The sequence below is a fragment of the Dermacentor albipictus genome, chromosome 1 (assembly GCF_038994185.2).
Source record: "Dermacentor albipictus isolate Rhodes 1998 colony chromosome 1, USDA_Dalb.pri_finalv2, whole genome shotgun sequence".
Lineage (NCBI taxonomy): Eukaryota > Metazoa > Arthropoda > Arachnida > Ixodida > Ixodidae > Dermacentor > Dermacentor albipictus.
This window is the reverse complement of record NC_091821.1, coordinates 109,564,118-109,800,967: the sequence shown is the minus strand read 5'-3', so window position 1 is coordinate 109,800,967 and position 236,850 is coordinate 109,564,118. Positions and strand designations below refer to the sequence as shown.

Sequence of the window (236,850 nt, the reverse complement as noted above, 5' to 3'; positions counted from 1 at the left end):
CAGTTGTGAATGAATTTCCCATCTACTTGTGTCGTCGATATCCGAGCCGGCAATGCACCTGTATGGCCTGCGTGCTTTGTAATCTCGAAACGTCTCGGCCTCGATCGGTGGAACAAGCTAGTCCTATTCCCCCTCCTTCTACGGCCCGGGTGAAACAACACGCATTCTCGGTTATGAATTAAATTACTAGTAAGATCGCAAAATGGATAGTGAGCTTCATGAGCAGTTAAAGAGGAGCGCTACGCCGCGTGATGGCCTTGAGGAAACGGCATGAGTGCCCGAGCCCTATTGTCTGCGTCTACTTGGCTGTGGTTTGGCCGGACAAGCTTGCTCGGTTGCAGCGGCAAACTGCAGAGCCCACCGCGACAAATCCCGGCGTACACGTGTCGAAGGCTGCATGTGCACCCGAGGATCGGGTGTCTCATATAGCCACGTCAGTCCCTCACATCTGGTGCAGTTCGCACTCGGGCTTGCGCATCAGTCCCCGGACGAAACGCGCAGTATAGGAACCGGCTTTGCTTTCACCCGTAGCCGCCAGAACACACGCACGGCGTGCTCATTGGCATGCACGAACAAACGCCCAAAGTCGCGCAGGTGATGCCGCCACCTATATGCCTGACAATGCCAGGACTAAAACCGCACAGTTTGACCTAGTGGGAAGAGCAGCGCCATGCGTCAGATCTTTCCTGCATTGAGGTCCTTATGAGTGCCTCGAGCGTGTTGATGGCAAACATGTACACACCAGCCGCTCACAACGCACTGCAAGTCTTGGTAGTTTCAGAGCCTGTAGAAAGCGCGATTGCTGTTTGGCCTCCACCGTTGAATGAAGAGAGCGAGGCGCCCAATTTCTTTGTGTTTGCCCGTGCACGTGGCAGTGCGGAGAAGCGATGACTCCGTGTAACGCGCTTTATCAATTCGACCATGGCCCCATGACCTCGTGGATATATATGCTTTGATCACTCTGCGTTGTTCCCCATTATCTACGATTTACAGTCTTCTTTATGTCGCCTTTCCTCGTCCCCAAGTGCAGGATAGCTAATCGTACCCATCTCTGGTTAACCTCCCTGCCTTTTCTCTATATATGTATACATATATACACGGATGACGACACCTAAAGTAGAAATACAGAAGCTGGACAGTACATACATACAAGGAATGTCTTAGTAGTGCAGTGCGAAATGGTTATAATTATTATTATATCTAAGTCCTAGATAGATGTAGAAGAATATCGGTGATCGAAAGCCATGTTGTTGAGTCCTACCCTCCCATTCCTTTTTTACGGTGGATGCGATGATTTTCCTAGGCACCGTTTTTTTTTAATGTTATAAATGACCGCCAACATTCTTGCGCGCATTTCTGTTCTCTGATGCCATGTACATAGTGCTTTTTTCTGTCAAGGATGCTATAAATATCCATAGCGTTCCAGGCAAGAGAGCCTTGGTTATGCAGTGAAAAATTTAAGAAATGCCTGGGACATTTATTCTCACGGCATAAAATCACGCCCAGAATGCCTAACATTTTGAAAAGTGAAGGTAAGAAAAATAAAAGGACAATTAATAAACAGAACAGTTACATTTCAAGACAAGATTAAGAAATTATAGTTTTGTGAAACTGTATTACTATTTCTATGACCATGCCCACCACGTGTACGTGCCAGCTTTGCGCGCGTTAGTTCAGAACGACATGCTACTGAAAGCTCACTTGGTTTTCTAGGCATATCCGGTACATACGTGGTGGTACTTTGTTTCCCCCCTCTCTCTCTTTTAATCATTAATATAATGTGCTATGTTACGCGGCTGAGTTGCTTCTGAGGGGAGATTGCCCAGCCACACGCAAAAGCCATGGGGGCTTGTGCGGAATGGATTTCACGCGTATGTTTCTTTATACAGGATAAATATTTTGGTCTATTGTTCTATGTGTAGTGGGTTGCAAAGTTCTCATAAGTAATGTGGTTCATAAGTGCATCCCGCAATAAAAGGGTCGAATAACATCTGCATGTGGAAAATGATGCCGTATACTTACGATCTTAATCATATATATATATATATATATATATATATATATATATATATATATATATATATATATATATATATATACACGGGACAGTCTTTCAGTGGCGAACGTTCAGCTACACTATAGGTATAGTAACATGTGGGAAATGACGGTCACGCACCAAGTGGCATATGTTCTCGAAGAGCATTCAAGTCTCATTAGGGTTCCAGTGGGGTGAATTTCATATCAAAGCGCTTATTTGCGTCGACACAATCACTGCACTGAACGCAGAACCGCGGGCAGCCAGGTGGCACACCGCACACTTCCTAGGCCAGATGGTCAACGCTTCAGATTAATAGCGCACTCACGGCACACTCGGCACAGCGGACATCAGTCGGCCACATCAACGCGCCAGCTAAATGTGCCTTTTACTATAAGCTTTGAGAAGACAAGTTAGTTGATCAGTACCATTACCTTAATTGGCTTGTGTGGTCCTGGAGGAAGAGGAAATAAAGAGAGAATTCTCTCTTTATTTTAACATCTCTGCCTTAAGGCAGGGATGTTAACCAGAAATGTGTCTGGTTGGTTGTGTGGTCCTGTATATTAAAAACAGTAAAGCAGGAGAACAAGGCAGCAGGAAAAAAAAAACGAAAGAAAGAAATGAATGAGAAACCTGCAACAAGCGCTGTTCGTCACGGCTTCTGATGTTTGTTCCGCTACCCCCCTCTTTGCTGTATCTGCTTTTAAGTCGCCGCTTTTTAAAGGTGGTTCATTTTTTTGTCCATCTGCCTCTGCCTCCAACAGCTCAATCGACAGTACGCACATGGCCTCGGCGAGGAGGTCGAAAACAACTATAAAATAATGAATATCAAAAAATAAAATCGTGAACCATTTCACTCTGTGAAGGTGGATGACCATCGAAGCTGTCTAGCACGCGACGAAGAGGTGACACAGAATTTTGAACCTAGGTACGAACACATTTCTTGTCTTGATCGGTGATCATCGTGACGGAAGGTACGCACATATATTTATTTTTACACATGCGGGTTCATTCATGTTATACATTCGTTATATACATTTGTGTTTTCAATTCGCGATATATTGAGGCAAAGAATTGGAGACCGAAATCACCGCACCGACTAGCAGAAGGCCAGTACTGTCAGCGCCTTCGCAGAGGGAGGGGAATTATGGGAACGCTGGCATGAAGAGCGGCATCGAAGCCAGCTGTGGAAGACGACGACGAAGACGCGAGCGACATATTGAGGCAAATAATTTGAGACCGAAATCACCGCACCGACTTGCAGTTGGCCAGTGCCGCCAGCGCCTTCACAGAGGGAGGGGCATTATGAGAGCGCTGGCATGATGAGCGGCATCGAAGCCAGCTGTGGAAGAAGACTACGATGAAGACGCGAGCGACATATTGAGGCAAATAATTTGAGACCGAAATCACCGCACCGACTTGCAGTTGGCCAGTGCCGTCAGCGCCTTCACAGAGGGATGGGCATTATGGGATCGCTGGCATGATGAGCGGCATCGAAGCCAGCTGTGGAAGAAGACTACGATGAAGACGCGAGCGACATATTGAGGCAAATAATTTGAGACCGAAATCACCGCACCGACTTGCAGTTGGCCAGTGCCGTCAGCGCCTTCACAGAGGGATGGGCATTATGGGATCGCTGGCATGATGAGTGGCATCGAAGCCAGCTGTGGAAGACGACGACGAAGACGCGAGCGACATATTGAGGCAAATAATTTGAGACCGAAATCACCGCACCGATTTGCAGTTGGCCAGTGCCGTCAGCGCCTTCACAGAGGGATGGGCATTATGAGAACGCTGGCATGATGAGCGGCATCGAAGCCAGCTGTGGAAGACGACGACGAAGACGCGAGCGACATATTGAGGCAAATAATTTGAGACCGAAATCACCGCACCGACTTGCAGTTGGCCAGTGCCGTCAGCGCCTTCACAGAGGGATGGGCATTATGAGAACGCTGGCATGATGAGCGGCATCGAAGCCAGCTGTGGAAGATGACTTCGACGAAGACGCGAGCGACATATTGAGGCAAATAATTTGAGACCGAAATCACCGCACCGACTTGCAGTTGGCCAGTGCCGTCAGCGCCTTCACAGAGGGAGGGGCATTATGGGATCGCTGGCATGATGAGTGGCATCGAAGCCAGCTGTGGAAGACGACGACGACGAAGACGCGAGCGACATTTTCAAGCAAAGAATTTGAGACCGAAATCACCGCACCAACTGGCAGTGGGCCAGTGCCGTCAGCGCCTTCACAGAGAGAGGGGCATTATGGGAACGCTGGCAGGATGAGCGGCAACAGAGCCAGCTGTGGTAGAAGACGGCGAAGAACGCGCGAGCAGTGCCACGAGCCATTGCTGATGATGAGAGAGTTTGCTCACAAAGATTTCTTGACGGACACAAAATATGTTCGGAACCCAAGCCATAAACAGCTTCGCTGTAATAAATTACCTGTCCGTCGTGTCTTGTAGTTTCCGGCGCTGTTTGTTAGCAAATGTCTTTAGGCGAAATCCCTACACAGAAGTGGAAACGTAGCGAATCCTTCGGGTTTATCGTGATTTCTTGCAAAAATAATTTAAAAAGTTAGGGTTGGTAACCAAGCGAAGACATTTCCATTAAGTTCCATGCTAAGAAATTCATGATACGTGCAAATTATGCAGAGCCAACACATATTTTGGAATCTATGGGACACGAAACGTTCGTGAAGCGGGTAATAAAATACTATACAACTTAATTCGATGCGTACAATTGTCTTTATTTTAATCAAATGCATCGTGTAATCTAATTCAATATGTTTCTGCGCCGCACAAGTCGCAACTGTAATGTCATGTAATCTTTATGCGCTCAGTTCACAAGCTATGCCCAAATGCGGACAGCAGTTCATGCTGATGCACAGTCGGATACGTCGACACAGAAATTACACAAGGACGAAGGCGATGCTTGATGCGTGTCGAGAGAAGCAAGGTGAAGCGAGATGCAAGCAGAGGGAAGTGCTAAACATACGTAAATACATTTGTGAAATTTTTGCCACATAGATATAGGAGCCCAAGAATGGGGGAGGCGAAAACGAGGAATTCGTTGAATATCATGCGCCATTCCATTAGGAGGCCTGGGCGCTGTAACAGTGCACTTTTATATATGAGCCGATGTTGTACTTAGAAGTTTTATGTAATAGTTAATTGTTTGAAAACTACTCAGGTGAACACTCTGGCACTACTTTGCGGCTCTAAACTTCGTACTATTTAAGCTTGAGCTGCCGATGGCGCACACATTTTTTTAAAAAATGGCTGGGGTAGTTCAAATTATATTAATTAAAGACGCTCTTACAAATTCTGGGCTTTCATTATATCAGCAAATCTTATTTCATTCATTTAATCATCCTTATTCACCCCCATATCCCATACCCCTGTATGCCCTGAGCCATTTACACTCGCATTAAAAAAAAAGAAAAATCCTGGGCTACTTCATTAATAGTTTTGTAGGTTTAAGAGGCACCTATGAGGCTACATTATGTATAAGGCTTTATGTCATGATATATTGTTTGATTACGCAGGAAAGAAGTGCGCTCACTCGCACTATTTTGTCAAGAGCAACATGCAGCGGTTACAAAGGTCCGTGCTAATATATATATATATATATATATATATATATATATATATATATATATATATATATATATATATATATATATATATATATATATATATAGTCATATGATAAGAAGCCAACAAACACTGACACCAAGGACAACATAGGGGAAATTACTTGTGCTTAATAAATGAAATAAAGAAACGATAAACTAATGGAAATTAAAGTGGATGAAATAACAACTTGCCGCAGGTGGGAACCGAACCCACAACCTTCGGTTCGGTTCCCACCTGCGGCAAGTTGTTATTTCATCCACTTTAATTTCCATTAGTTTATCGTTTCTTTATTTCATTTATTAAGCACAAGTAATTTCCCCTATGTTGTCCTTGGTGTCAGTGTTTGTTGGCTTCTTATCATATGACTAATAAAAATCGGGCCCCTCGGTTGACCCCCTTTCTTCTCGTTATATATATATATATATATATATATATATATATATATATATATATATATATATATTAGGAAGCCAACAAACACTGACACCAAGGACAACATATAGGGGAAGTTACTTGTGCTTAATAAATGAAATAAAGAAATGGTAAGTAAATAGAAATTAAAGTGGATGAAAAAACAACTTGCCACAGGTGGTAATATATATATATAGACACAAGGCGACTACACGAGGCGACCGGCCTTATATGTTACCTTGTATTTCCTCACATCTTATTTATTTGAAATATACCGGCCGCTTTTTGGCCAATCGCCCGTTGTCGGTATCTCCCATAGTATGGAAATAATATTCATCATGCGGCGATCATCTAAAAGAGTTGGTTGGTGGCACGATATGTACCGCCCGCTTCTAGTCCAAACCCCCGTTGCGGGTATGTGCTATATTGCATCGAAATCATCATAATGAACACGCAGACACGCTCCTTGGTTGATTCCCTGTTGTGAGTATATGCCACAGTATGGAAATTTGTATGCCCTTCCTGTTATGATCCCTGATGAGATCGGCAGTATGAACAAATAAAAAATAAATAATCATCAACCCGCGGTGATCGTCTCAAAGAAAGAGTTAGCGTTGTCACATTATGTACCGCCCACTTGGCCGAATCCGAATCCGAATCCGTCGCTCTTGCATAAAATCTATCCGGATACTTACACCAACGCTACCTGCCATGATTGTGGAGACATAGCCACGTTAGACCATATGCTCTGGCAGTGTGCTCGGTCACGCTCTATCATCGCTAACAGCTCAGCCAGATGGGAGGCGGTTCTCCGCAGCCCTCTTCTGGCTGACCAACTCTGGGCTGTCCAGCATGCGCAGGCCCACGATGCGGCCGAGAGGCTCGGCCTTCCGGTTCCCACGTGGAAGCGGCCCGCTTCGTGAGGACTCACGATCTGCAGGACTTCCTTAAAGTTTCACCATACCATACCATACTTCTTGGCCAATCTTCTATTGTGGGCATGTGCCATTATACCACTCGCTTCTTGGGTATGCGCCATTGTATATGGAAATTATCATCATCATTAGCAACACGCGCGGACACGCTTTCTGGCAGAGTCCTCGTTGTGAGTATGTGCTATAGTCAGTGGCGTAGCAACAGGGGGGGCCGGGGGGCCGTGGGCCCCGGGTGCAAGGGGCCAGTGAGGTGGGGGGGGGGGGGTGTCATATATGCCTGATGACATCCGGAAATTGTCGATATCCTCGCCTTCCTCGACTACACCCGGGGGGGGGGGGGGTGTTGACAGAAGACCCATGGGCCCCGGGTGCCAGACGACCTAGCTACGCCACTGGCTATAGTAGGGAATCATGATCATCGTCAACAATCATCAACTCGCGGCAATCATCTCAAATGGCTACTTGGTGGCACGATGTGTACCTAGATGACCATTCATGTTCCACAGATATCTAGATTTGTCCAAACAACAGTATACATATATCATGGATTATCTAGGACCCATACAGATAACGTTGCTCTAACGTTGCAAGGATATCGCAGCACTGAAATAAATATACGGACGGACGGAAAAAAACTTTAATAAAAGGCCCTGCGAGGTTGCCAACCCGGGCTCGGGTCACCCGGGCATCATGTGCGGTGAGGCATAGCCTTTCCACCGCTGCCCGGGCCCACTGGATTGCCCATAGCTGGTCGTGCAGTTCCGAGCAAGTCAGAGCGCTTAGCCATCGCTCCTCGAGAAGGTCCGGTTCTATGTTGTCCTCTAAATATATAGATCTGATCTCTGTGCATTTCCATAAGATGTGTGCCATGTCTGCGTGTTCGTGCTTGCAGAGCTTGCAGCTCGCGTCCGGGTATTGTCTTGAATTTACTCTGTTTAAATGTGCTGGGTTTCGGAACGTTCTGGTTTGCAACCTTCTCCAATATCTTTCTTAAGACCTGTCGAGTTGTTTGTGGGGTTGTGGGTATGCTTCTCTTTGTTTCCTATAGTGTGTCAGTATGTCGTGGTACGTGACCAGTCCGTCCTTGTCGTCTTGTATCGCTACTTCGTCGTCGTCGCCTCCTCCGTGTTCTCCATCGCCTCCGCCGCAGTCCTTCCCCGGGGTTGCGGGGTGTTGCGCCGTCACTGTCCGTGCCGCGGTGGGTTAGTTATCGCGCGGCTCGGTGCGCCTTCTCGTTGAGGTTGGGAGGGACATTCATGGTTACTTCTTCCATATGTGCCGGGATCCATTTGAGGTATTTGGGTGTAATTTTGCCGTTCTTAAAGTGTTCTGCTTTGCGGTTCAGGATTTTGGCCGCCTTAGTGGAGATCCAGCCCTTTGTGAAGTTCCTAATAGCCGTCTTGAAGTCGCTGATTATTACCGACCGTTGATTACAGCCAATGCGATTGCCGTTTCTTCCGCTGCCTCCGACGATCTGGTCCTTATGGAGCCCGCAGTCACGGTCTTTCCTTCGTGCCTACGACAGCTATTGCGAAGAGGGAGCTACTTTCGTCGCCGCCGTCACCACCATTGTCGTCCCGGTTTCAGGGGTACCGGGCGGCGTCTACGAAAAGCACCCCCTTCCGCGCGCCGTGGTTTTTGAGAATCGTTCTCGTGAGGCATTTTCTTCTCTCGACATTATGCACGGGGTGCATGTTCTTCGGAATATTTTCCGTGCTTATATTGCGGGTCGAACGTCCGCGTGAATCTCCGTCTTGGGGCCGTGTATTCCGTGCTAATTCATGCCGATCTTTTCCGTGATTTCTCTGTCCGCCTTGGTTCCGGAAAGTCTTTCGGATTGCGCTATCCTCTGTACTTCCATGATTTCCTTCAGCGTGTTATGTACCCCGAGTTAGTAACCTTTCGTTTCTTGTGTATTGGGGGAGACCAAGTGCTGTTCTGCACGCTTTTCTAATGAACGCGTCGATCTTGTCTTTCTCGGCCTTGTTCCAGTGGACGAATGTCGCCACGTACGCGACGTGGCGGATCGCGAAGGCCAGGACTAGCCGTATGACGTTTCTTTCATTAATTCCCCTTCTGTTGTTGGAGACTCTCTCTATGAGCCGATTGGCCGCCGTTACTTTCTTTTCCAGGCGTGTTATAGTTTCCCTGTTTGTTCCCCTGGCTTCGATCCAGAGACCCCAGGACTGTGATCTTATGGAACATGGGTATCTCCGTGCCTTTTCTCGTGGTTAATCGGATTCCCATTTTGTGTAGTTCCGCTACGTCTGTGGACGGTTTGCCTAGCCTCCTGGGGTGGTAGAGCAGCAGTTCCGATTTCTCCGTGCAGATTCCTCGCTGTCACTAATGCGCGCCGCCAGCATCTCGAAAATTTTCTCCATTTTGTCCGAGAGCTTGTTGAGCATGTCCTCAAGGACGTCAGTTTTTTTTTTGTGTGTGTGCTAGGTCTGGGTCTTTTGACCTCCTGTACCGAAGCGACCTGTTCGTTGGTCTTGGTCTCCGGGATTTTACGCTTGGCGCCCAGTGGGTGTGCTACATCTGCTAACATATCCACTTCCTCCTCCATGGCTTCGGTGGATGGGGTGGAGACGGATGCGAAGGCGCCTGACGGGGTCGACGATTGTGTCTGCATTTTGGTAAATATTTCATTAAGTGTTTTCTGTAGTTCGTCAATTTTTTGGCTGATTCGCTATATTTTTTTTTGCCTTTTCTAGCTCCTGTCTAGCTGGTTTTCCGTTCGATATTCATTCACGCGTTCCTCTATGTGTTCGTACTTGCCCCTATCGTTACTGGTATTGCCAGACCTTCCTGATTCGCGATTGGCCACTACGTCTGACCAGTTCGCCTTTGCTGGTGTCGTGTGTTCTTGCTTCTTCCCCTTCGTTTCGGGCTTCCTCCCCTTCGAGGTGAATATGGACCCACGCCCGGTCCTGTCTCTGGTCCTGGACCTGGATCTCGAGGTCGGTCGTCCCCGCGCTCCCGGCCTGGACCTGGATCTGGGGCGCTATAACGTAAAACTATTCCAAACTTTTCTATTCCAATTCTGCAATCAGCCCACCGCGATTGGTCAAAAACTTTTTGGACCACTCCCACTTCACGTCTGTCACGCGACACCACGAGAACCGCGATACCTCCCCATCTGATATGACGCGTACACACTGATTATGCATAATTTGACCGAACAAAACAAAATAGTTATTTCTGATTCGACGCATTTTTGCCATTAGCCCTCGGCTATTGGTCAAAAGTTTTCGGGCTGCACCCACTTCCCCTGCCTCTCACGCGACGTCACAAAACCGCAAGAACTTACAGCGTCAAAATGACGTGAACGCGTTCAAAATGCATTAATATGCCGAACTAAACTGAATTTTCTTCTGAATAGCCGCAGGCTGCCCCGTTCCGAAAGGAATAAAAAATGGCTGCCGCTGATCGCTCCAGCACTGGCTACTCGCCCCTGCTGGAGAGCATGGGTTTATTTGCCTGTAATAAAACTTTTTGCGTGGCCGTGTAACGTTTTCGAGAACTTTCGGCACGTTTACGACCTCGTTCTGCCAACTCTTCTTTGCTGAGGATCCGTTTTAGCGTCATTCTTAAGCTTCCGTTGCATGCTGCCGCGATTGTCGACGGGCCACCGCAAACTAAGTAAGCGGACCAATCGCAGACACCGGCACCACTCTCTTCATCCGGTTATCGATATTCAGTGCAGTGGCTCGGCCCCATTGAATCCCTCTCCCCTTGAGCATGCTCATCGCTTCTTGTGACCCAATTAGATAAGACAAGCTGCTCAGTGCAGGCAATATGTTATTCGTTTTTCAAGTAAAGAAAAGTGACCTCCCATGAACGAGGGGAGCATATGATTGGTTTGTTCAGACAAACCTGCGGGTGACCGCCCGATGCTTGCGTCGGCGGTTACGCAAATTTGACGTCAGGAGAGTGGAATAAAAACATATTGGAATAGTTTTACGTTATATGGCCACTGGACTTGGATCTGGGTGCGGGAGATGGTTGTGCGTGGCTGATTCCCCGCCGTCGGGGTCTTGTGAGCCAGCTACCAGCAGGAGTTCTTCCTCGTTTCTTCTCGCTGTCCATTTTCTTAGTTTGACCATGTACGGCGTTTTGTACTTAGCCCTGCAAGTCCGGTCCGCCGTGGGCTGAGCTTCTCCGCAGAGCTTGCATTTGGGTATGCATTCGTGGTTCTTGGCCGGATTTTCGCCACCGCACGCCGGGCATGCAGCTTGCCGTCCGGTCTGGGGCACACATCCAGTCTATGCCCGAGCCTGCCGCACTCATTGCAAAAGTCTATTTGTTTCCGATAGAGGGATACTCTCATCATGATGCTGTTGAAGTGCGCCCACGCGGGGACCCTGTTGGCCTCGTACACTAGTATCACGGTGGTCGTGCTGCCCAGTCTCTTGGCGTACGCCAGGGACGGGTTCCACATGTTCACCAGCGCGTGCACGAGCTGGTCTTGCTCTCAAACGGGGACTGTTTGTCCAGGGGATTGTTGCAGATTATCCCCTTGGCCATCTCTTCTGGCACCGAGACGTACGCGTTGGTCACGTGCTTCCTCCCGTTGATTGTTAATTCCTTGATTTTTGGCGACTTTCGTCGCCGTCGTCTAGTCCGGTGTGCTTATCACCAGGATGTTTCGCGTGTGGTTGGGCAGATCGTGACGATTTCGTCACTGCTGACTCCTGCTTCACTGCGAATCGCCTCGTCTAGGCTGGCGCTGCACGTGTTTCTGATGTTCAACCCATCTCTCGGTCTGACTATTGTTTAGAACGGCCTGTTGAGGTGCAAGTTTTGCCACCCTGTTGCGACAGTGGCGTCAAACTTTTCCTGAAAGGCCTCCGCAACCCTCTAGCCCACGGCGTCACTGAGTTGACTGTGTCCGGAGGAGAATACGCACGTCTTCGACTCTCCGTCGCAGGAGCCGAGATGAGTTCAACGAAGCAGGCTTTGTGCCGGAACACGACACCGCTTAACCGGTCTGCCGCGAGCGGGGGAGTCTCCGAGGAAACGTAGTTCGAGGCCCCTTCCCACGCGCCTTTCAAGACGCAAGACAATGGGCAACCGGCCGCGCTGCGGGGGTCAGCTCGGGGAATAAAAGGCACCTTTCCTAACACAAGCCCCGAGTTCTACGAAGTCCGTCTGACGTCGGTTGAGGACCGTGAACTTGTGCGGAAGTGTGTGTGTGTAATCCCTCGCGCAGAGAGGCGACTCATTTACGATGACTGGTCGAACGTTTCCCTCACCTTGGGATCGAGGGAGGACCGAGTGTTTATAAACCGCTGTTGTGCGGCTGCTCAGTGCACTTTCTCTCGCAGTCATGCTAGACTGATGAACTGCAACGTCCTTATGTAGATACTGTAAATAAACCCATATTCCTCGTTCTCGATGAGAAGCAGTCCTTCCCTTCAACAACGTCCTCAGCGTAGATAAGTTGGACGACGGCATGGGCCAGCTACCTTCTAATTCATGCCCGACTCCAATCTTGACAACTGATTACGAGCGATGGGATTGAGCCCCCAATCCTCATAACTGGATGTCAGCGCTGGGATCGTCCTACAACTCTAACACTATTATCTTGATGTCGTCTCTAGGTAGCCTGGGCATCTTGCTTGCTCGTAAAATCTTGTTCACTATGCTCTTCCCGCCTATGTGTGTCGGACTTCTCGAGCGGGTGCCTTGCTTGTCTGCCTCTTCGGTAGCGTTCACGCGGCCCTTTCTTCTGTGCGTAACTTCGATCCATTCATCCGCGTCGCCGTTCTCGGTTCGTCCCGTGGGATAATTTTTTTCTTCTCTGGACTTGGTATTCAGAGTTTCCCCCACTTCCGCCTCGTCTACCTTCATATCGGAGGTGCTTCCGATCCTCTGGTTTACAGTGCGACGCCGCTTTCCGCCCTGCCGGGGGCCGTTAGGGGTCCGCTAAGCCTAGTCGGCGTTAAGCTTAGCTGTGATTCTCACTTCGAAAAATATTCAAAAAAAGTCGCTCACCCCGGATCTCGGGGTCCCTGGGTTCGGGTCGATTTGCTCTATCCGATGGTGGTCAGTTTTCAGGTATTTGACTCGATAATCCTGCGGAAAACATTCATAAAGGTAGAGCTGTCGCGAAGTGCGTCCGCAACGCGGGCACTTATTCTTCCTCAAGCAAATATAAAAGGAAAAGATCGAAGCAAGCTCCGTGAACGCCGCAATGTACCAAGACGGCAAGGCTTTTGCGGTATCCGTCGTGAACGCGCTGTGCAAAGTCATCAATTGTGCCTCGGTCCGGACGAGGGACCCCGAGGGGGCCGAGCAAATGACCATTGCACTCGTCATGCAAGACGGTCGGAGAGAGAGGGTTTATAGCGATTCGAAAGCGGCCGTCGGGGCATTCCAGAAAGGCCGGGTAGTCCGGCAGGTAGTTCAAATTTTGAAAGGCGTCAAACACGGCGACAGCTCCATACACTCCATCCTTTGGTTCCCTGCCCACGTCGGAGCGATTAAGGGGGTTCCTCTGAACATCAACGAGTATAAATACGAGGCTGCGCGTGGCTTTACCGACCGCGCTGCCCTCGGATTGAGCGACTCTCTCCCCGGACACAGAGACGCGCCTATCCAACACCTCCTAGACAACTAGAGGGTGTTGGCCTATCACGCATAGCGAAATTACTAAATTGTTTTACTTAGAGAGAAGAGTTTTCCCGCCGCCTCATTCCAAGCTAAGGAGGCCTCAGGCAGCCACGCTCACTCTTGCAGACTAACTCCTACCTAAATATAGCGTCCCTTAACAGCATATATCCTGAGAGTTACCCGAATTGTTCTTGCGTGGTCTGTGGTGAGGCTGCTACTTTGTCTCATATGCTCTGGGAGTGCGGGTCGTTGGGCCCGAAGTTCGCCAAGGAAGAGCGGAACGCGCTTCTGCGAAGTCCCGTCTTTGAAGACCAAATCCTGGCCGTCCAACGCGCCCGCGATCGGGCCAGCAGGATAGACCTGCCAGTGCAGTCGTGGGATTAGCCGGGTGCGCGTTTTATCGCGTTTTGCTGGATCCAATAAATGGTTATTCATTCACTCACTCACTCACTCACTCACTCACTCACTCACTCACTCACTCACTCACTCACTCACTCACTCACTCACTCACTCACTCACTCACTCACTCACTCACTCACTCACTCACTCACTCACTCACTCAGGACACATGTGACCTCTAATAGGTGCTCACTTAAGGCATTCATCTAGTGGTTGTTTTCCAGTTCACGCTAGCGAGCTTATATGATCAACACTGTTGCACGAAGCAACGAAGGCACAGAACTTGAGCGAGAAAACAACACACGACACCTGAGCACCATATATATATATATATATATATATATATATATATATATATATATATATATATATATATATATATAGTGAAAGCTCGTTAATTAGAACTTCAATAATTCGAATTTATGGATAATTCGAATTGTACGATTTGGTCCGGCCAAGCTCCACAGAAGTCTATGTATAAAAAAGTCCGTTAATTCGAACGCGAGAAGGTTCCCTCACGGATAATTCGAACTACGCTCACCTGGCACACGGCCAGAGAAAAGCGCCTACTGCCTACACACAAGGCTGTATTGCCTCCGAAACGGAGAGAACGACGAGAGAAGGCAAAATCGGAAAAAAATCTAACCGACGCGGGGTCAGCCAGAAGGCAGTGGCGGCTGCCGCCTCTCCGTTCTACGTAACCTCCAAGACTTCTTGCCCGTTGTTAATTTCGGAGGCTTTGCAAATCTTGTACAGCTGCTAATGTTGTGCGGAGATGGCACGGCAAGCGCCAAAACACAGCGAATCAAGTACGTCGCAGCTGCGCTTGCAATCAAGAACCAACGAATCAGGGCCTTCGCCGCCTTCACATGTTCAGCGTCTTTGTCTCGGCAGTCTTCATCGGTTGCGCACCTCTGTTTTCAGCTTAGGAGGTATTGGCCGTCGCGAATCATTGTGAGTAGTGTTAAGCCTCGGCTAACGTTCGTTTCGGTGGACATCGGTGGTGTTGCACAGTCGGACTCAGAGCTTCGACTTGAAGATGGCGTGTGCCCGCGGCACACGCCATCACTTTCTGACACGCCAAATTTCTGACATGCCCTACTGCTTCCAAATCGCAGTGTACTGTTGCTCTCCTTCACTTTCGTTAGTTCGAACTTTCGTTAATTCGAACTGAAGCGGCTTCTCCTTGCGGTTCGAATTAACGAGCTTTTACTGTATATATAACTACAATATCATCGAGAACGACGATGACGTTTGTCTGTGCCCTTGACGCGGGCGTGTGTCGGCCTGGCTGTCTGGCTCCAGTGTAAATAGCTTGTAAATAGCCTCTTTCGTCTGTGTCTTTCCAGACGTAACATTCTGGTGGAATTTTCATATTCCGTGGTGTACAAGTCTGCCCGCCTGCACCAAGACGCTGACAACTTGTCGCGTTACCCTGTTGACGACTCTCACTCCTCCAATATTGCCAGTGCTGCTTGCGTATTCTCTCTATCACAGCTGCTTCATTTCGCCGACGAGCAACGCCGTGACGCCTACATCAGAGCACTCATCGACCGTTTTGAACACTCTCCGGCCAATACTACTCTACGCCTCTTCGTCATCCGCGACGGTACTCTGTACCGTCGCAACCTTCATCCGGACGGCTCTGAGTTCGTATACTTGTAATACGTAAACACCTCCGCTCAACCGTTCTACGAGAGCTTCACGACGCACCAATGGCAGGACACCTCGGCGTATCTCGAACCTATGACCGTGTACGTCGCCGTTTTTTCTGGCCGGGCCTTGCCCGTTCCGTACGGCGTTACGTCGCCGCTTGTGAACTTTGCCAACAACGCAAGAAGCTTTACTAGTTCCCCGCTGGTTACCTGCAGCCGCTTGACATCCCTGCCGAGCCCTTCCATCGTTTCGGCTTTGACCTTCTCGGCACATTTCCGGAATCTACATCAGGAAACAAGTGTGTTGTGGTCGCGGCGGACTACGCGACCCGCTACGCCGTAACCTGTGCTCTTTCGACCAGTTGTGCAACTGATGTTGCGGACTTCCTCCTACATGATCTCATTTTGGTGCATGGTGTTCCGCGTCAATTGCTAACAGACCGTGGCCGTACGTTTCTGGCCTAAGTCATTGACGACAGCATGCGTATCTGCTCAATACAGCATAAATTTACCACCTCCCACCACCCTCAAACGAACGGCCTCACTGAGCGTTTGAACCGCACCCTTACAGGCATTCTATCCAAATACGTTTCAGACGACCACCGTGATTGGGACCTGGCTCTACCTTTCATTACCTTTGGGTACAACTATTCCCGTCTCGAAACTGCTGGCTTTTCCCCGTTTTACCTCTTGTATGGCCGAGAACCGACGCTACCACTGGACACTGTGCTTCCTTCCACCACATCTTCAACTAGCGATTGTGCCCGTGATACAATCGCCCATGATGATTATGCTCGCCAACTTGCGCGCGCTTGTCTACAAGTGTCTCAAGACAAACAGAAGCAACGCTACGACCTCCGTCGCCGTGATGTCCATTTTGCGCCCGGCACCATCGTGTTGCTTTGGTCACCATCGCGTAAAGTTGGCCTTTGTGAAAAACTGCTTTCCTGTTATACAGGCCCGTATCGCGTGCTCCGCCAAGTGACCGATGTCACCTATGAAATCGTTCTAGCCACGCCCACTACGTCCTCCGCTATGACAACCACTGACATTGTGCACGTCGCCCGACTCAAGCCCTACAACTCTCCACGTGCCTTGGATATTTAACAGCACCGTGACGACGCTTTTGCCGCCGTGGGAGGGGGGGGGGGTAGTATTATTTTTATTTATTTATTTATTTATTTATTTCAATATACTGCAGGCCAGTGTGGTGGCCTGTTAGATATGGCGCCGTTTCCTGAGGCTACTTCGAGTTCCCCAGACCACATCGAATCGCAGCACAGCTAATTGAGGAATGCAGAAGCAGGAAAGCACATTCCAGAGGAGCGCCCGAGCAAACAAGTTTGCGGCCCCCAGGTCGTGTGCCGCCGAGGAACTATTCAATGCTTGACTTTTCCAGAAAGCGGAGGGATAGCACGGCATTGTTGGAAGTAAAGTGGGTGCCAAACCAAGACGGCGGTAATGCGCCGTGACAGCCAGACGGCTGTGAGGCCCAAGCATACCCCCTCTTCATCGCCTTTGAAGAAGACATTTGCTACCGCTGAGGGGCCGTAGCACCGGGAGCAGGTGGGCCCTCGTACAATGGAGCATGAGCGCCCCCCCTTCTCCACCTTAGAAGAAGTGCATTGCAAGTCAGCGAGGCAAGACCGCAGAGAGCCGCCGGGTGTGACACCGCGACACGGGCGCCAACGATTGGCCGAAAATGGCGTCATCTGAGCGGACTCTCCCATTGGTCAAACATGACGTGACTTCCAGTGCTCGAAGGGTTTATAAGAAGCATTCCAGAGACACCAGAGCATTCCCTGATTCCCTGATTCACCTCTCTCGAACTTCTTGCCGCGGGCCGCAGCGTCCGAGTTGCTGCCGGCCCGTAATGACTGTACGAATGTTACTTGACTCTCACCTCTCTGTATATAATGTAAAATAAATCCTCCCAAGTTTGGTTTTCATCCCGAAGTCCGTCCTCCAACCCCTACAGGCCCAAGCAGGTGTGGGTTACATCCAACATGAATGTGCAAAGCAACAGACAACAAATAGCAAGCAAGAAAGAACAAAATCAAAAAGAAAAAAAAGAAAATAAAGCTTAAGAGAGAAGGTAACACTTAAGAGAGAAGGTAACAAGGTAGTATTATGATATCATCGAGAGAAGCTCAAGAGACGAGCCGCCGCGAGAACGACGATGAAGTTTGTCTGTGCCCTTGGCGCGAGCGAGTGTCGGTCTGGCTGTCTGGCTCAAGTGTAAATAGCCTGTAAATAGCCTCTTTCGTATGTGCATTACCACATAACAATATATATATATATATATATATATATATATATATATATATATATATATATATATATATATATATATATATATATATATATATATATATATAGAGAGAGAGAGAGAGAGAGAGAGAGAGAGAGAGAGAGAGAGACGTGCAGGTGCCACAAGATATATACTATCAAGGTCAATTTCAATACAATTTTCGCACCAGACGCTGTGTGGCCAAACGCCCACACAGCAAGGTCAGATACGTCGCGTGCACATATTAGTGCACACGCCCGCGACCAGAAAGCGCAGCGTATTCATTCTCCTGGACCTCCCACTTTACACACTGAGCGTAAATTAACGAAAGTTTAAAAAGTAAATTGTATAAGAAAATAGACAGATAGATTTATTGAGGGCGAGGACTTACGGAGTCGCCATCTGTCGGAAGCGCCTCCCTTGCGTAATATATATGGGGGATCACGCGGCGCGCTCCTCATAGGTTTCGCTTACGGCGCTCAATAAAAACACCACGCGGCAGCCCTCCTGGACATTTATGTAAGTACTCTCAAAACGAGGGGAAGTTTTTGACGGTCGATATAATAATCTTGGACAAACTGAAAGCACAGAATCGTTTACAGACGCTATCTCGCGAATACGTACAGTGAACACCACTGCGCGCGATCGCCGCGATGGAGTCTCCCGAACCGGCTTCTTGCGTGAAAGGTAGGCAAACGCCGAGAGTAAACTATGTGAAACATGTTCTCATGGTGGGTTGTCTGTATAACCAAATGGAGCATAACACAATGAGGCCTCAATGCAGCGATCGCACAGGTTCGCAACGACTGATGGCACGTCTGCATGCATGCGGTATCGTGATGGTATAACCACTGCGCCAGTGGAACTGGTCTCAGTGGAAGAGTCACCCGTATATATGTGGACTCGGTCAAAGTAGAAAGTGTGCATACGCGCACAATGTTTTGCTTTCGCTGTGAACGCGTTTTCGCACCTTGCGGTGAGCTTTAGGTCGCAGCATATGAGCATTTGACAGTACACAAGCAACCATTGTTGCGTGGACGCTATCAGAACTGTTCTAAAATAATTTCGTTAAAGAGACTTCGAAGCCTAGCTACGGCGACTGTGGTGTGGCGTTGCGACGATTCAATCTGTTTTGTCTTCTAAATTCTTGGAGATTTCAATATTATTTCTCAAGTTGCTTCGCACTGTATGTTTATCGGTCTTCTCAGCGTGCGATTTCCCTCTGCTTCTTTTTCGTAATCCAGTGCATTAATTCATATCACAAACATGACCATGCATATGCCATGTCTTTTTTTTTTATGTGTATCTTACCGCTCCCTTTCCGTTCCAGTGAACTTGCCAGTATCTAGCATCAACAAGTTCATAGACCAAACCGCCATGACATTAGCCGGGCAGCGGGCGCGGGCGAGCGTCTCAGTGCGCGTTTTCTGCATGCTATACTCACCGAACATCGCAGTCCCGGCGCTGTAGCAGAAATCTTCCTCGCGTCTGTGCTTGCTGCATACCCGAGTTGTAGCCGATGGCTGTCTGCCGGTTCTAAGTTTCGCGCAGCTCCTTGTCCTGCGGCTACGTGTGAATAAGGCTCACACCGGGCTCTGTTGCGTACGTCCGGCACTGCGGCACCGAGCAGTAGCCTACCATGCTGCACGCCTCCAAAGGCAGCCACTACCTATTATAGGACTTTCAAATGTCAAGGAGACACCCAAGGCGGTAAAGCCTCACCACTTAATCAGAACCGCAGCACAGCTGGGACTTTAAACTTTCGTTTTCAGCTCGCTTCGGCGCTTCCGGAGCAGCCGACGCGGCCGCTGTGTCCCCGTGATCCCTCATGCGACGTCACGCCGATGATGGCGCCAGCTTTTCCAGTGGTGGAGCTCGCCCCCAATACTTATGAGATGCAAACATGATAGTTTGGAACTATAACTTGTGCAAATGAGAACACACAATTCTGTCGTAGGGAAACGGAAAATGCCTATGGGAGGGGGGTACTATTTATGTGTGGTCAAAAAAAAGTATTTTTCTCATCTTGTTCCATCATACATCAGACGCCATGTGATCAGCAGCGCAACGCAATAGCCAAGCCTCCCCCCTACCATGTTTCGGAACAAAAAATATCCGAGAACATTTTCGACGAGCCTTCACTATCCAACCTGAGCCTTTGGTTCCACCCTTCGCTTCTGCAAAATTTAAGTAAAACATTCAATATGAATGAAATGTCATGCGCAATAAAGATCGGGTAATATAGCATTTTAATGATCTAGTCGCATAAAGATGTAACAACAAAACTTAAATTAGACCGTTCCCAACTAATACAGAATCCTAAATAAATCTTCAAGACAACTTAAAAATGTATATAGCCAACCGGTATGACGTACGTAGCGCGTACATCTCTACGACGGCAGTATGTAGTCCATAAAGAGTCTAATTTTAAAGCAAAATGAACGTCAATGAGACATCTGGTACTTGATATATGCAAAATACATGTTAGTAGGACGTCGTTTGGATGTTGTGACCAGACGTGGACGAATGTATTATATCTGAATGTTGATAGGATGTCGGTGGTTCACTGGGTACCGCCCTCTTCTTGGCCAATCGCTCGTTGTGGGTATATGCGCCATGGTATGGAAATGATAATAAACAGGCGTACACGCGTCTTGGCCGATACCCCGTTGTGGTTATGTGCCATAGTACGGAAACCATCATAATCATCAACATGCGGGGATCATCTCGTTGGCGGCACGATATCTATACCACCTGCTTCTTCGCCAATACCGCGTTATGTGCCTACGGGCAGCCTGCGCTCGAACTTCGCGTACCCAACACGCAGCCGAGCGAGCAGTTGAAACAGCTTACAATAGCACTACGCTACGATTTTTTCAAAAGCAATTTCACTGCTCATCTTGAGGCACGCGTGTCCAGCTTCTGACCTGACTGGGCACCGACCTGCGATAGAACATAGGAGCACATACGCTCCTGGCAACGCGCACGGCCGTGAGCAAACCTTGGTGTGACGCATCGGGCTAAATAAAACGTATACAGGCGAGTGTCAAGCTGCTATCGTTAAATATCTTCCTGGCTTCCCTAGCGGACGGTGTCAGCACATTTTAGTTGCACACTCAGACTGCCGTATCGCCTCCTGGCCAGCGCTGGTTCCCCATAATATGGTAAATCATCATCATAAGCCACATGTGGCGACCATCGGATAGAGCTACTTGGTTAGGGTGTGCGAATATTCGAAACTTCCGAATAATGCATCGAATAGTATCCTATTTGATTCGGTCTTCCACTTGAATAGTAATTATTCTAAACGCGAACATCTTTCGAATACTTTTGTAATATTTCAAAACATCAACTGCCCCCAATTAAACATAATATGGAAGCAAAATATAAACTTTAAACCCCGTGAGCACAGTATAAACGGAAAACATGAGAACTTGCATAATGGGGCACGCTACGTAGTTTGGGTAGTCGTACTTTACAGGCTATGCAAGGGTCCTTCGCGCTTACTGAAGAGTCCCGTGCATGTGAAGAAACCACTTGTTTGCTCCTAATGCTCCATTTGTGTTTTTAGTAAACAACGCTTTATAACGTACTATGTAATGACAGAAGCTTGTTAACTTTAATAATTCTAGTACGTGAACATCTTTTTATATTGATTGTGAGAACGGCTGATATACTATTCGAAAACTATTCGATTCGATTCGCTTCTGGCATTATCCGATTCGTATTCGATTCGGTCTCAAAAATCACAATTTGCACACTCTTACTAGTTGGTGTTGGCACGATACGTACGTTTGTGGCCCAATCAATCATGCTGTGCACATCATGCACCACAGAAAAACTACAAGTATTATTGAACTCAGAACAGTGGCAACGACAGGCAACTTTTCAAGAGGTGGTACAATCCCTGTCTAAACTCTACTAAGTCGTACGTGTCCTTCAAGTGACCACTTATTTGAGAATACCGAAATTTCGACGAAACAATGGGTTTCGGTCCAACACGCGTGGCTTCCGTAAGCTACAGTATGGTCCAATTAGGAAAAACATACCAAATGACACGTCTTCGTGGGTTGCAATCAAGTATCGGGTGGTATGCTGATTCAAAATTAAGTATTTCTTAACAGTCCTTTGAAGCGCATCCCAAAACAATTTTGCATTCATGAAGCAATGAAACTCATGAAACAATGCTCTATAGTTTCGGGTATACATCGCAAAGGCTACAATTCACAGTAGGTACACACAGTAAGCCTTTCATTTTTATGCAACCAAGTTTTTCACAGGTAGCGTTTCCCTGTGTAAATTAAAGAAAAATGTTTTTACGGCGAAGCTGTATATAGCTAGGTTCTGATGAAAAACGTCTCCGTGGGCAAGAGCCGTGTAGAATGAAAAAAAAAAACATATATGTATTCGTCCGACTGTTTCCGCGTGATATTAGTCGTGGCGGTCGTTCTGAATGTTGTGTTCTTATCGACCATGTTACGACGCATGACCTTCATGGCTACCCGCCGTGGTTGCTCAGTGGCTATGGTGTTGGGCTGCTGAGCACGAGGTCGCGGGATCGAATCCCGGCCACGGCGGCCGCATTTCGATGGGGGCGAAATGCGAAAACACCCGTATGCTTAGATTTAGGTGCACGTTAAAGAACCCCAGGTGGCCAAAATTTCCGGAGTCCTCCACTACGGCGTGCCTCATAATCAGAAAGTGGTTTTGGCACGTAAAACCCCAAATATTATTATTATTATTACCTTCATGGCGATATATAAAACGTGGGATGGCGGCGCTCTCCTCCCAGGGGAGGGTCGAAAAGCACAATAAAACGCAATAGTGCAGCCACCAATCGTCGACTTTAACGTCGACCTAGCGCGCCCCGACGGCAAGTGGATTGTATCCTTCCTGTTGGAACGGTTTGGAATTGAGTGCTACACCGACTTCAATGTGCCGACCACATGTCACCGGTCGCGCATAAATTTAACCTTCGGCAAGAATGTGTCCAGCATAGCAGTACAACCGATCGAGGTGTACCACAGCGACCACAAAGCTATGCTCGCTGTGGTAACGAATGAGACAAAATAAATACGATAACAACCACGAAGTCACGTGTATATGCCTTTATTCAATAAATATAGCAATAACCATATAAATCAATATAGTTGTCAATATAGTCATCCCAATACAGCTTCGCTGGTTATTCTTCACAGAGTGGAAGGGCACTAAATTTTTTGTACATGGGGATAAATGGCATCTTGCGGACTCGCTGAATTGGGTCATGCCCTGGCAGACTGGAGAATGAAGAACGGTAAATGGGAGGTGGGAAAATAATTGATATTAAATTTTTACACAGTTGTTTCTCGATACTTTGCAGATATATTCAGTCGAAAACCGTAATTTATAGGTTCTTTCTAGGCCATCAACATAAGAAGTGTTGGCAGTGCTTGCACGTTTCTCGCATAAATGATGCAATAAGTACCATGTAAGAAAAGAAAAAGTTTGTGGTCCAGTGGTTAGAGCATCGGAGTGCTTCGGTAGCGGGTGGTGGTTCGAATCTCATTTTTGCTTTTTCAAGTGAGGTTGAATCTGCTCGGCGAGTACCCGACCAGCGACCGACCCAGGCCAAATGATGTCATGATAGGCAAAGAAAACCTTATTTTAAAAAAGTCGAATATTTTTGCCTCCACAACTTGCTGGCTTGATATGAAGAGTGCTGCCGGTACATGTGAGCCTCACCACGGGCCCTAAAGAATTCCGGAACTGACTGCTGCGTCACGCAAATAATTTTACGGACCTCTTTACGATACAGACACAAAAAGACACCAAGGGTTCCGCTTTTATTGTGGCATTTTGTCTTTGTTCTCTTTCTTTACTGTGGATCTGTCATCAGAAGCCACAGATTTTTTTTACGCTCAATATATATATATATATATATATATATATATATATATATATATATATAATATATATATGTACAAATTATAAACTTCTTTATCACTTCTTTAATTCAATTAGTTGTACAAGTAATTGCCCCTATATTTTCCTTGGTGTCTGTTCGATGGCTTCTCATATATGATTAATAAAAATCGGGCCCCTTGGTTAAGCCCCTTTCTCCTAGTTCTGTATATATATATATATATATATATATATATATATATATATATATATATATATATATATATATATATATATATATAAACGTAAAGAGAAAGTACAGTGTTAGTGATGTTCTAAGAAAACATCGTTCTCTTTTTTTTTTGGTTCTTTTTTTCTGCACGATGTGACTGCCATGAGGTATACGCGCCGGCGTTATGCGGTGCAACGGCCCGCTCATTCGAGGACTGGATCGCGCCTCCCGGAACTCTGAAGCTTCGCAGGGAAATTCGGCGTACAACTACGAACTGTGAAAGAAAAATAAGATGCGTTAGTAAATTATGCTTCGAATATGATACCAAAATGACCACTCTCACCGTGAAAGGAGCCTTGATAAGCCATGAAAAACGAAAAAAAAAAAGAAATGAGTGTTTAAGTCGCATGGGAGTTCCTGCATTGGCTCGCCGTGACGTCATTAATTTCGTCAGCGTCTACAGTGGCCTAGTTAAAATTAAATTATGGTGTTTTACGTACCAAAACCACTTTCTGATTATGAGGCACGCCATAGTGGAGGACTCCGGAAATTTCGACCACCCGGGGTTCTTTAACGTGCACCTAAATCTAACTACATGGGTGTTTTCGCATTTCGCCCCCATCGAAATACGGTGGCCTAGTTAATTTTTGCTGGCAAAGAAGGAGTGAAATGTATTCTAAAGGAGCCAAAGAGTGAACTTCGCAAGTTTCGAGAACATTTACTGTGCCACAACGGCCGAAACACGAGAAACTACGTAATTCGAAATCCACAAGTCACACGTATCGGTGCTGCCGTTTCGGCAGAGAGAGAGAGAAAGAAAAGTTTATTATACGAAACAGTGTCCCGAGCGACGCCCGGTATCACCCTAAGGTGGGAGCGCTCCTTAGTCTAGGAACCCTCTCGCTTCGACTGCCTTCTTGGCTCTGGCGACGAGTTGTCGTTGGTCTTCCAGGTCCCCGAGGTCGAGCTTGGCCTCCCACGTTTCGAATAGGTGGTTTACTTCTTGTGCTCGTTTTGCATCCGTTTCTGGTTGCATTTCGCTGCCTTCCTGCCAGGGGCGTTCCAGGAGCAAGTGTGCCAGAGTGTCGGGTACGTTGCAGTGTGGGCAGAGGTAGCCGTGGAGCATCGGGTAGAGGCGATGCTGTACGTATTTGCAGGCGTCTAAGGATCATGCTTCCTTCTCTGCCGCGTTTAGAGTGCGGTGGAGGGTACACTCGATGCTCGAGCCTGTAGTGTTGCAATATGGCCGAATAATTGGTGAGTACGGCCTCCGCCTCTTCTCTCGCGGGTCGGAGAGCGCGTAGAGAGAGGGGAGTCAGGCTGACGTGCTCGCGGGCAGCGGCGTGGGCCGCTTCGTTCCCCTCTAGCCAGACCCGAAAATTGGAAGCCAGTCTCCGAAAGCAGCATCAGCCTTCGAACTTATTATGGGGGGGTGGGGGGGGGGGGGGTGATACCCAGGGTCGACGTTATTCGACGTTTGTCGAATTCAACAGCGGGAACGGAAAGGCTCTCCGCAAGATCATCGCAAATACGGACAACGCTTTCCGCCTCGTTCACAGAATTGCAAACCGGCACCGAGGTATGAAGGAAAACAATGTCCTCAGGCTGATCAATGCCTTCGTACTATGCCACTTCACATACACGATTTCTCTGCACAACTGGCTCAGAGCGGAGCGCGACAAGCTCAACGCTCTAATCAAGAGGGCTCTCGGGCTACCCATCAGGACCCATACCGAGGATCTTCTCAAGCTGGGGGTGCATAACACTGCCAATGAGATTGCCGAAGCCCAAGAACGCGCGCAACTCACTCGCCTGAGCACCACAGCGGCAGGTAAACGAATCCTCGAAAAACTGGGTTACCACCCTGCGGGACTCCCGATGGTCAGTACCCCTATCCCTAGGTGCATAAGAGACAAGTTCGAAGTGGCCCCTGTGCCCCGAAACGTCCATCCCGTCCATAACGAGGGCAGACGCAAGGCCAGAGCAGCAGCCATCCTCAAACAGATCAAGCAACGAGACATTAGAGCAAGCTTCATCGACGCCGCGGAGTCCAGCGGTGGGAAGACCTTTGCCGTCGTTGTAGTCGACTCCAGCGGCAAGACTTCCAATAGCGCCTCCATTCGCACTTCAGACCCCGGAGTCGCCGAACAAGCCTCAATCGCCCTCGCCCTGCTATACGGTCGTGGGTCCGAGATCTATAGCGATTCGAAAACGGCAGTTAGGGCTTTCCAAAAGGGTTGCATCGCCAAGCAAGCTGTTCGTCTTCTTAGCAGCTCGAGTCCATATGCTCTCACGCATCATTCAGTCCACTGGTTTCCCACTCACGTAGGATCGGTCGAGGGTGCTCCCCCGAACCTCAATGAGTCTGCTCACGAGGCTGCGCGTGACCTCACCGACCGCGCTTCCTCTGTAAGGAGCGCCGACTCCCCTCCTCCCTACGGCCACAAGGACGCTCCCGCTACTCTCAACGAGGTCATTAAATTCTTCTACATGTCTAGAAGGGTCTTTCCACCCCCTCACCCCAAGTTGAATAAGGCGCAAGCCGTTTTGCTTAGACTTCTACAGACCAGCACATATCCGTGTCTGTCCGTTCTCCATGAGGCTGCCCCGACGTGTATCGCGACGACGCCTGCCCGTCCTGCGGGCAGACCTCCACTCTGGCGCACATGCTCTGGGAGTGCGGGTCGACATACCCCAGTTCATCAAGGAGTGGGACTCGCTTCTGCGTAGCCCCGCTCTAGAAAAGCAAATCCTGGCTGTCCGGCGTGCCCGCGACCGGGCTGGTGAGCTAGACCTGCCGGTCCCGACGTGGGACTAGCCGGGTGCACGATGAGTTCGCGTCCTCGCCGGACCTGCAATAAGGTTTCTTCACTCACTCACTCACTCACTCACTAGTCCCTCGTGTCCGGGTGCCACGTTACGCAGGTGCACGGGAGCGGAGTGCTTCGTCTTTTTAGTAGAGAGTTTTAGTTTAGGGGACGCAAGCAGCTTGCGCACGCAAGAACTAGGGGCGACGGTACTGTACATGCGCAGACTCAGACGTAGGGGTCTGCGCATGCGCAGTACAGTGGCTCCTAGTTCTTGCGTACGCAAGCCGCTTGCGTCTCCTAGACTAAAACTCTCTGGTATCTTGAGTGCATCGGCCGCGATGCGGTCCCTCGAGAAGTGTCTGCAGGCGGCCTTATTGTCGGCGAATATAACCGCTGCATCTGTGCATATGGTGGTGGCGAGAGCGATTGCTGCTTCTTCAGCCGTTTCTGGGTTGCGTGCCTTGATGGTTGCCGATGCTAACTAGCAGCCTCGGGAGTTTACGACGCTGAGAGCGTACGCGTTTCGATGCGGATACTTGGCCACGTCGGTGTAGAGGGCATTCGGGTCGTGCTTGAAACTTCGTTTGATGGCGTTGGCTCTAGCCTGTCTTCTACTCTTGTGGTATATGGGATGCATGTTGCGCGGGAGACGTGCAATGAAAATGCACTCTCGAACGTCCGGTGCGATTCGCTCTTTCTTGTCCGTGTCTGCGACGTATGTCTCGCTGTAGTTCAGGTGTTGGAGTACTGATCTCCCTGTGGGCGTGAGCTTGAGTCGTTCCAGTTGGCTGTTCTTGTGCGCTTCGGCGAGCTCTTGCCACGTGTTGTGGACGCCATCTTAAGGAGACGTGAAGTGGAGGCCATGGCGGGGAGTCCCAGGGCGACTTTGATTGCCTTCCTTATCATGATGTTGAGCTTTTCTATTTCAGCGTTCTTCAAAGCCAGGTACGGCGTGCCGTATGTGATGCTGCTGGTGAGCAGTGCTTGTATGATTCTTAGTGTGCCTTGCTCTTTATGCCCGCTTCTTTGGCCTGAGATCGTCTTGACGAGATGTGTGAGTTGCGAAAGGGTGCGTTGTAGTCTCGGTAGGCTGGCAGCTCCCAATCCGTCCTTGTGGATGTGGAGTCCAAGTATTCGTATAGTGTCGACTTTCGGGATTGTTGTCCCTTTGAGGGTGACACTGGGGTCGGGCTCTTCGTAGTTGGGTGGCCGACCTTTCGTTCTTGTTTTCAGGACGAGGTGCTCAGACTTCTCGGGGGCGCAGCGGAGGTCGCAGTTTCGAAGATAGCTTTCGATGGTGTCTACGGCTTTTTATAAGCTACTTTCTTGCCTTCCAGTGTTCGTAGCTCTGGCCCAGAGCGTGATGTCATCATCATACATCGCCTAGCTGATGCAGATATGGTATGGTCTCGAGGAGTGTGGGTAGCTTGATCATAGCTACGTTAAAGAGTAGCGGTGAAATGACCAATTCCCTTGCGGGGTGCCTCTGTTTGGAAGTATAGGAAGCTTTCACTGCGGATGTTGCAGATCGCGACTGTTGCTGTGTGGTCCATCACACAATTTCTGACGTATGTGTAGGTCTTAGTGCCGCAGCCCGTGCCTTCAAGGTTGTTGAGGATCGCGTCGTGGCCAACGTTATCAAAGGCTCCCTTGACGTCTACTGCCACTATCGAGTATTTGCTTCGATTGTATAGGTGATCTAGGAGACCTTCTTTTAGTTGTAAAAGTACGTCCTGCGTTCAGAGGTGCTGCCTGAAGCTGAACATGGTGTCTGGTAGGTGGCCGTTGTCTTCCAGGTACTCGGTAATGCGGTCGTGCACCATATGTTCGAAAAGCTTTCCCGCGCACGAGGTGAGGGAGATCGGGCGTAGGTTCTCCAAGCTGAGAGGTTTGTTGGGCTTGGGGGTCATGGTATCTCCGAGTGCTTCCATACAGCAGGCAGTTCTCCTTTCTCCCAACACTCGTTGTAGCAATGGAGGAGAACCTCGGTGGCCTGCTGCGGTAGGTTGCGTACGTGTTTGTTAACGATCCGATCTTTACCAGGGCTGGTGTTTCTAGTCAGTTTGGATAGGGCTACGTGGATTTCGGCCTGCGTAAAGGGTCGGTCGAGTTCTGGATTTGGTTTTCCAGAGTATTCTTTGCTGCGAGTTGACGCGGGAGAGGGTGCGTCTCCGCATAGTTTCTGTTGTCTTCGTCATGCTAGTTCTGTGCATGCGCAGTATACTTCCGTTCCTTCTTCCCGCTCCCACTTCCCACTTCAGGGGATAAAAGCTATCACACGCCCCTAAATAAATGTCTTCTATGTTCGAGCGGTCTGTGCCTCGTAACTGTTCAGGCCGCGTGCCGTGGAAATGCTACAGTTTCTTTTGTATTTATCGCAGGAGGTGTTGTTCTGATCCGGCGTTGTTGTGGATAAGACCGTGAAGATGCTGCTTCTGTTTCGTTTTGGTGGGTTCATTGGCCAGGAGTGCGGGTAGGAGGTGCCAGGTCCTCTTCTTGCTCAGAGTCCCCTGTAGCTTGTCACAGAAAACGTGCCAGTTCTGCCTGACGAGGTGGTACGCATAGTCTTGAGCCTGCTTGGTAAGCAGAGCGATGCGTTTCTTTAGCTTTCTGTAAAGCTTTTGTCGCTAAAACGGGTTTGTTCTTTCGTTTCTTTTCTATAATCAGGCTCTTAGCGCGAAGACCTCAAGAGCAACCACCTCGATGGTCCGAATAAATGTTTTCTCTCTCTCTCTTAGCGCGAAATTACCAAAAAAGTTTAAAATATAATACTTTATTAGTACAAATCATAAGAAACCAAAAAAGACACCAAGGACAACATAGCGGAAATTACTAGGTCTTACTAATTGAATTAAAGAAATGATAAATTAATGGCAATGAAAGTGGATGAAAAACAACTTGCCGCAGGCGAGGAACGATCCCACGTTTTCGCATTACGCGTGCGATGCTCTAATCAACTGAGCTACCGCGCACTGTTTACCCATCCACTTTCTTGGGTATTTATGTTTTTACTACTAGAACTAACCTTGGGAGCGTTAGCTAGCGTCACCACGGGGAAAGTGGATGGGGAAACGCCGTTACGGTAGCTCAATTGGGTAGAGCATCGTAGGCGTAATACGAAGACGTGGGATCGCTCCCTACCTGCGGCAAGTTGTTTTTTCATCCACTTTCATTGCCATTAATTTATCATTTCTTTAATTCAGTTAGTAAGTGCAAGTAATTTCCCCTATGTTGTCCTTGGTGTCTTTGTAGTTGTTGGCTTCTTAATAAAATTCGGACCCCTCGGTTAACCCCTTCCTTCTCGTTTATAGTACAAACTGATTTAGTGTTTCTCTTCACACCCCAGCTACAATTAATCACAGCCCTTGCAGTGCCACCCGTAATAACATCAAGACGAAGAATTAGGAAGAAGAGAAGGAAATATAGATAGATAGATAGATAGATAGATAGATAGATAGATAGATAGATAGATAGATAGATAGATAGATAGATAGATAGATAGATAGATAGATAGATAGATAGATAGATAGATAGAACAAGCGGTCGACGTGCGTGCGCCTGTCCACACTACAGTGGTCAAATCTTACTGGCACCAAAGTTTGGTTCTACCAGATTTCTTTTTTTTTTACTTTTAAACAGGATTAAAGGACTATGACTCTACTAATGTTTTGGGTGTGGCACGCAACTACATCTCTTTCTACTAACTGCATTTGCTAGAGACGCAGAGCTCGAAAATTCAGTTTGCTAGATCGTTAGCTGTTCCAACATACCTGGACATAACCATTGGCACATATTGCTTAATTCTAGCAATAGTTTATATGCTGATGACAGTGCACGATATTTTAACTTGTCCGAAGATCATAAACGTCTCAATAATGACTCCTTTGCTCCGTTCTGTATGGGGTGTACGTAGCACATGGGCGATTAACATTAGCGTCAGTAAAAATGTTACTATTTGTTGCACTACCAAACGGCCCTTGACCGTTTTACACAGAATTTTCAAGTACAATATAGGGCTTGCTCTTACTCCCAATTTGTCCTGTGTCGTGGTCCCTCATTTAACTGAACTAGTGACAAAAACCGTAAAACAAAGAATGAAAAGTGTCTTCGAACCTGCCTTTCGTCTGCGCCGACCCTTAACTACCAAATTCTTTTCTAGGAAACCCCACGAAATCCTCCCCCCCCCTCCCTCCGACGTGCGCACGCACTCACACACACATTCTTTTTTACTAAATAGTATTTTGCACGTATGGGTTCTTCACTGAAAAAAGAAAGCAGATACTATATGGTTTATTTCTTGCACAAAATGAAAACGTTGAATAGGAAAACAATTAAGCTTTGAGTGAGATCATTTTTCTTGCAATACATAAAGGTCTTCAATATTCCTTCAACGCAAGGCAGGAAAACCAATGTAAGCTACAAAATATTTATGAGCACGAGAGCTTAAACTTAGCTGTGGAATGCACAGACGCGCGGGAGGTCGATCGCTCGTGGCGAGCGCGGAAACGTAAACTGCGACGTCGGCGAAATTCCTTGTCGATGGTGGTACAAACTGGTATACACGGCTAAAGCTCGGGCTTGGGTGATTAAGGAAATGAAACTATTGACACATGAATAACTTGCACGATATCAGAGCTCGAATAAGCTCCCATTGGTTGGTGTTCTTATATGCGCGACATTTGAATCGGGTTCAAAAGAAGGCCGTCCATTTTATTTATAACCCTCACATAATTCTCGCCGTCCCCTTCCTGAACGTCCATTAAACCCAACTTTAATCTGATTTCGCTATCGTGTTCGTTGAATCACTGAAATTTATTTGATTGTCGACTCTTATCATTCATATAAGTGGAACAGTGGAACTGCAATTCGCCAATATCGCGTGCTAAAGCTTCCACCTTTTAATGCGCGTACAGACAAGTTCTCTCCACTGGGTACCGTCCGTGGGTTGCAGCTAAATTTGTTTTTAGAAATGCTACGCTATTATGTTCATAAGACTACTGTGCCTGATTTTATATACTGTAGAATTTATTCGCTTTGTAGTGCATTTCATGCTTACAGCCTTGTTACATATTGAGTCATTGCCACTGGTGCCACAGCACTCTTAGGGCTGAAATATGTAAAAACAAACAAACAAACAAACAAACAAACAAACAAACAAACAAACAAACAAACAAACAATCAAGGAAATAAATAAATAAATAAATAAATAAATAAATAAATAAATAAATAAATAAATAAAAAAATAAATGTACCCCGAAGTAAAAGGCAGGGACAATTCTAACACGTATCACTCAGCAGCATGCGAAATTTAGGAAGAGAACGCCCTTTAATTGCTTCATTTTAGTGCTAGTACTTCATTTGCGTGTGGTTTGCTTCTTTCGCGAGGATATATCGATCGAGAAAAGCCTTTGTTGGTTTCTGTTTCGGAATGCCTGTGGCACCACATAGCGGATAAACCAGCATTTCTTAAAAAAAAGAAAAATTGACCGTTAGTTATTTAATAAAAACCTAATATAGTATTATATTTATACAAATATAACCAAGAATATCTATTTATGAATAATAAACTACATTTAGTTTGCGTATGTTGCCTATTTAGCTGATGCCCTCTCCCCTCGTCTTGAGGCTCGGCTCGTGCATTGACTTTTTAGATTGGTTTTTGTTTTAGCCGCTCCGTGCTTTGGCGTTTTGAGGTGCAAGTGCGCTGGTTATTCGCCGTGTGTAGTTGTGTGAGGAGTGCAGTTACCGTTTGCTGAAGGTGTAGAGCGTACATAAATGCGTCCAATTAATGATCATGTCCTGCGGGGGCTTTAGTATTGGCTGCCGCGTCATAGCTGACATGGCGGGTATGCGGGGACTTGGATTCACTCCTCACATAGTTGAGTCGAGAGGTGCCCACACATAACCACGTTAACTTTCGCGGTAGATCATCGTTCAAATCCTGTAACCTAAGATGATCTCGCGAGTTAAGGTTGTAATTAGGTTAGCTGCAACCGTTTTCATCATCGGTGTTGCCCTTCAACTAGCGTAGTGGACTTCCTTTGGGTAGCAAATTCACATTCGATCTCAGACACTACAAGAGACCCCATCATGTTTCTCGGTGGTGCAGGCAAAAATTCAGGTAAGAAACTTGTTATGTTAATTAAGTTTGATATCTAAAGTTCGCAATTTAACGTTAGTAGTTCAGCTTCTTTATCTTTCATCACTTATGTGTGGTGTCCTAGTTTGTTGATACGTGCTCCTCTGGACACTGTAACGGAGTGCGAGTTTCACCGAGTTAATCTTTACTTTGAGTACTTTGAACATGTCTCAACTTCTATTCGCACCATGCTGCGCGATGGACACAGCAGGATCGCTGATTTTGTGGTCGGAGTTGCTTGCCTTGTAGCCTCGACCAAAAAACTGTGCATCTGAACTTCTGTGTTTGCCCTGCCGTGGGCTTTCGTGACGTCGAAAGTAGAACAACGTTCGAGAGCAGCTCTGGTATAGTTTACAACGGACGCGCATGTATGCATTAGATTGTTGTCGATCCTATAGTCCGGCCGTTATAGTGCATTTCTGTCTTTCTGTTCCTTCTTTTCGTTCTAGCAATCTTTTTGGCTATAGTTCACTAGCTGGCCTCGATAAACGTATACATGAAGTTTTGATGCTTATGTGTTTGGCTCGCCCCAGTTAGCGGGCGCAAGTTTTCTCGTTTTTTCCGCGCATTTTGTCATTGAAATGTCGATCGCGTTTAAATGCTATCGATAATAATTTGCTGCTTTAGGGCGCTGCACTTGTTATGTCTGCATTGCACTAGTCAAACCAGTTTGCATCTTTTGATTATGTCTGCAGTTCTAGCTTCAGGTTGCCAGCTGTCAAGTAATATGGGTATTATAATGGAATAGCGAGCATTTCTCATTTTCTCTGCGGATTAAATACAGTTTCATTTTCTTGTATTTTGTGTGGCCTACAGTATACTAGATCCCTGCAAAGAGGCTCTTTGTAGATGGCCACTGGTAACAAGTGTTTTGCTTACATAGTCGTGAAATGGCACTCTCTTCCATTAGCAGTGTGTTATGAGTGGCAGCTACTTATGCTAAACAAATTTAATGGGGGCAATCTTTTTATGCTGTAAATGATGCAGACCGTTAAAAAAAAAATCTGCGAGCATTATTTGCTAAATATGTAGGTCAAGAGCCTTAGCATACTTCTGCACCAATGTATAGGTACAAGTTTTACTTTCATATTGCAAGCAGTGTGGCCTTGCAGTAAGCAAGACCACAATGCTTTATTTATGAGCTTAAGTGCACTTGTAGCTCGATTGCTGCATTAAGTTCAGTGAAATTGCATGAAGTTGCATATGTAACTGCAAATGACAAAATGTGCATGTAAACGGTTTACTGGAAGTTACTGGTTTAGCTGGATTATTGCCCTGTTTGCCTGTTTACTTGCTTCAAACCATTAAAAGGCTGTACAGGCTTGAAATTTTGTATCAACCTGTGTGAAATTTTTATGCATGCAGTGCGCTGGAAAAATAAAAATAATACAGTTGGCAGTGTGGATGCTAAGCCATTGAGTGTAATGCTGGGGGGCAAGAAAAAAAAAAGAAACTGCAGAAATTGCAAGGCTTCTTGTGGAGTCAGTGTAAAAGGCATGGAAATGAAATTAAGAAAAACAAAAAAGAAAGATGGTGAACAAACAGTTGTTGTGCTACTGGTTTACTGTTTGTTATATGTGTAATTAAATCGTGGTGCCCTCCAGGCGCTCCTGATGAGCCACCTGGTATGTCCCAGTCAGTCAACTTGGGGCATGGCAAGGCAGACTGTCTTTTGTCTTCAGACCGTGACTTGCCACGAAGAGACTTGCGCCAGGTGAGGCGGGTGGTGCTTCTAAATATTAGTCTAGTACAGTAGTAGTACATAGAATTTGGGCACCATGTAGTCTAACTGGTGGTATCACCATGTGCACTTTTGTTTTGTAGTAGTTGAATGGTGCCCATCCTGTTCTGGCCTGTGCATCAGGGTGTTTCATATTTTTTGACATTTCACAATGCTTTCTGGCTGCAGCAGTGGTCTCAAGATGGACATTTTGATCTGATAGCCTGAACAAGTTCAAAATGTAACAGTACCATGAAGTGGTAGGATTGACTTTTTTACAGCTTAGAAAAACACTATGCATATAGTAGTGTAATCCGTTTTCTTTTTACCTTTGTTTTTAAAAAGGCTTGGAGGGGCATTTGTGTGCTACTGAACAACTTTTAAAGTAGTTGTAGATGTAATGAAAACATGGTTTAAAATGAACCTTATTAGGATGAGAGCGCGTAATAATAATGGCTTTCTAAGTGTTAGTTGAGTGAGGCTATCTTACAGCTTATCATTTATTTGCTGATAAAACTTGATAAGCCTTAGGCAGATCACATACTTTAATTTTGCGCTTTCCTAGCTGTGTGAGGAAAACAAAAGTCATTGAGTTATGCATTGCTGATTATAGATTGCCTTGTAAAAAAAAAGAGCAGGGGAGTGGTGGGGGCGATATGCCTTCATGTGGCACAACTGCTAGCTCCTGTTGTGTTGCAGCGTATGATTCATTGGTAAATTAGGGGATGTTATGAGAACAATTCAATCGTTTGTCAAATGACAAAGGTGTTAACATTACTTATACAATATCAACATATGGGCAAAACAAGACATTAATTTAGCAGGGTCGTTTGCATTAACTGTCATATGTTAGTATGGACATAGTCACATGCACATTTTTGCAACCTCATTTACATGATTTTAAGACAGTCTTACTAACAGAAATATGGCACAAATGCTGACTACAATGGTGTAGCTTGCTGGGAGAAGAGGTGGTAGGCTGGCCTGAGAGCTGGTCTTTGGCTGAAGAGATGCAGGCATTAATGTGCTTTAGGAACTCTATGTAATGTAAAAAAAAAAATTGCATATAATCATGGACGATAGAGGTGGCAACATTGTCTGTACAATGCTCCCATAAATTGAATTTTTTTCTGCAGAGACCGAGAAAGTGTAACACCCATAATGGGCATTGCAGCACCAATACTGGATTGTTCTATAAATAAGTCATAATGTCCTGCTTTTCTTTCAGAATTAGTTTTGATGCTGAACTTGTATCAGTATAGAAACTGTTTTCCTTTGACTTTTAATACAAAGTCTCATTTACAAAGAAAAGCTTAAAAGGGGCCCTGGCTACCCTCGGGCTTGGTGAAATAACATAGTCCGTATGTAGCATATGATGCTGTGAACATCTCAGCCGAGTTTTGCTGTCATACGCATTGCGTGAGCTCGCAAGTCGATTGCGAAGCCACCTTTCTCTCAAACGCTGTCTTTTCAACAGAAGCCTGCCTCCTTATACTCTTAAGGAGGCAGGTTTATGCTTTATTTTGTAACAAAGTGGATTCTTATATGCGACTGCTATTGGCAGCTGTGGTCGACTACATAGCGTAGATATCGCGGCTGCTCCGAGGTGCCGCCACGAGTCCACTGGCTAAGGATACTGCGACTCGCTGAGGACAACCGCATTTGGCTTATGTTTAGCGCATCGTAGGCACCAAAATTGGAAGTCGTGGCATCTACTTTAACATCTAAAATGAAATTTGAACAGTGCGCCACGGTGACAATTAGAAGGCGGACCATTCTGGGCACGCCCCACGTCACCATTGCCTTTGCAGTGCAAGGTATTGAAAAAGGAACAGGAGCACAACAGAGGCCGTGTTTGATTGCCAGTAAATCCACTTCTACTGAAAGCATTGAAGTACTTTTTGAGCTGAAGTGTTTCTGAAATAGCCTATTTTCACTTCAAATGCCTTTATCCGCTTCGATAAAAAGTGCTTCAGTGCCCCTTTAAAAGGTTTTAATGGGTGTGAAGGCATGTGTTCTGTGTTCTGTGTTCTTGTGATTTAGTCATGATTTAGCCATGTGATTTAGTGGCTAGCCCAGGGCACCCCCTGGGCCTGCTCATGTCACAAGCTTGAAACCACTAGGTTGTACTCACATAATCGTCCACTTATGTTTGATGTTCACCTTCTTTTTGTTGTTTATGGGTGGTTTGTTGTCGGAAGTGCGGCTTTCATCACTTGTCACAACTCCTAGTGAGGTCTTGCAAAATGCTGCACTCAGCATACAAGAATTAAGCTGAAACTCAGTGGTCAGCAAACATTGTCATGCATCTGTGTTTGATGTCAGATGTGCATATATTAAAGCAAACAGCAAGGTAAATAGTATGTCAGTGGTGCGCTAGTGCTCGAACACTGACGAAAGTAAGGTGCTAATGGAGCATTACTATGAAGGAGATTGTCTTGCTTGACCTACTACCTTCAAAGCTAGTCTTTGCCAACATGATGGTACGTCTGACATCTCTTTTGCTGCCCCATGTGTGGATGCCTAGCTTTAAGGCTGATTGGTAAGCCTGTGCATGTGTCATCTTTTTCTCCAAAATTTCCTTTTTTTATTTTTTTTTACTATTTACCACACTTCTTATTCTATTCCTGACTTTTGTGTCTGTGGGAACATGATCGTTATCTTTTATAATTGCTTTGCCATCAATTAGTTTTTGCATCATATACTTTTCATGCAGTTTATTTAAGATCTATTTATATCAATATATCAAAAAAGAAATGGGCATGGGAAGGACATGTAATGAGGAGGGAAGATAACCAATGGTCATTAAGGGTTACGGACTGGATTCCAAGAGAAGGGAAGCATAGCAGGGGGCTGCAAAAAGTTAGGTGGGTGGATGAAATTAAGAAGTTTGCAGGGACAGCATGGCCACAATTAGTACATGACCGAGGTAGTTGGAGAAGTATGGGAGAGGCCTTTGCCCTGCACTGGGCATAACCAGGCTGATGGTGATGATGATTTAGAAATAAAAATTGCAAGAAATCACTGTATGAACAAAACCGTGGCTATAACAGCATGCTGACATGCTAAACACATACCAGTGCAAGCACATACATTAAATAAAGCATAACTCAAGTTTTTCAATTACACAAGGAATGGAAATATTGTACATTGCTGCTATCATAATGGATTAAATGAATGTAAACACACCTAATTTAGAAGTCTGAATCCTCTGCAATAAACGAGGAATATATATATATATATATATATATATATATATATATATATATATATATATATATATATATATATATAGGCCATGAGAATGTTCAATCTTATAATTGATGGCCGTTTTGGGCAACAGCAAAATTTCCGTTCTGTAGTAACTCTTCGGATTCCTTAACTCAGTAGTTACTGCGAATAGCTGTTAGGAGTATCCAACTCCTCGGTGCGTTTTAGGGACTCCTAAGCGATTTTGCGAAGGACACTTTGGAACCTGTGGACAGTGCTAAGAGGCTCCACTGGGATTTGAAGAAGAATGCTACTTGCATGCTGCAGATGTAACATGAAACTTGAAGGAATTTGAAAATGTCAGGGTAAGTGCACATGTAATTGTGCAGTTCTGGCTGCTCAGTGCTGTTCCACTCAAATCATCTGCTCTGTTGACTAGCTAGCCTATGGTGATAAAGGTTCTCTATTTTCAGCTCAAACTGATATAAATTCACATTTAAGAGTGGAATACGTTAGCATTCAAAGATCCCTGACTGTTTCTCATGTTTCTCGGCAACTGCTGCTTAGGTAACTGTAACGTTTACTGGGAAATGCTGGCAGTGAGTGCTGTACAAAGACAAGCTTTCTGGTAGAAGTGTAACCTCTTGCGTGGGCCGATCCTGGAAGTAGTGCATATCCGCACCAAGAAAATTACATAATTTTCAGGTTTACGTTATTGTTTCGCACTTTTAATATTTTCGTCTGAGAAGATTTAACATAAAAGGCGTGCACTGTCGGTGCTCTGTTTCATGACATTTGCTTGTGGGCTGTCATTCACAAAATTTCGAGGAATAACTTTGTCAAGAATGTAAGACAAGGTATGAGCAACTTTAGTGATAGAATGGTGCGGCAATATCACCCACATATACCGCATGTCATATAGCAAGGCATAGCATATACATATACCTAAATGGTGTACAGGAATTTTCACTCACAGGAACGCTGGTGCCAGACACCAACGCCAACACCGGATCTTCTGTGACACGTGGCCCTTAATGCTATCACATTAAAATCTGAAACACCCTGTGAGAAAAAAATATCTAGGGCATGCAAGTTTATCTAAAAGAATAATAAATTTTGGACTAGTATTGCTTACGTGGCAAGTGCTTTCTTTTTGCTTATCTGGAGCTATTTGACAACATCTGACATCTGATTGTTCCGTTGCTGCACACAGGATCCAAGAAAATTATAATGAAACACTTAAGACATGCCATTAAATGTCAGTCCATTGTAGTCTGCTGTACTTACCACAGTACATGTTGCATCGCAAGGTTTACCATAGTGTGTAAGCTTTCCTAAAGGTCTTCAGCATGTTGTGTGTTGCTGCGTCAAGACAGTAGCATTTTTGTTTTGCTAATCTGACCTAGTTGCATTTGCACTATTGCAGTACCCTTTTGCGAAGTTTCAAAGATATTGCTGGTTTGGGCCACCATGACTGCATTGCTTAATTGTGAAGCTCTTCATTAGAAACATTGAATGCTCAAGTAAAAATGCTACTGCATCTGTCTTGTCACCTCATGTGCATATTTTATCAAGGCTTTTCTTCAGATCCTAAAGGCATTGGTGATGGTGGGCAAAAAATACCAAATGTAAATGTAGACTGTGAAGAAAACATGAATTTTTTTTAAATTTTGTCAAAAATGAAGTGTCAAAACAAGTCATTCAGTTGTTCAAATATAAATCTGAAGCTGAGCAACCATAGTGATAACAGGTGTGCACTACTGGAGCCCTAGTGAAGATGAAAAAAGATATAGAATTCGAATAGAATTGCATTCTTGGCTTGGTTCGCCAAGAGTATGAGCTTCTAAAGTGTGTGCATGTGCCATGCAGTACTTCATTCTTTTTTATTTATTGTCTCTGGAATTTTCATGCGGCCTTTCTTTCTAGGTGAAGCCATTTCTTTTACAATTTCTGCGGAGCCTCAGATCTATCGGCTAAATTTGACATATATGTAATATCCTAATGACGTTTGACAGCAGTGTAATTAACAAGATGACCCTTTTGTGGGGTTATAAAACATGGCCACCATGCACAAACACACCTGCCCCCTACTTACTATTTACCATAATGATGTCCTCCTTGGAAATTGTGGTACATGCATAAGCAGTATGACTAGCCCCATTCATACTTTTTCCTGTGAACCGCATTGTTTCCGTTTGGTTTTGTCTTTTGTGTGCACTATTTATACATAATTCTGTGATAGCATTACTGGCTAATGGAAGCATCATGAATTGCAGTGGTTGTACATATTGAATAGCATTCTTTGCTTGTTGGTGGTGTTTTTTCATGAAAACCAGAGTTTTTTTTTGTTCTTTTTTTTTTGTCTTGGGTTCTTTAGGTGCATGCTGACCAGGACAGTGTGTACAGAAGGCTCACTATGGCTGGAGATCGTTTTAACCCCTCCATGGGGAAAACGCATGGTCTGTTGCTCGCTATTTCTTTTGAGTTCAGCTTGCTGTATTGCATACGTGTGTTCTGATTGATTTTGTTGTGCTGTTGCTGACTGGGGCACCAGTGTTTCTTCCTGCCCTAATTTTATTAATTTAATGGCTAATTGCCTCATTTTGTTTCTTGCATTACATGTAGCATTATATTTGTATCCTAGTGGTTTTCTTTGAGCGCTTTGTGAATTTTCTGTTGGGGAATAGCATGCTGGTATGACTAGAAATCCATAGTAAATTAGTGTCAAGAAGTCTTTTCTAAATTACATTCTCTTTTCACAACTGTATGGTGTTTGTAATGACAGTAGCACCTTCGTCTTTTGGCTACCTTAAGTTGAGCACCAGAATCTGATTTTTCCTGCTGCATGTAAGTGATGCATGTTTTGGCCACCAGTTAATGTGTCCGCTAGTGAAGGAAACTTTTTTTTACCCATAGTGCACTTTGCAAATCGTTTTATACATGATAAATAATTAAGACATGTCATATTTGCCATACCTTACTAGAATACTAATTTTGGCTCTTTCAGCTTGCTTTGCAAATGCAGCTTGTTTTCTTTCTTGTTTTTAGTTCCTTTACCATTGTGTTCAACATTATTGCAAGGCAATTTTATAATGTGAAATCATATAGCTTTGAGCACTTAACACACATTGTTTTGATTTCACTAGGCATTTTGCTTTGTTAAGGAAAGTGCAATGAAAGCCGATTATAATATTTTTTACAAATTGTTTTATTTTTTCTTACAGCCAGCTCAAGTGATTGGTCCCTGAGCTCATGTAGAGACTACGACTACAACAATTTGGTTGCTACTGATCTTCCTGTAAAATTGGAGCAGGATTTTTATCACGGGAAACATAAAGTATGTTTGATTTGTCGAACTTTCTGTGCAATGATTGAATAGATGTGGATGATGGAAATATTGGAGGCCCATCGTGCATGTGCAGATGCACGTATATTCGCACATCTGCATTTGCATGTAGGTGTGGTAGGCTAATTTTGTTAAATTTTTATTGGTGGACACGTGTACCTGAATATAATTGTTAAAAAGTCACACCGAACTTGCATGAGTTGCACACTATTTGGGCATGTTATAATATGGAAACTTCTATTTCTATAAATGCAACCAAAAGTCACAGAATGCTGTTAGAAATGGATGTCATAGTTGTGTGGGGAGGTCTAAGAATTATTTTGACTACAGGTGTCCTAAGTGCGCTAAAACTTAGTGTGAGACTAATTTTGCATTTTGCTTTGACTGAAGTATGATTGCTGTGGCCTGTAAACAAATGCATGACATTGTGTTAAGGAGTTATCGCATAGTGCATAATTTAGTAACAAATTGACAAAAGCAAATGGTCTGTGACTTTATTCCCCTTAGCCTGTTCCTTTGACATACTTAATGCCTTTTCATATTTACCTTTGGCCTAAAAGCAATAAAAGAAAACAAAACTAAAGCACAGTTTACTTGTAGTTAATTCAGACTTTCCAGGCATCTTAATTTGACAAACGTAAGTTTTTGTTTGCCTGCTTACTTTTAAAGTATTTTAAGCCGTTTAAATCATGTCTGTTTTCAATTAATGATTCAAACCATTTTTCCTTTGTCTTGCAAAATTCTACTAGAAAAATTTGTACCAAAGCATCAGAACATTGTTATTATAATGTGCTAGACAATAATCCTATTGTCAAATTTGGCTTTCAAGCATAAAATAAGGAAAAGAAATGTGGAGCAGAATGGCAGCTCTGTCTGTATAATCTCAATAAGCCGTTAGTAGTTTTGCACATTAAAGGGCAATTTTAGAAGTTTGTTAAAGTGTATAGGTTGTCAATGAAATTTGTTTAGTGCGTTATGCTGTGCACTTTGGTCTTGTCCAACAAATGGTGCAACTGAGAGTTGCTTACCCTTTTCACCACTTAATTTCAAAGATTGGCAAGCACATTCTCAATCCCTGTCTTCCAAAGCTACAATTTCTGCTATGCACCCTGTGTGTGCCATTTGTGACATCAGCACAGGAGGAGCAGCACTGATGCTAACATCCTCATGAAACCCTGTTTATAAACAAAATGTCTAGGAATGTTATTGCCTTGCGCAACTGTCAAACTCATCTGCTGGCATAAACATTTCAGTAGCAACATATGCTTTATAATGCAATATTCTTGTTTTACAGTTGAGCCTTTTTATAATGAGGACATGAATAGCTTTGTTTTATTCTACATTTATTACATGCATACATGCTGAATATGGGCATAAAAAAAGCTAATTTTAGATTTACTGTGTTATGTCCAATAACTCATTATGTTTATGTTTGTTATATTTAGGCTCGACTATCTTTTCTTGCAAAATAATTGTCACAGAATAATGTTTAGAATTTGTTGTAGCTTTAATATAACAAAGTGTGTCACAGCTATTTCTCTCTTTCCCAGTGCATGCATGTTTGTTTCTTATTTTTTGTTTTTGGATCTCCACTGACTTCATGAGACGCATTCTCAAGGTTGCCCGATGCAGTTTCAGTTTTGATGTTGTGCTTCTTGCCTACAATTGTTTTTGTATTACGTGTATTGCTTCATGAGTGACAAGAGGTGCAAATAAACTTAAAGCCACCATTTTCCCGACATGGCAAGTGGCTTTTTGAATCATATCTGGTCATTACACTGCCAGATTTAGTCTAGTAATATTTCTTTTCGATGGTCCTGAAGTATGGCCCCATAGAAGCAGCAGAATTTACTGTCCCCGTGGGAGAACTGGCTACCTGTTAAGACATTTATGATGAAGTTCACTATGACATTATTTGTATACATGATAGTTTGAACAAGTGTTTGCAGGTCATGTGGATTTGAATAAATGCCAGCTGGTGTCATTTGAGAATAATTCTGGATTCGGTGGTAACTTTATAAGCAAAGAGGGCAAATTCAAATTTGAATAAGCAATACAGAAGAGTCTGCATATATTGAAGCCAAGTATTTCAAATAGTTGCCAACGTCAAGCAATGGAAATACCCCCTTTGAGAATACTGTGTTATATCATAGGGCATTACTCAGCTGTGTGAAAGTCTATCCTCCTGTACATTCAGTATGTTGACACCCCTTTTACCACTTCCGTCACTGTCATGATGCACTGAATGCCTGTGGGCGGCTTCAGCTGTATGATGATTCTTAATTTGCTGTTTTTGTATAGACAAGCAGCCATTGCAGTCTGCTGGCTAATTAGCTGAAATTGTAAATGACTGGTTTTACAGTTTTACAGTGCAATGACAGTATTGCGTGGGGTGTTGCAGGTTGTTAAAGCAATTTACATGATTTTCAAAGTGCCATCTATTTTTGAGATATTTGGCAAAAATTCACCTGTTCCAGTCCAGCTCCATAACAGGTCACACAAAAAGCACCAGAAGCACTGCCCGTATGATGCTTCTCACATTATTTGGTTTCAAAACTGAGGGATTCACTTCCTGTATGCTACACACCTCTTATCTCACGAAGCTCGTCGGTCAGCAACAGATTGTTGCTTGCGGTGCAGGCACACGGCGATGGATTGAATGCCTCAGCAGGCCGTTGCAGTGAGCTGCTTTGTGTCTCAACAGCACTGAATATCACAGGAGCACGTCCAGCAGTCTTTGTGCACCCAGTCTCAGAATCGGAGTGGAAAAAGGTGAATTTTTGTCAATGAATATGTCACCAACAAATGACACCTTTAGAACCACATAACTCGCTTTAGTCATCTGCAGTGCCTGCCTGCAATACTGCAATTGCAATGTAGGCCTTAAAACAAGCAATTAACAAGTTAACCAATCTTGTTTGAATAATGAACGGACTTCTATGGCTACCTGCCCATCTATGCTGCTGTTTCGCAGTGATGCCTTCCGATTCATTCTGTGCCAGTCTTATCCACTTCTCTTGACTGGCTGATCTCATTGAAAATGCTGGCAGAGTGTTGCTGTGGCCTCTGATGAAGTGAGAAAATTGTATAAAGGCATTAGTGTCGGAAAAGGCATCACTATAAGATAGTGGCCCTAGTGCCTGCTTCACTAAAGAAAAAAATATTGAAGAAAGAATCCTCGCGGCTGTTTTTTTTTTAAAAGAAAATGACTGTTACCACTAAAAAAATTCCCCTCTATATCAGGGTATTGGTGTATCACACTATTTTGTAATCTGCTTGGAATTTGATATCTCAAGGCTTTACTGATCTTATTGTTCATTTGATATACATTAAATTGGATTAAAATAGATTCTGTGATATATATATCGCAGCATTTGTAAAGTTTCTCTTCCTTACAGTGAGAAATTATGTTAACTGGAGGAGGCATGCAAGATTATATTTCTATATTAAAGAAAGTTTTGAGGATTTCCGTGACCGAGCTAGATGCTTTCTTCGCTTTACTAGGACTTAACTCTGTAGATGTAGTATTAAATTTAACAATGCAATTTAATGGCACAAAGTGGTAAGCGGGCAAGTCATCTACCAGTCTTGCAAAGTAAGAAGATGTGACTACTCGTTTTCATTTACTGCAATATATTGGTCTATAGTTTTGACATTTCAGCTTGCTTTAGCATGTATGTAATTGAAAGGTGTCTTTACTAGTAAGCATGTGTAATGCATTGCCTTCTGTTCTGAAGTGATGTGTGGAGAAAAGGGCATCTGGTTGCCATGTAAAAAGTCTGTTGGACATGTGGAACTTTGCGGCTTTTATAATGGCAGTAATGGGGTAATTCCATAATATAATATTGAAAGAAATAGAGGTACATTATAGCACTGCAAGAAACCTTGCCTTTAATGTTCACTGTAACAACATTAAATTATCTGATTCTTCCTGCCAATGGTATTGGCCATGGGCAACCAAGACAGATTGCAGCTATACTTTGTGTGACCGGTTTGAATGGGAATGCATTCATTCCCATTCGCCTTGCCATGTTTTTGTTAGTTGGTGGTCGAAGTTTGCCTATTTTGTGGAATGTTGGTTGCATTCCACTTCTGGTGGTAGTAGATGTAAAGTGTGAGAGTGCAGGATTTCGGGGGGCCCATAGCACATTGTTAACAGCCTATAACTCGGCAGCAAAAGTATCAAAAATATTTCAGTTTGTGCAAAGTCACTGCAGCTTTATGCCTTTTTTTTCTTTTTAAGTAAAATATGCATATTTGAGGTGCATACATTGATATGCTCACGTGTAACGATTTTCTGCTAGCTCTACTAGTGCTAATTTTCTATTGAAATTTGAATACGTTGGATATAATGTGACCTATTTGTTTTAAAATGCTTCTTAGGTATTAAATCATAGTTAAGGTTTTTTTTATACCATGCACACAATCGCTAAAAATCAACTACAATGTGGAATTTGACAGTATGCAATACAGTATTTGAACAGTTGGATTTTTATGATGTAGGTTTTGGCTCTTGAACTGCCAGATATAATTAAAAAAAAGAGCTATGGTGTTTGAAACATTCGAACTTCACAGGGGGTAATGAGGGATGCCGCAGTGGAGGGCTCCTGATTGATTTCAACCACCTGGAGCTATTACATGCACTGAAAGCACAATACATGAGCTTCTTTTACATTTTGCCCCCATCAGACTGCGGCTGCTATGCGGACTTAGCCACGGACTTAGCCAATAGTGCTATGTTGTTTCAGAGCACAAATATGAAGAGGTTAGTGTATAATTTCAGTCTATACAATTATCACTGCATCGACCACCATTTCTATGTACAAGCTGTTCATAGCCAGTGATGTATCATTGAGGGGCTGTCTTTCACTCAGACACCAGAAGTAAAGCCGTTCAGTTGTAAAAGGTATATATATATATATATATATATATATATATATATATATATATATATATATATATAAAGCTGCGCCTGTTCAGAAATGTTACATTTTGCTCTGTGATTAGCTGAAATTTTTTCCTAGCTAGAAGAGAGCTAAAATTTTTGTGTGTACTTTGGCCTTGACTGTTTTGTGCATTCTGGTTTTCCTAATGTTTTCCTGTGAAGTTCACTTTTTCAGCACTTAGCTATGAGGAGATTGTGAATTGGTGACTTTCATACATGGTGCTATTTAAAGAGACTTCATAGTTGGTTGTGTTGTACTTTGTTTTGGCTAGTGTGTAGAGCACATGAGAGAGAGACGAGAAATTATTCCAGCACTGGAGCTCAAACCCAACTAATGTTTTATTTCTTCGGTTCCCAGCCAACTAAGCTCCCACACCGCTCGTGGCATTGCTTGACCTCATCTTCTTTCCTAGGGCGATCGCGTCAATGTCGCTGGTGCTACAAGTGTTTGCTCATGAGAATCTTGAATGCGCTCATTAGTTATACTGTGAGGAACTGTTTCAAGCACTTGTACCTCTCAGCAATAGGCGATTTGAAATTATACGATAGCCTGCAAGATAAAATAGCTCACAATTTCTTTTTTCATCAAAGGAGAGTAACAAGAGCATGCTATGGGCAGTTCTAGCTTATATAGTGCTTGCTTCGTGGGCTCCTCAATGCTATTTAGTGATAATACAATATTGTTCTCTCCATTGAAGCATCCTAAATTTTCTTATATAATTTACTGTGCATCTGTACGCTTAAATCTCCTTTTTTTTTTGCTTGTCATAGATCACCTCATACAAAGAGCAGTGCGTTTAATAATTCCGTGAGCAAAAGTTAAGGGCAAAGTCACTGCAGGTTTATGCTTTCTTTTTCTTTTCAAGTAAAAGCTGCATATTCGAGGTGCATACATTGATATGCTCGCATATAAGGATCCTCAATGCTATTTAGTGATAATACAATATTGTCCTCTCCATTGAAGCATCCTAAATTTTCTTAATATATAATTTACTTCACTGGCAAATTCACATGTGAATGTGCCTGAGGTCAACTGGCAACTGGTCAACTGTAATCAAATTTCACTTTTGCTAAATTGCTTGTAAGTTAGCAATATACTGTTGAAGCAATTGTTATAAAGCTGCAGGACTGTTAATTGTACTTTTAATTTTTATTAACAGCCTTTAAATAGCACCCAAGCAGAACATATGTGCGCCTTGCGGTTAGCAGATATGACACAAGTTGCAGACAATGGCATTATTATTATTATTATTATTATTATTATTATTATTATTATTATTATTATTATTAGTTCTATGTAGTACAAGTGCTGTAGGACGAGTTTCAGCCCATTGCAGTTTAAAAAAAATTGTGGCAAACGTTTCAGTCACTATATCTTTTGCACGCTTGGAAAATTGTTGCGGCTGTTTCAGAAACAAATAGATATCTAGAATACATGTATGCAGAACTCTGGAAAGCAATGTTCTAGAATAACACACTGTAGTCTTCTTGTCTTTTATTGCTTGCCCTTGGCACTCCAGCTGACAGTGGTGAGGCTGTTTGTTATGGTGTCATTAGGATGTTATATTGTAGACAGCAGATTGAAATCAGCAGCATCAGTTTGTGTTGATAGAGATTAGTCTACATTTCCTTTTTTTTTTTGAAGCAGTTGCATCATTAATTTTTGAAAACTGAATGCACCCATATTGGTCCTACTAACTGGTGCAGTGCTCCTAATGCAGTTGCAGTCTACTAACCCTAGAAAAAATATAAATTGACGCTACCCGCTAGAAATAGGTACATTAAAATTTCCTCTCACATGCCACTAATTTCATACTAAAACTTGCAATGTCTGTGCACCTTCTCTGGGTAAGAAGTTTTTCAGTGGGCCAGTTAGGATATACTATACCAGTAAATACTTGGGTTTTTTCTATTTTTTTGGAATATAATGCACTGTTTAAAGCTTGGTTTTGTTTGGAAGAAGATACATGGAAGTAACCGTTAATAAATAAATTACATACTCGTACAGCCTCATGTTTTTTTATGGTTATTAGGATGTGAACATTTTATGAAGTCATTTATGTGCTAGTCGCAAGTGCTTGACTGCATTCCTTCTCAATCTTTGCTAAAGTTTCTCACCCACAGTGCACTTTTTGAATTGAAACGGTTGTCTTTTGCACCTTGTTGTAACACATGCTTTTCCTTAATGACTTGCTCAGAGTAAAGCTGAGGACCACTGGCAAGAAATACTAATGATGAAAAAGGAGAACGGGGACCTGCTCGCTGAAAAGCGGCTTCTGGAGCAGGAGGTAAAGCGCCTTCAGAGGATAGTTGATGAAAAGCAAAAGGAACTGAGCGAGCTTCATCATCAAAAACAAGTGAGTCTCTCGGCAGAGTGTCCTTTGCTGCAACCATACGGCTGTGCTGTGCCAGAAATCTCGGTCACTCTTAACTGTGGTTAATAAAGGCCAACTGCACGAAATTTCTATTGGGTTAAATTGCCAATAAATGCTTAGCCTATACTATCCATGTAATTTTGGCAAATCCGTTGGGCTGGTAATTGTCTAATTTTCTTCCAAGCAGCCTTTAAATAGCGCCTAAGCAGACGACGTTTGCATCTTGTGGTGAGTGGTAGTGATGTTTTGGAACCTTATATGACAGGACTGCTGATCTCCTGAGTTGTGCCCAGGCGCGTCGCTCGTTCAACATATGCAAGTTGATGGGTCTCTCTCGGTGTGCTTTCTCACTGCACTGTGCACGTCATTTGAGCAGCTGCAAGAATGCATACATGTTGTTTGGTCGTTGGGTGCTCGAACACGTACTTGACTACGTACTTGAACACGAGTAATGGTTGTGCAGCACACAGTGCTGCGTAGAGGAAGACCAAACAAATCTTTCCCGCAAAATTTAGCTTGTGCAGCTTCATCATGGGCCATTTACATGCATTGTGTGCATTGGCTGGTTTGCGCCACAACAGGCAAGTGAGATACGGACCAGCCAGAGTGCACAAAGCATGTAAACTGCACTTGACGAAGCTGTACAAGCTATATTTCACGAGCAATCATTTACGAACGCAAGATCTGCTTGCCAAACCCTTTCTTGGTATGACTATAAGTACTATAAGCTTCGATGGCACACCAAAAGCAAAGGTGAGTTGTATTCAGGGACGATATTCTTGAGACATTTCTTGCATCTCTACATCGGATATGTTGAAGTAGATGAATGAAAGCCTTCCTGACACAGTGCCAGAAACACTGTCTGCAGGAACCGCACGCTGCATTTGTCACGAAGTGGAACGCAACGTAGTGACCATGGTGTAGATGCAGCGGCAAGCCACGCAGGAATGTGATACTGCCAGAGTGACATGGGGGAAACTTTGCCACCACTGGAGTCCAGCTGGGCCTCGTCTACTTCTCATCCTTTGCTACAGATGGGTGTAGTTGTCTGATCGGTTGACAAGCCCTGGCATTTTCAGCAGGCCAGGAAGCAGCTGGTTTAGTCAGATACGTCATGCCGGAGACGCTAAGATCGCTGAAATGTTACTCTGCATGTAAACGTGACCTGCAGCAGCACGGTGATCAGTTGCTGGAGCAGCGCAAGCGCACAAGTGCGTGGCGAGTGAGCACTTTGTTGTTTTTCTAAGGTTCCAACTCAAAACGCTCGCTTCAGTGAACCTGAACTGTATATAGCCCAGCATGCTGCTAGTCAGCCAAGCTAGCATACGATGCACTCTGCTCCAGCGGCTCTGGTGTGAGATAGGACATGTTTCATTGTCGTACCAACCTTGCTAGACTGTAAAGCATTCAATTCACAGCGTAGTGTAACTGTGCTATGCGTAAATCGCCTCTGCGTTATATCGGACTATATTTAAACCCGTGTGCTTAGATTTAGGTGCACGTTAAAGAACCCCAGGTGGTCAAAATTTCCGGAGTCCTCCACTATGGCGTGCCTCATAATCAGAAAGTGGTTTTGGCACGTAAAACCCCAAATATTATTATTATTATTATTTGCGCCTTTACTATAAACCTTTATACTATATATATTTGCGCCTTATACTATATCGGACTATATTTGCGCCGGACTATATTTGCACCCCGATGCGTTCTTCTTCTCCGAATGGTGACAGAACACTTCGAGATTCTGCTAGTTCAATATAGACGACCAGATACAGAAAAAATGGCTTGACTTGGAGAATACTTTGCATTAAATACTTTGCAGGCATGCAACGCCATTAGCACAGCGCACAAAGCAGCTAGCAGAGTATGTTAACTCTGTGGCTAGCAGACGTGTGGCACCTGTTCGCTGATACACAGGAACGGTATACAAATATACAAGTACTGTACGAAAGGATACAACCTGGGTGCTGGTTCTCTATAGTCTAAATAGTATGTGACTTCCGGGGAGTGATAAGGCGTCATTTTTTTTCTAAGTTTCAGTATGAAAAACATTTTTTATTTTTGTGAGCATTTTGTCAAGCACCCACTTGCATTTCAAGCGTAAAATTTTCCACAGAAGCTACTGTATGCCTAAATTATCTGAAATGGACCTTTTTATAGGGTACAGAATTTCATTGTAGTTGGCCTTTGAGTGATGAATGTTCTGACTAACTGTTCAGAGATGGGAGTCATAAGTTTGAATGTGCTTGTTTGGATTAGTTTGTACCCTAAGGAAACCTGAGATCAACTGGCAACTGGCCAACTGTAATGAAATTTCACTTTTGCTAAGTTAATGTAAATTAGTAGTATATACTATTGAAGCAATCTTTGCAAAGCTGCTAGGCTGTTAATTGTACTTCTAATTTTTATCAACAGCTTTTGAAGGGACAGTAAAGGCAAATACTAAGTCGGCGGGGGCTGTTCACATACCATTCGAGAAACATCACAATGCTTGTTTTGTGCCAGGAAAAGACAGTTTACGAGAAAATTGCATGTCAAGGGTCCGAATGCCTTTTTCGAAATTCAAATCTCCCGCCATCCAACCAGGGGACTGGTGACGTTGCGTATGCCATCACCACCCTTTGCCGCCATTGGTGAGTAAAACAGCGCCCAACAGACGGCGGTACCGAGCCTAGAGAGAGTGGTGGATTCACCACTGCAGCTGCTTTTTGGTCAAGTGGCGTAGACCGTTCCGGCATCCCGCGACATCACATGGAAGTTGAATTCTCTGCTACTTGCAGTTTGTGCGAGTTTTGCGAGCCAGCAAAACCAGCGCACCACTGTGCAATAATGAAACTACTGAAATGCGAAAGCGTGGGCGGTGCAGGGTCGAGCGAAAACGAAATGTTTCGACTGCCCACGTCGTTGTCAACGGTAATTTCAATGAGTTCTTTTTTCTAAAAATGAAATAGCACTGGACAAGTAGCATTTTATTTCATCTTATAATACACTACAAGGATGTTTTTTGCAACGGGTAGTTGAGTACTAGTGACAGAATTTAAATGAGGAGTGCTTTTGTCATCGTGCAAGTGCTTGAATGTCCCGGGGGAGTCTCTAATCATGTCCTGCATTTACCCCAATTTCTCAATTAGTAAGGCTCTGTTCGCAAGAATATTGACGCCTTAGAGATTCTCAAGCACTAATCTATCGCTTTCGCTCGACTTAGTATTTGCCTTTAGTGTCCCTTTAAATAGCACCCAAGCAGATAATATGTGCACCTGGTGGTTAGCAGATATGACACAAGTTGCAGACCATGGTATTATTATTATTATTATTATTATTATTATTATTATTATTATTATTATTATTATTGTTGTTGTTGTTGTTGTTGTTGTTGTTGTTGTTGTTGTTGTTGTTGTTTTATGTGCAGTACTAATGCTACAGGACAAGTTTCAGCCCATTGCAGTTAAAGAAAATTGTGGCAAATATTTCCGTCACTATATCTTTTGTACACTTAGGAAATTCTTGCAGCTGTTGCAGAAGCAAATAGATATCTAGAATGAATGAATGCAGAGCTCTGGAAAGCAATGTTCTAGAATAACACACTGTAGGCTTTTTGCCTTTTATTGCTTGCACTAATGTATTTTTTTTCTCCTCCTGATGTTATCAAACCGTAGAACACATGTAAATGCTTCTGTTAAAAAAAAAAAAACACATAGACATTAATTCTAAATATTCTCTTAGAATCTGCTTCTATGAATGTGACTGCTACTAGTACCACTGTTTGTGGGTCCTTTGTTTCTTTTGTGATTTCCTTCTTGTAATGGACAGTGAAGGGCAGGTGGTTGTATGAATAAATTAGTGAACTATAGAAACCAAAAGGAGCTGCTGTATTTTTGTCTGTTTTTCTAGCCTTGTTCCTTAGTGAAACTGTGTGCTGCTGCCTTGCAGGAAGGCATGATGGAGACTGGCGGTGAGGCTGCCTACCGGCAAAAGTGCAAAGCCCTGAAGGAGGAGTATGACACTTTGCACAAGAGGTATGCGGACTTGACAGCGGCTCACAGTGCACACATGGCACGCCTGGAGCTTTGCCAAGAGGAGCTACAGCGACTCAAACAGGGGGCCGAGGAGGCCCTAGCTGAACGCAATGCTGCTCTGCGTGACCGTACGGGCCTGCAGCAGCAGTGCACAGCTGCCATTCGCCAGTGGGACAGTGCACTGCGTGAGCGCAATGAGGCCCGTGACCAACTTGCCAAGGTGCGCACAAGCTGCAGGTGTATGACTTCTGCCCTAAAAATTTGCGCAGTAGGTGAAAAAAAAAATAATTTCACAACCTTTCGGATGCATCAGTGAGGTCACCTTCAAAATACGCCCCATTAACCCTTTCGCTGTCGGACCTTTCTGGCCGTGGCGCACCCCCAGTGTCGGCTTGGTTTCAGGGAACGAGCATAACCGGGAATGAACATAGCAATTTATTTTTGATTAAGATTGCTATACAAACAACATAGTCCATGGAATATGCACATATCAGTGTTCTGCAGCTCTTAGTAAACATCATAATCATCATCATCATCATCTGCCTGACTGTAAATGAAATAAATGAGGGTAACATGAAAAAAAGAACACTGCTTAATACTTCTTGAGAGTGTGGTAGATCTTGAAGCATGGGTCCAGACACAAGCCTTTGTTGCACTCAGCGCATATCACACGGGTATCTTTCCTTTTATTTTGCCCTTGAACAGTGTTCGCACACACGTGACACCTCCGTTGGGTGCGGCTCCCTTTAGCTTCGCTCGGAGGAACCATCTGGGGACAGTGTCGTGCCGTGAGCCTCGTCGGGTCATCACCGCTCCGTTTTCCACCTCTCCTCCTAGCAGTGTGGAACTCTCGTATCAGTTGGTACTCGACATTCAAGCGAAATTTGCGCAATGTTTTGCGTCCACCATTTTCACGCCACAAAATGAAGGCATTTAGAAGGCACATGCCCATAATATTAAAAAAGAAAAAACTTTTTGTACCACTTGAGGTCCTTCCTAATGCTTTCAGCGAAACTCATCATCATGTCCGTCTTGTTCACTAATCCCATCTTCATATTGTATTCGAGAACACATGCAGGCTTTCGCTTGTTCTCGCCTGTTACCCTATCCACCTTCCGTGTGTCTTCCAGACGTGCATTATGCATCGACGTTAGGGCATGTACATCTCTCTTATCATGCCATTTGAGTGCAAGAAGCGTCTTGGTATGATATGACTCCACTTCCTCTTTTTTCATCTTTTTTGAGAAATTTGGAAGCCCCTCCCTGTTGGTCTGAACATTTCCACATGTGTTGGTTTTTTTATCTTGAAGGCAGTTGAACAGTGCTGGACTACTGTACCAATTATCTACAAATAGCGAATGTCCTTTTCTGAGGTAGTCTTCAAGTAGCTCTGGAATGACGGAGCCAGAAAATCCCAAATCCTTGACCATGGTCATGTTTGTCGTCGCTCCAGTGTACACAAAAAATTTCAGAATGTAGCCAGTTTTGACATTGCAAAGAACAAATAACTTGACACCAAAGCGGTGCCTCTTCGAAGGACTGTATTGCCGAAATGACAGCCGCCCTTTCCATGGCATCATAGACTCGTCTATGCACAGGTCTTGGTGTGGAATTAGTAGGCTGCTCAGCTTGCTCTGAATTGTTTCCATAAATGGCCGCACTGTTCTCAGCCGATCTGCGTTATCTGTGGAGTCGCTCAGATAGAGAAGCCGCAGGAGGAGCAGGAAGCGGTTCAACGAAAAAATGGTTGCAAAAAATGGTGGCGTGCAACGTAGGGTTCGTGCTCCAGTAGTCCTGCAAGGCATTCTTTCTTATCAGGCCCATCAGCACAACGACTGCAAGGAAACAGTGCATTTCTGCTACATCTGTCTCCACCCAAGCTCTCAGCCGCGACGTGTGCGCAATGCCTTGTGCGCTTGTCTTCATTCGCGCGAACTGATTCATTTCACTCACGATGTGTGAAATGATTGGCTCATCAAAAAACAGCTTGAAACAGTCACCTTCTTGCGCATCCGGTTGAAGAGTTGCGCCAGCGGATGGTCCTGAACGTGATGTGTCGAAAGGAAACAACGTCGGTGAGAAATCTCCTTTCTTCCACATAGCTTCCGTTTGCCACGCATGCTTCCGGGATGATGGTCCCGCCATTTCAACATCCGAATCTGATGATGCGGAACTCACCTCTTCCTCGGATGAGATGCTGTCCAAGTCCAAAACCGAGCTCGGCTCGTATTCTGAGTTGGAAGAGCCACCGCTCCAATGAGCAGGCGGTCCCGCGCGCTCAGCCATCCGAAACTAACCGCGTGCAGGGAGGATGCGCTTTCAGTCGCCCACACAACGGAGAGATACGGGACGTTGTGAGATCAAGAAAATAGAGTGAGATGGAAAAAGGTTAAAACAAAGTTTGAGGGGCTTTACGTTTACTGCAGCAAGCCAGAAGCGAGGGTGCGGCTAGAGAGCGAAAGCAGCAATCGAGTCATGTGTTGGTCTCTTTTTGGAGAGGCAATGGCGCGTGCCCTTGAACTTGACGTGCCGTAGCAGACGCACCAACCGAAGAAAAATAAAAACCTTCAAACCAGCGGAGATGGCAGAACAATCCTTGAACCCATAACCACACGCGCGACGCATGATCCAGCGAATGTGGAGCGACCGTGCCACTAAGCAAGGAGAGAGGGGGAGTGGCAGTTGCACCGTATTCTTCAATACATGTACCAACACAGTGCTGGGTGAAAATATGAACTTGTAGAAAGATTCAACAGATGGCGTGGCCAGTCCAGGAGCACCAGCTTTGCGCTCAGGCGCGAAATTTTGAACGCATGATAAAGAACATACCGGTACGTCAGTGACACTGAGGGGGGGAAGCGCGATGACATACCGGTACGTCCGTGACAGCGAAAGGATTAAACAATATACACTGGTTCTACCTCTTTTATTGCTGGAAGCACTCTTGGAAGTCCTCTCCTGCTTTAGCAGCATTTTCATTTCCTTAAGTATTGCAACATCCACGATTGCAGATGGCGCAGCGACATTATCATTGTGCAGAATCCAGTGCTCTTCTTTAGACAAATGTGGTCGCATGTGGTGCACATGATCTCCCAAGCTTTTCAGGACCTCCATGTAGTAAGCTGCATTGGCAGTTTTACCTTGAAGTACATAGTCGTGGTGCGCAATTCCATGTGGTCAAAAGGTGCAATCAACATGAATTTGGTTTTTGCTTTGTTCTTCCACACATTTCTTTTGGCCTTGTCTCATCTTTGTATTTCCACTCCTTGCTCTTTGATTTTAGCTTGATGTCATATTCTTAAATCCCAGTTTTATTGCCGGTGACGACCGCTTTCAAGAATTCATCACTGCCTGAAGTTTTTCAATCAATGAAGCATTCTTTTCATTGCTACTTTTGTTCAGGAGTGAACAGTTTCGACGCCATCTTGGTGCAGACATTTTTCATTTCCAAATTTTCAGTAAAAATCTGCTGAGTGGACGAGTTTTGCTGATATCATTCTAACAGTCATTTGGCAGTCATTGAGCATAACATAATGCACACGATCGATGTTTTCATCTTCGCACGAGGTGGAGGGATGTCCTGACCATGCGACATCCTTGGGGTCTTCACGGCCTTTGTGATTATGCCGGACCCACTCGAATACAGTTATTTTCTTTAGGTAATCCTTTTCATAGGCCTTTTACTTTCATTAATTTCTGCACCATTCTTGCTCAATTTCACAAGAAATTTGATATGGATTCTTTGTTCTGTCTGTTCATCGATCTCCATTTTGGCAGGTACGAAAAATGGTTTGCACATAAAGTGCACGTGTAAAATTCTGCCTTGTGATACAGCAATCCGGCTCATACTTTTAAGTAGCGGGGTCTTTTTGAGTGAACAGAGCAAGAGAGCAGTGCCTCTACACCCTCTCCCACTTATTCGCAGGCTCACTACATGAACTTTTGGGACAGACCATGAGCATTGTATAAGTTGGAGTACCATTTGTACGTAAGGGAAAATGGTGTAGCTTAGGAAGTTTATCGAGGATCTCTTTTGGATCACTGTAATAAATATCTAATAAATGCTCAAGAGTAAAACTAAAATTTTGCCAACTGTAGGCAGTGCTAAACCTTAGAATATGAGGAATCCTGTGCATGCTTGGGGCCAGTTCAGCATTCCAGCAGTACTACAAGCGATCAGAACAAGCTTATTGAATACCACTTGTAGCTAGCCTCAGACTTGGTTACTAGCTTTGTACTCTTTTGCTTTTGGTATCTTCAGGTGCAGCAGCAAAGGGATGAAGCCATGAAGGAGATTAACCAAGCCATGGCTGTGCGCATCAAAGCCTCCAAGGACCTGTCTCGCTTAACTGAAGAGCGTAATGCAGCTGTCCAGGAGTACACCCTGATCATGTCAGAACGTGATTCTGTTCACAAAGAGATTGAAAGGTTGCAGGAGGAACTGCAGGAAGCACAGAGCAAAGCACGACAAGCTGAATCTGCCCACAAAGCATCTCTTGATGAGGTAAGTAAATTCAGGTTTATCCTGCTAAGCATGAACATTTGGGTTAGGACAGTATGACTTTCCTGATATGTTGCTTAACTATAGTCATTTCAGACACGCAGGCAGAAAGCAAACAGTGTGGTCACAGGTTGTTAATAGGGATTACGGGTTAAAATGCCATATTTGTATTAATACGGCACTAGTTTTCTTCTTCCTCCTTGTCAGCTTGTGTTGTATTGGGGACTGTGCTGTGAATACAGCAGAACCTCGTTCATATGATCTCGTTTTGTACAATTTCCCGGCGCCAGCTTAAGCAGTTGAGAACATAAGAAAGGTCCCAGTAGAGTTGTGCTTCTTTTTTTTTTTACTGGTTCATGCACTCGCAGAAGGTGTGATCTTTTGGCACCAATGTTCAGTGCATCATCAAACTGCATTCATATACAGTAATCCCTCATTATAATGAAGTCAGCGGGACGGCCAAAGAATTTGTTATAAGTGGTAATTCGATATAAGCGATAGAAAAGCTAAAGCAGTCAAGCTTTAATTGTACCACAACTGCGAGGAAGTCAAAGTACAATGTATTCATAGAAGCAAAAATTTATTGAGGTACAAAAAAGGCAGTGAGCTTTGGCTCTTCAAAGTTCTTACCAGGCGCGAGCAACCCCTGCACTAATTTGACCAAGCATTGCACGAGGCCGTGGTCGCTGCCCGTGCATTCAACCTTATTTTGCAGCAGGCATAGGTACTCCCTCGTCTGCACCATGGTTGACACTTCACATGGCTCTTCGTCCTCGTCGAGGCCACCAACAGTGTCAATTAGTACCTCCTCATTCGTCGCTGGGGCAACCACACGAGCAGTAGCATCAGCCAACGCGAATGTCTCGACGTGGCCTTCTGCCTCTTGGCCAGCAATTTTATGAACAGCCTCGTACAGATAGCTGCAAGTCCGGTCATTGTCAGGCTGGTCATCGTCAGGGTCGCTGACAACAGCACAAAAAAAGCCGGCGTGCACAAAACAGTTGGTGACCTTTGAAGGTTCCAGTTCTTTCCCTGAAAAGTTAAGCAAATGGATTGCACCAAGCAAATCAGTGTTGTACCTCTTGCTGGCATCATACGCTGTGAGCATGCACTGCAAAAGAGCCTTGTGGTACAGCTTCCGGGAGGTCTCAATGATGCCCTGATCCATTAGTTGTAGTAGCGCAGTTGTGTTTGCAGGCAAAAATTCCACAGCGATCGCCTTGAGGTTGTCGATCTTCCCGTGGCTCGGACGATTGTCAATTATGAAAAGCACTTGTCGATTCTTTGCATTGAACCATCTATCCAGAAGGCGCACATGGTCATCAAAAATAGCAGCAGTCATCCATGCTCACTTGTTACTTCTATAGATGCATTCCTTGGGAATAGGTAGTTGCATTTCGGAAGTACCGCTACTTCTCTGCCTTCCCCAGTATCAACAAGGGAAGCTTGTCCTCACCTCTTGCATTGGCACCAAACGGCACCGTGACACACTCCTTGCTCCGTTTTCCTCTGGATGAGGATCTGCCAGTGGTAATGAACGCGCAATTCGGTAGCGTCTTGTAGAAAACTGCAGCCTCATCTAGGTTGTAGATGTCTTTGTCTTCATACTTTTCAAGTAGAGCTTGGAAACGATGTTGGTGCCATATGTCTGCAGTATCACGGTTCATGGCTGTGCCTTCGCCAACGATCGATTCAGAGGTCACGCCCGGTTGTTTCTTGAACCACTCAAGCCAGTCATTGCTGCACTTGAGATCTTTACGCTTCGTCTTTGAGCTTTGAGATCCTTGAGCTTTGGCTTTTGCAGTAAGTGCAGGTCCATGTCCGTGGAGATTTGCACTCCTGGTGTTCTTCAGCCACCGCAGAAGTGCACTTTCTACTTCGAGGTATTTCGAATCATGATTCCTCTTTCTTTTCGCCAAGAAGTTATTTTCAAAGCCATCCAGTACAGCTTCCTTGGTTTTCAATACAGTTGAAACAGTGGTATGCCAAATTCCTTCGTGATGTAAGTTTTCTGCCTGCCGCCTTTTTCCAATTCTTTTTTCAGCAGAACTTTCAGCTCCAAAGTCATACACTTTCGCCTAGAGTCTGATAGAGCCATTTATCACTGTAGACCACAAAAGCACACGCGAGGCAAGCCTAACAAAGCACTTGAAATAACACGCAATCACAAGAACACACAATAACTGCATTCGCTCACTTTGTGACTGAACGCGGCAGGCGACACAGAAGGCAGAAGCTTCAAAATGTCGTCAGGGCATCTCACTTTCCTTGTCAGTGCGCACTGGTGATGGCGATGGCTGCAATGACGGGCTTGGCATCGGCTTCACGTGTAGCGGAAAAAATGCGATCGGAGTTGGGGAGACCAAGAAGCAGGAACCGTGGTAGGGCACCCGTTGGTGGAAGATTGTGCTCAGGAGGGCAGGTCGGAAGAGGGCAGCTTTGAAGGAGCAGCAACGTTGAAATTGGCAGCGAGGAGGCGAGAAGTTGATAAGAAAGAGATTGAGAGGAGTGACTGGCATCCAAACGCCTTGCAGACTGGAGAGCGAATGAGGAGGGGAAGGCAGGGGGGGCTGCTTTTATAGGGGAGTTGAGGAGGTCATGGTAGACTATGAGAGTATCCCGCTGGAAAGCACCGCAAATGCGATGGCTCGAGTCTGAGGTTGTGTTTGTTGTGCTCAAAAAATGATTAGCCGTTCATTGTGGGTACGCAGCGCGATCGTGAAAACTTAACGGTTTTGCAGTAAGGGCTTTGCATGATCAGTGCGTAATATTTTCTCCAGGTGTGCAGCCGTGAAGTTTGCAAAAGAATTTTTTGGTGTACTGCTGTCGATGACACTGTGCTAATTCTACGGTTTGAGTGTCAGTGCTTGCACACCGTCGTGTCCGCGCAATTGACAAATGTCTAGGAACGAAATTCAATGACCCTACCATGCATTTAGACCATTTGTCTTAAGCCAGATGCCATTAATCAAGCATGACTGGCTCGAAAAAATCGCTAGGGAAACACCAGCTTGCATTGACCCGCCATGTTGACAGCCTGACTCACCGCTGGCAATGCTAGGATTTTTCATGTTTTCAGCAAGTTATCAGTCAATTTGCACCGTCAAAAGTGCACCGAAGCTAATGGTGGTGCTTTTTTGCAATGTAGGCCAATTATGGCAAGCAAGCAAATTTTTAGACTGATTTCCCCAAGGTCGTCTTCCCAATTTGTTAACGTAGCACCTCGCATCGGACATGTCACTTATAATCGGAGGGACACTTCATTGGTGTTTTTCGGCACGTTTCAGTGCCAGAAGTGCTCTTTAGAGCGGTGAAACTTTGCTCATTGAGTGCACCCAATGGAATGCTACGGCGCAAGTCTGCCCGCGGTCTTTTGGCTACTTTTCGGCATCCAAGAGGCCGCGGTTTTCTGGCATTGCAAAGCATCAGGAGAACTTAATTTTTGTGTGGATTCTATCACGGGGGACAGCGATGCGATTGCAACTGAGAATAACTGTTTGGGTGCACCGCACCATGGTGTTTGACAGCTCTCTAAGTGGGTCAAGCTCTTCATGCGCTTCGAGTAATGTGGCTTAAAATGCATGTGTTTGGGCCGGGACCGGAAGAAATTTCGAATAAAGCGATATTTTGAGTAAAGTGATTTCATTATAACGAGGGTTTACTGTATGTTTTCTGGTTGCTAAATCCCACGTAAACACAAGAAAGACGTGAGGCATGTGTGATTGAGAGCATAAGTTCTCACCTTTGTCACGTTAAAATGCAGGCATGCACTCGGTTTCTTATTCCGATGCCAGCAAATCTCCTCACAAGTCATCGCACATTGTATTCACCGGTATCGCTGCCAACCCTATTGTGATAAGCATCTTCACCTATCTGTGTCACAGCGTATATGGCGTATAAGGCAGTTGAAAGGCACACTGCACACTTTTAATGGGTGATAACCCAAATGCACCTTTGTTCTCTGCTGCAGGTAGCACAAAGTGAGCGTCACGTTTTGCTCTGGTGGCATCGCATTCCAGCGTTACCTACCAGCTTGCTTTTCTTTCGGTTTCCTGTCACCATCTTAGAACACCACGCAATAGGAAAACAACAAAGTACATTGTGGCCTGCTCGAGCCACACCAGGGGCGCTATAACGTAAAGCTATTCCTAACTTTTCTATTCCAATTCTGCAACCAGCCATCCGCGATAGGTCAAAAACTTTTTTGGACCACCTCTCTTCGCCTGTCTCTCACGTGACGTCACGAAAACCACGCTAGCTCCCCATCTGATATGACGTGTACACACTGATTATGCATGATTGGGAAGAACAAAAGAAAAATAGTTATTTATGATTCAACGCCTTTTCACCATTAGCCATCCGCTATTGGTCAAAAGTTTTCAGGCGACACCCACTTCACCTGCCTGTCACGCAACGTCACAAAACCGTGAAAACTCACCACGTCAAAGTGACGTGTAAGCGTTAAAGATGCAATAATATGCCGAACAAAACTGAATTTTCTTCTGAATAGTCGCAGGCTGCTCCGTTTGGAAAGGAATAAAAGATGGCTGCTGCCGATCGCTCACTCACTGGCTACTCGCACCTGTCGGCGAGCACGGGTTTATTCACATACAGTAAAGTTTTTAAAAGTTTTTATGTGGCTGTGTAACGTTTTCGAGCACTTTTGGTACATTTTCGCCCTCATTCTGGCAACTCTTCTTTGCTGAGGATCCGTTTCTTCACCTTCCGTTGCTAGCCACTGTGATTTTCGACCAGCCACCACAAGCTAAGTAAGGGAAAGCGGACCAATTGCAGACGCTGGCACCACCATTTTCATCTGGTTATTGATTTTCAGTGCACTGGCTCAGCCCCATCGAATCCCTCTCCACTTTGAGCGTGCTCCTCGCCTCTTGTCAGCCAATTAGATAGGACAAGCCGCTCAGTGTAGGCAATGTTATTCATTTTTAAAGCAAACAAAAGTGACCTATAAATGAGGAGAGCATTTGATTGAACTGTTCAGACAGCCCTGCGGGTTACCGCCTGATGCTAGCATCGGCGGTTTCGCAAATTTGACGTCAGGAGATTGGAATAAAAACATATTGAAATAGTTTTACGTTATAGGGCTCCAGCTCCACGCATGGCATCTCATCTCGTGCAGCAATGATTCTCGCCGAGTGGGCATGTAAAGACTTCCTGCCAAAATGTACTGCCCAATGAAGCTGCTGACCCTGACCGAATTCAAGGAGCGCTAGCGTAAGCCTGCTGAAGTAATGAAAATGGCAATGCCTGTCTCGGGCCGCTCGGGCCCCTTCAGCTTGGTGCTCTTTGCGTCTCTTGTTCCAACGATTTGATTAGAGCAATGCTTTGCATTGTGTAGATGTCTACTACAGTTGAGTCTGTCAAATTTTTAGTGATTTCAGATCAACGCTTTCCGGGTTAGTACGATTTTTGTTGCAATTTTTTTCCATAACCTATAAGCAAGGTTCTACTGTACATTGTGAGATTTCCCCTTTTCCAATTTTACACTTCAACCAGGTATCCAAGTTCAGTGGCAATGTGAACCTCTCAGGGGCAGCTGATGTGGGTTCACAAAGTGAGCTTAGCTATAGCGACGAAGAAATGCTAACGATGATGGGAATGAGTCCCTACTACGCAAAGATGGCAAATCTATAGCTTGTTAGTCCGACATCCTGGTCCACTACAGCAATACATGCATTTTGCAGTTTCACTGTGCAAGTAGAGCTGTTTCAACACATGCTGTTGGTGATTGGCTACCACAATGTGGTGTGTAGAGGAGTGGTTATTGTGCTATGATAACAGACACTATTCTATAAAGCAAGAAGTAGTGTGGTGAAGCCAGTGCACTCGGAGGGCTAAATAGTGTCATCACTGAGCAAAGAAGGAGTGTATGGCTTCTGGCAGAGGTATTACAGTGCTTCAGGCATGTTCCTGTCCTTTACATGCATTTCATGCAAGCTATGTAGAAAAACTACTCTAGTGCTCCATATTTTGTCTTTCTGGAGGACACACGCCTCTTCCAAGCATATCTCACTGCACTACATCCGGACCCTGAAGCCGCATACAGAGAATGACTTCCTGAAATCTGTGCGCAATCATTGTTGTGATTGCAATGTGTGGTGCTGCTCTATTTCCGTGTTGGGGGAGGAGAGAGTGTAGGGCTTGTCTGCTATAAGGAGATGGTGAACCTTTTCTGATGCCAGTTATTTCTCTCTGTTGAATATTTGGTTTTAGCACATTTCTTGTATGTTTGGCAGTAGTGAAAACATAAAGCAGTAGAACAGATTTTAATTTTTCAGGCAGTTTTATTGCATCCACAGATGTGGGTTCCACACCTCAACTCTCAAAAATAATCCATGTACAGAAACATAGTAAGCTATTTCATGTGATGTATACTTGAAAAACACTTACCCCCGTATTCAGAAATGCATCTTAACTTGAAGCTCATGCTTGACTTGATATAGATTACACCTGGTGCAAATGTGCCCAAGACGCTCATTGCGTTTCTTTTGATGCGTTCATGACAGGCGTCATTTCAATCAAGTCAAGCATGGGCTTCAAGTTAAGATGCATTTCTGAATATGGGGGTTAGTCACTTGGAAAATTTGCCTGATATACATAATTACGTATATACATATACAGAAAGAAGCCAGTACATTACCATATACTGGTGCTCACATAAATGCCCAGATAACTTTTTCTTTTTGCACACCTTTTACATATTAATCAACTTTGCATATTAGGTCCAATCAGAAATGTATTAAATGTATGCAACATATTTTAAAGGCCATTATTTTCATTGATTCAAACGTAACAGAGGTTCACAGGAAGATGGAAAATTGGAAGTTATCAACAGTTGTGCCAACATTTCGACTAGGGGACTTATCTTTTTCAGGGACGAAGAAAGTTGTCCCCTTGTTGAAACGTTGGCTTCAGAGACAACCCTTGTTTGACCACTATAAAATATTAAAAAAAAATAATTTAAGTGTTGAGGTGTTATCATGGCCCATGCAATTGTGCATGCACCACCTTTAAGGGCTTCATATTACAACTTTAGTGAATGTGGCATTCTTTATGTGATTTCAGTGTGCTGATTGCAAAGTTCCTGTTACTCAGTTGTGCTTAACTTTTTTATGCCAGATGGAAGGCCTAAAGCGAGAGATAGCTTCTGCCCTTCAAGATAGGGATCGTGCACTCAAAGAGCTGAGCGATCTACGGGAGAAGCAAGCAGAGTGCAACCAACAGTCAGGTCCAGAAGATGCCAGCCGGGCAGAGGTAGTACGCAAGGACTCATTGCCATCCTCCTTAGCAGATGCTGAGCAAACCAATCAAGAAATGGAAAATCTTCGCCGGAACATGGAACGTCTGCAAGTAGAGCTGGCTGGTGAGCATTTATAGAACTAATGCTACCCATTGATTTGCTTCATCTTTTAAAAAAATGTTTTAAAAAATGTGCAGCTATTACATAATAAGAGACTTAATTTCTTTTTTCTATTTTTTTAGAACTCAATGTTTCTGCACAAAAGTGAATGTATTTATTGTAAACTTTTATTGGCTGATGTTAACTGCACAAGCAAAGGCGCACTGATGCAAATGCACAGCACACCAATGTATTATGCCTCTGACTCAGTCACATGGCAGATTCCTTTCTTCCTTTAAAGAAAGTAGTGATTCTTAGCTCCCTGAGCTAGGAGTGGGTATTTTAGATGGGTAACATCTAAAAAGGCCTCCTTGAGAGCTTGTCTGGTTAGATGCGCAGCTATTGCAAGACTACAACTCTTGCATGTGTTTCTACAGTATTGAATGGCATTTTTTTTGTCTCATGGAAGCTGCTTAACCTTTTTCTTTCTTTTACTGAGTTTGCATCAAGTTTGAAACATTTTTAGGCTTGTGACAGTGACATAATTGTTTTTGAATGTTAAGATGGCAGCGGCATAAGCTTTGGCACGCATCAAGTGCTTGTAATGTGTAAAATTGATTAACAGTAGGCGAAAACAGGTTCTTCTAAAATTTCTACAAGGAGACTTGTCCGAACATTAGCTATAGACTGAGGTGCTTTCTTGTTCACCCACTGTCAATCAATTCAAATCATTGCCTTATTGTTCCCCCTTGTTTATAGTGTATAGAATTCATACAGATATTGCCTAATTTCGAAAATGTGTTTCTTGTGCAGAGGCACAGCAGGAGGCAGAAGTGTGCAAACGACGTCGAGATTGGGCTTTCAGTGAGCGAGACAAAATAGTCCTAGAGCGCGAGAGTATCCGCAGCCTGTGTGACAAGCTGCGGCGCGAGCGGGACAGGGCTGTTAGCGACTTAGCCGAAGCTCTCAGGGACTCGGATGACATCAAGCGACAGCGCAATGAAGCATCCAAGGAACTCAAGGAGCTCAAGTGAGCTGGGTCTTTTTTTATTTTGTTGAACACAGCCCCTTCTTGTGCTTTGCCATGTGTGTACTTTTCTAGCGCAGCTGTGGCTTTGCATGGCTGTCAACGCAGCTGAGCGCATACCAAGCCTGCGCGCCCTACTGTAGAGGTAGACTGCCACTTCTTGAAAGAACGGATGTGTCAAGATGGGGTGGCATCATGCGCACTGTCTGCCTGTGCATTTAGTACTGGAGGATGCGTAATCTCAAGTTTTGGAGACGCATTAAAGCAAACGAGAAACAGACAAAGCATTTGATCTCCGCTACCGGCGCTTTCATGATGGTGTTGTCCCACTGTGGGTGACAGTTATCATCAGGGTCCTTCAATACTTTTCATCTGGTCATGAAACTTCCGCGTAATGCTATGGGAAAGGTTCATATAGTGGCCGCAGTGGACGGACCATGGTGCTGACGCAAGTAGAAGGTGGCTTGGAACAGACGCTGAACGTACGGCAAAGGCATTCTTTGCGTACACTTGCTAATGCGCAAGAGTTGACTGCTGGTATTGGCGTGTGAATATTATCGACACAACGTAGAAATTGGCGCCCTGTTTCTGTACCGTGTTCAAATCAAATCAAATCAAATCAAATCAAAGTTTATTCATTACAAACAAAGAAACGGTTACATTTTTGTTTTACAGACGAGGGTCCCAAAGTCGAAGACTGTAACCGGGACCCTCGGTGGGTAATTATAAGAAAAAAAAAATTACATAGGTGGCAGGACAGAAATAAAACTTATACAATGTACACTAACAGAAACGAAGAACTGTAGTGCAACAACAGAAAAGTGATTACAATGTACAGTAATACTAACAAAAAATAAAAATAATATTGGCGTACAACAGAACCTTTAAATTATGTAAACAGAACGAAATAGAGAAAAATATGATCGGCAGGCCGAGATGAACATGAAGTAAAAATATAAGTTGTGCTAGAAATATACATATACAAAATTTTAACAGACACAAAAAACATGAGAATACATAAAAAGAAGCATTATGAACAAAACGACTAAAGGCAACAGCAAGCATGTGAACAGCAAAACATAAGAGAAATAGGGTAATAAATAATACATTTGGAACCTTAATTGCGTCACTGCGCCAAAAGGAACTCTTTAAGGGATTTTTTGAAGGCATAGAATGATGTGAGTGATTTTATGTTTGATGGTAAGTGATTCCATAAAGATATGCCAGCGAAAGATGATGTTAGTTTACCATAGTTGGTATGGACACGAGGCAGTAAAAAATTTCTGTTAAAGGCAAACCTTTAAAGTCTTTAAAAACGTGAACAATTTCGAAACAACCGCAATGCTTTGTTTCATTTCCAGGTTCAACTGCGTTTGCAACAGCCGCTTAATCACAATTCAAATTGTACACATGGACTACTCCACCATTAGAAACTGACTACAGAGCAAGTTCACATCGCACTTTTATGTAATTGCGCGAAAAATAACCTGTGTTGAAACTAACAATGCTAACCAGCTGAATACTAAATTAATTACTAATTACTGAACAATTACCAAATTACTAAACTGTCACTGCTTATTACTAAACTATTTACTAAATTAACAAAACTAACCAGCTCATGAACTAACCAACCATATAGGTAATTACTGAACTAATTATCAAACTAATAACTAAGCGACCTATTTTAATTATCTAACAATTGCATTAAGTATACTCAAGAATAATAATGTAACAAACTACAGTAACAAAGCCAACTCAACCAACAAACTAATGACATAATAATGACTAGTACACCAACTAAGCTAACTAAATAAATAAGGCAACTAACATATTTAATTAGTTGAACTAACACAGCTAACCAACTGATTAAGTTACCTAACCGAAATAGCAAAATTATGCACTAATAACCTAACTATAATATTTAATCAAATATTAACTTACCCACCAATCAACTATTAACTACTACAGTGGTGAACTAGCTAGCCAAATACTATAATGGACATAACCAATTCATTAGACAAAGCGAAAATAGAGACAGCCAAACGAAACTGTTTGTAGAAGGCTACTGGGGGCAGGGGGCACATCAATCGTAGAATGTTGCTGTTTATATAAACACAAACACATCACACATAAAATTAATTTGCCAAAAGTTCCCATTGCATGTTCACTCTACAAACATGCTGAAATAAATGTGGGAGAGGTGCTTTCCCTTGTGAAAGATTTGTATAATTGCGCAGCCTGGTCATCTTGCGTGGCAGATTGTTCGCCTTCTACTTATACCAGCACCTCTGGTGCCACCTTCTGTCCCTATATGAAACTTTCGGGGAAGTTTTATGACTAGATGATTTTATGTCCACTCCACGGGGGCGGAGTGGATGCGAAAGCATGGCTGGCTTCACTTTGTACCGCCGACGGGAAGATATAAAACCGTGTCGTTAGTCACCAACTCAAATTCAACAAATTAATTTTTTTTTCACATTCACATTTGCTTTTTTTCGCTTGCTTGATAATTAGGAAAATTTTGCTGGCTCCTTCCATGTAAGAAAAATCCATCGGCAACTGTACGTATTTGCAAAAAAGTTCAAATTTCAACATAACAAAATTTCAGTATAATGAAGCAAGCTGCTGATTTTACAGACTGTTATATCTAGGTTTAACTGTACTAGTATTTATTTTCTGATGGGCCTACATTGTAAAGCTTTCGAAATCTTATTCTGTCATCCTAAATAATGGCCGAGTCGGCCTGATGCAGTGTGATAGGCCTGTTTAGAAAACCTGGGGCAGAGACTTGGAGATTGACAAATAAGCTTGAAAACAAGTTAAGGACCGCACAAAGAGCGATGAAACGAAGAGTGCTATTCATAACCTTGAAAGGCAGAAGGAGAGCGGTTTGGATCAGAGAACAAACGGGTATAGCCGATATTCTAATTGACATTAAAAGAAAAAAATGGCGCTGGGCAGGTCATGTAATTTGCAGGTTAGGTAACCCAGATAACAGTTAGATATTAGATAACAGTACCCAGGGCTACAGAATGGGCACCAAGAGAAGGGAAGTGCAGCAAGAGGAAGGCAGAAGACTAGGTGGTGCGCTTAAATTAGGAACTGTGCCTGTGCTAATTGGAATTGGTTGGCGTAGGACAGGGGTAATTAGAGATCGCAGGGAGAGGCCTTCGTCTTGCAGTGGACATAAAATAGGCTGCTGCTGCGGCTGATGAACATGATGATGATGATGAGAAAACCTGGGGGCTGGTACACCACCTGAAGCAGCCGATATGAAATGGTTGACTTGAAAGTCGATGAATACATACTAACGGGAAAAAACATGATAAATGAGAGGATTTTATAAGAAATTAATTATTCCAGCATATTGTACCCAATTACATGTGTGTGGTACTTCAAGAAAACCTTAATTGTGACCCTAAAGGGACTTTAGATGAAACCTCTATGTGCTCTTTATAGCTTCATTCTGATACTCTTGAATATCAACTGCCAAATTCAATTTCCCCTACTCTGGTTTTTAAAAGGCTGTTGTATGGTACATATAGCCCAAAATTCTTAGCAAGTACTCCCTCTAGTGTGAAAGATAATAGAAGAAACCTTGAAAGGGGACCCTTGCTCGGTTGCGGCCCTATGTTCAAAATGGCAGCAGACAAGTTGTGACCAAGAAGGACAGTGCATTCTTCTCACTCAAAAGCATTATTTCACTTGCATTTTTTTTTCGTTACTGTGTGTCACTGTAAGTGCTGTCAGACCCATCGAATGACATACTCTGACTGTTTCACTATGAAATGACTATTTTTTCAGAAGTTTATAAAAAGATGACATTTAAAGAAAGAGCTGCAAGCCATTCTGTTGGTGAAGATGCATAAAGCTGTGAACTGGGTGGCGAAAGGGAGGGTGTGCTTGCTCTATGCTCATTTCAAATCTCTTGAAAAGTGGAGGGGCGCACTTGCACAGATGGGGGGCACTCGTACAGGTAGGGGCACCTGCTTGGGATTTTGGCGTATTTGCTTTCATTAAATTTGTTAAGTATTATTGATACATTTTCCTTCAAAACACTGAAGAGAGTTGAATGTTAGGGTATTAAAGTCATACTTCCAGTCAGCTTTTCCAAATTGGTCATTTTCTTAGGGCCTTCCTTCCATTTCAGGAGTCACAAAAAGAGTTTAAAAAACTTGCAGGCTTCTAAAATATACATCCAGCAGCTGAAACCTTGTGTTATGAATTCAAACCAGTCTGAAACTTTGCAATAATTTCACAATGAAACGCACCAGCTTTTATTTTGTATCCTTTATTTTGTATGGCCTGCACCGAAGCAAGGCTTCGGTGCAGGCCATGTTTAGTGCTCAAACCAACTTGCCAGGGCAGTCAGGGCAGCCAGGGCTAGTAAAGACGCATAGTACAGCCGAAACCACTTATAACGATACCGGTTTTAGCAATATATTGGTTATAATGATGAAAAGCTGCTGCACCGTTAACTTTTGTATGCTTTTTATGGGGAAATAACCCACTTACTACAACGTCTCCATGTCGCATTATCGGTTATAACGATGAAGTCCTGTTGCTGGGTGTCCATGCCGAAAGGTAATGGAATGCGAAATCCTTGAAAAGAAAAAAGAAAAAGTGAAATGCGAGTTGCTGCACGATTGCCTGCCACCCTAACTGCCGCAGCGCTTCTCTCCATGAGAGATGCACACAAGCCTTGTGCGCATCTCTCCCGTCGCCCTTCCACCCCTCCAAACACGAATGGGCTGTGCCCATAGCTCTGCGCCGTGCCACCCTCTAAAACACAAATGGACCGCGCCAACTGTGCTAACAATGCTGCCAGCATTGCGGGGCTGCTTCCAAATTGCGCACACAGCTCTCACAGTTGGTTCTTTATTCTATGGCCCTCATTCTGTGCAATTCTGCTAACGGATTAAGTCGCTTGTGCTTTTCTTTGTTCATTGCGTCGAAGTTGTTCCTGGCCACATTGTTTCTCAGCCTTGCTTGACTTGCCGCCGAAACTGAGAATGGCTGATCCGCCTGCTGATCATTGGCAATGCACGACGTTGCCAGTGAAAAGAAAGCGCACTGCTGTAGATTTTGAAACAAAGTGCTTCTAACTGATGAGACGATCGTCACAAACAAGCTTGCTTTGGATAGCGACAGTGACGGCCACGATGGCAGCGCTGATGCGGTAGGGCAGATTTCCTAAACATTGTCCCCGCGGGAGCTCCTGTAGACAATTCAGTCCCTCATGGGCTCGTTCTCGCGAGGGACCTTCTGCTTCACTATGTGGAGCATCTGGATGCCTTGGATAAGGATGTCGGCAATCTTCGCGTAAAGCAAGCAAGGCTGACGGACATGCGGTTTTCTCGTGCAAGCCAGTGGGAAGTACGTAGCAAGATGCTTGTAGCGATCTCGCTCCAGCGTTTCTTCTAGATTTATCAAGCTGAGGTGCGGCCGCGGCAACCTTCGTGCATTTTTTAAAAGGCACCTTTTGGGGTGACCAAAGCGATGCCTCGGCGTAGCTCATATATTACTTGCCTCCCGTGACCTTTCTTTTCAGTTGTTATAGCAGTGCCATTCTTGAACGCCGACAGCTTTGGCTTGTTAACAACACGTGATTGGAGCATGCAGGAAGCAGAGTCAAACAGTTATACGAGTCAACACAATCAGAAGTCGGATAGAGGAAGGTGGTGCGGCGAACTGGCCTCACGCCATTATAGTTTTCTCAGAACTGCTGTGCCATCCCCCATTTTGATTATTTTTTTCATGCGACCCGGTTATAACAATTATTGGTTATAACAGTGAAATTTTTGTGTCACTTGAATATTGTTGTAAGTAGGTTCAATTGTACATCTAGCTTTCACAGGTATGACTAATGGATTTCTTACATTTGAATTGTGTCTATGTTGCAGAGCAGGAGTGAAATTTATCAGAGTAATCCATTTGTACAAATATTTCCCTAGCCATTATCCAAGTTGTAATAGCTGTCATAACATTAGTTTCTTAATCTACATCCCTGAGTGGCCAAAAGTGTTTAGCCTTGTTAGGCTTGGTTCTTGATTTTATATGCACACAGCTCAAGTGCAACATTTTTTCTTTCTTTCTTGCTTTCTTTTTTTTACCTTACCAGCAAACAAGCTTCTGTCACGTTCTGTTGTAATGCAGTATTGCGTATACAAGCATTAGCATGTTGCCACCCTTGTCACATTGATACGGGCATATTTGGTTTGCATTGACTCTGGTAGTTTATTGCCAGCATTGACAGTACCGTAGATGACTTTGCATGATGAACATGAGTTGATGCATACATTTGTGTAATTTTTTAATCATTTTTCAAAAATTAATTGCACCAGAAGGAAATGTGAATTAAGTTAGCAATTTGTCTCTGCTTCTTTAGTATGTTGTAAAAATTTTCGGTGATGCCTCAGATGAAATTTTAAAAACAAATGTATAGATTTTGCTGTAGAGAACCAGAGGATACCTGTTCCTTTGTGCAAGAATATTGGGCACTTCTTTGTTAGTTGGTAAAGTGACTGAATATTATTCATTGTAGTGTGCCTCATTTCTTGTTATTTCTTTTCATGTGTGTCTTTTCCTGCTTATCAGGGAAAAAATCGAAGCACAGCTGGAGAAGGAATCAAGAATGAAGCAGCTCAATTCAGTAGGCAATAATCATAGCAGAGACTCTGCCATCGACACAGATCTTCAAGAATGGGAGACTGAAATCAAGGAAGTCCACCTTGTGAGTTGCTCTTTCACCTAATTCAAAAGTGCTATCAGTCATGCCTTCCGTTAGCGGACAGTTTATAAGTGCTATGAGTACAGTAAAACCTCGTTGTAACAAATTTGAAGGGGGTACCAGAATTAGTTTGCTATATCCATTACTTGTTACATTCATTATTGCGTGTACTGCACTATGACTCTCTATGGGTATTTCAAGGAGAATTTCACTTTGTTACATCCATTACCATTATATACTGTTTCATTATAATGAGGCTCGACTGTAACGTTAGGCTAACAACAGGTGGGAAACTTACCATGACGCATGCTGTATACTGTCAGTCCAGGCTTATTTTACACATAAAGAACTTTGTATTAATGAAACAGTAACTTTTAAATTCAAAGCTGACCTCAAATGAATGAGTGTAAGTGTCTGTGCAAGAGGTGTTATCTCATAAGGCAGCATATGTGAATAGTAAGCACAAACAAAAGATGTTAATGGTAAAAAAATGTTATGCTTCGCTTCAGATGACATAAGTTCTAAGCAGGTAGCATGTTTTAAGTTAATGTTAAGCCACAGAATGGAGGTTTTATGATTAATGTATGGTTCTTTAAGTTCTTCTGTTGAAGGAGTGGAATTGTATAGCATGTACCATAGAAGGCAACCGGAAGCTCGACATTGTCATTAAAAACAAACTTGTTTTGCTGTAAGCTGACTGCTTTCATGATACAGATAGCATTCAATATAGAAGGGGTTCATTATCATAGAAATTGCCCTGAAAACTACTACATACTAAAAGAGTCAATAAGGTTCAGGGTCAGTGCTTGTCTCTCAAAAGTAATTCATATGGTGCTTATTGCAGATATTACCAGTAATAGGCTTGCTGTATTTCACATTCTTATTTGAACCAGAACAGTTCGAATCCTTCTGTAAGTTTTTTCTGCTTTTAATTTGATGATGGTGAGCTTGAAATTCACCTCCTCCAGAGCACTACATCTGCAGGCTTGTAGTGACACCTGACACTCCGAGAGCGAGTAGGGCTATACTAGTCCAGGTACAGCCAAATTAGGAAGGCCCACTAAGTTTCAACAAAGACACTCCCTCGTCAGAACAGGAATTTGTCTTTCTGGTGCAGTATTCGGGCACTACCTCCCAAATGATTCCTTAAAAAAACCCATGGCCCTCAGTCCACAGCAGCTGCGGAGCACCTGACTAAGATGGCGGTCAGACCTGTAACGCAGCAGAGGTTGCTAAGAATCTGTGGGTCCGGACAGGCCGCCAATGAAAACCGACCCGTCCAACGTTTAACACCCAAACCCTCTCAGGTGAGGCTAGCTTAGCAGGACTCTTTGAGGAACTATCAGACATTGTTTGGGATATCATCGGCCTTAGTGAGATTAGAAGAACTGGTGAGGCTTATACATTGCTGAATAATGGCCATGTCCTCTGCTATAGAGGTCTGCCAGATAAGGAGCAATACGGGGTAGGATTCCTAATTCATAACGATATAGCGGGCAACATTCACGAATTCTACAGCAATAATGAGAGGGTAGCTGTAGTCGTAATCAAACTTAATAAGAGGTATAGATTAAAGTTAGTAAAAGCCTACGCTCCAACATCCAGTCAGTGTGATGAGGAAGTAGATCAGTTTTATGAAGATGTTGAATTAGCGATGAGAAAAGTGCAAACTCAGTATACTGTAGTAATGGGCGAATAGTGGGGAAAAACCAGGCTGGTGAACAAACAGTCGGCAACTACGGCATCAATTCTAGAAACGCTAGAGGAGAGATGCTGGTAGAATTCGCAGAAAGGAATAAGCTTCGAATAATGAACACCTTTTACAGGAAGCATAGCAACAGAAAGTGGACCTGGAAAAGCCCTAATGGTGAAACAAGAAATGAAATTGACTTCATACTTTCTGCTGTTCCCAGCATATTGCAGGATGTAGAAGTGATAGGTAGGGTAAAGTGCAGTGATCAAAGGTTAGTGAGGACTAGTGTTCACCTCAATTTGAAGAGAGAGAGTAAAATTGGTCAAGAAGAAACAGGTCAACGTAGAGGCAGTAAGGGTAAAAGCAGACAAATTCATGCTGGTACTTGTAAACAAATATGCAGCCTTAGAACAGAGAGATGAAGATGACTTAGAGATAATGAATAAAACAGTAACTAGGCTTGCTTCAGAGGCAGCAATTGAAGTGGGAGGCAAGGCACCAAGGCAACCAGTAGACTAGCTTTCCCAAGTAACCAAGGACCTAATGAAGAAATGATAAAGAATGAAAGTGTCCAACTCAAGAGATAAGATAGAATTCGCGGAACTGTCAAAACTGATCAACAAGGCGAAAATAAGTGATGTTTGAAACTATAACATAGGAAAGACTGAAGAAGCCGTAAAATATGAACGCAGCCTGAAATCAGTGAGAAAGAAACTTGGCATAGGACAAACCAAGATGTATGCACTGAAAGATAAGCAGGATAATATCATTAGCAATCTCAAAGATATAGTAAAAGAAGCGGAAGAATCCTTTACTGACCTGTACAATACCCCGAGGAATCGGGATACCTCCATTAGAAACGGTAATGAAGAGGATACAGAAATTCCTCCTATAACTAGTGATGAGGTCAGAAGGGCCTTGCAAAACATGAAACGAAGAAGAGCGGCAGGAGAAAATGGAATAACAGTCGATTTAATCAAAGATGGAGGATGCATAATGCTTGGAAAACTGGCAGCTCTTTATACGAAGGGTCTATCGACTGCAAGGGTGCCAGAAAACTGGAAGAATGCAAGCATTATACTAGTCCACAAAAAGGGAGACATTAAAGAATTGAAAAATTATAGGCCCATTAGCTTACTCCCAGTATTATATAAAGTATTCACCAAAGTACTCTCCAATAGAATAAGGGCAACACTGGACTTTAGTCAACCAAGGGAACAGGCTGGCTTCAGGAAGGGATGCTCTGCAATGGATCACATCCATGTCATTAATCATGTTATCGAGAAATCCACAAGAGTACAATAAGCCTCTCTATATGGCTTTCATAGATTACGAAAAGGCATTTGATTCAGTAGAGATACCAGCAGTCATAGAGGCATTACACAATCAAAGGGTACAGAGCGCTTACGTAAATACCTTGGAAAATATCTACAGAGGTTTTACAGCTACCTTAATTCTACACAAGAAAAGCAGGAAGATACCTATAAAGTGGTCAGACAAGGAGACATAATCTCTCCAATGCTATTCACTGCGTGCTTAGAAGAAGTATTCAAGCTGTTAAACTGGGAAGGCTTAGGAGTAAAGATTGACGGCGGATATCTCAGCAACCTTCGGTTTGCCGATGATATTACAGTCGCCGACCGTTTATTCAGACCTCACGGGGACTGCGGAATTGTCCGAATAAACAGGTGTCCGAAAAAGCAGATAAAAAAAAAATCCTTTATTTCCATGCACTTATTTGGGCTCGGCAGTAGGCTTGAAAAAATCGTGAATGTGCCGTTGCACGCTGTTCCCTTTAGGCGCAATCAGATAAGCCTGAATCTCAGAGAGGGTCGTACGATCACTATAGGTGGCTGAAAGCACAGTCACTGCATGTTTGCGCTCCGCATGCGACGGCAGCGTAGCACATGGTGCGTCATCTTCTGGCTCGGAGTCATCATCCGGCGGCACAGCAGAAACCTGACGAATGATCTCGCCGTTGTCGAGTTTTGTGCATGTCAGTACAGCAGTATCGGCACCTGTGAAACTGTTAAATGAGACCGTGTCCGGAATTGCAATGCAACCACTGCGCAGGTCTCGGCAGAACATTTTCGGCATCACGAGGGAGCACGTAGGAAGGCGACGAATCCTAGGCCTCCTGGCACGCGCTTGCCAGCATTCCCCAGCGCAGTCTGCGCGGGCACTGTCGGTGCCATTATACAAATGACGTGATGTTTCCGTATGCCGCGTTACATCACCGCAACCTCGACACAGCACACAAAGCAAACATCACCACGGCGTCAAGCCGACACCAGTCGCACAAGCGAAAAAGGTGGCCTACTCGCAGCATCGTACACGAAGAGAGAAACAAATCAGCCGCTGCATTGTCTTGACATGGCTTACTAAGCTGATACTGGAACTGTACAATCAGGGCATTTTACCGGTGTGGACTTATGGGGCAGAGACTTGGAGACTGACAAAGAAGCTTGAGAAAAAGTTAAGGACTGCGCAAAGAGCGATGGAACGAAGATTGCTAGGCATAACTTTAAGAGACAGAAAGAGAGTGGTTTGGATCAGAGCAAATGTGTATGGACGATATTCTAATTGAAATAAAGAGAAAAAAATGGAGCTGGGCAGGTAATGTAATGCACCGCTTAGGTAACCGTTGGACCATTAGGGTTACAGAATGGGTACCAAGAGAAGGGAAATGCAGTCGAGGACGGCAGAAGACTAGGTGGAGCGATGAAATTATGAAATTCGTGGGTGCTAGTTGGAATCGGTTGGCGCAGGACAGGGGTAATTGGAGATCGCAGGGAGAGGCCTTCTTCCTGCAGGAAACATAAAACAGGCTGATGATGATGATAATGATGACAATTATTCTGACTTCCTTGTTTCCTTCTTTTTCTTTTTTTCCTTTCCTTTTTTTTCTTCTTTTTTTTCTCAGAGGTATGAAGGCGACTTTGGCTTTGACATCAGTGGAGGCAAAGAAGACATGCAGGCTGAGCCTTCTGTTGCATACTTCTATGTCAGCTCCATTCTCAAAGGAGGAACTGCAGAGGGAAAAATCCTGTGAGTTGTCTTCCTCAGCCATTGTTTTCCTTCTTTAAATGCTAGTTTTGTGCTTGTCACTGTTACATATGCCAATAGCACTGCATATAAGATGACATTCTCAGTGCTTCACGAAAGTACAGACCTCAGAACATTTTATAGCAACCTGCATTTGCAAGTTACTTAACATGGCAAGGTCCATAAACTGCTTTCGGAACTCAGGTGAGTATTTCAGCTCACAATGGGCCCACAGAAAAATTGTCAGCAGCACTGAATAAAATAAAGCAATATACAGTGTTTGAAGCTACTAACAATAACCCAAATAAAAATTTTGAGGTATGAGTATGTGGTGAACATAAAAATTACATTCTATTAAAACATAACGTGTTCAAAAGTGCTGCTGTTTTTGTTCATAGTGAAACATTTCTAAGCAGGTTGTTTCATTTTTCTTGACATATATACATATACAGTAGAACTATGTTAATATGCTCCCGTTTCATGTTTTCCCGGCGCCAGCGTTCGCAATCAAGAACACAAAAAATGACCCAACATAGTTATGCCTATTTCTTGCCGGTTCATAAGTTCCCGGAAAGCAAAATTTTTCGACACCAACATTGAATACGTCACCAAACTGCGATCGTATGATACATTTTCTGGCTGTTAGAGCCCATGTAAACTAGAAGATGCGTGATGCACGCTCGATCGAGAACAGTATGTAGATGCCCGCCTGGCAGCTTCACTGCAATACTCACCCGCCCGTCTCACGTGAAAACGCTGGCACACACTCAGTTTCTCATTTCTGTATATTAGCAAATCTTCTCTGGGGTCGTCGCACGCAGCATTCACAGCTATCACAGCCACTCCTATTGCGATAAGCACCTTTGCATATAGGTTTCATAGTGCGTAGTGCTGTTGGAAGCAAGCATAGCGTACACTTTTAATAGGCGATAACAGAAACACGCCACCGTTCCCTGCTACACATTGCGATCGTATACATTTTCTGCCCATTAGATCCCATGTGAACAAGAAAAAGCACGAGCTGTGCGTGATCAAGAACAATATATAGCTGCCCGTCTCACGTGAAAACGACGCCGTGCACAGTTTCTTATTCCGGTACCAGCAAATCTCTGCCCGGGTCATCGCATACCGCATTCACAGCTATCATTGTCAAACCTATTGCGATAAGCATCTTCACCTATCTGTTTTACAGCACGTGGTGCGTGGTGCCATTGGTAGCGTACTGCATGGTTTTAGTAAGCTCCATCGATCCCTGAAATGCGCCGCAGTTCCCTGCTGCAGGCGCCACAATATTACCATTTATTTCATTTTGGCGGGATCCGGCATCACCCACCAGATCCATTTCGTATCGGTTTCCCGTCACGCAATAGGAAAACAACGAAATGCATCTCGGGCAGCTGGAGTACCACCAGCTCAACTTGTGTCAGCATATTGTCTGCAATGATCCGCACGACACTTCCCATTATGTAGATGTGAACAATAGTTCAGTCAAATTTTTTTAGTTACTTCAGATTGTACATTTTCCTGGTTAGTGTGTTTCTTCTCGCATTCTTTTTCCAAAAGGTATGAATGAGGTTCTACTGTATTTGTTGCATTTTCTTACTTATAGTCAAAAGAATAATATTGCACATTGTGTTTATTTTTGTTTATTTTTCGTTTTCCTAACTTAAGCTGAAGCTTTCCTGCTTAAAAATGTTCATTCTTCACTTTATTACTGTAAAGTAGAAATGTGTGTAATAGTGACAGTGTGCTAAAAATGCTGGCACAAGTCATGTGTATAAAGATAATGTAAAATTGGTTGATTAAGTTAGTGTATAATGAAAGGTAAGGTTAGTTTTGTTGTCTGTAACATATTCCTTGTTTTTTTTTTGAAGTGTGAACGATAAGTTACTGCGCCTTGTAGAAAAAAATGCTCTCAGATTTATTGATTTGGTGAATATTCTAAGACTTCTATGGGGCCTGCATTCTTTCATTCAAGTAGCACTTCTTACAAGCAGTGCATTTTTTCAGTTTTGTATGACTAACTTAAACACACAAAATGTATACTTACCTATTTGTGCCAATGCCATGACCATGGCACTTTCATATTGTCTTTGTGCATAGTTGTTTCTTTAATGTAAAGGAATGATGCTTATAAATCACCTGGCATTAAGTCTGGCCAAAGTAAATTATGTTTTACTGCTGTACCACCAATCGGTCAGTGCTGCTTAGCACTGAAGCACAGCATCAGCATGTCTGTCCAGTCATTGGTTTTTCTTTATCTTCCTTGACAGTATGTACAGTCGAATCTCGCTAATTCGAACTTGAAAGGGCCATAGAATTTGTTAGAATTAAAGAAAGCTAATTCAGTGGAGGACTTGCCTGCAGTGGCGCATGTACACTGAGCTAACACAGGAGTGGGAAGTTCCACAAGATTTGTTTACACATATTTACAAATTACAGTCAACGTCCCATTTTTCGAACCCCCAGGGGCCGCAAAAACGCCTGAAAAAAATGAATGTGTGCCGTTTACTGTCCCCAAGGGTTCCCAGTTTCCCAGTAGTGGGTTCCCAGTTTCCCAGCAGTTTCCCAGTGGTGCAAGGACTGGCAGATGGATATAATTCTAAAAAAGTCTGTTCTATTATGTATAACCAGAAAAAAACATACATCAGCCTTCCAGTACACCCTTAACAACATTCCTCTTGTATCTGTTCATGAGCATAAGTACCTTGGTGTGACACTAACATCTGACTTCAGGTGGGATTCTCACGTTAACAATATCACATCAACCGCAATAAGACAGCTCTTCTTCATTAACAGACTCCTTAAACTAGCACCATCTGAAACAAAGTTACTCGCATATAAAACACTCATAAGACCGGTTCTAGAGTACGCCAACACCGTTTGGTTCCCGTTTACTAACAAACTGATCAAAAAACTTGAAGTGGTACAGTGAAAAGCGCTGAGATACATATATAATAAACACTCCATCACAGACTCACCAACAGCATTACTGAAACGGGCAGAACTCCTAACCATGCATAACAGAGCTAAGCTTGCTAGACTAAAAATCATGTGTCAGTTAATACACAATCAACTTAAACTGCCTATTATGAAATACATATCAACGTCCTCGAATAGAATAACTCGCCATAAACACACACACACATTAAGCGAATTTCCATTCCACACTGATATTTTCAAGTACTCTTTTTTTCCAAGGGCGACACGCGAATGGAATAATCTTAGCACAAGTACCACTGAAAGCTCATCCTTAGATACGTTTGGTACCCTGATTGCGCATCAACTATACGCATTGCAGCAATAATTCTTCACATTATTTACGTAGTTCCTTGTTGCCTTATTATTTTAACGGTGTTTGTGCTTGACTATAATTACGGCAATGATGCAATACATTTCTTTTCTTGTTGGCATTATTGTAAGCTTGATTGTCGCGCGATTGTTATTACGTCAATACTGACCTTGTAACTGGTCTCTGTAACTGCAATTATCTTTGTCATAACCTCTCCGTTCTATTTATTCTCTTGTATAATCCCGTAATCAAATTGTTATATGCCCAAGTTTTTTATTGTATAAGATTTAGTAAGTAACACCTTATACCATGTTCCTATGTATAACATACAGCCCTTCCTGTTACAATCCCTGATGGGATTCACAGTATCAATAAATGAAAAAAAAAATGAAAATGAAATCGCCACAGGCAAGTCCGAAACAGCCTTAAAGGCCTGCCAGTACACTTATTAAACGTATTGGTGCTCGTACTGTGATAGGAGGCGGCAAGTGCACACCTGTACGTACCAGGACGAATTTTTCTTCAACTATGAGGCTTTTCTTTCGAAGGAACCCGTATGGGTTTCCTTTGTAGCAATTGCTACGAACGGGTGTATGTCTGATTTTCCCTTTATTCATTGCTTCTCTCCACCTTGCGGGTTTCCGCAGAACTACTACGTCAAACTCTTGCCTTTGCTTCGTGTTGTCGACATATTCGACTTCGCCCTGCCATCTGCTAGCCGCCTGGTTAGCTCAGATGGTAGAGCGGCTGCCCCGGAAAGGCGGTGGTCCCGGGTTCGAGTCCCGGACCAGGACGAATTTTTCTTCAACTATGAGGCTTTTCTTTCGAGGAACCCGTATGGGTTTCCTTTGTAGCAATTGCTACGAACGGGTGGATGTCTGATTTTTCCTTTATTCAATAAAAGAAAACGTCCTGTGACAATTGCCCCTTCGAACTTTTGATATGCTTCGCCGCGTAACACAACTGTTTGGCCTCGGCAACTCCGTTGCTTCGGTGGCAGTCTTAGGTAGTGCGGTAATTAGCGCCATCCATCAAGTTGGCAAGAAAGCAAATCTGCTTCCCTCCCACCCTTCCTGACAACTAGGCTCCCTTCTCCCTCCCTCTCAGCTTCCTCGAAACTCCCTCACCTTCGACAGTGTCTATGTGCACCTGCCTCCGTGCCGGCGGCGCCAGCCTTGCCGACTCGGCGCCAGCTTGATCTTTGAACTTTCGTTTTCTGCCATTAACGGGAAGCGAGTGTTGGTGGGCGTGGGCAGTTCTGTGGTCCTCGCTCGCTGTGTGCTTGTGCGCCGCAGTATTTCACAACTCGCACCATTCGTGCATCGTGTTATGGTGCACGAATACTTCACGAACAAGACCTTCTTGTAATTTGAACTTCTTTTTTTTTTTCGAAACAATTTTTGGGCCCCTTCAAGTTCGAATTATCAAGATTTGGCTGTATGTATGTCTAACTATGGGTGTTAATACGAAAACAAAAAAATAATGACTTTTTTGTTTTGCACTAAACGTAACTTAGCTTTCGATTGATCCGTGGGCATGCCCTGCTAAGCAAAAACTATTAGCGAAATACACTCGAACCTTGTTATAACAAAACAGGATGTAACGAAATAATGGACATAATGAAGTAAATGAAATTCCCCTTGAAATCCCCATGGTGATCCATGTCTTTAAAACCTTGTTTTAACGAATTGATATTGTCCTTCCAATGGATGTAACGAACTAGATTCGTCTCCAGAACTAAAGAATTCCTGACCGCTGCACGCTGAGTACCGCTGAGTACATCGCTTTTCACGGGGTTCGGCACTTGTTCGCCACGACAGTTCAAAACTCCCGCGTCTCCACGTCGAATAGATCATCGAGCAACACTGATCTTTCTCACAGCCGCGCATAGCACTTCTTCACTGGCCTCTCTTTCTTGTGCGTGCCTGGCTGCGCGAGCGGTGCGGAAGAACGAAAGACGAGCTGCGGTGCGAAAGATTAGCGCATTCTCTTCTATTCCGTGGCGTGCCGTGGAGGCAGGCGCAGCTGGGCGGGGCCTCCGAGATTACATTGGCATCAATGCAATCTCGGAGGCCATGAGCCGGCTGAGCCAAGCAGGAGCAGCGAAGTTCGCTTGGCTCCTCGATCACACAGCGCAGTGCTGTGTTGTGTTCCATGTGCCAATTAACTGCGATGCGCCAAGTGGAAAACGAGTGCGAAAGACCACTACAGTGGAACATGTGTCGTCTTGTGTTGCACACGCTGGAGATTCTTGTGTTATTTTATTTCAGTTTCATCGCCTGCGTGGCGGTGTAACGGTCCCACGGGCCGAAAAGCCGTCATCTTATTTCCATCTTTACAGCTGTGCACCCCATTCGGCATGTATTGCATTAAATAGCAATAATAGATATAATGAAGTAACGGATATAACAAAGTAATTTCGGCTCCCCCTTCAACTTCTCTATAATGAGGTTCGAGTGTAGATCTTAGCAGACGGAGTGATACAGAGCGTAATTATTACTTTTGATAACACAACCACTGTGTACACTGACGTACACAAATTATTTCGAAAAACATGCAAAACATGCAATTCTGCAGCACAGCTAAGCTAAGCGCCTTTAACTTAGCCACACTTACATAGGATGGCATGGGCACTGTAAATTGTTTTTACAGTACACTAGTGCAGATTCTTAAAAGAAAAAAATGTTCGGCAGCATGTTACACTCCTGTAACTCACGAAGGCTTTTGCCTGCTGCACACTTAGGGATGCTTAAGTTATACGATCAGAAGAATCAGACTTCCTGCAAAATATAACAAACTGCAGTGTGGAGTAAACGTGTAGCAAGCCACTGTCTGCGATCTTCGGCCTCCTTTCTACGTTGCCGTCACGCATCGTCGCATTGCTGCTTTCGCATTTCGGCTTCTTCGGCTTGTTTCCAACGCTTAGTGGCAACTTCGTGTGCTTTTATCTCTGTAGGTTATAAGGCATCCAGTAAATTCTTGCAAGTAAGAGATGTTTTATTTTTGGCATCATTTAATTTTTCTAGGATCAAAGGTAAATGCAAAATACTAAAGTGCCCAAATTGCTAAAATGTAGTTTGTGGACATTTTGACTTTCTTTATTGGTTGTTCAGGGTGAATGACGTCATTCTGAAAGTCAATGGTCTTGATGTGGCTGGAATGGACAAGAGAACTTTGTGTGATACTGTCCAAAACTCTAAGGGATCTCTGACTCTGGTAAGTGCCTATTAATCAACATGCTCATTCCTTGTTGCAGTAGTTAAACGTTCCTCTGCATGCTTTAGATTTAAATAATGTGATAACGGATGATTTTGTTACCTGTACAGGTTGTGAAACGAAGAAGAGCCATGAGCAGTCGTGGTGTCATTATGTTGAGCTTGAACTTGAGCAGCTCTCATGAACACGGGATCACACTGGAAAATGGGCTTTACATTACCCGTATAGGCCCAGGATCGGTAGCTGCTCGAGAAGGAACTCTAGCCGTTGGTGATAGAATACTTTCTGTAAGTTTCTGTGTACTTCTTCTTTCCTAGCTTTTTTTCCTATGTTACTTGCGACTATGATATTCTTGACTTCTTTGTTTCCATAATATGATGTTCACTTAAAGTGCAGACTCTAGAAAAAAAAAAGTTGATTGTGCTAAGTTAGGGTTAAGAGAAATTTGGCATACACTATGTAACAGTTTTATTTCTTGAGGAAATTCTTATTTCTTATAATAAAAGTTATTCGCATGAAGGCTCACCTTTTTTCCTTTCTTCAATTACGTATTCTACATCACCTGTAAGCACACTGTTATGACCTTATGTTGCATTGCAATGGCAATTAGTAAAAAATACACGAAAAAGCATTGCTGTCATTGAGGAACATATTGTAGTCATATTAAATTGTATCAGTCATGCAGCTAGCTGATTAGGACTACAGATGGGATTGTAAGCTCTGTTCAGTGAACAACAGCCAGCAGTTCCAGTAAAGGTAATGTGTTTATGGGTCAGATTAGATGTCAAAAAGTTATTTTACTCGGTTTTGACGGGAAAAATGCTGCTTATGTAATTGTCATATTAACTGAAACTTCGCTATGATGAAAGGTGTCTGCATTATTCAAGGTATTTGTTTGCTAATTTTTGTGCCACTTTGCTTTATACAATGTTATGCATTTTCATGTGATGAAAACACATAAAAATTGCTTGGTTCAGTTACCTCCTGGCTTTTTTTTTCTTCTTCTTTGCAGCACTGCCCCTCAGCACTCAGCTTTGTCAGTTAATACAGAATTATTCAGACATGAACATAGCGCAGTTTAACTTAAGATGCATTCAATTTTTTGCACTCTATTGACATTTTCTTGTGCTCAGCTCATTCCTTACCACAACCATGAGTTTTGCACCCAATTTTGCTTCATTTTCAGAGTAGATTTTTTCTTTTTTCCAGCACATGGTAGAGGTTTGCTACTGCAGGGCCTGCAGAGTGTGACCTTTTGCCCAAGATTTGTGGCACCTGCCAAAGAAAGCCAATTTCCTCTAGCCAGAAAATATTTCTTGCATCTTACATTTTTTGCTTAGCTAGAACATCGAAACATTCATGGGCTTGCAGGCAATTAAAGTGGAAACATTTTGTTTCCACTTTAATTGTTGAAAAAACATGTTGTTTTTTTCAGAGAAACATTTGAAATGTTTCCTGTACTTTTCAATAAACTTTTCACAAATTATATTGCATGTTATGCCCTGACATACTATATCTTTGACATTTATATCTCTGGAACTAAATTTTTTAGCTTTTTTTATATGTAGAATGCTGTTGCCACCATGATCATATGTCCAATAAACAGTAATTAGTAAAGTCTTCATATGAAGACGCGGAATCGGCGATTGGTAAAGTCAACACAAAATACATTATACTGGTGGGCGACTTCAATGCCAGGGTAGGCAAGAGGCAGGCTGGAGACAAGTCAGTGGGGGAATATGGCATAGGGTCTAGGAATAGCAGGGGAGAGCTATTAGTAGAGTTTCAGAACAGAATAATATGCGGATAATGAATGCTTTCTTCCGCAAGCGGGATAGCCGAAAGTGGATGGGGAGGAGCCCGAATGGCGAGACTAGAAATGAAATAGACTTCATACTCTGCGCTAACCCTGGCATCATACAAGATGTGGACGTGCTCGGCAAGGTGCGCTGCAGTGACCATAGGATGATAAGAACTTGAATTAGCCTAGACCTGAGGAGGGAACAGAAGAAACTGGTACATAAGAAGCCGATCAATGAGCGGTAAGAGGGAAAATAGAGGAATTCCCGATCACGCTACAGAACAGGTATTCGGCTTTAACTCAGGAAGAGGACCTTAGTGTTGAAGCAATGAACGACAATCTTATAGGCATCGTTAAGGGGTTTTCAATAGAAGTTGGTGGTAACTTCGTTAGACAGGATACCACTAAGCTATTGCAGGAGACGAAAGATCTGATTAAGAAATGCCAATGTATGAAAACCTCTAACCCTACAGCTAGAATATAACTGGCAGAACTTTCCAAGTTAATCAACAAGCATAAGACAGCTGACATAAGGAACATAGGAACATAGGAGCTGACATATGGATAGAATTGAACATGCTCTCAGGAACGGAAGAAGCCTAAAAGCAGTGAAGAAATAAGAAATAGGCAGGAATCAGATGTATGCGTTAAAGAGACAAAACCGGCAATGTCATTGCTAATGTGGATGAGATAGTTCATGTGGCTGAGGAGTTCTATAGAGATTTATACAGTACCAGTGGCACCCACGACGATAATGGAAGAGGGAAGAGTGTAGAGGAATTTGACATCCCACAAGTAACGCCGGAAGAAGTACAGAAAGCCTTGGGAGCTATGCAAAGGGGGAAAGCAGCTGGGGGGTTCAGGTAACAGCAGATTTGTTGAATAATGGTGGGCCGATTGTTCTAGAAAAACTGGCCACCCTGTATGCGCAATGCCTCATGACTTCGAGCGTACCGGAATCTTGGAACAACGGCAACATAATCTTAATCCATAAGAAAGGGGACGCCAAAGACTTGAAAAATTATTGACCGATCAGGTTACTGTGCATTGCCTACAAAGTATTTAATAAGATAATCGCAAATAAAATCAGAAACACCTTAGACTTCTGTCAACCAAAAGGACCAGGCAGGATTTTGTAAAGGCTACTCAACAATAGACCATATTCACACTATCAATCAGGTGATAGAGAAATGTGCGGAATATAGCCAACCCCTATATACAGCTTTCATTGATTCGAGAAAGCATTTGATTCAGTTGAAACCTCAGCAATCATGGGGGCATTAAGAAATTAGGGTTTAGACGAGCCGCATGTAGAAATACTGAAAGATATCTATAGCGGCCTCCATAAAGAAAGCAACAAAATCCCAATAAAAAAAGGCGTCAGGCAAGGAGATACGATCTCTCCAATGCTATTCACAGCTTGTTTACAGGAGGTATTCAGAGGCCTGGATTGGGAAGAATTGGCGATAAGAGTTAATGGAGAGTACCTTAGTAACTTGCGATTCACTGATGATATTGCCTTGCTTAGTAACAGAGAGGGGGACCAATTGCGATGCATGCTCACTGACCTGGATAGGCAAAGCAGAAGGGTGGGTCTTAGAATTAATCTGCAGAAAACTAAAGTAATGTTTAACAGCCTCAGAAAAGAACAGCAGTTTATGATATGTAGCGAGGCACTGGAAGTGGTAAGGAAATACATCTACTTAGGGCAGGTAGTGACGGCAGATCCGGATCATGAGACTGAAATAATCACAAGAATAAGAATGGGCTGGGGTGCGTTTGGCAGGCATTTTCAAATCGTGAACAGCAGGTTGCCATTATCCCTCAAAAGAAAAGTGTATAACAGCTGTGTCTTACCAGTACTCACCTATGAGGCAGAAACCTGGAGGCTTATGAAAAAGGTTCTACTTAAATTGAGGAAGACGCAAAAATCTATGGAAAGAAGAATGATGGGTGTAACATTAAGGGATAAGAAAAGAGCAGATTGGGTGAGGGAACAAACCCGAGTTAATGACATCTTTGTTGAAATCAAGGAAAAGAAATGGGCATGGACAGGACATGTAATGCAGAGGGAAGATAACCGATGGTCATTAAGGGTTGCGGACTGGTTTCCAAGAGAAGGGAAGCGTTGTAGGGGGCGGCAGAAAGTTAGGCGAGCGGATGAGATTAAGAAGTTTGCAGGGACAGCATGGCCACAATTAGCACATGACCAGGGTAGTTGGAGAAATATGGGAGAGGCCTTTGCCTTGCAGTGGGCATAGCCTGGCTGATGATGATGATGATGGTGATTAAAGCCTTCAAGAAAAGGGCCATTTTTGTTTTCAGTAAGGAAAGAGGTAATTCTCTATACAATGGTTATCAAGATGAAGTTATTTATACTTTATACTATATTCAGGGACGATCTAACAAGTTAGTATAAGCTCCGCCCACAAAAACACACCGTACCTGCCTTCTGTGCCTCCATTCTCCAAAACAGTTCCCGAGGGATGCTGGTAGTGAAAGAATTTCACCTCTATTGTGATGTCACGGAAATGAGTGAATGTATTTGACTGGTGCATCTATGCAAATTCTCAGCTGTGTATTTTTCACAGCATTCTTAGCTTGTCACCAACTGACACATGACATTTATAATGTTGTAAATTACTGGACCAGAAATAATAATTGTGTGTTACATCTGCACAGATAAATGGCAAACCAGTAGAAGACCTCAGAAAGGCCATGGAGTGCTTAGACAATGCAGATTCCCCTGTTCAGCTCCAGGTTGTGAAAAATGCTGTGTTCAGCAGTTCCCCATCAAGCTCCACTGCCAGTGGCCACAACTTCTCCGAGAAGCTTGAACGGTCACCGCTTACTCTTGGTATGTGATCACTCTGGTGGGAACAATATTATATGTGCAGGCCAAATGACTGCCTTTCTCAAGGAAATATTGTTTACAGTTTTTTGCTTAAAAAATTAAGCTCAGATGTCCTCCCTCCATTTGTTAAAAAGAAAAGAAAAAAAAGGGGGAGAAACACTATCATAGCAGAATTTTATACCAAAGATAGTGAAATACTCTTAGTATGTCAAAAATATAACAAAATTGGTCATGTTTGAGTGTCTGGCATTTGACATGTGCAACTTTATCAAGAGCACAACACTGCAACTCAGTCACACAAGTAGAGAAACTTGCCTGGTTTAAGATGTAGCTTGCTTTTATCATTTATTCTGAGATAAAGCAAAATAAATTTTTTTAATGGTTCTGCACAACACTTGCATGTCTGTTTCTTACCCACAGTAGGGCTTAGTCTTCATATTTTATGCTCAGTTTTTGCCTTGTTCAATTTGCTGTTGTGCCTACTCTTTAATGTACATGGAGGGCAGTTATCTATACAAGTTTAATAATATCTATAATACACTTTTATGGTAAAACAGGAACATAGTCCCTAGAGAGATCTGAAATTCAAGCATTCATCATTACAGTAAAACCTTGTTAAAATGGCTTTTACTAGATCGAAAAAAAAAAATGGCCATACTAACTGAATGTCGAATTATCAAGGATGTCAAGAACACAATAAATAAATGCTTGCTATGCCAATCCGCCTTATTTACTGAATAAATTTGGAACCCTTGCTTCTGTTTCACCCCAGATTAGTGCAGAAGCGGCAGTTCTCATCTTCTCGAGGCTGATTAGTGCTCACAGCGGTGAGGGCTTCGTGACTTCTTTTGCAGTGCTGCCCATTTGGCCATGATGCAAGACCCGCGTATTCATCCCAGTAGACATACTTTTTACTACTGCGCACACATCCCGATTATTTTTTTGCCAGTAAGCTGGTCGGCAACAGATCGTTCGTCTATCGCCATGTAGCAACGGGTAACGGTAGAATCGGTCTTCATCATTGACAGTGCCCACCATGTTTTTGATATTGCACACGCATTGCATGGACTCATGATGAAACTCCTGCTCGCCGCAACTGCTGCAGACAAAATTGCGATCGCTATCGATGGGATCAGGTGTGACGACTCCGCAGTTCTGAAAACACATGGCCAACCTGTGCCCTGAGTAAGACCGAAACTACTGCTCGCCACAACTGTTACGAACGAAACCATGGTTGTTAGCAAAGTGATGACACATGGTGACTAGTACACAGTTCTGAAGATACATGCGGCCACCATGATTTCATGTGCAGCGGTAAATGCATAAGTGCACAAATAGACATAAAGTGTTCAACGTTTGTGTCGTTCCTGTTGATTTCCACTGATAACTGTTGTGATGCAGACTCCGCCGCTTTGTTTCTATTGGCCTCTAGGGCCACTGTTGCTCTTTTGTGTCACACGTTTCGACGCTCCGCGCTTGCCATGCTCTAAGGGTTTTCCAAGTTAATCGGTGTGCAGCCAAATACGTTCGAATTAACCCTTTACTGCACAATTTCTTTTTCCTCAAAATATTTTTCATAGAGTTTTAGCGAAGGATAACAGTAACTGTACTCCCATGGAAACTAGCTTTAGCGAAGTTCTGTGGTTTCAATTTGCAGAAAAAGGGTATGTTGCGTATTTGCAGCAACATGAAAATAAAGAAGAAGTTGAAGGTGAAAGATAGACTTAGTGTGATTCATACACGGATGTTTATTTGCACGTGACAATCATTGGTGCACCTATGATTTAGTGGAACTAAAAGAAGCAATTGTACTTGCTTGTGCACCACAGGTGGTCCCCACACTTTGTGCAGTACGTGGTGCAGATTCCCGTGCAGCCAGGAAGCAATGCAGTGTTTTCGCGGTATTGTCAAAATTTAGAACATAGAAGCACAGACGTAAGGCTGTGCCCGTGACGACACGACGCGGCAGCATGCGGATGCACCGCATCCTTTTGAAAAAAAAAAAATGACCAGAAAACATTTTGCACACGTATTGAATCCAAACGGGTTTACACTCGTGGTTGTCGTCACTACTGGAAAGGTCGCTGCATTCACTATCAGGAGGAATTGCTCGGCCATAAAAGCGCTTGGGAGCCATTTCACTTTTCTGAAGAAAATAAACCATGTATGCGTTGTTGCATTTGTGCAACATAGCAACGTTTCTTTGACAGGAACAAAATATTCCGAGATAACAATGTTTTTTTGAATCGTCAGAGTCAGAAGGCTGTGGAGCTTAGCGTAAAAATTTTTTGGGGGCTTTCTCTTATGGAGAAATACACTTACAAGTTGCAAAACGTATCCGTATCACTGCTCGCGGGCGCGCGCTACCTCCGCCACGTTTATTTTGGTAGAAGATGCGAAGGATGAGTACAGATGGAAGCCCAAAGGAACGCATTTTTTAGACGAATGTTGCGGAAATGGAACAACGTGTACAGCCAGATTTAAACGGACTTTGCTTCTGCGTTTAACGCCGTTCATCGGAATGTTGCGTAAATGCAACAAGGTGCAGTAAAGGGTTAATGAGAGTTTGATGTCATTAAATAATGCATATGCCTGCCGGGACTAAAGGGCAAGTCCGAATTATCTGATTTTCTGAATTGATGGGGCTTGAATTAACGAGGTTTGACTGTAACAGGTTTTCTAATACAGTAATTTTAATAGGCACTTTATAACTTCTTAGTTTCGTCCTACAGTAATTATAAAAGAAAGTAAGTGATGTATTTATTGTATTTTTATGTCTAGTTCTTTCGATCACTGAACAACATAATGATTATAGTATATATTTGGGGGGCCTCCACAAGTGTTCACATGTGGTATAGGGGTTAGAAACTTCCTTTTTCAAGTTTATTAAGCCTTTATTCACAAGTAGATTTATCATTCGTTATTTCATAAATAAATCTGCTGCTCTTCAATGTACAGTTCAGTTTCAGGTTTAAAACTTCTTAAAATTTTCCCATGCATCTTGCACCATGCTGTGTTGAATTAAGAACATTTTGGTAATGGCATCTTTCAGAAGATGAAATTAGTTTTCCGCATTCTTATTGTTCATGCGAGCAAAGATATTAGCAGTGCTTTCTGTGTGCTTGCTCTTCATATTTAAGGCCATTGAAGCATCACTCATATTGCGCTGTGTTCCTGCAGGGTCTCCCCCAGCACACCTGCGTGAAGAGAAAACTTATGTCTCGTGCTCAGTGCAGACGGACACACTACATGAACTTGGAAACCACACTAAAACGTTGACTTTGAGCAGTCGGAGCAGCAAGTCAGGTGGAACATCAGAGAGAGCCACTGTCAGTGTTCAGCCAACACTCCTGGACAAAGCGTACAACAAGATCTTTGGTGAAAAGCGGGTCTCCAAGGAGAAGAAGGCCCTGCTGCCTGATGAAAAAGGCCCCATCGAAGAGTTGGACTCGATGCTGGAGTGCTACAGCAAAACTGGCGGCAAGCGCTCCTCTGTCAGGCAACAGCAGGAGCATAATGGGGGCACGTGGCCCAAGTATCGGGGACCTCCGCTCCAGCTAGGCGAGGCCGGAGTGGCTAACACACTCCAACCTCACAAGCGACGGGAGCGTAAGTCCCTGGCTTCTTTTACAAAACAGCTGCAGGTACCCTCCTATGCAGACTTCCCTGCTGAGCTAAGCTCCCCTTCTAGTGGCAACTGCACCTCAAGCTCAGGCTCCTATGCATCTCCAGGCAGTCCCCCAAAGGCTCCCTCAGGTGTTCAGCAGAGTTCAGAGCGGGTTCCGCTGCATTATGCAGCTGGCTTGCCTGAAGACCGCCTGGACTACTCAGTGGTGTCTGCACACAAGGACGTCCTTGAAATGTACCAGCACCGAGGAGGCTTGAAGAGTCGACCCCACTCAGCCCACTATCCTCGCGAGGCCTATGCCAAGCCTGTCGCGCCCTATGCTGATGTCCTCCTCTCCGGCCATGTACATCAGAGCCTGCGTGCCAATGTGCCTCTGTACCCACAGCCACGGGGCCACCAACATGCCTACTACCCGACGTACATTTCACGTAGTGGGGACTCGCTCCTGGCAGCTGACGGTGCTGAGAGCTTGCGATATGGGCCCCTGGGTGGGGCAAAGGGGGATGGTCGTTACACACCCTCTCCATGCCCATCTCAGTACAGCTTCTCAGGCACTTCACCAACTCACAGCCTGGACTTCCCCCAGCAGTTCCAGCCGGTGGCACCAGCCCCAAAGCGGCTTGTACCCACACATGTACATGGACCTTTTCGTGCTGAAGAGACATACCCACAGCCCTCATATGATGGTTTAGCTACATTTCCCAAGCGGAACCAGCGCATACGGATCCCATCAACACCAAGTGTCACTTCAAAGTCATCAGCAGGAAAAGTGTCTACAAGCTCAATAGAGAAGGCCCCATCACTCACTGATCGTAGCAGCCCCATGCCAGCTTTTACAGTGGAACTGCTTACTCCCAATGGGTCGCGGGCCATCACTGAGCTTAGAGGCCGAAGGTAAGACTCCTTAAAAGCTCTTTCAGATAGCTTCCAAGAAGAGCTTGAGTGATAAGATAACACAAAGCAGTGTGCACTTATAAAGTTGACTGAAGGAACCTTTCCTTCTGTGATGACAGCCAAAATAGAGAGTCCACAGTGGACTCATTTCATAGTCATTGATGTTTTTGACTGTTGGTAAGTGTCAGACCATCAAATTGTAACTCACAGTATATGTAAGTAATCTACTAGGCTGCTGCAAAATGTTTGTAGCACAGCACAGCAGTTTGTTATGCAGAATAATTGGTAAAAATTTGGCATGTTTTTCTAGCCTAACAGAAATGCTAGATGATGCATGGTGCACGTTAACTCCACAGTGGCTTATGAATAAGCTTGCCACATGACCGCATGACCACCAGGCATGACACATGCTGTGATTTACAGTGAGAGTGCATCATCATGCACTTCTGGTTGCTGTGCTTGTGCTTTATGCTAAAGACTCGGTGGCCTACTCTAAAGGCTTAGTGGCCTGCTCTAAAGGGTGCTGAAGGTAAACGTTAAAGGGCCCCTCACCCGGCCCCATAGCAAATGTTGGTTCTACTCTGGAAGTTGTTACGTGTCCTCTAGGTAGTGCTCTGCCCCCAAAATTTTTCAAATCAGCTCATTAAGAGCCGAGATAGAAATATTTCAGTGCCACGAACCCATGATTTCAGCAGGCGGGCTCCACTGCCAAGCAAGATGCTCTCTCCACTCGCTCCGTCTAGCCTCCGCAAGCGAAATTCCTTCCCTGCGTTCTCCCATACCAGACCTCAAGGACCCCATGACACATACGTCACAGGCCCCTGCCTTCATTATTTTTTTTCTCCTTGTCTTCTTTTTTTTTTTTTTTTCGGCACTACGCACTTTCGCTGATGGCGTCGCGTGCGAGCTGTTGTCTCGTTCGCGCGACACATGATTTTGCGATGCTGTGCACAAGGAAACATGACTAGCGGTATAATTCAGTGCTACACAAATACTGAGGCAGAACAAGTGGATCGCAGAGCATGATTGCGGGCTGGAACACGGTAGAAAATGGCATAGTTTCGGCACCTGTGCACATGACCGCACGCCCGTGGGAACAAGCAGACGAAGCAGAAGTACATCTGTCTTGCTTCAGTGCAAAGTAAAACAAAAAAACATGCAGACATTCTTTTTGTGCATTTTATTATTTCTCTAAACTTCGATTTGTCAATTCAAGCAACAGATCACACAGATAACAGATGCTGTCTTGAATAATTCTCGAAGTCAGGTGTCACCATGAGCAATGTCACACTGCGCACACCAGTACGTAGGCGCAGGCACATGAGTATGTCATCCTCCGGCTTGGAGCGCGGCAGCCGCGAGGAGAAAAATAAAACGGCGTTTGGTTTGAAATTTCAGATCTTTCCGTGGCACGTAGCAATGTAATACTTTGCAGACATGATCGCTATCGCGTTCTGTATGCTCTACACTTGTCGGCCCAAAATGGCCAGACCTGGTGAGGGGCCCTTTAAGTCAGGCTGATATATCAACAAGGACAGAGGTTTTGTATATAAGACAATGTAAATGTGGGATAAGTTAACACCACTGCTTTGAATATATAGAGCCAGCTCCTGATGGCATTTTATGCGTTTTTATAAATGATAAATGGTAGTCAACGACTGGTAATTAGAATTAAAATTTTTATGGGGTATTTGAACATGAAAAAAAATGCAGTTTGGCCAATTTTATTGCATGTGCTTGTTGAAGAACTCACCGATGCTCCTACTTTGCATTTGTACGTTGGCACTAGCTGGCACTAGGTCTCTTAGGTTTGTCGTCACAGACTGTCCAGGACTACCCGAGGTGCTGCTTTCAGCCAGTTCGCATTGACATACCAAGTGTCTTGGGAAGTCTTTGGTAGTCTGGGATGACAAATAGAAGAGACCCACTATTACACTACTATTACAGTAGTGTGGGTCTCTCTCTGAGCAGGTTCAAAGCATGAAGTAGCGCCTGGTAGAGCATGACCTCAGAAATTGGCATTGCAGTACAGTATTCCTGCACTATGCTGATACGTGGCTGACTTATTTCTGAGGGTTTACTCCATAAAATACCAGAATGATATTTTTTTCTTCATGTGGTGACGGTAAGTTCTTCCTTGATGGCAACAGTACCCATTACTAGTACTAAGCCTTCCATGTCAGTGTCAGTATGAAAAGTGCATTAGCTTAACATAGAATAGGTCATTTATTTTCCTGCATTTTGCTTAAGCACGTAGGCAATGTTGAGTGATCTTCTGTTGAATATGAGCAAGTATATTGTGCTTTCCTGTCAACTGTGTAGCCAATCTGAGACAATAGACCAGTATTGACTAGGTCATTAGGCTAGAAGAACCCTGTTTGCCTTTTAAAGGGCCCCTGAAACAGTTTGGACAAATTTTGTAAACGCGTAGGGTACAGCTAAAGTTAATCATATGCACCACAATTTGTGTGAAACGTCTCGTATTAAGAGAGCTACGGACTATTACAAGTTACCCTCCTCCATAGTCATGCATTTTCTCCTCAACTCGTTCCCCGAGTGATCGGGGCTAAGCTCCACCTTCACTGGCTTTGCATCATGATGGCACGTCGTGTCGTCGACTTCCGGTTCTCTAGGAACGAGCGCGTGAGGCCTCTCCAAACTCTCCGCCAGCTGCTTGGCAGTCGACCCCAAGCGAGAGCTATCGAAGCAGCGTGCGTTGCGAGCATTCTGTCGCAGAGCCGAACGTGTCTGGTATTCCGATAACCACAGGCGAGCTGGCCGATTCGGCGGATGGCTAGAGGCAGGAACTCAAGCTGATAAAGGAACTTTAGCGTAGACGTACGTGAGCTGCCTGATCGGTCTCCATGGTCCAGCCACCCGTTGGCGCAGAGCTTAACCAGCCAAATAAAGAGCTAATATTGCTCTAACCAAGTTTAAAGCATCTTAAACATTTACAAAAACAATGTGATTACACTCCTGCAAAAAATTTACACCAGCAGCAAAGAAGAATACATTTCGTTGCTGCTATTGTGTGTGGTTGAGCTCGGTGCTACCAGGTGGCTGCACCGTGCAGACCATTCACATTTGCACTTCTGCTCATCCCGTGAATGCCACGGTCAAACGGCCAGGCTCTGTTCCTTTGCGCTTGCATTTGCCCCAATACGAAACTCACGGAACGCTATTGTGTTAGTAATCTTCCGGAGTAAAGTGACGGCTGTAAACGCACAAATCCTGGCGCCGATCGGATAGCGGCAGTCCGATGCGCTGCAGCCAGTCCGCTCGTCTACTGCCTTGCAGCAATGTCGCAGCTTGCCATATTGCCAGTCGCTACGTTTGCAATCCACAACGCAGCAAAGTCGAATCATAGTGCTCGCGACAAGACTGAGACCGACTTGACCGTGGAGCTCTCGTCAAAATGGAGCACATTGTAACACAAGCAGACGACGCTTGCTGTAAGCCGGAAGTGCTTAAGTGTAGTGAGAAATTGTTCTTGGGCATTCTCTTTCTGTTACTTTCTTTTTATAGAAACAAATTAACTAACACTCCATTACGAACATAATTTGTTCACCATAAAGGGGGAAAAATTATTGATGACGCGCCCTGGGCAGCCAATTGGATAGCTCGCCCTACTAACGTCAATTGGGTGATTTACGTCATATGGGTAGGGGCGGCTGAAAATTCCGCCGAGCAGCATGCTGTGATTGGCAGCGATGTACATTTTTAAAACCTTAAAATAAATTACACGCTTTATGCGGAGCACTTAGATGTGTCAATTAATGATCAGAAGGACCTACTCAAACGACTCAGTATCTTTGTACAAAATCGTCAAAATCATTTCAGGGTCCCTTTAAAGATTACAAATATTTTTGTTCTCTTCAAGGAAGGCAAAATTCTAGCTCACAACATATTGTGATGTTGGCAAGTTGTGGCACTCAAGAATTATGCAATCGAGAAGAGAATTTCTTCACAGAATTTACTGACTTTGTCAAAAAGCCATGGATGAGATTTTGAGCTTATATATTGAAGGTCGAGTGAGTAAATATTGGCAGATTATTTCTTAAGAAACGGTCCACCATGTCTAGAGTGTACTAGAATAAGGTCGAGTGGGACAAGCAGTTGGGGTGGCGCATGCTTTGCAGTGAGGCACACGGTGAAAAATACTGTGGTGGCGCTGCGATCGAAGTGGATTTAGTGTTCCTGTATATGCTCCCGCAGGGAGCAGAGTTGCGCATAGGTCCGCCGTCGTGCTCCAGCTCTGCAGCGAAGCCACACTCCTCGCGCACGCAGGAGCCAAATGCCGCGCGGTGTTCCGCCTTTTTCTCTAGTGGTCGCGAGCTACAAGCGCCAATTGTTCGCAGGCACTTAGCAAAGGGCACTTCTTAATAAAGGCTACGCTCGAACGAGTCATTCGTGCAGCGGGAGGGGGTGGGCTTCCAACCAACCGAAACTTTGTATGTACCTATGTAAACACGCATATACAAACATGCACGAACGTACAAATAGGGGGTAGGACCGCCTTCGATTCCCCAAAATAAAATACTCCCGTGGCTCGAACAGCTCCAAAGTTCGCTCGCAAACGCGCAGTACGTCGCCACAAAAAGTGATGCAATGATTTTCAGCATGCATATGAAGTTGTCTTATCATGGTCAGAAGGCAAGAAATGTTTTAAAGAGTGTTTAAAGAAAACTTCACACACGTAAGGTGGACACTAAGCGCATCTTGGCTGCCGAAACCAACCGATTAATGACCGTCGCCAAGAGAGCTATCGTGCCTGCAGTTATGTCAGTGACCGTTAACAGAGCGTCATTTATCACTAACCATCGTTCACAACAGCTGCACGTTTTCGATACATATGCGATGCAGACACAGATTTAAGTGCATTTCAAATGTTCACATGCGCACATTTTAAGCAAAGCTTACTTTTACGATTATTTCATACCACAGACTAATCAGGTATTTTGTAGCAGCAAATCTGCAAGTAGAAAAAGATTCAAGATGCAAGATGCAAGAGCTTCTAGATCAAATTTATTTCATACAAGGGAATGCATGAACGGCTGCTGGCAGCAGGCCAAGTGTGCTGGTTCTTGGAACCGTGGGGGCAGAATTCAAAGAACCTGGAAAGGCAACAAGCTATTGAGAGTAACAACAGGATATTTTTATTGCACTAATCACATCAAGATGGCAAACTTGCAGAGTAATTATTCACACAGTGCAGACTGTAATATGACAACACATTTTTCTTGATCTCTCACCACTCAGAGAAGAGCCAGTAGTTGAAGACACTATATCAAGTCAATGAAATCACTGAAGCAGGCTTTGGCCAAAAAGCCAAGTTACAAAGCTTTGTGACCTATCGCATCAGAGGCACGGAAATTTTACGTCATTCAACAGTGCATTCACTCCACTCCCGCCCACAGGAAACAGCATTCACCAAAGCAAAACGTAGATTTCCAGTATGTTTAATTGGACAAGTTTTGTTCCACTGGCACCGCGTAGAGCGCTTCACCGCCTTCTGTGCGGTTTGTGCAGTATGGTGCGCTGCACCCCATCATACTGAAATACAAGTGCCAGTACGATGTTTTTCGTATCACCGCAGGACATCTATAGTATCACTTCACCAAGGTCCTTGACTTCACATCGTCGATTACCGTACCTGAAACCCGCAGATGTGCCTCTGAACGCACGATCGACGGTTTTCTGATTGCAATGGCGATGGCACTGACGGAAACGACGAGTTCATGTTCATATGAGTCGGCGATGCGCCCGTAAAGTTGGCTTCGCAGCGGCGCGGATCACTTGACGTCATTTTTCGCGCTCGGCCAATAGCGGTGCGAGCGGCGCCGGAAAAGTTATGCGCAACTCTGCTCCCTGCGGGAGCATATACAGGAACACTAAGTGGATTGGGCTGCATCAAGGTCGTGCCGTTGGAAACTGCTGGCGATACTTCTCGGAACGGTCATTTTTACTACTCACGCTGGTATGCGTGTTCAGATCGCTCAAACGGTGTTCATAATTGCATATGATATATATTTATGCCTTAAGGATAGATGCCTTTCTTTCTCTTTATTTCATTTTTTTTAATGCCGCTCATTGATTGTGCATGCATTGCGGCCGCAGTGTCGCCTTTCATTCTACTATGTTATTGCACGCTTCCCTTTGGAGGACACTTATTTTTTTTAAATCTTCAAGCAGAATGTACCTTTCATGTGTATTTTTGCGCATATAGTTTTCCATCACTAAGTCTTGCAAAACGCAGATGGAAAAACATATGTAAACTTCCTGCTTGCTGCTTCAAACAAACAAAACATATCTGCCCCATGCGGTGCCTTGTACTCAGATTTAAGGAAAGTATTCTTACAGAAAAAGAAAAAAAGTTGCAGTGCAACATTCCATTCATGTTTCGGTCTTTCTCGCATAACAAAATGCGCAGTAATTGATATGGATTCTTTTGTTGTGGTCAGACCTCGGGCACCGAAAACAGTTGTAGGTAGCCACTATATATGCTAATCTTTGGCCCGTAAGCCGTGTGAAATTTTGTGTCCAGTCCATGCTTCACACACACAAAAAAAAAAGAAGCGCGGTAGTCTAATTAGTGACTATATAGTGGATATGGCGTTGTGGTGCTAAACTCGAGCTCACGGGTTCAAACCAAGTCACGGAACTTGATGGGAACAAAATAGAAAAACACTCGTGTACTTCATTTTAAGTGCACGTTAAAGAACCCTAGTGGTGAGAACTGAACAGGGTGCCTCATAATCACGTTGCCAGACGTAAAATGGCAGAACTCATTTAAACAAATAAAAAAAGAAGAAGAAAACAAGGTACAGTAGCTGCATTCTTCAAGTTTTTTTTCTAGGGGTTGTTGTGACTTCAGGGTGGAGGACGAAAGTCAGACTCTTTCCACAGACGAAGAAGAAACAAAAAACTTCATACAATATTTACAGATAGTGGATGATAGCGTACACGTAGCTGCAAGAGCGCATCAGACCGACTGGGCGGCTGGAAGTGACTCTCTCTTCTCACATGTTCTCCCTTAAGTCCCTCCGGCGACTTTTTGTCGGCGGCAACCAGTTTGGCAACTTCTTGTCGGTAGGAACCAGGCAGGGCAGGGTGATGATGTCGCCTGCGTCGAATTCTCGGAGATGGCTGGGCGCTTCTTGAAGTCACCTCCCGTGTCAAATTCTTGATTCGTCGCTGAGAAGTGGAAGCTCCCGTTGCCTCGCTGATATGCAGGTGGTGCAAGTAGTATGGCAGCTCCCATCGCCTCGATGACAGGCACGTGGTATGGCACAACAGGGTGTAAACAAAAGAAATTATTCTCGTCCGATTTCCGCGAAAAACATGTTACGCTTATCTTATATTTCATACCTAACTGTAATGCCGTTCCCAACTGTACATCCGTGCTACTAAGCAGCTTCTATATAATAAATGGTTGCTTTCAGTTATCCGGTGCACTATCATAAGTACGATAGTGAAGCAATTAAAGAAACGGCATGCTTCACATACACGTATAGATATTTGTAGATCTGCTGTGTTTGCTGAAGAAGATAAGTGTGGTACGACATTGGGCACCGAGTTTTAATGGGTTGCAGGCATGGTGAGACTGTCAAAAAAATGTTTTCCTTGCCTGAATCAAGTTTGCAGATTTACAGGCTGCAAAGTATTTACAGGGGCAGATTGTAATAAAAACTAGAGCCCTATTGTTAAAAATATCAGTTCGCCAGCTAAAATTACATTTGGTACTGGCCGACGAGAGTCGCATGTGTACTAAGGCAAGTAAAACTGTAAAAAATTGTACTGCATAGACTTTCTGCAAGAAAAATTGGGCGTCTACGGCGTCTACCAGCATCCGTGCAACGAAGGCGCACTCGCTAGCAGACGCATTTGACAATGACAGCGAAATTGAAAACGTCATGTTGTGCAACCCATGCCTCAAATTTGTATACGTAGCAAAAAGGTGTCAATAAAAATTTGCAGTTGAAATAAAGCACCATTATAAGAGCATATGTGCGCAGTCGGTCTCAGTGCCTGCAGCAAAATTACGTTGAATATGTCGTGAAGCGCATCTCCGCTTCAATCCAGTTTGCTCGCAGTGCCCTCCTACAATTTTTCCACATGCGGTCCCTCAGCAGGAGAGTGCCGTCTGGCCCACTTGACCATTATCTAGTACACACTAACCCTGTCTTATGGATGGGCACCAACCAGGTCGGAAAATGGTGTTCATGAGTTTGATGTAACATGAAAGCTGAAGGTCATCAGTTGGATCAAGATGTTGAGGTTTTCTTTGAAACTTTACTGAACTAGAGCAGGGAACGAGGTAGTGTACGAAAGCACAATTTCATGAACCCACTCTATTCTTGGTGGTCAATCAAAACATAAATGAGCATTCAACTTTGAGCTGTTGTGCTTGGTGCACTGATGTCGAAGGGACTTGCACTTGTTATTGTTACTGTTGCATTAAAGGCATTCATGTGGGGAAAAGACATTTTAGTTAATTTTTGGGTGCCTGCTCGTACACCCATCTTGTGGCGTGTTCTGGTGCCTTCAAGAAACATGTTTGTTACCTTTAATCACAACTCTTCCAGCAGTAAAGTCATCTCTTGATGCAGGACAAACTTAGATTTTGAGAACTGATCTATCACTCTAGCTATAGTATTTACTATTTGTTTATGTGTTTGTTTAATGAGCTTGCAATTTTTCTTTGTACAGCTATGTGCTGTTACACTGTACACTAACTGAAAGAAAGGAATGACATGGAAAATCCACTCAAAAATATTAATCTGGGATGTATGATAATAGCAATTGATGTGTACTATTCTTTGTTTTGAGTGTTATCACACAACAGCCAGTCATACTTTACTGTATGCCAAAATATGTTACTTCTTTTTTAGAATTTTTAGGTTAGAATGGTCGTGCTTCTTGAGAAATAAATGCTATTTTATTGCACTAAGACATTTGCAGTATTATTTCTTGTTTTATTGGCTGAAGCTGGTTAGAAAGAGCAGTGACTGTTTTGTTACCATGTCTGTTTAAGGACAGTATGCACACGTGTGCAGTTATGAAGTGGTCATGGATTTTTGGTAAACCCAGTACTTTATAGAAGTGAGATGCTGCTGCGCTGTAATTAACTGCAATTCAAGGTTATACAGGGTCTGTTCTGAAAGTAGTACGACTTACTTTTTAAAAAAAAAATTCATTCATGATAATAGTACAAACGATCAGAATTTTTAAAAGTAGCACTCTTCCGCATCTACACACTGCTGCGAACGAGTTTTCTACTTTTCGTACGCCTCCAGGAACGCCTGGACTGGAACGCTGTTTATCTCCCTCGTCATGGCCTGTTTAACTGCCTCTGCCAATCCGTGATGCTTCCCCTTGAATGTCGATTTTATTCCTGGGAATAAAAAAAAGTCTGGTGGGGCCAAGTCGGGGCTGTAGTGAGGCTGAGGCAGCGTTGCCACCTTGTGCTGAGCAAGATACTCCACTATACGGAATGCTGTGTGGCTCGGTGCTTTGTCATGGTACATCTGCCAATTGTTGGCAATGGCTGGGTGGACACGAACAATGAGTTTTCGCAGTCTTTTGAGGATTTAAACGTAAAAAACTGCATTAACTCTTTGTCAGGGTGGTACGAACTCTTTGTGAATGACTTCATGCCGATCAAAGAAGTAAATGACCATGGACTTTTGCTTGCATTTGCTCATTCGTGCTTTCTTGGGGCTTGGGGAAGAAGGGGTCGGACGTTCTGAGCTCTGCCAGTTGCTCTCCGGGTCGTCATCAAACACCCACGTCTCGTCACCGGTCACTACATTGTCCAAAAAGTCGGGGTCCTCGTTCACGTTATGAAGAAAATCCTGGCAGATTGCTTTCCGGTTGGCCTTTTGCTCCTCTGACAACCACTCGTGGCACGAACTTCGTGCACGCTTTCCTTATGGCTAAGTTTTCTGTCACGATCTCAAGAACTTGGGTTTGAGGAATGCTCAGGTCATCAGCAATCATTCTGATACTCATCCTATGATCATTGTTCAGTAAATTTTTCACTCGCGACACATTTTCATTGGTCTTCCTAGTCGAAGGGCATCTGGAGCGGTCATCATCTTCCACTCTTTCCCTACCTTCTTGGAACAGCTTGTGCCACTCAAAAACACCTAATCTACCCATGGCAGCATCACCATAGGCCTCCTTAATCATGTCCTGAGTCTCTTTGCCCATTTTACCAAGCCTTACGCCAAATTTGATCGTGTATCACTGATCCAGTAAGCGCTCCATGATTCTCTGTGACACGGCGTTTCAACAGGGGTTCACAGTGCAAGCAATCTGCTCTCTTCAACGGCCGAGAGCTGACTGCCGATTTTTCCCAGTGTTCCCAATATCCCCCTTCACTGATCCTGCGCATGCAGACTGCCTTTCGTCTGCCCGTTCGCCCAGGAAAAAACCAGTCCTACTACTTTTAGAACAGACCCTGTATATAGAACAGGTAAGTGCGTGACAAATTTACTTGGCCTGGGAAACCTGCTGCTCTTATGTCCAGGTACACAGTTAAATTCAGAGTGGATTGTTGTCATTGCTGAAGTGGTGCTGATAGGAGAGGTACTTTTGCAGACGACCGAAGCCTGGGGACATGCGAAGAATTGTGATTGAGAAGAGTCTGGAGCCCCTTGGAATACAGATTAAGTGTGGTGCTGGTGGCACCATTTTTGTGTCTTCTGTATCCGAGAATAGCATAGCTGCTCAAGCCAGCCTGCAGGTCGGAGACCAGCTGCTGGAGGTGAGTGGGTGAGCCCTTTCAGCTGTGACCTTGCCTGAGTTGTACAGTTGTCAGAATGATAAAAGTAACCTTCATTGTTTACAGGTATGTGGGATAAATATGCGCAACGCCACTTACCAGCTTGCAGCTAATGTTCTTCGGCAGTGTAGGGACAGCATTACCATGCTCGTGCAGTTTAACCCTGACAGTAAGTGCTTCATCTTGTTCTTTTTATTAGTTTTCTTTTTATTATAATTTTGGCACTAAAGGTGACCTAGGCGATTTGCTGTCCTTGCAAGTTTTGCCTCAGAATTGAGGTTTTTAGTAGCAATGGCAGGTGTTTATATGTCAGTTAAACCATGCTCACTGTGAATGCTGCTAGTGCCAGAATACCAGTACTTGTTTCATTGCTGTGCTGCTGTTGCAGCCAACAGCTGCAACAGCCATCCAGTTTCCTTTCTTGACCTTGTTTATGTTGCACTGACATACTTATAATGGATCATTACTGACTAGCCTGGTTTTCAGTGCTTTTTAACTGCAGCAAGGTTTGGCAGCAACACAGAGAGGTCTTGTCACCTGTCATGTGTTAATGCCACCTGGTGATAGGGTACATTATCGCTGCACCAATGGGTGGATACAGGGTGGCCCAACTGTCATGCACCAAGATTAAAAATATGCACGTGCCATGTAACTGGACAGAACCAAGGTAATGTTTGCCGTCCCTTGGAGATACTTGGATGATTTTTTTTGCTCAACACACTCAATATGTGCTCAATACGTGCTGCACAAAAATTTTTCCAAACGGGAAAGAAGCTTGCAAATACACACGAAGTACTTTGAGCAGTAATTTTGCTTGTGTGCTTCAATGCATAAAATGATGTTTTGTTAAAAAAGTAACTGGAACGCCAATGCATTTCTTTGCAAAGTTTGGGAATTAATATCTCGAATTTAGTGTCAACCCAAGAGCTCATTTAAAGTGGATCCGCCTTGCGAACTCCAGTTGTTTTTTCATCCACTTTGATTTCTGTTAATTTATCGTTTCTTTATTTGATTTATTAAACACAAGTAATTTCCCCTATGTTGTCCTTGGTGTCAGTGTTTCTTGACTTACGATAATACTATTCACTAAGTATCATAACATCCTAGTAAGAGTCATTGAGGGCATAGGTCTTCAGATCAGTGAAACCTGATAAAAGTTGCAAAAAAAATTCTGTTTGGCACAAAATATGAAGCAGCAACAATGAGTAAGACATACAGTCATGCTGAAGTCTGGCTTTGTAGGTAGCTAAGCTGCCTGACACGAATGTGTTCTGGTCCAGCCTGTGGCTTGAGCCCAAGAATTGGCTTGGGTCACAGACTGGACCATGGCCACAGAGCTACCGTTTTTATCAGTATTTCATGCTAACACAGTTTTGTGGTAGCTCAAGAACAGACGGTTCTTGAGCTACCGTGCTGCAGCCTGCATTCTACATGCTATTATGCACAACCATCATCATTGCTTAAATTTGCTCTGTGGTTTTGGCTAATGTTGTTTGAAGAATGCAGAGGATGTCCAGTACTGATAAAGCACTCCCTCTCTGGCTTATACCTTTCTGGTTATTACCGTAAATTATTTAGTGCAAAAACCTTAAAAGTGCAATATAGGCTCCTTTGTGCTAAAACTAGAGAATGCTGTTGTAGAGTTTCCAGGACAACCCAGAGCTGATGCCAAGAGCATGACGGCCACTCAAAAGTTATTTTAATAGGTATTGCTACTCTAAAAAAAATTTTACTTGTTTGTTTGCGTACAGCCAGCATTCACATAATAAATAGCTCTCTAATATTTGCTGTGTCATAGCTTCTTGCAAGTACAGTCCTTGTAGAGGGCTAGAACTAGCTGCACTCATAGCCATATGGCTGAACTGCATGGTTGGTTGGTTTTGCGCAATACATTTACTATGAAATTAAGCAAGCTTAAATTACCTTGATTGTTAATCAGACATAAGTGAGCATTTTCTCTGGTGAGGGTAAATGGTGAGGGTGAGGGCCTTCACATCACCTCTGATCTTACTTGGAATACCCACATCGCCCATATAATAAGTAACGCTAACAGAATGCTAGGTTACTTACGACGCAACTTTTCCAAAGCACCTTCTTCCTTAAAATTAATCCTCTATAAAATTCTAATACGACCTAAACTTGAGTACGCTGCTTCAATCTGGGATCCAGGTCAGGTAAACCTAATACACTCACTGGAAATGGTTCAGAATAACTCTGCTTGTTTCATTCTTTCTAACTATAATAGAACCGCGAGTATCAGTGCCATGAAATCTAGCCTTAACCTACCGTCCTTGTTATCACGTCGAAAATTGTTCCGTTTGTGCCTCTTTCATAAATTATTTCATCACCCGCTGCTATGCAACAAACTTATTTCTCCGCCTCCGTATGTATCACCCAGACTAGACCACATTCATAAGGTTGACATTTCATTTTGCAGATCCAACGCTTTTTTGCAGTCATTTGTACCACGCACTTCCAATGAGTGGAATCACCCTCCCGCCTCGATAGCCACTATCGCAGATCACCAATTATTCAAGAATGTCATAGCTAGCACTGTATAATTAGGAACCTTTTTTTCATATTGTTCAACTTGTACTCACAAACGCCTTAGCTAACATTGTATATCCAGGCGCCATTTGTCAAATAGTTTTGTTTGTACATATTTATATACATAATTTTCTGCACTAGTAACTCCTGTTTGTTGGATTTACCCGTTTTTGCTTGTAACCACTCCCTTCTATAATGCCGTAATGGCCCTGAGGGTATGATAAATAAATAAATAAATAAATAAATAAATAAATAAATGCTTAGCAGTTGTAGCAGTGCTGTGCTAGCAGTGCTGTGCTGAATGGGGCATTTATGCAACGATCTCACCCTGCATCATCTTGCACTGAAATTTTATTTTAGCCAGTAATTGCATCAAATGTTCAGGCAAGAAAAAATATTAAAAGTAAAACATTGTGGGGCTCGTTTCCCAGCCATTACTAAAAGCCTCTGGCCTTAAATGCACTTTAAATCTGATGTTTGGAATAACAGCTATGGGAACTTGTATTCAATGTGGGCATGTAAGTTTTTTATGATTATTATGATAAGAATTTATTCCATCATTAGGAACCATAGAATAATTCAACAATGTATTGCCCTTCATTGTTCATGGTACTCTTCCAACATTTCGGAAGGTCTCTGGTGCTGCAGCTGAAAAATTTTGCTGGTTCTGCAAAAATAAATTATGGAGCTTTTCTCCTTGTTAAGAGTTCTGTTGGGAATGTGCTTGACAGAATCTGAAGCAGATGGTAGTCCTAAAGAGAGACATCTACTGAATAGGCTGGATGGGGAGACTTTCCCAGTTCAAGTTGTGGGTAGTTTATTTCATCATGTCCGCAACCTGGGGTTTCGCACTTTCATGTTAAAGAATGGCACCATGCTGCCGATGTTGTCATTTCTAATCAGTGGCTTTCCCTGCACTGTGGAGTTGCTCACATTGCATCAAAGCATTACCACAGTGTGATGGATAGCCAGAACACGGAGAGTTCTAGATGTTGAATTTTCAATGAATACAAATTTGCATGTTATTGTCTCAGTAGTGTCATCCTTCCTGTTTACCGTGCGTATCTGTCTTATAGCCTCTGCTATGGAAGATCCCCTTTCCACTCGTACAGCCAAAGGTGTTACATATACTCCTTCTTGTCTCACAATGCTCCCGGTATTTAACTTAGAAGTGTTGATCTATGCTATCGCAACTAACCCGAAAAAAATAAAAAAGGAAAGCAGCACAGAATAACATTAATTTTTGCACCAATTTGATATCTCTTGACTAAATGCCTTAATTGTAACATTGTAGCAGTAGTGTTGCAACTTAATTCATCCGAAAGCTCTTGAGTGACAGCATTTAATGAATGTTACTTGCACAGTGACATCTACAAATTTTCGCACAGAAATAGAAAGTAGCCAGCTGGTTCCCTTTTGGAGAACTATGTTAAAATTCTGCAAGTGTCCTTCAGTGCATTTATGAATGTTGTCAAACATCAGAGGGCCTGTATTGCAGGCAAGGAAGGAAACTAGACATAAAGTTGGCAGTTTAAGTATTTTTCATTGCCTTGATTTCTATTGGAGCAAAATTGCAGTGTCCATGTCTTAGCTCCACTTTCTTTTCTTAACCCACCGTAGAGCTGTCTACATCCTGCACAAAGTAATAAATATTTAATATCTTATTTAAAACAGCAGTTCTATGAATAATATACTTGTTGAGCCAACTTGTTTTAGGATAAGCATGGCTACTACACTATGCCATAATCCTTGGTGATATTACATACTAACTTGGGACTTTCCAGAGTATCGGGAAGTAGCTTCCGACAACATCAGCACAAGTGAAGAGAATTCACCTGTGGACACACCTGCTGCTTCACCCAAGATGCGTCATTCCAAACGATCTGATCTGATTCGTATTTCAAATGATGATGTCCCCAGTTCAGCTACATCCACCCTGACACGACAGAAGCAGTCCTGTGTCAGGTGAGCATTCATTCAAAGGGCATCATGGCCCATATTTTCTTCTTCAGTCTTATGCATTTCTGTCACAGATGGCAGAATTGAAAGGCTTGGGTGAAAATTTTTTATTCAGATGTACAGTTAGTACCTGCTCTTTAGACTAAGGCATTTTGTCTACTGTTTGTACAGTCAGTCACATACTAATTTTTCCGATGACTTATGATATATCGCTCATTTTATAAGGCATGAACCATGCATACCTTGTTGCAAATGTTAATTTTGCGAGCAAAATTTCCCTTGCATCCTCACTTTGGTTGCAGAGTCTGCTACTTCTTGGCTTTGCAAAAGCTGCACCTAATGATGGAAAGTGGATGCTTTTATTTTAAACTCAATCTCTAAGTAATTTTGATAAGTGAATGTGACTTGAGTTGAAGACTGTGTGGTGTAGTAGGTTTGAACCAGGTTGCAATACATTTTCCTGTTCCACTTACTATAAATTATTTCTAACAAAAAACTGTCTCTTAAGGCTGTTATGCTTTTAGTTTTTGCTGTGAGCTATCATGCTTTGAGAACTTTTGATCTTTGCCCTGAATTACTGTCAACACTGCTTTGAAATCCACCTTGAAATTTCTGTACATAACTGCGAGAAAATTTTACTTCATGTAAGTTCTTTTTTATCCAGCTTCATGCAGACTAGATTTGATGTGATGTATTCGCATGCCAAAACACTTATCATAATGAATTAAAGTAAATTCTTTATTAAAAAGTATAAGCATATTGTGTTTTTGAAGATAAATTAATATGGGGTATGGAAAATTAGAGTAATAATAGTGCAATTCCAATGAGTGTTAGTGTGACCGCCGAGCAAGTGCTTACCCAAGGCCAGGAGATACTTCAGGAAAAGTTGAAGAAGAAGGAAGGGATAGGGGGGCAGTTGCTGAAGTCTCCACTGAAATTTGAAATTTGGACAGGTTGGAGATGTCAACCAGCTGGAGCAAGCATGTGGAATATAAACAGTGTTTCCGTCTTCTTCCAGAGTGTTATTTGTCACCTGAGTCATTTGTTTTGGCAGTTGATCTAGCACAAGCAGGCACCAAGTGTCATCCAGCTTCTCATCCCAGACCTTCATTAACCAATTATTAAACAAGTAGAAGGCATATGATCAGAACTTTATGATAGTGTGATGCCGTGTAGCTTCCAAATTTGAGTTACCCTATGTCGTGGCTTCGTCATGATAGTTTCAACTATTCATTTCTTGAGGAAAGTCATAGACCTCTAGACCCTAGAAAACACTGACAAGCCTCAAGGTGCTGTTAATAATTTAATATGACAGCTTTTCTAGAGCAACTATTGCGTGACGTCATGACATGGTATGTGGGGGCAGGAGCGATGTTTCAACACTCACTCTGGCTCACTCGGCCACCTCGTATGCTGCTACTCACTGTGAGGGTCGATGTAGCAGCATGGAGGACAACCGAGCCAACCGGAGTGTGTGTCAATACCTTGCAATGTCCTGCTGCCACTTGACAACATACTTTGTCATGATGTCACGACACACTATCCTCCTGGGAAACAAAACCGAAACTGACTGTAGAAAAGCTAATATATTAAATTATTTTCAGCGCTCTGAGGCTTGTCACTATATTTTGGGGGGTTTAGGGGTTCAGGATCTTCACTTAATGTAAAAAAATGAACAGTTGAAAATATTATGTCAGTACCCCTTTAAGGCTTCAGTATCCTTCCTGTTGTAACAATTGATGTAAGCGAAGGCTCACACAAAAGAATGTAAACAGGCTTAGTCAACCAACATGCACCACATTTTTAAAAAGAAAAGAAATATCCAAAAACAAACAAAGGAAAAGAAAGCATCAATGCTGATGAAATCAGCTGCAGTTTAGCAGCCCTGTTGCAGAAGCACCAATATATTTGTATTTTGCGTAGCAAGTTATTCTATTAGTTCTTTTAAAGAATTTACCAAAAAATAAGAAAAATCACTAAAATCGAAACATTGAGTTTATAACTCGTCAAAGGGACCCTGAAACGATTTTGACGATTTTGTATAGGGCCTTCTGATCATTAAGTGATGCATTTAAGTCCTCCACATAAAATGCGTAATTTATTATAAGGCTTTAAAAATGTGCATCGCTACCAATTGCAGTGGTGCCCCTTCCCCGAGTTTTCAGCCACCCTCTCACAATTGACGTAGCTAGCCAAATTGACGTCAGTTTGCCAAACTATCCTATTGGCTACCCAGATTGGATCTTCCATAATTTTTCCAACTTTATTGTGAACAAATGTTCGTAATAGTTGGAATGTTGGTTAATTTTTTTTTCCATAAAGAAAGGTAACAGAAAGAAAATACATGACAATTTATCACTACACTCAAGCACTTCCGGCACAAGTGTCGTCAGCTTGTGTTACAACGTTCTTCATGTTGATGCGAGCTGCGTGGTCAGTGTTTATCTCGAGCTTTTTTTTCGCGAGCACCATGGATCGCTGTTGTTAAGTTGTGGGCTGCAAGTCTAGTGATTGGTGACGTGTCAAGCTGTGACATTGTGTCCCTCTGCAAGGTAACGTGCGAGCAGAGTGGCTGCAGCGCATTGGGCTGTCAGTATCCGATAGGCCCAGCATCTACATGTTTGGGGCCATCACTTCACGCTGGAGGAATACTACCACTATAGTGATCACTAATGCAGTTCCGTGTCCGGTATTTGGGTAAATGTAAGTGCAAGTGAGCTGGTCATTTTACTGAATGAGCAGAGGTACAAACATGAATGGCCTGCACAGTGCAGTCACCTGGTGCCACAGAGCTCAACCAGACAAACACAGAGCTACCATAGCAGTAACCAATTGTGTTCTACTTTGCTGCTCGTGTAAATTTCCGGCAGGAGTGTAATCGTGAACATGTTGTCTTCTTAAATGTTTAAAATGCTTTGCACTTGGTTTCAGCAATATTAGTTCAGTGTTTGGCTGGTTAAACTCTGTGCTACAAGGTGGTTGCACCGTGCAGGCCGCTCATGTTTAAGTTAAAGGCCTTTAATCACAGCTCACCTACGGTTACCGGAATACTAGACATGCTCAGTGCTGTGACAGAACGCTCGCAATGCACTCTGCTTGAATTGCTCTCACTGGAGATCGACGGCCATGTGGTTAGCGGAGAGGTTGGAGAGGCTTTGCGTGCTGGCCCCAAGAAAACCGGAAGTAGACGACATGACGCTAAATCATGATGCTGAGCTAGTTAAGGCAGAGCTTAGCCCCCGATCACTCAGCAAATGAATTACGGAGGAAGAGCTTGGCTAGGGAGGAGGGCAACTTGTAATTGTCTGTAGCTATTTTAATATGAGACACTTCACTTAAATTGTGGCGTGAATGTTTTACTATAGCTGTACCCTACGAGACTACAAAATTTGTCCAAACCATTTCAGGGACCCTTTAACTCGGCAGTTGCATGAGAGTATTTATGCATCTCATATGTTCTTGAGTTGGAGTTGGCCTTAAGCTAACATTTTATTGAAAGTTCTGTGTGTGTTCAAACTGTCATTTAGTCATTGTCACTAATATTCAGACCACTGATACCACTGATGATAACGACATAATTTGCAACCCATTTGAAAAAGCATTGAATGCAAACATTACTGTTCTGATACTTATTTTTACATCTATGTTCATCTTGTTCCTAGACCTAGTACTAATAGTGTTGTGTGAGTGTAGCACAGTCAGTAACACTCTCGACAAGGGAGTTCAAAAAGGAATTACCCATAATTCAGAAAGCCTGTTGGTGATGTAAGGTTGGAATGGAGTGCAGCTAAGTGGAACCTCATCCATTAGTCCTCATCTTACAGTAAGAGGCAGCTTCAGCTTAAACCATAGGAAGGAGGATCCTACAGCTGAACCTCCAAATGACAAACACAGATTTAGCAAATTATCTCATATAATGAAATAAATCAAATTGTTTCTTGCTGATATCAGCCTGTAATGAATATATGCTTATAATGAATATTGGATATAATGAAGGCATTTTCATGTCAGATGCAGCTTCGGTGTGATGAGGTTTGACTTTAATGTATGTAGTTAATTTTTGCAACAGACAGTCAACGTGCAAAATTATTTTTACCGTTGGTTTGTGTTGCCCTCAATTTATTGTTTTTGTCTACTGTGTTTAGGGTTCAGTGTTTTTGGCCTGAATTGAAAAAGAAAAGGTGCGCCAACTTTTGGGAAAACAAAAACTGAAAATGCCGAACGTTACCTATCTTTTAACCATTGTTGCTAACCTCCGCAACAGCTATTTAATTTTTTATTTGCTAAATTTAAAACACCATTTCTCGGTGAGATTCACTATGCCTTTGTCTTAAACTATTGTAAATTGTCGTGGTAAAATGCTAGGTAGTGATGTGTTCATGGTTGGTTCTTTCACATGGAGGTTGACTAAGCTGATGGCACACTATTCTTTCAGCAACCACATTTTTACTGTTGTGAATGGTTCATGGTTAGGCTTTATTTCTTTTGCATATACATGTAGAAAATGTAGTGCAGCTGCCTGATTTTGTTGTATTGAGCAGCTGTAGCAACACACTGAGTGTGGTCTTCATGCAGATGATTGTGTATGTTTATGTGTGTGTTTGGTGCTCATGTATGGAGGTCACGGTGAGAGTGGTTGGGCAGAAGTGACCTCGAATCGGCAGTGCAGACTCAGTGCAACAGATGTAGCAATACAGCTGGCTGCTTCGCCTGGCATCTCAAGATGGCCTGAATCACTTTCCATCAACTTCCAGTGCATGTCTGGTGCCATCACAGGTGGTGGCTATAATACGCTAGCCATATTAAAAGTGGGTAAAAAGATATTCTGTTCAGAATGATCTATATGAGTTACCAGTCTATGTGAAGCTATGACCCTGCTCATTGCTGTACAGTCGAATCCACTTATAACGATACCGGTTTTAGCAATATATCGGTTATAACGATGAAAAGCTGCTGCACCGTCAACTTTTGTATGTTTTCTAAGGGCAAATCCCGCTTACAATAACGTCCCCATGTTGCATTATCGGTTATAACGATGAAGTCTCGCTGCTGGGTGTCCATGCCGAAATGTAATCGAATGTGAAATCCTTGAAAAGAAAAAGTGAAATGCGTGCTGCTGCACGATTGCCCGCGACCCCAACTGCCACTGCGCGCTTCTCTCCATGAGAGATGCACGCAAGCCTCGCGCGCATCTCTCCCGTCGCCCTTCCACCCCTCCAAACACGAATGGGCTGCGCCCATAGCTCTGCGCCGCACCACTCTCTGAAACACGAATGGACCGCACCAACTGCACTGACAACACTGCCAGCGCTGTGGCACTGCTCCCAAATTGTGTGCACGGCCCTCACAGTTGGTTCTTTATTCTATTGTCCTCATTGTGTACAATTCTGCTAACCGATTAATTTGCTCGTGCTTTTCTTTGTTTGTTGCGTCGAAGTCATTCCTGGCCACATTGTTTCTTAGCCTTGCTTGACTTGCCGCTGAAACGGAAAATGGCTGATCCGCCCGCTGATCATCGGCAATGCACAATGTTTCCGGTGAAAAGAAAGTGCACTGCTACAGATATTGAAACGAAGTGCTTCTAACCAATGAGGTGATCGTTGTGAACATGCTTGCATTGGATAGACGACAGTGACGGCCATGATGGCAGCGCTAATGCGGTAGGGCAGACTTCCTAAACATTGTCCCCGCGGGAGCTCCTGTGGACGATTCAGTCCCTCATGGGCTTGTTCCGCGAGGGACCTTCTGCTTCACTATGTGGAGCACCTGGACGCCTTGGATAAGGATGTCGGCAATCTTCGCGTAAAGCAAGCAAGGCGTGCAAGCCAGGGGGCAGTACGTGCTGAGATGCTTGTAGCGATCTTGCTCCAGCGTTTCTTCTAGATTTATCAAGCTGAGGTGCTGCCGCGGCAACCTTTGTGCATTGTTTAAAAGGCGCCTTTTGGGGCCACCAAAGCGATGCCTCGGCGGAGCTCACATGTCACTGGCCGCCCGTGATCCTTCTTTTCAGTAGTTATAGCAATGCCATTCTTCAACGCCAACAGCCACGACTTGATAACAACACACGATCAGAGCACACAGGAAGCAGAGTTAAACAGTTAAACAAGTCAACTCAATCAGAAGTCGGATGGAGGAAGGTGGTGCGGAGAACTGGCCTCACGCCATTATAGTTTTTTTGGAACAGCTGCCCCGGTTATTACAATGGAATTTTCTTGTCACTTGAATATTGTTGTAAGTGGGTTCGACTGTATTTCAGCAGTCTCATTTGGATGAGTAGTGGTAGGGGATATCAAGAATGGACCAACCAGATGTGCAAAACATGTTAAATCATAATTTGCAATGAAGCTTTCTACTAAGACAGTGGCTGCATGTAAAGCTAGTGCATACTGTTGCGAGTTAAAGCTTTTCAGAAAAGCAGAGCACAGAAACATAGACATTATGCTACATGAACAATGCCTCTCTGTCAAAGAAACACAATGTTGATTCCATTGACTCCTATATATGGGGCACTTCAAATGGGAAGAACCAAAAATCTATATGAATTGTTCCTTTGGTTGGTCAGACATATCTGGAGGCAGGAACATAAAATTGAGTGAAGATAATAAAGGTACACTAAAGAGAAAACTTATGTGGCTTGGATTAGTAAATTACCTTTTTACAATGTACCAAAAAAAACACTTGCCGTGAGAGGAGGCTTGGTAACCCAGGAAAGACTCAAAGGCAAAAGACAGGAGGCGCGACTGCCTTGAAGTGTTCGCACCAGCTTGCCGTGATGTCATGAATTATGATGTTGTCCACTCGGGCTTAGTTAATTTGTTACTAGTAAAGATGAACCATATTGTATTCTAAAAGTGCAAAAGATGGAACTTAGTAAGTTTCAAGGACATGTACTGAGTCACAATGGCCCAAATATGAAGTAATGTTTTGAAATCCGCCACATCACACTGATGTACTGGCACTAGGATTTCTCTGTAAAATTCAAGAGTGCACCACATTGTTTGTGGCATTCATTGTACATAGCATCGTCATCAGCTTGGGAATGGTTTCAGAATTAACGTAACTACATAACTACGTAACGTAACTACATAACTACGTAACGTAACGTAACTACGTAACGTAACGTAACGTTGACCCTGCCAGAGCAGTTTTGCCCTACTGTCATCACATTATTGCAATTATTGCACATTATTACTAGTATCTGTGAGGACAGCATCAAGTATACATGAAATAAATTATTATGCCTCTATTGAGCAATCAGATGTAACTGCACTTTTTTCTATCCATATGCAAGCTAGCTGGCATTTGGTCCCCATCCCGACCAGATTACCTGCATATGATAGCTTAACTCTTAAGGGTGTGACAGACTAGTCACATTTTGTGCTTTGCTGGAAGCTGATGGAAAAATGTGTGTGCAAAATTTTGCCATGCATTACTGCTTAAGCAGTGGTGTGATGGTACCCAGTACATCCTAGCTGTAGCATATGACAACAAGCGAATGTAGCACCTGTGCCCCTTGATTGAAGCTTTACATTCATGAGCTTTTGTAGAAAATATCAATTTGCCATAAGTGTTTGTATTAGTATTATTTCAAGATTAACTATAGTACCAAATAAAGTAGCCAGTAAGTGTTTCCAAGTAATTTATACATGCTGTGTGTCATCCTCTTAGGAGAAGCTCATAGTAGAGGTTCTACAACATTGAAATTATGTCAGTACTCCTTTAATTCATAAGTAGCTCTAACAGTAAATGTGGCCTGAAGCGGGAGTACCCAGAACGCGTCGTACCAAAGCTCAGACGCTCATCCCCCTTTCACTCTTTTATCATCACCTCGGAAGCAGCACAGTGGTACTCGCCTAAAGAAGTTGGGCGATCGTACAACTCTCTCTGGCATGCGGGCGCATCTTTTGCTTCTCGTGCACAACACACCAAATCTTGGAATCATGCTGAAAACATGGAAAGTCAAATGGAAAAGAGCGAAAGGCATGGGGCATGCTTGTGCTTATAAAGACTGATAGGCACCAAAGAACTCTCACTCACTGGAAGGAAGCCTTATTGGGTTGATAAGATACCACCTATGCCTGCTGGGGTTAGTAAGATGTGCATCGGCGATGTGGTCACTCAGTCATGCCGTGAATGCTGAAGTGCTTGAGTGCTTCGATGAGCTGCAATTATGAGAGAACAGCACACTTGTGAATTCACAATATCATTATTTGGTGAAAACATTTGTTTACAAAACATTTTTATACAAATTGTCATTTTAATTATTCGAAGAACATCTGCTGCATGAAATGCAACCATCTGTAGCGAAATGCGAATGGAGTTGCGGATCTGCTACTCCACCGGCTTCATGTGGCTTCTGCCAGCATGCAGCACTTAGAAATCCCTCTAGCATGCTCCGGAGTAGCCTGAGCATGGCACAGAAATAGAATGGAAAAAAATTTTGAATTACTTGCACCTTAGCGTTTGACTGCAATTTCAGTTTGTGTTCAGTTATATTATTTCTGCTGCAGGCAGGGACAGGAATTTCACATGAAATAACCATCTCGCACCTTTGTGCATTCAAACACCAAAAGCTTTTCTCCATTTAAATGTCTGCTGCTGTGATGGGGCCCAAAAGTCAGTTTGAGTTATCCTTTAGTTAGAATTATGAGAGTTTGAATTATAGGAACTTCAATGTACATCTCATAAACACTAAAAACTAGAATACAGCAGCTTTTTTTGCACCCTCTGAAGACGGTTCTATGACAACTGTAAGGTACATGTTAAAAACATGGTAGACGTTAACCCCCTCCCCCTCCAAAAAAAGGACTAGTGTAAAAATTGCACTCATTTAGTTCATTGAGCTGCTCAGATATGGGGTGTTCTCCAAAAAGCTACTCCAAATAGTAAATGTTCTTTTCCATCTGTTAACCTGCTCAAAATTCAAAATATTCTGCTCCAAAACCAAGATTTTTCTGCTACAGAAATTCCTCCAAAAGCTGTTCCAGCAATCCCATTCATGAAAGAGCTTTTGTTCTTTAAAGGGACACTAAAGCGAAACAGTAAATACGTTCAGACTAATGAAGCATTGTTTCAGAACCCTGCAGGCAGTCATTTCAAAAAACAGTTTGATTATTAGATTAGAAAATGAAGGTCCAAGTATCAGTATTTGAATTTTGCACCGAAATCCCAGCGCCGGTACGTCAGCGTGACGTCAGGGAGTCCAAAGTATGTTTTCGCATTTGGGTCGCGTTGGCTGAGTAAAGGTTCCCGAAACTTGCCATGTTTAATATTTGGTTCCTTTAGAACACAATGTAGTCAACCTGTACCACTATATATAATGAGTACCCGCCGTGGTTGCTCAGTGGCTATGGTGTTAGGCTGCTGAGCACGAGGTCGCGGGATCGAATCCCGGCCACGGCGGCCGCATTTCGATGGGGGCGAAATGCGAAAACACCCGTGCACTTAGATTTAGGTGCACGTTAAAGAACCCCAGGTGGTCAAAATTTCCGGAGTCCCCCACTACGGCGTGCCTCATAATCAGAAAGTGGTTTTGGCACGTAAAACCCCATAATTTAATTTTTTTATATATAATGAGTAGGCACCTAGAAGGTGCCATAAAAATCCATGACGTCACAGCCACCAAGTGCGGGAACTTAAGTAGGCGTTGCCACCTGTATTTCGTTCTTGCACTTTTTCTACCTTACCAAACGTCTTAGCGTTGTAAGAGTGGTGTTTTTGGTGTTGTAGAAAGGTAATTTACTGATGCAGAAGAAATCATTTTTCACTTTAGTGTCCCTTTAAGCGGTGAACTTTTTTCACGCACACTCTCAATGTTGAAGCTTTAAAGACTCATTCCTAAGGCCACTTGGATGCACAACCAAGTATCGAAAAGCCTATTTTTTGGTTAAATTCATTCATTTTACCTGAGTGCCATCGAAATTCAACACATGTTGTAAGGTGAAATGGAGCTGGAGTTAATATGGCTGCTACAAATTGCTATGTCAAGACCCATCCCTACTCGTTTAAAGGGGCCCTGAAGCACTTTTTGAACACAATAAGAAAACGTTGTCGGTCTATGGACAAGGCTCCTGTAAACATGTGAGCCAAATATTATTACTCTGCATGGAGCAGGGAATTTACAATTTTGTGTCAAAAACAGTGAAAAATCACTTGCTGTCTCCTTTTCAATGTGGTCATGGAGCTACATCGTAAGCAGTCAAGCCCACCAGCCGTTCTTGGCTGATTTCATGCTCATGAGAATATTCTCAGTAATACTGTAATTGTTAATTTTTAATTATATACATGAAAAATACACGTCTGCAGTCTCAAAAAGACATAAAAGCATATTTAATCTTCGCACTTACGGTCTACACACACAAGTTGCGTGTAGCTGCACCTGCTGCCGATGGCCTCCAAGGTCACATCGGTGTGCAGCGTTGCATAGATACCTTTCATCGGTGGGTCAGCTGGACAAATGCGTGCACTGATTGCTCTCTGTAAGTGATGTAGCTCCAGGCACCCGAGTGCCCATCTTGCGTCGAGAGAGCGGCGCAAACGGCTGAACCAGAAATACCCGAAGTAGAGGAAGTAGCCTTGCCCCCTTGCCATCCCCCCTGTGTAGCTTTCAGTGCACTAGTGGAGACGAAAGGAGAGAGAAATCCGTGCATAACTACTGTGGTATTCTCACACCCGTGCTCTTGGGACAAAGGAATGACAACACAGTAGTGCAAACAATCACAAGGGCATTTATTGCACTTTTAATAGATCAATGCCTGCTAGCTGAGTTGCTATACCCAAAACATGCCGATGGGCGCGCGACAAATCTAGGAAGTCCGACTCACCGCGACCGGATAGCGAGCGAATATGTTCGCCCCATGCTGGATTCCAACGCCTGGTCGTTCGCGCGTACGGTCACACAAATGGTGGCGCGTTCGAACGAGGCCTCGCGAGACGGTCTCGCAGAAGCCGCACTCGTGGAACGTCCGTGCAGCTTGCCTGATCCGGAACCAAAGAGGAAGTGCCTTCTCCTTTCCGCGCCCAAGTAAACCTGCCGTGAGCCGGCGTTAGCAGCGCAACACTCGTGCCATCTCTCATACTGCGTTTCAACAACACCGACCGCCTCGTGCCCCAGGCCACGTGGTGAAGCCGGACTACAGGAGACAGGAGCTATGCGGGAAAACAACGTATCAGGGGATGCGTGAGAGTCGTGCTTCCCCACGCTACCTTAAACTCTGGTTATACTTGAAGGATTACAAAAAGTTTTGTAAGCACATTCTTGAGGCGAAGTCCTTTAATTGTGAGGCTATTCTTTAATTAACGTGTACGCTGAAATATAGGTTGACCCCTCACCTTGACTTGGCCAGATAACGACTCACAATGTGCTAAGGACTGCTATGTAATACCCCTGTCAAGCGGGCAAGTTAAGTGCACTTACGGCGAGTGCACTCAGTTTTTAAGTGCACTTTCCCAAATCTTAACGTCGCAGCGGAGTGTACTCTCAGATGAGTGCACTCAAGTCGGAGTACGTTCACGGAACGCACTTTGCTGGCCGAGTACGTAGCCTCGCCGCCAACGCTTTCAACGACGCAAAATGTAATGCATAGGAAAAGAACACAGAAGTCCATTTCAGTTAGTGAACAGCTTTTAACAATATAATTTGTGTTTAGCAAGAAGCGAAACAGCACAATAAAGAAACGAATTTATCATGTATGCAACCAACGGCGCCAGAATGATGCGGCACTGCGGCGCCGCCATGTTCATTCCGTTCGTGTTTATTTTGGTGGGAAAGCGTGCTGACCATGCCGGTCGTGCTTTGAGCCGTGTGCGTGGCATTTTGCAGTGTAGCCAAATATCGAACTCGCCGTCTTTGCTCATATATACTCGCTCATATTCTGTTCTAGCAGGATCAACTGCCGCCTCGCCGCACGCCGCCATGTTGTTTTGGATTTGCTAGGCATTCGTCTTGGCCAGCATTGACTTGCAGCAGATTTATAATAAGAACGTCTTCGTTTTTTGTTGAGACAAATAGATGAAGTTTGTTTTTATATATAATACTACTTAAAACAATCGCTTTTTAGCAGCTTTATCTTGTTAATTTACATCTTTAAAAACGTGCTCTCAGTCTGTCGCCATGTTTTTTTTACTGGGAGTGCACTTTGTTTTCCCGTTAAGAAGCGCGTTGCCTAAAGTGTGACTCAAGGTCCCGAAGTGCACTCCCAGTAAGCGCACTTAACTTGTCCGCTTGACAGGGGTATAAGACTAGGGGTGACTTTAGCTGTTCTTTTTTGGGAAAAAGCCTCAACCTATATTTTTGCCAGTGTTTTGGGGCCCCTTTAAATGAGAGATAGAACTGTTAACAAATAGACTCAGCCAAGCATAGCTCCTGCTAAATAAGGTGTGGCACCACCACTCTCGCTTTTAGTTATTACTGAGACATGACAGTAAAAGTAATGTTTATTTCTATATGGCAATATACTATATATTTTATATGGCAAAAGCGGGGAGTGGTTACAAAGCAATAGCACTGAAAAAAAAAGTGCAGTGACTTGTGGTATTAGCATAAAGGTACTCCTGATTATACAATGTTGGCTAATGTTTCACGATAATGTTGGTAATCGGTGACAGCTATGACATTAGGGGTTCTTCGAACACAATTACAGCAGTTATTTGCATAACTGCATCGAATGTTCACAAAAAGAGCTTTGTTGAGTGCACATACTTTGTTCGCTTGTCATGGTCCACTGTAGCTGGCATACAAGGTAACTTGTGCACCACCAGAACAGTGCTACCATCTGTTTTCATACTCTGTTTCTTTGTGTGTGTGCGTGTATATGTAATCTTGTGTTTAGTTCTGCTCTGTTTATTCCTTGTGTAAGTAACTGGGATGCGCATGCTGTACTTTTCTTTTTTTTGGTGAAGGTTGTCAACATACCTGACCAATATTTGAAAAGCATAGCATTGTCTTTCGTCCTGCCACATTTTAATTTTAATGATTCCATGTTTACAATTACAACATTATTTCTTCAGTCCATTCGGTTGCTGTGACTGCTTCTTGTACACGAAATTTTACTTTTTGTGTTCTACGTTTGCTTATTTTTTTGCAAATTTTAAGGGGATACATGGGCTCCAAAACCAATTTTGTTAATTTTAGTGTGAACTGGATGATATTTAACACTGTTATTCGGTTTTTTCTGCTGATTGCAGATATCTAATTAGATTTTGTATATCTGCATTAGAACAAATGATGCGAAGTTTTTAATACAGAAATTCAGTCAATTTCTTACGGGACTTTTCAAAAACTTAACTTTGTAAAAAGCAAAAACAAAGTATATGGCCAGAACACCAGAGAGTAGCTCTAGCCGGTGATGCTATTTTTATTGTTCTCAGTGCGCTTATAATGCAAAAAGAAAAACAGATGTAAACATAATTGCAATATTTTTGCTAATTTTCATGTCATGCATTAATATTATTCCAGAAGTAGGAGGCTGCAGCTAGTTAGCACAGCTACAGCTACTGGAGAGAGAAAAAAAAAACTGCTGTCAGCAGTGGATGCTATCGGTGTTCACTCGCATTCGTGTGCCGGATCAGTCACTCAACTAGCACAGTAGGAAATTAGAACAGTGTACCTGTAAGGTATTTTCTCTGTTGAGCATGGCAACACTGAAAAATGTTTTGATTGCTGTCAGTCATGTAGCATTGTTTACGTTTGCCAGAAAAGAAAAATCAGTTCACAAATAACCTTTTTCTAGTCTGTGGAGATGTATTAGCACTAGCTTTTGAAAACCTTATTCTAAACCTGGCAAATGCAGATTCCTTTGTATGGTCGTCTGTGTTTTGGTCTGTTGGGTCTTGTTTTGGATTCATGTTACATCCAGTACCTTTGTGACGATTGTGTGGCATAGCAAGCACTGTGCAGTGCATCACGCTAGGAGTTCTAATGTGTGCTTTCACTGTATCAACCTTAGGCAACTTATTCACAACGGCAGATACTTTGATGGATAAAAAAAACCTCATGGAACACCAGTATGTTAGGAACCTAGTGAATGTATGCACATGACCAAAAGTGAAACCATGCCAGCTACTTGCAGCATAATTTTGTGCACTAATTTGTGTTTTTTCTGTTTTGTATGCATTGAGTATGTTTCTTTTTTTGACACTGCTTTTGTTTACTAAGCTTCTTGTCGGATATGTTGAATGTTGTTTATTTTGTGAGCCTCAGCCAATCTGCTTCAATGCTGGCATTTCGTCATTGCCACTTAGCACTAAGAAAAGTGATTGGTCTGCAGCTGTACTTGATGTTCACATTCTTTTATTACTTATCGCAGCTCTCTTGCTGTCAAGAGCTGTACACTTGAAACCCGCGACAACGAAATTTTGCAACAACGAAATTCTCGCAACAACGGAACATTTTAGTATCCCCGGCGAATGCGTATAGGATTCGATGCATTTCGTACCTCCTGGCAACGAAGTGTCGCTGTACTGCAATCCCGCAACAAAATTTGCTGGAACAAAACGCCGCGTATTACCTACTTGCGTAACGCTAGCAGGCTCCAAAATGGGCTCAAATGCGATTGTTTTGTACTAAAATTGCTTAGAATACCCCCACATTACACTTGTGTGGGCGCTGCCACTTTTTTTCACAAAAACAACCAAGCGCCGGAAGCGATCAGTGCACTGGAAACACGGTATGGCTGCCATCTTATTTGTTTATCACCCATTTGAAGTGGCACGCATGTTGCTACCGACATTTGACGACAGTTTTTGCACGCCTATTAGGTGAGATCGTAGATCATTGTTCGAAACGTGCGTTTAGTTTGCGTTTCCCGTGGCTAATGACTCACCGAGGCCTAGGCCAATTGCGTGAGGTGGAACTGAATGCAAACTGAACGGGTGTTTCAAACAACAATCGCCGATCGCGGCAGTGCACTGCACAATGTGCACCTTGGTGAGAAAAATGCAGCAAAAACAAGGAAATACAAGTTCCGCAGACATGGAGTTGTTTATGGTGCTTGAGATGGCGGTCGCAGCATTTGGAGTGTCACGCATTGGGCCATGATTGAGTGATTGTCCGGGAATATGCATCCCTTGCTTCAAGAATGCTGGTTTTGGTGCCACCCGACAGGCATCGCATGCAGATTCGATGCCGGACATAGATTTGTGCGAAAGGGCCGTCATTTCGAACGTTTGCCTTCGGGTGCACGAGATATAATCACTTTTGTGCTCAGCACCGGATGCGTCAGCGCCTATGGGCACCCGTAACGGTGGGGAAATTCGAACTTAGCACTAAAGTTGGGGGAATAGGCTCTTGCACAGATGGAGGTGCTTGCTTGGAATTTTACGGTAGTGTTTCGAACTATATGCATACGGGAATTTTGCAACATAATGGGACTGGTGGCTGACATTGTGGGAAAAATACAGCAACCTGTTATCTTAGCTTGATAGTATCTCAAAATACTTGCAACGCAGATGGCATGTGAGAGACAGTGCTATTGCTGTAACACAGTCACAATCAATTGCCTCCCCCCCTTGTCCCTTGCTACCCTCCTTGTCCCTTGTCCCTTGCTCCTGCCCATCACTCTGCTGGGAATGACTGAAGGTCTTAGACCATTTGGGTCACAAAAATTCCTTGATACATAGTTGTTTGTGACTCTCTAAGATCTGAAATAATTGTGCATTTATAACGTGTTTGGTCGGCATAGCTAGCGAGTGCTCGCAGAACTCTTGAAATACTTCTTAATAGATAATGATGGGCTAGTTGGTGAGCCATGATATTCAAGCAGTGCATTTAAATCTGACCCGTTCTTGCCCACATGAAGAAAGGACATACACAGGCGCTGGACTGCAACTACTGCTTTATTGCTCAAAGCCCACCTTTTGTAGTGTCGGAGAAGCGCTAGTGCTCTGACAGCAGTGAGGCATGAACAAGACTCTGAGTAAAAAATAAAAAACAAAGATTACATTTTTTGGATTCACACTCTAGAAATAATCAATCCAAGAAAGTAGCACACTTTGTCAGAGAATGATACCGAGGGGCAACTGATACACCTGTCTTTTCATTCGTCAATTTCTATTGCTTCAAGAATTTCCCTTGTTTGCTTTTTGTGTTCCCTGCACACAACTTCCGTTTCTTTCAGATGGGTTTGCAGCCACAATCCCTGCAATGAAAGGCTAAATTACTTGAATCTTTAGCTGTGTGGTGATAATTGTGCTCAGTTAGCCTCGTATTCAAACACCTGCCCATCTGCCCAATGTATACCTTGTTGCAGGACAGTGGGATTTATCCTGTCAGAGGGATCTGTCCTGTCAGAGGGAACTGTCAGAGGGACAGAGGATACTTCTTGTTCACATGATGAAATAGCATGCCTTACTTTTGTACCATGTAGTCTATTAAATTTATAGAAATAGACGTGTTGCCACTTGCACATTGTAGCATATATGGCCTGCACTTAACACATATGCTCTGACTTTTTTGTATGCAATGTTATTTGCACGACCACACGTGGTATTAAAGTCGGCTAGTTCATAGTACTGTTTTCCAGCGTCAAGCACCGGTCCTTGCTTTGTCAGAGATTTGAGAGGAGGGTCAGTTTATGTTGATTGCTGTAATGGAATGCATGGTTCTAACTCTGTTGGCTATAGGTTGCCTCTCCTTGTTGGCTTTCTAATAGGAATGAGCAGTATATTAATTGTACTTAATTTGCCATTTTACAAGAGCTGACTTATTAGGTGCTGCGCCTTCATTTTTATTTATATGTTTCTGGACAGATGCCAACAAAGATTGTTTATTGAAAAAGGTTCTTACAAGAAACTATTACAAGCACTGAATTCAAGACACCAGTCAGTGGAATGTTGTCATTTAGTACGTTTTTTTTAGTTGGTGGCTTTCGAAATAACTGATGCTGGGCTCTGAGGCAGCTGCTCCATTTTTATAAGGTGCAGCTTTTTTATCCTCGCAGCCGAGACATCTACAGTTATTTTGTACTGTCAGCAATTTTGTGGGGTCCTTTGCAGCCTTCTCACTATTGAACTTCTCTTTTTCTCTCTTATTAATAATCCAAACCTGTCAACTTTTTTGAGGAACTTCCATTTGATTTTCATCAAGGTGAGCGGGTGCTTGCTCATTGTTCTATGCCTGCTAACATTTAATTTCACTTGATTTTCTTTTATTGTTTGTTTTTCTTAGCTGTCTTATAAACAGTTGTCACATTTATGTATAGTGCTTCTTTTGGTGCCTTTTTTCACGGATGACAGCCCCATTTTGTAAGGGCTTTCGATTGCACAGCTAATGTGGACAGCTAACAATACAGTAACTTCAGCTTATACTTTTTTTTTTTTTTTACTCTGGTCAGTAGGCTTTAGGATGCCATCTTTTAGCCTCGATACTGGTGGCTCGCAAGGACATGGTGGTTGTAACTCGATGTTAATGTTGTATATTTGCAGTTTCACGAGTTTTTACTATGGTGAAGACATTATTAACTTGACGGTGTTACTTATTACTGAATTTAGGACGGACTTTTTTATTGGTAAGCATTTATGACCTGCTGAACCGGAATGCTTTGTTCTAGTGCTTGTGTAGCGATAAAATTCATTGAGCTTGCTGCTTGCATTCTCTCAGGAATCCTTTTTGGGATTAATTCATTGTATTTCTCTTGTCCTGTCTATTATTTTCTCATTGTGTTCTTGATTTGGCCTTACTTTCACTTGTTGCTGTCTCAAACTGATACGGTTGCCTGTTGTTTTTAGATTGCTTTTTAGTTTGGATGTGCCATGGAAACAGTCGTGTCACTTGTGTCAAGTGATGTGGTGTGACAGTTGCAGCAGTTTTCCTTTGCTCTCTGTTTGCATCTGTCTGGCTTTTACTTTTATGCTGTTGGTCCTTGTATGATGACAATTTTCAGTGCTGCGTTTCTTAACCCTTATGCTCTTCACCATATTGCATTGTGCACATTGACTTGGTGTTCATTAGGAGGCATCTAGTTTTCATTCTGGCAATATAATGAATATTTCTGGTTGTGGAAAAACAGGTTAACAATTTACAAAGGGGTTCATTAAATCACCCTATTTCTCGATGTAAGAAACATTTAAGTATTGCTTTAGATTTGCAAAATACAGGTGTGTAATAAAATCCTAAGTTGGGGGGATTTCTTGCTGTAAAATGGGGCAATGAAATCACAAGAGAGACCCAGTAAGCATGACAGGGAATTGATAATGTCTACTCGGGTGCTTCTTTTTTTATATATAAAGCTCTGCATGATTGTACTGTTTAGATCATAAAGGCATGTAGTTTTCATTCTTAGTAACAAACTTGTGCATGATACCATGTAGTGTAGGTAGTATTCTTTCAAAATGGGAACAATAATGTGAGTACTCTGCTTGTGAGCTGTATTTTAGTCAGGTGTGTCCACAGACTAAAAGGAAACATAAAGTGCAGTAGAGGGAATGAAAGAACAAGGTTGCACGCTACAAGGCACTCACTATCAACTGTCATTTATTGTTTCACAATTACTCTAGCTCCCTGTGGTGCTCCACGCTGTGGTTGAAAGGTGAAAGCGATGCCAAGAAATTAGGTTGTTAGGCACCTGTGGTACCACATAGTGTGTGAAGCAAAGTGTCACTTATGGTGGATCCATAAAGCATTCCACACAATTTAAAGGAAACGGGAAAAGATTAGGCACCCAGATTGCCCTTTCTGCTCCAGAATGACCTTCAAAGCTTTGTAAATCTATGAATGCACACTGGAAAGGTGCTCGTGTATGCACAAAACAGCACCACATAGCCTTTGTGACCTGTTTAGTGCAAGTAGTAAGTGCAGTACCTCCTGCCTGTGGTAGGACCTGCATAGTTATGCAGGAAGATGCCTGAATGAAGTATTCAAACAATATTATACAAGTAAATTCTGGTCACATTGCCACACATGTAGGAATTGTGGATAACAACAGCTCATTAAAAAATGTTGAATGTTTTGCTGAAGTAAGGCTGGCTGACATGGGAGTAATAGGAGCCAGTGAGACCAAAATACTAGGTGATTAACATGCCGTCACTGTCTTTGCATGCAAAGGAGGTGCTTCTCTATCACCAATATCACTTATGCAAGCTGGTTGAATGCGCCTTGCCCATGGACACAATTATGTGACCTTGTCTTCTTTTTGGTGTCTCGTTCTCATCTGCTGTTTGACCTATTACATATGTGTTCTGTCATAGCAAACATTAAGCAACATTTAAAAGTTGATAGTCTGCCCTGAGCACACTTGTTTTTTCACCGTGCCTACTGCACTGCATACCCAGGCATGTATGTAGCATTAATTACATCCTCTCTCAGGCATTATGGTTTGGTTACTTGTTTCCTGTGCCAATTAATCACTTTAAGCCAGTAGAAAAAGAAATGTAAAGCAAGCAGACCTTGCACTCTTTTTCATTTTTTGTCTATCATCACAAAGTGCAGGTCCCGTGTTGTGTCTACATGTGCTGACTCCAGGTCCCGTCTTTCATGTTCTTGTTATGCAACCAGTGTCATTTTAGTCTCTTGGTGAGCAGTAGGGTTCATTTTTCCTCCATGTACCATGCTGTGGTGTATGCTTACCCTTCTTTCTATGCCATCCTATTGTTTTAGTCATCTAAGGTGGAGGTGCAAATGCTCTGCCCTGATATCAGGATATCAGGCAGATGGTTTGGTGCCTGTCGATATCTTTGTGTTGATTTTGAGCAAATTGAAGGATTCTGAGTAGTTGAGTACTAGTTCTATCGACAAGCATTGACTATTTCTTGCAAACATCTTTTTTAGGACTTTCCTACTGACTCCAACCAACTTTGGTTAGAGTCAGTCTGAAAATCCTAATCAATTTCCCAACCAGACAGGCAATTCTGTCGAAATGTTTAGCTTCAAACATCTTTTTTAAATGATAAGGTTACTGTATTGAACTCTACTGTTGTCATTCTCATATGTTACTATTGACAGTGAAGTGTGATAGAGAACTTGCCTCGTGCGAATTACTCTAAGTGGGGACTTTGTCAATTCGTTAGCATGAGGATGAAATTAATAGGTTGAATTTCAAGCACTGAAAATAATGTAATATTTGTTTTTCTGTAATAATGTTGCTTTTTTCTTTTGTGCAATAGCTAAAAAAATATTAGCACATTTCTATTGTTATTTGATTGCTTGGAAAAATAGCAAGTTGTATGCATCTGTGCTTTGTTTTTCATAACTGCTTATTAACTTATTTCTTGCCATCAACTTCTCTGCTCTTGTACCTGTCCTGGAATTCTGCCTGCATTCCTGGCTCAGCGCAAAGAGTTCCAGAGCAGAGCCCCGAATTGTCCTTCTGAGGAAGGCCAGCCCGAGTCTCGGCATTACGCTCCTTGGTGGCAATGCAGTCGGCATCTTTGTCCACTCAGTGCAAGAGGACTCCCCAGCCAGTGGTCCAGGAGGCCTGCTGCCAGGCGACCAGATATTAGAAGTAAGTTGCTACATGATGAAATGAACAGCCTTGCTTACAGCATTTTTGAAGTATGGCAGAGTTTTTGTGTGTCACGTCAACTTGGGTTGTCAGCTCACTTCTTTTTCTTATAGATATTGGAAGTTGAAATAGCAGTAGCACATGTTGTTGCCTTGCCACTTATTCATTGAACTTTCCAGCAAAGCAGTAAGTAGTGTCATAAAGTACAGGCGCTTCATTAAAGTTTTGACATCCATTGTCGTAGCACTAGGCAAGCACATTCTGATGATGCTCCAGTGCATGCAGCTTGCACTAATGTATGCTATTGTTAAAGGTGGTGCTAGCATATCCGCTGAGCTAAGAAACACATCTAAAATTTAAATTTGTGGGACACAGACTAATTTTTCAGTGATGGAGGCACATTTAGATGTGAGTGATACAGATTGCAGTGCGCTTTTATGTAATATGTATCTGAATCTAACTTGCATCTTTTGTATAGTAGTTTCTTGTTGGGTTTGTCATAGCCAGTCTGTCATAATAATATTCTAGCAAAGCTCTCAGTCTACAGAAGTAGAGTGCACTGAAGTGAAAGGAGTGTTTTCATTAAATCTGACAATGTATATTTTTGTTCATAATAAATAAACTGAGGTTGTTTAATCAGAATAGGAAAAAAAAATGACAGCAGAGGCTATATTTTATTGAGGGGCAATACTTGTTTCATCTTTGGTGTTTTGCAACAGCACAGCCTGAAATATAAAATATTTGTGAGACTTAGTCTTAACAAATGCTATATAATTGGTAGTGCTTTATAAGTTTATGCACAAAAGTGCTGTTGCCAAATTTCGTACTATGATTTTTGGAGGTATATTGGTGTCGAATAACTCTAGCTTGATAGATAGAAATGAGTGATTGTGATCATGTAGTGGTTAGAAAAACCTCTGTTTAGAGGAGCTCGTATGGCACACGTCCTGCCTTAAAGGTTTACCCCCCCCCTCCTCTTTCTTTTCTTTCCGGGATGAGTAACGAAGAAGTACTGGTGCAAGTCGCAGGTTCTTTAGTCCAACTGTAGAGCATTTCTGTTTTGCTTGCAGTACCTAAATATCTTGTCTGGCACTCTTGTTTCTTTTTTTTGCAGTACAATGGCACTGATCTAAGAAATGCTACTGCAGAAGAAGCTGCCTATGAGCTTGCCAGCAACACCGAGAATGTTCATATTGTTGCACAATACAATCCTGAGCGTAAGTAATGTTACGTTTACTGCTTCTAGTAAGTCCTAGGTGCTGAGAGTGAAAGGGTTTAATAAAGATACTTCCACAAATTGGCACATTTGCTGGTCAAGTAATAACATGCTTATTAGCCTATATTGCCTGGGCACATTAATCTGTTGATTATCAGTGTGAAGAATAGCCTGCTGAGAATTTTGTCATAATTATGTTGACACATGAAAAATTAATTGGGCCAGGTTTACTTTTTCCATAGAGTTTGAATCAGCTAAGCAAATCTTTAATAAGTTAAACCTAGATATAACGAAGTCGGTAAAATTGGCAATTTGCTTCGTTATATCGAAATTTCGTTCTATTAAAATGCGACCTTTTATACAAATAAATACAGTTGCCGACAAATTTTCCTTACACAGAAAGGGGCCGCAGAATTTTCCGCATTATCAGGCAATCGAAAAAAGCAAATTGAAATGAGAAAGCAATTCATTTTGATTAATTTGGGAGTCGGCGACGAATGATACGGTTTCATGCCACATACGCTGACGATATCGTCTCAGCGGTACGAATTAAGAGAAGTCAACCACGCGTTCGCATGCACTCTGCCCCCACGGCTAATAACGTCGCCTGCAGTGGGACGACACTGTCAGGAAAAGTGCCAGTAGCGGGGAGTGAATGCTTCATCTTCCTTGCTCCGACGGGTCACCGAAACTCGACATTACATAACCTCCAATACTAAACGCATGGTACCCGCCGCGGTTGCTTAGTGGCTATTGTGTTGGACTGCTGAGCACAAGTTTGCGGGATCAAATTCTGGCCACGCAACTGCATTTTGATGGGGGCGAAATACGTAAACACCTGTGTACTTGGATTTAGGTGCATGTTAAAGAACCCCAGGGGGTTCAATTTTCCGGAGTCCCCCCACTACGGAGTGCCTCATAATCAGATCGTGGTTTTGGCACGTAAAACCCCATAATTTTTTTTAAACGCGTGGTAAGACAGCTTACATGTTGCCACACCGTCTCAGTACGCCCACTTTTTCCACACACGGCAGATTACTTCTAAAGCAGGGTGTGCGGCTGCATATGTGCTCAGCGGCCGCGCTTACAGCTATAGGCAGCCACGGCCCATATGCGTACCAACTTACCCCCCACCCCCTCGCATGCGCTTGATCGTGTTACCGCGAGCTCACTCCTCTCCCCCTCTTTCCCTTTGCTGGCACGGCAGAAGGCAACACTTGTGAAGCCACCATCTTTCTTTTCTCACCCTCACACACTTTCACTTGCACCGAAAGTACACAGTGTGTTGGGCGCAATAGGATCTTATTGCAGTTGAACTTTACACATAACGTGATGCGGCTTCACTTCGGTGGTCGCTCTTGTCACACGTTCTTTCATCCATTTTCATTTCCATTAATTTATCACTTATTTAATCCACTTGGTAAGTACAAGTAAGTAGGCTTCTTATGACATAATTGGTTGGTTTGGTGCGTGGAGGGCGATTTGAGAAGTCCGTTTCCAAACAGCCACTTTTAGTTTAATAATTTGACCATCTAGGTCCGTCGAAATTTCCATTTATTGTCTCGGCATTCCTGTGTGGCGGCAGTGAAATTTTGTTATAAATTGAAATGGCATACAAACACACTTCATTATATTGAGGTTCTATATACATGGTGTTTTATTGACAAGAGGTAAGGAAAAGTCAAATACTTCGTTATGTTGAGGTTTCACTATATAGGCATCAAAGAACCCTTAATTCTTGTGAGCTGCTAGCTTATACATGAGCATCTTATGACTTGGCTGCAACTCAGTGAGGCAGGGAATCATATTGTATGAAAAAGTTATAAAAATTACCAGCGGAAAGTGGGTGTGAACTTTGCATGACAGGGGCTTTGGGAGACTTGTTGGTTCTGCAGTGAGCACAACTGGCTAGTTATCACAATAATTACATACCACGTGCGGCAACTTGTAGACATTAGAGCGCGTGTAGGTCAGAGACCATCGAATTCGTCCACGACTACTGAGTTCGCCGTGTGTCTCAGCCATTGTGTGCCATAATTGGCAAAATTCATAAGTATACTGTGTTGTGGAATTTCTATGTGTATTCTTCTTAGACAAAGATTTTACATTTTTCATTAGTAGTGCAAACCACACACGCTTTCTTTACATAACGTGATCATGTTCTCACCTATTGATTATTGCAAATAATGCTCAAGATTGCCTAGATGTCCACTTCCATCTTTTGAGGTGTGCATTGATAAGTGTCTGCATGTTTTCAAAAAGCAAGTGTCAGAGTCATATTGGAGATATACAGGAGCAACTCTGCCCATGATGTGACCAACGTGTGGTGACCTGCAGGGTTTGCCGAGATTCAGGAACAGCCTGGTGATTCCTTCTATGTGAAAGCCCTGTTTGACCGGGCCTCAATAGATGGCTCGCTGGCCTTTCACAAGGACGACATTCTGTATGTGGACAATACTATGTACAAAGGGGTGCCTGGCCAATGGCGAGCATGGATCCTCGATCAGGATGGGCAGAAGCTGAAGTGTGGCTTCATCCCGAGCAAGTACAAGTAAGCTACTTTTGTCCATTCCCCATCTCCTCTAAATTAACGTCGAACCTCGTTCATTCAAACACGCCTAATTCGAACATTTGGTTTATTTGAACTGATGCTGTGGTCCCTTCAAAGTTATGTGTATCCCAAGGGCGAAAAAGCCCGGTTATACAAACACACAAAAACTTGAGACAGTTAATTCGAACATACTGTGCTCAGACAATGCTCTGACCAGCATTCCTCGGACCCCACCATAGAGGAAGAGCTTAGGAGAGACTCCTCATTGCCATGCGCGAAGAAAAAAAAAAACTGTGGCGGAAATTTGTGTGCAGGTGTGCATCACCGATTACTTTTGTTAGTGACAGGTTAGTGACTTCTGTTAGTGACGCAGCACCGCCATTTACCCCATAGAGTCAATGTATAACAACGTATAACAACAAAAAACCTTCGCCGTCCGACTTTCCAGGCAATTTGCCATGACCGCAAGTCTGAAAGGGCATTAATTGAATCCACCACCACCGCCATTTTGATTATAGCGCTGCCTCGAGCCGGCGCTCTCGCGTGCAGATCCGCTGGCAGCCGTGGCCACACTGTGGCAACGCTAGGCCTAGCTACTTCAACATTCGCTACCAAGCTTCCTGCTGTTCAGTGCTGTGTTTGTAATTGAAACAATTCGGTGCTGTTAGCAAGAGCACCAACTCCGCCTTTGTAATCCTCGCCGATGTCTTCAGAGCGCGGAAAGCACAGCGTGTTGCATAATGCCGGTTCCCGAAAATCAACTTCGCCCCAATACAGCAGTGTTACACGGTGAAGTCTACCAAAAGTTCGAAGGGGCAATCGTCACGGGACATATGTTTCCTCTTATTATACACGCGTGCACCCGCCACCTCCTATCACAGTACGAGCACTGATATGCCTAATAACTGACTGTAATTTGTAAATGCGTGTGAATAAACCTTGTGGAACTTCCCGCTCATGTGCTAGCTTAGTGCACGTGCGTCACTGCAGGTAAGTCCTCCCTTAAATTAGCTTCCTTTAATTGGAACAAATTTTCGGGCCCCTTCGGGTTCGAATTATTGAGATTCGACTGTATTTGTCATGGGATTGTTCAACATGTAGTTGGTTGCCAGTTTGTTATTTTATGTTGTTAGACAATAGCAGAGTTTCTCTTTTTAATTATTACCTTTGAATTCGTAACTGTGCTACATACAGTTTTGGACAAAGCAGCTCCCTCATTTTGTCACCACCTTGGTATAACAGACACTCCCCCGCTACTTAGATTGAAAGAAGTAATGAGGAAAGAATCATCATAAGGTTTTGATTACCCGGTGTAGTGGTGTAATGGCTTTGGCATTGTGCTGTTAAGCCCGAGAGGTGCGGGATCAAATCCATGCCACGGTGTGCATTTCGATGAGGGCGAAATGCAAGAATGTCTGTGTACTTGTGCATTGGGTGCATGTTGAAGAACCCCAGCTGGTCAGAATTAATCTGGAGTTCCCCACTATGGTGAGCCTTATAATCATATCATAGTTTTGACACATAAAGCCCTAGAATTTAATTTTTTAATTTTAAGGTTCTTTACTGTTGGGACTTTCTTTTGTTAGCCGTTTCAGGATAGGTTATCTCTGCTAAATGTGCTTCCTCAGTATTGATATTCATATTGCAGGTTTAAAATCTTCAGAACCACCCACTACAAAACATTTTTAAAAGTGATATTAGAGTGATAAACGTTTTTTGTTTTTGTTTTTTAGAGTGTATGAGGTTGATTACTGTATACTGTATGGATGCACTGCAGTGAATATTTCCCTACAAACATAGGAGAATCCACTCAACCTATTTCTACCTTCAAGGTAGCTATGAAACAATTGATACACATGACTGTAGTGAAAGTAAAGTATACATGTGAGCAACTGCAAACAAACTCAGTGGTTGCATGCCCGTCTGAAAAACCAAGTGATTGAGAAGCTTGAGGTAACAATTGGTCTATCAGTAGGGCAGAAACTTGGGCGGGTTGGTGTAGCATAGTTCAAATTCTGGACGACCATCGCTTAGACAAAGCACACAGAAAAGAGCTAAACACATGTAGAATTGCTAATTAGTGCAATGTGTGTGTCACTCTTTTCTATGGGCCTCAATTAAGCACTGGTCCTCAGAAAATTTCTGTCAGCTTTTGTAGGTCCTGAGAAAAAAAAACGCATTTGTGGCAGTATCATGTATGCAAGCACCTGCCTGTAAATAGTACTTCATGCCTGTGAGAGAGCAAAATGAGGGAGTATATCATGGCAGCACATTATTGCATCAGAAATTAGATAGAAAATTAGATAGAAATAACCCGCCGTGGTTGCTCAGTGGCTATGGTGTTAGGCTGCTGAGCACGAGGTCGCAGGATCGAATCCTGGCCACGGCGGCCGCATTTCGATGGGGGCGAAATGCGAAAACACCCGTGAGCTTAGATTTAGGTGCACGTTAAAGAACCCCAGGTGGCCAAAATTTCCGGAGTCTTCCACTACGGCGTGCCTCATAATCAGAAAGTGGTTTGGCACGTAAAACCCCATAATTTAAGATAAAAATAATTTTTCATGAGCCCATTTATGGAAAGGGCATGCACGACCATAACGTAAATTAGAGCATGTGTGCGGCCACAAATGCACAACAGCAGAGAAGGTAAAGTGTGAATACTTATTGCTACCGAATGTAAAGTGAAGAGTTCTGGCTGGAGCTAGGAGGCCTAAGGATAATTGAAAACAACTCGCAGCAGGTGGCAGCACCTCTCAATTGGTACTTTGTTCCAAAACAGAAGTATTTTTGCAAACATGTGCATAGTTGCCACCATACATTTACTTCTTGACTGTCCCCACAGGGGTGTTTGTGTCAGCAAGTGTTAGGTGCATGGCGACACCATGGACTTGAGCACATGAGGGTCGGACCCTCCCGTGTTAACCGTGTGTGGCTTAGCAATGTCTGGGGAGAAGGGGATCCTGGGGGTCGAGTCGATGCCGGAGTTTGGACCTTTACGGCCCCTCAGCGGAGGCAACACGCCCCTTTGGCCTCGGCTTCACGTAGACGGCACCCCCGGACTGACCCAGCCGGGGGAAATCGGTTGTTGCCTTTTCCTGTCTCTCTCCCTCCAACCTTCATCTTTCTCTCTCACTTTCCATCTCTCCTGTCTTCTCTTCACTTCGTTTTACTTTCAATTTTCCAGGCAGCAAGGGTTGACTTGGTGTAGTTTATCTAACCTTGGGTTTATAATGTTAGGTTATAGTAGCTATGTACAGCTGGCATCTGCGTTTCCTTTGGGTCTTGTAGCGTCCCCTTGTTTGGCTCTATGGTGGGTGCCTGGCATAGCCACCAAAATTGAGCAACTATTTATGGATTTATCTTCCTTCCCCTCTCTCCCTGATCGCCCCTTACCAAAAGAAGGTGCACCCAAGAAATGTTGCAGTTTTTTGGGCAACACAAAGAAAACTTCCCACGATTTCACATCATACATAGTGAAAACCCGGAAAAGGCAAAATTATTTTACCTTTCACCGTTGCGTAAAGTTTCATCGAAACAATTGTTCTCTGCTACAAAGTTACAAGAGAGCGAGCGACCACCTTCTGCTTGAGGTCTGTGATAACAACATGACAAGCTCCCAAATCTGGTCCCATTCGGTAGTGGGAACCTCACAGTAACTCCTCATCGATCCATGAATACAAGCAGAAGAGTGATTTCTGATGGTCTGTTGACTCTGATCAAGGAAGAGCTCCTAGTGGGCTGGAAGGAACAGAATGTTACCATAGTAAAAAGAATCATCATCCAAGAAGAAAACAAAGAAATTCCATCTAAACATCGGATCATTGCCTTTGTGTCCAATGTGCTGCCAGAAACATTAGAAACAGGATACACCAAAGTCCGAGTCTGGCCATACATCCTGAACCTTGGGTGATGTTTCAAGTGTCAGAGGTATGGCCACAGTTCATAAAGCTGCCGGTGCCGACAAACCTGTGCGAACTGCGGTGTCCACGATGACCCTTCAGATGACCGTAATGGCGCACTCCACTGTCCAAACTGTGATAGTGGACACGCAGCTTACTATAGAGCTTGCCCTAATGTGGCAGAAAGAAAAAGACATAATCACACTCAAAGTGAAGGAAAACATTTCCTTCTAGGAAGCGCGAAAACGCATATAATTTCTTCATATCACAACGTATGCTGATACGGCGCGTAAGGGGGCAACCTCGCAGCAGACTCTGACATCTGCCCGGTCCAGATAGAGTGTGGCCGCGGCCGTGTTACCAGCCCCTCCGGCGACAGCAGCCACTGCTGCTTTGCAGTCCCTGAAGGAAGGCCCTTCGACTTCTGGATTGGTGGCCTTGAAAGTTTCATTTCTTCAGCGAGGCCCACCCTGAAAACACCCCGCTCATGTGAGCAGAAAAAAAAGCGCGGTTTCATCTACGTTGTAGATGTCATCGTCCTTGAATTGACGCATAATCTTCGGAAACCGCTCTGTGCGCCAGTTGGGACACGCTGTCGCATCAGCTGCTGCGGCTTCTCCTGCAATGGTGCGAAAAATGAGGCCGTTTCTGTCTTTAAACCTTGTCAGCCAGCCCTCACTGCACAAGAAGTCTGTTACCCCAAGTTGAAGGACAAACTCTTCTGCCTTGGGACGGATTAGTGGTCCGCAACGATGACGATGGCAGCACTAGTGAAGAGGAGTAGTCCAGTGACTATGTCAGCTACTAGATAGAATAAACTTTAATGTCGAACGGAAAAAGGTGATCTACCCACCCCCCGACGCACAGGTCAGGGGGCGAGTGCCGCCACCTCAGATGCAGGCTGGGAGGTCTTGGGTCCCAGCAGCCTCTTCGGCCAGTTGGACGAGCCGGAGCTGGAGCTCAGGGTCCGAGCTGCGCAGCAGGGTCTCCCAGGTGTCTCTACTATCTATTTTGTGCGTTCCCCCGGGAGAGTACGGACATTCCCATATTATGTGGTCGAGGGTCCCTCTCGCCCCACAAAGATTACATTTATCGCTCCTGGCCTCGGGGAACATGTGGTTCGCCATAACCGGGTGCGGATATGTATAAGTTTGTAGTCGTCTCCACGCGACTGCTTGTTTGTTGTTTAATTTTGGGTCTGGCGGGGATACCAGTCTACGAGCCAATCTATAATGCTGCGTGATCTCCCCATATTTTAGCATGCGCTCTCCGCTCCCTCGGTCATCGAGGGGCCCCGTAGCGGCTCGGCGGTAGAGATCTCGAGCCAGCTCGTGGGCCGCCTCGTTGCCGGGGACGGCTTCATGCGCCGGAGTCCAAATTATTTGAATTTTTCTATCTAGCTTTCTCTGGCCTAGGATTCTGGCCGCTAAGGGCGAGATCCTTCCCTTGCTAAAATTTTGTATGGCAGTTTTGCTGTCACTGATCACAAATTTCGCGTCCGTTCCAGCGCAAGCTAATGCGATCGCAATTTCCTCGGCAACTTCTATGTTGCGCCCGCGCAGAGTGACAGCAGTCACGGGAATACCCCGGCCGCTGACGGCCGTTGCCACCGTAAAACTGCTGCTACCTCCCGCCGCGTCTACATAGGCCACCTCATGCTCCGAGATATTACCGAATCTAATTTTTAATGCTTCGGCTCGTTTATGCCTCCTGTCTTTGTTATGTTCCGGGTGCATGTTTTTTGGCAGAGGGGGGATAATCAGATTTTTTCTAATTTCCCTATCTACTTCCACCTTTTGGGTGGGGCCTCTGTCCGGGTTTATTCCAACTTTGGCCAATATGGCTCTTCCTGTCTTCGTGGTGCTAAGTCTCTCAATTTGAGAGGTTCGCACCGCTTCCGCCAGTTCTGCCCATGTGTTGTGCACTCCTAGAGCCATCAGTCTCTCTGTTGATGTACACATGGGCAGTCCCAGCGCTCGTTTTACGCATTTTCTCATTAGAGAATCAATCTTTTCTCTTTCCACCACTTTCAAATCGAGATAAGGCGTTGCATAGCTCACCCGGCTGAATACGTACGCCTGTATTAGCTTAAATAAATTTTTTTCCTTTAGCCCTCGACCTTTGCTGGCCACCCGCCTAATTAGGCTCAGGGTCTGTAATGCATGATTCTGCAGCCTCTTGAGGGTCTCGCCATTGTAGCCGTGTGACTGGAGAATCAGGCCCAAGATTCTAATTTGCTCTACTATTGGTACCTCTTTACCCGCCACCTTAATTTTGATCTCCGACGGTGCCTTGCACCTTAAGTGTTTCGGATTGTATATAAACAATTCTGATTTCTGCGGCGAGCATGCTAGGCCTCTCTCGGCCGCGTAATCGACTATGATGTCGGTGGCGGCCTGGAGCAGGCTTTCGACGGCTGAATCACTTCCCCGGTTGACCCAGAGGGTGATATCATCCGCATATATACTAAATTTTAATCCCTCGAGCTTTGCCAATTGCTCGGGGAGTTCTCGCATAGCCACGTTGAAGAGTAGGGGAGACAGCACTGATCCTTGGGGCGTACCCTTACTCCCTAGCTCAATTGTGGGGGATTCCAGCGTTTGGAACCTCATGCAAGCAGTTCTTCCCGTCAGGAAGTCCCTGATGTATCGATATGTCCTGGTACCTACATTAATCTTGTTCAGGCCTTCCAGGACCGCCTCATGCTTTACGTTGTCAAAAGCCTTCGTGAGGTCCAGTCCCAGAATTGCTTTTGCATCTTTAGACCTTGAGTCTATTATATCATGTTTGATTTGGAGCATGACGTCCTGCGTACACAATTGAGGTCGGAACCCGACCATCTCATGTGGCCACAGATCGCCCTGCTCCATGAAGCCCATCAGTCTGGTCTGGACGACGTGCTCCATCAATTTCCCCACGCATGAAGTTAAGGAAATTGGCCGTAAGTTTTCCAATTGCGGAGGCTTCCCGGGTTTTGGTATTAAAGTAATGCGTATTAAAGTCTTCCACTGTTGTGGGAGCTCGCCTTTTTCCCAACATTCCTGCATGTACTTCGTTAGATAGCTAATGGAATCATCGTCTAAGTTTCTGAGCATTTTGTTCGTTACCCCGTCAGGGCCTGGAGCCGACTTCGTTCTGAGTCTTACAATCTCTGCTCGCACTTCCGCTTCTGTGATGGGGGCGTCCAACGCCTCGTTAGGCGCTCCACCATAGTCAGGTAGTGGAGTTCGCGATGTTTCCCCCACGAACGTCTCAATTAATTTCTTCATGAAATAATCATCGTTCCCTACAAACGCGTGCCTTGCTTTTGCCACTCTTATACCGGATTGAGTTTTCGAGCTTGCAGGGTCCAACAAATGCCGGAGGATGTTCCACGTCTTGGAGAGGTGCATGCTCCCCTCCATTTCGTCACACTTGTTGGCCCAATTTTGTTCGCATAATGTAAAGGTATAATCTTCGATTTCCTTATTGTGCCTAGCAATCCTTCTTCTGAGGTTGCGGTTCCATTTCTGATTTTTGAGACGACGTTCCATGCTTTGCTTAGCTTCCCACATATGCAGAAGACGGCTGTCCGCTATCTCCGGGGCGTTATCCCCTTCGAGCGTTTTTGTCGTCCTTCTAACGTCCGATTTGAGCGCCGTCGTCCATTCCTCGATGTTTCTGATGGGCCCCAGTTCCTGTGCTCTCCTGATATCTCTAAAGTTATCCCATTCAACGACGGCCGGCGCGCGAGCCCTGCGCGTTTGAAGGCCCACTTTCAGTATGGAAACAATTATGTAGTGGTCGCTGCCAAAATTTTGATCCGAATTATGCCATTCTAGATCTTTAATGTTTTTCGAGAATGTTAGATCTGGAGATGTATCCTTACTAACGCTATTGCCCACCCTCGTTGGACTCTCAGGGTCCGTGTGCAGAGTGAGCCCTATGTCATGCGTATCTTCCCACAGCTGTCTGCCTTTCGGGCTTTGGTGCGGGTACCCCCATTCCTGGTGATGTGCATTAAAGTCCCCCACTATCAACAGTGGCTGGTTGCTTGAAATTTTGAGGGCCTTGCGAAGCAGAGCCCTGAACCTCACCTTCCTTTGCCTGGGTGAGCTGTATAAATTTAGAAGGAATAAACTAGGGTCCTTCTGTTTTCCGGTTAGAATTTCGACAAACACGTTCTCGATCTCTCTCGACTCTAAATCGTGTTCAATGGCCGCGATATTTCTTTTCACGAGTGTTGTGACCGAGGATTTCTCCCCCCTGCCACTATGAAATGCCTGATAACCTGACAGTTTTGCGGGTCCTCCAGTTTCCTGGAGGGCAATCGCCAACGGAGTCTCATCTAATAGCGGAAGGTACTGTTGCAGAATCGACCGCTTGCGCCGGAAGCCGCGACAGTTCCACTGCCAGATTTGATTTTCATTTGCGCGCCTGGCCATTTTGCAGTTGCGTGACGATCTGCTCCATATTCTGTTGCCACCCGTTCATGGCGACCATCTCATTCCTTAGCCTTTGGCATTCCTCGGCCTGTTTCTGAACTGCCCCGAGGACAGTTTGAATTTGGATGTTGATATGGTTCATAAATTCATTCATCTTGGCCTCTAATCTTACCAAATTTTCGACCCTTTTTTCTATAGCCTGAATAGGGTCGGCGTCTTGAATTTTGCGTTTCGTTGGTGGCGGGAGGGACGCCTCTGTGACCATCTTATCCTCTCCTTGCGGCTGTTGACGTGCCACTGGGGGGGTCATCTGTCTAATGGGTTGTTGCGGAGGAGGGGTTGCCTGCCTCTGTGATTTCTTTAAGTTTTGGATTTCGGACCGTTGCGAATCGACTATCCCCGTTAATTTTTCGACCATTTTCTTTAATTTCTCAATTTCCTCGTCCCGTTTATCCCTCTGATTATTTTCCTGGGAGACCTTGCCCGCGAAATTCACACCCTTACGCTCCTTGCTCCTACCTCGTCTCCATGGGTTGGCAGGGTCCCTTGAGCTCGAGCGCCCCCTGGACTGGCTCCTGGCACGGGAACCGGAGCGTCCTTTGGGCGGCGGCGATGATCTGCTCTGATTTGCTTCCAGTTTTGGGAAAGAGTCCTCGCGGAACTTGAAGTCTTTTCCCTCTTTGGGTTCGCGTTGTCGACTCTGATGTCCCCCACCAGTCATCGTTGCTTGTCCCATCTTCTCCCACTGTCGCTTCTTAACTTCGTAGGGAGTGCGGAAGAGTTCTCGGCACTTGGGATCTCCTAGGGCGTGGCCTTTGCCGCACAGCTGGCATTTCAGCTCACACCTGTGGTCACTTGACGGGTTCTCGAGGCCGCAGCCCCGGCACTTGACGTTCGTCGGGTCTGGGCACACGTCAGCGCGATGTCCGAGTCGGCCACAGGCGACACACACTTCGTATTTTTTGCGGTACAGCTGGCATCTGTGCAGTGCCCCGTTGAGGTAAATCCACCTTGGCACTTCTTTCTCCTTGAAGAGGATAAAGATCGACTGCGAATCTTTTCCCAGCCTGCGGACGCCTCGAATCTTGGGGTTATCCTTGCGGTCTAGGCGGTACAGAATTTCTTCGATGGAGTATCCGAGTGGAACCCCGTGGATGACTCCCTTTCCGCAGTGCTCGGGGGTGGCCACGTAGGCGAACGTCTCCACTTGTTCTCCGTCGAACATGAGGTGTTTCACGCTCGCGTACTTCAGCTTCCTCTCCGCACTCGTAGTGATGACGAGAACGGAGTGCTGCTTCATATTTGGAGTTATTATATCTTCCTTCTCTTCGCGTGGGTTAATCCCCGCCGACATTTTGATGACGTCAGTCAGATATGCTGTTCCATATTTTGTAAGCTTAACTAAGCCGCCACGTGGTCGGAGAACAATTTTCTCGCCGCCGTCTGGAATGCGCGTATGCTGACGCTCGATCGACTTGGCCGCCATTTTCCTGCCTGCTTGCCTCTGCCGGGCTCGCTGTTTCGCACTTTTCTGCCCGCTCTTCTCTAGCGGCACGTACCTTCCTCCTTCGCTAGCGTACCATTGTCCTGGAACCGAAGATTCCTCGGGTGTAGTCGCTCCTTCCATAGTAGCCATGATTCACAACTTCCGCGCGACCACGAGCGGCAAACGATCCTCCGGTGGGGACGCCGCGGGCCCGATCGGCCGCGGTAGCCTCAGCGCCTCAGCTACGTGCTGCGTTGAACACACAAAGTCCAAAAATGGAGGAAATAAGGTCCCACTTGCGGAGAAAGCGGTATCCTCGTGGTCCTCTCGAGTTCCGTCGTCGATTGAGCACAAAGCCTAGGAAAACAAGATCGAAAGACTGCCGAAAAAGGCCAAAATTCGCACAGCCCATCGGAAGCGCATACCTCAGGTATGCTCTCATTCTTTTTTTTTTTTTTTCCTGTCGCGCGATATGGGGGGGTCGACTTACAATCGTGTAAATACGGTATGTTTTTACTCTGCATATGTAGATGACATCCAGATAGGTTACAAATCATGTAATCTAAGTATCTGCGAGTGACAAGTACAGCTTGGCTTAAACAAGTTGTCTAAGTAGGCGGACGAGAACGGTTTTAAACTAAACCCTCAAAAAAGTATGTGAATCTTCTTTATTCAACAAGAGAGGTATACTGTCGGACTCCGTAATAGATCTCGATGGAGAATGACTATCTGTAAGCCGTGAACATACATTTTAGAGCGCAGCTCTTTGGCGTCCGTTCCTGGGTTTCGCGTCGTCGTCGGCGTTGTCGTCGGCCTCGTAACCAGCTCCGCCCCCCTTTCATCCCCCCAGCGCTAGCAGCGACCGACTGATACCGCTGGATGCCGCTGACGCCGCTAGAGAGTCAAGATAACGTGACTGCATAGAACACCGTCGCCGCCATGCAGAAAGAGGAGGAAAGGGTCCCCCCCCCTTTTTCTTGTGTGGCGGATAGGGTGCTCTTCAGTTGCCGACGCGCCGGTTATTTCACGTAGGCCCCGGCACGTCGACGAATACGTGACCACCTTCCCACGGCTAGACCTGGTTCTTAGCGCTGCGGAAGCGAGGGTATCATATTGTTTGTGTCGGCATCGGTGGCGTTGTCCCTGAAACCAACTCCGCAGTTGGGGTTGACTCACTATCGGCGTCAGCGGCATCAGTCAGTCGCTGCTATCTCTTCCCTCCTCCCTTTATCGTGTTGTCTGCTTGCTGCGCGCGCTTCTGCCCCCATCGTTTGCCGCTGGGTGTACACGCCGCCCCCCTCCCCCCTCTTCCTGCGAGTCTGCGGTTGTCAAAGCGCCGGCTCAAACTTAATTCCTTTCTTCGCTCCTCCTCCAATGCAACCCCTGTGCGGTGGCAATCAGAGAGCCAGATCGGTGGCGGCGGATCTGTATATGTGCACCGCCCGAGCCGAAATTGCCGCTGCCGTTAGACAAACAGCAATTTCCTAACACTTATGCGGGAGAACATCCCGTTCCTCTCGCTCGTAACGCGTCCCACGGCTGTGACAACCTCGCGAGGCACTTGTATAGATCTCGTCTTTGAGAATCAAGCATTGGTGTACCAAGTCGAACATATATCAGTCTATTTCTCCGACCACAAAGCTTCCTTCATGACTGTCAAGAACTGTTAGTGGAGTCTTTGTTAAAGGATTACGTGTGCAAAATTAAAAAAAAATTCTGTGATAACGCATACATGTGTTGCTCGATTTCTTTGCCTCAATCTATCGAAAAGGTGAAACAGCTTATTTGCTGCGCTCAAATTTCGCATTAGGAAGTAACGTAATCGTCGGTAATTTTTTTAGGTATCATTTTAGACTACAAGTCCACTTTTGTCCCGCACCTGAAGTATCTTAGAGCAAAGTGCCTCAAGACTATGAATCTGCTAAAGCTCTTGTCATGCACATCCTGGGGGAGCAGCAGGAGATGCCTTATAAGCTTGTACAAAAGTCTAATATTATCACGTCGTGACTACAGAGCAATACTCTATAATTCTGCTAAGCCTAGTGCTTTGAAAATGTTAGATCGTACCCACCACTTAGGCATTTGCCTTGCTACAGGTGCCTTCAGGATTAGTCCTGTGCATAGCCTGTACATCAAATCTACCAAATGGTCTCTATACTTCCAAAGGACATATTTAATCTTTTCCTATGCCCTAAAGGTAAAATCAGCTGTGAATCATCCATGTCATTCAATTATTCATGACTTGTCCATGGCTAGGCTGTTCCATAACTGCCCAGCCACTAGGCCTCCTCTGCCCCTCCGATTGGGAGCACTGTCAGAAGAAACAGGTGTTCCCGTTCTAGAGAATGTCATAATGGCTCCTGCTAGGCTTCCACCGCCTTGGGAGTGGCAGACCATCCAGTATGACATCTCCTTTGTAGAAATATCAAAACGGGCACCTGAGACACATATACATTCATATTTTCTTTAACTTTGGGAGAAGTATTCTTGTACTGAATTTTATACGGATGCTTCCAAATCGTTTACTGCTGTTGCTTACGCAGCTCTGGGACCGTGTTTTTCAATGTGTGGCGCGCTAAATTTGCGTACAGGTATTTTTACACCGGAAATTTATGCAATCTTCTCGGTAGTTAAACACATAAAGCAAATTAGTATTACAAGAGCAATCGTGTTCACAGACTCGTTGAGCATCGTTAGAGCTCTAATGAGTCTGCAAAAAACCCAAGAATTCAGTTTATAATGAACTCTACAGCTTACTGTGCTCGGCTTTCAAGAACAACCAAGTCATCATAGTATGCTGTGTACCTGGCCATAGAGGCGTTAAAGGCAACGTTGTGGCAGACGAAAGTGCACGTCAGTAGTTTTTGAATATACAAACACAAACATAGCCATCCCTCCTGCAGACCTAAAGCCTTTCTTGCACCATGAGTTGCAAAAATGTTGGCCAAGGCAGTGGGATAATGAAGTGTCAAGTAAGCTACATGTGATCAAACCAAGAATTGGGAAATGGATATCTCAGAAAACAAGATATGAGGAAGTGCTTCTTTGCAGGCTAAGGATCGGGCATACCTATTTGGTCATTCCAGTGACTGTATGCGGCGCGACGGTAGGTCAAAATGGCTGCCGAGATGGTGATAAGGCGATCTCGCAAGCGTGTGCATCTCGAGCAGCAAAGCATGTCAGGCGCTCCAGTTTCGCTGCAAACCATACTTTCACTCTCGCTTGAGAGACGCAAAGGTGTGTAAATGAAGGTGAAGGTACGTTCAACGCTGGTCACATCATATGCTGTGGCATCAAGTCCATTGGAGACGATTTTTGCAAAGGGCAGCACAGAAGCGTTGCGGAAAAAGGAGACATGGACAGGAAAGACGCTCACTTACGACTAAGTATATGTTCGGAGACAAACCACCAGGAATGTTATTGCGCATGCGCTGTCATCGATAATTGTAAAAAAAAAATGTTTACATTTTATATATATAAAAAATTTGCCTAACAACGGGGCATGGATCACTACATCAATAATGACAGCTATAGTGTAGGTGACAGCAACAACGACACGTGCAAGTGGCCTGACAGAAGTCATTCCAAAAAAAACCTTCGGGGGGAGAGTGACAGAGGAGGTGACATAGAAATTTAGCCGAGGGTGAGGAACTTAAATTTATTATCCATCATATGCGTTGACGGGGCACTAATACAAAGGTTAGCGTGAGTGTGAATCTGACCTGCCTCAAGGATTTCCCTTTCGCATCTGCCTTTGGATCTGCTTACAATCTCGGTTTTTTCGAAAAGGTGTTTACAGCCACAATCTCTGCAATGCAGGAAGGTGCACGGAGTTGCTCAGGTCCTTTAAACAATGAAGAATGTTCTCTTAGCCTGTCATTTAGACAGCGCCCCGTCTGCCCAATGTAATCTATCCCACAGTCGAGTGGTATCTTATATACCACTTTGGTAGCACAGGAGGCAAGTGGTTTCATGTGCTTCTTTTCACAGGTCTTGTTCTTCTTGTGGCCATTTTGCAAGGGCGCACAACTGAGAAAGCTTGAGAGGAGCTATGAAGACGGAGGTCAATGCCATGTTTTTTCCCAAACCTTTTTGGGTTGTGTGAAATCGTTTTGTCACTGAAAATATACTTAGTTTCAAGCACGGAGTAAGACATATAGGAGGTGAAACTCCCGTCAGCGCGAGCGAGCGCGGGCGACCAGATAAAGTCACAATTGTTGCATGCGCTGACGCTACCCTATGCAGTGGTGGCACCATGCGGCGCGTCGTAGAAGCCGCAGCGGAAAAAAAAAAAAGCAGCGCCCGGCAGGCGGCTTCGGCAGCTCCGGCAATCACTCCGACGGCGCCCGCTCAAAGGATACGACAACCAGAAGCTGCGTATCATCTTATAGCTGTCATGGAGAACGCGTTTTATTTTTTACTGTGCTCAAATGGCTGAAGCGTAGCAGCAGTTGCTCTTCGGGCTACAAGCGGTAAAGAAGCGCGCGAGCACGCGCGAGAGTGCCCTCAGTAGAAGTCAGGCGCACGCGGCCGAACGGGAGCAACACGCTCGACCGGTTGCCCTGGCAACCGAAACGGCGGTAATTTCTTCCCATGCCGCCAGGTGCCGCCAGCATGAAAATATATCCGCGGGCTTGTGACCTTTTCTGGTCGCCGCAAACAGCGGAGTTTCCACTCCTAAAGATTTCTTGCTCCGTGGTTTCAAGTGAGCGTCTTTCCTGTCCACGTCTCCTTTTTCCGCAACGCCTCTGCACTCCCCTTTGCAAAAATAATGTCAAACCAACTAGCTCAACAGCTTACTATTCAATTAGGAACACCGAGGTCAGCGTCCAATCGCTCTGCCTGTAGATGAGTGCAATCAATGGCCCGCCGCACTGCGTTAATGCCGCAGTATGTGAAGGTACAGGCTCTGTAAAGGTCATTATGTCGTTACTAGACTTGAAGATGCTCCCGGGCATGAAGCCATATATTTGTGTTTTCGCAAACACTTAGTAAACGCAAGCGCATGCTGGTAACAGATGTTAGTTGTTTTTCAAGCGCTCCTGTTTTCAACAAATTAATCCTGTGCTGTAAAAAACTAACTTTAGTGCATTTTTAAATGTAAGCTAAAAAAAAAAAACGGCTGTAAAATACAACAATTTATGAAACTCCTAATGTACAGGGATGATCACGCTTGTCTAGAGCCTCGAGCAGCATACGGCAGAGCAAATGAACTGAAATTTCGGGTAGCTGTTTGACTAAGAACAAAGAACTTGTGCCTGAACGTGTTTCACGTTTTTCCACTTGCGTTTCCAGTGGTTTCTTTGTAACTTGGTACCTCCCTTAAAATATGTTTCTTCCTTGTGCAGAGCTCGGCTGGGTCGCTGTAGACAAGTGGGATCACCTCTGTATGCGATTCAGTGTCATGCAAATGTAGTACGAGCTTCGTAACTGGTTCCAGTGCCTCAGGTCATTACGTTTCTCTTGAAGTATATTTTAAAGACACCCTAGCGGTGAACACTCACTACGGCATGGTTTGAGCACTGCGGCACACTGCACAGGCGATTTCTATTCCCTTTTTTCCTCATCGGCGGTTCCATGCACACCACCAGACCGAGCCGCCGAAGTGCGTCGCAGATTTTTATCACGGGGTGAGGGCTTCGGAGGAGGGCCGCGTGGCGCCGCCTGCGTCGCTGGAACGACCGAATAGGACACACTCTTACCTCCTTACAGGAAGTGATCCTCTGAGATGGGATAGATGTGGAGACATTCTTACAGTCCTCCATGTCCTTATCCAGTGCCCTGAAATAAAAGTGCAGTGTAAAAGTACTTTTATCCCGCATATTGTGAGCACATCCCTCTTCACCCAGTATTCTTTCTGAGCCATGAGCCGCTTTTTGATTTTAGAACAGTCTTAATGCTTTTAGCAGATTTAAGCACCATAGAAGTTATCTGGCCAGGCTATTTGTAGCACCGCCTCGCCTGGCAGGCTGCAGCTGCAGTGCAAAAATTGTCGCAGCACGTGCCTCTGAGCCCTTGACTTCAATGACGTTCTTGATGCACTAGTGCTGTTGCATACGTTTTATTATATCATCTCTTCGTAATGGAACATTTCTACTCATAGCCCACATCATGATTCACTGTCACTATTTTAATACTAATTTATTTTATGCAATTTACAGCAACAAGTTTTAGGCCTCTTTACAGCCACATTGTATCCACCATTTGCGACTCACTGTCCACTCCATTCGAAATACGTTGACAACCCATCACCATATGTCATGGCAGTCTTTGGCCATAGCTGGCCATTGCACCATTAAACACTACACATCATCATCATCACATCTTGACTGTTTGGGATTGCTTGCACCGTTGTAGTACATGTACTGTAGTGACCCTCAGATTGGTAATGATCCGTGTGGTATTGTTACCTTACATACTCTTTTATTTTCAAAGAGTACAGCTTATCACACGAGCAGTGCTGACATACAGCATCAGTAGTAGTGTATGCCTACTGGATACCATACTTATTGATGCAGCCTTCGCTTACTATGGACAGCTACAGTTTTTCATTTGATGCATTAACATGCACATGTTAGCGCTCAAGATGCATTAGGTTGGTGGATTTCTGCTGTAACTAAAAAGAAAAAGAACATACCTTGGGCAACTTATTATGTTAAATGCATCTACAGTTTGTTCTACAATCTACAAGTGTGCATAGAAACTCCTGTAATATTGCTGGAGTTGTAACAAGTTGTTATATAGTCAACTTCTGTTAATGTAACCCTGATGGGACCAATGACATTGATCTAGTTATCTGGTGGGTTGAATGTAACAAGATACAGCCAAAGCGTCAAAACACATCACTGATTCATTGGGTAGTAGTTTCCCGATTCTTACACGCCCCCAATTCAAATGTGCACTTGCTTTCTATGTGTCCTGAGTAGAACACTAATGTAGAAATGACATTAAAGCTTCTAAACAAAGTAGAAATATAACGCACGTCCAATTTTTTTAGCAAGAAAATATGGGCAAGGCTCTAATGCGGGGTCTGATTGGGCCGCGCAGGTAATTTTCAGCCCAATTTTCGTGGGGGGAAAAAAAGGATGTCTGTTAGAATTGGGTAAATATCATAATCAGGCATTGTGAGCTATGGTTATTACTGGAAAATCTTCCTATGGCAGGCTGGATGTCCCCTAAGCTTTGCCGACACAGACCCTGCCTTAAAGGGGTCGCCATTGGAATCGTTGTAGGGGTCAGGCATGTGCGTAAAGTTAAAATCTCTACTCTTGTGTCCTGTCTGCATACCTCACCTCTTTTTTGCAAACGCATTCGTGTTGTCCACTTCTCTACTCTTGTGTCCTGTCTGCACGCCTCACCTCTTTATTGCAACGGCGTTCGTGTTGGCCACTTCTCTACTCTGGTGTCCTGTCTGCACGCCTCACCTCTTTTTTGCGCAACATTCGTGTTGTCCACTTCTCTACTCTTGTGTCCTGTCTGCACGCCTCACCTCTTTTTTGCGCAACATTCGTGTTGTCCACTTCTCTACTCTTGTGTCCTGTCTGCACGCCTCACCTCTTTTTTGCAACGGCGTTCGTGTTGTGCACTTCTCTACTCTTGTGTCTTGTCTGCACGCCTCACCTCATTTTTTGCAACGGCGTTCGTGTTGTCCACTTCTCTACACTTGTGTCCTGTCTGCACGCCTCACCTCTTTTTTGCAACGGCATTCGTGTTGTCCACTTCTCTACTTTTGTGTCCTGTCTGCACGCCTCACCTCTTTTTTACAACGGTGTTCGTGTTGTCCACTTCTCAACTCTTGTGTCCTGTCTGCACGCCTCACCTCTTTTTTCCAACGGCGTTCGTGTTGTCCACTTCTCTACTCTTGTGTCCTGTCTACACGCCTCGCCTCTTTTTTGCATGGCGTTCGTGTTGTCCACTTCTCTACTCTTGTGTCCTGTCTGCATGCCTCACCTCTTTCTTGCAACGGTGTTCGTGTTGTGCACTTCTCTACTCTTGTGCCTTGTCTGCACACCTCACCTCTTTTTTGCAACGGCGTTCATGTTGTCCACTTCTATACACTTGTGTCCTGTCTGCACGCCTCACCTCTTTTTTGCAACGGCATTCGTATTGTCCACTTCTCTACTCTTGTGTCCTGTCTGCACGCCTCACCTCTTTTTTACAGCGGTGTTTGTGTTGTCCACTTCTCTAGTGTCCTGTCTGCACTCCTCACCTCTTTTTTCCAACGGCGTTCATGTTGTCCACTTCTCCACTCTTGTGTCCTGTCTGCACGCCTCACCTCTTTTTTGCACGGCGTTCGTGTTGTCCACTTCTCTACTCTTGTGTCCTGTCTGCATTCCTCACCTCTTTTTTGCATAATGAATCCTTACCAACTAGCTCAGCTTTCTGTCGTTCAAATTATCTGCTGAAGGCTAATTTTAGGATCGAAATAATGGAATTTTGGACCCATAGGAATGCAAGGGTGTTGGCCAGGACCTCCAGCTGGGATGGAATTAGCCGAAAAGTCTAACTGCCGTTGAATTAACAGAAGTCTGCTGTAGTAGCATGTATGCATGTTAAATAACTCACAAAGGGATGTTGACATTGGATTTAAATCCTATAATGCTGAAGGTCTATGCTGGCATTATTCCATTGATGTGATAATTTATCATAAGTGCACTTCATGCTATGCACATACTTTCTATCACACTACAAGAACTAGCAGAACATGTGGCATGATGGCACATTCTTTATTCTGCCTCTTATCAATGCAGGGCAGAAGAGGAGCTGCTAATGAAGCGAAGTCTGCTAGACTTGGAGGAAGGGGGCACTGGGCGAAGGGGCTCCACTTCAACCCGGCGCAGCTTCTTTCGTCGACGGAGGCACCAGCAGCGCTCACGAGAAGATGGCAAAGAACTGGCCTCTTTCTCTGACGTTTCAATCAACAACAGTTGCGGGGGCTCTGCAGGCACCCTTGCTGAGGATGTGCCACCAACCTACCTTCGTGTGGACCGGCTGAACTGTGAGTCCAGATTTTATGTGGCTGTTATTGCCCACATAAATTCTTTGTGGTTTTCTTTTGTTGCTGTACAAAGCTTCCACTCACATTTCTGCAAACTAGGCCTACACTTGTGGTGCATGCGGTCTGTGAAATGAAACGAAATGAACTAGCTGGGGGACATCATACCTTCAAAAGGATAGACTGATGTGCTAGTCAGTATGGCATTATGTACTGTGTAGTGCGAATGGAACACACAAGGCAACAGAAAGACATTTTTTGTTTAGCTTCACTCTGCATAAGTTTGTTTTGCTTGACTGTGAACATTTGTTCCATGTTACTGTAAACCCTCACAACAGTGAAATTGCACTTTATTTTATTAATTTCCTGAAGTTAACTGGGACATAGTCCCACTCTAAATGCATTTTAGGTGAAAAGCAAATAAGCAAAAGCTCAGCATGTTCATTGTCCCAGGCAGCAGCCTAGACCTGCACATTCTTCTTCCTCCACTGAAGCAGGCATGCATGCACACAACGCAATGCCCATCCTGATACTTTACTTTCCAGCATAATGCATGGTCATGTCTATCACATACGTTAGCAAAAAATTTGGAGGACGCTTAAGCTTCGCCTTTAAGAGTGGAACGCGATAACATTCAAAGATTCCTGACTGATTGTCATGCTTCCCGGCAACTGCAGCTTATCCCAGATAGACAGATACATTCATTCATTCATATTCATCATCAGCAGCAGCAGCAGCAGCCTGGCTACGCCCACTGCAGGGCAAAGGCCTCTCCCATACTTCTCCAACTACCCCAGTCATGTGCTAATTGTGGCCATGTTGTCCCTGCAAACTTCTTAATCTCATCCGCCCACATAACTTTCTGCCGCCCCCTGCTACGCGTCCCTTGGAATCCAGCCCATAACCCTTAATGACCATCAGTTATCTTTCCTCCTCATTACATGTCCTGCCCATGCCCATTTCTTTTTCTTGATTTCAACTAAGATGTCATTAACTTGCATTTGTTCTTTCACCCAATCTGCTCTTTTCTTATCCCTTAACGTTACATCCATCATTCTTCTTTCCATAGCTCATTGCGTCGTCCTCGATTTAAGTAGAACCCTTTTCGTAAGCCTCCAGGTTTCTGCCCCGTAGGTGAGTACTGGTAAGACACTGCTGTTATACACTTTTCTTTTGAGGGATAATGGCAACCTGCTGTTCATTATCCGAGAATGCCTGCCAAACGCACCCCAGGCCATTCTTATTCTTCTGATTATTTCAGTCTCATGATCTGCATCCGTGGTCATTATCTGACCTAAGTAGATGTATTTCCTTACCACTTCCAGTGCCTCGCTACCTATCGTAAACTGCTGTTCTCTCCCGAGGCTGTTAAACATTACTTTAGTTTTCTGCAAATTAATTTTTAGACCCGTCCTTCTGCTTTGCCTCTCCAGGTCAGTGAGCATGCATCGCAATTGGTCCCCCTCTCTGTTACTAAGCAAGGCAATATCATCAGTGAATCGCAAGTTACTAAGGTATTCTCCATTAACTCTTATCTCCAATTCTTCCCAATCCAGGCCTCTGAATACCTCCTGTAAACACGCTGTGAATAGCATTGGACAGATCATATCTCCCTGCCCCAGCTACCTTCCCCCTTTTCATTGCTCCCAAGGCTTTCTTTACTTCTTCCAGCCTTACTTGTGGGATGTCAACTTCCTCTAGACTGTTCTCTCTTCGATTAGTGTAGGGGGTGCCACTGGTACTGTATAAATCTCTATAGAACTCCTCAGCCACTTGAACTATCTCATCCATATTAGTAATGATATTGCCGGCTTTGTCTCTTAATGCATACATCTGATTCTTGCCAATTCCTAGTTTCTTCTTCACTGCTTTTAGGCTTCCTCCGTTCCTGAGAGCATGTTCAATTCTATCCATATTATACTTCCTTATGTCAGCTGTCTTACGCTTGTTGATTAACTTCGAAAGTTCTGCCAGTTCTATTCAAGCTGTAGGGTTAGAGGCTTTCATACATTGGCGTTTCTTGATCAGATCTTTCGTCTCCTGCGATAGCTTACTGGTATCCTGTCTATCGGAGTTACCACCGACTTCTGTTGCACACTCTTTCATGATGCCCATAAGATTGTCGTTCATTGCTTCAACACTAAGGTCCTCTTCGTGAGTTAAAGCCGAATACCTGTTCTGTAGCGTGATCCGGAATTCCTATATTTTCCCTCTTACTGCTAACTCATTGATCGGCTTCTTATGTACCAGTTTATTCTGTTCCCTCCTCAAGTCTAGGCTAATTTGAGTTCTTACCATCGTATGTTCACTGCAGCGCACCTTGCCGAGCACGTCCACATCTTGCATGATGCCAGGGTTAGCGCAGAGTATGAAGTCTATTTTATTTCTAGTCTCGCCATTCGGGCTCCTCCACGTCCACTTTCGTCTGTCCCGCTTGCTGAAGAAAGTGTTCATTACCCGCATGTTATTCTGTTCTGCAAACTCTATTAATAACTCTCCCCTGCTATTCCTAGCACCTATGCCATATTCCCCCACTGACTTGTCTACAGCCTGCCTCTTGCCTACCCTGGCAGTATAATGTATTTTGTTTTGACTTTATCCATCGCCGATTCCACATCTTCATAGATGTTTTCGACTTCCTGGTCATCATGATTGGATGTAGGGGCGTAGACCTGCACGACCTTCAATTTGTACCTCTTATCAAATTTCACAATAAGACCTTCATTACATTCGTACATTCATTAGACGTGCATAATATGGTACACCTTGGACATTCAGTACGTCCATTAGATATCCAGATTTATCCAGAAAACGTTGTATGGATGTACGATAGATCATCGCAATTGCATCCAGATCATGTAAGTGCATACCTGCCAACCCTCCCAATTCGCCCGGGAGACTCCCTATTTTTTACTGAGCTTTCCGATTGTACGATCACTGTCTTATATTTCCCGAAAAGTGGTCTCTGTTTGCGCAATAATGCTTTTTTTTTAAACCGGCACCGCGGTATCTACAGCCACATTGTAATTGTCAGCATCACTAACGATGGCCGCACTAGCATCGGTATCATCGACTAAGTAGCTGACTACGGTGCCTAGTAAGCCAATTAAAGCCAGAGCCAATGTAGCTCTCGCATTTCATGCATGGAGGAGGGATTTCATGCGTGCCTTCCTCCACGGTGCATCTTGTTGCTGCTGCTTGCGTGTTTGATTAGTGTTGGCTAGGCTGCGTGTGTGCGGTGCACCGTGTAAAGTTAGAATCCTCGTGTGCTTGATGCCATGGCGCTATCAAAGCCCTAGAAAAGCTATTTGCAGAAGTTTTTCCGATTTTATACTTTTGAATTTCTGTGCTTTTTGACATCAAGAAAAGGAGAACATTTTGCATTCAGTACAACGTGTGAATGCGACGTCAGCGTGTCTGACGGTGACAAAGGTGACTCGAAACTGCACGTTTCCATGGCGAAGCATCAAAGCTATGTTCACACCGCTAAGCAGCAAGGCAACATTGTGAACTTTTTCCGGAACAAGTGCGACGACAGTGTCATACGTGTGGAGTGCCTGTTTACGGGATTCCTCGTCGAACACTACCTACCCCTTAATGTCAGCAACCACGCTGGGCCTCGTCTACGGAAAATGTTTCCCAAATGTGATGAGGTGAAGCGCTATGGATGTCGGTGCAACTCTAAAAAGCTACTCAAGAATTTGGAGGTGGCCAACCTGAAATTTATTTCACAGGCATCGCTCTTGAGTCTTCGTTTCTTTATTCATAGTTTCCCTCAGCTGCTGCCCCGAGATTCCAACTAATCTGCAGAAGACGCTTTAGCTGCTCTCAAGGCTGAGTTTGCCAAACTACAGGCATAGTCTTCCAGAGGACATTCTGAATGAACAAAGCTGGGACGTGCAGTTGTCTATGGTTGGAAAAGTGAAAAACGCTGATGGAAAACTTGTTTCACTGAGTTGCTAAGGTGATGCTGGATTTTCTTGTGATACCACATAGCAACGCAAAGTGCAAGAGGATTTTTAGCACGGCGTGAAAAAGTAGGACTGAATTCCGCTCATCAATGTGCAACACAACCTTCCAACACCTGCTGCTAGTGAAGGGACATCAGTCTGGACCATGTTTTTAGCAAAGCTACTCAAACAAATTTTGGAAGTGAGCAAAGTCTGCTACTGTAATTTCCCTGTAAAAGGACTCAACGAACACTGCCTGAAAGTCCCACCGGAAGTTGAAACAGTGAACGCACCTCCCCCCCCCCCCACCCCCCGCCTTGTTGGCGCGAATAAAAAGTCGCCCGATATTTTATCCTGCAGGTTGGCAGCAGTGGCGTAGCCAGAAATTTCGTTCGGGGGGGGGCTCAAGTTGCAGCTCGGCCTCCTCCTTATGAGGAAGCATTAGCTCGAGTGCTCCTATCTAAATACATGTAAAAGGAAAATTCGTTTTTCTCGACAACCACCGCACCAAATTTGACAAGGTTTGTTGCATTTAAAAGAAAAACTTAAAATATAGTGTCTGTTGGTTTCAAATTCTCGAGTTAGGTCGGCAAGTTTTTATTAAAATTGGCAAGAATTGAACATTTTCAAAGAACGAAACTATCAAGTTTACAACTCTCTAACTCAACAACAAAAAAGGGTAATTCAATTCTGTAAATTGCCTCTGATAGTACATCTAAAGTGAACAAAATTGATATGTTACACATGAATATAAAAAAAATTAATAATATGGCAATACAGCTTTTGCAGAACCCTTGTACCCAACGTAACAAATTCACGTAAGATGCAAAATGACATATCGAATTTGTCCGCTTTGAAGATCTCGTGGATGCCGTTTACAGAACCGCAATATCTGTTCTTCGCGCAGAGCTATGGATTTGTAAACTTCGCGCTTCTATTTTTTTCAAGCGGTCGTGTATTTGAAAATCTTCTTAACAAAATTCAGGACATAACTCAAAATTCCGCTTCCAACAGTCGCCAGAACTTGACTTTCTAGCTCAAATGCAACAAATTTGATTAAAATCTGCCGAGTGGTTATATCGGAAAAACGTTCTTGCGTTTTTCATGTATTTGAATAGGCCGCGTCAGAGTTGGGCTCGAGCTAAAGCTTCCTCTTAAGAGAAGCTTTAGCTCCCTTAAATTCCACTAAAAGAGGAATTCCTTTTTCTCGGCAACCACTGCACCAAATTTGACGAGGTTTGTTGCATTTAAAAGAAAAACTTTAGTTATAGTGACGGCTGGTTTCTAATTTTTCATTTAGGTTGTCAATTCTTATTGAAAATCGACCAAAGTCGCACATTTTTCGCAAACGAAATTACCAAGTTTAAAACTCTAACTCAACAATGAAGAATGATGTCACAATTATGTGAAAAGCACCTAATAGTACATCTACAGCGGACAAAATTGATTTGTTACACTTGAATCTCAAAAAAGATAAGTAATATGGAAATGCGGCTTTTGCAGAACACTTGTACACAACGTAACCAACTCATGTAAGATACAAATTTACGCGCCAAGTTTATCCACTTTGACTGTTATAATATATGCCGTTTACAGAGCCGCGATATCTGTTCTTGATGCAGAGCTGCTAGTTTGTAAACATCGTGCTTCTATTTTTTTCGAACTTTCGATTTTTTCAACATATTTTAAACAAGATTCAGGCACTAAATCTAAATTCCGCTTCCAGGAGACACTAGAATTTAACTTTCTCAAATGCAACAAATTTAATTAAAAGCGATCCAGAGGTTACCTCAGAAAAGCGTTTCTGCGTTTTTCATTTATTTGAATAGGCCGCGTCGGAGTTGGGCCCGAGCTAAAGCTTCCTCTTAAACAATTTGTCAAGGGATCAAACACATGAATAACTGCGCTACCATTGCCAAAGATGCTGCAAACAAATTCTTGAACGCTACGCAATGTCAAAAAAAGTAAAATATTTGTTTTTTCATAAAATAATATACTCGTATGTGCCAAAAATTGTGCCCAAAATAACTTATATCAAGGCTTTCATGTTTTTTGTCTATTTAATAAATAAAGAAAATATCACACGAACTTTAGAACTATATCAGTTAGAAACCAGCAAAGGAGTGCATGTAGCTGATATGAAATATATAAAGGCCATGAAATGAACAAGTTGAGGACAAATATGTTAATGAAACTGTCGTTCAAGAACCGCGTGTTTACATTCTTGTACCCATGCAACGACCAGTGAAAAATATCAATGACGCTGTCATTTTTCCAATGTATTACATAGGGTTAGCTGTCACCGGTCGAGTATCCTGAGTAATTGCACCGAAATTATAGTCGCAACAGAGAGCACGTATAAAAAGCAGGAGTTTTGCAAAATAAGCGAGGGCGAGTCAAATGAAAGTGAGCCAATGCGAATATATGACAAGCGGGGTACTTCATTTAAACGTAGTCTCCATGAGCATTTAGACAATTGTCCCATTGACTATCGAGTCGCGTGATTCCCGTCTCACAAAATGTCTTGGGTTGCTGCTTCACAAAGTCTGCAACCGACTCTTTCACGTCATCGTCTGACACGAATCTGGTTCCCTTTAGCTGTTTTTTCGGTTGGGCCATAATGTGGAAGTCGCAAGGTGACAAGTCTGAGCTGTATGGCGGATGTTGCAGCGTTTTCCACTTGAACTTTGCCAGTCTTGTATTAACCCTATCAGCGACGTGGGGACGGCCATTGTCGAGGAGCAAGATGACCTCCTTCGTCAATTTTCCACGTCGTTTGTTCTTGATTGCGACACGCAGCCGTTCCGGCGTTTCACAATGTCGGAAACAATTGATAGCCTCTCAAGATTTAGCAAATTCTATCAGTAATGGTCCCTGACGATCGAAAAAAAAGTCAACAACACCTTCCCGGCGGAAATGACGGCCTTTGCTTTCTTTGGGCACGGTGACTTCGAATGTTTCCACTGTAAGTTTTACCATCATGTTTCAGGCTTGTAGTAGTGGCACCATGATTCGTCCCCAATCACAATTGCAGACAAGAAGTCGTCACCCTCATTGCGTTACGGGATCAGATGAGTCAAGGCAGCGCTGAACTGCTCCGCCTTCTAGTGGTGGTTCAAATCTTGGGCATCCATTGCGCACACAAGAGCCGATAACTGCGATGTTCATTAATTATGTGACTTCTGGTACATGGGCCTTGGCGCGAAATCCAGCCTGAGTTCGCAATGTTCGCGGTGAAATGTCTTTTCGAGCGTGAAAAAGACATTCTAGACAAAATCCAGAATGATTTTTAGTGCCGGGGGTTGCTTTGGTCGGTGGTGCATAGACAGCACGAAAAAATTTCGGGGGGGGGGGGGGGGGGGGCTGAAGAGCCCCATAAGCCCCCCCCCCCCCTGGCTACGCTCCTGGTTGGCAGGTATGTAAGTGGTACATAGTCCCAGATAGCCACAAACATCCGATAGATGTACTGGATTGATCCAAACATCCAGCAAAATATGGGATGCCCTATGGACACCCTTTGCATGCACATACATCTAAGGAACGTACAATGGCATCAAAGTTTTGGATGTCCGATGAACATCCATTTAGTTCGTTCATCAGACGTATGGCAGACAAAATTTTGGATGACTATGGAACGTCCATAAAGTTTGTACTTTAGATGTGCATTGTAGGTCCCCCAAAGCTTTCTTTTGCATTGTCTACGCACGCTTCTTCTATGATTTTGACGTGGACGATGCTGAGCAGTTGGAGCCTGTATGGTGTGACGATCATGCGGTATCATCAGTGATCATGTAACAGATGACCATAGATGTCCCATTTTTTAAAATACTTTTCTTTTGAAATTAATTACTTTTTTATTTCCAACTTTAGAAAAGTAATTGAGAAAACAAGGTACAGTATGTTTGGGAATGAACTGAACTGCTTGAAAATTATATCAAGGCACTTTACTTTTGTTGAGCACCACCAAGCTTTTGTAAACTATAGTAGCCACCCTAACTATGACAAACTTCCCGTGTGGAAGTGATTGCGTGGCCTCCAACACTTGACACTCAATCTCGGAGGCCATGTGCGTCGAAAGCATGCTCGAAAGCAAGGAGCCGGAAGCACGCCACAAATTTTGCACTAAATGAAAAATTGTGTATAAGGACGTCAGAAAGGTTACATGATTTAAAGAGATTTCACGCAGCATTATTGTCTAATTATCAATTATTCTCACAGTCGCGTGCCTGTCATACATCACCATAAGCGCAGCCACTGCAGTAGCACAGCAAGCTAGTGTATGCAGGCATGTGTGGGCTTGTGTTCCAATGCTGGCACTGAGCTTTCTCTGTGGCTGAGCCATGCTGCTCTATGCTGTGCTCCCTGAAGGGCTGCAGAAGATAGCGCCAACCTTTCCGTTCTCACAATGAACCACTTTTAGGTTGTGGTGCTGATGCTGTGACACTTCATTTCTTATTCTCGCCATGTCTGCAGTGGTGTATGGTCGTCAGCAGGCACATGGTTTTCAAGATATCTCAGTGGTTTGTTTTTGTACTTTCTTCTCTTTTATGCCGGTAATTAGTGCTTAGCATGGGCCGGAAGAGTTGATGCACAACGCAAACACCCAGCGGTTTCGGCAGTACCCTTCAAGGCATGTCGGCGGTGTTTCTTTTTGGAATAGTGTTAAACTGAGCCAACTAGTGCATAGCTAAGACTAGTTTGAACAGCTGAACTGCAACCCAAAACAAATGGCGATAGAGAAGCGACGTTATTGTTTGTCTCCCTTTATCCCGTGTTTTCTTGTAATGTGCGCTGAAGGTAGTGAGGTTTAGCCTTGTAGTCATGACCGTGATTACAGGTTAGACTGCTACCTGCTTCAAAAGAGGAAGAAAATTTGTGAGCACTCCTAAAGGCACATGGTACGATGCTATGTGCGGCTGGAGGGTGAATCATACTTGGAAGATCACTCTCTTGCTGGTTGGCTTGAGCATCCTAAACATGAAAAGGAGGTCAGAATCTTTACAACTACGCAAATACATTGCTTATTACTTACCCCACATTCAGATATGCACCCTTACTTGAAGCCCCATGCTTGACTTTGTCACTATAACGACAAGCGTGAACGTGCGCAAGACACTCGTTGCCTTTCCTTAGGCGTGTTGGCGGTGGGCTTTATCTTGACCAAATCAAGCATGTGCTTCAAGTTAAGGCACATTTCTGAATGTGGGGGTAAAACATATAAAGTAGCATAAGACGCCTAAATTAACTGGTTTCCAGCTTCTCTAAATTCCGTGATTAGGTTAAAATCGCAGACCAAAAATCCGTAGCTATACCACCTCTTTTACATGGAAGCAGATCTAAGGCATCTGCTTAAATAGTACCACTGACAATGAAATTTGTCCTTGCAAGCAGTAGAGCACAGTGAAGCTTTATATAATGTGTAAAAAGATTGACTGTTCAAGAACACATGAAAGTACATGGCTTGTGCCTACAAATGATACAAGCACATAATACTGCATGCTGTACGAAGGAGCTATGTCAACGTACAGAGGTGCAACAAAGCATGCAAAAGATCACTTAGCTCTACAGACAGCCCTTATTACGGCAGACAGAAAAAAAGCAATGCATGAATGGTGACTACCTCACAACATCAAGCACCACTATCAAAAACGTATGCCAGAGCCACTGAAACCATCGTGCCGTTGTGCACAAAACCTGCGAACCGCGAGAAGCACGTACATTACAAGAAAGACCAGGACGAGTATAAGAAGATGAACTGAAACACGGGACAAAGGGAGACAAACAATAACGTTGCTTCTCTATCGCCATTTGTTTTGGGTTGCAGTTCAGCTGTTCAAACTCGTCTTAGCGATGTACTAATTGGCTCAGTTTAATACTATTCCGACAAGAAATACTGCCGACATGCCTTGAAGGGTACCGCAGGAAGTGTTGTACGTTTGTGTTGTGCATCAGCCCTTCCGACCCAAGCTAAGCACTCATTACCGGCATAAAAGAGAAAGCACAAAAACAAACTGCCGAAATACCTTGAAAAGCATGAGCCTGCTGATGACTGGATACCACTGCAGACATGGCGAGAATAAGAAATGAATCGTCACAGCATCAGCACCACAACATAAAATTGGTTCGTTGTCAAAAAGGAAAGGTTGGCACTATCTTTCTATCTTCTGCAGCCCTTGAGGGAGCACTGCATAGAGGACCACGGCTCAGTGCCAGCACCGAAACACAAGCTCACACATGCCCTATATGCTTGCTTGCTGCTCTAGGGTGGCTAGCTGCGCCATTGCAATGGCTGCGCTTATGGCTATGTATGGCAGGCACGCAACTCTGAGATTAATTGATAATTGGACAATTATGCTACGTAAATTCTGTTTAAATCATTTAACTTTTCTAATGTCTTTAAACATCACTTTTCATTTAGTGCAACATTTATGGCGAGCTTCCGGCTCCTTGTGTTCGACACACATAGCCTTGGAGACTGAGTGTCAAATATAGGAGGCCACACAATAACTTGCACACGTGAGGTTTGTCGTCGCTTTAAAACGTTTGTTGGTGCTTAATAAAAGAAGAGTCCCTTGATATAATTTACATGCGCTTTCTTTCTGCTAGATATAAATTAATTGCTGAATATACTGCATCTTGTTTTTCAATTACTTTTCCAAAGTTGGAAACAAAGTCTACAAAACTCAAAATCTGCAACACGAAAGTTTTGGGTGCACTCAAATTCTTCTTTTGCTTCGCCCACTGCTTGTGCATTTTGTTGTACTGAAGAAATGTACATTTCATGCGCAAGCATCCATTTTATGACGTCCAGCAAAAGAATGAAGAATGGGACGTCTTATGGCCATCCATTACATGTGAACTAATGATAAAGCACGATATAGTCGCACCAACTACAGGCACCAACTGCATAGCATCGTCCACATCAATATCATAGAAGGGCATATACAATGCGAAAGTTTTGGGGGGCCTACAAGGCATGTCTAAAGATACAAACTTTATGGAGGTTCCATGGACATATAAAACTTTGTGCAATGTACGTCTGAAGAACTGTTCCAGAGACGTTCGATGTTCATCCAAGGTTTTGTCCGCTGTACATCTGATGAAGGAACTAAATGAATGTTCAATGGACATCCAAAATTTTGCTGCCCTTGTACATCCCTTTGATTTATGTGCATGTAAACAATGTCGTTAGGACATCCTATATTTTTGCTAGATGTTTGGATTAATTCAGTACCTCTATTGGATGTTTGTGGCTATCAGGGATGTAACTGGAATGTTTACCGGGAAACGCTGGCAGTGAAAACTATGCACAAAGGCGAGCCTTCTGGTAGAAATGCGGCCTCTTGCGTGGGCTGCAATGCAGCAGAGGCGAGTGTCATCTGGAGGTGTTGCAGGGAACTGGGCATGCAGCGTTTTAGGGCCTTTGAGATTTGTGCGCACAAATCTGGGAGTTCGTGGCCGCTTTATGAATAGTAAAAATGCTGGAAAAGGAAGTTAGTGTTTTTTTTTCTTCTTTTTTAGTTTTCGTGTAACAGAAATATGTTTTCTCGTACATTCAAATTACAATCCTACGCTATCATGTCTGTAGGTTGTGTGTAAGTCATACTTTATGATTTTTCTATGTATTTTAGCTTGAGAAATTCAATGAAGTAACTTCCTTGCACCACGTGGAGGGCCTGGGTGGTTTGAAATTCTTTTTGCCAAAACGACGTCTGACGCTAGGCGCCAGATGCCGACGCCAGATTTTCTGCGACACAGGGCCCCTAATGCTATCGCATTAATATTTCTTAGGTGCATGAACAGTCCTATAGGCCATGGGAAGGTGACAGAGTTGGCAAACTAGGGAAAGCTTACCTCCTTGGGCTTGTGCTGTTTGCAGCAGTAGCTACTGCATAAGTTCACATGCATGGCACTCATATAAAAGCTTTAGGCTTTTTTAGTTCAGGTTCAGTCACTTCACATGGCGCTTTAGTAAGATTCTTGCGCAAATGTCTGGTTCTCACTCATAAGTCAGGAAATACTGAGACTGGCACAAATGCTGGAGTGCTTACATTTACTCTGCAACAGAACAGAATGCAGTGGCAGTGATTATGCCCTCACGCATGACTCAACAACCTTGGCCAGGTGGCGCACTACTGTGCCAAGCTAACAGCACCACCTTTATGAAAGAATTTGCGTCGGTGGTTGCATTGGCACTTCATTGATGGTTTGTTTACTTTATGAATGCATGCTCTTGCTTCTTTTTTGCTTGTGGTGCTCGTGGTGTATTATGAATGGTAGTGCATGAACCGGTTGTCAAAAGCTAAGGCAAAGTGCGAACTCCTCTGCTGTTTCAAGCAGAGCACCTGTTTTGTGACTTTAAGATCTAAAAAAGTGTCCCAAGATATATGGGCAAAGATTGCAATAGAAGCAAAAAGCGTGTTTAACTAATGAGCAAAAAGATCTACAAAATCGAGCCTGAGGCATATACCTAATTCAGTACAATACCCGAGCAGCTTTGCTTTCAACATAAACACGTGATGTTTATTTCCTTCCAATGTGAAGCATGCCCATAACATTCCTTATGTGCTGTGTCCCACTTATTTATTTTATAGGTCCATGCATACACAAGCGATCACATTTTTGTGCTCATCTCCCACAGGAGCAGGCAAAATATATTATATAACCACCTCCAAAGACTTTGTACATACTTGCCACACATCTCATTATATTGAGACACTTGAAAAAGGCAACAGCATTAGCGAAAGTTCTGCTGGGAAATTTCAACATTGTTGGGTGTACTAAAAACAGCAAACATTAAATGACTTGTAACAACCTTGCTTTTGTTCCATTGTTGAAAACACTTGGAGTGACTTAGGCAAGCAGCATATTTTCGGAATGATAAATGGCAATTGTTTGAGTGACAGTTGGATATTATGATTGCAGAGAGCAAAGGTGTGTGACAACTGACCAAAATAAAGGCTTAATGAAAAACTATGCCTAAACTGTGCATAATTGCTGATTGTTTACACTACTACTGCCGTCGTTCTTATAAGACATGGCCAACTCGCAGACTGTGTATGCATATCACTGTAGGTACCCATGATCTTGCCCTTTCCATTGTCGTCAACACACCGTCATATTTGCAGAGTTTAGAAAAGACTGCATTGTGGATGTTACCACAACTTAATTTCTTTCATCAGCTTATCCTGCAAAGTGCTTCATCTTGAAAGGGCCCAACATTGAGCTGACACACCCATACATATGAAGCTTACAAAGCTTTCTCATTGTGCAAGTAAGGGCCACTTGATTTATCGCACAGCATGGATGAAAAGAAGACATGTGGAAATAATGAAATGCAATTTGACTGTGCAGTCAATTCTGCACTTGTCTATCATTTGCCAATTACCTGGAAGTCTGTAGAATTGCACTGGCAAGCCTCAGCATTTTGTGTACTCTAGGCCATTGTGCCAATGATCGACACAGCAGTACTTTGTATACCAGGCTTGCCTGGCATACAAAGTACTGCTGTGTCGATCAACCCGGACGAAGGACTTCCTCTCATCCTTCGTCCGGGTTGCGCTGCCCACCCATAGGAACATGTTGCTCGATGACAAGGTCATATTTCTCATCGTGCAAATGCAACCAGTAACATCATGTGTGCTGCCAGCGTAAATGGACGTGCAGTCACTCTGACAGGATGTGACCATCTACATTTGAGTCTGTCTGCAAGAGAAGCCATCACTACTGGTGTCACCAGCAAAAGCTTGGGCTTACCTCGTCTATGCGTGAAGTTGGAGAAAGCACTCCTCATGCCCAACAGAAACTTGCAGCAAGCTAATCTGACATCCTATTTTTAGGCGCAATAAAGAGACAAGGCTGGTCACCATAGAGGTGGAATCACTTGGGCACTGCTTTTTACCTGCTTGTGGTTGCCCAAATGTTTGCATGCTGTCGTGTTATAGCATTACCACTTGTCAAACTTTTTGTTGTTCCTTTCACTGTGTTGTAACAAGGGTTTGCTGTACAAAATAAAAAAATAAATGAATACACAGAGAGGCCAACTTTTTGGAACTGTCGAAGCCAGCCTGATTGAGCATTCGTTGATGTATTCATAGAACCCTGGTTTAGCTAAAGGAAGAAGCCGTTTAGTATCATTTTGAAAAAGTTTGGAGCTCTCCAGCAGTGTCTTTAAAAGTACCGTATTTACACGATTGTAAGTCGACTCGAATGTAAGTCGAACCCCCCCATATCACATGTGAAAGGGAAAAAAAAGGGCATACCCGCGGGTGCATTCCATAACGAAAATTTATTAGTAGCTGGCACGGTCACTGGACTACTCGTCCTCACTAATGCTGCCATCGTCATTGCTGCTACGGTCCCACAGCATGTTGTCGCCCAGCGAAATTCCGCATTTGCATATATACATAAGTCCACACCGAAAGCACCCAACCACACACAGCCGTCAGGGAGGCTCTTTTGACATGTCCGATTGGCGTAAGTTTGCGGTCTTCTGCCGCCAGCCACTTATACACATGGCGGAGCAAGTCCTTGAAAGGTGAAGATCCAGGCTTGTCTCATGACCATGTCGTACGTCACTGGCAGGGACCGATCGTGCATTTCAGCAACGTACGCTGCAAGCTTGGCCTCTAGCTCCGGAAAGCGTCCCGTCTTCACCCCGCGGAAACTTCGCTTGCCGTCACAGGTGAAAAGTTTGCTTCGCTGCAGTCGCTACTCTTGCACCACCCATTAAGGAACATCAAACTTCTGGCCCGCTGTGCAGTTATTTGTTTCTTCAGCGGAAAGGATGGCAGCCCTCCTGAACGCTGCTGTGAACGAGCGCCGAATGTTTAGTGGACTCTGAGCACTCATGACGATTGAGGAAGCACGGAAGTAGCACGCGACCGGCAGTCAAATTGAATGCATGAAACTAAAGAGCTACACGAAAAGAGAAACATCGGGCGGTGTCTGCTCTTCCATGAACTATTGGTACTCCCCGCAAGCGCCGGTGTTCTGAGGGTGCCGCCGCAAATGGAACAGCGGCACTTCCGTGAACTATCGACCCCCCCCCCCCCCCCATGAGTGCTGTGTGTGCTGCAAAACTCTCAAAAATGTTGAAAACCCTTCCAAAAAGCAAACAAACGTGCAGGATGGTGGAAAGCTATAGGTAGGGCCGTAGAGCAAACATAAAATTTTAACTACGTTGTAGCTCCCTTGATATCTTGTTGGTCTCGCTTTTTTTTGGAGTGCCACATTTTGGTTTCGATTGCAAGTTGACCCTCCCCCCATCCCCACTTCAGATTCTCAAATTAAAAAAAATAGGTCAACCTACAATCACATAAATACGGCACTACAGCTCTGCATATTTCTGTTCTATTTCTCAAATGATGATCGTTATAAAGCTTTTCTTTTAAATGTGTAAGCATTTCTATGCTTATCCAATGAGAAAACTGTCCGTCCGGCCTGTAAGACTATTGCTTTACAAGATAGCGCCTGCTGCCTCTTGCTTTAACACAAGCTACGCGGCAAGAACACAGAGCTCACGAAGCTGTCAACACTCGCCGCACTGAGCCCCCATCGCAGATTGCTTTCAGCATTGGGGCCCGCGCATCTCTCTTCAACACAGAATTCAATGGCGGGAACACAGAGCACATGAGGCTGTCAGCAGTCAGCGTTCTCTGTCACCATCGCAGATTGTTTTCAAGATACAGCCCTCGTGGCTGCGCCAGATTCCGCCGCCAAAGTGCAGTCGATCACGGTTCATAATGGTTGGACACAGATGGATAAGGCACTAAAGAGTAATAACGGCTTATAATGATCGTAACGTCATCATCTACTTGCGCCGCCATCGGCAGCAGTTAATGTCGCCGCAGCGCTCTCCTTTGTACTGGTTGGATCAAGTTTTATAACATTGATAATGATACTGGGCAGCATGGGGATGAGCAAGTGGCACAATGCTTACGTATACTTAGGCACACCTAAAACACCTCCCAGAGGAGTTCCTGTGTAAATTAAAAAGAAAAAAGGTGCCTTCAAGTTTTATTTCTGGCTGTTTTGTGGTATCATATATATCTTATTTCACCAATTAAAATAATCGCTATATTTATGTTGCTTTTACAGGAAGTGCACGGTAGAAAAGAAGGGTTGAGCAAGTTGCAGAAAATTAGAGATGCACAGTTGAAGTTTGGTTTTGCACCTGATGATGGAGTGATATCTGATATCTTACAGACCCAAGTCTGCGGCCCGTGATCCTGGTGGGCCCGCTGCAGGAGGCGGTAGTAGATAAGCTAGAGCAGGACTTTCCGCAACAGTTCCAGCGCTGTCCATCACAGCCCCTGCGTGGTTCACTGCAGGCCTTGGAACAGGGCCTGCAGGACTTGAGCCTGCTCGATTTTCGCCGCCGAGGTTCCCACTATGAGTGCCTCACCCTTGATGCCCTCCGCTACTGTACCAACCACAAGGTACGCTTTGCTTGTGATGTTAGCTGCCACAAACCAATGTTTACTCATTCACATTGCTATTTGGAGTAGGTGTTGAACAAGCTAAGAAGAAATATCACTTGTTTTATGGTGCGGCTATGTATTGAGGTAGTGTATTTCTTGCATCTTTAGCTTTTTGTTGCCATCAAAAGTAATATGAGCGTATTATTACTGCTGCTTTCAGTGCTTTATGTGCAAAGATTTTACTTATTCATCATAAACTTATACTTTATAATGTTTTTTTAATTATTCATGGGCGAAAATGGAGCTTTTATCAGAAGAAGTTGCTGTAACATTGAAGAAAAAAGATGGAATAATATCACAGCTCATAACTATTGTAGATATTTAGTGCCATGTCTGCTAGTGTTTGGTAGTATTAACATGTGTGTCAGAATGCAGACATGTTAGGTTCCTGTAATGTACACAACCACTGTTTTATTATTGCTACAAAGCCCTTCATATCTTTTCCTATTTTTTACCACAGGAAAGATGTGACTGATTTTGTGGGTATTATATTTGGAAAGCATTTCTGAACATTTCTTTTACAATGGGGCTTCTTCAGTGCTACTTTGTGCGAATAACTATTGGACTGAGTATTCCTGTGGCATGCACTCTTTTGATGCTGCAGCCTGCTAGTCGTAAAGGAATTACCAGGTTTACATGAACATTTAAATCATCTTAGACATCGTATTTAATTCTTTCTTTACTCCTAGAAATGTGCCCAATTTTGGTGCGTTTACATTTTTTCGTTTTATGTCAAGAAATACTGGTTTTGTCATATACAGTAAAAGCTCGTTAATTCGAACCACAAGGGGAAGCCGCTTCAGTTCGAATTAACGAAAGTTCGAACTAACGAAAGTCAAGGAGAGCAACAGTACACCGCGATTTGGAAGTAGTAGGGCATGTCAGAAATTTGGCGTGTGCCGCGGGCACACGCCATCTCCAAGTCGAAGCTCTGGTTCCGACTGTACCACACCACCGATGTCCACCGAAACGAACGTTAGCCGAGGCTTAACACTATCACAATGAATCGCGACGGCCGATACCTCCTAAGATGAAAACAGAGGTGTACAACCGAAGAAGACTGCCGAGACAAAGGCGCTGAACATGTGAAGGTGGCGAAGGGCCTGATTCGTTGGTTCTTGATTGCAAGCGCAGCTGCGACGTACTTGATTCGCTGTGTTTAGGCGCTTGCCGTGCCATCTCCGCACAACATTAGCAGCTGTACAAGATTTGCAAAGCCTACGAGATTCGCAACGGGCATGAAGTCTCGGAGGTTACATAGAATGGAGAGGCGGCAGCCGCCGCTGCCTTCTGGCTGACCCCGCGTCGGTTAGATTTTTTTCCGATTTTGCCTTCTCTCGCCGTTCTCTCCGTTTCGGAGGCAATACAGCCTTGTGTGTAGGCAGTAGGCGCGTTTCTCTGGCCGTGTGCCAGGCGAGCGTAGTTCGAATTATCCGTGAGGGAACCTTTTCGCGTTCGAATTAACGGAACTTTTTATACATATACTTCTATGGAGCTTGGCTGAACCAAATCGTACAGTTCGAATTATCCATAAATTCGAATTATTGAAGTTCGAATTAACGAGCTTTCACTGTACAGGGTGTGCCATGTAGCTTGAGCCAAACATAAAAAAAATTGGAGGACGCTTGAGCTTCGCCTTTAACATTATAATGTTAAAGGCGATCCCTGACTGCTTCTCATGCTTCCCGGCAACTGCAGTGTATGTAACTATAATGTTTACCGTGAAACGCTCGTGGTGAATACTATGCACAAAGGCAGGTTTTCTGGTAGAAATGCGGCCTCTTGCATGGGCGGTGATGCAGCGGATGTCATCTGGAAGTGTTTCAAGGAAGTGGGCACGCCGCTTCGTGGACTCGTAAGATATTTACGCGCCGCCATGCACAAATGGCGGCACCGTCTTCAGTCTAGGCATTGTCGAAATACTGGAAAGGAAAAGGTGTTTGTTTCACATAACAGAATTATGTTTTCTCTTATATTCAAATTACAATCCAAGAGCTATCATGTCTGTAGGCTGTGTGTAAGTCGTAGTTTATGATTTTTCCACATATTTTAGCTTGAGAAATTCAGTTAGTTCAGTCAATTCCTTGCGTCACATGGCAAGCCTGGGTGTGCGTGGTTCGAAAATATTTTTGCCAAAATGACGTCCGACCCCGGACGTTGACGCTCGATTTTCTGCGACACGGGCTCCTTAACGCTTTCGCGTTAAAATATACAAATGCTACATAGCTGGACAGAACCAAAGTAATGTTGTTTGCCATTGCTTGGAGATATTCAGATTGTTTTTTCATCCTGCCTATTATATGATTAGTCTTAATCAATCAACTTCTCCAATTTTATAATTAGATGAAAAGTGTCAATGATAAAATTGTAAAGCAACATGAAAAACTCCCGATACAGCTTTCTCTTGCTCAATATGTGCTACTTAAAAGTGTTTTTCTGAGTGTGGAAGAAGTCCTCAAATACATGCGAAATTGCCGTGCAACTGGCCGCTTGTGGCACTTGTGTGTATTTGCGGGCTTCATTCATGCTCAGAAAAACACTTTTATGTAGCACGTATGGAGCAATAGAAAGCTGTATTGGGAGCTTTTCATGTTGCTCTACAATTCTCTCATTGACACTTTTCATTGAATTATAATATTTGAGAAGTTGATTAATTAATGAAGGCTAATTATCTAATGAGGCAGAATGAAAAAAAAATAATCGGAGTATCTCAAAGTGATGGCAAACTACATTACCTTGGTTCTGTCCAGTTATAGTTACATGGCATTTGCATATTTTTAATGTTTGGCTCAAGTTACACGGGACACTCTGTGTACTGTCATGCATCAAGCTGTGGATTAATCGATGGTGTTTTGAATAAAGCAAAGCCAAAATAATTGTTTGAAAAGTTTTTTTATAAGTGTAATGTGAAGTTCCAAAGGAGCACCCCAGAAAGTGTGAATTAAAAGAATAATTGGCCATGTTGCCCTAATGTACTGCGAGTAAAAAAAATCTGAAGTATACAAAATATGTCCTTCCTGTGGTTTACAACTTTCCTAAGTTAGATCATGCTAAAAAAAGTTATTGTAGATTTTGTTGAGATTGATGTTAGGACATTCGTCATCATGCTTTGTGGGAAAGCTGTTGCTCCATAAACGTGGAAAAGTGATTTACATCACTTTCTCTCCTTGTTGAAAATGTCCAGTTTACATTTTTTTCTGCATTCTTTTAGACCTTTAGACCAACGGCTTTTAGTGTGGGGAATGTTCACTGCATTCCTTGTGCTCAATGGAACATGCTCAATCAGCTTCTCCGTGAAAGCAAGCTGGCCAAGCCATGCACCTTGAACTGGTGCAGGAGCCTCTCAGTGCTGTGTCTAGTATTTCCACTGAAAAATGAAATTCAGGGCTTTTACATGTCAAAACCAGTATTATGAGGCACACCATAGTGGAGGACCTCGGATTAATTTTGACCACCTGGGCTTCTTTAATGTGCACCCAATGCATGGTATGGCCATTTGCACGGATTGTGTGCAGGAAAAGATGAAACCGTTAGTGAATCTACTGCATAAGGTCTGGCTGATATTGAATGTGTGCTCTTGTCTGAGTGAAAACTCCACACGATGGGATTATTTTTTGCATAATTTTCTGTGCATATCCCCTTCAGGCATATCCATTCAACATCCAGGTACATATCAATTGAACATTTAGTTTCATATTTATTGCATCTCTAGAATCATGAAAAGTGCACAGCTTTAGGATGGATTAAAGGGAACGTGAAACAATTTCGACAATTTTGTACAAACATACTGAGTTGTTAGGGTAGGTCTTTCTGATCGTTAATTGATGTATCTAAGTGCTCCACATAAAGCATGTGATTTATTATAAGGTTTTAAAAATGTACATTGCTACTGATCGCAGCATGCCACTTGGTTAAGTTTTCAGCCGCCCCTGACCAGGTGACGCGAGGTGACCATGGGACACCAGTAGGGCGAGCTATTCGATTGGCTACCCAGGGCACCTCGTCGATAACTTTTCCACCTTTATCGCAAACAAATGTTGTTTGTAATAGTTGGAATGTTATTTAATTTGTTTCTATAAAAAAGAAAGTAACATAAAGAGAATGCACAAGGACAATTTATCACTACACCCAAGACTTCCGGCATACAGCAAGTGTCGTCTGCTTGTGTTACTACATGCTCTGTGTTGAGGAGAGCTCTGCGGTCAGTGTTGGTATCAATCTTTCTTTTCGCGAGCGTTGTGGTTATCCCTTGTTACATTGTGGGCTGCAAACGTAACGATTGGCAATATGTCAAGCTGCAACATTGTGTCCCTCTGCAAGGCAACAGATGAGCGGAGTGGTTGCATTGGACTATCGCATTGGACGCATTGGACTATCGGTATCCAATGGGCGCCAGGATTTGCATGTTTGTGGCTGTCACTTTACGCTAGAGGATTACTACCACAACAGTGTTTCGCGTGTCCAGTGTACACATAAACGCAAGGGCAAGTGCACCGGGCCTGGGCCTGGGCATTTCATGGGGTGAGCAGAGGCGCTAACGTGAACGGTCTGCACGGTGCAGCCACCTTGTGGCTCGGAGCTCAACCAAACACAGATCTAATATAGCTGTAATGAAGTGTATTCTACTTTGCTGCTGGTGTAAATTTTTGGCAGGAGCCTAATCGTGAACACATTGTTTTTGTAAATGCTTAAAATGTATTACGCTTTAATTAGAGCAATATTAGCTTATTGTTTGACTGTTGAAGCTCTGTGCCACCACATGTCTGGACTGTGCAGACTGATCAGGTCGTTTACGTACATCTAGGCTAAAGCTCCTTTATCACATAGTAGTATGGAGGGGCTTTAGTTTACACCTCCACCCATCCGTCGAAATGCCCAGCTTGACTGTGGTTACCAGAATATCGGACATGCTCGGTGCTGCGACAGAATGCTCGCAACACATGCTGCTTCGATAGCGCTTGCTTGGGATCGACTGTCGGGCGGCTGCCGACACGTTGGAGAGGCTTCACATGCTGGCTTCCAGACAACCGGAAGTACAAGACACTGCGTCCCATTATAACGCAGAGCCAGTGAAAGCAGAGCTCAGCCCAGATCACTTGGCGAACGAGTTGAGGAGAAAATGCATGGCTGTGGAGGAGGGTAACTTGTAATTGTCCGTAGCTCTCTTAATATGAGACGCTTCACACAAATTGTGGTGCGAATGGTTTACTGTAGCTGTACCCTACACATCTACAAAATCTGTTCGAACTGTTTCAGGGACCTTTTAAGAATTATCAGTTCTTCTGTGAGTTTTGTCAAGCTTACAGAATATGGACTCCATCTAAGAGCTCTATACAGGAATTTCAGATATGAAAGCATCACCTATTTCATGTTTAGCATATTTGGAAAGCACCTATCCAGCCACCTGGAAAAGATGCCTAATGTAAAACATTGTGTAAAACAATGAAGTGAACATGCTACGTGATGACATACCGACACTGAGAGCCAACACCGAGAAGTCTACCTTCCAACTTGTTTTACTAAAACACTTTGCACATATTACTGCAGGTCCTATCAGAAGTGTTTCAAGATGTATGCAACATGTTTTAAATATTCCATTAGTGCTTTTGTTTTTGATGCGGCATCTTGGTGTGCACAAGTGTGCACTCAATGCCTAAAGAAGATTTGCTGTTGAAACACTAATGAACAAGAGCAAACCAAATGTGGAAAGAAAAATTTCCAGTGTCACAGGAACATAAATATCGGAACCATATACACTTCAGAACATTTGCCAAAATTTATGGCATTGTTAAAACAGCGGAGCTGTCAGAGTGGAAACTCATGCTCTACAGGTTTTGTATTGTATGATTTGATTGGTGAAACACACATTGGAGGTCAGATTTGACAATACCGCCTGTCAGTTTTATTTTTTGTGACTCCCCAGTGTGGCCAAATTGACGAATTTGTTTATAAATATAAGAGCAGTCTTCAATTCTTACAGTGCCTTGCCATTGCTTGTACTGTAATAAAAATTCTTAAGTCAAAGTGTTTGGCCATGTGTGGAAAAGTTATTGGTCGAGTCAATAATTTTCTTAGGACTCAACAAAACAAGTGTTTGTTAGTTCATGTACTGTATCACTATAAATTCAAATGTGAACGAACTGAAAACGACTCCAGTGTGCTGTCGTGTTTCCGGGGAGCACGAACACTTGGAGCTACTCTATACTTGTTTTTTTTTTTTTTTGACCCTAAAACAATTTTGTCAAGAAACGATTTTGTCGATTTTGTACAAATGTACTGAGTCGTTGGGGTATGTCCTTCTGGTCATTAAGGGGGGACGTACCTTCCGCATCGCGAGAAATGGCCAAAAATTTGATCTTTCAAAAATCATATATTCAGTTTCTATAATTTTCTTTCTCACTGATTCTGAAGTATCATCACTGAAAACCATCTAGAAGCTCTCTAAAAAATTTGTATCAGCCAAAGTGGCGAAAAATTTAATTGAAATCGCGAAAGAACAGTGTTTTTCAAGTCACAATATCTCCGGAACGGTGCAACCGAGCACCGCCATCTTGGTCTCGTTTGAAAGCACATTTCTCTGTCTTCAAATTTGCCCCTTCAGCTATCTTCACCATACAGAAACACATGCACAAAAAGCGAATGATTGGAGGTGATTCTAAAGTCTCCGATTGGCTGCACCCGCCACATGACTCCAGCGCTGTTCACCACGGGTCCGGTGCTCACTCTATAGTGGCATCGTCTGCTCGGCTCTTTGCACTTCGCGAGCTCCGGACAGTCTCCATAATCTCAACGAGTGTCAAAACGGGTGCTACGTGGACATCGCAGTAGCAGGCCTGATCCTCTGTTTGTGGATGTCTCAGACTCGCGGATAAGCATTCCGAGCATCGGCAATGTGGTCTTCGCGGCCAAGCTTCGCACAGGGAACCCTCAGACACGCGGCTAAGCCTTGGGTCCAAGACTTGCATCAGCACTTCGGACCGCGTGACTAAGTAGGTGTTTTGCACATTGGCTTCTTGGACCTGTGACCAAGCGCATCATGCTGACTGTTTTGTCATATATGGTCACAATATCTCGTAACAGTATCTGTCATACCACCCCTTCATAAAGAGAACCTCATGATTAGGTCTGTTAAAGGGGACATGACATGGTCACCCAACAATTTGTGGTTTTTCACGAGAAATTGAAGTAGAGGGTCTATTATGGCTATACACATGTAAAAACTGGGCAGTAAAAGCACGTTTCTGTCCAAAATATGAGATAGAACTCACCGGCTATAATCCCTGCCTTCCAGCGCCCACTGCCATATTGCCATGCCATGTGTGACCTCATGTGCTGCATGGAACCGAGTCGTCGGCTGCTAAAAAATCAGCCACCGCACCACGTGAGGTTGGAGCATATTGCCGTTTATTGCTGTATTTGCTCCAGATATCATGTGCCATGTCTTCTGCACCACCAACTTCGCGTGATGAAGCAAGCGCCGAATCTTTGAGCAGCAGAAGCAGTGATGGTGTAGTATACACTGCACATTTTGACTTCGACCTCATTACCACCAGCTGAAGCAACGAAACATGGCCTCTGAAATTTGCACGTACCGGCTGGTGCGTCCAAATTGTTGAGGCGAAGGCCGAAGGCAGCATAGTAAACGTGGTCAACATAGATGGCAACCAAGGAGGATATATAAAAATTGCTGGAGTGGAAGCCGCCTATACGCGCCTATGGGCAAGGGTGAAGCCGCGCCGAACGGCCGGCGGCCATCTTACCAGAGGCAAAAGGCAGCGGCGCAGCCGCGCCTCCACTTTTTCGCGCTGCTCATGAAGGCGCTCGCATTCAGAAACCAATGAAAACAAGTGCTTCTGGTTGTAAACGGTTATCTCCCATCAACTGTAGCAGCCAACTGGCGTGAAGAAGGCTATGTAACTGCGGAAATATAAAGGAGAAAAGCATAGCGCAGCCGCCCTTTTTCGCGTTTACAAAGCAACGCTAACGAGCGGTTCCAGTATTAAACGTCTATTTTTCGTCAACCAAAGGGAAACTGGCATGTACAAGGCAGTTTGCCAGCTCAAACATTAAGCAGAAAAGCTTAGCACTGCCGCGCTCGTGCTTTTCCGCGCTGCGGATGACGTTGCTCGCATTTACAGAGCAACAAAAACGAGTGGTTCTAGTTATATACATTTATTTTCCATCAGCTAGCAGAAAACTGGCATGTAAAAAGCAGTGTAACTGTGCAAATATTAAGGAGAAAAGCGTAATGCAGCTGCGCTCGCGCTTTTTCGCTTTGCTGATGCAGCTGCTCCCATTTAGAAAGGAATGCAAATGTGTGGTTCTAGTTGTAGTCGTTTATTTACCATCAACCAGCAGCCAACTGATATGCAGAAGGCAGTTCAAATGAGCAGATATTAAGGAGAAAATTTCACATACAGTCAAGAACACCATGACAGACACCCTACTGGTGATTGAAAATAATCACCCTCGACAAAAGTGGTCTCACTTTGTTTTTGATCAGTTCACGGTTTCGTTCTTTCGTCATGTGGTGTATTCTCACTTTTATATATTCTTCAGCGATTTTTTTGCACAAGCTTTAAATATGGTTATCAAGTGGATCAAGATCAAGGATGTGGTCCTCCAGTTTCTGGAACCAGTTTTTCTCTGTGCAGGTGCCCAGGACTTCAAGGATGAGGTGTTTTGATCTTACCGTCACCATTTTAATAGTATCATATTCTGCCTGTAGCCGTCGCAGCCCCTTTTCAACTGCTTCACACAGGCCAACGACGTCTTATGACGGTGAAATAAGTCCACCTCGGCTCTTTTGCCTAATTAAAGGTGCCAGTTCATCCGTGTGCAGGGCTGCGATGCACAGTTCACATGTTACCGTTGAACGAACTTTCTTAACGACGAAACCTGCAATGTACGGCACTACAGCACCGACAAAAGCTGACAGGCTTTCTGGGCAGTCAATGTGATGGGTATAGTTATGGTCGTCGGCCTGCAGGATTGATGACCTGCGCATATCAGTAAGCATGCTGCTTTCACCTACCAAAGCTCCTGTAGTTGTTGGATTTAGAATTGAGACTATGCCTTGGGAGCAGTTTCCAGAGCTTGATGAAGTCACTTCTGTCTGAACCAACAGACGCTTGTATGCAGCCATGAACTGCGCAGCGGTTGGGTTGTTGTTATAACCACCTCGTGCACGTATGGACCCGAAGAAGTTTTCGGCGTGATCTTGGCTAAGCTTGTGCGTCAGCAAGTATTTCAGCTGATCCTTGTGAACAAGCTCATCGAACAATTTTTCTGTGCTGGTCATGCACACCAAAAATCCAACGAACCCAGTTTTCTTCAGCCCTTCTATTACTGGACGCCCTGCAGGGTCTCTCAGCCCTTGTATATAGGCACGGGCCTCGGAAAAGAATAGCTTCCAGAGGGCTTCATTCTGCTTGCGAAGAGGTGCCTTATAGGACCTTGCAAGTGGGTTTCGAGAGTTCATGATGTCGAACAAGCGATCAAAAAGCCTAATGAACTTAGCTGTTGCAGTGGCACCCTTGAACTGTGGCAGCTTGAGCACTTGTTCGCAGAAGTCCAAGGCGTCAGCAACTGAAGCACTCGACGCTTGTACTGCATATCGTACTTTCATCTTTTGCTTTTCCCACTGGACATGCACCTTTGTGAGCTTGTTTCCAAGCCGCAACCCTTCTCCACGTTGCAATGCCTCCAATGCCAGTATATAAGCCCACTTCACGTGATTTCCTTCCATGTCAATAAGGTGGCTTACAGTTGCCAGTGAGTTCCGCACAAGCTTAATCATGTGCCAGGCATCTAAGATAAACTGAATGTTTTTGGTGCAGTCAGCAGGGTTGACAAAGCTTGTAGAAAACCGGTGAGAAGACAGTAGAAGCTCAGCGCCTAAACATTTCGCCATAGTGAAGTTAGAGGAGGCACCATCAAATGTAAGAGAGATGACATTAGCCTGCACTGACTCATACTCACGGGCTTCTGTAGATGCTCCGGAAACGCAGGGAACACAGAAGGAACACTACCCGCACGCAGTCGCGTTGTCTGTCCGGTGCGGTCGAAGCACTCCGGCGCGAAATGCACACAACAAAGGCGATCTCCATCTTTCGCATGCCACCTTTCACGGCGAACAGCCCGCTCCCACAGGCTCCGCAGCTCCGGATCTTTTGGAAACCTGTTGGCAATTCCAGGACTATTAGTCGTTGCACACACACACACACAACTTATCGGTTGACATCCATCGGCAACGCGAGCGTAGTGGCTCAATGAAAGTGTCCTCGTGTACTTACAGGTGAAACGTGAGGCCACAACCCTTCTTCAGCCTGTTCGCACATCCGTAGGCAACGCAAGAGGCAACCATAATCAAATCGATGGTGTCTGCATGCCCCTCACATCAACTTGCACTGCAGACCAACTCACGAAAACAGCAGCGCGAGCCGGTGCCGCCGGAGCCGAGCGCGCTTTCTGCCTCTGGCAAGATGGCGGACGGAGGCTTCGGTCGGAGCGCGCCCTCTCCACTCCAGCAATTTTTATATATCCTCCTTGATGGCAACATTGGTGTTGCGTGAACCGTTGCTGATACCTTTCCGCACTGTTGAGTACTATAGCTTTATTTCATCATATTTCATGCATGCAGTGCTGCATGGGAGACGAAGTCTGGCACTGCTTTGCGCAATGCGAATTGTTATGCACGTAGATTGTTTGCCAGCATGCATTTCATGCTGGCATGTCTCTCGGATCCATACTCAACAAAACTACGATTTTGTTAAGCTGCCACGCACTCCCACCAGTTATTTTTTTTCCTCTCTGTAGTTGTGTACGGCATTTTTAAACAGATGCCCGCGCACATGTGTCCACAGCGCAAGGATATTGCGTGATGCTCGCTTTGGCTGAACCTTTACTTGAACTTGCTTTATTGCACCCAATGTCGGTAAAAAAAAGTATCAAGGCTAATGTTTGGCCGGGGCACTGCCTGCCCGGCAGGCAGTGCCACACATCAGGTGCACGAACACTGTCAGCATCGCGTCTGGCCACAGCCTCAGCTTTTTCACAGGTATCCCAAACTAGGCGAGCAGGCACAAATTGTCATTGTAGCTGTCTGGCTTGAAGTGCTCTGAGAACAATACAAAAGCGTTAGATGAGCACCAGTCCTTTCTGCCCACATTCATTTCCCAAGTCTTACACTTGACGGGCTCCTTGGGGAAACTGAAAAACAATACAGAGCACCCCTTGTTCCATTCACTCTGGCATCCCACAGCACCACATAGGCGCTGCAGTGGCATTGTTTCAGCCGCTGTAAGTTAAACAATTCCAATGGCAAGCTGAACAAAGCAGAAGTTTCCCGCATGCACGCACAGCTGAAACACAGATTCTCTGCTGGAATGTACATGCTCGCTCGGCAAGCATGCAGCTTCTGATGTTCACGGCTCGTGAGCATGCTGGTGGTGCTCGGCTGTTATGGCATTCAAGCTTAATATAAAAAATTTAATTACAAATTACATGCTTGCTCAGATGCGTTAAAATTTTGCCAATGTGTTCTTGAACGCACACGGATTACCTCATACCATACAGATTATGATCGAAAATTGGGTGTCACGCCCCCTTTAACTAGACACCTTGAGCTGACACAGACACTAGGCTGCAGAAGTGACGCATCACACAAATGTACAAGCTGGAAAAGCACCTAGCAGCTGCATTGCTGCCTGTCTATCTGCGGCTGTCTAGTCCTAAGCTCTGCAGCTATTGTCAAGGGAAGACGACTCGGAATGCTGCTGAGAACCTTCATTCAGTGACTTGGTCGATTCTCCCGAAAGAAAAAAAAAATGCTTCACTGATTGCACTGGAGCCTGCTATCAACGAGGCAGTCTGCAGGTATGCCCACACAAGTTCCGTGCCTCACTTGGTTTGAAACCCAGGCACCATGCTCTTTGTAGAGTGGTAGTAAAGGATGCCATAAAAAAGGGGGGCGGTGGGGGACAACAGTACACCAGACCAGAGGCCACATGTCCAAGAAGCCCCGAATCACAAAACATGCCAGACTACAAATTTGGTGCCTTTTAGGGGACTGAAACGAAGGTGAAACTTTGAGAGCCACTTTCCCAAACTTTTTTTTTTTTTGCCTTTCTGCTCAGCTTTCGGAGCTGATTCCTTTGTTACCGATTGGCCTGTTTTGACTCCGCTTTTTTTTTGTCACATTCTTTGGCCTACAGTGCAGGCTGTGGCACTCTCGCTTCTTTATCTTGGCTTTCTATAAATTTATTATCTGGCTATTCATTCATCCCAAAAGCGTGCTTGCTGCAAAGGTAACATCAAAAATTACAATACAAAAAATTGTGTTGCAAAAAAGCAAGAAGGTCACAACCTCCAGCTCGCATTTCGCCATGCAGTCAATACTTCATTGTATATTTTAAACTGCCCAGGCCCTCCAGAAACAGTGAAAAAGAAGAATTCTGCTAAATAAAATATTCTCAATCACTCAAAATTTTATGAAAGCATCAGGGGAACATTTAAAATATTTGTGCCAACTTTTATCAAAATCCATGAAGAAATAAGGAAGTTGATTTTAAGTGCTCCGTGTAAAGCATGTAATTTATTATACGGTTTTAAAAATATGCATTGCGACTGATTCCAGTGGTGTTGCTCCCCTGAGTTTTAAGCCACCCCGTTACCGTCTACACAGTGGGTGCATGTGACGGCAGTCAGAAGAGGTACTACCACAATAGTGAGTTTTATCGTGTCCGGTATTCCACTAAATGCAAGTGGACTGGGCATTTTGCCGGATGGACAGGTGCAAGCATGAGCACCCACCTGGTCACACAGAACTCAACCAAACACAGCCAATATAGTAGTAACCAAGTGTATTCTACTTTGCTACTGGTCTAAATTTTCGGCAGCAGCATAATCGTGAACAAATTTTTTTTTTGTTTAAAATATTTTTGGTTACAGAAATATTAGCTCTGTTTTTGGCTTGTCGAGCTCTGTGCCGCCAGGTAGCTGCACTATGCAAGCTGCTCACGTTCACACCTCCGCCCATCCGTTAAAATGGTCAATTCGCCTACATTTACCAGAATACCGGATACGCTCAGTGCTGCGACAGAACACTTGCAACACACGCTGCTTGGATAGATCTCGCTGGGATCTACGGCCAGGTGGCTAGTGGAGTGGTTGGAGAGGCTTCATGTGCTGGCTCCAAAAAACTGGAAGTAGACGTCATGACGTCACATTCATGTCGTAGAGCCAGTAAAGATGAAGCTTAGCCCTGATCGCTTGGTGAAAGAATTGAGAAGAAAAAGTATGGCTAGGTAGCAGGGTAGCTTGTAATCATCTGTAGCTCTCTTAATATGAGATGCTTCACTTAAATTATGGCATCGATGTTTTACTGCAATTGTATCCTACACGTCTACAAAATTTGTCCAAACCGTTTCAGTGACCCTTTAAAATCGGCTACAGAGCAATTGATTTCTGGCCTTGCACTTGGCTTGGACTGAATTCTGGGGTTTTATATGCCAAAACCACGATTTGATTATGAGACACACTGTAGTGGAGGGACTCTGGATTCATTTTAACCATCAGGGTATCTATAACGTGCCCCCACTGCACGGGACACAGGTGTTTTTGCATTTTGCCGCCATCAAAATGTGGCCGCTTCGACTGGGACTCGATCCCATGACCTTGTGCTTGAACTTGGCTTGAACTTGGCCTTGTTCATACTATTTACTGCATGACATGTTTAGAGCTGTGTTGTTGTTTGTGTTTTTTTCACTGTCCTCATCTTTCTTTAGCAGTAAACATGTCATGCAGAACAATTGCACTTTGCACTTCGATGTAATCACACAGAACAGCCATTGTGTGTTTCATTTCAATTTATGCTGATGTTGCAACAATAAGCAGTTGCTATGATCAGATATTGCACTTTTGAGATTTTACATTATATGAAAACTTTAATAATTGAAGGCACTTATCTTTTACTTACAGCTATGCCATGCTCTGCTGGATGTGAGTTTATCCGCTGTTGAGAGGCTCAACAGGTGCCAGATCTTCCCAATCGTTATATTTATCAAGTTCAAAACGACCAAGCAAATAAGGTGAGTTTACAATACATATCTGGAGGAACAATACAGAGCCATTTTTTTTAACAGCTGAAGTCAAATTATTTCTCAGATTTAGAAGTAGCTCTTACATGCGATGAAGACGGCTTACAAAGGTGCTCTTATTTTGTATCCAGGGTAACTTTTGAAATATCGCTGGATTTTTTATTCAGAGGTCTGAATGACGTTGGACCTATAAACTACAGTTGAAACCACTTACAATGAATGTGACAATTCTGCAAAAATGGGTTGTTATATCTGTATTGGGTATTTACTGAACAATAGGTTGAACTCAAATATAGGTAGTGCCATGTATATTGAACTTGCCGAGAAATAAAAAATAATAATTAGAATGTAAGTCAAGCCATATTTTTTTTTACAAAAACGAAAAACTTCAAGCATGGCGCACCATTATTTACCGTAAGCTCGGCTGCTAAGTCTCACTAGTCAGTGCTACAACCTGCATCCTCGTCACAATTGCTGAGAAGTTGTCTTTGTCGGATGCTTCTCTGCCCTGGTACATTATTTACCAGTGCAGCGAGTGCTGGTGCTGCTTGAAGAACGGCGGGCATGACGGAGGAACTCCGTTAGCTCGGTACTTTTGCTAGCTTTGTTCACAAATATAGGACGAGATTCTTTGTTCACGAATTGTAGGATGATATTTCATTTTGCGTAACACTTTCTAAAAAAAAAAACGGTTTCACTTATATCCAAATAAATATGGTTGTTCATTATATTTAAACAAACATTTAAAACCTCTAAAAAACAATAACTTACATACCTGGTCACAGCGGGTGAAAGACTGCTTCATTTATTACGAAAATTGGGTAATAGCAGTTGCCTGCTTTTGCACTGGGGCTCTATTTTCAAACTGTCATTTTATTTTTCATTCTTTTTGCTCTACATCACTGGTTTGGATGCTGCTGTGCCAAGCAGCCAACCCTAGTGTAATGACGGCGCGTTAACATCCTGGATTGGTAGAGATCGGGCCCAGGGCGCAGTGGCATCCGAGCTGCATTCGAGCCAATGAGGAAGAGTAAAAAAACTGGAAAATGAAATGGATCGTTAGAAAATACAGCCGCTGTAGTGCACACAACAGCCATGTGCATTACAGAGGAGTATGCCTTCATCACTGCTAATGTTCACCAACACCATTATAGTCTTTGTCCTTGGTGATAATTGATGCTTGAAGAGTTTTAAACATGTTGTACCAGCACCTGTGGCCTCACGTATGTGCAGTACAGGTACTGCGTTGACTTTTCCGGCACCAGTGCCACGAACTATGCATGCATTGAACAGACCTTCTTTCTTCACTTTAGCTCTTTTTTTATTTAGCTCTTTTTTTTTTCTTCATGTAGTGCATAATTTTTACAGCAAGACTGTTATTGGGACTAGATGAGGTGGCAAATGTTTATTCTTAAAGTTGATGAACATTAATTCAGTGAACCATTGAAGCCATGGCGATGAACTTAGGAGGGCATTAGGGTGGTGAGTGGGCAAAGCTGTATTGAATTAATAGTATTGCTGTCTTCACCATAAAAAGTGTGTTTTTACAGCATCCTTTGCATTTGGCAGCACTTCTAAAGCCAGTATTGACTTGCCTGTATTGCTGCGGGTGAGCTAGTGCTTGTGGAACAGTCAGATTTATTAAAAGAAAAGTTGGTAGCAAGAAAGTGTGTCTTGAGAGAGACATGTTAAAGAAATTTAAAGTTGTAATGTAGTAGCAAAAGGGGAGCTAAGGTTGTTGGTGGATGTTCATATTGAACGAACAGCATGTTGCAAAAAAGTTATGGTGTGCATATTAGTTATTTTTGCTCCCAAATTACTTGGTGGTGTTCACCCTGCCATGAAGAAGTGTCCTTCTAGTTCAGATTGCACTCAGTGTTCCAGAAGATAGCCAGCTGTTATGCTTTATGCAAAACAGGTTCAGGATTTATTTGGACATAACAAATGTCCAGGAACTCCAAGGCCAAAGATAGTCCAAAATGCTTGACAGGGTTCTGGGCCCCTGTGATGCACTGAGCATGTGGTGCAACACAAGGAAGAACAGTTTACATAATCTAAAGACAAGAAAGGGTATTAATTACAATATTTAACAGCATGAGACTGGTTAAAACAATAAATACAATTGTACCACAAAGCAGTATTCCCAAAAAAGAAAAAGAATTGTTTACGTGAAGGCTTATATAGATGCTAATAAGTATCATTTGAAAATATTCTTAAAATATGCATTTAATTTTTTATCTACTGATAAGTTAGGTTGTATGTGTTTACAGGCTTCTGTTGTCTTGTAGGTCTGTGAATGCAGGCCAAATTGGTCATTGTGTAAATGTGCCGCTAAAAGAGTGCAACTTCTTTTAGTGCTTCGAAATGTCTGCACTTACCTGCACATTGCAGAAGCTGTGGATGCCTCACATTAACTAAGGAAACTACAATTTTATTTAATCATGTAGACTGCAACATGATTGAGATAGCAGAAACTTTGCATAATCAAAGGGAAAAAAAAAACAAATGTGCAAGGAAGCAGTCAGTTGCTCTTGGCAAGAAAGAATTGCAGTTTCTGCTTGAGCATCTTTCCTCCATTTCCCTCTTCCAATGTTTGTTAGCTTTTTTGTTTGGTTCTGCGTGTTGGTTTTCTGCTTTTGTGTGACAAAGCTCTAGTTCCTCTTCAATGTATACAGATACTTTGCTGCACATGTACTTCTTTTTATCTTTAAAATTTTGTTCTTTATAATATTTTTGCCAGTAAACTTGAAGTTGTGAGTCATTGCTCAGTTATGTCCATTACTTAGTTGTACTATGATTTTGCACTATTTATCCAATATATTTGTAGTTGCTGTGGGGCCCTCTACCAAAAGTAACAAATTAGTGCTAACTATGATACCTAAGAATGTTTGCTGCAATTCTACCTGTGTTATGCACTTTATGCCACGACTTCTTTGTTGGTCAGGATGTGTAATACGCATGGCATGCTGCGGCAAATACTGCATTTATAGTTAAGCCTCAGTATAATGAAGTCAGTAAAATTGTCATTTTGCTTCATTGAATATTGTTACATGAAGGACGAGTCAGTAAGACGAGCAACTATTTACAGGTTATATTTACAACAGCGGTTCCAGCGCTCACCGGTTAGATTCACAGCGTGAGCCCAGTTCGTTCTTCCTCCTCTTTTCTCGAGTGATAGCGCCCACACGCCTCGTTCAAACAATCAAATACCACATGCGTGTAGCGTAACCCCCATCGGCAGAAGCGATGTCCCGGAGCATCTAAAGGTCATCACTGGGAGGGTGATACTGCTTCAGTTGTGTAACGTGCACGATATCACTGGACTGGGAAGCAGATGGGGCGTCAGGGACGATCTCGTAGGTGACGGGAGTCACGGCACGAAGCACTCATTATGGGCCTGTGTAACGAGACAGCAGTTTTTCTGACAGGCCGACCTGATGTGACGGAGACCATTGAAGCACCAAAGAACCAGGTGGGAAGTGCACATCTCAGTGTTGCCAGTCATGCAAACGCCTTTGACTCTCTTGGGATTTCAGAAGGCGGTCACGGGCAATTTTCCTTGCGTGGGCACAGCGCGCGATGCCGTCAAGTGCATATTCACTGGTCGGTGCCGCGTGAACAGGGAGGGTTGTGTTAAGGGGCAGTGTTGGTTCTCGGCTGAACAGAAGGAAAAATGGGGAATAACGGCTGTGTCATGGTGCGAGGAATTATAAGCAAATGTGACAAACGGTAGAGTGAGGTCCCAGTCAGTGTGGTCTGAAGAGACATATTTCGCGAGCATGTCTGTGAGAGTGCAATTGAGACGCTTCGTGAGGCCATTTGTTTGCGGATGGTATAATGCGGATAGCTTGTGCCTCATGGCACAGGACTGCATGATGTTCGCGATAACTTTTGATAGGAATGTCTGGCCACGGTCTGTGAGAAGTTGTCGCGGAGCTCCATGTAATAAAATCATGTCGCATAGAAAAAAATCTGTGACATCTGGCGCAGCTTGTAGGAAGCGCTCAGGTAATGGCGTAGCGCGTGGCCACAGCGATCCACCTGTTCCCAGAGGTAGAAAGAGGAAAAGGGCCAAATAAGTCCAAACCAACCTGAAAGAATGGTTCCGCGGGAATGTCAAGTGGTTGAAGGTACCCAACAGGGAGCGTCGATGGTGTCTTGCATCGCTGGCATTTCTCACACGCAGCTACGTATCTTCGAACGGAGCGAGCAAGCACTGGCCAAAAAAAGCGTCGGCGGATCCGGTCGTAAGTATGTGACACACCCAGGTGACCGGCAGTGGGGAGGTCATGAAGTTCGTGGAGAACAGCCGAGCGAAGGTGTTTAGGGATCGTAAAGAGTAATGCAGGGCCGTCGGGGTGAACGTTGTGGCGGTAGAGTACGCCATCTTGAAGTGTGAATAAGCGAAGGGAACTGTCGGCAAGTGAAGATTCCAGATGCTCAATGATGAAAGGCAAGGACGGGTCACGGCGCTGCTCGTCGGCGACATGGAGCAGTGGAAAAACAGAGAGAACACAGGCGTTGGTGTCAGTATCAGACTTAGAGGTCGCGTCTTCGACTGGGTTGCGAGAGAGGCAATCTGCGTCCTGGTTTTGGCGTCCCGACTTGTAAGTCACTGTGTAGGGATATTCTTGTAGTTGGAGGGCCCAACGATCGAGCCAGCCAGTGGGATCCTTGAGCGAAAAAAGCCAACAGGGCTGTAGGTGCGTACAGATTAAAGTGAGCCAAGATCGGTGGATTGGTGAGAATCGTGATAAGGCTTGAAAATGTGGCAGCCTGAGGGCAACCCGATGTAAAAAGCGCGTCTTTCTTCAGAAGTTCAGTGAGTGGTCGAGCGATTGCTGCGAAATCTTTCACGAACCGTTGGAAATAAGAACAGAGCCCCACAAAACTCTGAATGTCTTTGACGGACTGAGGTACAGGAAAAGCCGTTACTGCTCGAACCTTCTCCGGGTCGGGTCGTACTCCAGAAGCATCAACGACATGGCCTAGCACTGTAATCTGTCGGCACCCGAAGTGGCACTTCGATTAGTTTAATTGGAGCCCAGCCTTGTGGAAGACGTCAAGGATAGCTGCGACGCACTCAAGGTGCGTCTCAAATGTAAGAGAAAACACAAGAACGTTGTCAAGGTAACAAAGGCAAGTTGACCATTTGAAAAGAGAGTCGATCATCCATTCGAACATGGCAGGGGCATTGCATAAACCGAGCTTTATAACCTTGAATTGGTAGAGGCCATCTGGAGTGATGAAAGCAGTCTTTTCTTAGTTTTGCTCATCGACGGAAACCTGCCACTAACCAGATCGAAGGTCGATGGACGAAAAGTATTTGGCACCGTGAAGACAATCAAGAGCGTCGTCAATTCATGGTAAAGGGTAAACATCCTTTTTTGTAATTCTGTTTAGGTGGCGGTAATCAACGAAGAAATGCTACATGCCATCTTTCTTTTTGACGAGCATGACCGGTGACGCCCAAGGACTCGACGAAGGCTCAACAATGCCTCTGGCGAGCATCTTATTTACTTCCGGCTGAATAACTTGCCGCTCTGTCGTGGACATGTGACATGGTCGGCGGTGAATAGGAGCAGCATCACCAGTGTTTATCCGATGCTTAACAAGGGATGTATAACCAAGTGGTCGATTGTCAGTGTCAAATATGTCGCGGTAGGAAAGCAAAAGGCAATATGGGCGGCTGCTTCGTCAGGTGCGAGGTCCGGAGCGACCCTGGGATGTAATGGGCTGTCGAGGTTCAAGGCATCCTGCGGGTAATCAGGAGGATCTGGAGACGCGCTGGCTGCAAAAGCAGTGACGGTGGCATCTGTCACTGACCGGAGCGTGGCCACCGCTATGCCTTCAGGTAACACTTGCTTCGTCAAGCCAAAATTGATATCGGGGAGACGCATCTGATTAATGGCAAGTGTTACGATGGAGTGTGGCACAGAGATGTTGCGTGCCAGGAGGACATCATGAATAGGTGCGACGACATAGTTGCCATCAGGCACAGTTGCCGTTGAGACCAATTCGACGAAGGTTAGGGCTTTTGGAGGTAAGCAAACAAACGCTGTAGTGCAGAGGGTGTTTGGTTGTTCGGCGCGAACGTCAAAGAAGAGGAAGCTCGAGGCACAGCGCACTGGTGGAACAGTCGATGAGGGCAGAATGCGTCGTCAAAAAGTCGAGCCCGAAGATTAGGTTAGCCCGTAGGTTAGTGCTCATTATGGACACTTGGGCTCCAGTATCAATTAATGCCGTCCACGGAACACCATCTACGTCTACTTCAATTAGGTTCGTGTTGGTGAGGAGCGTCAACTGAGGATTTGGATAGAACGAACGTGATGCAGCACTACCTCCAAGAGCTGCATGGCCTAGTTTTCCATCCGTCAGTTTAGGGAGGAAAAGCGGCGAGGTTGGGCTGACGAGGAGCGACGACGTTGAGGCAACAGCGATCGCACGGCTGTCAGGGGCATCCGAAGTAGGGTACGGACGGCCAGGTGAATAACGGTGAGCGTCGGCGTATGGGCAAGGAGCAGGGAATGAGTTCCAGTACGGAGGCATCCCGGTGGTGCAGCAGTAGCGGGATACATGACCAATGCGGTGGCAGCGGAAGCAGATTCGTTTGTCGTCTGGGGTTCGCCATTCAAAGAAATACTGGTTATTACGCGTTGTGGACATGGGAATGGGTGTCAAATCAGGTTGGGAGACAGAGCAGGCAATAGGGATGCCAAGGTTTGCAATTTCTTGCCGCACAACTTCTTGAATAACGGAAATAGTGGGGGCCTCTTGGTCAAAGGTACCGTCAAAGGGCCGTTGATGAAGGGGGGTCGAATTCGCCGCTTCAATCTCACAGCGAACGATACGGGTGACATTCTCTTGAAATGCTCGTGTGGCAGTAAGAGCGGAGCAAGAGGACGTGGCAGGGATGTTTGGGAGCCGGGAAAACTGTGGGACGACGTGGCGGCTTTTGGCTACCTCGAAGCGGCGGCATTCTTTGACGATGGTGTCGACAGTAGAAACGTGGTTATAGATGAGCAAATTGCAGGCGTCGTCCGCTATGCCTTTTAGGACATGGCCCACCTTGTCAACCTCAGTTGTGTGCTCGTCGACTTTCCAGCAAAGCGCGAGCACTTCCTGTATGTAGGAGACATACAATTCGGTCGACAACTGGACACGGGTGGCAAGCTCTTTTTGCGCAGCCTGTTGGCGACCTGACGGGTTGCCAAATAGGTCGCGAAGCTGCTCTTTGAAAATGTCCCAGCTGGAGAACTCGATCTCATGGGTGCAAACCCAGACACACGGTGTCCCGTGCAGATAAAAGATCATATCGGCAAGCATGATGGTAGGGTCCCAGTGGTGGCTTTGGCTAACACCCTCATACATGCTGAGTCAGTCGTCGATGTCAACGTCATGTTGGGCGGAGAATGTCCCAGGATCACGGAGACTAGGAAGTGTAACATACATTGTGCTTGGCGCCGCAGGCGTAGGTGGCGACAGGGTGGTTCCATCGGAAGCCGTGGCTGAGAAGATGATGGTGCGGCCGCTTCAGAGCTCCGTGGCGAGGACGAGGAATGTTCCACCTCTACCACAATGTTACACGAAAGACGAGTCAGTAAGACGAGCAACTACTTACAGGTTATATTTGCAACAGCTGTTACAGCGCTGACCGGTTAGATTCACAGCGCAAGCCCAGTTCTCGAGTGATGGCGCCCACGCGCCTCGTTCAAACAATCAAATACCACACGTGTCTAGCAATATAGAAAATTCTTTATATTGCAATTCAATCTTTTATGCAAATAAGTACAGTTGGCAATTTATTTTTCATACATGAAGGGGCTGCAAAATTTTCTGCATGATCAGGCAATTGAAGAAAGCAAATTTGAATGAGAAAAAATCATTTTGTTAAACTTGAGAGTCGGCGATGAAAGATTAGGTAGTACGTGCCGTTTTGACAACGTCTTCACATCAGCTGTATTAAGTGCAAGCCAGCCATGCTCTTGCGTCCACTTCGCCTCTGCGACTCATAGTGTCGCTCACAGTGTCGCCCGCTACCATGAAAAGTGCCGGCAGCGGTGAGCCAATCCTTCGTCTGCAATGCGTCTCCCAAACTTGAGATTATACAACCTCCAGCACTAAACATGATGGGAAGACGGGAAGACAGCACATGATGCCGCACCATCTCAGCTTGCCCAGTCTTTGCACATGCGGCTACAGTATACTAGAAGGGGGTAGTGTGTTCGAGCAGTGCCACCTCTATTTTTTTCAATGCCAGCCAGATGTGGCCGATCCGACCGTTCACCACCCTCTCCTATCGTCCTTTCCTACTCTACCCATCAGCTAGCGTTCATGCCTGCTTTACAGTCGTGGGGGAGATTACCATGTGGGTGGCGCCTCACGATGGAAGTCGGAGGTGCCACCTGAGAGATGCAGGGTCCACCGCTTCTCCACTGGAATGACAGCGGCGCGCACTCGGACGCATGTGTGACGCAAGCAGTCGTACCTATTAGTCGTACCATTTGGGTAGCGTCACATTGCGGCAACTCACTGAACTAAGGCGCACCCACGGCTCTCAATGGGGAGCGAGCGATTGCACTGGCATTGTCAAAATAGAGAAGGCGATGGTTCAGGAGTGGCACGTGCCATGCATTGGCGGGAGGCGGCAAGCGTAGAAAAGTTAGGCAGAAAGGTTAGGTTAGATTCTGGCATGTGGCCAGCGCACGTGCGGCCACTTCCGGCTGTCAGCGCTGCTGTTGGAACGGCCACAGAGGCTGTATTTAGTGGTTTGGCCCTCCCTAGCTTAGGCGCAAAACAATGAAACATAGACTGAGGGTGCTGTGAGTGAACTAGAACCTTTTTCAACTGTTCTTCCCTGACGTCCAGTGCTTCATTATCTTGTTACTCCTGTGGCCTCTGGTTTTGCTCTTGTACCATTGGCATGAATAGAAATGCATACTATAACAAACACCTTTTATGTGTAATTACTGTCAACGACCAATTTTTTGTACATGCCCGATAATTTGAATGCCTTCGCGGAACAACCATGTACCCGGTAGAGTCAACGTGTCATCATCATCATCATCAGCCTGGTTACGCCCACTGCAGGGCAAAGGCCTCTCCCATATTTCTCCAACAACCCCGGTCATGTACTAATTGTGGCCACGCCGTCCCTGCAAACTTCTTAATCTCATCCGCCCCCCTAACTTTCTGCCGCCCCCTGCTACGCTTCCCTACCCTTGGGATCCAGTCCGTAACCCTTAATGACCATCGGTTATCTTCCCTCCTCATTACATGTCCTGCCCATGCCCATTTCTTTTTCTTGATTTCAACTAAGATGTCATTAACTCGCATTTGTTCCCTGACCCAATCTGCCCTTTTCTTATCCCTTAACGTTACACCTATCATTCTTCTTTCCATAGCTCGTTGCGTCGTCCTCAATTTGAGTAGAACTCTTTTCGTAAGCCTCCAGGTTTCTGCCCCGTAGGTGAGTACTGGTAAGACACAGCTATTATCTACTTTTCTCTTGAGGGATAATGGCAACCTGCTGTTCATGATCTGAGAATGCCTGCCAAACGCACCTCAGCCCATTCTTATTCTCCTGATTATTTCCGTCCCATGATCCGGATCCGCCGTCACTACCTGCCCCAAGTAGGTGTATTCCCTTACGACTTCCAGTGCCTCGCTGCCTATTGTAAATTGCTGTTCTCTTCCGAGACTGTTAAACATTACTTTGGTTTTCTGCAGATTCATTTTTAGACCCACTCTTCTGCTTTGCCTCTCCAGGTCAGTGAGCATGCATTGCAATTGGTCCCCTGAGTTACTAAGCAAGGCAATATCATCAGCGAATCGCAAGTTACTAAGGTACTCTCTATTAACTTTTATCCCCAATTCTTCCCAATCCACGTCTCTGAATACCTCCTGTAAACATGCTGTGAATAACATTGGAGAGATCGTATCTCCCTGCCTGATGCCTTTCTTTATTGGGATTTTGTTGCTTGCTTTATGGAAGACTACGGTGGCTGTGGAGCCGCTATAGATACCTTTCACTATTTTTACATACGGCTCCTCTACACCCTGATTCCGTAATGCCTCCATGACTGCTGAGGTTTCGACAGAATCAAACGCTTTCTCGTAATCAATGAAAGTTATATATAAGGGTTGGTTATATTCCGCACATTTCTCGATCACCTGATTGATAGTGTGAATATGATCTATTGTTGAGTAGCCTTTACGGAATCCTGCCTGGTCCTTTGCTTGACAGAAGTCTAAGGTGTTCCTGATTCTATTTGCGATTACCTTAGTAAATAGTTTGTAGGCAACGGACAGTAAGCTGATCGGTCTATAATTTTTCAAGTCTTTGGCGTCCCCTTTCTTATGAATTAGAATTATGTTAGCGTTCTTCTAAGATTCCGGTACGCTCGAGGTCATGAGGCATTGCGTATACAGGGTGGCCAGTTTCTCTAGAAAAATCTGTCCACCATCCTTCAACAAATCTGCTGTTACCTGATCCTGCCCAGCTGCCTTCCCCCTTTGCATATCTCCCAAGGCTTTCTTTACTTCTTCCGGTGTTACCTTTGGGCTTTCGAATTCCTCTAGACTATTTTCCCTTCCATTATCGTCGTGGGTGCCACTGGTACTGTATAAATCTCTATAGAACTCCTCAGCCACTTGAACTATTTCATCCATATTAGTAATGATCTTGCCGGCTTTGTCTCTTAACGCATACATCTGATTCTTGCCAATTCCTAGTTTCTTCTTCACTGCTTTTAGGCTTCCTCCGTTCCTGAGAGCATGTTCAATTCTATCCATATTATACTTCCTTATGTCAGCTGTCTTACGCTTGTTGATTAACTTCGAAAGTTCTGCCAGTTCTATTCTAGCTGTAGGGTTAGAGGCTTTCATACATTGGCGTTTCTTGATCAGATCTTTCGTCTCCTGCGATAGTTTGCTGGTATCCTGCCTAATGGAGTTACCACCGACTTCCATTGCACACTCCTTAATGATGCCCACAAGACTGTCGTTCATTGTTTCAACACTAAGGTCCTCTTCCTGAGTTAAAGCTGAATACCTCTTCTGTAGCTTGATCTGGAATTCTTCTATTTTCCCTCTTACCGCTAACTCATTAATCGGCTTCTTATGTACTAGTTTCTTCCGTTCCTTCCTCAGGTCTAGGCTAATTCGAGTTCTTACCATCCTGTGGTCACTGCAGCGCACTTTGCCGAGCACGTCCACATCTTGTATGATGCCAGGGTTAGCGCAGAGTATGAAGTCTATTTGATTTCTAGTCTCACCGTTCGGGCTCCTCCACGTCCACTTTCGGAAGAAGGTATTCATTATCCTCAGATTATTCTGCTCCGCAAACTCTACTAATAACTCTCCCCTGCTATTCCTAGCGCCTATGCCATATTCCCCAACTGCCTTGTCTCCAGCCCACTTCTTGCCTACCTTGGCATTAAAGTCGCCCATTAGTATAGTGTATTTAGTTTTCACTCTACCCATCGCCGATTCCACGTCTTCATAGAAGCTTTCGACTTCCTGGTCATCATGACTGGATGTAGGGGCGTAGGCTTGTACAATCTTCATTTTGTACCTCTTATTAAGTTTCACAACAAGACCTGCCATCCTCTCGTTAATGCTATAGAATTCCTGTATGTTACCAGCTATATTCTTGTTAATCAGGAATCCGACTCCTAGTTCTCTTCTCTCCGCTAAGCCCCTGTAACACAGGACGTGCCCGCTTTTTAGCACTGTACAGTGGAATCTCGATGATACGAATCTCACGGGGTCACAAAAAATATTCGTATTAGCCGAAATTCGTATCATCCAAACAATTAAATCTAGCTAAATTAAAGAGTTAGAGGTGAATTCACTCAGGCACACGTACGTAAAAGCATTTATTTCTTGAAGGAAAAGTCTCCGATGTCCTTCTGCTTCTTTTTCTTTGTCAGGTCAATTAGAAGACTTTGTTCAAATCCATAAAAACGCGTGCACGTGTCGTCGCTAATTTCATCCGCGGCCATAGTACGCCTCAGAACTTCGAGCGCATGCAGCGTTTCAGCCGCCGGTGGTGGTCCTTCGCCGTCGCCCACGTCAAAGACAAGAACGCGGCTAGAAGCACAGCAACCACTCCGTCCGATGGCTCGCGGAAAAGGAGGAAAAGCAACAAAAGTGCCACCGCTTCAAACTCTTCGCGCCCAGTCGCGGCCTCCGCGCTGTCAGGCGCCACGTCCGCGCCTCCGCACCAAAAGAGAGAGGGAGAAATCGCGTAACTGTGCGCTGTTCTCTTTCACTGCCGTCGGTGGGGCTCGCAGTCGCGTTTGTCCGTGCGCTGGAATGGTGCCAACTGTGGCCTCTTCTCCGCGCAGCGGGGCAACCTCCTCCCCTCCTTAGCAACCGGCGCGCCGGTCGGGGGCGCAGCTGCGCATTGCAACTGTGACGTCACACAGTAGCGGGAGAACGAGCGCGCGGCCGTCGGCGGTGGCAGCTGCACCACCGCTCCTTCGTCAGACGTCTCGTTGCAGTCGAGTGAGACCCGTAGCTCCGAAGCGACCCACTGATTGCGCGCCAAGCAGTTCTGCAGCGGACGCCAGATTCCCCCAACATCAAACGCCAGAAGAACAAGGAGCGAATGCGCGTGCGACGAATGAACATGTCACCAGATGCGAAAGCAAGGGAGGCAGAACGGAAACGCCAACAGCGACTGATTAGATCGCCGGGTTCTAAAGGCAGGGAAGCAGAACGCAAGCGGCAGCAGCGACAGGCAATATCGCAGAACACCAAAGCGAATGAATTGGAGCGCAGACGGCAGCAGCGTCTGACCTTCGCCAAGCACACTTTCAAATTTCCAAAGTGTCTTCAGTAATATTCGTATCAACCAATGCGGGTTGAAAATTGATTCGTAACAACCGTTCTCTAGCACGTTGGAAAGTAATGGGGCTCGACCGGGACCACAGAAAAATTCGTATCATCCAGAAATTCGTATAAGCCGTGATCGTATCATCGAGATTCCACTGTATATGCTTCTTTTGGCCTCCTAACTTCACTGAGCCCTATTATATCCCATTTTGTGCGCTCTAATTCCTCCAATAGCACTGCTAGACTCGCCTCACTAGGTAACGTTCTAGCGTTAAAAGTTGCCAGGTTCATATTCCATTGGCGGCCTGTCCGGAGCCAGTGATTCTTAGCACCCTCTGCTGCGTTGCAGGTCTGACCGCCGCCGTGGTCAGTTGCTTCGCAGCTGCTGGTGACTGAGGGCCGGGGTTTGATTGTTGTGTTCATATAGGAGGTTATGGCCAAGTACCGCACCAGGGTGGCCAATCCTGCTCTGGTGAGGGAGTGCGTTACCAGTTCTGGTCACCGGGATCAGGCCACACTCCAGGCCTGTTTGTGCAATTTTATCAACACGCGGATTTTTTTTTTTTAATCCGGTGGAAAATTGCCGGCACCGGGATTCGAACCACGGACCTCTTGCACGCGAGGCGGGTGTTCTACCTCTACGCCACCGCTGAACGTCTGAAATTTCAGACGCAAAACGTTTCGCCATCTCATCTTCCCGACTTTATTGCCATGACGGCAGGTCTGAAACGGCATTAATCGAAGCTTCTGCTATTTGGATTATCTCACAGCCTTTAACCGGCGCTCTCACATGCTGATTCTCTGGCAGCTACCACTGCAAGAACGCTACAGGCCTAGCTGCTTCAGACGTTCGCTGCTAAGCTTCTTGCTGTTCGGTGCCGTTATTTTAATTGAAAAAATTTGATGCTGTCAGCAATGGCGCCCACTCCACCTTTGTGATCCTGACCGATGGCTTCAAAGTGCAGAAAGCATGCCACATTGCATAATGCCTATTTTCGAAAATCAGCTTCGCTACAATATATGCAGTCTTCAATATACGCTACAATGTTACGCAGTCAAGCATACTCTATGTATTGCGGTGAAGCATACAAAGAGTGTAAAGGGGGCAACTGTCACATGACATGGTGTGTATTCCTTAATTATACACGCAGGCACCTGCCATGTCCTGTTGAAGAACGAGCTAAGATACGCCTAATAAGTGTACTGGCAGGCCTTCAGAGCTATTTTGGGCGTGCCTGTGACGATTTGAGCTTTCGGGGCAGTAAAGTGCATGCATTCATTTGTTCGGGTGCTTTCACAGCCCCTAGATAGTCCAAAAAGTTTGATGTTAACTGGTAGCTAGCGTCTAAGCATGGAGTAGTGCCATGCGTACATTTACGGTCTTAATTAAGCCACTGTTACAAATTTCCTCAGTTTCACCCAAACTAGAAACAAAACAACGCATTGGAGTAGTCTCGAAATGGTTTTCGTTTAATTTATGCTGATAGTGCGTTCATGTGATTATTTCCTGCGTACATTGAAACCACCTCACAAACCCATAGCTAGAAAGAGAATGATAAAGTATGTGGCTATATGAGTATGGTAGTTAAACAAGTTGGGGCTAACTAGAACGCATTCTTTTCTATCTGTTTTCGCCAATATGCAATGTTGGCATAATTTTGGCTTCAAGCTTAGTGTGAGCCCTATGCCACTTTTGTCAACCGGATAAGTAGTGGCATGAGATCACACTAGCGAGTTATTACTTCAGAAAGGTGTTCTACATTGCGATTTCTTATTCACATTTCATTTGTTCGTGAGAGTACATCTGCTTACATACAAAAGTGTAGCAGTAATTATATTATGGAAATGAAGTGCCGGCCGAAGCTTAGATTTCGTGGGATGCGGAAGAATTCTGCATTAGGGAGGCACATGCTGCAGCAGGTTCAGTGAGCTTACATCTCTGTCCTGAGGCTAGTATAGCATAAAACTATTTCAATCTGTTTTAGTGTATATATGGGAGAGGCCTGAGCCATTTTGACCTATCATGAAGGGCTAATGGTGGATTTGAGTAAAACCAGATTGTAATAATTTTACGTTATACTGGCCCAGGGTAGATTCTGGGTATGCGGTGACATATGGTGACCCAGAAATTATATTACTGCGATGACTGAACTGCTTAACTTGAGAACATTTTCCTCTCTCATCATGAGTGTCAGCACGGGAATGTATAGCTCAATCATAGTGCCACCAATGTTTTGGGCTTTACAGGAAGAAAGCATGCGCCGTGCTGCTGCTCGACCCACTCTTCCATATTCTAGTCCGCTATAGCTACAAGGCGCATTTCTACTGCACCGCATTCTGATTGGCTTGTGGCAAGGCAGAACTATTTCTATTATGTAGAAATGGTTTTCAGCAAACCACAGTAGTAAATAACTCTGGCTTCTCTGGACAGTCTGTTGGTGAAGCGCATTCCCAGGCACTTCACCAACACTGTCCAGACATTGAAGAAAAATCTATTAATAAAAAAATGTCTTAGGTTACGTCTAGAAATTTTGGACTCGCTATTGCAGAATGCACATTTTTGCGATTGCTACTACTAGGTAATTAAAATCAACAGGTACTATTACCAAAATTTGATGGACTAGACAGCTTCAGTATCCTGGCAATCTGCTTCAACATTCAGCTTAAGATGTTGCTTAAAGGGACACTAAAGCGAAACAATAAATCAGTTTAGACTAATGAAGCATTGTTTCAGAACCCTGCAGGCAGTCATTTTAAAAATATAGTTTGATTATTAGATGAGAAAATGAAGGTCCAAGTATCAGTATTTGAATTTCGCGCCGAAACCCCACCGCCTGTACGTCACGTGACGTCAGGGATTCCAAAGTATGTTTTCTCATTTGGGCAGCGTTGGCTGAGTAAAGGTTCCTGAAACTTGCCATGTTTAATATTTGGTTCCTTTAGAACACAATGTAGTCAATCTGTACCGCTATATATAATTATCAGGCCCAAGAAGATGCCATAAAAATCCATGACGTCACAGCCACGAGGTGCAGGAACTTCAGTAGGCGTCGCCACCCGTATTTCGTTCTTGCGCTTTTTCTGGCTTACCAAACGTGTTATCGTTGTAAGAGTAGTGGTTTTGGTAATGTAGAAAGGTAAGTTACTGATACAGAAGGAATGATTTTTCCCTTTAGTGTCCCTTTAAGACAGTTGCAGTACAGCACTCATATTGGTTTATTGTGTATTCCGTCGTCGTTTCGAAGTGCGCTGTTACATTTTTCCATCAAAATTCAGATTGGCCAGCGCCAAAATGTTTCAAAATGAAATTTTATCTGCTCTAAATTGCTCCAAAATGAAGTTTAGTCTGCTCCAAGCTGCTTTAAAATGAAATTTTGTCTGCTCCAAACTGCAAATTTACTTATTTATTTATTTGTTTGTTTGTTTGTTTATTTATTTATTTATTTATTTATTTATTTATTTATTTATTCAAAAGAGCCTTACAGGCCCTAAGACAGGGCATAAGATAAGGGAGGCATATTAAACAGCCAAGGCATAAAAAGTACAAATTTCCAACAGGAACAGTGCTATAAAAAAGATTACCATGTTACACAATATTGAAGGCACAGGGAATACAAAGCAATATCCAAAGGCACACGAATACTTGTTACTTTTAACAGAGCAAAAGGAATACTGTTTATGAAAAAAAATATACAATATTGCAAAAATGCGCGATCAAATACACTAGATTGGGCACTCATGAACGGTATTAAATGGGATAAGCGTGAGTAACTGAAAGCGGAACGTGTCGGGATTAGATATGGAGGCTATGTTATCAGGGAGGCTTTCCAGAGACGAATGGCACGAGGTAGGGCAGATGAATTAAATTCATTTGTTTTACCGTATATGCGCATGAAACTGAATTTGATTATGTAATCTGCGTGAAAAGGAGTAGGGTATTTACAGTTGTAACAGGGTTCGTTTATTAGTGTAAATATATTTGTGGAATAAGCACAGAAGAGCGATGTTGCGGCGGATATCTAATGGCGGCAACAGAAGGTCTAGTTTAATTTGTGTAATGCTTGAGTTTATAGCGTAGTTACGTGATATGAACCGGGCTGCTCTATTTTGTACCATTTCCGTCATATTTATTAGGTAATTTTGATGAGGGGACCAAATTGAGTAGGTGAGTTCTAACTGTGGCAAAATGAATGTTTGGAAAGAGGGTTTTCGAATATTTGGAAGAGGCTCCGAAATTACTCCAAAAATTGCTCCGAAATTACCTAGGGCAGTCCCCTCCCCTGCATACAGCTAAATTTTATATAACAAATTGAATTCTGCTCCTTTTCTAACCCCCCCTCACACAATACTCCACCTCGGAGCCTGTGAGGTGTGAGGACCTTGAATCAAACAATTAAATAAATAACCCTACAAACACTCATAAGTGCAACTGGCTCAACAAGCGGTTGTTGCAGGGTGTATTGAGGGGAAACAAGCAGTTTTCTAACAACCCATGCTGAAGGGATGCCATGTGGTGATGTCTGCAAGAGGAGCGTCAGCCGCGGGCTCTGCCTGAACGAACCACCCCTCTTTTTAGTACACTGTAACACAGCAGATTACCTCTAAAACAGGGCACAATGACTGCATATGCACTAAGCCATACTATCTTTGCACAGTGGCAGAAATGCTTTCAAATGTCTACTTTGATGTGTTTATTGCTGAGTTACACAAAAGCTCACAAGTGTTATATTATACTGGAAGTGATCACGTGAGAATATTGCCTCAGAATCAAACTTGCCATTTTTCTGCAAGGTACACCACTGCGGCTGATGACTGTTACGGGACGGGACGTGTTCATCCCCGAAATCTGCTGAACATTTCTTATTGTGATATGCCTAGTTGTCTTGCCCACTCATCAAAGCTTCACTTTCACCTGCTCCCGCAGTCTGTGGGTCTGCATGGCTTTTTTTTTTGCAGGGCAACCGTTTTATGACAGTATTGTATGTTGCTCACTTTTCTGCCTGTTTTGTGTTTTTCTGTGGGTGATGAGCCGTAATTCCAGTTATACAGCCGGTTTTAACCCAAAGGTAGTGGAGTGTGCTATGGAGTGTGGGAATTGTGCTGCCAGGAGGCATTTTGTGTTGACAAAGTCTGCATGCACTACTGGCATAAGCAGCATGACAAGGTGCTCACTACGAATCAGACACATCACACCTCCCAGTTGCCGAAGCCTGGATAGCTGTCACTGTTTGCAAATAGGGGACCTCTATATGAAGGCAAAAGCCTTATATGTATCATCATTCAGTTATCAATGGCTTATACCTCCGTAAAATGTGTGGATGCGAAAGGTACAAATACTATCATCATCAGTGGCTTATACTGTAAACACTCGTACCCTGTAAGCAAGCAAGATGGATGATAGAGCAAACTAAGATGGATGATAAAGCAAATTAAGATGGATGACAAAGTGAATTAAGTGGATGACTAAGCAAATTAAGAGGAATGACGAAGGGAACTAAGTGGATGACTCAGGTGAGTTAAAGGCAATAGAATTAAGATTGATGACTAAGCAATGTAAGAGGATGACTAAGCAAATTAAGAGGATGACTAGGCAAATTAAGAGGATGAGTTAGCAAATTAAGAAGATCAGTAAGTGAATTAAGAGGGATGACTAAGCAAAGTAAACTAAGCAAATTAATACCTCTGTCACACAAGCACACAACAAACACTTTTATATAAGTGGTCTTTTACCAAGTTAGAGGACATTTTAATGAAGAGGTTTTGCGTAGCAGACACATGGCACAGACGATTACATTTTAGTGTTTCGTTCTGGACACGCTACCAAAAGCGTGGCGCTAGCATTCGAAACAATATCAGCCAAAATAAACTGATGTATCTCAAAATATGAAGTGAAAGTTTATTGTATGACACGGTTTTCATGTAAGTTTAACAACACCAGATTAAGAAACGTTAATATAAATGTTTATTGTAGTAGCTTAAAGAGCGTTCGAACTGCTTATGAGAGTACAAAAGGAAATGAGCATTACTGGGTTTACTGTACATTCTGTGAGACGCACAATTATTTTTTATCATGAGCCTAGGTGACAGAAAAATACGCATTTGCTCATTATTTTTTAATATATGATAATTGCTAGTGCCCACTGGTATTGAGGCTGCTCCTTTGCGTCCATAAAACGAGATTGATGGACTCGACTACCAGAAAAGACCGCTTCTGAAAAAGAGATCGCTCCCTGTCTTGTGTCTGCTAGCGAAACTCTCTTTCAGGAGAAGTATTTTTGCTCAAAAGACTTTCGAGTGCCCATGTGACAGGGGTATAAGATGATGATTGAGTGAATTAAGAGGGATGACTAAGTGAAGTAGACTAAGAGCATTATGGGGATGAGTACTAAGGGGAATGTGTGGGTCATGTGTCTGTCTTTAATGCATCGTCACTTGGGCTTTCGCCTTCAAGTTGTCTGAATTTTTGCTTCAATGCTGAGTTATCTGACACATTTTTTTTCTTCATTACTGTCTTGCTTTTTGATTTTTGCTCTTTCAGAAATGTTCCCATAATATTTACCCTGCATAATAAACACGCACCCCAACTTTGCTTCGGTTCCTCCGAAAAAAAAAAGTTTGTTCTTTATGCGAGTAAATACGGTACTACACATTGTGAGCCACAAGCGTCTAGTGCAGCCTGTAAATTGAAAGCACTAAGCCAACCCTGCTGCTTGTGAACAGCATAGCATGGACGTCTGTGGCTCAATAAGGCAGCCATACATGTATCTGCTTGTATGCTCTTGGCTCTTCTTGCCGACAGATCTTGAGCATAGCAGCCACTGTTACGTGCCATAGGTGTATTTAAAAGCTGGCTGCTTGTCCACTCCAGGCAAGAGTGGTCATATTTCTACAGTAGAACCTTGCCAATGCATCCCTAGATAACACAGCCTCCCAGAAATAACTTCGCTGAAGCACAGTTTTTATTATGCTAACAGCATGCTCGGTATACTTACATAAATAGATTTTTCTGTTACTACATTATATTTTAGCACTACATCACATGTGAAGGTTTCTACTATATTTATCAAAAATTTCTCGCTCATTAACCCTGTACAGATACTTCCGTTTCTGAAAACTTATGTCACAGCAAATTCCAAGCTGCAATATTGGAAACTGCAAATGTTCATGTGAAAACATGCGCTTCTACGCAATTTATTTGCATGACATCGCTAGCTTGGTGATTTGGGTTAAAAAAAAGAGCAACTCAAAAAATCATGGATGACAACCTACAAAAAAAGTTTTAACACATAATTTGTGGGTGTCACCAGCCTCATAAAACTTTTATACCAGCTTACTCATTTTCACATCTCAGATTTTTGCTTTGGCACAGAAAAGCTAAATAATAACTTTATGTCTACAAAATTAAGATAAGCAGGTTGATAAGCACATTGTTTCCATGTGCTTGCTTGCACCTTTTAAAATTGCACAAGGTACCTTTACATCTTGGTCTAATGTTTCTGTGAGACATTGAAACCACTTTGCCGGATATAGTGGTGTAATATCCGTAGTTTTTTTTTCTGAGATTTGGGGTGAAAATCAGGGTTGTGGCCATTGCATAAAGAAGACAACTTTTTTTAAAAATATTGTTGGTGGTACTTGTCTTTATTAAACTACAGTACTCGCTTGTACGGGCTCTGGCTATTCTTGGCTATTGCCGTAATGCATCATCTACCAGCTGGAATAAATGGTGATCTCCTACAGACCAGCGACAGCAGCGTCTCAGAAGCAGCTGCTAAAGCTTGGAATCTGTACTTTTGCTACTTGGAGGTGCCGAAAACTCTGCACGGCTGCCTTGTTTTGCCACCGATTTAAAAAAAAAAATGCTTTGGAATTCTTGCACCACAAAACAGATGAACACTGCCAACCTTCTCAAGAATCAAGGGTGCGGCTTATACACGGGTCATTTTTAAGTTTATTTTTCGGGGGATATTTTTTACACGGTTCTGGGTGTGGCTTTTACACAGGTGCGGCCATTACATGAGTATGTATGGTAATTTCAGGGCCTGCATTACAGTTTGTGCAACACTGCTGTGCAAATAAGATGTTACTGTCAAACCCACAGCACCTTGATTTCATTGGAACACTTTTTCAGCTGAACAGTCAATAGTGGCACTTTACACATTGCATTCTGTTTAATAGGGTGTATCTTTAGGCTAGTTGACAGTTAATGCCTATGTTGTCTTCTTAAACTTGTGTTCTTTCCCCATTTCTATGCTAAAAATCTTTTGCTATTCTTGCATTCTACATTTGCATACCATACGCAGTACTATTGTGCTACCATGGGCTCTTCAGACACTGAGTGCATTGTGTCCTGTGAAAATTTTTTGCATTACAGGAAGACAAACTGTATCTTCTGATTATTGTAAATGTTAGTGGGTTTTTAAATTTGCGACAAAGCCGTATGTAGACTTTGGTAGGCTGTGCTGATGTGCTTAACTATTTGGCACTAGTGTCTTGTGTCTTTCCATTTACTGATTGGTAGGCAGTACACACCTGGTATAATAGGTACCTTCTTTTGTTTCACCGTTGTTCTTTTGTGGCATTCAAGCTTTAGCTGCACTTACCTATAATGAAACAGGCTTCTTCCTAAAAGAATGTGTGTCATGGTGTTTTAATTTATTTCTGAATTATATGTTTATTGGTGTGCTAAATTTCAGGAATTCTGAGAGTGTAAACTGCTGCAACCCTGTGACTATCTTGTGCTACTCAGACATGTTTGTCTTATGGCATTTTTCAGTTTTCTAAATATATAATGAGCATCATTGAACTTGCTTAAATTTTCATTCTTTGTTTGTGTGCGTTTAGGGAAGTGAAGGACTCTACTTACTTGACGGAGAAGGTGACCACCAAGGCTGCTAAGGAAATGTATGAGCATGCCCTCAAGATTGAAAGTGAATACAAGCACCTCATCAATGGTGAGCATGTTTCTTTCATTTGTTCCAGCTACAGCAAATTAACTTGTTCCTCATCTGTACTTAAGCTCTCAAGCATTCAATGTAACTTATAAATAAAAATTTGGAGGATGCTTAAGCTTCGCCTTTAAGAGTGGAACGCAATAGCATTCAGTGATCCCCGAGTGCTTCTTGCGCTTCCCAGCAACTGCAGCTTATGTAACCGTAATGTTTACCGGGAAATGCTGGCAGGGAACGCTATGCACGAAGGCGAGCTTTGTGGTACTTCTTTTTATGGTGTGCAAGGAACCGAGAGGGCCGTGCCACTCCTACTAAGACAGACCTCAAATGGCAGCTGGAAAACTCCATCATGTCAAGAGGGGTTTCCGCGTAACAGAATTGTTTTCTCATATACTCAAATTACAATCCGACGCTATCATTTCTGTAGGTTGTGTGTAAGTCATACTTTACTATTTTTCTACGTCTTTTACCTTGATAAATTCAATTAGTTCAGTAACTTCCTTGTGCCACATGGAGTACCTACATGGTTGGGTATGTGTGGTTTGAAATACTTTTTGCCGAAGCAACGTCCGATGCTGGACGTCGGGTGCGGGACGCCAGACGCCAACGCCAGGTTTTCTGCGACACGGGGCCTTGATGACTACTCTGAACTGATGACACTGATGACTACTCTGAACATTCCTGTACAGTTTCAAATATCATATTTACCTGATTCTAATGCACACAAAAAATAACTGAAATTGCCATGCCATTAATATTAGCTATGAAAATGAGGCTTTACTAGCCATATTATTGTGTTTCGAATTGAGTCTGCCCTGTATAAAGCATCTCCTGCACTCCATATTGGAAAAGTGTTTGGTACCTCAGAACAGTCTAGTGATTGATATGAATGGACAAAGGACATAGAACTTAGTGCTTTTTAGGCAGACTGGTGACTAAGAAATTGCCATATGCATTTGCAGCTGTTATTCCAGGGAGCAACCTGGCCTACATGTGCACCCAAGTCAAGATGTGTGTAGACGATGAGCAGAATAAGGCCCTCTGGGTTCCCTCTGGATCAATCTGACATTGGTTGGTGGCAGCTGTGGAGGCCACCCAAGCTGTGTTTACCCTCCTCCTCTTCTCGGCAGCTCTGTGTTGGCAGCTCACCTGCCCTATGAACAAACTTGAAGATGCAGCAACTCTTACTTAATTTCACATGCCCTTTCCTACTCATGTACAGGGCATGTGTGTTCCTTGGGACGCCACCAACATTGCAGTTAGCCCTTGGCTCATCTTGTTAGACCGGTTGTGAAACACTGTACACTTGTTTATGTTTGCAGAGGCAGCCACTTGTGTTGTGGTCGTTGTAGAGAGTGTTCATAGGCTAATATATGCATAAATAGTATGTATATATATATATATATATGTATATGCACATACAATATATATATATATATATATAAATAGATATATTAAGGATGTACCTGTACAGGCATACACACTGGCATGCACCAGACAATTGCCATTTTCTCTCTATGTACTACATGCAGACGCACATACAAATACATGCAAACATAAAGACACACATATACTGCAATTATTGCATTAACCTGTTTCGCTCAGAAATGTCTTCTCAAGGGAGAAAATTTTGGATGCACTCTTACCTGTCTGGAAATGACCCAGGAAACTTTCCCTATGGCTCAAACAATTTTGATTTCTCATAACAAGAAAGATACACTGACTGAGGTTGCATTTCTTTCTGGATCCTCTTTGTACAAACTGGTCTCTTTGGAAATAAAAGATAGTTTTACGACTTCCTTGGAAACTGTAACATGGTGAAGTACTGTGTGTATTATGTTTTCTTTGAGCTTTCCATTCTCAATCTTATGACGGCTGTGACTCGATTGAATAGGATGATCTAGAAATTGAATCCTAAAAATTTCTTGCTAAACAGAAAACATTGTGCCTCTTTGCATTTAAAATATATACAAAATCTCTTTGAAATCCATTGATACATGGATCTAGAATTCTACGTCAGTAGTATTCACTATGCAGAGTCAAAGGCAAACATTTGGCAGATATCTGTCTAGTTAGGGACAACTGAATTAAAGAGCAAACTCCAACCAATCAAAATTTATTAAGGCGAAAGCCTTAGGCGGCTCATGGGATAAAAAATCCGATGCCCAGCGTTACACCGTCTGGCGTTATCGCACCAAAACTTATGGCACCAAAATTCATAGGAAGTCAAACCAACGACCTTTGGTGAGAGTCGAACTCACTTGGAGATATTGTCACGTGGTGGTGACGTTGAATAACACAGTAGCAATACTGTGAACGACAAAACTAACTTTTATTGGGCGAACCTGTGCCCACAAAACGGGCTACACTTATAGCACAACGATAGCGGCGAACACGCTCGGCGATCGTCGAAAATCTGATCAGCGGGTCAAGCGCGTCGGCTTTTATAGAGCAGTCATCGAATGTTCCAGACTAATCGTTCGGACCCGCGTGCCTTCCACAAAGTTCTACACCATACGCGTCAGGCGATGAAATCAGATAACATAACATTCGGCGACAACAGACAGCGGATAGAAGCATCGATAACGTTCCAGAAACTTCGGATACATACAGGCGCGTCCCACGCTGTGCGATTACATTTGTTAGGCTGCGAAACATGGTTGCCCGATAAAGATAAGTATACGTGTCAATACCCCTCTCTTAAAAGGCATCGTCCCGATGCTACAAATATAAGAGAGCGAAACACAAAAGGACACTTATTAAACATAAGTAACAAAACAACGAAAAGAAACAAAGTCCAAAGGTCAGTTACGCGAAGCCCCAAAGTTCATTAACGCTGGTAGTACGGCATGAGTCGCACAACGTGGACTATTGCAGGTCGTGAGCGGCGCCGCTGTGATAGCGAAATGCCGTCTGGCACGACCTCGTAGTCGAGCGCACCAATACGTCGGATGATCTTGTACAGTCCGAAATAGCGATGCAAAAGCTTCTCGCTCAGTCCTCGTCGGCGTATAGGGGTCCATACCCAAACACAGTCGCCGGGCTGGTACTCGACGAAGCGTCGTCGGAGGTTGTAGTGTCGGCTGTCAGTCCTCTGCTGGTTTTTGATCCGCAGGCGGGCGAGCTGTCGGGCTTCTTCGGCGCGCTGGAGATAGGCAGCCACGTCAAGATTCTCCTCGTCAGAGACGTGCGGCAGCATGGCGTCGAGCGTCGTCGTGGGGTTCCTGCCGTACACTAGCTTGAATGGCGTGATTTGTGTTTCTTGCACCGCTGTGTTGTAAGCGAATGTTACGTACGGCAGGACCGCATCCCAGGTCTTGTGCTCGACGTCGACGTACATTGCTAGCATGTCGGCGAGGGTTTTATTCAGGCGCTCCATAAGACCATTCGTCTGCGGATGGTAGGCAGTTGTCTTCCTGCGACTAGTCTGGCTGTATTGCAGAATGGCTTGCATGAGCTCTGCTGTAAAAGCTGTGCCTCTGTCGGTGATGAGGACTTCTGGAGCACCATGTCGCAGCAGGATGTTCTCGACGAAAAATTTCGCCACTTCGGCTGCGCTACCTTTCGGCAGTGCTTTAGTTTCAGCGAAGCGGGTGAGGTAATCCGTCGCTACAACGATCCACTTATTTCCGGTTGTTGACGTCGGAAAGGGTCCCAGCAAGTCCACCCCGATCTGCTGGAATGGTCGGCAAGGAGGCTCGATTGGCTGTAGTAATCCGACTGGCCTTGTTGGCGGTGTCTTGCGTCGCTGACAGTCTCGGCATGTTCTGACATAACGGGCGACGTTGGCGGTCAGGCGCGGCCAATAATACTTTTCTTGTATCCTCGATAGTGTCCGGGAAAATCCGAGATGTCCAGCGGTCGGATCGTCATGTAGGGGTGCAGTACTTCTGGACGCAGTGCCGACGGAACGACAAGAAGGTAGTTGGCGCGGCCTGGTGAGAAGTTCTTCTTCACGAATAGATTGTTTTCAAGCGTGAAGGAAGATAATCCGCGCTTAAATGCCCTGGGGACAACGTCGGTGTGCCCTCCCAAATATTCGACGAGACCTTTTAGCTCCGAGTCTGCCCGTTGCTGTTCAGCGAAGGCTTCCGCGCTTATCATTCCAAGGAATGCGTCGTCATTCCCGTCATCGTGCGGCGGCGGGTCAATGGGGGCGCGTGATAGGCAATCGGCATCGGAGTGTTTTCGTCCGGACTTGTAGATTACAGTGATGTCGTATTCTTGTAGTCTGAGGCTCCACCGCGCCAGTCGTCCTGAAGGGTCCTTCAAGTTAGCTAGCCAACACAACGCGTGATGGTCGCTGACGACTTTGAATGGCCTGCCATAGAGGTAAGGGCGGAATTTTGCTGTAGCCCAAATGATGGCGAGGCATTCCTTTTCAGTCGTAGAATAATTGCCTTCCGCTTTTGACAGCGACCGGCTAGCGTAAAAGATCACCCGTTCAAGTCCGTCTTTCCTCTGGACTAGGACGGCACCGAGGCCTAGACTACTGGCGTCAGTGTGGATTTCGGTATCGACGTCCTCGTCGAAGTGTGCAAGTACCGGCGGCGACTGCATGCGTCGTTTGAGTTCTTGAAATGCGTCGGACTGCGGTGTTTCCCACTTGAACTCAACATCACATTTAGTTAGTCGTGTCAACGGCTCAGCGATGCGTGAAAAGTCCTTGACAAAGCGCCTGTAGTAGGCACACATGCCAAGGAATCTACGCACTGCCTTCTTGTCGATGGGTTGCGGGAACTGTGCGATGGCAGCCGCCTTTTGCGGGTCTGGGCGGACACCAGATTTGCTGATAACGTGGCCTAGGAACAGAAGCTCATCATAAGCAAAGCGGCACTTTTCCGGCTTCAGAGTGAGCCCTGATGATTTGATGGCCTCTAGTACTGTCGCAAGCCGCCTCAGGTGATCGTCGAAATTCCCGGCGAAGACGACGACGTCATCCAAGTAAACGAGACAGGTCTGCCACTTCAGTCTTGCTAAAACCGTGTCCATCACGCGCTGGAACATTGCAGGCGCTGAGCACAGTCCGAATGGCATAACCTTGAACTCGTAGAAGCCGTCTGGGGTGATGAAGGCCGTCTTTTCGCGATCTCTTTCGTCGACTTCTATTTGCCAATAGCCAGACTTGAGGTCCATTGACGAGAAGCATTTAGCGTTGCAGAGCCGATCCAATGTGTTGTCTATCCGTGGGAGGGGGTATACGTCCTTCGTGATCTTGTTCAGACGACGATAATCGACGCAGAAACGTAGGGTTCCGTCCTTTTTCTTCACCAGGACAGCAGGGGATGCCCACGGGCTTTTCGACGGCTGGATGATGTCGTCGCGTAGCATTTCGTCGACCTGTTTTCTTATAGCTTCGCGTTCTCGCGGCGAAACTCGGTAAGGGCTCTGGCGGAGTGGTCGAGCGTACTCCTCGGTGATTATGCGATGCTTGGCGACTGGTGTTTGTCGAATCCTCGACGACGTCGAAAAGCAGCCTTTGTATCTTCGGAGCAGACTTCTGAGCTGCTGTTGCTTAATCACGGGGAGACTTGGATTAATGTCGTAGTCTGGTTCGGGAACCATGGTCGTCGGGGTAGATGCGGCGGAATCCGAGAGGACAAACGCATTGCTGTTTTCCAGAATTTCCTCGACGTATGCGATCGTCGTGCCCTTGTTGATGTGCTTGAACTCCTGGCTGAAGTTTGTTAGCAACACTTTCGTGTTTCCTCCGTGCAGTCGAGCGATCCCTCTTGCGACACAAATTTCACAATCTAGCAGTAGACGTTGGTCGCCTTCGACGACGCCTTCTACGTCAGCGGGTGTTTCGGTGCCAACCGAAATAACAATGCTGGAGCGAGGCGGGATGCTCACTTGATCTTTGAGCACACTCAAGGCGTGGTGACTACGAGGGCTCTCCAACGGTATCGCATGGTCTTCCGACAGAGTTATTGACTTCGACTTCAGGTCGATGACTGCGCCGTGTTGGTTGAGGAAGTCCATGCCGAGAATGACGTCTCGTGAACACTGTTGGAGGATAACGAAGGTGACAGGGTAAGTCCGGTCGTGAATGGTAATTCTTGCCGTGCACATTCCAGTCGGCGTTATGAGGTGTCCTCCAGCGGTCCGAATTTGAGGGCCTTCCCACGTAGTCTTAACTTTATTCAACTGAGCGGCGATGGGTCCACTCATGACGGAGTAATCGGCTCCTGTGTCCACTAAAGCGGTGACTGCGTGGCCGTCGAGAAGCACATCGAGGTCGGTGGTTCTTTGTCTGGCATTGCAATTAGGTCTTGGCGTCGGATCACGGCTGCGTCGTGTTGAACTGAAGCTAGGACGTTGCGTCGTCAAGTTGCCTTTCGTCGTCATACTCTTTGCTTCCACATTTCGTCGGAACGGCGGCGTGTCGTTGTGTCGTCGAAGTAGTCTATTCGGCGTCTTCGGCGGCAGCGGAGGATCTTCGTCAGTTCGGCGAACAGCAACCGCACCTCCATCGGTTGCTGCTTTTAGTTTTCCGGATATGGGCTGGCGGACCGCCCCCGGGCTGGGCCAGCGTATGATCGGCGCTGCGGCGACAGGTAGCGGCCTGGTGACGGCGAACGGGAAGGTCGTCGAGGGCTCTATTGAGTGGCGGCGAGGTAGGTCGGCGATATCGCGAGGTCGTTCGCCAATCTGTAGCCGCGGCGCGTTAACGGCGAAACCTCGCAGTCCCATCTCCCGGTATGGGCATCGGCGGTACACATGGCCGGCTTCTCCGCAGTGGTAGCAGAGTGGGCGGTGGTCGGGGGCGCGCCAAACGTCAGTCTTCCTTGGAATGCCGCGTGGCTTGACGGGTTGGCGTGCTGGCGGCGGGGGTGGTGGTGGACGACGGAACTGTTTCGTCACTGGGCCCACCCGTGGGCGCGGAGGAGGAACGTGACGGCGGGCTACAGCGGCGTATGTCAACGCTTGCGGCTGAGGTTGCGGCGATTCAGGGGCTACTCCAAGTTGTTGGAGCTCCTCACGCACGGCGTCGGCAATCGAAGTCACTTGAGGCTGTGATGACGGGAACAGCTTCTGTAGCTCCTCCCGCACGACCGCTCGGATAGTCTCGCGCAGGTCGTCGGTGGCCAGTGACTGAATTCCTGCGTAGTTTGTAGAGCTCGTGCGGCGGTTGAATTGCCGGTTCCGCATTTCGAGTGTCTTCTCGATGCTGGTGGCCTCGCGAAGGAATTCTTCTACGGTCGTCGGTGGGTTTCGTATCATTGCGCCGAAAAGTTCTTCCTTCACACCACGCATAAGTAGCCGGACTTTCTTCTCCTCGGGCATATTCGGTTCGGCGTGGCGGAAGAGACGGCTCATTTCTTTCGTAAAGATGGCAACGTTCTCGTTAGGTAGCTGTACTCGGGCGTCCAGCATAGCTTCGGCCCTTTCCTTGCGCACGACGCTTGTAAAGGTGCGCATGAAGCCGGTACGGAACAGGTCCCATGTTGTCAATGTCGACTCCCTGTTCTCGAACCACGTTCTGGCGGCGTCTTCTAGGGCGAAGTATACATGCCGCAACTTGTCGTCGGAGTCCCAGTTGTTGAAAGTTGCGATTCGCTCGTACGTCTCCAGCCAGGATTCCGGGTCTTCAGTTGCTGCTCCATGGAAGGTTGGTGAGTCCCGAGGTTGCTGTAGGATAACGGGGGACACTGGGGCAGCCATTTGGGTTGTCTTGACCGCTATCTTCTTTGTCGTTTCAGGCAGAAATCCGTGCTCTGGGGGCAGTCTTTGCAGTCTGCGGCTAGCACGCTGGTCTTGGACGATGTCGGTTTTTTCCTCGGGCTTCGGGCTTGGATCGCGCCTTCGCGGGGGCGTTCGGTACATGAACGCACAAGCACCTCCGCCAGATGTCACGTGGTGGTGACGTTGAATAACACAGTAGCAATACTGTGAACGACAAAACTAACTTTTATTGGGCGAACCTGTGCCCACAAAACAGGCTACACTTATAGCACAACGATAGCGGCGAACACGCTCGGCGATCGTCGAAAATCTGATCAGCGGGTCAAGCGCGTCGGCTTTTATAGAGCAGTCATCGAATGTTCCAGACTAATCGTTCGGACCCGCGTGCCTTCCACAAAGTTCTACACCATACGCGTCAGGTGATTAAATCAGATAACATAACGTTCGGCGACAACAGACAGCGGATAGAAGCATCGATAACGTTCCAGAAACTTCGGATACATACAGGCGCGTCCCACGCTGTGCGATTACGTTTGTTAGGCTGCGAAACGTGGTTGCCCGATAAAGATAAGTATACGTGTAAATATGGGCGAATCGGCCTCTCCAAGTTGGATTCTACTTGACATCGTGAACGTCGGGAGTTGGACCCACTACCCTTGGTGTTAATTTAGGCAATGGGAATTAATGCACAGGTAAATAAGATAAAGTTGAGACACTCGAACCCACAACCTTTGGTGGGAGTCAAACCCACTTGGAAATATGGGCAAACCAAGTTGGATTCCAATTGACATCGTGATGGTCGAGAGTTGAACCCACAGCATATGATGTTAAGAGGGGACGCGACTTTTGCATCGTGAAAAATGGCCAAAAAATCTACTTTTTGAAAATCACATTTTCAGTTTCTATAACTATTTTTGTATCTGATACCGAAATATCACTGTAAACCACATAGAAGTGCTCTGAAAAAATTTGTTTTATCAGCCATAGTGGGGAAAAATTTCGCGGAAATCAAGGAAGAACAGCGTTTTTCAAGCCACTATCTCTGGAACGGCGCAACCCGTGGGCGCAACCAAGCGCTGCCATCTTGGTCTCGTTGGAAAGCGCATTTCTCCGTCTTCAAATTTGCCGTTGAGCTATCTCCTCCATTTTGAAACAAGCACACAAAAAGCAAATTATTGAAGGTCGTGCCGGACTGTGGGATTGGCCGCGCCCGCCATGTGACTCCAGCGCGGTTCGCCATTGGTCCGGCACTCGCGCCGTCTGCTCAGCTCTCTGCACCTCGCGAGCCTGGAAGTCTCCAGCAGCGTTGCCCCCCTGGTGAAATTTGCCACCAGATTTTGGAAAGCTGGTGAAAATTTAGAGCTCCTGGTGGCCAGGCCAGGAAACTGCTGCACGAGACAAAATCGGGGGATATCTGGGAATAACCACTCTACTGAAATTACCACATACCGGCGCTGCTCATCTAAACATTTAACACTACTTAGCGCTTGTGGCCACCCGATTCTAAGGCCTATATTTGTATTCGCCTATTCCTCATTAAATCCCAGTGTTGCTGCGCTAACACTAGCGTACAGTGAACTAAAGCTTACTCTAGCTAGGATTTATGCTACGGCTAGGGTTTATTTTCAATGCATATATAGTTATAAGAAGCTTCAATAGAAGGCGCCGGCTGTTCTAGCGGAGAAATGAAGTTAGCGTGGGAAGAGCAACGCCGGGCCGCCGGCAATGCATCATGTGGCCAGCCAACACACGTATGGACGCTCCGCTCGTTTTGCTGCTACAAAAAGCTGTTGCACAGTATAAAGGCATTTAGCCTCCATGAAATCGGTGGTCTAAGATCCACCCGGGACTTCGCAGGCAAACCGCATTGCAATTTGGTAAGTTTGGTGGTAATTGTTTACTTATGTTGCATTTTCATAGTGTTTGCCACAAATGCCCTGTTTCTTTTTCTAGACTCAACCGCTTCATGCTGTCGCAATGAGCAGTCAAAGCAAGTCGACTCCGAAGGGAGATGGTGATCCAGACTGTGCCAAGACAGTAAAAAGAGCCCATAAGTCCTATGAATACAACAGGAAGTACCTCGAATCCTGGGAAAAAGAATTCCCATGGCTGACAAGTGCGACATCACAAGGTACCAAGCTTCCATTCTGCAAGTTAGGTCGAAAATATCTTCAACTACACCACGGCACACTAACCAAACATGCACAAGGAGCTCAGAACAAAGGAGCTGTCAAGTCTGCATCAGTTTCTCAGACACTGAATTTCCCAAAGAAGCTGAACCTATCAGACGACCTGAAACGTGCTGGGTTGGAGTTAGCTCTTAGAACCTGCTGCCACTGCCCAACCTTGGCGATTGACCATTTAGGGGAAATGATAAAAAAATGGCAATGGAAGTTTTCTTGAGCACCTACCTCTTCACTGTACCAAGTGCACTGCTTTAATCAACCCTGTCTTGTCCCCCTCTCTTCAAGACTAAGTTATGGCTGACATGAAAGACAAGACATTCTGTCTGATGCTGGATAAAACCACGGATGTCACGGTGGAAAAGTTGCTCGCAATCTGCACCCGGTATTTTAGTGAAAAATCCGCCGAAGTTGTGACTGCATTCCTGGGGCTTTATCCAGGGATTCAGGCTACTGGTGAGGCACTTTTTCAGATTGTCAGGGATTGCCTTTACGAGTATGGGATGTGCCTTTGGGATTGTGTCGGCATTGCCTGTGATGGAGCTGCTGTAGTGGTTGGTGTACACAACAGTGTCAGGTCATGGATCAAGGAAAAGTCTCCTAATTACATCCTGAACAAGTGTGTATGCCATTTGTTGGCCCTCTGCGTGCAAAAGGCTTTTGAAATGTTGCCTTCTAGTCTAGGCTACCTCCTAACTGAAATCCCAGCATGGTTTTCAAACAGTACACTCCGACGCCACGTTTACAAGAAACTTTTTGAAAGCATGAAAGAACAAGTGGAAGCACAAAGTGATAAGAAGTCTTGCCACTTGCCATTTTTAAAGCTATCTGGCACACGATGGCTTGTTCGAGGGTGTGTCATCAAGAGATTTATCGAACATTGGAATGAGCTGAAGGCTTACCTTACTTTAGCCGTGCAAGGAGGTACTCAAGAAGTAAGGTAGAAAGCTCGATTGATCCATGACATGCTTCATGATGATGCGAACTACATTTATGTCATATTTTTGTCTCCCATCGTCCAAGAATTTAAAAAGTTCATGCCTTCTTCCAGTCAGTGAACATTGATCCAGACAAATGTACAAAGACCTTGATCTGCTTCACCGAACGCTGAAGTTGGGAACTTTTAACAAGCAAGGGCACAGACTTTCTTTGGGAATGGCAGACTTTGGATCTCAGTTTGTCAGTGAACTCCGTTGCAAGCACCAGGAGTTCAACCTCAAGGAAGCTGCTGTGCAAGGGGTGAAGAAACGCTGCCAAGATTTTCTCAGTGACCTGCTGAAGGAAGTGGAAAAGCGTCTTTCCTCCAATCAAGCCATTCTTCAAGGCATGAGTGGACTTCATCCTTCACAAGTCTTGTCTCAAACTGCACGACTTTCTGTTTTGCAACTTCCCCTTCAACATCTGATTGAAAAAAACCTGAACATTATTGAAATGCAATACAGAATAGTTATGCATCTCTGCAGTGAGAAGGCCGTCTTCGATGGGAAAGTCCCTGAGGATCCTGCAACATTCTGGGCTGGAATTTTCAAGTTTAAAAATGCTATGTGGGAAAAGCCCTACCAGGAACTTGCATTGTATGCAGTGTTATGAACGGCCTGCAAGGGTACCGACCTACAATATATTCTCAGCCAGCCGCAGCGGTGGGGGTGGCAATATTCAGAGAACCAGACCTTGGAATGCGCCCGGCCCGCTGCGATGACTCGTTCTGTGAAAAGAGCAATACGCCGCGTCCCAAAGCTAGCGCCGCCGCTGTGACTAAACGCGGTTGGCGGACCAAGTATTGTTCGTGGATTCGCCGTGGCCGCCACGGGTTATTAGAAGCGGTGGAAATCCGGGGAGCTCCTGGAAGATATATTGCGCTGCCGTCTCACGTAGCTTAGAAGTCATGGACAGACGTGGCGGCCATTGTCTGCAGATTCAACACTGGGATGAAGAGGCGCCTGCTCGAGGAAAAGCACCGTGTCTCCGAGAACCCACTCACCTCGGCGTGGTCAGTGAAACCTGTGCGGAAGTGCATGTAACCCTCCTCCTTAAAAGTGGGTCGGCTATGATGACTTTGAACGCTCCGATTTTGTAGCAGGTTGTTGAACGGTCGTTTTTCCCTCACCTAGAGATCTAGGGAGGACGGAGTGTATTTAACGAGCCGTTGGCGGCTGCTCAGAGTGCATTATGATGACTTTGAACGCTCCGATTTTGTAGCAGGTTGTTGAACGGTCGTTTTTCCCTCACCTAGAGATCTAGGGAGGAGGGAGTGTATTTAAGGAGCCGTTGGCGGCTCCTCAGAGTGCATTCCTCTTGTAGTCATGTTAGACTGATGAACTGCAACATTCTCATGTAAATACTGTAACTAAACCCATATTGCAGCAGAACTGATAGGTGGGCTTGTTGGTACGAATTCATGGTAAAATATTTTACTATGAATAAACCCATATTCCTCGTTCTCGATGAGAACCAGTCTCTCCCTTCAACAACGTCCTCAGCGTGGATAAGTTAGATGACGGCATGGGCCAGCTACCATCTATTTCATGCCCGATTCCAAACATTACAGCACTGGCATGTATTTCGTGCCCGGTGTCGAATGCAGTGGTGTGGAGCGTGTCTTCAGTCAGGTCAGGTGTGTGAAGACGAAGTACAGGAACAAGATGCCGCTGAAAGCTTTGGATTCCATTGTACTAATTCACACAACGTTGGCCTCCAGAGAAGGGTGTTGCGTGAAGTTCACTATTACAGACTATGTGCTACGCAGGTTTTGTTCAGACATCTACAATGCTCCAAGTGATGATTAAAGGCTCCTCATCATGATTTTATATCAATAATAAAATGAGTGCTTGTCGAACGTTAATTCTTGGTAAATTTTGTGCATTTTAAGACAACTTTAGTTTCTGGTGATATCTGGGGAAATTTTATCGAGTTTCTGGTGTCGTGCCAACTTTCCAATCTGGCAACGCTGGTCTTCACTCGCCGTAATCTCTACGTGTAGAAACGGGCCTTACGCGGGCATCGCAGTAGCGTGGCCGATCCCTGCGTCTGTGGACGCCTCAGACCCGCGGCTGAGCATTCCGAGCATCGGCGACGCTAACTTCGCGACCAAGATTCGCGCGCGGAATCCTCGGACAGGCGTCTAAGCCTTTCAACACTCGGTGTTTCGGAATTCGTGACCAAGCATCGAGCCCGCAATCCTCGTACCGCGGCTAAGCATTTTACGCATAGGAGTCTCCGACTCGGCGATCAAGCACATCGCGCGCGGACATCTCGGACCCTTGCATAAGCATTTTGTACATCGGGGCCTCCGACTGCGTGACTAAGTACATCGAGCGTCGACTCATCGAGCCCGCGGCTAGGCATTTCGCGCGTCGGCACCTCTGACTGCGCGACTAAGCACATCGAGTGTCGACTCGAGCCCGTGGCTAGGCATTTCGCGCGTCGGCACCTCGGACTGCGCGACTAAGATATATATAATAAACTGTATTGTCCAACGGGTAAGGTGATCTACCCACCCCCCGACACGCAGGTCCGGGGGCGGGTGCCGCCGCCTCGGATGCAGGCTGGGAGGTCTTGAGTCCCATCAGCCTCTTCAGCCAGTTAGACGAGCCGGAGCTGGAGCTCGGAGTCCGAGCTGCGCAGCAGTGTCTCCCAGGTGTCTCTACTACCTATATTGCATGTCCCCCCGGGAGAGTACGGGTGTTGACATATTATGTGGTCGAGGGTCCCTCTCGCCCCACAAAGATTACACCTATCGCTCCTGGCCTCGGCGAACATGTGGTTCGCCATAACCGGGTGCGGATACTGTAAGTTTGCAGTCGTCTCCACGCGACTGCTTGTCTGTTGTTTAATTTCGGGTCTGGCGGGGATACCAGTCTACGATCCTATCTATAATGCTGCGTGATCTCCCCATATTTTAGCATGCGCTCTCCGCTCCCTCGGTCATCGAGGGGCCCCGTAGCGGCTTGGCGGTAGAGATCTCGAGCCAGCTCGTGGGCCGCCTCGTTGCCGGGGACGCCTTCGTGCATAGGAGTCCAAATTATTTGAATTTTTCTATTTAACTTTCTCTGGCCTAGGATTCTGGCCGCTAAGGGCGAGATCCTTCCCTTGCTAAAATTTTGTATGGCAGTTTTGCTGTCACTGCATGATCACAAATTTCGCGTCCGTTCCAGCGCAAGCCGCAACTGATATGCTCTGCCTGCGCAGTGTGGCAGCTGTCACGGTATTACCCCGGCCGCTGACGGCCGTTGCCACCGTAAAACCGCCGCCACCTTCCGCCGTGTCTACATAGGCCACCTCATGTTCCGAAATTTCGCCGAATCTAATTTGTAATGCTTCGGCTCGTTTTTGCCTCCTGTCTTAGTTGTTTCGGGTGCATGTTTTTTGGCAGGGGAGGGGATAATCAGATTTTTTTCTCACTTCCCTATCTACTTCCACCTTTTGGGTGGGGCCTCTGTCCGGATTTATTCCAACTTTGGTCAATATGGCTCGTCCTGTCCTCGTGGTGCTAAGTCTCTCAATTTGAAAGGTTCGCACCGCTTCCGCCAGTTCTGCCCGTGTGTTGTGCACCCCTAGAGCCATCAGTCTCTCTGTGGATGTGCACATGGGCAGCCCCAGCGCTCTTTTTACGCATTCTCTCATTAGAGAATCAATATTTTCTCTTTCCACCGCATTCAAATCGAGATATGGCGTTGCGTAGCTCACCCGGCTGAATATGTACGGCTGGATTAGTTTAATCAAAATTTTCTCCTTTAACCCTCGGCCTTTGCTGGCCACCCGCTTAATTAGGCTCAGGGTTCATATTTTCGGCGATTTATCCAGAATTTTGCCGAAATCGCTCGTCCTCTCACAGACCTCCTTAAAAAGGACACCACTTTTCGCTAAGTATGGACAGCTGGGCTAGTTGGTTATGATTAGCATTGTGAAACATAGTTCCAGCGCACATTTGAACAAGGACGAGGCGAGAAAGACAACACTAACACTAAAGACACTAACTTTTCGTTGGGGACCCGACCAGGCTACAGCATTTTCAACGCTTATCAGTCAGTCGCCTTATCAATCCACCCGTGTTGGGTCATTTTAATCCGCATGCCTACACAGAAGTTCGCACTGATGCCAGCGGCCATGGCATTGGTGCTATCTTGTCCCAACGTGAATGCTTGGCCCTTGTTTGGTCTATTGCAATGTTCCTCCCTTACCTGTTCGGTCGGAATTTCACTGTCGTGACAGATCATATGCCTTTTGTTGGCTATCCTCACTCAGAGACCCGACAGGCCGTCTTGGCCGCTAGGCTTTACGCCTGCAAGAGTGCACCTTTTTCGTGTCCTATCTGGGCGGCTACATAAAGACGTCGCCTGCCTCTCCCGCTATTTTGTCGACCCTATCGATGGCACCGAAACCGATACAGACACCTGCGTTTTGTCGATCTCCGACTTCTCACGCATCGCCTACGAGCAACGTCGTGACCCATATTCGCGATCCATCATCGAACGCCTTACCTCGGAGCAACAGGACGTTTCCCTCCGTAGGTTTGTTCTCCAGGACGGTACCTTATACCAACGCAATATGAATTCACATGGTGCTGAACTGCTTCTCGTCGTTCCCTAGCATCTGCACTCGACAATTCTCTCGCAGTTACACGATGTCCCCACTGCTGGTCATTTGGGTGTATCCCGTACGCTCTCTTCAAAGCTACGTCGCTGCCGGCGAACTTTGCCAACGCCGCAGGAAGCCTCCATTATCTCCCGTTGGGCACCTTCCGCCTATAGATATCCCCAGTGAGCCATTTAACCGCGTCGACCTGGACCTCCTTGGCCCATTTCCAACTTCATCCTCGGGCAACAAGTGGGTGGCCGTTGCGACGGACTATTGGGGGCGAACTCCACCTCTGGAAAGGCTGGCGCCACCGTCGGCATGACGTGGCATGAGGTATCACGTGGACAAAGCGGCTGCGCCGGTTTCTTCGGAAGCGCCGAAGCGATCTGAAAACGCAAGTTTAAAAGTCCCACCTGCTCCGCGGTTCTGATTAAGTGGTGAGGCTTTACCGCCTTGGGTGTCTGGTTGACAACATTTGAAAGTACTATAATAGGTAGTGCCTTCCTTTGGAGGCGTGCAGCATGGTAGGCTACTGCTCGGCTCCGCAGTGCCGGACGTACGCAACGAAGCCCGGTGTCAGCCCTATTCACACGTAGCCGCAGGGCAAGGAGCTGCGTGAAGCTTGGCTTGCGAAACTTAGAACCGGCTGACAACCATCGGCTACAACTTGGATATGCAGCAAGCACAGACGCGAAGAAGATTTCTGCTACGGCGCCGGGACTGCGCGATGTTCGGTGAGTAGCAGAAAACGCGCACTGAGACGCTCGCCCACGATCGCTGCCCGTCTAATGTCATGACGCTTTATTAGGTCGATGAACTTGATGATACTAGATTCTGGCAAGTTCACTGGAATGGAAAGGGAGCGGTAAGAAGCGCATTAAAAAAAGGCATGGCATATGGTCATGTTTGTGTTATGAATTAATGCGCTGGATTGCGAAAAAAGAAGCAGAGGGAAATCACACGTTTAGAAGACCGATAAATATACACTGCGACGCAACTTGAGAAATAATATTGAAATGTCCATGAATTTAGAAGACAACAAAAGATTGAATCGTCGGGACGGTACGTCACAGTCGCCGTAGGCGTGGAAGTCTCTATAACGAAAATATATATTATTTTTGAAAAGTTCTGATAGCGTACACGCAACAATGGTTGCTAGTGTGCTCTCAAATATTCATATGCTGCGGCCTAAGGCTTACGGCACGGTGCGAAAACGCGCTCACAGCGAAAGCAAAACATTGTGTGCGGACATGCATGCAGACGCGCAGTCGGTTGCTGCGAACCCGTGCGATCGCTGCATTGAGGCTTCATTCTGTAATGCCCCATTTGGCTATACAGACAGCCCAGTATAAGAACATATTTCACATAGCTTACTCTCAGCGTTTGCCTACCTTTCACGCAAGAAGCCGGTTCGGGAGACTCTATCACGGCGACCGCGCGCAGTGGCGTTCATTGTACGTATTCGGTAAAGAGATAGCGTCTGTAAACTATTCTGTGCTTTCAGTTTGCCCAAGATTATTATATCGACAGTCAAAAACTTCCCTCGTTTTGAGAGTACCCACATAAATGTCCAGGAGGGCTGCCACATGGTGTTCTTATTGAGCGCCTTAAGCGAAACCTATGAGGAGCGCGCCGCGCGATCCCTCATACTACGCAAGGGAGGCGCTTCCGACAGATGGCGACTCCGTAACTCCTCGCCCCCAATACCACGCGTTATGCCATAACGCGGGCCCACGCAACTGATGCGGCTGATTTTCTCCTTCATGAAGTGATCCTACATCATGGTGCCTCACGTCAGCTACTCACTGATAGAGGCCGCTGTTTTCTTTCTAAGGTTGTCGACGACCTTCTTCGCTCTTGCTCCACGTCCTACAAGTTCACGACGGCTTACCACCCACAGACAAACGGACTTACCGAGCGTCACAACCATACACTCACGGACATACTCTCTATGTACGTGTCTGATGATCACCGGGATCGGGACTGCACCTTACCATTCGTGACGTTTGCATACAATTCGTTGCGTCACGATATTACTGGTTATTTTCCGTTCTATCTACTATATGGCCGTGGCCCACTCCTGCCTCTTGACTCGCTGTTCCCCTCCAATGCCAACACTACCACGTTCTATGCTCACGACGCCATTGTTCGCGCAGTAACAGCACGTCGCATTGCCCCTGACCGTACGTATTCTGGCGTCTGAGACTATCCAAAAGCATCGTTACGACAGTCGTCGTCGGGACGTTCATTTCATCGGGATGCTCAGCGGCTAGTATTCATCTCAAGCGAACGACGAGTGGTCGCTGCACCTGCCGATCGATGTAAACAGATAAAGAGAAAATCAGACATCCACCCGTTCGTCGCAATTGCTACAAAGGAAACCCACACGGGTTCCTCGAAAGAAAAGCCATGTAAACAGATGCACCGTTCGGTGCTATGGACTGCCAGTGGCGTTTTTGCAAGATACAAACGCGGAAAGTCGTGCTCCACATATTACAGCGAGTATGCGAAGCGTTTCTCTGAGAAGGGGTATAACACCTAAAATAGCAAGCAGCACGTATAAAATCAGTTGTTTGCGCTACCCTTGGTCTTCATGTTGCAGCACAATATGTAGCGCGTGGGCGCTGGCTCTCGTGATGACGGGTCGAATGCGAACGGTGATTCGTGGCTATCGAATTCGTTAGAATCATACCTGTCAATATTTGGAGCTGGTGCAGCTGACATTGTCACCCGAAGACCTGGCGCGGTCACGATTCAGCCGAGCGTCTGCTCTTCGCTGCCAGCGGGTGAGACTGGCATGCCTTGCCCGCCTTCCCCGGTGGAGACACCCGTGATGTCACACGAAGAGGTTCCCTCGGCTGCTTAGTCAGGTTCCGGTTTCGTTTTTGTGCCTTTTCGCTTATTTAAAGTTATTTTCGAATTTGCGAAACAATTCTACTATCAGACGCGTGTCAGGGGGATCTCAGGAACCTAAATATTCTATTACCTTGACATGGTCAAAAAATCGCCAGAGTTGCACTTTAAGCTTATCTTGTTTCCCCACAACCGCTGTCGTATAGTAGTGGGGTTTCCTTGCCTTCTCACGTCACCTCCCCCATCTCTCTTCTAAGGGAATTGCTCTTCTTCTCCTTCTCCTCTCTACAGCTCTATCTGCGTCCCCTCTGGCCCAACACCACGAGGGAAGGCCTGAGCGCTCGGCGAGTGACGTCACGGAGAAGAGGCCGGTGGCGTGCTGGGGATACGGCTTGAATGAAGGGATCGCGCCCTTATGAGCGCAGTTATGGTTTTTTTTTAGACATACTTGAGCAGATGGCCCGCAGAGAACAGAGGGTGTTCCAAGATTATTTTATATATGCAAAACTATTTACGAGCTGCATCATTAAAAAGCCTGTCCATAAAAAAATGAAGTGGTTCAACCTTAGGATTGAGAATGAATTTCGGGTAAATGATGACAGCGAGCATGGCTTATATTAAAAAGTCACCGTGCTGCCCTCTTCGGAGTAGCTTCTTTGCCTTAATTTATCGTCGGCGTCAAAGAGTTTGCCGTTCATGAGACCACAAATGTTCTTCAACAAAATGTTAGCACTGCACTATAACACATATCCCATGACAACCTCACTGGTGTGCCCTTCTTCACATTCGGGACACATGTATTTATTCCAGTCTAGATTAGGCTCTAAACAAATAATTTCGCGTTCGAGGCATTATTACATATAGTACCGCAGTCTACATATTTACAACACCTCAAATGAGTTTAGCAGTGTAGATACAAAACATTCGTGCAACTATTTACAAAGAAACAGCTGCCTTATTCCCCAGAATTCCAGCTTTTCTCTTCTTTACCTTAGCATTGGCACCTAATATTCTGTCATTGATCTTGCGGAAACATGAACGCATGATTTTTGGCACCGGTATGTAATTGCTGCAGCAATTGGACAGGCAGTACTTATTAGGCATATCCTGACATGAACGTAATCCACATTCCGCGGCAATGAAGGCTTCCCGGACACACACAACCGCAATCGCAGCACAAGCGCAGAGACTACATGCACGGTTCACGTCCAGAAAAAAAGCGCGCTCGGAAGCGTGTCGCAACATGCCAGGACTTTTCTAACACCGAAGCTATCCACGGAGTGGCAGGGTTCCCGGAACTAATCGAATTGTTATCGCCGTCGTCGTCTTTCGCGTCTCATTTTCAACACAGGTGCGCCGCTCGTAGCTTCGTAGCACGCCGCACGGAACTTCTATGTGGGCCTCTTTTGCGTGGCGTAGCTCAAGGGAAGAGGGTACAGCCAGAAGGCCTTAAGTTCAACAAGGCTGATTCTTTGGCTAGTTGGTACGATTTGCTCATAATGGCAAAGCTTTTAGCGCAATTAAAGAAAGACAGGGACGTGACAGAGACACAGGACAGCGCTAACTTTCAACTGACGTTTATTTTGACGACGAGGAGGAATGCTTTATTTTCAACAGACCTAATACAGAGCCTGCTAGAGGTGCAGAGGCTAAAGGCTAAAAATGCCTGACAAAGGCCTAACCCTTTACAGTTTGGCAAGCGGTTTTAGGCAAAGATGACAGTCACGTTTTCATTACAAACAAAAAAACACGGAAAAAGCACACAGAATATAACCATTTTACACTTTTATAAGAACAGTATTATTGAAACACAGAGACAAATATATAGCTAAGCAGGTATGAAGGATACAAAAAATAATACAAAAATAAAGAAGCTATCAAAGTTGTGTAAGCTGAAGGACACTTTTCCCAAACAATCAAGGGGATGTAAAGGGAAGCATAGGAATAAGCTGGAGTGCTCGCAAGGGGTGGTTTACCGTATTCCGTTAACCTGTGATCGGGTATACATAGGGCAAACTGGCAGATGCCTCAATGAAAGGCTTGCAGAACACAAGCGAAATGTGGCAAGGTCGCGGGATCGAATCCCGGCCACGGCGGCCGCATTTCGATGGAGGCGAAATGCGAAAACAGCCGTGTGCTTAGATTTAGGTGAACGTTAAAGAACCCCAGGTGGTCAAAATTTCCGGAGTTCTCCACTACGGCGTGCCTCATAATCAGGAAGTGGTTTTGGCACGTTAAACCCCATAATTATTTTTTTTAAAAATGTGGCAAAAGCAAGGGACGGGAACCTTTGTGAACATTGCCATGATTGTCCCAGCAAAACATGCAAGCCAATGTTCGGCGCATGCACAGTGGAGGCCAGGGGCAAAGACCGCTGCATGCGTGAAATAATCGAAGCCCGGCTGATTCCAAAAAAGGGAGCAGTCTGTGCTGGTACACCGTCAGTTAATCTTTCTGACAAGGAAATCGCGTGCCTGGACGGTAATGACGTGTGCATGCGCAGAGTCTGATTTATCTTTTGTATTTTTGCATCCTTCATACCTGCTTCGCTATATATTTGCCTCTGTGTTTCAATAAGCGTCAGTTGAAAGTTAGCGCTGTCCTGGGTCTCTGTCACGTCCCTGTCTTTTTTGAATTGCGCTAAAGGCTTTGCCATTATGAGGCCTGAAGTTCTCGCGCGTTACTTATAGAAAGGGAAGCGCTGTAGTTTCTGCAATGCTTCTGAGGGGAGTCGCAGATAATTACAGCTGTCAAGCGGCTGATGTGGCGACGGTCAGGGAGCTCCAGAGGGCATTGTGCACATTCGACGCGGTGGCGTGAAAACAAGTTTCGCCTTTGCTCTCTGAATAACGCCTCTGACCCACCCCCGAGGCGGTGTGTGTGACAGCAGCAGCTTACCAACTCCTTACCAACTTGCTCAGCTTTCCTGTCGTTCTAAGCAGCAGCCCACAGCAGCAGTGGGAGAGTCGAAGGAAGAGGCAAAGAAAGCTTCGCTTCAAAAAGCTATGTGGCAAAAGTATTTCAAGTGCTGCCAACGCATCCTACTCGTTGGCGCTGAATTTATGGCTGGAAGCTGTTTCCATCCGCCGCGTTCTTCCTAACGTGGTCTGGCGCTGTTCACAGGCAAAAGGTGTTTCAATGTCAATAATCTTGTGTTGGTGTTCACGATTTGTGGAAATCATTTTCTGGATTATTTTTCTTCAGAATGAAAGCGCAGCCCGCAGTGTCCAGAAAAACCATCACCTCGGTTTCCAGTTTTCTGTTAAGGTAGCAGCAGCGTGCGTCAATCCAATGCCCAACGGATCGCCGAAAATGATGCCGCGCGGTAGGACACGAACGATGCACCCGTGCTGCACTTCGCTGACCACCGCTTGCACAAACATCAGTCACGGTCTTAGCAGCAAGTAAACGCTTGCTTTCAGCATAACACCAGTTTCGAGACGTTAATTCCCAAAGTGTGCAATACATGGGCGTTCCAGTTACTTCTGCGTTTCAGTGCATAAAACGGCTGTTTGTTAAATAAATAAGTGGAACGGTGCACATCGCTAAACCCGTGCGATCTTTAGAAGTTGTTCCAAGTGGATATGTCTCGCAAGCTCACTCGCCACAAATCGTAAATTGCAATGTGTGCCGTAAACTACGTAAATAATAAGTTAGTTAGCAGCGTTCTTGATTAGTCAATTATGTATTTTGATTTCTTGTGCGAGTTGTGTCCGCCGCTTCGAGTAATCTAGCTCAAGGACTGAAATTACGCTACCTGCCACAGGTAATTTTTAAGAAATATGTATGCATGTCGCTATGCCTTCTTCCCAAGGAATGCTTATAGGTTTCCTTTATAGCTTTGTACTACAGCTCAGAAAATGACATTTACTTTTGATGAAACTTCCTCCACCCTGCGAATGTTCACAGTACTGATTTGCCAATATTTCTTTTGCGCCTCAACTAAGAATAAAGTGTCAGATATATACTAGGTAAAGAAATTTTGCATTTAGAACTGAGGTTGAACAGCGCGAATTAAACAAGGACACGCAGAAACAAATACCACAGAGAAGCGCGGACTGCCAACTGGAAGTTTATTTGATATTCTATAGACTCTTTGAGATTCGCAACAGATCAGTCAATAAAAACTGCTTTGGGGAAGACTATGACCGTCTTGACTGTCAGAAGATACTACTTGCCCTTTGCGTCATCATAAAACAGCCGAAAGACATCTTAGCCGCTAATGGTGCAAACAAATAAGTGCTTCATCTTGTTTCAGTTTCAAGCAACAGAGAGTTCTCGTTGTTGCTGCTAAGTTCTTTAGCGCATATTTCAGCTGCGGTGTAAGAATTTTCGTGGACGTGACAGAAAAGTAAAAAAAAATAAGTTATGCAGATTGAACGCATATGTTGGAATCTATGTGAAGCAATGTTTTAAATAAACAGTAAATTAAATGCTACAACTGCATGCAATCTGTTCAATTCTTTATTTTCATCTTGTGCAACGTGTAACCTTATAGAATGTTTATGCACAGCACAGGTCCCAACTTTAATCTCATGCGATGTTTCTGTTTATGCATTACACCGTTCACAAACTGTGCCGAACTTCGAAAATCGAATCCGGCGGATGTACATGTGAGGTGCCGACGCAATGGCATCACAATGACTAAGGCAATGTATGGTGTTTGTTGACGGAAGAATTGCGATGAGAGGTGTATATAGTACAGAGTAGTATGACACATATCTAAATACATTTAAGGTTTTCTATGCGTACGTGAAGTGTTGCTTTGGAGTTGGATTGGACAAGAATGGGCGCATAACTTGTGCCACATACCAGGTGGCACAAACCAAAGGTGCCAAGAATGAGCAGCCCAAATACAGTAAATAATAATAAAAAAAAGAAATTAAAGACGGGGAATCTCAGTGCTCCTCGAAAAGTGGTATGTGTGCTTTAGCGACTCCTATGATTCGGCATTATATGTGCAGGTTTTATGTCGCGATTTAATGTTTCATTGGGCAGAGCGCAGGTGAATTCATGGACACTATTTTGTGGACCAATTTCGTGATATACTATAAACCTGTATGCTGTGGCCTTCTCGGCGAATAACGATAGTGAGGTAGCACCTAAGGATGTAAAACCCTGGATACTAGGCAAAGAATGCCTCGCGATAGAGAGATGAGCTTTGCACAGTAAATTATTACCAGTAGCGGGCATCGGAAAGTCTGCGTTTTTCACTATTAATGGTATAATTGACAATACGAAAAGCCGCGTTTTTATTTAATCGTAGTTTGCATGGGACACCTGCTATCGCAGAACTGAAATCGGTCAGCGCTGAAGCCATGTCCACTGTTGCGACGTCGATGGTGTGTTTCCGACGAGGGAGTTCGTAGCGAACGGACGCGTCCTGGTCAGGCTTCGCTGCCAAAGCGGCCGAGCAGAGACGGAGGCTCAGGCTTCGGTCAAAAAAAGTTTATGCGCAGAGCGCGTACATGCTTGATATCAATATGGAAGGGAACATCAGATTTACGTTTAATGCTGGCAATTTTCTTTCTTCCTGCGCTGGATCTAAAGACTTACATGCGCCGAATTCCTCAAAACGAGAATGATATCCAGAACATAACAGTTAGTGAGTTTACACAAATGGTTGTTAGAACACAGATTAAGCGTTCGCTTTCATATTGGCGCAGAGTGCACATACATAGCACTGAGTAATAAGACGACTTCATGTCGTCTAAGACGACAACAGGCCGGCACGGCCTTCGATGTCATTCGCTCACCAATATCGCAGGTCTCCCTGCGCTCCTGCACTCGCTTGCAGTCGTTAGGCGTAATAAAAGGGCGGAGAGCTGGCAAAGTCAAGGTCAAACTTACTTCAGATAACAATACACTAATCGTAAAAAAAAAAAACTTACAGAAGGAGGTTCTGAAGCTAAGGAACTCTCGGCGGGACGTTCTATAGGTTAACATGAATAGGTAAATGTTACAGATTAGGAAGCAGTAAAAATACAAATAAACGAGACTATACACACATGCAAAATAAATACACAGCAAAATATAACACTTTCCAATTGGTAAGTACAATGAATTCAATTAATCTCGCCAATAATAATAACTAAAGCATACGATAACAAAGAAAATAAAATGACGGGTTAACATAGAAACATATGTACTGTCGAGTTGAGTATGAGCTACAACGCGACCGCATTGCCAAGCGATGACACGCTGTAGCTCATACTGAGGGTGATAGTACTGCAGTAATCGAATAAATTTGCGGCAGTTCTGGTCACACACGTAGCGCTCCTTTCACGTCACGTCGTGCCGGAAAAGAGTAGGTCCAGTCGTTCTTGTTTATTGGACGTGCAATGGTTTATTTTGCTCCGCTACGCGTGGTCGAGAAAGACACATCCGCTGGTGCAACTTCGCTTCCTTGAAACAGCTCTTAAAAACTTGACATCTCTGTTCACTCAATGTCGTCTCATTACCCCATGATCGCCTGTTGTATATAGAACGGTGATGCGGACAAAGCATCACGGCAAATAAATGCTCGATCGCTCTCTCCCGACAGCGCGGTCTATAGTGGGATCATTTGGAGGTGGGTGCTCTCGCACAACACGATTCACTTAAAATTCTCAGCTTTCAAAATGACTGCGAAAGGCTCAGTTAAATACGAGCGGGCATGCTCTAGAACATTCCTTAGCACTGAAACGTAACTTATGGAACGTCGATAAATTTCATCACGAGTCTTTTGGGCAAACTAGTGCTTGTCTCCAAATTTCTGAGAAGTGTAGATGGTTTTAACCCTGATCGAATTCATTTCCGTGATTGCTCCATGTGCAGTAAGGTAAATTACGAAAAAATAAGCGCTAATTGGTAAAATTTGCCCATTGAAAGTGCTCATTGTCCACAAAACTGTCTTGGTGATATCCCTCGTTGCTAATAATTCATTGCAAAAACAAGAACAAAAACAAAAAAAACGGCTCTTTATATTTTCTGCACTGTCCCAAAAATACTATCTGTTGTTCTGAAAAAATGTAAAGAATTAGCAACAAACGAGGTGCTAAAACAAAATATTTTTTCTGCAGTTTTATTCGCATTTATTTTGTTGGGCTGTGCTGTGCCGACACGATGGTGAAATCTGCAAAGAGAGAAAAGGATCTGCACCCTGAATTATTTTGTCGTCACATTATCCTGCTTATCATCCAGGGCATGCTCAGCAAGAGATGAGAATATGCTACCATTGGGCGGCTTCAAGAGGTGCAGTTGCCACCATCGATCGTCCAGCCTTCTATTTAAACGCAGAAGCGGTCCTTGTTCTCGTGCAGACTTCCCGTATCAGACTGAAACAGAAACAACGTCATGATCCTGATAAAAATGGCGGCGCCCGGATATGCTCGCTTCAGCAAAAATACGTAACAATGTCTGCCCCGTTTGCCTCCTTAACAGGAAGCGAATGGTATTCTTGACTTTCGTTGCCTTTCATTGCGTTGACTTTCGTTGCCTCGGCAGCAAAGTTCAGGCGTTATCTAGATGGTGTTTTTGAGGTTGGGCTGATCGCACTGTGGTAACTCGCACATTTTGCAACTTGTGCAAATAGCCGCGGCAACTCGCACTTTGAAATGATTGAAAGGTCCAATGACGCATGCACGAGAACGCATGAACATGAAAAAAGGCTTAAAAATGCAGGCAGGCGACGCATGAACAATTATCACCCTTCTGGATTTACTTCGCTCGCTGGATCTCGCGACTTGAGACGACTGAAACGCTCATTTACGGTCGCAAATGCAGGAATTCGTCGAGATGGTCTGTATATTAAAAGTATGGAAAGCTGGGCAAGTTAATACAGTCGAGTTCTTGAAAACTACGCAGTTAAACAAAGGACGAACGCCGTTGTTACGTCCCTTCTTTAACTGCGCATCTTTCAAGAATGCGTCGGAACTTTTCTGTATTCTTCCAGTAGTGCGTGACCAACCGGCATTGCTCCGTCTCCAGGAAACACTGCGTCGACTGCAAGGACAAGCCAAAGCGCGTGATAGTTCCCTCGCTGAGTCTCACCGGCGTTCCGCGACAGCCGGGAACAACCCGGAGTAGATCGGTCGTTAGAAAACACTGTTAGTACGGACTCAACTGAACAAGTTTGGTTGCACACCCAAGGAAGCATCGGGCAGACAGTCTTCTATAGGGCGTTTTAAACTAGTACGGAACGCTACAGGCCTTGCTAGTAGCGTAGACTGGGACCATCGCCGACCACGTGCTACTTGCGCAGCTTTTCGTGGTCACTTTCACTGTTCCTGTAGCGCTCGCGGCGATTAAAAAAAAAAAAAACGGAATCAATGACAGCTCACGAGTGGTGGACACATGCGGTCACCCTTTTTAATTGGAACGGTGATTAACGGGTACCGGAGGGTGTGTGCCTCTTCAATCCAATATTTGACACACCAGCCTAAGATTGGGTTTGGTTCAGCAATTGAATAACCCACAAAGGCTTTCTTTTAAGTTTTATAAGGCTGGTAAAGCGACTATAATGACGGCATTTATTCGCACATCTTCAATTAGCCGTCTCTTGAGTTACTGGTAGCAAAAAAATAAAAAAGAGACCGATGATTACCATACTCCCTTATGCGAAATTTGAGCGCAGCTCTATATGTGATTTCGTTTCGCGATATATTGGGTGGCGCGGACAATCCGTTTCGTGCGGCACGTTGCAAATGGATCGAAGTGCGTGCGCGACTGCCTCGCTGATCGGGAGTTTGCGAGAGCCAGCGCGTGGGTGACGCGTGGGCGCGATTCATACAGCAGCCGCGGCCGACAGACCTCCCAGACGATGCGCGCTACACTGGCTCCATCTCGTAGCCATTGTCGCCGCACTACGATTTTCTTCTCGCGCTTTCGCTGCGGAGCTCCGAGCTTCCACGTCAAGTATGGGCTGTCCAGAGAGCCCACGATGGGGCGGTGAGGCTTGGCCTTCTCGTCTCAACGTGGGAGCGGCTCGCGGCTTCATCACCTCCCTGAAAAGGGGGCCTCGGAGCATCCCAGGACTATAAGCAAAGTTCCTTGTCTGTCTGTCTGACGCTTTCACCATACCATCTTCGCTTTCAAACTCATGGTTCCGCCGCACCATCCTCTCCGCCTTTCATTTCCCGCCCGCTGCGCTCCGCATTCCCTTTCATATTTCGTTGTGCTCGTTCGCTTAGTTACGCCGACGCTCGCCGCAGGAACGGGCGCCTAACTGCTTGCTATTGGGCACAACACCCTCAATTAGATCATGCTTTCACACTAAGTGAGCTTCAATGTGCAATTGCATCATGTCACCAAAAGTCTGCTGCTGGGCCGGACGGTATTACATACAATATTTTAAGAAACCTCGGACCAAGAGGTACAAATGCTATCTTAGACATCTGTAATACTATATGGATAGAGAGAGAAAAAAACTTTATTTGGTTCCTTCAAGGATTTATCGTCTCGAGGTCTCGGTCGTCGTCTTGGGCGCCGGCGACTTGGAGCCTCTTCCGGCAAGGGTGGGCCCCTATTCCAGGGCTCCACTGAGCCTAGCTACCTCACTAGCGTGCTGCACTAAGGCCCTTTGGGCCGTGAGCTCGCAGCTGGTAAGCCGACTCTCCCATTGCTCCGCACTCGGGTTATTGTGTTGGTGGAATAATTGATTTTGTTTACATTCCCATGTGACATGATATAGTGTGGGTGTGGCCCCGCACCATGGGCAGGTGTCTCTGTATTGTGTTGGGTACATTTTGTTTAGGATGTATAAATTCGGGAAGGAGTTTGTCTGCAATCTGCGCCAACTCGTTGCTTCCTCCTGCGTTAGAGCTTTGTGCGGTGGGGGATATTTGGCTCTCGTCCCTCTGTATAAGTTTAAGATTTCTGTGTATCCTCCTTCACAAGAAACTGTACCTGACTCTTGGAAAGTCGCTCGAATCATCGCAGTTTTAAAACCGGAAAAGACGCCCTTGTGCTTTGAATAAGGGCGTAAGCCAGTTAGTTTGATAAGTTGTTTATGCAAAGTAATGGAGAAAATGATTGACGCGCGACTTCAATTGTGGTGTAATGAAACGGATGTGTTGTCCAACTACTTAGCAGGTTTTAGGAAACAGAGATGCACAATGGATGCGATATTGGATATAGTAACCTTTGTGGAACACGGACATGCATTTGGAAACTTGACGATAGTAGTATTCCTAGACATCAAGAGGGTATTTGAAACTGTTAGTGACGTTCATGTTCGGCTAAGTATGTTAGAACTCGGAATGTCTGGCAGGTCCCTGCGATTAATTTCTGAATTTCTATCAGGTCCCAAAATATTTGTTCAGACGAGTGAAGGAAAGAGGGCTGAACATGTTGTCAAACAGGAAGTACCACAGGGAAACGTACTCAGCCCTTTTCTTTTTAACTGCGTCATGGCTGATTTAACAAGAAGACTGCCAGAACGCTTAAGATTCTGACTGTATGCAGATAATATTTGTGTATGGACATCTGGGACTAATGTTCAATTACTTCAGATGACATTGCAAGACGGCATAAATATCATTAAAATTTTTTTGAAAGAGAGAGGAATGGTTCTATCCCACGCAAAGACAGCTGTGTTGCCCTTAACTCGGAGGAGTTTAAAATAGTCCACTTTAATCTGGAAGAACACGCTCTAATGATTGTCACACAGCATCTATTTCTTGGTATAATACTTGATAGGCAGCTATACTGGGCACTCCACTTAACAAAAAAAAAGAAAACGAGGTCAATGCGATAGTGACTGTACTTCGCAGACTTGCAGACACATCATGGGCCCGATCAGTATCGTCCATGCTGACATGTTTACAGTGCATTAATACAAAAAAAAATCCTTATTCCGCGCCCAGCTTACACCAGCTTCCCCATACGTCAGAAGAGCGACTTCAAAGACTTTTCGCTAGAGGACTACGCATATGTCTAGTAGTTCCACGAGCTACTTCTAACTGTCTTACAATAGCTAAGGCTCGCAATTCACCGTTTCCATTAATGATAACTACACAAACATACCGACATTATTTCCGTCTTCAAACACAGCATAAAAGCCACCCATTGGCTCAAGACATAATGAATCGAGATAGAAGTCATGTTCATAAAGAAATTCATGCAAATCTCCATATATTGCCAAAAAATGAATTTCGGGACTAAGACGTCGAATATCCTCCATGGCTTCTTACACTTCCAAAAATGGAATTTTCAGTAGACGGGGTATTCAGAAAAATAGACATGTTCATTCAAGCTGCTCAATAACTGGCACTTTACCAGTTATATATGCGGTAATAAGGATACAGACACGTCTATACACATGGCTCCAGTACAGAAACCTCTTCAACTCCAGCATTCATTATACCACACTTCAATAAACAAGAATCAATTAAGTTATCTTATGCGACTTCGTCTACAACAGCTGAACTATTTGCAATCCTATGTGCTATAAAATTGATAACTTCAATAAGGGATGCGCAAAATGGGTAATTTTCAGCGACTCACAGGCGGCTATAACATCACTCTGCAGCACAAAAGGAAAATCAATCAGTGACAGTATCATATACGAAACACTTAGACCTCACAAAGGCAAGCAGAGCGAAGCATGAAATAGCATTCAGTGGATACCAGGGCATTGTAACATTCCTGGCAACGCAGTAGCTGATGAAGCAGCACGACAAGCACACCTCAGCGATGATGTGGTTCCGCTCCCAATATCAAAGAATGAATTGCGCTGCATTATAAGGGCAAGGTCCTTCAGAATGTATAGAAATACGTGGTTTGACCAGAATTCTAAGAGCTCTGATTTGTATCATATCGATCCGTTTATTGAATTCAAATTTCGATTGTCATTAGACCGATATATGGAAACCCTTATACATCGATTAAGGCTTAGGCACTGCCTACACAAAATATTTTTTACATAGTATTGGCCGTGCGGAAGCCCCTAAATGTGATTGTGGAGTTGTAGACGAAGATATACATCACCTCCGCCTAGATTGCCTACATCACGACACACCAAAACGCCGACCTAAATCAACCCTAATTACATTAGCCCGCAGACCTTTCAGTTTAAAGAAACTTTTGGGTCCTTGGCCAACAACGGCCTTGCAGAAGAGCGCTTTAAAAGCATTAACAAATTTTCTCGAAGACAGCGGCATTGTTGGTCGTTATTAACGCTTTTAATGTTCTTTTCATTTTAATGTCTTTGTATATATGTATGCGTTTGTGGATTATGCAATGTGACTGTTCTGTTGTGATTATATGTAATAATGCATTTACACGATGTCTGCACCACCCGCTGACCAGAGACTATAGTTATTAGCCGAAAGTATCATTTGTATTTTTGAAACTTTTTCTACAGGACTGTGGAGTCATTTCACCCGTATATTGTATGTACCATGTATTTCTTACGTCAGAGTGTTACTGTGAAAACGTTGCTTGACAAGTTCTGGTGCTTGTATGAAAAAGTTATTTGATACGTAGTCTTGAACTCTGTATGTTGTAGGCTAGACCCATTCAAGAGCTAAGGAGTAGCCGGCGCTTTAAATTTTGTGTCAGCATCCCCTTATATCATATCAATAATAATAACAAACAAGCTGCGCTCTAAATAGCCCTTAACCCAGCTCTGAAATTTACATAAACACGCGCGTCTCGTACAGAATGCCATGATCTATAGCAACGCTGCACGCCGCGGGGAAGCCCAACATACTAAAAAGAAAAATCCACTCCCCATAGCTTTTCGGGTACGCGCGTAGCAACACCATCAGATTCATCCACGCACGCGACGTCACCAGGCCAAAGGTACCGATCGGTCGGCTAGCAAACCTTTGTCATTTAGTCGACGTAGTCGCACCACGCCAGCTCTTCCTCGTCGTTTCACTTCCGTGTCGCGCGCAGTAAACTGTTTCGCCTCGTGTAGCGTGTTTTGCGCTGCGTGCGTGGCGGAAACAGCGCGCAGCTGAAAGCTGGCACAGTCCTTATAATTGGAAGCTCATGGTGTTTTCAAACAAGCCAACGCGATGTTCGGTACTGAAGTATTGGACAGAGCGCTTAGTGGAAAAGTAGCGAAGGCGAGCGAGAAACCGCTCGCTTGCCTTCGAGCTTAGAGCGCTTTAAGTGCCCTTTGAGTTCAACAGCAAAAGGCCTTATTTCGATAACCAGGAGCTGTAATTACTGTTTGTTCGTTTTGCACCGTCCATGCAATTTCCGTGTAAATACGGAACGTGGAATCACGTCCACAAACCTTGTAGTGCAATCACTTACACGTATACTGCTCGCAATGGTTCACCAAGCGACTTCATAATAGAATACGTCATTGACTGTCTGATAACTTTCATTGATTTGTCAACACTGATGACGCAGCAATGAACGCTATCAATCAGGTACTATTGAAAGTTATTCGTACTAGTTAAAAATCGGGTACTACTTAGGAACATGTTGACTCAACATGTTCTTAAGTCACTTTAGTAGGGGAGTGGCGGGAGGAATGGGACAGTTATGATGTTGGAATTTTTTTCTTACAGGTTATTTGTCACATAGATACAAGCAGAAATGCCGTAAATTGAAATTATAGTCGGGTACAACTTTAGAAGAAAGGGGGCGTTTACTCCTCCGAGGCGGATGCACACGAGCATCCACCAATGGGCGCGCACTCTGGACTGACGTCATAAGCCGGATGGCCGGTGATACCGCTGACGAAGAAGATGGCCGCCCGCGCTTCGAACTGTGCTACGTCGCGTCAGCTGTGTGCGTCAGCCCCTCGTCAGAGTGAATTCCCGAACTGTTTGTGATGGTCTATCATGCCGGAAATATTACTGCGACCTTACAATGCACCATTTGTGCCGCGTGCACCCGCCGTGGTTGCTCAGTGGCTATGGTGTTGGGCTGCTGAGCACGAGGTCGCGGGATCGAATCCCGGCCACGGCGGCCGCATTTCGATGGGGGCGAAATGCGAAAACACCCGTGTGCTTAGATTTAGGTGCACGTTAAAGAACCCCAGGTGGTCAAAATTTCCGGAGTCCTCCACTACGGCGTGCCTCATAATCAAAAAGTGGTTTTGGCACGTAAAACCCCAAATATTATTATTAGTTGTGCCGCGTGCGTTTATTCTGAGCCGCGATCCGGCGAAGAAATATTGCAGCAAGCATCGTTGACGCTGCGCTAGGCTTCGCCTGAAGACAGAATGCCGCGGCGACACACCGCTACAAACACGCATCTTGCGTGTTTGTTCCTTGTTGTTTTATTTCGCTCCCGAGTGAAGTTACGACGAGGAAAGTTTGCCAAAGTCTGGTGCCTATACTGTTAGTGGCGGGTGTGTTCGTGTACTGTGTCGCTGCGTTTTTCGTCGGACGGCGTGAAGTGAGCAAAACCATTCAGGGGAAATGAGAAAAGCGTGCGCGCATGAAGCAAACGTACTAGTGTCTCAACAGAAAATATTTGCAAAAGAAGCCGCCAACGCAAAGATTTGTCGCCGTCAACTTTGCGTGAACGATCGTTGTCAGCAGTGCGATATCAAGGGTCTAGCGGCGGTGTTCGAGCGTTGTGTAGCACCGTCGATTGATTGCTGTCCACCAGTGCTCCCTGCACGCGCAAGCTGTAGAATGCGTGCTGAGGCACAATCACGCATAAGGGGGTGTGCTGCCAGCGCTGGATATGCTTTCCCACAACAAAGCTCCGCGCTGCTTTTCGATTCTCGTGATATGTTGCAATTAAAAATTCCTATAGAAGAACGAAAAAAGAAAAAGAAACATACGAGAAGGTAGGTACAGCAGCTTGTGAACCCGCTCCGAATGCCTCTACCCACGTCTGTTTGTAAATGTGTGTGTGTATGTTTCCTTGTGTTTGTCTAATTTTTGTATTTCCCACATTTATTTATTGAGATTTTCTTAGTTTTTGCGTTTGTGTGTGAATATGTGCCTGCTTCCACACGTGTTTGTGCTTACTCTTATTTCTGTCCCTTTATTTTATATTAGCATTTGTTTTTTCTAGTTTTCTTTCAGCAAAGTCTTTTTACACATTTTTATTAACCCATCTCTTTCAAAGCACCGACTCCTGTAAACTGCAGGGTGTTGCGACGCCGTTTCTCGATCCTCGACCGACGTTACTATTGGGTAGCGTGGCGTTGTCGGCAGGCTGCAGGCGTCCGGTAGACCATGGCGACCAGGCAGGGACGGAGACGATTTCTAGTGCGAATATTGCACTGTTTATTCAATGGTTGGTGAAGGATATGAAGAAGAGAATGTATGGAATTGAAAAAG

At 44.6% G+C, this 236,850-nt stretch overlaps 1 protein-coding gene and 1 pseudogene across 3 annotated transcripts; one reads left to right on the top strand and one right to left on the bottom strand.

The window, feature by feature from the left end:
* Positions 1-32,550: 32,550 nt before the first annotated feature.
* Positions 32,551-205,125, top strand: Dlg5 (Discs large 5). Of its 3 annotated transcripts, XM_065439424.1 has the most exons (27): positions 32,551-33,024; positions 34,647-34,756; positions 40,350-40,431; positions 41,197-41,309; positions 43,959-44,090; positions 48,462-48,620; positions 52,569-52,874; positions 56,916-57,158; positions 64,293-64,536; positions 65,326-65,542; positions 72,137-72,272; positions 76,886-77,010; positions 83,413-83,515; positions 83,626-83,802; positions 87,999-88,173; positions 91,351-92,692; positions 103,295-103,460; positions 103,545-103,647; positions 107,810-107,990; positions 128,248-128,419; positions 129,534-129,636; positions 131,973-132,186; positions 150,746-150,993; positions 167,148-167,380; positions 181,403-181,512; positions 203,206-203,315; positions 204,275-205,125. In XM_065439424.1, the coding sequence occupies exons 1-27, from the start codon at positions 32,994-32,996 to the stop codon at positions 204,376-204,378; spliced, it is 5,439 nt and encodes a 1,812-aa protein (XP_065295496.1). In that variant the 5' UTR covers positions 32,551-32,993; the 3' UTR covers positions 204,379-205,125. The 3 variants fall into 3 exon arrangements, with proteins under 3 accessions (XP_065295496.1, XP_065295497.1, XP_065295498.1); XM_065439425.1 differs by lacking the exon at positions 43,959-44,090; XM_065439426.1 differs by lacking the exons at positions 32,551-33,024; positions 34,647-34,756; positions 40,350-40,431; positions 43,959-44,090 and adding an exon at positions 46,008-46,083.
* Positions 175,245-176,617, bottom strand: LOC135907712 (uncharacterized; annotated as a pseudogene).
* Positions 205,126-236,850: the final 31,725 nt, after the last annotated feature.

What these genes read in the sequence shown, in the direction of transcription:
- Dlg5 (XM_065439424.1), top strand. Translation starts at nt 32,994, where the DNA reads ATGTTTCTCGGTGGTGCAGGCAAAAATTCAG. An exon ending in CGTGCAGTTTAACCCTGACA is followed by an intron (nt 103,648 to 107,809) that starts GTAAGTGCTTCA and finishes GGGACTTTCCAG; the next exon opens with AGTATCGGGAAGTAGCTTCC. An exon ending in CAGAAGCAGTCCTGTGTCAG is followed by an intron (nt 107,991 to 128,247) that starts GTGAGCATTCAT and finishes TTCCTGGCTCAG; the next exon opens with CGCAAAGAGTTCCAGAGCAG.